The following is a 207,205-nucleotide window of genomic DNA, read 5'->3' as shown; positions in this document are numbered from 1 at the left end:
ATAAGAAAGGTTGAGCAGGGTGGAGGTGGCTTGGTTGAGCCTATCCAGGAACTGATTACATCTGAGCCTCTGCCCCTTTGCCTGTCAGCTGACTCAGAGCTGAGGGGCTGAACATAACCCAGGCATGTTTATATCACAGGCTGTATACTTCAAAGAATCTAATTCCTGGCACTGAGATGCCCATTGCTTTTCAGAGAACACAGCCTTGTGGGGAAGAGAACAGGCTAGTCTCCATGAAGTGTTTGCAAAAGGACTAGGCAGTATTTGCTCTAAGTCCAAATATTAATATATAGAGCTTATTCTGGGTTTGGCAATAAAAATCACAGGTCCAGCCCTAAGCATGGTTGAAAACTGGATATTAAACCTGAAGTATTCCTCTGCCGTAAATAAGCAGTTAAGAACATGGACCCTAGAGTTAGATCGACTTGGATTCCAGTCTTGACTCCCCTACTCAACCGTGGATAAATTACTAAGCCTCAGTACTCTCATCTGTGAAATGGGAATTAAGGTAGTACCTATGTTAAATAATTATTGTGAAGATTAAATGACTATAAGGCATATATCATAGTGCCTAAGATGTAAGCAGTCTTGATTCATTAGTCATTTAAAGAAAAGTCATATAAGAGAATCTCAAGACTTAAAAAATTAATTTCACTTTTCTTTCACTTAACATCCATCCAAAAGGCATTTATTATTGTGTTCAATGGGAAGGTTAGAGAAAATAATAACTTTCTTTGAACACCTAAGATGAGTCAAATTTTTTTTTTTAAATGTGTTGTCTCACTTAATGGTCACAGCAGCCCTGTGAGATATTTTCCCACTTTAGAGACTCTTAAGTTGAGAGGTTTAGTAACATAGCTAAGATGTTTTATAGTTAGCACTAACTCCAAGCTTGTGAATAAGATAGCCTTTGTGCCCCCCAGAGGATGTTATTCTTCAGGCAGGCAGACACATCTATAAGTATCTATATTCAAAGTGCTGTTATCGAGGCTTATACAGTAAACTCTTTTGCAACCCCTTGGACTGTAGCCCACCAGGCTCCTCTGTCCATGGGACTCTCCAGGCAAGAATACTGGAATAGGGTTGCCATGCCCTCCTCCAGAGGATCTCCTGACCCAGGGGTGGTACCTGCACCTCTTATGTCTCCTGCATTGGCAGGCAGATTCTTTACCACTAGCACCACCTGGAAAGCCCAAGTTTGGATTAATACTTAAAAAAATCAAAATGTAATTGATACCTTAACCGATTGCTAGGATAAACACATTTGTCATTTCAATAGATGCAGAAAAATTTTAATGAAATTCAGTGTCCATTCATAAAAACAAAACTCTTCCCAAACTGGAACTGGAAGAGAACCTCTTAAATTGATAAAGGATATCTAGTTTTTTAAAAGTTATGCTTAAGGAAGCAGAAGCTGTGAAATTGGTAAAGGATAACTTTTAAAAGTATATAATAATTATTGGTTAAAAGATAAAGAATTTATCTTTGAGGTCTAGAATCAAAGACTTCAGCAAAAAAGAAAAAAATAATAAAAGATTTATTTTATCATTGTCCTGTAGGGCGTATCCAGCTCTGTAAAGCAAGAAAAATATATAAATAGAGGTATTAAGGACTGGAAAGTAAGAAAGAAAATTCAACTATATTTAAATTATTAGACTTAATAAGAGCTTGGACAGTTATTTTTATATAAGACTAATTACAAAAGTCAATTGTATTTTTATATACCAGCCACAAATAGTTTTTAAAAGTGTCTGAAATAGACAACTTATAATACCATTAAAAATGTCAAGAATCTAGGTATAATCTAACAAAAGATATGTCTGTCTTTAGAGAGAAGACCAAAACTTTATTCAGAGAGCTTAAAGAAGGCACGAATAAATGAGGAAAATATACTGCATTCAGACCATCTTTCACCCTATGTCTTAATGATTTGAATATAATATCCTCTCTGAAACCCAAGTCCTGGTGCATCAGAAACTGTCCTGCCTCCAATTCCTTGCTTGTTGCTGCTGTAACAAATGTCTGTATAAGAAAGAATAACTAAAACTCTACACAGAAATATCTTCTAATAGTCTTAATAGCCTTAGCACTATTATGTCCAATCCAAGATACAAACTGACTGTCACCAGCTCTGATGACAAGAGACACTCTACCGGGACTCCATGGCACACTCTGACCTTGAGCGTTCTGGGGAAGCCCAGCACGTCTCTGAACAGTCAGCATTTATAGATGGCTTCACCCTACCCAAATCACATTCTTTGTTTTGATCCTTAGTACAAGCCTATTGCGGAGGGTTTTGTATGATCCCTATTTCATATGTGAGAAAGCCAAGGCTCCTCGAGATTAATGACAACCAAAAACGCACAGTCAACCATAAAGCTGGGACTCAAATCCAGGGTTTTTGACATCAAATATGATATATTTTCTATAAAAACAGTATATCTTTTGAGAGCAAACTTGTCCTACCATTTTGGTCAGGGCAAATACCATGTCTTACAGATTGTTGAGTTTTTTGATTGGGCAAATCTTTTCCTGATCCTTCTATTCTCAAACAATTGAGTTTCTGAAGGCATTATATTTTTATATCTTAGAAGGAAAGGGAAAGAAAAAGTAGGGACTTTATAAGTCTTATTTCACAAATTGGCCATTGATTTTTTTTTTCAATTTAAATGTAGTTGATTTTTACAACTTTGTGCAGCATAGTGATTCATGTATATGTGTGTGTGTATATATATGTGTGTATATATATATATATATATCCTGTTTTTGGATTCTTTTCTGTTATAGGTTATTACAAAATATTGAATTAGTTCCTTGTACTATACAATAGGTCCTTGTTGCTTATCTATTTTATGTATAGTACTGTGTATATGTTAAACCCAACATCCTAATTTATCCCTTCCCCTCTGGAAGTTTACCTTCATAATCAAGCCAGAATCTTCTTTCTCTTACCTGTGACATGAGATAATATATCTACCTCTCTTTCTCAGACTTTTTAGGATTAAATAAGGCAAAACATGGAAAGGGCTTAGCACAGTGCCTAGCACATAGTATATGCTCAATAAATGTTGTTGGCATTTATTGTTATTGGCAGCTACTTCCCAGGTGGCAGGTGGTAAAAGATCCACCTGCCAATGCAGGAGACATAAGAGATCCCTGGGTTCAGAAGATCTTCTGGAATAAGAAATGGCAACCCACTCCAGTATTCTTGCCTGGAAAACTCCAAGGACAGAGGAGCCTGGAGGGCTACAGTCCATGGAGTCACAAGGAGTTGGATGTGACTGAGTGGGGGGCGCGCATGCACCCACCCCCCCCCCCATCACCAGAAGATAATCCTACAGGCTTTACAACTAGAATATCGCCCAGATCGAGGCAGAGGAAGCACAACACCAGATTAACTGCAGCCTCTTTTTGTCAGGTACTTTGTGCTGTTCTTGAAGAGGCATCCTTTCCCTAAAGAGCTGCACAGGGGAGGAGGATCCTCAGCATGTGATTCAAAGGGAAGCTGTATTATTTAAGACATCTCCTTGTCCATTTGTTCATTCTTCTATTTTTTACTCAATGTGTGTTTACTGAACAGCCAGCCATGTGCCAGACACTATGCTAGTCAGTGAGAATGGAGAGAAATAGGTCATGAAATAGCATCGCAGAGGGAACTCTAGGCCGACTACCTCAGATACAAATCTCTGGGGGTCCCAGACTGTTCATTTGGAGAAAGGGGTGGCACACTGCCAGTTAGGTGGCAAATGTATGAGTTTGACATCAGAGGGATCAAGGTTTCAATCAATATGCTGTTTACTTTCCATGTGAACTGGAACAAATTCATCATATCTCTAAACCCCCTGTTTCTTCATCTGTTAAATGGGAACAATATACATACCATGAAAGGTTATTATAGTTAATGTATGGCAGAAACCAACACAATATTGTAAAGCAATTATCCTCTAATTAAAAATAAATATATTTTTAAAAGTAAAGTTATTATGAAGATTCAATAGTGTCATGTAAATGACATGCTCCGCCTTTCATGGCTCCTCCTCCCCTTGAAATTGATCCCCTCGGCCCCACCAACTTCTCGACTCCAAATTGTAATTTTCTCTGTTACGGTTTCTTTTTCCATTGACTTTAATTTGGTGTAAAACTGCTCTGCAACATATTATAATAATAAAATAAACGGAGAAATGGGTAGGACACACAGTGTACTTTGCCCCCAGCCAGAAAGCCACACTCCCCACTTCTCTTCCCACACAACCATGGTTGTTTCAAGCATGAACTACTGGGTCTCAAAGGCGAGCCATCCTTGATTGTCCATAACCAAGCATTTCAGGCCATCTCTGATTAATACATCAGAAGGAGCCTATTTGGTGCAGGTAGACCGTTTGCTAGCCTATTTGGTGCAGGTAGACTGTTTTCCTTGGAGAAGGAAATGGCAACCCACTCCAGTGTTCTTGCCTGGAGAATCCCAGGGACGGGCGAGCCTGGTGGGCTGCCGTCTATGGGGTCGCACAGAGTCGGACACGACTGAAGCGACTTAGCAGCAGTAGCAGTGGCAGACCGTTTTCCACATTTTCTCTTTATCCCTCAGTAACTGGTCAGACTCTTCAGAGAGGAAAGGATCTTGAAAAGTTCTTGACTCTAAAGAAATGCTGAGGATGTCATCTTGGGCTTCTGCTGCATCCAAACAAATATCCTTTGTCCTCTTCTGGATAGTGATGGGATGGCCTCTATTTGAACCCTGCTCTAAACACTGAATAAGTTGTTTTTGTTTATTTACTTCATTGTTTATTCATTCATTCACTTACTAGACATTATTGACCACCAACTCTGCGCCAGGCCTGTGCTAGATCTTGGGGTTATATCGATGAGAAAGGTGGACAGACTAGACCCTGGTCCTCACAAAGCTTATATTCTACCAGGGTAGACCAAAAACACAAAAATCATGTCATCAAATAAATGAACAAGAAAACTCTGGTAAATAAGCACTGCAAAAGAAGTAAACAAGGAATATATAAAATTGTAAATAGGTAGAAGGGGCAAACAGAGTGGTGAAAGTGGGCTTTCCACATGCATGCTGAGTTGCTTCAGTCGTGTCCAACTCTTTGCGACCCTGTGGACTATACCCCACCAGGCTCTTCTGTCCATGGGATTCTCCAGGCAAGAATACTGGAGTGGGTTGACGTGCCCTTCTCCAGGGGATCTTCCCAACCCAGGGACAGAACCCACATCTCTTAAGTCTCCTGCAGTGGCAGGCAGGTTCTTTACCACTAGTGCCACCTGGGAAGCCTGGGCTTTTCTGTGGAGGAAATATTTCATTGAGCCCTGAGCTGCCAATATGAGAAAATCTAGGAAGAAATTTTCTCAGCAGAGGGAACAGTAAGTGTAAAGGTCTCAGAGAAAGGGAAGGGCTTGATACATTTAGATAAATTAAAGGGGTATGAAATGAATACAAATTAACCTGGATTTTATAAGCTAGAACTATGGATTTTACTTTAAGTCTACTTCAGTAACTAGTCAACAATCGCTGAGTGCCTAATGTGTTGTTGTTCAGTCGCTCAGTCGTGTCTGACTCTTTGTGACCCCATGGACTGCAGCATGCCGGGCTTCCCTGTCCACCACCATCTCCAGGAGCTTGCTCAAACTCATGTCCATTGAGTGATGCCATCCATCCAGCTCGCCCTCTGTTGTCCCCTTCTCCTCCTGCCTTCAATCTTTCCCAGCATCAAGGTCTTTTCCAATGAATTGGCGCTTCACATCAGGTGGCCATAGTATTGGAGCTTCAGCTTCAGTATCAGTCCTTCCAATGAATATTCAGGATTGATTTCCTTGAGGATTGACTGGTTTGATATCCTTGCTGTCCAGGGGACTCTCAAGTGTCTTCTCCAATACCGTAGTTCAAACACATCAGTTCTTCAGTGCTCAGTTTTATGTTCCAACTCTCACATCCGAACACGACCACTGGAAAAAACATATCTTTGACTGTACAGACCTTTGTCAGCAAAGTAATGTCTCTTCTTTTTAATATATTGTTAGATTAAATAGTGCCTAACTAAATGTGCCTAAATGTTCTAGGCACTCTTTTAGGCTCTGGATGTGCAACATTGAAAGTAACTCCTGAAAGTTACATTCTAATGATGGAGACAAAGAGTAAACAAAATAAATAAGTAAAATAGATGGCATTTTTAGATAGTGCTAAGGAGAATATTTCAAGAAACTAAGAAAAGGAGTTACGTATAGGGTTGCAATTTTAGATAACAGTGAACAGATAAGGTCACATTTAAAAACTTACATTTAAGTAAAGATTTGAAATGTCCATGTGCTTGTCCAGGGACAAAGCCCAATATTTAGAGGTCAGGGAAGATGAAAAACATCGGGAAAGGAGAATATCAAGAAGCATCTGGAATAGTAAGAGAAAAATCAGGCAATTGTCTCGGAAGCTGGAAAATATTTCAGGATGGAGAGAGATCAACAATGTAAAATACTGCAGTTAGTAAGTGAAGATAAGAACTGAGACACAAACGCTGAAGTTCATCAGTGACCTTGAAAGAACAGCTTCACTGCTATAGTGGAAGCAAACCACTGATAGGAGTATGTTCAGAGAGCATTAGAAGAAGGAAACTGGAAACCCTGAAAACAGACAACAATTTCAAGGAGTTTTGCCTTAAGGAAAGGGATGAAATTAGGTAGAAGCCGCAGGAGAAGTTAGGTCAAAAGAGAATTTTTCCTCCAACTTTTAAAAAGTGTTCATTTGCACAAAAGTTGAAAGAATTAAACAATATTCTTCACCTAGTTGTAACAATTGTTGACATTTTGACATATTTGCTTTCTCTCTCTCTGGAGAGGGGTTTCTTTAAACCTATTTTTTCAAACTGTGAAATGTAATGCACCTATAGAAAAGTCCACAAAACACGTAACTTCAATGAATGATCAAAAAGCCAACAGTTATGTAACCACCACCACCATCAAGATGAACTGGTACACCGCCTGAATCCCCACAGGCCCCTTGGGCTCCCTTCCTCCCATTAAAATGTAACCACCTTCCTGAATTTTCATAGTAACAACTTCTTGCTTTTCTTTATAATTTTACTGCATAATGTTGTTGTTGTTCAGTTGCTAAATCAAATCTGATTCTTTCGCAACCCCGTGGACCTGCCAGGCTCCTCTGTCCATGGGTTTTCCCAAGCAAGAGTACTGGAGTGGGTTGCCATTTTCTTCTCCAGGGGATCTTTCTTTTCCCAAGGATTGAACCAGCATCTCTTGCATTGGCAGCTGGATTCTTTACCACTGAGCCATCAGGGAAGCCCTTTACTGCATAATAGTGAATTCCTAAACACCATAGTTTCATTTTTTCTTATTTTTGAGCTGTAAGAATGGGATAATACATATAGCAGTATTTTTTAATTCTAACATCTTTAACTCATATGTTGTGGGTTTATTTCTTCATTGTATAGTATTCTGTCAAAAAAGCATGCCATTTATTGTTCATTATACTGTTTATGATCCTATTGTTTACAGTTTTTAACTCTTACAAATAATTAATGCTGTGTGCTGCTAGGAATGTGCTTGTATATGTCTCTCAGTGCACACATAAATGTATTTCTGTTGTGTATATTCCCAGGAGCAGACTTGTGGGGTCATAGGTGTATTTATATACAACTTCCCTAGCTAATACCAAAGAGTTTCCCCATTGGTTGAACCAATTTACATTCTCATCTGCAATGCATGAAAGGTGTTGCTCCACATCCTTTTCCTTCTTTTTCAACACTTGCCATCTTAGTGGGTATGTTGTGGTATATCATTGTGTAATTAACATTTCCCTGAGTACTGATGTTCTCTGGCCATTAGGATATTGTCTTTTGTGACAAGTCCTTGAAGATTTCTGCCCATCTATACATTTGAATTGTTTGACTTCTATTGATTTGTAGGTGTTTTTCCTATATGCTAGATGTAAGTCCTTGTAGATTATATGTTTTATCCATCTTCTCTCAGTCTGTGCTTTGCCTTTTCATTTTCTTAATGCTGTCTCTAGATGAATAGAAGTTCTTCATTTAATGGAGTAAACTGATCTTTCTGTTATTATACTCTTCAAGATTCTGTTTAGGAACTTTTTATCTATCTTAAGGTAGATATGCCCCCAGAGAAATATCCTAGAAGTTGTGTTGTTCCACTTTCCACATTTAGGGTGATAGTTTACCTGGTGTTAAGTTTTGCGTATTGTCTTTCCTTTTTTTAGTATATGGATATCTGATGACCCAGTACTATTTATTAAAAGACCATCCTTTCCTAACTGTTGGGAAGATCCCCTGGAGGAGAAAATATCGACCCATTCCAGTATTCTTGCCTAAATAATTTCATGGACAGAGGAGCCTAGCAGGGCCACAGTCTATGGGGTTGCAGAGTCAGACACAACTGAAGCAACTTAGCATGCATGCACACTTTCCTCAGTGTTTTGAAGTTCCACCTCTACAATAAATCAGGTGTTGGTGAGGTAGTTTATCATTCCTGTGCTTCATGTTCTATTCCATTGGTCTATTTTCTTTCCTTGCACCATTACTATACTGATTTAATTACTATAGCTTTGTGATAAATCTTGATATCTTATGAAGCAATTACTCCTCAGTTCAGTTCAGTTCAATTCAGTCGCTCAATCGTGTCTGACTCTCTGCGACCCCATGAATCGCAGCACGCCAGGCCTCCCTGTCCATCACCAACTCCTGGAGTTCACTCAAACTCACATCCATCGAGTCGGTCATGCCATTTAGCCATCTCATCCTCTGTCGTCCCCTTCTCCTCCTGCCCCCGATCCCTCCCAGCATCACAGTCTTTTCCAAAGAGTCAACTCTTCGCATGAGGTGGCCAAAGTACTGGAGTTTCAGGTTTAGCATCATTCCTTCCAAAGAAATCCCAGGACTGATCTCCTTCAGAATGGACTGGTTGGATCTCCTTGCAGTCCAAGGGACTCTCAAGAGTCTTCTCCAACACCACACTTCAAAAGCATCAATTCTTCAGTGCTCAGCCTTCTTCACAGTCCAACTCTCACATCCATACATGACCACTGGAAAAACCTTGTTCTTTTTTGAAAGTGTCTTGGCTATGATTGGATATTCCATGTCCCTATAAATTTTAGATTAGCTTATGGAGTTTCATAAACAAAACAAAAAAAGTCATCTTGGGACCTGGGTTGGAATTGCATTGCATCTATAGATAACAGAATTCACATCTATATAGTTGAATCTTCCAACCCATGAATATAGTATATCCTTTTTTTTTTTTTTTAGTTCTCTTTTAATTTTTCTCAGTAAAGTTTACATTTTTCTACATAAAGATCTTGCTCATTTTTTGGTATGAATTTATTTCTAAGTACTTGAAAGTTTAGAAATTTTAATTCCTATTTGTTGCCAATACAGAAAAGTACAACTGATTTGTATATTCAGGAACCTTATTTTTTTTTTTCCCAGCAAACTTCTTAGAGTTCCTTTTCAATTCTAGTAATTTATCTGTGAGTTCTTTTGAATTTTCTATGTATATAACATAGAAAATTCTATGTGTGAATAATGACAGTTTGTTTATTCCTTTTCTTTACTCTGAAATTTACGCTCATGAATGGGCTTCCCTGGTGGCTCAGTGGTAGAGACTGCCTGCCAATGCAGGAGACAAGCGTTCAGTTCCTGGGTCAGGAAGATGCTCTGGAGGAGGAAATGGCAACCCACTCCAGCATTCCTGCCTGGGAAATACCGTGGACAGAAGGAGTCTGGCAGGCTACAGACAGGGCCTGCCTTTCTAATTGTTCAGATCTTTTGTGTTCCTTTGTATTATAATACAGAGCTTGTGCATGTCTCATAATTTATTCCTAGACATTTGTCTTTTTTTTATATTACTAATGAAGATATTACTACATTATATTTTCAACTGGTCATTGTTTACTTGAAGTTTGCCTATTGGTTTTTCTCTGAATTAATTTTGTAATCCCATCACTGAACTAAATTCTCTTCCTGTCTATAAGGAAGAGATTTTCCTTATATTTTATATATCTCCAAGATGCTCTTGTTTTTCCCCAGGTAAGCAATTATATCATCCTAAACAGCATACAATTAATTTTCTTCTTTCTACTATTTATTTCTTATATTTTTCCACTAAGGGATTACAAGCAGCAGGGCCATCTTATCTGATTACAATTTTTAATGATATATTTTACTTATTTATTTATTGGCTGCACTGGGTCTTGGTTGGGGAACACAGGCTTTCTCTAGTTGCAGCATGCAGGGGCTTCTCTAGATGTGGAGCACAGGCTCTAGAGCTTAAGGGCTTAGTTGCCCTGAGGTGTGTGGGATCTTAGTTCCCTGACCAGGGATTGAGCTCAGGTCCTCAACCTTAGAAGGTGGATTCTTAACCATTGGACCACCAGGGAAGTCCCTCTGATTATAGTATTAAAGATTACATTGTCTGCAAATGTAGAACGAAGGAAACCTTTTCAGAGTCCAATACAGTAGTTCAGACACGAGAAGATTGTGATTTGGCTAAGAGAGTGGCAGCAGAGATGGATGGAAGTCAATAGACTGGAAACATACTTTGAAGCTGTGCCGCAAGTATGTGACAGAGAACAAGCGGACCATATTATGTTAAAGATTTGCAAACATCTTGGAATCTTAGAATATGAGAATCAGTTGGTTAGAAAGGACCACAAATATAATGAAGAGTGTACTCTCATCCTATCTTTTCTTGGATTGACTCCAACTTCCTAGCCATTTCCATTGATAGAGAACTCACTGCCTCCCATGGAGCCCATTCCATTTACTCAGTTTATTCAAAAACCCTCCTCTTTGTCAGGTACTGGGTAGGGTCCTTAGAAACCTGAATAATCAAGATTCATCTCCTCTCTGGAGAACTGTCTCTCAGAGAAAGGAACAACGCTCTTTTTAGACAGTCTCTTTCCTGGCAGACTTTGCCATCTAGTTTCCTGTCTAAATTCTTTTCTAGAACAAGGTTGATCTCTTTTCCTGTGCTGCTCACTCCTCAGATGTTTGTAAGCTAATTATAACCTCTTGGGGTTTCTTATCCCCTCTTTCTTTGCTTCTTTTTTTTTTTTAACCTAATTTGACTCCAAGTTCTCTCTTTATCCTGGTCCAAATTTGAGAAACTTGGGACTTGTACTTTTGTGTTATTTTTCTGAAGTTATTATGTCATTTCTTTACCTTTACTCCATAATTCAATAGCTGGGGAATTAATGTTCACTATTTATATATTTATATTTGTTTGTTTTGACTTAATGTTTACTTTTGTTTTGACTTAATGTTTACTTTTGTTTTAACTGTCTTTATTAAGGACTTAGTATATGAAGTGTACAGTTAGCTTTGGGAACAACAGACTAAAGAGCCATGTGGTCAATTACCTTGCCAGGCTCGGAAAACACTGAGTGATGAAAGCATTTACCCAATGAAAAGATAAAATAAAATAATAATGCATATGTAAGGAAGCTAGCAAGTTGATTAGTGTTAAGTGAAATATAAATATATGATTTCTCCAAGATAAGCAATGATATAGAATCTACTTTTATGGATACTATATATACCATCCAGTCCAAAATAATAAGAATTTCTTTCTCCAATAGCCCGCTACTATTCCAAAGTAGTTATGTTAATTATGTGTTCACAATCCCCATCCAATTTAACAGTCAATCTATTTAATGAAGATGTTATCTTCTTGGCCAGGCATTTTCATGTAACATTTGAGTATGACTATACAGTATCTTTGGAGAAAGAAATGGCAACCCACTCCAGTGTTTTTGCCTGGAGAACCCCCTGGACAGAAGAGCCTGGTGGGCTGCTGTTCATGGGAGCGCAGAGTCAGACACGACTAAAGCGACTTAGCAGCAGCAGCAGTATACAGTATCTAAAGTCTTAATGCAATTCAACATGTTTTCCCAAATGAGTTGCAGAGAAGTGACAAGAGAGAAGGGAAGAGGGTTTTTTTCTGTAAAGAGGATGACCTTGCTCAGTTCAGAATGGAGACAGCTGTGAATTATAATAGGTTCCTCAGAGAATTGTCATGTTTAAACTAAACTGATGATATGGCAGCTCAGGGAATAATTCCTGGTGCTTTGCAAATATTGTGGGCAGTTCCTTCCCTGAATGATGTAAGATAATTTTTTTCTTCATAAATCTCTTCTTTAAGCCCATGTAACTTGGAGGGTGTAAAGAGCATCGGTTTTGCAGTCAGATATGTCAGACTTTGAATTCCGATATGAATCAGGACAATTCAATGATTTTTTTATTTTGCACATGTTACTTTTCTAATTTGCTTTTTAAATATTTAGGTGGATTATAGTATTTCCCTAATAAGATTATTATAAAATTAAATCAATGCAATGTGTGTGTATTACTGTCATTGTTCGATGTTCATATATATATGTGTGTATATGTATATATATAAGCAACTAACAAAAACCCTAACTTGGTAGCTATTTAGTAATGTTAGAGGCCAAATTTCTGACCGTGTGTTCCCTTTCTCTGCAATCCATTCATTTGCCTAAATTACTTTTCTTTCTATCTGACACCTACTGGGTCACCTAGGTTTGTTTTTTTTTAATTCTACTTCTGCTTCTTGCACAGATCTTGTCTGTGCAAGATCTTTCATCTTTGATAACCAAACCGGGTGTTCTATGTTATTCACTCTCTTCCATTAGCTTCTTCAACTTCCTGTTTTTGCATTAGGTTATGGCAAACTTTCTGAACAAAAAGTGGCTTTGGAACATATATATAGATGTTCAGTTTCACTTAAAATGAGAGATTGAAAAATTAAAACTAAGTAAGACTTTTTCATCAGCTTGGCAAACATTTAAAAGCTTGATAATACATGATTTTGGCTAGGGTATGGAGAACTATTCTCATACATTAAACATTTTTGTTATTTATTTATTTATTTTTGACTGAGCTGGTTCTTCATAGCCGTGCATGGGCTGTCTCTAGCTGTGGAGGTTGGGGCTACTCTCTAGGGCTTTTCACTGTGAATGGCTTCTCCTGTTGCAGAGTGTAGGCTGTAGAGCGTGCAGGCTCAATAGTTGTGGCGCACAGGCTTAGTTGCCCTGTGACATGTGGGATCTTCTCAGACCAAGGATCGAACTCATGTCCCCTGTGTAGGCAGGTGGGTTCTTAACCACTGGACTGCCAGGGAAGTCCTCATAGATTTTTTTTTTAATGCCACCTGGCATCTCCTTTTAATTTTTTTTTTTAATGCTTATTTATTTGGCTGCATCGTGTCTTAGTTGTGGCATATGAGATCTTTCATCTTTGATGCAGCATGTGGGATCTAGCTCTCTGAACAGGGATTGAACCTTGGCCCCCTGCATTGGGAGCATGGAGTCTTAGACCAGGGAGGTCCCTTTCATACATTGTTGATGAGTGCATAAATTGGTGCAGTTTTTTTGGAGAATAATTTGACAATGTCTTTCAAAAATTACCATAATTTTGACCTAGCATCCCATTTATCCTACAAAAATGTACATACAAGGATATATAAAAAGAATATTCATTGCAGCATTGGAACAGCAAAAGATGGAGAATAACCAAAATGTCTATCAACAGGGTGATGATTATGTAAATTGCAGCATATCCAGAAAATGTAATTTTTTAGAGCCAAAAAGATGCAATCTCTGTGCAATGATATTTTAAAATCCCTAAAATAAGTTAAAAAAAAAACACAAAATTCAGAGCAGTATACATAGGATGCTATCATTTGTATAAAAATTTAAAGATATATATGTATATACATGTATGTTAAGTATTAAAACATCTCTGGAGTAACATTACAAAGGATTGAAAAGAGCAGTAGCCTCCAAGGAAATGAACTAGGAGAGAGTTACACTTTATACTCCTCAGTACTGTTTGATTTTTTTTTTTCACCAGGCGCATATATTATCTTTCAAAAAAAAAAAAAAAAACACAAACAAACAGGGTTCTCTGGTGGTCCAGTAGTTAAGAATCCGCCTTGCAATGCAAGGGACAACAGTTTGATCCCAGGTTCAGGATGATCCCACGTGCTGCGGAGCAACTGAGCCAGAGCACCACACTACTGAGCCAGGGCTCGAGAGCCCCAGGAGCCACAACTACTGAGCCTAAGTGCTTCAACAACTGAAGCCCCTGCTCCTAGGGCCTGTGCTTTGCAACAAGAGAAGCCACCACAGTGAAAAGTCCACGCACCACAACAAAGAGTAACCCCGGCTCACTGCAGCTAGAGAAAGCCTATACGCAGCAACAAAGACCCACCACAGTCAAAACACTAAATAAATAAATCTTTAAAGAAAAAAAAAAAAAAACCAGCAGATCTGGCAGATCTCCTTGATGAAATGCGAGTCTAGTACTGTGCTGCATTTCAAAACAGTCCTACGAGATGGCACTCTTATTCTCTAACAGAGGGTTAAACTAGTGATGGATGAGATGGAATGTCTGGACAAGGTGTCTGTGTCATTAAGAAGCAGAAGGGATATGAACCTGGCCCTCCCTGTGATGGTCACTGCAGCCTGCCTTGGAAGTAACTCAGTTGTGAAAAATACCTCATTTTATTCTGTGTGACTCCACGTGCCTGTGTTGTTTTTCCACTAGACAGAAAGCTTCTTGAAAGGCAGGAGCCCTTCATCAGTTTATCATCGGCTTCTGTCACAATGGCTGATACGTGGTAAGTGCTCAATAAAATTTGGTGACATCAATAGTTAGATGATTTTCTTTTAGCAACTGGATGTTTATGAGATGTAAATGCTAGAAACTGCCGTCTTTTCTAAAAAGTAGACTATTTTATCTTTATTTTTTAATTTATTGGGGCTGCACCACACAGCTTATGGGATCACCATGTAGTTTTCAGGATCTTGGTTCCTGACCAGGGATTGAACCTGGGCCACAGCAATGAAAATGCCAAGTCCTAACCACTGAACCACCAGAGAACTCCCAAGGTAGTCTATTTTAATTTCTGTCTTCATTGTACAAAGCAATTTAAAAAGGAAAAAAAAATGGAATTGTGATGGTAAACACTGTAGCCACATAACTCAGCAGCATGCTGTTTTCTTTGCTGTTTGGTTTTCTAGTGCATAAGAGAATAGTTCAAAACATTCTAAAAACACGTGCCTCTCCACATAGCTGATGGAGGCCAGTGTGAGACTAGCCTGTTGGATTATCCTGTGAAACATTTCACTGGATGCCTCTTGTTCCTAGCTCCATTTGGACTGCTCAGAGCAGAAGTAGTTGGCCCCAGGCCTATTTGTGCCCAAAGAGTTCTGCCCCATGTCAGAGGATTTCTGACCCTACAGCTCAAGTGACCTGCCTCTCAGTTGTACAAGCACTATACTCGCTGCAAAGCTCCCAGACTCTGGAAAACTGATATTTAGTCTTTCCAGAGCAATCAGCAAGTCCTAAAAGGCATTTGTTTAAAGCCAAACTGAAAGTTACTAGACATTTTCCAAAATAGTACTTAAAGCAATGCTTAGTTTATTGAATCTATAAAAAAATTTTTTATAGAAAAATTTTATTGGTCTCTCCTAATTTCCCATCTTCTCTGAAAGTGTGAGTCAATCAGTGGTGAACAAGGGTCAGGGGGTGGGATGTGGTTTGGTTTTATCAATTAGAACTTAAAACTTAGGCTTATCAACTTAGAATCTCAGAGAATTCCTTTTCCAGCATCATCTGGGCAAAGCAGAAATGTATTAAAAAAGCAGACTGAGAGCAGGCAAACCAGAGTTTGAAACTAGTTTCTGTCAACAACCAGACATGTGACCCTGTGCAAATTGCTAAGTTCTTTGAGGTTCTGTGTCCTCATTTTGCAATGCTGTGGCAAGAATTTGATAAATCATCATCAGCACACTTCCAGGTGTAGTTTAAATGCTCAGTGAGTCTTATTGGGCTTCCCTGGTGTTTCAGATGGCAAAGAATCCTCTTGCAATGCAGGAGGAGCAAGAGACATGGGTTTGATCCTTGGGTCAGGAAGATACCCTGGAGAAGGGAGTGGCAGCCCACTCCAGCATTTCCTGGAAAATTCCATGGACAAAGGAGCCTGGTTGGGCTATTGTCCAGGGGGTCGCAAAGAGTCAGACATGACTGAGAGGCTAACACTGACACTTTCCAGGCTTATAGAGCAAGATGAGTTGAATAACATACTTAAGATGACTGGCATATGGAGGAATTTAATACACAACAATTCCCTCCCTACTCTCCACCTTTCTCACTTTCAGTTCAGGCTGTATGTTGCCCTTTGGTGAATTTTTCTCCTTCAAGGTTGCTCCCAAAGGTCACCAAGGACTATTTTTAACAAGATAAAAGAATTAATTAAGGCGAAAAGGAAATGTATTCACTTTATCTTCCAAGCTGCAAAGGGATGGTCTTATTTTCTGTTTGTTTGATCAAGACTAAACTGGCCCAATGCTGTTGAGCAGAGGAAATTTTTAATTTTGGTTTTAAAATTGTTTCTAGTGTTGCAAAATGGATTAGAAACAATCAACAGAGAACAGCCATTGCCAAACCATGAATTAGAATCTTCTTACACTTTTATTATGAAGGCACCGTGGATCACTAGCTGAGCACATATCTTTAATCTCTGACCAACACAGGTTAGAGTCCAAACACTGTCATTTATTTTCCTTGTGACCGTGGGCAATTTACTTCATCAGTCTGAGCCTTAATGTGCTTATCTGTGAAATGTGGTTAATAAGAGCATCCACTTCATAGCAACACTATTTTCAATACCCAAGACATAGAAGCAACCTAAATGTCCATTGACAGATGAGTGGGTAAAGAAGATATGGTATATATGTATACCATATATATATATGTATGTATATTATATATATATATGTATATATCACTCAGCCCCAAAAAGGAATGAAATAATGCCATTTGCAGCAACATGGATGGACCTAGAGATTGTCATACTAAGTCAAGTAAGTCAGAGAAAGACAGATATTGTATGATATCACTTATATATGCAATCTAAAAAAAATGAACTTATTTACAAAACAAATAGACTCACAAACATAGAAAACAAACTTATGGTAATCAAACAGGATAGATGGGTTGGAGGTGGGAGGGAATAAGAATAAATTAGGAGTTTGTGATTAACATATACATACTACTTTATATAAATATATAAACAACAAGGACCTATTTATAGCATAGGGATCTAAGATATTCAATATCTTATAATAACCAATAATCTCATATATATATATGGGCTTCCCTGGTGGCTGAGTGGTAAGGAATTTGCCTGTCAGTACAGGAGATGCAGGTTTGATCCCTGGGACGGAAAGATTCCCTGAAGAAGGAAATGGCAATCCACTCCAACATTCTTGCCTGGAGAATTCCATGGACAGAGGAGCTTGGCAGGCTACAGTTCATGGTGTCACAGAGAGTCGGACATGACTTAGCAACTAAACTGAAGTTACTAGTGAACTTAGCAATATATATATTTGTATATATATCTGAATCATTTTGTTGTACACCTGAAACTAATACAACATAAATCAACTATACTTGAGTTTTTCAAAAAAGGTATCCACCACTTGAGGTTTGTAAGGATCAAGTTAAATAATTATTGTAATTATTTATAGTAGTGGGTAGCCTATCCCTTTTCCAGTGGATCTTCCCAACCCAGGAATCAAAACAGAGTCTCCTGCACTGCAGGCGGATTCTTTACCAACTGAGCTATGAGGGAAGCCCAGTCCCATCAAGAGTCTACTTTCAATACAGACTCTCCTGTTTCTTGTCCTCAGTCACACAGTCCTGTCTGACTCTTTGTGACCCCATGGACTGTAGCCCCCGTGGCTCCTCTGTAAGCACCACTCTGCTTACAGTGGTGCCTGGCATAAGGCTCAGTCTCAACACATTGTAGCTATTATTTTCATCATCTCACTTAATATAGCCCTACAAGGCAGCTTGACCATTATTGTCTCTATTTTACAGTCAAGGAAACAGAATCTTGGATGGTAAATATCAAAATATATAGCATATCACCAGGCAAATAATAAAAGCTTTAAAAATAAATAAATAAAAGCTATATACCCCAACCTGTAGATCAAGATCTGTGATTAGAACTTAAAGTCAAGCACTGATCCTTTATACTCTGCAGGCATTTTGTGTGGAAACCAAAATGACCTATTAACTTGTCTGTCTACTCATGTGCTAGGAGGATATGGCTAGATCCCCAGACAGCTAGCATGTGGGTGTTGTCTGTGCTTAGCAAATATTTGCGAATCAACTAAGTGAAGCAGTGAGCACACAGAGGCCCTGTTCTGAATTTTTCCCATCAGGGGCTGGCATGCAGCTTCCATTCCTGATCCACCCACCCCCTCTCTTCATTGTGACTTCCTCATATTAAAGCTTCAGGAAAATCAACACAGGACCCTCCTAACTGAAAGATAGGGGGATGCATGCCTTCAATAAAACACTTGAGCATTCCTGGAGATGTCAATCCTGCAAATGTAACACAAAGTCCAAAAACTGGGCCAACTACATCTAATTGAGAAACTGTAGTAGAGCCTTTAAGGGCTTCTCAAGTGGTGCGATTGTAAAGAATCCACCTTCCAATGCAAAAGATGCAAGAGACGTAGGTTCAATCCCTAGGTCGGGAAAATACTCCAGTACTCTTGCCTAGACAATTCCACGGACAAGAGGAGCCAGGGGGGCTACAGTCCATGGGGTCACAGAGTCAGACAGGACTGTGTGACTGAGCATATGGAAACAGGAGAGTCTTTATTAAAAGTAGACTGCTGATGGGACTGGGCTTCCTTCATAGCTCAGTTGGTAAAGAATCCACCTACAGTGCAGGAGACCCCGGTTCAATTCCTGGGTTGGGAAGATCCACTGGAGAAGGGATAGGCTACCTACTCCAGTATTCTTAGGCTTCCCTTGTGGCTCAGCTGGTAAAGAATCTGCCTACAACATGGGAGACCTGGGTTCAATCCCTGGGCTGGGAAGATCCCGTGGAGAAGGAAAAGGCTACCCACTCCAGTATTCTGGCCTGGAGAATTCCACAGACTGTATAGCCCATGGGGGTCTCAAAGAGTCGGACACAACTGAGCAACTTTCACTTCACTTGATGAGACTTGGTGGCCCAGTGGCTAAGACCGCACACTCCTAATGCAGGGAGCCTGGGTTTGATTCCTGGTCAGAGAATTTGATCCTACTTTGCTGCTGCTGCTAAGTCACTTCAGTCGTGTCTGACTCTGTGCGACCCCATGGACGGCAGCCCACCAGGTTCCCCCGTCCTTGGGATTCTCCAGGAAAGAACACTGGAGTGGGTTAGCCTGCTGCAACTAAGAGTTCACATGCCACAACCAAAGATCCCATGTGCTGTAACTAAGAGCTGGCTCAGCCAAATAAATAAATATTTTTTAGAGGTAGGTGCTTGAAAGATTGTAACATTTTGGGGGATGAACAGGACTCACCATGTTTTGGAAAGGAGCATGGTTAAAGCCTGAGTAATCAATTGTTAAATTTTAAAGAATTTGCTTGCTTCACTGATGCATAGATCACAGAATGTGCTCAGTAAATGGTAGTTTCTGTTATCAGAGAAAAAAGGGAAAGAGTTGAGGCCAAATCCCTTAATAATAAATTCTCATATCCAAAAGCTCAAGTACTCAGAAGATGGTCCTCAGAAACAGGATTTTACTCATTATGTTTACAAAGAATTGCCTAGAAGACAGGGAGCCGCAATGTGAGATTAATTGTGAGATTTAGGGTTAGAAGAATTTAGGTCCCAAATCCCAACACCAACCTTTTTAGGCAGGGTGAATTTGCACTAATCACCTGTCATCTCTGAGATTTAGGTTCCCCATCTGAAAGTAATTCCCAGGATTTTTCTGAGTAATAGGAGAAATATGTGGATTATAGCCCTTTATAAACTGTGAAGTACTCTTAAACACACTAACAAGTGCTTTTGTCTATGGCCCTGTACCAGAGGTGCCCTAAAAAGGGGAACGTGGCACTGTGTGTAAGGTGCCCATCACAAGGGCTGCAGAGGTCTCATGACTTCACAGCCACTCCTGTATCAGATGCTGAGCCATGGACAGGGTAGAAGGGGACACGAAGGGGAGCCGGGATATAGGAGGTTCCAGGTCAGCCTCCCCAAATCTGTTCAGCAAGGAACTCTTCACCATAGTTCACCTGCATCAGAAAAACTCATCTGCACTCTCAACTTTGTCACAGAAGAAATACCTCTTACAAAGGATCCAGAAACTTGGAGGAAGAATATTATTGCTCAGCACTTTGTCTTCAGAATATTCCTACGGTGACTTTTCACCTTCAGATTTATTTCATCATCATGTTAGAATGTTAGAAACAGTTGGCATGTTTCATGAGCTCTTTCTTATGGTGTGGTGTCACACACAGCGCTGCAGAGTGACTGAAGGCTTGGCTTCAAGCCCCTATCCTTTCATTAATACCACCTTCAGCAGGTCACTGATTCCTTTGAACTATGGCTGCTTCTCGAAACTAAGCAAAGCTATGAAGATAGAAGAAATATCACTTCTTAGCTCACATTTTTGCTCACATGAGCCACACTTTTAGTTCCCAATTAAGATTTCCTCTCAAACCAGTCTCCAAAGGATATTTCCTGAGTTATTCTAGTCTCCCCTATGGCTGTGACCTCCAACATGATCTTCTTCATCTGAGAGCTTAGTGCCAAGGCCTGAACCCAGCACACAATAGGTTCTCAGTACATGCTTCTTAAATGACCGACTGTATGAAAGTGCTGCACTCAATATGCCAGCAAATTTAGAAAACTCAGCAGTGGCCACAGGACTGGAAAAGGTCAGTTTTCATTCCAATCCCAAAGAAAGGCAATGCCAAGAATGTTCAAACTACTGTACAATTGCAGTCATCTCACACGCTAGCAAAGTAATGCTCAAAATTCTCCAAGCCAGGCTTCAACAGTATGTGAACCGTGAACTTCCAGATGTTCAAGCTGGATTTGGAAAAGGCAGAGGAACCGGAGATCAAATTGCCAACATCCATTGGATCATAGAAAAAGCAAGAGAGTTCTAGAAAAACATCTACTTCTGCTTTATTGACTGCGCCAAAGCTTTTGACTGTGTGGATCACAACAAAATGTGGAAAATTCTTCAAGAGATGGGAATACCACACCACCTTTCCTGCTTCCTGGGAAATCTGTATGCAGGTCAAAGAAGCAACAGTTAGAACTGGACATGGAACAATGGACTAGTTCCAAATGGGGAAAGAAGGATGTCAAGGCTGTATATTGTCACCCTACTTATTTAACTTCTATGCAGAGTACATCATGTGAAATGCCAGTTTGGATGAAGCACAAGCTGGAATCAAGGTTGCTGGGAGAAATATCAATAACCTCAGATATGCAGATGACACCACCCTTATGGCAGAAAGTAAAGAGGAACTAAAAAGCCTCTTGATGAAAGTGAAAGAGGAGAGTGAAAAAGTTGGCTTAAAGGTCAACATTCAGAAAACGAAGATCATGGCATCTGGTCCCATCACTTCATGGGAAATAGATGGGGAAACAGTGGAAACAGGGTCAGACTTTATTTTGGGGGGCTCCAAAATCACTGCAGATGGTGATTGCAGCCATGAAATTAAAAGACGCTTACTCCCTGGAAGAAAAGTTATGACCAACCTAGATAGCATATTCAAAAGCAGAGACATTACTTTGCCAACAAAGGTCCATCTAGTCAAGGCTATGGTTTTTCCAGTAGTCATGTATGGATGTGAGAGTTGGACTGTGAAGAAAGCTGAGTACCGAAGAATTGATGCTTTTGAACTGTGGTGTTGGAGAAGACTCTTGAGAGTCCCTTGGACTGCAAAGAGATCCAACCAGTCCATCCTAAAGGAGATCAGTCCTGGGTGTTCTTTGGAAGGACTGATGCTAAAGCTGAAACTCCAGTACTTTGGTCACCTCATGCAAAGAGTTGACTCACTGGAAAAGACTCTGATGCTGGGAGGGATTGGGAGCAGGAGGAGAAGGGGACAACAGAGGATGAGATGGCTGGATGGCATCACCAACTCGATGGACATGAGTTTGGGTGAACTCCGGGAGTTGGTGATGGACAAGGAGGCCTGGCATGCTGCAATTCATGGTCGCAAAGAGTCGGACACGACTGAGTGACTGAACTGAACTGAACTGATAGGAATCAACTTAACACTCATTACAATCTCCTTGAGTGAAGCCCCGAAAGTACCCAGCACAGTGCAGAGTAGTTGCTCAGGAAACACAAATTGATTAATTCATTCACTCTGCATTTATTATCTCTTCCTCTTGCTTCATTTGCATCTTCTTATCTTTAGGAAGATGAAATTTCCTGCTATGTTTTCTGTTTCTCAACTGTCACCAACTGTTAGTACGAACTGCCGTCTTCTTGGAAAATCTCCCCCTATAGGTAGGGTTTCCAGGTTAAGCAAAGAAAAATACATGTAGCTGTTGTTTAGTTGCTAAGTCATGTCCAACTCTTTATTGACCTCATGAACTGTAGCCCACCAGGCTCCTCTGTCCATAGGATTTTCCAGGCAAGAACACTGGAGTGGGTTGCCATTTCCTTAAGGGGATCTTCCCAACCCAGGAATCGAACCTGCATTTCAACTTGAGTCTTCTGCTTGGCAGGAGGATTCTTTACCACTGAGCCATCTGGGAAGCCTAAATACACCTCAAAAGGAATATATATATATACCTTTTCAGATTATTTTCCTTTTAGGTTATTATAAGATATTGAATAACTAATCAGTAGTTCCCTGTGCTATAAATAGGTCCTTATTGTTTATATATTTTATATAAAGTAATGTGTATATGCAGGTGGTCTCCTGCATTTCAGGCAGATTCTTTACTGACTGAGCCACCAGCAAAAAAAAATACATGACACCAAGTTAAAAATGAATTTCAGATAAACAGTGAATAATTTTTTTAGTGTCAAGGGATCCCATACAACATTTGAGTCATATTTACCCTGTTTTGTTTTTTTTTTTCACTGTTCATCTTAAATTCAAATGTAGCTGGGATCTATTATTTTATCTGGCAACCCTACTTAGAGGGTCTCACCCCAACCATCGACACCAACATAAAAGCTGTCATTTCTCAAAATTACACCATTTAGGCTGATCATTAATTAGTCAGTCCCTAAATATGCATAAGGAGACAGCAAGCTGGTTTATTTTCCTTCAAGCCCAAGCCCTGCTCCGAGTCATATGTTGGGGAAGACAGAATCAAGTCTTTCAGTTCTCTTGCTGATCTTAAACTTCCTTCCTTTGGCCAATGAGCTGCTCTCGCTCTCTCTTCTGATTCTTGGGATCGTAGAAATATTCCATCAGCACCCAGAAATTAGAGCATGCCAACACTAAGCTTAGGTTTCCCCTTTTGTGCTGCTCCCAAAATCAGTTCATCCTTCCAAGTCTCCCTGCTACTGTTATTGAAACAGAAACCTTACCTCTTTCTCCAGACACAGGAGGTTGTTTAACCTCTGTCTTTCGTATGCCTCCTCCTCTTGTACTTATTAAGTCGCAAACTCCTGGGTTTCTTCTTGTTGCTATTTTTGTTTTGTTTTATTTTCCCTGTGGAAGCATTTCCTGGACCTGCCTCTTCTATTGCACCTCTTCAGCCAGTCATGCCAATTTAGTGTGTCATCACCTAGGGCCTGGATTTCAGCAACAGCATCCTAGCTTTTCTGGGTCCCTGCATCTGTGTAACTTCTAGTAAATTTACATTATATAGTGCCCTTTTCCCATGTGGGATTCCCTTTTGGGAGAAGGTGGTGTGAGTCTCTTTCCTATTTAACAAATCAATATCAAGCTTCATAGCCCAGGCTTCAAGGTTCCAAACTTATAGTTTTTTCCTCCGTGTCTGCTGTCTTTAGACTGATGCAATCCAATTTCTATTTGCCAGTCCCTGCTTCTGGCAGCAACAACTCCATCAGCATTTGCTTTGAGTCCCTAAATCCCTTCCTTGTCTTCCTCTGGGTCAATCCACATCCCTTGCCTCCTTCAAAGCTCAGCCCATTAGAAGATAACAAAGCCAACCTTAAGATAAGGAAGGTCTTTCCAAACTAAAGAAAGCAAAAGAACATAAAAGGAAACATATAAAGAGCTTAAAAGGAAAGAAAGCAAAAGAACATTAAAGAAAAAGGAATTGTGCAATAAGTTTGATTACACAAGAATGAAAAAATCTTTATGTCAAAACAAGAGAAACTAGGGAAAATGTTTGCCAAGTACGACAAAGTTAATATTCTTGATATAATTTTACAAATCAATTAGAAGCAGACTTTCCCAAAGAAAATGAAGAAAAAAGACTAGTGTATGACACACAAAGTAAAAAGAGGCCAAGGCCCAAAACATGAAAAACCGTAAAGCTTCAGTAGTAACGGAGAAAAGTAGATTAAAACAGCAATGAGCTTCTCTTTCCCTTTATCGAATGGGCATCTTTTAAAAGAATGCCACTTCGCGTTGATATGATTGCAAGAACAGAAACTTCCACGCATACTCTAGCAATCAATTTCAGGATGTTCTTTCTTGTACTATTTTAAAATTGCATAGATTTGAAAAAAAATTTTTTTCTTTTTTGTCTCAAGAGTGTTTTCCAGTTTTCCTACAATAAATATGTATCTTTTATAGTTAACAATATACACAAATGCATTTCTTAAAATCCTATGAAAATTAAAGGGAAGGTGAGGAGAGAGAAAAAGGAAAGTACACTAGCATCGCTCTGCTAGACCTGGTTTGGGAATCCCTGGTGGTCACTAACCAGCTGTCATTAACCTCTCAAGTCTAGAATCCTCGCCTCAGAGAGCTGTTGTTAAGATGGAAACAAAAAAGAGTATGTTACCTGTTGCCACAGTCCCTCGCATTTTGTAAATATTCAAAGAATGGTAGCATCTGCTGTTATTCTGTTGTATCCTCAGCACAGAGTTTCAGGCTTCTGCACATAGTAGGTGCTAAGTTAAAATATCTGACGGATTGTGTGATTTTATCTGGACTTTTAATGTTTTTTTCCACTGACCCTGGACTCTCTTTCCTCTTTTCCTTTCCTCCTGCCTCTTTCACATCTGTCTTGCCAGCCCCTTTCTCCTTTTCATTACACGCCACGTCTTATGGAACAATCTTTCTCAAGTGCTCTGAACAACGTTTTTCAAAATCCATCTCCAGAAGCCACTGACTTGTCAGCCTTACCTGAAGGTCCGCAGCAGTGACAGCGGTTCCGTCTTCTCTTCACTCTTGCTCCTTGTTTCGTGAATACCTGGCCTGGAACACCTGTACTCAGGATGCCTCCTGTGCTTGACTGTGCCTCAGTCTGTTCACATGGTGCTGCCTAGTGGCTTGTGATAAGTTTGTCTGCTAGCCTTTTCTTTCCTCAAGGCTGAAGCTAATTCTATTTCTTATGATGCTTCCTGCATGTTCATGTTCATCAGTCTCGTAAAGTTGTTTACAGCATTTGTTAGTCAGCAAAATATCCCCCTTGCCTGTCTTCCCCCTTTCATCCCTTCCACTCCTTCACCCTCCCCTTCTGAAAATATAATCATTAATTATCGTTTGTTTTGCTCTGACAGAAATTCGTGTTTGCTCTGGGGACATGGGATGAATGCTTTTGTGCCTGTGGCCCATAGGCACAATATTGACAGTTGCGTACCTCTGTGTTCAGTCGCTTCGAGTCTCGTCCAACTCTTTGTGGCCCCTGAACTGCAGCCCGCCAGGCTCTCTGTCCCTGGGATTCTCCAGGCAAGAATACTGGAGTGGGTGGCCATGCCCTCCTCCAGGGGATCTTCCTGACCCAGGGATCCAACCCACATCTCCTGCATTGCAGGTGGATTCTTTACTGCTGAGCCACCAAGGAAGCCCAATATTGACAATACATCCTTGTATTATTTCAGAAACATACTAAACACTTTAGAGAGCAACTGATCACAGCAGGATGTAATCTGCAATAAGCTCTGGATTCCCTCCCACCCCATAGCCTCATAATTATTAAAGTGTGTGTGTGATTATGGGATGTGTCATTAGACTAGATTGGAATTCTGTCTTCAGTACTGTACAACCACAAGCAATTCACCATCCTCTCAGCTTTGGCTTCCTAATCTATAAACATAAAATGATAATGTTTATCTCAAAAGGTGAGAATTAAATGTACGTAAAGCATGTAATAGACACTCTAACACAGGGTAGGTGTAGGGACACTCTCTGACATAAAGGGAAATGTGAATTTCCTTTCCAAATTCATTCATTCCATGGGGATTTATAATCCAGTAGAAAAAAACCAAGACCTCAGTAGATGCAGTAAACACTAAACATAGTAAAAATGAGTTTATCAAACACATAGCACATACCATGAGCCAAGCACTCTATTAAAAGCAGTTTACAAATCCAGGGATCGAACCCAGGTCTCCCACATTGCAAGTGGATTCTTTACCAATTGAGCCGTCAGGGAAGCCCTTACGAACGTTACCTAATTTAATTTTCACAGTAGTATGAAAGTACCTTTAACTTTCACAGGTACTATTGTAACTCTCTTTTAAGATGAGGAAACTAACATCCCGCTGGCCCCACAGTTAGGAAGGGGCGAAGCTCAAGCTGTCTGGTACCAGTGTCCATGCTTATAATCACCGTGTTGTAATTTTCTTACTCATGCCTTGCACATGGTAGGAACCAAAGAAATATCTTCAAGTCTACTCAAACCTTTCTGACCAAATCAGAGAGCAGTGATCACACATTCCCAGAAAAGCACCTTTTACCTATTCTTTGATCAAAACAATTGACTCCTTTGCAGACAGGCTAAAAGTCCAACCCGGCCTGGTACGAAGGAACCAAACTAGTAATTTTTTTATTTTTTTACTGTCAAGAGACTAGGTCCCCTAGGGCCAGTGACTCTATAATAATAAATATCTTAGAGTGTGAAGAGGTTGCCTTTTTTTGAAGGTCCCTTTGGACTCCACAGATTCTCTCAGAGAGATATCATTTGGTAAGCCCCTTTTATATTTGCTTTCTCATTTAATTCTCACAATTACCTTACAAAGTATCTTTTATAGACCTAATTTATACTGGCGAGAAATTGGAGCTCATAAATGTTCAATTCCCAAGGTCACCCTAGTCAGGAAGTATTTAGGATTTGAACTTTGAACTGTCTGAAGCCACTGATGCTTCCATTGTTCTCCTCTTGAAAATACCTATACGCCTGCCCTTAGCACCTGTGGATTCAAGAGTTCTGAGTAGTGGTGTGAATCTAGGTGTGCTCATTTAGAAGCACTCTCTGTTCTCAATCAATGAAGGAGTAACTGGCAATAACATTTCCTCTTAATTCAGAGCGTTTTAAATCTCCAGGACACCAAGGTAGCAGCTCTGGTTTAGTCATGATAAGGGACAGAAAATATTTTGTTCTACCTGGTCTGTGACTCTATCCATCAAATTAACGATACCAAAATATTTCAAAGGTTCAGATAGCTATAGAAAGACTAACTGTAGAAGCCCTGGGCTTCAGTTGTATTTAACCCTGATTCAATAATATTAACAGTTCCTCTTGCTGGGAAACTTTTGTTGTGAGTGCCTCTTTAAGACATCTGAGGATGTGGCTAGGAATATACTTTGTATCCCTAGTGTTGATATTTCTTATTGAAATCATTAGAAATAGTGACTTAAAAATGTTTTTATTGAGGTATGGTTGTTGTAAAATATTATATGTTTCAGGTGTACGACCTAGTGATTCACAATTTTTGAGGCATGCTCCATCTATAGTTATCATAAACTATTGGCTACATTCCCTGGGTTTCACAGTATGTCCCCATAGCTTGTTTGTTTTCTTCATAGTAGTTTGTACCTTCTAAAACCCTACCCTTAACTTGCCCCTCCCTGCTTTCCTCTCCCTGCTGGTAAACACTAGTCTGTTCTCTGTATCTGTGAGTGTGTTTCTTTTTTGTTATATTCACTAGTTTTATTTTTTAGATTACACATATAAGTGCTATCATATAGTATTTGTCTTTCTCGGTCTGACATTTCACTTAGCATACTCACCTCCAAGTCCATCCATGTTGCTGCAAATGGCATTATTTCATTCTTTTTTTTATGACTGAATAGTATTTCATTGTATATATCTGTTGTTGTTGTTGTTGTTCACTTGCCAAGTTATGTCTGACTCTTTGCAACCCCATGGGTTGCAGCACACCAGGCCTCCCTGTTCCTCACTATCTCCTGGAGTTTGCCCCAGTTCATGTCCATGTATGTACCCACCACATTTTTTTAATCCATTCATCTGCTGACACTGCCTTTCCTTGAAGTAAACAATGTAACCATTAGAAGATCCACAAATTTCCGTTTTGTCTTTTGGCTGTGCTGGTTCTTTATTGTGGTGCACCGTCTCTTCATTCTGGTACACAGGCTTCTCTAGTTGTGGCACGTGGGGCGGGCTTAGTTGCCCCTTGGCATGTGGGATCTTAGTTCCCCAACCAGGGATCAAACTCATATACCCTGCATTGGAAGGCTGATTCTTAACCCTGACTACAAGGGAAGTCCCCACAAATTGATGTTTTTAAACAGAACCTCAATTCTGTTCAAAAAGAAATTCCAAAACAATGTCATTTACTGTGTTGAAGTACAGTTGATTTATAGTGTTGTGTTAAATTCTACTGTACAACAAACTGATTCCATAATACACACACACATTGTTTTTTCATATTCTTTTCCATTATAGTTTATCATAGGATATTGAATATAGTTCCCTGTACTATAGAGTAGGGGCTTCCAAGGTGGCTCTAATGGTAAAGAACCCACCTGCCAATGCTGGAGACGTAAAGTAATGCGGATTTGATCTTTGATCCCTTAGTCAGGAAGATCTCCCGGAGGAGATCATGGCAACCCACTCCAGTATTCTTGCCTGGAAAATTCCATGGACAGAGGAGCCTGGCAGCCTGCAGTCCATGGAATCACAAAAGAGTCCAACACAACTTAGCTACTAAATAACAAAGGCAGAGTCTCTTGATGTTCAGTTAAGATGCTGTCTACCTCCCAATTTTTTAAGCGATGGGTTTGGGGTTTTATAACTAATTTTGAGAATATTTATCTTTTAATTTATTATTAATTTGTCTGGCTGCACCAAGTCTTAGTTGTTGCATGAGGGAGCTTTAGCTGCCGCATGCAAACTCTTAGTTGCAAGGCGGGATCCAGTTCCCTGACCAGGAATCGAACCCCAGCCCCCTACCTTGGAAGCTTGAAGTCTTAGCCACTGGACTGCCAGGGAAATCCAACTCAAAAAACTGAATGGGAATAACTGAAATATAACAGTGTTTCTTTTGGGTTTATAATCTGTAGGCAATTAATCATTTTCTTCTTTTCTATATTTTTTGGATTTAATGTAAATACTCATTAATGTATTTAAAGAGAATGCATTAACTTTTAATTGTAACTACATATAGGTTTTGTAGTTTAAAAATTAGATAATGATTTCTAAGCAAGTATTTTAAAGAACACTAATCTATACACATTTATTCATTGTTTTTTAAACAATTTTATTTTATATTGGAATGTCGGAGAAGGCGATGGCACCCCACTCCAGTACTCTTGCCTCGAAAATCCCATGGGCGGAGGAGCCTGGTAGGCTGCAGTCCATGGGGTTGCAAAGAGTCAGACACACCTGAGCGACTTCACTTTGACTTTTCGCTTTCATCCATCGGAGAAGGAAATGGTAACCCACTCCAGTGTTCTTGCCTGGAGAATCCCAGGGACAGGGGAGCCTGGTGGGCTGCCGTCTATGGGGTCGCACAGAGTCGGACACGACTGAAGTGATTTAGCAGCAGCAGCAGCAGTAGTTAATTTATAGTGCTGTATTAGTTTCAGGTGCAGAGCAAAATGATTCAATTACACATACATATATATGTTCCATTTCAGATTCTTTTCCCATAAAGGTTTTTTTAGGATATTGAGTAAAGTTCCCTGTGTTATATAGTAGGTCCTTGTTGGTTATTTATTTTATATATAGTAGTATGTATCTGTTAATCCCAAAGCCCTAATTTATTCCTCCTTTTCCACTTTGGTAACCATAAGTTTGCCATTTCTGTTTTGTAAATAATTTCATTTGTATCATTTTTTTAGATTCCACATATAAGTGATATCATATGACACTTGTCTTTCTGTGTTATTCTTATATGTTTAACTTAATCAGGTCCTTACCACCACTACCTTTCCCTCTATTTCTTCCAGTTCAGAGCTGCCTTCCTTATTTAATGCTTTTCAGTTAATGGTGAATGACGTCTTGTGGGCCTGAGTCTTGATACCAGCTTGCAACGTCCAGAAAATAACGTCAAAGCTATGAATTCATTGGGAGTCATCTAAAAGCGAGTGGCTTCTCCAGTGGCTCAGTGGCGAAGAACCTACTTGCAGTACAGGTAGCTGCAGGAGATATAGGTTTGATCCCTAGGTCAGGAAGATCCCCTGGAGAAGGGAATGGTAATCCACTCCAATATTCTTGTCTGGAGAATCCCATGGACAAAGAAGCCTGGCAGCGTCCATAGGGTCACAGAGTTGTTCACGGCTGAAGTGACTTAGCAGGCACATACACACGATCTGTTTGTAAATACACCTTCTCTAATTTTGAGAGCACCAACTGTTTCCTGTTGGGATCTTCACTATTATGCTTCTTAATGTTCATTTTCCCCTTCTTTGGCAGCAGAATGCTCATTTTTACCTGAGTTCATTGTTACACAGAGAAGCCTGGCAGGCTATAGTCCATGGGGTCGCAAAGAGTGAGAAACGACTGAGCGACTTCATTTTTATTGTTACACAGCTTAAAAACTATATTTCCAGTTTCCCTTGTAGCTAGGCAGAGTTACAACAAGTAGAAATGGTATAGATTCTTCTTACTTTTTTTTTTTCTGGTATGTATATTATTTTTGAGGCTTGAAATTTCCATTTACAGATTTTAGTTTATAACAGATTCAAAAACCAAACTTCTTGACCTCCCAAGGATAAAAAACTAAATGTGCAAAAGAACTACTATTAAATAGCACATAAAAAGCTATAAATTATTCTTATATCTTTCTAAAAGGCTCATCCTTCTCTAGTCTTCCACCCTGCTTTCTAAATGATGATATGATTCCTGGAGCTCTAGCATCTATTTTGGAACATGAGGGTTAGAGTCACACACTAGACTTGGAGGAATAGAATGTTAGAAAGGACCATGGTCTCTGATAAGTTGATAACTGGCCATAACAGCCTTGGACTGCTTCTTCCACATGAGAAAAAACCTCTGTATTGTCTAAGTCCCTGTTGTATTAAGTTTTTCTGTTATGTACAGCCAAACAAATTCTAAATAATGTATTTCTGGAACTAAAATTTTATATTGTGGTATCTACCTGTTTCAGAGAAGGCAATGGCAACCCACTCCAGTACTCTTGCCTGGAAAATCCCATGGATGGAGGAGCCTGGTAGGCTGCAGTCCATGGGGTCGCTAAGAGTCAGACACGACTGAGTGACTTCGCTTTCACTTTGCACTTTCGTGCATTGGAGAAGGAAATGGCAACCCACTCCAGTGTTCTTGCCTGGAGAATCCCAGGGAGGGGGGAGCCTAGTGGGCTGGTGTCTATGGGGTCGCACAGAGTCAGACATGACTGAAGTGACTTAGCAGCAGCAGCAGCAGCTCCCTGTTTACATAACCCTTATCACTCACTAATGTATTTTTTTTTTATTGCCTGCTTCCTTCCACTATAACGTAGGCTTCTTAAGGGCAGGGCATGTGTGTGTGTGTGCGCTCAGTTGTGTCCCAACTCTTTGCGATCCTGTGGACTATAGCCTGACAGGCTCCTCTGTCCATGGGATTCTCCAAGCGAAACTAAAGGAATAGGTTGCCATTTCGTCCTCTGGGGGATCTTCCTGACCCAGGGATGGAACCTGCATCTTCTATATTGGTAGGCAGATTGCTTACCACTTGAACCATTAGGAGAGCCTTTACAGGCAGGGACTCGGCTTATTTTGTTGTATCCCAGCCCCTAAAGCAGTGGTCACCATAGAGGGGCTCAATAAATGTTTGTTAAATGGTGTCTGGTGCAAACTGCAGATGTGGGAACTGCTGGTTGAAGGAGTGACAGCAGGAAGTATAATGCTTGCATTCATTAACTTACGTGAAAGAAAGTGAAAGCGTCAATCGTTCAGTCCTGTCTGACTCTTGGCGACTCCATGGACTGTAGCTCACAGGTTCCTCTGTCCATGGAATTCTCCAGGCAAGAATACTGAAGTGGATTGCCATTCCCTTCTCCAGGGGATCTTCCAACCCAGGGATCAAACCCAAGTCTCCCACGTTGCAGGCAGATTCTTTATTTACTGTCTGAGCCACCATTGAATGATAACAATTTAGTCATATTGTTTTACACTTCCTTGCTTTTGCTCCAGCTGCTCGTTCTGACAAGAATGTCTTCTCCCTCGTCCACCAGTCATGCTCCTACTTATATCTCAAGTTTTAACTTAATCACCACTGCCTCTGGGACACTGTCCTTCAATCACCACAAGGAGAGATGTTCTTCCTTTATTCAACTGTATTTCCAATTCTCAATTGAATTATAGCACTTATCACCCCACACTACAATTAATTTTTTACATCTCGCCTCCCCAGCTAGACTCTGGACCTTGAGGGTAAAGTCTATGACTGATTTGTCTCTGTTTTTCCCAGTGCTTAGTCTAATTCCTGGTTCATGTTTGGGTGCAGTACATGTTTGCTGAGGTGTTGGCAAGATGACAGGTCTGAGGCTGTGATTTGCTTCTGCTAATTGCAATAAAACCGTAAAAATACTTTTGTATTACTTGATTTATAGGGGGAAAATTAACTGTATTGGATCAGCTGAAGGACAATCTGGATTCTAGTCCCAACCCCAGAACTTCCTACCCAATGACCTCTTTGAGTGTGTTTCACCTCTTTGAACATCTACACCTTCATTGATAAATGGGAATGTGATGATCTCACAGGACTGTAATGAGGATCAAGCCAGCAACTGTAGGTAAAAGCTTTTTGTAAATGAACTAGTAACCTTCATGCAAGAACAAATTTAAAACTGCTCAAGTTCATGGGACTTCCTTGGAGGTCCAGTGATTAAGACTCCACCCTTCCAATGTAGTGGGTGCAGGCTCTGTTCTGCTGGGGAACTAAGATCTCACATGCTGTTTGGCTTGGCCAAAAAAAAAAAATTTTTTTTCTTTTAAAGTGCTCAAGTTCAGAGTTTGTCCTTTTTAAAGTAACAATAATCCCCAGAAAATTCTCCTCCCTGGCCTCTGGGTACAAAGATAACTATACTATACTATGCTATGATAGATAACTATCTTAGATCTCTTCTCCTTATTTCTAGAGCCTCCACAAGCTGAAGCAGTTTTCAAATTTCGAGGCCCCTCATCTTGAATCAGTCTTCTCCCTCAGATATAGCTAGTTATTAGGGATACCTAAATTTCATCTAGAATGAACATTTATAAGAAAGCCTTTCCTTGCTCCCTGCAGATTCAACACTAAGAAGCAGCCAAAAGCTGAGGTCTCGTGTGCTTGAAACCGGGGTCAAACGGGGGTTCCAGCACCTGGAAGACCCCTCCCCTCAGCCTCTGAAAACTGGGCCTCTGAGTATCCTGAGAAACAGTGTAACACTCATTTTTGTTTTTCTCCGGTTCTTTGGGTCTCACCTTGATTTGCTCTAGCAGGCTAAAGAATCCAGCCACTCAGTTAATGAGAGGGAATTGTTATGATTTAAAGACTTTTGGGAAAGGAAGAAGAGGGCATGAGGAGATGACAGATGAAAGAAGTGCCTTCTAATTTGTTAACTTTAGAGGTGTTTCCATGGGCCTCACCTAGGGCTATAGTTAGGATCAAATGGAAAGATGGGATCATTAACTCAGCCCTGGAATGCAGTCTAGCAGCACTGATGAGATGATTGCTACCCTCTCCATTCCTCTGGGCTGGCTGCTCACAACTGGTTTGTGTTGTTAGAAGTGGTGAGCATTTTGTGAATTTCTCCAGTGTTTCTACCGCTTCTGTTTTCGTGATAGTTTTAACTACCTTTCCCTCTTTATGGGGGAAACAAACAAAAAAAGCAAACAAACAAAAATGGACCTTTTTCTTTTACGGTGCCTCTAATCTCAGATTAGTTTTTTGGACTTTAAAGATTTCCTTCTCAGGCCATATGTGCCCCGACAAACACAGGAACAGCTGTGAGGTTCAGGTTTTCAAACCTGCTCCATTCAGAGGATTTCTACCACATTTACCATACTCAGTCTCCCATATACTTCCTCACCTTCGCCCTCACTATCACCCCCCCACCCAGAATGCTTGTGGGGGTTAATCTCTTGTTAATCTTAAATCATTCTAGGGACTTGGCAGTCCAGTGGTTAAAACTTTGCACTCTCATTTCGTTTGGGCCTGAGTTTGATCCCTGGAAGGGGGAATTAAGATCCCTGCTTGCCTCGCGGCCAAAAGAAAAAAAAAAAAAAATCATCCAAGATACCCAGTTCTCAAAAGCCATCTCAATTCAATTCAACCTTATTCAAACTACTATCTATTGGGTAGTAAGTGCTGTGTTAGACTATGGGAACACAAAGGTTAAGGTGGTTTCTGACCTCAGGGAGCTCATGTTCTTGGAGGGAAGGAAGGCAGGAAAACTCCTCGAATACAATGTGATCAGAGACATTACTTTTAGCCCCACAGGAAACACATATGCCTGAAAGGGTTTAGGGCAACTCATATATCATCCATGAAACTATTTTGAAGCATTCAAATGCACATTTATGTATATTTTCTGGGAACTCATTATAGTAAGCATCAGTTTAGTTGATTTTTTTTTTTTTTCTGGTATGCCGCAATTGGATTTAAGGCCCTTGAGTTTAAGAACCATATATATTTTTTGGATCCTACCCATGGCACATATGGAAAAGAAAATGGCAACCTACTCCAGTGTTCTTGCCTGAGAAATCCCACAGACGGAGGAAGGATACATTTGGGCTGTAGTCCAAGGGGCCACAAAACAAATGGACATGACTTAGCGACTAAACAACAAACAACGTGGCACGTAACACTCAGTGATACTCATTTGCCTCAATAGCTGGCTGCTTGATTTGCAGAAGAATGGAGTTGAAGAAAGAGCTTGGACTGGGGAATCCGGCAGTGCTAGGTTCTAATTTTAGCAGTGGCATTTGTTAGTGGTAGACTTTGGCAAGACATTTAGCCTCTCTGAGTCTCAGTTCTTCTTAAAATGGAGACAAGAACATCTTCCTCTCAAGTTGTTATGATTTTATTTGATAAGTGAAGTGTTTGGTTTTAAAGTAGAATTCTCTTTCTTCCTCTTTTTTCTGGTAGGACTATGGGAAAGGGGATAATCCTTTGCACATTTTCACAGACAATGTGACAGTATTTTTTTTTTTAATGAAAAAATACGTACACAGGCTTTAAATCTTGCAAAGCATAGAAATTAACCACATATCGGAGAAGGCAATGGCAACCCACTCCAGCACTCTTGCCTGGAGAATCCCAGGGATGGGGGAGCCTGGTGGGCTGCCATCTATGGGGTCGCACAGAGTCGGACACGACTGAAGCGACTTAGCAGTAGCAGCAGCAGCGACTTATATAATTATAAGATTGTAAGCTTCACAAGGGCAAGGATCATGTTTATTTTGTTCAATACTGTCACTTCTTTATCTCACACTGTGTGCATGCATGCTAAGTAGCTGCAGTCGTGTCCAACTCTTTGCGACCCCATGGACTTTAACCCAACAGCCTCCACTGCCCATGGGATTCTCCAGGCAAGAATACTGGAGTGGATTGTCATGCCCTCCTCCAGGGGATCTTCCTGACCCAAGGATCAAACCCACGTCTCCTGCGGCTCCTGCACTTGCAGGCTAGTTCTTTACCACTAGCACCATCTGGAAAGTCCTTCCCAACTGCTGCTGCTGCCGCTGCTGCTGCTAAGTCGCTCCAGTCGTGTCCGACTCTGTGCAACCCCATAGACAGCAGCCCACCAGGCTCTCCCGTCCCTGGGATTCTCCAGGCAAGAACACTGGAGTGGGTTGCCATTTCCTTCTCCAATGCATGAAAGTGAAAATTGAAAGGGAAGTCGCTCAGTTGTGTCCAACTCTTAGCGACCCCATGGACTGCAGCCTACCAGGCTCCTCCATCCATGGGATTTTCCAGGCAAGAGTACTGGATTGGGGTGCCATTGGCTTCTCCGCCTTCTCACACTAAGTATTTAATAAAAATCAAAGGAAGAAATGAATAAATTGATAATAACACATTTGTATAAAAATAAATAAAACAGTTCACAAGAATCAGTTTGAATTTATTTACTTATTGACTGTGCCATGTGGCATGTGGGATTTTAGTTTCCCAATCAGGGATCAAACACATTACCCCTGCAGTAGAAAGGTGGAGTCTTAGCCACTAGACCACCAGGGAAGTTTCCAAAAAAATCAGTTTACAATATTTGGATATTTTAAATTTGGATTGTCTCAAAAACCCAGATCCAATCTTTATGCTTCTGACCTCAATATGACTGCCTGTGGCACAAACCCATGGGTCTAATGGAGTTTGATTCAGGACAGTTGGCAGTAGGATTCCATAGTGAAGAAGTTGTTTCTGACAGCTTTATAGCTGAAGGCAGAATAAGCACAGAAAGGGCCATTTATTACACAGTGAAATCTAAAACATGCCTCAAAATATCAATTTTGAGAATGACACTATCTAGCCAACTTTTGTCTGAGAAAAGGTAAAGCTTTTGACCAGTTAAGGGGGACAGTACCATGTATCTATGATACGTCTATGATATGACAATTTTATACACATCTTGTCATTTGATCTCTACAACAACTTTGTGGATTAAGTAGTTCAATAAATATTTGAGCATTTTCTAGGTCCCAAGTACTATGCTTAGTACCATAGGGTATTACATTTGGCTAAGTTACTGTCGTTTCTTTCCAGTAATAATAATAATTACAATTTATTGGGCTTTTTCTACTTGTCAGGCACCATCCTAAGTTATTTTTTTTTAAATAATCCTCTCATTTAATCCTTAAATAACTTATGAAATTGGCATTATTATTTGCTTATTTTAGATGTAAAGAAAACAATGCTGAGAGACATTAATAACTTGTCAAGTTCACGTAATTAACAAGTAAGATTAACAAGTAAATTAAGAAGTAGATATGGGATTCTAACCTGGGTTTACTTGACTCCAAAGGCTCTGTTCCCTTAACAAGTTACAAAAAATTCCTAGTAAATAATTTGGCTGACAGTTCCTCATTCCTGAAAGTGTCTCAATTCCAATGTGAAATGAGGTAGGATACATTAATTAATTATTTTATTTACGTATTTTATTTTGGCTGCACTGGTTCTTTGTTGCAGTAGCAGGCTTCTCTAGTTGGGGCAGGCAGGCTTAGTTGCTCTGCAGCATAGGAGATCTTAGTTCCCTGGCCAGCAATCCAACTCTCATTCCCTGCATTGGAAAGTGGATTCTTAATCACTGTATCACCAGGGAAGTCCCAGGATATATTAATTTAAAATTGCTAAACGTTATAATAAATGGAGCTAGTTAAATAGACATTCCTTACACCAACTTTTTTGGAGACTATTGATCACAGCTTGAAATACTTAATCCTTGCACCAGGAATAATTCTACTTTAATAATTATTGACTGAATCCAAGTAAGCAAATATATGATAATATTTTAGGCTAAGTTTCTCCTAAAACAGTTTTTGGGACAAGGATTTGAGTGAAAGCAGTTTATTTGGATAATGAACCCAGAATCACTTGTGAGGGACCAGAGGGAAGGATAGGTGCAAGATTAGTTAACAGATCACTACTGTGTGTAACTGGGCTCACACCTGCCCTGGGGAACTATACAGAATTTGTCTCAGAGGTGTCTCACCCAAGAAAGTTGAGGTAGTTATCCACAAATTCTTTGCAGTCAAAGATGGAGAAGCTCTATACAGTCAGCAAAAACAAGACCAGGAGTTGACTGTGGCTCAGATCATGAACTCCTTACTGCAAAATTCAGACTTAAATTGAAGAAAGTAGAGAAAACCACTAGACCATTCACGTATGACCTAAATCAAATCCCTTACAATTATACAGTGAAAGTGGCAAATAGATTCAACGGATTAGATCTGATAGAGTGCCTGAAGAACTATAGACAGAGGTTTGTGACATTTTACAGGATGCAGGGATCAAGATCATCCCCAAGAAAAAGAAATGCAAAAAGGCAAAATGGTTGTCTGAGGAGGTCTTACAAATAGCTGAGAAAAGAAGAGAAGCTAAAGGCAAGAGAAAAGGAAAGATATACCCATTTGAATGCAGAGTTCCAAAGAATAGCAAGGAGAGATAAGAAAGCCTTCCTCAGTGATCAATGCAAAGAAATAGAGGAAAACAATAGAATGGCAAAGACTATAGATCTCTTCAGAAAAATTAGAGATTCCAAGGGACTATTTCATGCAAAATGGGCACAAAAAAGGACAGAAATAGTATGGACCTAACAGAAGCAGACAATATTAAGAAGAGGTGGCAAGAATACATAGAACTGAACAAAAAAAAATCTTCATGATCCAGATAACCATGATGGTGTGATCACTCACCTAGAGCCAGACTTCCTGGAATGCAAAGTCAAGTGGGCCTTAGGAAGTATCACTACGAACAAAGCTAGTGGAGGTGATGGAATTCCAGCTGAGCTATTTCAAACCCCAAAAGATGATGCTGTGAAAGTGCTACACTCAATATGCCAGCAAATTTGGAAAACTCAGCAGTGGCCACAGGACTGGAAAAGGTCAGTTTTCATTCCAATCCCCAAAAAAGGCAATGCCAAGAATATTCAAACTACTGCACAATTGCAGTCATCTCACACGCTAGCAAAGTAATGCTCAAAATTCTCCAAGCCAGGCTTCAACAGTATGTGAACCATGAACTTCCAGATGTTCAAGCTGGAAAAGGCAGAGGAACCAGAGATCAAATTTCCAACATTTGTTGGATCATAGAAAAAGCAAGAGAGTTTTAGAAAAACATCTACTTCTGCTTTATTGACTACACCAAAGCTTTTGACTGTGTGGATCACAACAAAATGTGGAAAATTCTTCAAGAGATGGGAATACCTCACCACCTTACCTGCCTCCTGGGAAATCTGTATGCAGGTCAAGAAGCAACAGTTAGAACCAGACATGGAACAATGGACTGGTTCCAAACTGGGAAAGGAGGATTTCAAGGCTGTATATTGTCACCCTGCTCATTTAACTTCTATGCAGAGTACATCATGTGAAATGCCAGTCTGGATGAAGCACAAGCTGGAATCAAGGTTGCCAGGACAAATATCAATAATCTCAGATATGCAGATGACACCATCCTTATGGAAGAAAGCGAAGAGGAACCAAAGAGCCTCTTGATGAAAGTGAAGAGGAGAATGAAAAGGCTGGCTTAACACTCAACATTCAAAAAACTAAGATCATGGGATCTGGTCCCATCACTTCATGGCAAATAGATGGGAAAACAATGGAAAGAGTGAGAGACTTTATTTTCTTGGGCTCCAAAATCACTGCAGATGGTGACTGCAGCCATGAAATTAAGAGACGCTTACTCCTTGGAAGAAAAGTTATGACCAACCTACACTGCATATTAAAAAGCAGAGACATTACTTTGCTGACAAAGGTCTGTCTAGTCAAAGCTATGGTTTTCCCAGTAGTCGTGTATGGCTATGAGAGTTGATCCATAAAGAAAGCTGAATAACAAAGAACTGATGGTTTTGAACTGCAGTGTTGGAGAAGACTCTTGAGAGTCCCTTGGACTGCAAGGAGATCCAACCCGTCCATCCTCAAGGAAATCAGTCCTTAGTGTTGATTGGAAGGACTGATGCTGAAGCTGAAACTCCAATATTTGGCCACCTGATGTGAAGAGCTGACTCATTGGAAAAGACCCTGATGCTGGGAAAGATCGAAGGCGGGAGGAGAAGGGAACAACAGAGGATGATATGGTTGGATGGCATCACCCACTCAATGGACATGAGTTTGAGCAAACTCTGGAAATTGGTGATGGACAGGGAAGCCTGGCATGCTGCAGTCCCTGGGGTTGCAAAGAGTTGGACAGACCTGAGCGACTGAACTGAACTGATCCACAAATTCCCATCCGTCATCGGATGGTGAGCACTGGGTGTTGATGCCCCACCCAGGCATGATCCAGACTCTCTCCTCCCCCTAGGAAGTCTAAGTCCAGGTCACAGGTGCCTGAAGTAGAAAGAGATCCTTTAGTGTAAAAAACTGAAGGCCAAGGGAATATCTCTGGGGCACCAACAGCTCTGTTGCAGTATATTAATAGTCTACGGAGTTTTATTCAGGTCTTTGTGCATAATGGCTAAACCTGTGTGTGTTCCTACAGATTGTAGCCTGACAGGCTCCTCTATCAGTTGGATTCTCCAGGCAAAAAGACTGGAGTAGGGTGGCATTTCCTCCTCCAGGGAATCTTTCTGACCCAGGAATCGAACTTGCATCTCCCGCATTGTCAGGTGGATTCTTCACCACTAGTGTCCCCTGAGAAGCCACAAACACTATAAACAACCTTTTCTGAGACATAAAACCAGGAGTCCTTAACCTGGCCTGGAGGGTCAGAGAAGGCCTCCTTAGTTAAGTGACAGTAGCCACTTGTGTGTTGTAGGGAGGAAATGCTCTGGGAAGCAATTCAAGCTGAGGAAATGACATTGCTAAAGCCCTGAGGAAAGAAAATGCGTGGAGCTCTATTTACATGGGGGCGGATTAGAGAGCCAGGGTCAACTGGCTTCCTGAAGCTCAGTGGGAGGCAAAGGCCAGAGGCGATGGGACCTCAGGATCAGGGACTTGATGCCGGCTCAGTGGGCAGCCAGGGAAGGGTTTAAGTTTCTGCAGTAGATGTTTGGCAAGATAGCTCCACCTGCAAGAACAGACAGTGGGAACCTACGCTAGGCTGTTCAGCTTCTAAGTTCTTTGCTAAATGAAGAATGTGAGGCTGTCAAGGGTATATTCCAAGGTCTCTGACAGGCTGATTATTGTATTTAAACAAGAAAATGATATATTCATTTCAGATTATCAGAGATACTTTCCATTTTTATTACCTAAAAAGGACTTTGTTAACGTAAATTTTTAACCCAGAGCTTTGCACATAGAAAAGACTTCATCAGTACTGGAGTTTTAAAAAACTAATATTCAATATATTAAGATGACAACTGAAAAAACTTCATTTTCAAAAATTGCCTTTGAACTTATAATAATTTCAATTATTTTACTTATATATCAAGAAAATGTCAAAAATTGCCTAATGAATATGCAGTCAACTTCACTTGAGTAAGCAAATCTTCATCAAACAATTATACTTAGTTAATTGCATTTCTTTAAACCTTTAAACTGCATTTGTAAATTTAATACATTCCGTTTTAAACACTTTAAATGCATGACCTTATAAGCAAAACCTTTCCAAGCTCTCAGTTCTCTTAAATATTGCAACAATATTTATGAATAGTAAGATTATTTTATAAGTAAAGAATCAACCACAAATTTTTGTTTGAAAACCATATGGTTATGTCTCAGATTCTGTAAAATGCTAAATTCTCTAAAACTGCAAACAGTAGTTTTTAAAAATGAATTACCTAAATTGATATAATATTCAATTTATTTAAATAAAACCACTCATTTTAAAACAATGAGAATTATTTAAGCATATCATAAAAAGTGTAGAATGAATTTTCTGAGGCATTGTGTTACAATTCTGGTTCAGAGGCAAATATTCTTAGCGAAAGTTGAAGTTGTTAAGGCCTTGGAATTGTAGCAGGGAGAGTGAAGATATATCAAGGATGGTGAAAGACCGTGTAAAATGTCTTACAATCAGAATTTTTCTTTGATTTAAAAGGAAAGGAGTAAACAGAAGCATATGAAAACCCTGGCTCCTCCCAGGTCATAGGGCAGTTGATTTTTCTATATTACTCTTTAAATGTCAAAACAATTTTAAAAATTAACACAGTTACTTGTGTTTGTAATAGAACTTTCTCTGAAATGTTCTAGATGGTGACAGTATATAGGAGATCAGAAGTCCAAAACAGAGTGCATTCACAGACTTTTTGCAAAGGGTTAAACATTTTTCAACAGAAAGAAAATGAAACAAATCCTCTGAGAAAATGATATACTTTAGAGCTAGAGTGTTACTATGTTGCTAACAAGATCAAGGTGTTTCTCAAGTCTCTAACAGCTATACCAAAATGTTTCACATATTGAATCAAGGTGATTGGGAAATAATGGCTATAAATTTACTGAGCTATATTTAAATATTCACATGTTCTTTTATGTTTGTAGTTCCATTTCATTCTTTCTTTTTAGAGATTCATTTCTTTGTTTAAATATTTATCTTTCATTCATTCTGTTCATCAAATAATTTTAATGTATTTACAGTAGTTATATTAAAGTTCTTCCATCTTAATTCAACATCTGGGTCATCTATAGATCTGCTTCTATTTTCTATTGATTTTTTTTCCTCTTGATTTTAGATCACATTGCCCTGTTTCTTTTCAAGTCTTTTAATTTTTAATTGATGTCATCCAGACAGTGTTATAAAAGACTATAGATACTGGAGTACATATTACCTCCTCTCCCCTAGAAGACATGCCCTTTCTTCTGTTAGGCATGAAGGACAAGGACCTGATCACTTTGGTCCAAACAATAGTTGAGGCGGTCCAGGATAGTTTGCATCTTTAATTAGTTTTGTTTCATTTCTGGTTTCAAACGTCTTGAGGGAAAGATGGATTGTATGCAAATTAGAAGATTCTTTTCAAGTAGTATGTTTTGACCTATATACCACAAGATCTTGTCTTTTTCATCTAGTCCAGCCTTAGGTTTCATGCCTTGCCACACACTCAGCAAAAATCCTGCTGCTGGGTCTTCTTGTCTTTCACGATTCAGTGTGTGTTGGCAAAGGCACCTTTGAGCTGCTATACCCAGTAAGGCTGAAAGCTGAGGAAGGCAACCTGGGGCCAGAGGAAGGTGGTGGCTTGTATTGGCTGCAAACTCATACTACTGCACTATCTTGCTCCCTTCTCTCTCAAATAAATACCAGATATGTACAGACAGTATTGCCGGTGAGCATCACTGACTCAGTGGACATTAATTTGAGCAAACTCTGGGAGATAGCGGAAGACAAAGGAGACTGGTGTGCTATAGTCCATGGAGCTGCAAAGAGTCGGACATGACTTAGTAACTGAAAAACAGCAAGTATACAGATTATTCCAATACGGGTTTAATTTACTTCATTGTATCTATGTTTACCAACCCAAGGAAACTGGGGCTACCAGTTCAGCAGGATGAGATTGTTTATGGACCACAGATTTTGTGTCGTATCTTGGACTGCATCTACCCAGAGTCATTATTCTTAAGCCATTAAGGAGCAACACTGAACTCTTTGAAAATGATATAATAGATTGAATCACTGCTCCCCATGCTTCATGAACTTCCTGTATTACAATTCTACATCCACATACTTATCATGTAATTTTTCAGTGTCTCCTACTAGAGGAGGCAGAGGACATCTCCCTTCACCCCAATCTATGATGTACTTGGCCTTGTAACTTGGTTTGGTCAATGAGATGTGGGCCAAAATGACAAGTGTGCCAGTTGCAGGCCAAGATCTCAAGAGGCATCTTATGTTTCAGTTTACTCTCCTGGACTCCAGTGACCCTTCGTGAGAAGATCATGTCCCAGGTAGCCACTGGTCCAAGGAGAATGAGGAAATATGTGGCATAGGCTTGAATCCAACCAGCAGCCGAATCAAGCCTAACTGATTCCTGTCAAGCCTGGCAGAGCCACATCCAACTGACAGATCAGTGAGAGAGGAAATAAATATTTGCAGCTAAAAGCCTCTAAAAGTTTGGTGTTGACTGATATGCAGCAAAAACTTTTTCAAGCCAATAATTGGTGTTAAACAATTTTTTTAGTTTATGATGATTTGGCTCTGTGAAATTTTCTATTTGTCTTAGGTTTCTTCATTTGAATGATCAGGTAGCTCATTTATTTGCTGTGTGGTTGAATTGACATTATTTTCAGATTTTTGTTTGTCTATGTCCATGATTGTTAGGATCATTCTAATAAAATATGCAAAGTAACTGATTCTGTTAACAGATGTAAAGTAACTGCAGTTATCAGGATGCTTAGATTTCATGCATTTAATTCTGAAGCAGCTTAATAAGACTGTGTACATTTGAATAAAAGATTTTTAATTGTTTTATGTTTTTCCTATTGTTAAAAAAACAGAGTTTTTAGGGGCTTCCATGGTGGCCCGGCAGTTAAGACTCCATGCTTGCACTGTAGAGGGTGTGGGTTCAGTCCCTGGTGGAGGAATTAATATCGCACATGACGTAGCCCTCCCATCAAAAAAAAAAAAAAAAAGAAGAAAAAATACTTTTAGAATAATGGTTTTATAAAGACACTATATGTAATTCATTAAGCATCTTCCAGGACTTGTGGAAAGTATGTATACATATCATCGTTTTCTTTAAAAAGAAATTTAATTTTTTTCATTAGTTAATACTTTCATAAGGTGGAAAGTTACAAAAACAAAAAAGAGAATGAAGTGAAAAGATTTTTCTTCTTACCCTGTTTCCCATGTTGCCCTGTCCAAGGGCAATTACTGTTATCCGTTTCTCTGGTATATTCTTCCAGTGATATTATTTGCACATACAAACATGTACATCATTACGTGTGTATATTGTGTTTCCCTGATTTTTAAAAACCAATGTAGTATTAACATATCATTACAGGATTCTGTATCTTGCTTTTATTTTTTTCACTTTACAATGTATGTTAGAGAATATTCTGTAGCAACACATAAAGAGATTTCTCATTCTTTTAAAAAAGTCATATAATATGCCAATCTATTGGTTCTCTAACTGAGGGGTCTTGAGTTCAGAATTATTTTCATAATATTAAGATGTTATTTGGCTTTTTCAGTCTCTTTCAATAGAGTCCAGTGGCGTTTTCCAGTGTCTACATGTCCTGTGTTATTGCAACAGAATGAATGCAGAAGCAAACCTAAAAATCCAGCTGTCTTGTATTAAGCCAGACATTAAAGAGATTTGCTAAAAACATAAACCATGCTACCTTTCTTACCGACTTTTTGAGTGTGATTGGAAAATATAACTTAAAAAAAACCAAAAACATGTTTTTAGCAAACTCACAGACTTGGAGAATGAACTTGTGGTTACCATGAGGGAAAGAGTGGGAGGAAGGGATAGTTTTAGGGACTGACATGTACACACTGTTATATTTATAATGGCTAACCAGCAAGGACCTACTGTATAGCACAGGGTACTCTGCTCAATATAATGTGACAACCTAAGTGGGAAAAGAATTTGAAAAGAAGTGGATGTATGTATATATATAATTGAATCACTTTGTTGTAAACCTGAGACTATCACAACATTGTTTATCAACTATACTCCAATATAAAATAAAAAGAAAAATATTATATTAATCTATAATGGAACATAATCTGAGAAAGAATATATATTCATACATATATAGCTGAATCACTTTGCTGTACATCTGAAACTAACACATCATTATAAATCAAATATACTTCAATAATAATAAATTTTTTAAAAAAGAAAAAAAATGTGTTTAGGGAGTTTCCTGGTGGTCTAGTGGTTGAAACTCCATGCTTTTACTGCAGGGAGACCCAGGTTCCATCCCTGGTTGGGAAACTGAAATCCCATAAGCTGTGCTTGTGGTATGGCCCAAAAGAATTTAAATTTTTTAAAAATATATTTTTATATTAACATGTAAAGGGTTTATTATTGTTATATTAAATGAATAAATATTTTTTTATGTCTAAGTTCTAATTTCTAAATTGATAAATGTTACTATATGTAATCCATATAAAGATATTTGGGGTCCTCAAAAATTTTCAAGAGTGTAATATGGTCTTGAGTTTAAAAAGTTTGAGAACTGCTCTTCTGTTGCACAGATGTACAGGCTTTCTTTGTGGCTCAGCTGGTAAAGAATCTGCCTGCGATGCGGAAGACCTGGATTTGATCCCTGGGTTGGGAAGATCCCCTGGAGAAGGGAAAGTCTACCCACGCCAGTATTCTGGCCTGGAAAATTCCATGGACTGTGTATTCCATGGGGTCGCACAGAGTCGGACACGACTGAAGCGACTTAGCAGCAGGCAGCAGCACAGCCACTTTCACTTCACCGTATTTCAGTCTGTCCCACGACAATGGACGTTTCAATCGTTTTCAGTATGTTGCTACTTCAAGCCACGCTGGAATGAATAGCCTCCTGCTGCATGGGTACTCAGTTGCTTCATCGTGTCTGACTCTTTGCGGCCACCAGGCTCTTCTGTCCACGGGATTCTCCAGGCAAGAATACTAGAAGGGGTTGCCGTGCCCTCTTTCAGGGGATCTTCCCCACAGAGGTATCGAATCTGAGCCTCCTGCATCTCTTGCTCTGCAAGCGGATTCTTTACCCACTGATCCACCTGGGAAGCTCGAATAGCCTTCTACACACTTTATTTCCCAAATGTGAGTAAATTGGTCTTGTGTGGAATTAGCAGTGAGATTGCTAGGTCAGTGTACCAGGACAAAGTCCACAGTAATATCTATCATCTCATTCCATCCTTGTAATTACCTTATAAGGTAAGACTTGTCAATAATTCCCTTTTACATATGAGAAATCAGAAGTTCAAAGATGTTAGATAATTTTTTCTGGAGTCATTGGGTTAAGAAACTGCTACAGGGAAAGGAGTGAAACTATTTTATCAGCCTCCATGCTTTGAACCACTATTCTGAGTTATGGTTTCTCTATGCAGTACCTATACACACTCCTTCAGTTTAATTCACTTACGTGATAACAGGCTCTGTTCTTGCCTTAACCCAAGTTATTTCCTGGCACAGAACAGTCCTGAAATTAGATGAACTGGCTTCTCAGAGCAGAAATCACCACCAGAAAATGATTTAAGTGCTAAGATGAACAGGGCTTTTTATTTTGACTCACAAGACTTTCCGCCCCAGGTAATCTGGGAAATGAATTTTAGAATGTGATGCAGTTAAAACTACGGCACATAATTCCTTTTTAAAATCTATATTTATTTATTTTGGGCTGTGCTGGGTCTTCATTGCTGTGCGAAGGCTCTCTCTAGTTACGGGCAGAGCAGGGGCTACTCTCTAGTTGCAGTGTGTGCGCTTCTAATTGCAGCAGCTTCTCCTGCTGGGAAGCAAGGGCTCTAGGTGTGTGGGATACTGAAACGGCAGCTCGAGGACTCTAAATTGCAAGTTCAGTACTTGTGACCCATGGGCTTAGTTGCTCCTTGGCATGTGGGGTCTTCTGAGATCAGGATTGAATCCGTGTCTCCTGAATGGGCAGGCAGATTCTTAACCACTGGACAACCAAGGAAGTCCTAATTCACATAATTCTCAGAGTAAACTTTATAACCAAAACTATATGTCAACATTACATTATGTATATCTGCTTTCCACCCCATGAAACTTATACTGTAGTTACCTTTGTTTAAGCAGCATCACTTTTTTTCCTTAAATACACAAAAAAGGCAACCCTAAGAATTTTGAAAGAAATAATTTTGATTATTTATAAATACATTTGAAAATACAAATAAATACATTTAAAAGAAATATAATTTTTTTTAACCAGACCTGGCACTCACAGAATTATCTTTTGATACAAAAAAATCTGGCCACTCCCCAGTAAAAATCCTTCAGTGGACTCCCATTTCTTATACTTCAAAGCTCATAAAAGGCCATTGCAATTGCTCTTACCTCATAAATTCTCCTACACATATATTTTTGATCTGTTTTAAAATAGTTGCAGATCTCAGAGATTTATTTCCTTGTTTGAATAGGTTACTTCAAATAGGTTGGACATACAGTGAAACCAGCAAAACCTCACTTAACATAGGCCATAAAACTTTATTTGCACTCTTTTTCTCTGAGAAGTTCTCCAAATTGTATATGCTTTGGGACCCACAAAACCTGAATCTACCTGTCCTTTTGCTAGGAATGTCCTTTTTTCAAATGCCATGCCTTTGAAAACTGTCAACTGTTAACAAATCAGGGAGGGCTTACCTGACCACTCCAGTCTGATCTGCATGCTTCTTTCACACTCACAGTTTATGTTGCTATCTTGTCACACTGTATGGTAAGACTCATGTCACGCTGGTTTAATTGCTTCTCTCACTCAGCAGACTATGACTCTCTTTCTCTGTTTCCTCTCTCTCTATATATAAAATATAGACTACATATATACAATGTGGCTTCCCAGGTGGCGCTAGTGGTAAAGAATCTGCCTGCCAATGCAGGTGACGTAAGTGATGAGTGTTCGATCCCTGGGTGGGGAAGATCCTCTGGAGGGAGAAATGGCACTCCACTCAGTACTCTTGCCTGGAGAATCCCATAGGCAGAAGAGCCTGATGGGCTACAGTCTATATGGTTCCAACCAGAGGGGCCCAACTGAGCATTTGAGCACATATACAATGTAACTATCTCCATGAAAGCAGGGGCCATGTTGAGAAGACTAATGAAATAATCAACAACTTTTTAGCAAGAAAATCTAGTTACCTATAATCTGTTATGAAATAACATTTTGGAGGTTTTCTGTTAGTATATATTTGCTGCATATTCTTTTGCTTTCTTCAAGCATAATTGGAAAGAAATGCTGAATGGTTAAAAATAAATATATGGGAGTAAAACTTAAATTGAGAAATTATATCATCATATTTTTCTGTAAACAAGTGAAAAGATTGCTAAAAGTAGGGCTGTTGGCAAAATTTCTAAGGCCCCAAACTATGAACTGATTTTTGGAACATGGTGATCACATCATTTGAATTGTCAGCCTCTTCCCCCTGATTATTTCAACTCCGTAACATCAAATCCAGCCTCAGCCTAGGTTCTCAGCTGACCTTGTATTTGCCTATTTCAGCTAGTGGAATACAACAGTGGACAAGAAGGCGAAACTGAAATCAGAAAGTTTGGGTCTGTCAACAAGTATTCTTTGAATATTTACTATATGCCAGTTTTAGAACTTTGTTTAGAAATACCAGAATTGCTTTATTCTTGAGAGCTATATTTCTAAGCCATAAACTTTAAAAACAAATACTTTGAGTTACATAGCTTTAGGTCTGCTCATGAAAGGATGTCCATTATACTTTGAGTCTGAAAAGTAATGGACCCATTTTTGTCAAGATCAAATATAATATGCTGTACATATCATATTTATGCATATGTTCATTGAAAAAGGCATGGAAATACATTATATACTGAACAGTAATTATCTTGTGGCCAAGGGCAGAAAGTGGAACTTTCTTTTATTTTTAATATTTATTTAATTATTTGGCCATACCAGGTCTTAGTCGCACCGCTCAGAATCTTCCATCTTAATTGCGTCATTCAGGATCTTTAGTTGTAGCATTCAGGGTCTTAGCTGTGGCATGTGGGAATCTAGTTTTCTGATCATACCCCAGCCTCCTGCCTTGGGAGTGTGGAGTCTCAGCCATTAGACTACCAAAGAAGTCCCTCATTTTTAATTTATATATTTGTACTTGAATTCTCAAGAATAAGCATGCATTACTTTTGTGATTGTAAAATGTCTAAATAACAAAGAATGTTTGCACTGCTACTGCTAAGTCACGAATATTTAAGTGGATACAAATTTTCTTCATGTTTTGAGCAGTCATGTGATAAGTTGCTTCTGTCACGTCTGACTCTTTGCGACCCTATGGACTATAGCCTGCCCAGGTTCCCCTGTCCATGGGATTCTCCAGGCGAGAATACTGGAGTAAGTTGCCATGCCCTTTTCCAGCGGATCTTCTGATCCAAGGATCAAACCCGCATCTCCTGTATCTCCTGCATTGCAGGTAGATTCTTTACTACTGAGCCACTGGGGAAGCAAACATATATGTTACATATATATATACACATGGGGCTTTCCCGGTGGCTCAGACAGTAAAGGAATCTGCCTGCAATGTAGGAGACCTGGGTTCAATCTCTGGGTCGGGAAGATTCCCTGGAGAAGGGAATGGCTACCTACTCCAAAATTCTTGCCTGTAGAATCCTATGGACAGAGGAGCCTGGTAGACTACAGTCCATGGGGTTGCAAAGATTTGGACATGACTGAGCAACGAACACACACACACATACTCATATATATATATATATACTGTAAATATTATTCCTGCACATTATTTATACAAACTGGATTCACATGTTAAAGATAATATTTCACCTGCTGGAAGTGCTAGTTAATTATCTGTTTATAAAGGGGTTGTTTTTTGATTCTTATTCCCTTATTTCCTTTTGACTTTCCATGTTTAGTATATACATTTTAGTCTGATGACATCATTTATATAAAAAAGATACCTGATTTCCTAAGACAGAGGTTTTTTTGGGGAAGAGTTAAGTCCTCTTGTAAACACCATGAACCAAGGGAAGAGTATAATTATTTTCCTCAAAAAAAAAGAAAGAAAAGAAACAACAACCAGTTGGTTTGATTTTTTTATAATAGCTCTGGGAGACCCACTGTTTCCTGGTCAGGTGTAGTGCTTTTTCCATTTTATTCCATGAGATTATAATCGGGCTGTAAGTATGATGAGGGCCAGGCCCAGTGCCTATCATGGTCAATGAACCTAGCATAGAGATGGGCTTAATGTAGGTGCAGAGCGCATTAAAAAAAACTGGCGCTGAAACTGTCATGGGAGAAGTTTCATGCATTCATTTGTATATTTAAAAATACTGATGATCTAGTTCGTGGAGTATATAAAGTAACAGTGTATTCTTGTAAAGGAGGTAATTCAAATACGATTGTACAACGCTCTTGAGTTTTCCCCGTCTTTTGTGGGTACATAGATTTGCTGATTTATATGCTAAGCATATACTGTTTACTCTGTGTAGCTTCGGAGGGACACAATAGAAGCCAAAGAGCCATGAAAACTTATTTTTAAAAATTCACTTGCTTGTTAAGATGATATAAAAAATAAGGAAAGACAAGGTATTCTCTGTAACTAAAAGTTTAGTAACTAAGTTCAGCTTTAAAATTACAAGGAAAACTATTAGAAGGGCTGTTTTACTGCGGACATGTGCCTTCAGAAAAGAGGCACTTTGACAGTTTCTCAATTTTAACTATTATAACTAAGAATCATCACTAACAATGGTATTGAGATCCATAAATACTTATTCAACAATATTTAGTAGCTTCAAATAACAAAAGATAAGTTCTCCTACCTAGGCTTTCATTCATTTGCGGTATCACGTTAGGAAGAATTGAAAAACATATCAAAACAACCTTGTACACTTTAAATATGTGCTATTATGTATCAATAAACCTCAATCAAGCTGCTGAAAAACCCCAAAACGAAGCAAAAAGAAACGAAAATGTTAACTTTACATAGGACAAATAAAGGAATTACTTCATTTATTTAAGAGCAGTTTCTTCTGGGGAACAACAAAGTACCTCTGCAGAGCCTAGTAGCCTGAGGGCAATGCACATTTTATGTAATTAATACCTATTTTTTTTCCAGCCTACATTTAGATTACTATCTCGACTCAACGAAAACAAAACAAAACCCACCATTTAGTTTATTGTGTTCTGTGCCAGCTCCTCCGCACTTGAATACTCTTGTGTTTTGCGTCATTTCCAGCCTCCAAATAGGATTTTAGAAGCCTGGGAAAAGATCCTTGCAAGTATTTATGCAGTATTTCTTAGGTGACCCAAACTGCAAACCCTAGGGGTGTTTCGAAGGAGCTATTGGCTCGGGGCTGGGTGAGGCTGTGGTGAGAAACCTTTCCTAGAACTCAGGACGGGCTTCCCAAATATCTCCTCCACATGCCTCATAGAAAAGCCTTCCTCTTTTCCTCTCTCTCTCTCTCACACACACCTTCTAAATAAAGGGCTTCAACTCTAGACAGCCAACCGAGGTGTTTTTTGTCTGTGGCAGTGGAAAGCGGCGCGTCGAAGCCTACTCTAGGGGCTCTTCCCGAGCTTCCGAGCGAAGCCGGCGCTTGCCTCTGGCCCTCGGCTCCGGGAGGGGACGGTCGGCCGCCACAGCGGGGCCCGCCCAGGCTCTCGGGAGCACCTAAGTCGCAGGACGCGCCGGGGGTAGGCGGGGCGCGCCAAACGCCTCCTCCCGGTTCAGCCCTGGCTTTCCGCCGCGGCCGCCGGGCTGCCGGAAAGGCTGATGATTGACTGAGCGCCTCAGCGGCCGGGGCGATGCGGAGGGAGGGTCGAAGAGCCAGCCGCTGAGCGCTAGCCTTAAATCGGTTGGGTTGGGCCTCGGGAACAGCCTCTCCCGGGCCCACTGGCCGCCCTGAATGGGTTGTTATGGCAACAAATGACCGAACAGTCCCTACGAATCGGCCAATGAGAGAGGCCGTCTTTTCCACCCCACTTCTGAGAAAGAGGTGTTGCGAAAGCCCGGGTAGGATCCCGAGAAGAAGGTGGTGCCAGGACGTTCGGCGGAAGGGCCGGGGGCGGGGCTTGTGACGTTACAAGGCGAGCCAATCGCGCCTTGTGTTATCAACGGCCCCGCCCCTTTACCGCACATTTCCCCTCCCCTAGCTCATTTCGCACGACGCAGCGGTTGGGAACACAGACATTTTCGGAGCTGGAGCCGCCACTGCCGCCGCCATTTTGTGTCTGTGGAGAAAGAAGATTCTGTGGCGGCTGGAAGTGGACGGAGATCACCCGTGAGACGGCGGCGTTTCATACCCGAGGTTCCCCCTGTGTCGTCCCCCAACCCCCCTCCGCGGTCAGCATGTGGTGAAGCCGGAGCCGCGAGAGACCCGGGGAGAGGAAGAGAGGAGTCGGAAGGGAGGCGGGGTATCCAGAGCGGCTTCAGCTTCAGCTGCGGCGGACCTCGGAGGGGGGCCGCGGCGCAATGTCAGAGCAGACGCCGGCCGAGGCCGGTACTGCGGGGGCCCGGGAGGACGCCTGTCGGGATTATCAGTCGTCACTCGAAGACCTGACCTTCAATAGCAAACCGCACATCAATATGCTGACCATTCTAGCCGAGGAGAACCTGCCCTTCGCCAAGGAGATCGTCTCTCTCATCGAGGCCCAAACCGCCAAGGTTTTTATACACCCCGCAGCCTCCTATTCTTCTAATACTCCCTGATTTTAGTGTCAGCCTCATCCCAGGTCTCGCTTCCATCCGAAGGGGGACGGTGTTCCTCCTCTCCAACCCTCCCCACCTCCAACTCAGGCTCTCGGTCTTTGGCCCAGGCTTCGAGCATGGGCCTCGCTCGGGGGGAGGGAGTGGGGAGGATCAAGGGTGGAGTCCCACTTCCGCTCCCCAGCTCCCTATTTAGGCCACTGCCTCGTGTATCCCGACACACGCGCTCCGTTGGGGAGGGGGAGACTGGAAGGCAGTTCGTGGTGTGGGGAAGTAAGAGTTAAAGCCTTTTGAAGTACCCCCCCGCCCCGGGAAGGTGGGGAGTGATTCTTTCCCCGTTCCCGGCCCCCCCTCCCCGAGCCCTTTTGGGTAATTGTGCTCTGTGGGTTGGAAGGAGGTGAAGGGGGACCTGGGAGCGAGCTGTTGGGGGGTGGGAATAGGGCCTTGGCCCCGAGTGGAGCAGCCGCCTGTTAGGAGCCCAACATGGCGCCTGGAAAGCACATGATGCGAAAGGGAAGAGAGGAGAATCCATTCTCTGCCAGCCAGGCAGCTGCTCACACCCGTCATCCCCATTTTGGGGTGGGGGCGGCTAGATAGAACTTGTGTACATTCTCCTGTCGGAAGGTCTCATTTGTCCCCAAATCCGGGAAAATTGGGGTCGAGGGTGCGGTTGGAGAGGGTGGGGAGGAGATCTTATCCAACCTGTAGGTGGAGAACTGGCCCACTGGGTAACAAGTACTTGTAGTTCTTTCTTTTTTTTTTGAAAAGTTCAGTCCCTCCTCTTCCTTTTCTCCTTTTTTTCCCCTCCCTTCCTTCCCTGAGAGTGAAGACGTTCTTTGCTTCACCCCTTGACAGTAGTGGTCCTCTGCCACCCTATATTTCCCTATAGTTCTCCTCTTCTGTGGATTCATGTGGGAGCGATGTGTCATTTTTTACTGTTAAACTTAGTTATCGTAATGAGTTTTAAAAGCTTCCCAGTAACACGTTTTAAGTTATTTTTGAAGCTTGTACTTACGGTTTAGTTTTTTTCCTAGTTAGTGATTGAAATGATCAGGATCAGCCTCCTTTTAGCAGAGTGAACCCCTTTTTAAAGGCCACTTTAACAACAACCACCAATATATTGTTTAGAGGCGGTTTCTGTCTAGTGTAAAACTGAGTGGTCTGACTTTAATAAATGGTTTTGAAATGTGTGACTGGTATTATAAAATTTGTGAATAAAACATATGAAATATGTATTTGTCTTTTTTATTTACCTTTGTAAGGTGTAGAATTTGTTTCCAAGACTTATTTTTATCTACGTGGTTGTGTGTTTTAAACAAAAGTCTTTAAGTGACTTGGGTTCATTCTTATAGGTTCTGTCCACTCTTTTGGGTAAATGTGTTCACAAGATACACGGTTTCAGGCGGTCCTTTCATACTTTAAAGAGGACAAAAAGTAAGGGTGTTTTTTTTAAGCCCCAACAAGTTTGTCATGCTCAGTCTGACAGCTCTGACAGCTCGAATACGAGTCCTTATTCACCTTTTCCTGTGAATGTCTGTGTGAAACAGCTTTTGTTCTTTTTTGAAAGTATGAGATTTTAAAAGGAAGCATTCCTCATATTCAACATCCTTTTTATTGATACCACAAACATGTTGGACGTGAAAACTTAAGTTTTTGCCTTGTTGAAGGCTTAATATTAAATGCCTTTTCTAAAAAAACAAAAGTGCACTTGCGTTTTTTAAGAAAATATCATTGGTTTTTAAAATCCTACCTCATATTTTTGGGGTTACTAATATTCCACAGAGCCTAATATTTAGCAGCTCAGGTTGTCACTCAACCGTTTCCTTGCTGGTTTTTAAAAGGATCCAGAAGACCTTCGAGAAGTGAAAGCTAAATGCTGAATATAGTGCCCACATTAAAATTTGTATTTGTGTATGGCTACACAGTGGTGAAAATAGATGGACTATTTGCTGATGAAAGACAGCTGAATTTTTTTTTGGCACACATTTCCTGGTTATTTTTGTAAAGCCAGATGGAGGGAAAGATGTAACAGTCACTTTGGGGAAATATCTTAATGAGGGATGGGGGCAAGGGTGAGGGGAGGGATTTTCTGTCATTTGGTAGCAAACTGGCTTGGTTTTGTGTTTCTGGAGGTGAATGTTTGTGTCCTTATCCTCTAGTGTCTCAGTATTACTAAACTTAAGGATTCACACTTTGACTCCTCCCATGAGGCAGTAGTAGTGAAAAAATATTACATATAAGGATTCATTTACTTGTACAATAAAAAGTTAGCCTACTGAACAGATTCTGGTTTTAAAGAGCCTGTTTCTTCATAAGTACGACAATGACTAAAATGGTATAAAACATGACATGGTAAGATAAAGACACAGCAGTACAGCAATTGACATGTTGGTAATAGTTTACCCACATGCAATGTCCTTGTGAAACCCTTTTATTAGTACTGTAAAAAACTTTCATACAAAGTTATTCAAAGGTTTTCTTAGTCAACTTTAGTTATCAGAAGCAGGAGCACTTCCACACACTTGTATGGGCAATTGGTTTTGTGAAATAATGGTGGTATTGTGTACTGCAGAACTGTGAGCTTACCCTAGCTACAGGTAGCTTTGGGTAAGTTGTTCAGGGTTAAGATTCCTATACACATGGGAAGGGTAAAATGGGGTCAATTTTGTTTTAAATCGTGGGTGCTCCTGTGGAGTGGGAGTTAACACTTGGTTTATGTGGTGTGTTTTAATGCTCCTCAACAAGTCTGTGAACCTGCTGATGCTTTCTGGAAACTTGCTGTGCCTTCTAAAAGCCAGTGATGGGTAGGCTTTACAGTTGAGCGGGGGCAACGTTTCTTTGCTTTGAAAAGGGCCACCTGTATCGGCGTCATCATACAGGCCCTGCACAAATTTAGAACCTTGGTTTGTGCTGGTCAGAGGAAAACTATTTCGACGGAGAGTCCGTGCGGTGAAGAAAATCTTCAGGACAAATCCTGGTTTCCAGAGTCAAGTTCAACCTGACTTACATGACTCAGCGGCTGCTCCATCCAGTTTTTCTTGTATCAGTAACAACTTGCACTTTTATGCATGTTAATGTGCAAGTTTAAAAGTTTTTTTTTTTTTGTCAGTAACTTCATATGTGAAGTGTACTTAGTTTCTTTTGTTCACTGGATTATAGAAAAATAATCCTAATGATTTTACAGGTAACAAGGGTTCATAGACTTTTAACATATAAAAGACTAGGGCCAGAGGTCTGAAAACTGTTTCATTGAGTCTGGGTACATCAGAGTTAATGTGGGTCACAAAGCTTACACTTGGATTGCAGAAAATGTCCACCCCCTTTTTTGGTCACTTTTAAACACATTTATTTTTTTTACTATACAAACTTGAAATTCCATTGATTGTTAAATGAGGGTACTAGAGACTTTTCTTTCCGGTTAATTCTGAAATTTGTATGCTCAACTAAAGACCATTGTAAGAGGTGAGAACTTGAACACTTAAATTTCATAAAGGTTAATAATATTGATTCAAAAGTATTTAATACCAACAAAATAGAGGTCTGTATTGTAGCTTAAAAACTCATTTTTAAACGTAATTCTTTGGTGGCAAGACATTATACTAAACTTCTCAGTTTCTTTTTATTACTCAGGCTCCCTCCTCAGAGAAGCTTCCTGTTATGTACCTTATGGATTCTATCGTGAAAAATGTTGGAAGAGAGTATCTCACTGCCTTTACTAAAAATCTAGTTGCAACATTTATTTGTGTGTTTGAAAAGGTATATATACATTTAGAAACATTTGAATTTTTTAAAAAAATGTTCCTGATTAAATAAATTCTTGCCTTTGTGTTGGGTTTTCTTGGGTGGTGAAATGTTTATTCTTTTTGGGCTAAAGTTAGTGTTTTATACCTAAAGTGGGTGCTAGGTTTTTTAACATCCATTCAAAAACAGATGAGTTTGCTTGTAGAATTTTTTATGTGTGTGTATTTGATAGAAGATCTGTTTCATCACTAGAATGTAGGCAAAAAGATCTGAAGCTGTCAAGAGTACTTCCAATGTCATTGTTTAGGTTTCTGGTGTTAGGATGTTAACTATTTCTTAAAAAGCCTAATGCTAGTGTGTGTCAACCTGTGATTCCTGAAACTTGATTTTTTTTTTTTTTTCTCTTCTGGAAGTGTTACTCTTGTTACTTTGTTCAAGTATATTTTATGAGATTTGTGAATAGTGGATCAGTGAAATGCTTTAGGTTATTTTGGAAGTAACCCCACCCTCCACCCCCCATGCACCAATTCTGGACCTTCTTAGAGTTTAGGAGAAACGATTGTGGACCTTCTTAGAGTTTAGAAGAAAGGATTGTTAGTTTCTTTTACCTAGAAATTGTAAATTCCTTCTATAACGTTGTATCTGATAGTTTGGTTAATCTAGTTATGTTGAGGAAGACAAAGGATTTGCTGAAGTAATTCTTTTTCCTGTCAGGCTTCATCTTTCACACTGAGCAAAAGGACATTTATAAGATACTTGGGTTTAAATACTGTTTCTAACCAAAAAATGGATGGTTCTTAAATTTTAGGTATCTTTAGAAATCTTATAGTTGTCAGGCTTGGAGAATTGGGATTATTTAGAAGGAACTACTGGTTATTAGATTTTACTTGTTTGTTAGAAAATGTGTAGTTGCTACTTGAGTAACTCTTTTCCCTTTAAGTTCCTAGAGAAAATAAATGCTAAGTAAGTATATGCAGAAGAAATTTGGAAAGCCATATTTCAAATTGTATTAATAGAACTTGTTAATAGTACTGTAGACCTTTACTAAATCCTTCTTGCCTGGGACTTTAAGGAGAAACCAACTTTGCATTATAGAAATAGGGATGCTAAACCAGTTTTCTTGGTTTCAGTTTCAGGATGTTCAAATTCATTTGGCTATTTGGTAGAATACTTTCACTGACTCTTAACTAGACCTTAACACTGAAGATGATGAAAATGACTGTAGTAAATATCTGAAGATTCAAATATATTTAAAAATCTAATTCAGTTTTCCCAAGTGCTAGATTTCTCTAGATGGTAATTAAAAAAGTATTATTGTGCTCATCACAAGCATAAGCAGTTATATGAAACTAAAGCATGAGCAGATATGTTATATAAAACTAAAGCTTACCAGTGGGTAAAATTTTGTGAATTTAAATTATTCAGGTGTCTACCACACTACAAATAGCTTGTTCATAGGTACTAACCATAGTGCATTGCATGAAATCAGTTAAATAGTTTTGTTTTACTTTTAACTTTGTACTAAATGTAAATAACTTAAAATTTAAGTCATTAGATAAACTACTTTCTAGTTTTATATTTTTGTCTGGAGTAAAAGTTACATTAGGAATACTATGTGAAGTTGTTTTTTTTTGACAAAGTTTTTTTTAAAATAACTTTATATGTGCAAATACAATTTTATTAAATTATTACTGTTATATATATGTAAGAATGATAAGTATGTGTGCTATATGTGAAGTAGAACTGAGATTGATGTAGCATTATACTTGATATATAAAATATCCTATAGTAACTTAACAAGCCATAGAATTGTTCTGTTGTTCTAGGTGGATGAAAATACTAGAAAAAGTTTATTTAAATTACGTTCCACATGGGATGAAATATTTCCTTTGAAGAAACTTTATGCCCTGGATGTCAGAGTCAATTCGTTAGATCCTGCTTGGCCTATTAAACCTCTGCCCCCCAATGTGAATACATCTAGCATCCATGTGAATCCTAAGTTTTTAAATAAATCGGTAAGTTTTAACATAAATGATATATAACTAATATTTTCAACTGTCAAGTTTTGACTTCTCTAAAATTTCTTGCCAGAAAAAAGTATCAAGAATATGCAGTGCTGAATCAGTTTAATTAGAAAGCCCCCCCCCCCAGGTTCACAGTACCTTTAAGATAAGTATTGTCCTTATTTAGTCCATAAAGTATTTATTTTGGTTTTTAAATTCCTGAAAATTTTCTGTGCTTTTAAACATGATTAGCCATTTAAAATTATGGATAGTGTTTATTAAAAGAGAAACTGATAACTTTTAGTTCCCCCTTAGCTACTTCCTTTTTAGCTGTGATTTTTTTTTAAACAAATTATTTTTTCTTGTAGCCTGAAGAATCTTCAACACCTGGCACAGTGGTCAGTTCCCCTAGCATCTCCACTCCTCCTATTGTTCCGGATATACAAAAGAATCTTACTCAAGAGCAGCTAATAAGGCAGCAATTACTGGCAAAACAAAAGCAGCTGTTAGAACTTCAGCAGAAAAAGCTGGAGCTTGAACTTGAGCAAGCTAAGGCACAACTGGTAAGTAAAGGAGATTTGGTATTTTCAGTATTTTTAAATTTGCCTTCTTATGGAGGTGGAATTATTTAGTATTTGTATTAACATGTTATGTTTGTTAACAGTGTATTTGTTTTGCCTTTATTTTGCAAATTAAGGTATATTTTTTAGGCCAAATTTTTGTATCCTTATTGTAAAACTCGGGAATCTCTGTTAGCTCACCTGATAAGGAATCTGCTTGCAATGCAGGAGACCTGGGTTCCATCCCTGGGTGGGGAAGATCCCCTGGAGAAGGGAATGGCGACCTACTCCAGTATTCTGGCCTGGAGAATTCCATGAACAGAGGAGCCTGCCAGGCTACAGTCCATGGGGCTGCAAAGAGTTGGACATGACTGAGCGACTTTCACTTTATTATAGAACTTGCTTGAATATACACTGCACTATTCTCTTTCAGAAACAAAGACAAAAAAGATTGCTGTCTTATGAGATAGCATCTTAGTTTTGTTAACTTCTTAATATCAGTCCCCAGATGGTATGTTGTGGCAAATGTTTTTGCCTAGTCTATTGTGAACTTAAGGTTTCATGAGCAGAAATCTTTAGCAGGTTCCTTAGAAGGCTACCAAAAAAAAAAGCCATTAGAAGATTTTTTTTCCCCATTCTACCTAAAAGTTATAAAACCCCAAAGTAGAGAACCAGGAAGAAATAACAGGCTACATAAATAAATATGATCTTTCTCCTTTTATTTTTATCTCCACTTAAAATACCAAAAGGATGCACTGAAAATAATGTTGGAATGTTTTCACAGCTGTAACATGAACATATATTTTGTATTTCAGGCAGTTTCTCTTAGTGTTCAGCAGGAGACATCCAACTTAGGTCCTGGATCTGCACCATCCAAATTACATGTTTCACAGATTCCCCCAATGGCAGTTAAAGCTCCTCATCAGGTTCCTGTGCAGCCTGAGAAAAGTCGTCCAGGTCCATCCTTACAAATTCCAGATACAAAAGGAACTAACCGGGATCCCCGTCTTAATAGGATGAGTCAACACTCTTCTCATGGAAAAGATCAAAGTCACAGGAAAGAATTCCTAATGAACACACTGACCCAATCTGATACTAAGACAAGTAAAACTGTACCCTCTGAAAAACTGAATTCATCCAAGCAAGAAAAAAGTAAATCAGGTGAAAAAATAAACAAGAAAGAACTTGACCAATTGGATTCTAAATCCAAATCTAAATCTAAATCACCGTCACCTTTGAAAAATAAATTATCCCACACAAAAGACTTGAAAAATCAAGAATCTGAAAGTACAAGGGTGTCTGATATGAGCAAGAGAGATCCAAGATTAAAAAAACATCTTCAGGATAAGACTGATAGCAAAGATGATGATACAAAGGACAAGAGAAAAACTGCAGAAAAAAAGGAGAAAGATGAGCACGTGAAATCATCTGAACACAGACTGGTGGGAAGTAGAAATAAAATCATAAATGGCATTGTACAAAAACAGGATACAGTAACGGAAGAATCGGAAAAGCAGGGGACAAAACCAGGGAGATCGAGTACTAGAAAGCGATCAAGATCACGATCACCCAAGTCTCGGTCACCAATTATACATTCTCCCAAGAGAAGGGACAGGCGGTCACCCAAACGAAGGCAAAGGAGTATGTCTCCAACCTCAACCCCCAAAGCTGGGAAGATTCGCCAGTCAGGAGTTAAACAGTCACACATGGAAGAGTTTACACCTTCCAGGGAAGAAAGAAGTGCAAAGAGAAGTACTAAACAGGATGTTCGAGATCCAAGGCGCATAAAAAAGACTGAAGAGGAACGACCACAAGAGACTGCAGGTCAGCATTCTACCAAGTCAGGCACTGAGCCAAAGGAGAATGTAGAAAATTGGCCAAGTTCCAAGTCTACCAAAAGATGGAAATCCGGTTGGGAAGAAAATAAAAGGTAGGATGTTAACGTTTTTAATCAAGTAGAATAATGTGTACCTTTAAAAACATGGTGTTACTTTAAAAACTGGATAATGTTTACTGCGTATACTGATAATGTTAACTGGTATAATTAGTACTCCCCCCCCTTTTAATTCTTAAAACCTTGTCAAGTTAAGTACCATTATTATTGCTACCTTACAGATAAAGGAAACTGAAGTTTAGGAAAGTTAACTAATCTACCTAAGGTGGCACATCCAGGATACACAAGAATCAGAATTTATATCTGATTTTCCTGGCTTCAGATCTTGTGCTCTTAATCATTTAATTAACTTCTATGATGTGTGTTCATTTTAACCAGATCCTATTAAGGATCTTTGAATATGGTCCTGAGTATTTAAGTATTTTTTATAAAGTAACATATTCCTTTTATGGTTTCAGTTTACAACAGGGTGATGAACATAGTAAAGCTCCTCATCTAAGGCATAGGGAGAGCTGGTCAAGCACTAAAGGAATTTTGTCACCTCGAGCCCCAAAGCCGCAGCATCGATTAAGTGTAGATGCCAATCTTCAGATTCCTAAAGAGTTAACTGTTGCAAGCAAAAGAGAATTACTTCAAAAGGTAGCTACCATGCTCCCATGTAGTCATGATTCTCCTTTTGTCTGTAACTTTTGTAAGTACTTTTTATATTTAAAATATTTGATTTCCTTTTATCATCCCTATGCAGACGAGTGAACGTTTAGCATCTGGTGAAATTACACAGGATGAGTTCCTTGTTGTTGTGCATCAAATACGACAGCTATTTCAGTATCAAGAAGGTAAACATAGATGCAGTGTACGGGATAGTCCTACAGAAGAAAATAAAGGTGGATTAAAAAAGAAACCTCTCTTATCTGATGCTGAATTAACCTACTATGAACATAAAGCAAAACTGAAAAGGACACAGGTTCAGCATTCATTTCCAAGACTTGATCTCTTAGATCCTGATATTTTTGACTACCCTTTGACTGATGCCTTGTTGTCTGGAATAGAATGTGAGCCATCCAAAAGTAAACATGCAAGTAGGAATAGTGGAGCACAGTTTGACAGAAAAGAACAATTTAGTGAAAGAGCAAGACGTCTTTCTCCTATATCTGGGAGTCGTACTTATGCTGAGAATCTTTCACCCCATGAGGGCCGGAGAAGACATGACGAGCAAGTCTCTTCTAAAGGTAGAAAAAGTTAAATCAGATTATACCTATTGAATCACACAGCAGTGAAGGGAAAATGAACAAGCTAAGTGGGGATGGATTTTTGTGACTGTTCAGACTACTGCTTTGTTGTTTGTTTTGTTTCAGTTTTTTTCCCTCAAAGGGGAGGGAGCTAATACTAAAAGGGTCGACTGTGTGTTAGGTACTTAAACTAGTAATCTGATGCATTCCTCACAGTGACCCAATGAAGTATATATTATACCCATTTTACAGATAGGAAACAAGACCAGAGAGGTTAAATAACTTGCTCTCAAAGTCAAATAATTAGTAAATTGTCTGAGTGGGGATTTTTTTTTTACCCCGGTGTGTTTGGTTCTAGAGGGCGTTCTCTCTCTTGCTGCTTGTTGCTATCTTTTCCCTCCCCTCTGATAGTGAGATAGTTATGGGTGTTTTTGAATAAATATTTACAAGAATATAGGAAGAATATTTTAAGATAATTTGATATAAATTATCAGATTCAGGGAAATAATTTTTTTTTCCTTTTAAAAGGTGTACGAGAAGAGCAGAGATCACCATTCAATGATCGTTTTCCACTTAAACGACCTAGATATGAAGATTCAGACAAACCATTTGTAGATAGCCCTGCGTCAAGATTTGCCGGCCTTGATACAAATCAGCGACTTACCGCTTTAGCTGAAGATAGACCGTTATACGATGGACCTAGCAGGCCATCAGTAGCGAGAGATGGCCCAGCCAAGATGATTTTTGAAGGACCTAATAAATTAAGCCCTAGAATTGATGGACCTCCTACACCGGGTTCTCTTCGGTTTGATGGGTCACCAGGACAGATGGGGGGAGGTGGCCCTTTGAGATTTGAAGGACCACAAGGCCAGTTAGGAGGTGGGTGTCCTTTGAGATTTGAAGGTCCTCCAGGACCAGTCGGGACACCGATGCGATTTGAGGGTCCGATTGGTCAAGCAGGAGGAGGTGGCTTCCGATTTGAAGGTTCCCCTGGTCTGAGGTTTGAGGGATCTGCAGGTGGTTTGCGATTTGAAGGGCCAGGGGGCCAGCCTGTGGGCGGTCTCAGATTTGAAGGACATCGGGGTCAACCTGTGGGTGGTCTGAGGTTTGAGGGACCTCATGGTCAGCCTGTGGGTGGACTTCGATTTGAGAATCCTCGAGGTCAGCCAGTAGGTGGACTTAGATTTGAGGGAGGTCATGGTCCATCAGGAGCTGCAATGAGGTTTGATGGACCTCATGGTCAGCCATCAGGTGGGATCAGATTTGAGGGCCCATTGTTACAGCAGGGAGTTGGAATGAGGTTTGAGGGCCCCCATGGTCAGTCAGTAGCTGGTATGAGGTTTGAAGGACAACATAATCAACTTGGTGGGAACCTTAGGTTTGAGGGTCCACATGGTCAACCAGGGGTTGGGATCAGGTTTGAAGGACCGTTAGTCCAACAAGGAGGTGGAATGAGGTTTGAGGGTCCTTCGGTCCCAGGAGGTGGCCTGAGAATCGAAGGACCTCTGGGTCAAGGTGGTCCGAGGTTTGAAGGTTGTCATGCTTTAAGGTTTGAAGGGCAGCCAGGTCAGTCATCACTCCTGCCAAGATTTGATGGATTGCACGGTCAGCCAGGTCCTAGATTTGAAAGAACTGGTCAGCCAGGCCCACAGAGGTTTGATGGACCTCCTGGACAGCAGGTTCAACCAAGATTCGATGGTGTGCCTCAGAGATTTGAAGGCCCACAACACCAGCAAGCATCAAGGTTTGATATTCCTCTTGGTCTTCAAGGCACACGATTTGACAATCATCCTTCACAGAGGCTTGAGTCAGTATCTTTCAATCAGACTGGCCCATATAATGATCCACCTGGCAATGCTTTTAATGCCCCATCCCAAGGACTACAGTTCCAAAGACACGAACAAATGTTTGACTCACCTCAAGGACCAAATTTCAATGGACCACATGGCCCTGGAAACCAGAGTTTTTCCAATCCCCTTAACAGAGCTTCTGGACACTATTTTGATGAGAAGAATCTTCAGAGTTCTCAATTTGGGAACTTTGGCAATTTACCTGCTCCAATAACAGTAGGAAATATTCAGGCATCTCAACAGGTAAGTCTGTTATTCTAAAGTTACGTGAACCATTTTTAATGTGTCTAGTGTTTGAGAAAGGTTTTTAGGATATAGTTTATGGGTTGGAAAGGGCTTTTAAAGATTTAATTTTTTTTGGTAAACTTTTGTTTTTGGAGGAAGTTTTTGGTGTACTTTAAAACCCCCACTGCTAAGAAAATCGGATGACAGTCTTTAGGAACTGAAATTTGTGATTTAAATCCAAAACTGATCTTAGTTCTTTCAGGATCTAGAGAACCTTCCGAATCTCCCTCCCTTTACCCCCACAAAATCTTGTTGTTTTTTTTTAAAAATAGACTTGTTTTTTTAAGAGTCATTTTATGCTCACAGCAAAATTGAGGTATGGAGTATAGGAATTTCCCATATACCCCTTGCCCTTGCATATGCATAGCCTCGTGTTATGGCTTTTCATTTTATGGGTTGATTTTTATTTTTTGGCTTCAAAGGTTGTTAAAGTATGATACAGTTGTGTGTGTTTCATAGACCTGTGCTACATTATACAACTGTTCAGCCTTGATAAGCTTTTAAGTAACCATAAAGCTGACTTTATAGACTGTTCTTTGAGAACTTCCTTAGCCTGAGTTAAATAAACAAGAAAATCAAATATTTTTATAGTCTGTAGTTCTTTTTCTTCCTCTCTTTTTACTTTTCACTACCTTTCTGTCATTCCAGTCAAATAGAGTTGTTTGATGTTAACTTCTTCTGCATATATTTTAAAATGCATATTGAAATAATGTTAAAGCTGTATGCTTATAATTTGTGATTAATTCAGTTGATATTAATGACTATTATTATTTACCTGTTCACATTCTCCAGGGCTAGATTATTTATATTAGTAACATTGCATGGAAGAAAGTTTAAAACAAGAAAGCTTTTAAAGCATGTTGTAAGCATCATTGTTAAGATTGCGGCCTTCTGTCCATATCCAGTGGCTTGAGAAAACAATTGGCCTCCTTAGATTTACTCTATTACGTGTTCTTAAATGATAACTGTAATCAATAAATGATACTGTAATCAATAAGATATTCGAGAATGGGACTTGACTTAGTCTTGCTCCTACATTATACAGAATTGATGGGGGTTTCATACATAAGAAAAAATACATACCACTGAAGGTTCAGAGGAATCCTGAACAAGGCTTATAAATAAACACTTGTTTATATGGTAGCAGTATGCAGATGTCCTACCTCACTCTTGAGTACAATATTTGTATGCATATACAGTACTTGTTTCCTGGCTGTTTTATTTTTTAACAGTCCCCTAAAATGTTTACAGACTACTGTGGAACTCAAAGTCTGATGGCTAACAGAATGATCATAAAGCAGTTCAGGTTGCTAATTAAAGCAGGCTCCTGAAATCTGTAAAGAAGTCAGGTCAGGAGTTCTGGCCTCAGCTCTGATGTTTATTGGCTGTTATGATTCTGTATAGGTCACATATCTGCATGTCAGCTTTTCTGTTTGTAAAATAAGAGAATGCGCTGGCAAAGTAAAGTGATTTGTGTAAGGTCACACAGTTCGCTAGTTGTTGGCTACCTTAAGTTTGCAGGGTATCTTAAACTTCAAAGAACTTTCACATCCATTCTCAGTTTCTTATAATTCTATGAGAAATCTAAAGGGAAGGTATTATTCTTTTCTATAGAAAGCCTTAGAAGTGAAAGAACTAGTCAGGTCATACTTTTACATCTTCATTGTCATAAAAACCATTATGATATCTGTGACTATTTTAATGTATTGGTAATTTGAATGTTAAGATTTTAGTTAAAATAGAGAAAAAACTGTCTTAAAACCAAGATTTTTCTTAAAGGTTCTGACTGGTGTTTCTCAGCCAGTAGCATTTGGCCAAGGACAGCAATTTTTACCAGTTCATCCACAAAATCCTGGAGCATTTGTTCAAAATCCTTCAGGTATGTAACTTTCTGAGCTTTGTGTTTCTCAAAAGGACAAATAATTATTGTTTGATTGAATAGCTACCTTGCCAGTTTTAGAAGATGACAATTTTGAGAGGGCATATGCAATTTAGAGAAATTTAATCTGACAGGAATGTTTTGCTTCCTTTCTTTGCTTGTTTGCATTGTTGATGTGTTTTCACATTAATCCCCTTTACAACTATAGATGGTTAGCCAGGATTGATAGACCTGGAGTTTTGTTAGGTGGCAGCTAGAGGTTGGGATAGGAATGTGACATTTGTGTTGAGATAAAATGAAATCAGTGACAAATCGCAGAAGTCTTAGTTATTTGATACTTTGAATTTTTGTTTTGTGTGTATGTGATGATCCAGTAAACATTAAGTGAATACTGGGGACATCACGTTATAAGTTGATTCATTTATATGTCTTTATGGATGCCCAAGTAATAATTGTACACAACATGCTGAAAGAGAAGTAGAAAAACACTTCTGTGATTTCCTAGCTGATGTCCATGATAAGCGTCTATGGGGTGAAACATAACAGTGTTATGAATACAATAACAATAGTAGATACTGAGGCTTTAAAAATAAGTGTTAGGGAATTCCCTGGTGGTCCGGTGGTTAGGACTGGGCACTTGCACTGTTGAAGGCCTTGGGTTCAATTCCTCGTAAGGGAACTAAGATCCTGCAACCCACGTGATGCAGGCAAAAAAAAAAAAAAGAAAAAGTTATAGTTTTAATAGGTGAAAAATGGAAATATGTAAGTAAGAATTGCTGTGAAGTCAATATACTGAGAGCTAACTTAACCAAATTATAGTGGTACTTGCTTTATTTCTGAATCATTAAAACAGCCATTTTCAGAAACATGGTCTAGTGTGCCTCTGTTAAAGGGTACAAATTTAGAGTTTTCGAAAGGTTCCGAAGTAACAAGTAAAGTCCTAGCCAAACTCTAGTTTATGGATTAATTATTCAGCTGTATCATCACAAGAAACTAAATTAATTTGAACATTTTGCTTTTAATTGCTAGACTGACAGGATTAGTATTTTCTTATTTTCACATAATGAAAAGGGAAGGAAAGTATTAGGATTCTAAAGTCAAAAGAGCAGGGATAGAACCTCTACTCTGCTGCTGTACATGTAGGCAGAGTGTATATAAGCAAATAGCCTCTCTGGGCTTCATTCAGATTTTTCCTCTGTAGATAGGATATGATAAATGTCAGGATTTGCCTGGGACTCTTTATTTTTTTTCAGAGAATCAAATGAGATAGCAGATGCAGAAGTGCTTTGTGACTTGTAAAGTGCTATATTAGTGTATTTTCCTTGAGAACTCAGTTTTTCTTGTTGAGTGGAGGGTTTGTTGTATTGGAGTTGGTAGCATGAGATACTGTGCAACAACTCTTAAGTTTTGCTCTTTTTTGTATGAGATAATATACAAAACCTGTCAGTGTTCTTTTGCTTTAACAACCTTAGGGTGCTTATGTATACAGGGCATAGCAATGTCACAGAGGAAATCATATCTTATATCCTGGGTTGGAGGTTATTGAATATGTTAGATATGCCTTCCTTCTTCATTTTACTTAAAGAGATATAAAAAGTATTCAGTGTTTGGCTTCTCTCAAGGTCTTTTTCTCAAGATTTAAAATCTTTTTTTCCCTTGTAAACATACTCTTGTTCATTTAGTCATTCAAACAAATATTGATCATTTGCTGTATGCTAGGCATTGTGCTAGGATAACTTTAATAAGGTTTATCCTTCTAAGAGCTTTATAGTGTAGCAGGATCTGTAGACTTTTTTAAAATTTAAATAGTTGTTCAGTTACATCTGTTGGTTGATAAACTAGACACCATCTTTGGGTACCCAAGTTTGAAATTCCAGGTCTGTTCTGAGAATTACCTCTTATTCCTGTTTCTAAATGAACAGAAAAGTAAATCTGAGACTGTCAAAGCTTTTTGTTTTCTGTGTTTTTTTAAAAAACTATATGTTATAGGTATACAATAGTGATTCATAATTTTAAAAAGTTTTGCTCCATTTATAGTTATTGTAAAATATTTACTATATTCCCTGCATTGTACAATATATTGTTGAGTTTATTTTATACCTGATAGTTTGTACTTCCTAACCCTTTACCCTCTATATTTATATTGCCCGTTCCTTCTTTCCTCTCCCAACTGGTCACCACTAATTTGTTCTCTTCCTTTTTTGTTATATTTGCTAGTTTGTTGTATTTTTTAGATTCCACATGTAAGTGATACCTTACGGTATTTGTTTTTCACTGACTTATTTCACTTGGACTGTTTTTCTTTAAGCGAATATTATATATACTGCCAAATACCTCAGTGCCTTTATAAATATTAATTCATTTAATCCTTATAACAACGTCACGTAGGAACAATTATCATTGCCCTTTTATAAGTAAAGTAAACTGCTCCTGCTGCCGCTGCTAAGTCGCTTCAGTCATGTCTGACTCTCTGCAACCCCATAGACGGCAGCCCACCAGGCTCTGCCGTCCCTGGGAAAGTAAACTGAGGCACAGATAAGCAACTTAGCATGTAACACAACCAGAAAGTGGAATTTCTAGTTAGAATCCCAGGAGTCTGATTCCTGGCTCTTTTTCCTACAGTTCATGTTCTTGATCACTAGACTTGGCTGCTGGCAGACATGTGATCAGCTAGTTAGGATTCCTAGACATATAAATAACTAATTCTAATGAAATGTAAATGTTAAACTAGTGTGTGAAATGACTGTTGTAATTAACTTATTCATGTAGTCGGACATTTCAACAGACATTAATTAGCCTACTGTACACAAGGCACTGTGCTACATGTAAAGAGTGTGTGCATGGTAAGTTGCTTCAGTCGTGTCCAATTCTGTGTGACCCTATGGATTATAGCCTGCCAAGCTCCTCTGTCCATGGGATTTCCCAGGCAAGAATACTGGAGTGGGGTGCCATTTCCTTCTCCAGGGGATCTTCCTGACCCAGGGATTGAACCCACATCTCTTAGGTCTCCTGCATTGGCAGTCAGGCTCTACCACTAGCACCACCTGGTAAAGAGTATGCATTGGTTAAGGGCAGAGATTATGTATGGTATTGTGGTGGTGGTGGTTCAGTTGCTAAGTCATGTCCGACTCTGTGTGACCCATGGACTGCAACGTGCCAGGCTTCGTCCTTCACTGTCTCCCTGAGTTGGCTCACATTTATTGTATTGTGGATGCAAATTGAATTTCTCCCATTAAGAGGACTTTTTAGTGGTTCAGAACTGTTGTGTAAAGGTGTGGTAAATAAGATGGATAATAATGGTACATAAACATTAAAATACTTGTCTTTTATAATTGAGTTAAAGAATTATAATTTTTAAATTAGTGCTTAGCCAAATATGGAATTGGATTGATTCCTTGCCAGTGAGCTTAAGGAGAATATTGTTATTCTTGTTTCATTTATTCAAATTATTGGGGCTTCAGTAATTTGCCTGTTCAGCAGTAGTTTGAGCTGCTTTCCCAGGGCAGTGATTAAGTACAGGTCACAGAGGTAGGTATATTCTGAGCCTTATGGCTCATCTCCTTGCATTAGTTCCCCTGGGTAGTTATGGGGAGGCGGGGGAGTTGGGGAGCTGGGCAGGAGTACTTCTGTTTAGGCTCTGGTTATTTTTTTTTCCTCTTGGAAATCTGTGCTAGGAGATGGTAGCCTACTTCATCTATATAAGACTACCTTTCCCAATATAGTTATGTGAAGAATAGAGAATTGAAAGGGTGAAAAGTTGGATCTAGAGGTGTGGTGCTGCATTGCATAGAAGGAAGCATTAAGCTTTCTGTCCTCTGCTTTTCTTTGGCATGGATTAATTGGGCAACAGTAGGTAATACTGGTTTTTTAAGATAATACATGAAAGTGAAAGTGTTAGTCGGTCATTTGTGCCTGACTTTGCAGCCCCGTGGACTGTAGTCTGCCAGGCTCCTCTGTCCATGGGATTCTCCAGGCAAGAATACTGGAGTAGGGTTGCCATGCCATCCTCCAGGGGATCTTCCTGACTTAGGAATTGAACCTGGTCTCCTGCACTGTAGGCAGGTTCTGTCCGAGCCACCAGGGAATGTCCTTTTAAATATTTGTGGTTTCAGTACTTGTCGTAAATAGATTTTTAAGAGGTGATGATTTGCTGACGTAAATTGCAAAGTACATTTTTAGGAGTTTTGGTAATTACACTGATCTTAAGATTTTTTTCAAAGTTAATATTGATAGGATATCTTAAAAAAAAGTTTTAAAATGTTTAGTACAGTTTGCCTCTTCTAAAGAGTGTTATTTTTTTTTTAAAGGAGCCCTGCCTAAGGCTTATCCTGATAATCATCTCAGTCAGGTGGACGTAAATGAATTATTTTCAAAACTGCTAAAAACAGGAATTCTCAAATTGTCCCAGCCTGATTCAGCTACAACACGTAAGTATGGATCTGTAATTCATCTACACAAAGCTTAAGTTATAAAGACATGATATAAAATGATATGTTCTATGATAAAGAGTTCTTACAATAATTGAATTTTTAGGTATACTTTGTTTTTTGAAAATTAAATATAACTGGTTTATAATGAAACTTAAAAATATTTTAACATGGAACTGTTAGCTTTATAGTGGACATTGTATCAGTTAACAAATATTCCTGCAAATACCATGTGCAGACTTTTTCTAGTTGTTCGATATTATTTTAGGCTATAAAAATAATTAGACTATTAATGAGTTTCATAAAGATTGACTTTTAACAGATCAAACATAATATCACTTATCAAAATAAATAATTGTATTAGGTTCCTTGGCCGGTTAACCTAAGATCAGAAGCCCTGAGTAGACAAGATGGGGTTCTCCATATGCTTTTAACACTCTAGTGTTTCGCTATAAAGAATACATGGAAACTGGTATTTAGAAATTTGTTGTTTCTTTTCAATTGAAGAAGTAAATGAAGTTGCTGCTCAGCCCCCTGCTGAGGAGGAGGAAGATCAAAATGAAGATCAAGATGTTCCAGATCTTACCAATTTTACAATTGAAGAATTAAAACAGTATGTAACCTAGTTCTCTGATTTTCTAAGGTAAAAGGGACGGTGACTTTCTAGCAGTGGTTATTATCATTAGTGCCATTCATCTTACCCCTCTTACTGTTTTATAGCAAGTATAAGGAGATTGAGTATTAGGTATTAGTAAGTCACTCATGTCTTTACCTTTATTTTCTCCTAATCATAACTTTTTTTCTTTACTGCTATTCTTCATGCTTTTGAAGTTAAGAAAATGAGATTTTTATAGGCTGGGATTTAAAAAATTAAAACTTCATTTTACAGAAATAAAATCAGAAAATAAAGTTACCTTTACTGATAACATTTGGTGTTAACGCTGATGAGTGTTAACATTTGGTGCATATATTTTCATTTTTTTATTGCCTATATTACTTACATAAAATCATTTACAGTTGCTTTATTAGATCCATTATGTTGAGCAACTTCATAAAAAAAAACAGAACTTCTGATTTAGTACATATCTTGATTTATCCCATTTAGACAATTTGACTTCCTGAAAGTGAAGACTTGGTTGGGTCTTCTGCTGTCCTACCAGCTCTCCTCTATCTAGTTATGAAACCATTTCTCATTAAATTTTTATTCAGTAGTAATATTATGCCTCTAAATATTTTGTTTTCTGGTATACAGAATACTAGTGTACTATGCTTTGCTTTATTCTATTACTTTAAAAACTTTTCTAGAGTTTTTAATGGCCTGTTTGTTCACTTACTTGTTCTGCATTCCTATTTCTTTCCAAATAGGGAGCCTAGAATTTTTAAAAAAACTGATTATTGCTGACCTCAGTTTCTCTTTCCCTATTCTTTAGACCAGGGTGGGACAGTTATTCAAAACTGTGAAGTTCTGGAAAGGTGAACCTGAATTGTTCTGCCATATCCACCATGATACTGACATTAATCGAAGAATAGGCCAAGTATTGCCTTATTAGTGGGCCAGTGATCATTCTATTATTTGCTAGAGGGAAATAAGTAACTGAGCCAGGTCTGTTGATAAGAGGGTAGACTCCATGTTCCAAAATTTAACCAAAGGTAAGGTAAAGACAGTCAGTGATACAATACTAGAGAATATTATTGATCTTTAGATAATAAGTCTCAACCAGCTCTTGGCTGAAACATTATTTTGTCACATAATAATGGCTTCACCATTATTAAAATGTGGAAAATTGAAGTACTTATAACTGCCTTTTTTTTTTAAAGGCCATTAAGCCATGTTATCAAAACTAAAAATTATTTCTGTATTTTTCAAAATAGACGCTATGATAGTGTTATAAATCGACTGTATACTGGTATTCAGTGTTATTCCTGTGGAATGAGGTTTACAACATCACAGACAGATGTATACGCAGATCACTTGGACTGGCATTATCGACAAAATAGAACTGAAAAAGATGTAAGCAGAAAAGTCACTCATAGGCGTTGGTACTACAGTTTAACAGTAAGTAATTCATGTGCCTCTGAACTTTTAGCCTTTAAGTTATATTTCTAAAAGTAAATTAAGTAATTGATGAGTACTAGTGAATTTTTTGAATAAAATTTGACCCCTAGAATATAAAATGCCTTTTTAATTAAAAAAAATTTTTTTTGAAGAGTATGTATTTGCTTGTATTAGAGTAGCACACAGGTTTGTTCCAGCTCTAAAATTCCAAGGTTCCATGATTGATTTTCTTTTTTTTTGGTAAATTGTAAATGAAATTTATCTTACTTGCATAAGTAGTTGTAACTGTAGAGGTAGTGGAATGTTGATACTAAGATCTTAATTGTTCATTAGTTGCTTTATGTTGTCTATTAGTTATGGGGTTCATAGAGATGACAAAATTTTAAATAATATTAAAGTATATTGTAGAAGAATGAAGTATATTGTAGAAGAATGAACTTTTTATATTGAAATGGCATTATATTTAAGGTGTTCAGTAAGAATTTAGAAACAAATGAATATACTCTTTTTAAATTAACTCTTTTTAAGGACTGGATAGAATTTGAGGAAATAGCTGATCTGGAAGAACGTGCAAAGAGCCAGTTTTTTGAAAAGGTACATGAAGAAGTTGTACTCAAAACTCAGGAGGCTGCTAAAGAAAAGGAGTTCCAAAGTGTACCGGCTGGACCAGCAGGAGCAGTCGAGGTAAAAGGGAAACATTAAATTTTCTCTCTTTGGTCATGCCTTTCACTTCCTTTAAGTAAATAACCATAAACATGTAACTTTATTTACATCCCTCTTTAATGATTTTAAGATTTCTTATAAGCTTTACTCTTCAGTGTTTTTGAGTTTGGTTTTGCATTTTATACAAAAATGAGAGCAGTGAAATATTAACTAATTTTGCATGGAAGAATGCAAAATTCTTAGGTCTTATTTTGTATTATATATTTGAACGTTGTTTAAATTTTCAGAAAACTCTTGTTTTCTCCATGTAACAAAATGTTTGCTTATTTTTACTTAATGGGATTAAATGTGTTGTTACATAAACTTCATTTTTATATGATTCTATTTTTAGAGTTGTGAAATCTGTCAAGAGCAATTTGAACAGTACTGGGATGAAGAGGAGGAGGAATGGCATTTAAAGAATGCTATTAGAGTAGATGGAAAGGTAATTTTCAGCTCTTTATGATGTACTTTATAAGGAAGTGTTAAGATTTAAAAATTTTTAATTTTGTAGGGATAGTTCTCAGAAAATTGTTTTTATTTTATGGTTTTTAATAAAAGCAGTATTTCTTAAGTATTTGACTTCAGGGAGTCACAGTATTTGAGGTGGAAGGCATTTTACCAATCATCTGGTCTTGTACTCATTTTATAAAAGAGGTTGCCTAACTAGTTAATGATAAATCCAGCACTAGGTCTTCTGAGTCTAGCCAGTCTTCTGCTTAATCACACTATTTTGATCTGAATTTATATTTCATCATCAAAACTCATATATTAACTAGTTTACTATATCATGTTAACTAAATATACAAAGGAAGCTTTAAGAAAAATCAGAATGAAAATTTTGTTTTTATCTGTTTTTCTGACCAAGTGATTTTCTTTGCCTTTCCAATGATAGTTTACCTTCTGGTTTAAATTTAAAAAGAAAATTTTGTCAGAATAGTCCATTAGAAATGAGTATGCATGCATGTGAATACTTAAACTTTTTTGTTTTTGCTTCAGATTTATCATCCATCATGTTATGAAGATTATCAAAATGTAAGTTCTTTTTGGTTACTCTTTGTTCTCATTTATACTGTCAATTTTATTTTTTGTATCAGCATTGTTATTTTAATCTTGATATGTTGAGCTGTTAGATTTGATGGAGCATTTAGGTTGTTCACTAAATATTGGTGATAGATTGATATGGTCTGTTGAGATTGTGTGTCATTTTCCTTGCATTCTTTTCGTTTGAATCTTGATCTTACTGCAGCATTAGGCTTAGAGAAATGTGAGGAAGACTAAAAATGAGAAGGTTCATGATGGTTAATAATATTGTACAAGTTATGGGTCACATTTACTTCTTTTACATCCCTACTCAGCCACATAAATATAGGAATAATTTTTAAATTATCATATATGAATTATGAAAAGACACCAGTGTATTGACCTTAGAAGTTCAAATTTTCCTATTTGTAGAGTGACTTTTTTTTTTAAACTAAACAGTGAAACATACTAACTCTCAGTGAATATTTGTTTCACAGGTTCAAGGGGCAATTTGGAAGATACACTTAGGTCATCAAAACATTAGACTTTACAGGATGTTTCGATGGAGTATTTGAAACTAGGAGTCACACACAAATCGCAGGATATACATAGGGGGTTATAGTGGGGTTAAAATACAGAAGCATGTCTAGTCATTTAATCAACTTCTTTTGGCCTTATGACTGCTTTTCTTACCTTATCTCATTACTTGAGTAGATAAAAATCAAGTGCTCAGTAATTGGCTGCCTTTATGGCATATTTTGCAGGACAGCAGGGTTTTTAAATTGCATTTGGTATGTGTGTTTCTTTGCCCATAAAAGGGTCTTATAAAACTAAATGTCATTTAATGTGTTATTTGTCAGTACTTAAAGGGTTTTTCATTTTGTAGACATCTTCATTTGATTGTACACCATCTCCCAGCAAGACACCAGTTGAAAATCCTTTGAACATTATGTTGAACATTGTCAAAAACGAATTGCAGGAACCCTCTGAAAGTCCCAAAGTTAAGGAAGAACGAATTGATACTCCACCAGCTTGCACAGAGGAAAGCATAGCAACAGCCACTGAAATTAAAACAGAAAATGATACAGTCGAGTCAGTTTAAATAAAATGAGAAAGGTATGTTTTTCTTTTTAAAAAAAAAAGCTGCTGTTGAAATCTAGAAGGTGAAGACATTTTTATGTATATATAGACATATCTATATAAATTGTCTAGCTGAGGCAGGGCCTTCAGCTATCATTTGGTTAATAAATACATTTTAGTATTTGCATTTCCTACTGCCTGCACAGTTTCAGGTGCTTGTCGTGTGAAAGTTCTGTAGATGTGTGCAAATTTAACAAAATGAAATTGTATGTGTAAAAATGTACGATTTTCACTTGTGAAACTGTAAATTATAAATAAAAAATATTTTTGCTATCAATGGAGTGTAATATTTATGCACACCATCAAATAAAGACAGTGTTTCTGTACTTTTTATTGGGTGAAAATGGAATTAAACAGCAACCTCAACATAAGATTTTTTTCCAGCAGCTTCCCATGATTAAAGCAAAGTCTGAATTACTTTTATCCTTCAAAAGGGGGTTGTGGCGAGAGCACTGTGGGACTTTTCTCAAATTGAAAAGGCAGATTTGAAAAAAAAATTTTAAACGAAATAGGACATATTTGCATATCTATGTATCTCCAGCTAGAGAGAACCATCCAGATGTCCATTTTTGAAAAGTACCTAATGGAGCAACTTTTATTCTTGGACAGTGATGCCATCAAAAGATTAACAAATATATTTAAATACTAAAGGTGATTTTTTTTTTTAATGACATTTTTCAGATTTGTCAGTTTAATGCAGATGAACATATTTCTATTTTAAGTTACAGGGGAATCTGTAAGAATGTTAATTTGAAACATGGTTAACCTTTTTTCCTTTGTTGGTTTTGACTGAATTAGATGGATGCCATGAGATGTTAATATTCATACATGTAATAAATAGAATGATGAAGAAACTCCAGTTTGTATCTCTTTATTTCTTGAGTGCCTTCAGAAAGTGATTTCCTTTTCCTTTGTCTTTCATCACTCTGTTCTTTAAAACATGAAGAAGGCACTTGCTATGAGCTGGGCACTCTGAGATGCAAGATTAATCTTTTCTGCCATCTACTGGAGGAGACAGGCGATTAGTAAACAACAGAAGTCAGTGTTTAGCACTTATTATATGGTAGGCATATTACATATACTCTGATGCTTATAAATAATTCTAAATGGTAGATGGTATTCTCACTTTTGAGATGAAATTAAATCCTTCATTTATGAAGTTGTAGAACAAAAATGTGAACCTAGCTTTGTTTCACTTTCATACTATTTCTGCAATTTACAAAAATACCCTAAGATAACAGGCACACCAAACTATCTGAAGGTTGGTTAAGGAAGACTTTGTATGTTGAGGTGGTAGAATCTGAGGGCAAACTAGAGTCCTTATTGGTAGGAGGCAAGGGTATCTGTGAAGAATGAGCAGCAAATGTGAAGGCTTGAAAACACTTCATATGTTTGTATTACACTCATGACCACAGGAGCCACTAGAAATTTTAAACAGAGGCGATATCCCATCTGCATCCAAGGTTGGTCTTCGTTTTAAAGAATAAAGTGAATAAAAATTGAAAGAGATTTGTAGTAAATGCAGTGAGGAGGTCCAGTGAGAAAACTGGTGTCCACTAGATTTGAGACAAACATTTTATGATTTGTGAGAGAGAAAACACATTCATATGTTGTATGAACAATGTCATGGAAGAAATGCTGCAGTCTGAATCTAAAAATGTAGGCCAAGACTTCATGTGCCTTTTTGGGGGAAGACCATCCATAGCTTTTATCAAATGCTTCTAAGTATGTCACAATCGAGGAAGGGGACATTTAAACCTACATATGTACCAAGAATATTCAGGGAACAAACATTTAAAGACTCATGGGTGGGAAGTGAGAAATAACCACAACTGAAGAAGTAAAAACAAGCAACTGGGAAATTCTTTTTTCAGATAGGTAGTCAAAGAGGTCAAATACGGAAAACTGAACAACAGTTGAGTATGGGTGAGAGGTGACAAAAAGTTGCTATTCTATGAAATTTAGCTGGAGACATTTAACTGTAGTTATATAAACAGATGTTAGCACTTAGTTTACTAATAGAACTCACTGGAGAGACAGACTGAAGACAGAAATGATGGAGACCAGACTCAGCTGCAAAGAGATGTGGCAGAATAGCACAAGAAGACTTAGAATGGAGGAGGGACAGTATTTCTCTTAGATGTTCACAGGTATCTGCAGGTGAAGTTGAAAATTCAGTTCCTAGTTTTTGATGTAGATGTCAGGTAGTGACTTAGAAGGATGACCCTTCAATTTGGCTGTGCATTAGAATCATGGTGAATGCTAAGAAGAGACTGCTTACCTCCAGTCTTATTTAGTAGATTCTCAGAGACACCTCTCACGTAAAAAGCTCCAGTTACACCAAAACCAATGTTCTATGTCAATTACATCCCCATTAAAAAGCTGTATAGTTAATTCTAGTAAACAGCCAGATCTGACAACTGATCTAGAAATCAGCAGCACCTACTTTTTTGCCTGTTAAGAAAATGGAAAAGAGTTAACACATACCATTACGAATTAGAACCATTACTCTACACAAGAGAGTATAGCAAGGAAAGCTAAAGGAGGCCCCAGGGAAGATGGAATATTGTCTTTTTCTTTGGTCCTGACTCACAGCATGCAGGATGTTAGTTTCCTGATCAGAGATCAAACTTGTGTCCCTGCAATGCAAGTACAGAGTCTTAACCACTGGACTGCGAGGGAAGTTCCTGGAGTAGTCTTTTGAAATAAGAGTTGGAAGTTTATGAGAATAAACAAAAGGAATATTTCACCGTTTATACCCTCTTTACAATATCCTCTGATTTTAACATAATTTACTTACTTTTAACTTCCAACTTTCATTTTCTGTAAAATACTACAAAGTAATTTGTTATTCAGCTAACAATAAGCTTTGGGGAGAAAAATAAGGACCTCATTATATATTAAAAATGTAACAAAATACTGAATGATATCAAGTGTGTCGAATCTAAAACTAGTAAACAAAAACGATTTACAAATATACAACTAGTAGTTACCAGTGGGGAAGTGGGAAGGAGCAGCAGCAAGGTTAAGAGTAAGGGATTCAGAGGTACAACACCTATGTATACAGTAAACTGCAAGCAAACGGTGTACAGCACAAGGAATATGGCCAACCAACACTGATGATAACTGTAAATGAAATACAGCCCTTACCACAAAAACTGTGCATCACTGTTGTACATCTAACACTGAATATCGAATATACCTTAATTAAAAACAAAATAAAGGTTCTCATAGAATAGTTCAACCTAAAATAGACAATTTTAGATTTTCATTATATTTTCCTGGATGGCTTTATTCAGAATATTCAGAAAGACAGAATAAGGCATCTAGGCACTGTCTGCAAATGGAAAGATCTAGCTGACTAAAGAGGCAGTCTGGAGGTGGAGATGGAAAATCAGGTTACTGTCAAGAACAGCCTGACCTTCTATTGTACGAGTAGGAATTTTCCTCACTCCTATATGGGGTCAGCTCTCTGAAATAATGGGCACTGCTGGGCAGGTGGGGAAGGAGAAGTTACAGAATAAGACCAAAAAAGCACCCATGAGGCAGCCCAGTGAGAGTTTAGAGGGGAGCACCAAAGGGAAGCCTACAGGGTGTAAAGGCAGAAAGCAGAGATGGTTTCCAAAACCCACTTAATTCTTGTCCTGGGGTTGGCCCTACTCCCTCCTGTAGAACTGTATGGAAAGAGTTAGTTTACAGAGGATTAGAGGAACAACCTGCTTTATCACCCCACTTTGCAAAAAATGAGATAGCCAATTTTACTTGTAACCACAAATTTCCTACTTACAAAGGGTTCTGATTCTCTGGAATGCCGATATCCACTTCAGTGTTCTGAAATGTGTTTCACTTGAGAAACTTCCTTCAGTTAGTCCCTCACTTACCTTGAAATCCTGTAGTTTTATACAGCTGGCCTATTTCATTAAAATTGCTCTCCTGAATATTATCAACGACTCCTTGCTAAAAACAGCATCTTAATCATTCTTGGCTCATATACTTCTTAAAAGTTTGCTTTATGTAAGAGTGCATGTTTCCCTGTGCTTCCTAATTTTATTTAGGAATATCTAAAAAATAAAAAATTGATACCAGACAAAAATAGTTTTTTTCATATCTTATTCTATAAAGTAGCCACTGAGTTAACAATTTAGATCTTTACTAAACTTTGGAAAATTCTACAAAGTAATTTTTAGAAATTAGATGAGATCACATACACATTGTTTTGCCTCCTTTTTCATTTACTGTCTTAAAACTATTTTCATTTTGATTAATGCATGGAGAGCTGCATTTCTCCTCACATAATATTTCATTATATGAATATAACATATCTATCCAGCCATTCTTTCCCTGATGTATATTCAAGTTTCTAATTTACAAAGTACTGCAATGGCTACTCAATATCTGGGTCAGGAAGATCCCTTGGAGAAGGGAATGGCTCCCTACTCCAGTATTCTTGCCTGGAAAATTCCATGGGCAGAGGGGCCTGGCAGGCTATAGTCCACTGGATCCTAAAGAGTTGGACAACACTGAGTGACTGAGCACACACACAAATAATTCACTTCTGTTTTCAAAGACCCTCATATCTGTAATATGTTCTCCTTGTTCCCGTTTTCTTTCCTTTTCTTCCTCAGATTTGCTATTTGTTCTTTTCAAACACCAGCTACTATTATGATCAATTTTATTTCATTAATTTCTGCTTTTATCTTTAATTCCTTTTAAGTTTATTTTGGGAGATTTTACTTTTTCTACTTCTCTGTTTATTTTTTTTCCTGATTCTTTCCACCAAATGTATATCCTTTAAGAGTGTACTGCCTTATTCCCTCAGTGTGTTTATCCATATGTGGCTACAAACACTGTATTAATTTGGAGTCAGTCATAGTGGGTTCTAACTCCCTATCACCTAGCTATGTGATCTTGGCCAAATCTTGGTTTCTTCACCTGTAAAAATAGAAATAATAATACAGATTAAGTTTAAGACTATTTACAAATCATTTAGCATAAGAACTGCCCCATATTAATAACTCAATAGGTGTCTGATAAGACAAAGGCCTCAGTTACTCCATTTACAAAAATGAGAGGACTAGGCTGACTAATCTCAAATTCCCTACCAACTGAAAAAACTTTTTTCTTTCTTTTTGGCTTCGCTGAGCAAGTAGGATCTTAGTCCCCCAACCAGGGTTCAAACTGGTACCCTCTGCAGGGGAAGCACAGAATCTTAACCACTGGACTGTTAGGGAAGTCCCTGAAAAATTTTATTTTCAATCTGCTAGTTCATTTACAGGACAATCAACCAAACATCAACTCACTCATTCACCCAAACAACAGTTAGAAAGCACTTCCCTTGAACTAGGTATTCTAGATGTTAGGAATACCATGATGAACTAACCATATAGTTCCTACCTTCCAGGTCAGAGTCCCTAGCGGGTAGGAGTTGAGCACCAACTGTTAAAAGGTAACTAATACAAGGTGATACTTGGTCTAATAAAGACTGTGAAATAAAGACTGTGGGAATTCAGAGACTTTGAGGAGTATGCACAGCAAAATCAAGACAGGTTGGATACCTCATGTGGGGACTCACTACTTACTAGCTGTGTGTGCTGTGCTGTGCTTAGTCTCTCAGTTGGGTCCGACTCTTTGCGACCCCATGGACTGTAGCCCGCTAGGCTCCTCTGTCCATGGGATTTTCCAGGCAAGCACACTGGAGTGGATTGCCATGCCCTCCTCCAGGGGATCTTCCCAACCAAGGGATCAAACCCAGGTCTCCCGCACTGTAGGCGGATTCTTTACCGTCGGAGCCTGTGTACCCTCAAAAATTAACTTTGGCGTTTAACTTCTCTGTAGAAAGGAACAGTAATACCAACCTGGTAGGTTATATTAAACAACACATCATACGAACTCAACGAATGGAGGTTATTATTATTACAAGAGGCGATGAAAGGTAAAGAAAGACATTTACTCTATTTCAAGAGAGGAAAGGCAGGGTTAGGGCAATTTCCCAATTGTGTTCACAAAACAAAACCTACGGCAAGGCAGCTAAGGATGGGGCGGCGGGGTGGGGGGGAGGGGCTAAAAAAAAAATTTCTGTATTTTCAGATGCTAGCACAACACCTGACCTGTGTTTGCTGTAAACACGAATGGAAGAACACACGTCAAGCAACTGGACTGCAGAGAAAGATCTGGGCCAAAATGTTCAAAGAAACCATTTTACACTGAAACGAAATCTTGGGAGTCAGGAGATCTGGTGCAGTCTTTTGACTAACGACCTCTCTTTTCACACTGGCTTTGCAACTTACCTGCTGTATGGCCTTAACAAATTACCTTTACCTCGAATCTCCTCATCTGTAAAACGGGGATAACACCTACCTTACAAAATTAGTGTGAGAAATAGTACCAAGCGATTATCAATGAGGCTGGCGGTGGGCACACTCAATAATGGGACAGCGCTGCAGCCGTTTAATTTCTCCATTAGGTCTTTTGTCCGTACTTATGACAGGGTAAGAATATATTTTCTCCAACGCTCCAACCGGCACCGAAAAAGGACACTAGGTTTCCAGAGGATGCAAGGCCCCGCCCGGTTCGCGGCACATACTCGGGCCACGGACGCCGACTGCAGTCCCGGAGCCTCTCCACCTGCGTCGCCGAGCCCTGGCGGGCGCAACCGATGCCAGGCCGTTATAGAGACGGGGCCGAGACAGGCTGGACGTGAGGCCGAGCGCCATTTCACCGAAACCCGTTCCACACCACCATGTCTAGAGGGGACGCCTCGAAAAAAATAGAGTACTTAAAAAAAAAGAAGAAAAAAAAAAGGGCAAGGAAGTCGGAAGTGACGCACAGCAGCGAGGAACCGGAAATGAGCGCACCACGCCGGAAGTTTACCCGTTTCCAGGGCGCCGGCTCACCCGGCCCCCGGCTCCAACCAGGTAGCTGGTGGTCGGGACGCTGGAAAGCGACTCGGTGGAGCGGGTGCTCGCCGACGGCGGCCGCCGCCACAGCGAGTCGCGCGGAGTAGCAACCGAAGACGGCGGCCGCCGCACCAGCCAGCGCGTGTGGAGGATAAATGGCCGGCACGGCCGTCGCGGTGATCCGTCCAGGGAAAGAGTGAGCGAGGGCCAAGGCTCTCGTCTTAGCGAAGACAGACAAAGAATCCGCGAGGAGAGCGACCGCCGCTGCCGGGTACCGACGGGAAGAGGAAGTGAAGACGTCGGCTTCTCCCGCGATGACTCGAGAAGGGTCAGCGAAGACCTGGACCACGGCTGCAGCGTCTCTGAGGAGAGAGTCAGGGGAGACTGCGGCCACCGTCCCGGTAACTCTTGGGAGAGACTGAGGGGAGGCCTCAGCAGCGACGCGAGCTTCAGTGAAGTCGGAAGCCACCCGACTAGTGACTCGGGATCCGTCAGAGACGACCGTGGCCTCCGCCTCGGCGGGACTTGGGACGAAGTCCGGGAGGTTCGGGGCCCCCGAGCCAGCGACTCGGGCGAGAGGGGCAGTGACGACCGCCGCCGCCGCCGCCGCCGCCTCAGTGGCTCTTGGGAGGGCGCGAGTGTGGATGGCGGCCGCAGCCTCAGCAGTTCCTGGGAGGCGGTGAGTGAAGACCGCGGCTACTTGGCCAGCGACTCCTCCGCGGGGAGCGTCAGCGAAGACGCCAGCCGCCGCCGCTTCTGGGAGAGGGAAAGTGAGGGCGAAGGTTCCCGCTGCCGGGCCTCCTGGGGGAGGACGACGGAGGACGGCCGCCCCGGGCCTAGCGACGACGAGGGAGACAGCCGCTGCTGCAGTGGCTCGTGGGTGACAGCGAGCGAAGACCGCCGCAGCAGCGGGGGCCTGGACTCGACCCCGCCCCGGAGTCCGAGTCGCCGCACCATGCCCGGGGTGTCCGATTCGGGCCCGTCCACCTCCTCCACGGAGTCTGCGACCCCGTGTGAGTCGGACCGCTTCGCTGGCCCTTGTCTCTGCCACACTCCACTTTTCTCACTCCAGCCCCTTCTTGGCATTTCCCTTTCTCACCTGTCATCCATCTCTTTCCCCTTAATTGACCTATTTACAGTGGGTCCCAAAGCTCATCTGGTCATCTGGCCCCCATCTTTCCTCGTTTCAGCTTTCCTTACCTTTTGTTTTTCTGGCTCCCATCTGCGCCCATTCCTGAGACTTCGTTCCTGTTGCTGCTAAGTCGCTTCAGTCGTGTCCGACTCTGTGCGACCCCGTAGACGGCAGCCCACCAGGCTCCCCCGTCCCTGGGATTCTCCAGGCAAGAACACTGGAGTGGGTTGCCATTTCCTTCTCCAATGCATGAAAGTGAAAAGTGAAAGTGAAGTCGCTCAGTTGTGTCTGACTCTTAGCGACCCCATGGACTGCAGCCTAAAAGGCTCCTCCATCCATGGGATTTTCCAGGCAAGAGTACTGGAGTGGGGTGCCATTGCCTTTCCTAGGTGATGGCAATTCTTGTTAACATTTATGGACCCTTTTAAGTTCTTGGCGTCTCTGCGGCATTTGACTCTGTAAATAGTATTTGTTTGTTGTTGTTTAGTCACTAAGTCCTGTCCAACTCTTTGCTACCCCATGGACTGTAGCCTGCCAGGCTCCTCTGCCCATGGGATTTCCCAGGACTCTGGAGTTGGTAGTCATTTCCTTCTCCAGGGGATCTTCCCGAAGCAGATTATTGAACTCGAGTCTCCTGCCTTGGCCAGGCGGGTTCTTTATCTCTGAGCCACCATAGAAGCCCTGGAGATACTAGACTCACCTAATTTTCTTCCTTCCACTTTCCCAACTCTCCCTGTCTGTCTAGCTAGCTAGCTATCCACCATCCATCCGTCCATCCTGGCTTTTCTTCTATCCTCTCCGTAAATGTTGCTTTTTTTTTTCCTCTTGGATAGTGCCATCACTGATGCTTTTTGCCTTGTTATGTACTATGACTTCAACCCTACTGAGGACCTCTGAATCTGTTATTCAGTCATCCAGTAAATATTTATTGTCTACTGTGTGCTTTTTCTTAAGGATATGTGAGCAAAGAAGACAAACACATTCCTTCCTCCTTTGGGGAAGATAAATACTGAGCAAGTCATTACTAGCGTAATGAGTTATAAGGAAGAATAGAGGGCCCCTGCCTTCAGTGTAGGGTAAGGTTGGGGATCAGAGAAAGCTGCCTACTACTGAGACACAGCTAACTGTGAGAGCTCAGCTCCAGACCTCTCCTTGGAGCTGCAGACTTACATGTACAGCTCCCCTTGTGGAACTCTTCCTTGGGCACCTCAAGATCAACACATTCAAAATATGATTTTGTATCATTATGTCCTCTCTGTCCTTTAGTGTTGGTTGTTTCAGTGGCACTGTACCACTTGTGTAACTTAGTCATACACTTTGGAGTTGTCCTGTTATTCTTCCCTTACTTCACACACCAAATCCCTCCAAGTTCATTTCATCCTGTTTGCATAATATATGTTGAATCTGTTTCCTTTTCTGTTCCTACTGCCGTTCTCTTAGTTGAGGGTCTCAACCTCTCTGGTGGAGACTCCTGTAGATATCTTCCTATATGGTCTCCGTGAGTCTCTTCTCTTGCCCTTTTGCTCCCCAGTCCATTAATTCCCCTCACTGCAGCCAGCGTTACACATCTGATCATTCTTAGTCCTCTACTCAAAATTCTTTAATGACTCCCTGCTGTCTGTTCAGCTCTAACAAGTTCCAGCACAGCCTGCCTCTTGTCTAATTCTAGCCTCTTTTCCTTTCAACCTTATGCTTCCACAGTAGGGTGGGTATTTTTATAGTTTCTTGAACTGTCCAGGATGCCTTTCCCTGCATGCATTTCACCTGGCAAAGTCCTGCTAACCCTTGAAGATTCATCGCAGGTGTTACCTTTTCTAGGAACCCTTTTCTGCTCTCCTTCCCTCTGCTTCCATAAGTTCTTAGGAATATTTCTGTCGTTGCTCTTAACTACATTGTTTTGTAATTTGTATTTGTATATCTCTGTGAGTTCCTTGAGGATAGAGACCATGTCTTTTTAATCTTTTTATACTTATGATAGATGCCAGGTTAATGTTGAGTGGGTGGATGAGTGGATGAATGAATAAACTGGAATGGCATGTGGTGAGAAAAAAAGTTGTGAAATTAGATGGAGGCAAGTTATGGGAGGGCTTCCCAGGTGGTGCTAGTGGTAAAGAACCTACCTGCCAATGCAGGAGACATAATGAGATGCGGGATGGATCCCTGAGACACAGGAAGATCCCCTGCAGGAGGGCATGAAAACCTGCTCCAGTATTCTTGCCTGGATAATCCCATGGACAGAGGAGCCTGGAGGGCTGCAACCATAGAGCCACAAAGTCAGACACAACTGAAGCGACTTAGCACGCAGCAAGTTATAGGAGGGCATAGACTGTCATACTGAGAGCCTCTGGATGAGCGCTGGATAACCAGAAGCAGTTTGGAGTGTGGAGGCATGCAGTGATCAGGATAGTGTCCTTGCCTATGAGGGATTAGAGTGTTCCTGTATAAAATGGATTAAAATGGGTAGAATGTCATTTGTAGATCTTGCAGAACTTGTTTAAAGGAGAATAATGGAGGTTTTGCTGGTGATCCAGTGGTTAAGGCGCTGCACTTTCACTGCCGGGGGTTATGAATTTAGTCCCTGATCAGGCTGGTGGGCTGCAGTCCATGGGGTCGCTAACAAACAACTGAGCGACTTCCCTTTCACTTTTCACTTTATGCATTGGTGAAGGAAATGGCAACCCACCCACTCCAGTGTTCTTGCCTGGAGAATCCCAGGGACGGGGGAGCCTGGTAGGCTGCCGTCTATGGGGTCACACAGAGTCGGACACGACTGAAGCAACTTAGCAGCAGCAGCAGGGAACTAAGGCCCCACTGCTCATCTGGAGAACCAAATACAAACCTTTATGCCAAAGGTTAAAAGAAAGAAATGAAGGAGAATAATGAAGGTCTGACTTAGGGGGATTAACATCATTAAACATCAAGTAGTTTGGTTTTTTGCGGGGTGCTTCCTTATTCCCTTGCCCGGATGCATATATCTCAGTTGTTCTTCAGAGACTTGCTCCACTGTTTCCTCCTCTTCCTCCTTTATTTTACCTGTACTCTTACAATGTTACTGTCAGGTTTTTTGTTGTGTCGAATTTATCCCAATAGTTTTAAAAGCATCTGTGGGAAAAAAAAGTCTAAAATCCATGTCTGTTCATTGTATTATCATAGTGCCTGGCATATGGTAGAGGCTCTGAAAGGATTTTTGAGTAAAATGCATAGCATTTTGCTAACAGTTGGTGTAAGAAATGATTTCAGCTGTCAACTGATTTGAACTATTTACTTCCTTCTCCACCTCTCATGCTTAGATACTTTCGGTGCTTCTGGTTCACAACGCACGTTAAGATATTTCACGGGACAGTAAGGCTGACAATGCAGTCTTGATGTTTGGAACACGATATTATAAAATATGACACTTCATGTATGAAGTAAAAGTTGTGACTTACCATCCCTTTCTTAGTGTAGGATATATGAGAAATATGAAAAACATTGATAAGATGTATCTGCCCATGTGAGATAAGATTCTGGTTAAGTCTTTTCCACTGGAGAGTAGGCCTTTGTTACAGAGAATAGTTGGGCAGATTTCTAAATGGTCACTTCTCTCTTCCCTCTACCAAAGACATGAAGCGATTGTTTTTTGTTTTTTTTTTTTTTTGGTTTTTCACGGTGATAGCCTGGTGGAGTTTTGAAGGTAAAATGTATGAAAATGAGGAGGCCTCGTAGGACTGTGGCCCTGAGGAGTTTCTCACTCTCAGGTTAGTACATACCTGGCCCCCAACAGTTTGTCAAAATTACCACTTGAGTGCTTCTGGAAGTTTGTGGTTCCAGTGGCTTCTGCTCCAGGTGAGCTGAACTTGACCACGTTTCTCTTGACCTGTCTCTCCAAATTCAGGGTGGCTGTTTGCCCTGAGACCGGAATTCTGATGAGTCTAAGAAAAGTTGATTTTCAGTTTGTTCAGCTTTTTTCCTGTGTGAATGTAGGTGATGACTTCTGTGCTCTTTACATATTAGAGCTGAAAATGAAGTCTGATTAAGATGTTATTCATGAGTGTCTTTGTAGTAAATTACTTGGAAAGCCAAAGTGACTTTGTACTTTCAGTTCAATTGTTGCTTTAGTCTTTTTTTATCTTAAATTTATTTCTTAATTGGAGGATAATTGCTTTACAATGTTGTGCTGGTTTCTGCTGTACAACAATGGGAATGAGTCATACTTCTATTTATGTATATACCACTACCTCTTAAACCTCCCTCCTGGCTCCAGGTCGGCACAAAACGCCGAGCTGGGTTCCCTGTGTTATAGAGCAGTTTTCCACTAGTTACCTGCTTTACACGTGATAGATTATATATGTCAATGCCTAGGCTTTTTTTAGTTTTGCAGTATATTTTAAGCAATTTGGTTTTTCAGTAGGTGCCAGGAAGAAAGTGCATTTTGGCAGCATACACGATGCAGTGCGTGCTGGAGATGTAACGCAGCTTTCAGAAATCGTACGCCGTGGCGCCAGCATTAACGAAGTTGATACTCTCCATAAATTTACCCCTTTACATTGGGCAGCACATTCTGGCAGTTTGGAGGTAAGAAACTATAAATTATTAAACTGTGTAAGTTTGAAGCTGTTGGCAGCTTTGTAAATTTAGCAAACAGGACTGAGGCCTTATGCTGGGCACCACAAATGTTTTTCTTTTTTAAAATTTTATTGAAGCATAGTTGATTTACAGTGTTAATTTCTGCTGCTTAGCAGAGTGATTCAGTTATACATATATACACAAATATTTTTCTTTTCAATTCACTGTAACATTTGGGTGTTCTGGTTAGCTTTGTAATAAATTGTATCCTAAAACTTAGTGGCATAAAATTACTATTTATTCTTAGGAGTGAATCAGGAATTTGGATGTCAGGGACACCTTTTCTCTGCCCTATAATGTTGGTGGCTCTAGTGAGAGGATTTAAAAGCTCAGGCTGGAATCTTCCAAAGGCTTGATCACACAGACATCTGGTAGTAGAGGCTGGCTGTGGGCCCTGGCCATCTTGATTCCTCTCCACACAGGCCTCTCTGTGAGGTCGCCACATGTGGACTAGTTTGTGATTCCTCAGTGTGGTGGCTGGATTCCAAAAGCAGCATAGAAGGTGGCTTGCAGAGGATAACAATGCATGCATAGCTCTATCAGATCCTGATATTCTTGCTGTAGTTGCTTCAGATTTTGGACAGAGATGGAATCTCATAGACGCATTTTAAGCCCCTGAGTGCCCCTCCCAGGTGTCATTCCTCTTCTTCCAACTCCAGAGGTAACTGTTGCTCTGAAGTTGGTGTTTATTATTACCGTCTACGTTTTATGCTGTTATCACATATGATTAGATCATGGTTTTAAATGACAAGTTTTATATGAATGTCATATTAAATGTCATTTGGATCATTCTGCAGCTTGCTTTTTTTTGTTTAACAATGTATTTTTGACTTAACGGGGTGGTTACATATATGTACTCTGCTGCTGCTGCTGAGACGCTTCAGTCATGTCCGACTCTGTGCAACCCCATAGACGGCAGCCTACCAGACTCCCCCGTCCCAGGGATTCTCCAGGCAAGAATACTGGAGTGGGTTGCCATGTCCTTCTCCCTATATGTGCTCTAGTTAATTTCTTTCAGCCACGTTGTAGTAGTCTATTCTTAGGTAAATATCAGAATGTATTCATTTTTTGATTGATGGATATTTCATTGGCTTTAGTTTTTCAATAGTACAAGCAGGGCTTAGTGAATATTTTAATGCATAAATTCCTTTCTTTATTGATATGTCTTATCGAAGTATAGGTGATTTGCAATGTATTCATTTCTGCTGTGCAGCAGTGATTCAGTTATACTTGTATATATACATTCTTTTTCATTTCTTTTCCATTATGGTTTATCACAGGATATTGAATATAGTTCCCTGTGCTACACAGCAGGACCCTGTTGTTTATCCATTCTAAATGTGATAGTTTGCGTCTGTTAGTCCCTAACTCCCAATCCTTCCCTCCGCCCCGCCCCCTCTTGGCAACGGTAAGTCTGTTCTCTGTGGCTGTGAGTCTATTTCTGTTTCATGTGCTGTGTGCTTAGTCGCTCAGTCGTGTTCAACTCTTTGCAACCCCACGGACTGTAGCCCGCCAGACTCCTCTGTCCATGGGGTTTTCCAGGCAAGAATACTGGAGTGGGTTGCCATGTCCTCCTCTAGGGAATCTCCCCAGCCCAGGGATGGAACCCAGGTCTCCCACATTGCAGGCAAATTCTATTTTGTCGATAAGTTTATTTGTATGCACAACTTTTTATTCTTGGGCTGTGTACAAAGCCAACTGGAATTTTTCTCATGATTCTCACTATTATGTGTGGGGAGCTTATTTTAGCTATTACATTTCCCTGTTGCCTATGCATCTCCTGCCACGCAGTCTGCTTTCTACGAATATGGAGTCTCTGTGTGATTTCCTGTTTGTTTGGGCTTTTCTGTTTCTTGGAACCAAATCTGGTCCAAAGAATCTCTCTCACCAGTTTGTGTTGCCCCACTTGAATTGTGGAGATTTCTCCTTTGCCTTTTAGTGGCTCCCTCTCACTTGGGAAGAATGTGCCTGATGGGTCTGTTTGTGCCTGCAGCCCTGAGCGGGGATTTTCTCTGCTGTTTCCTCCCACATCCCTGATTGATCTACACTTCGGCAGCTTTCCCATCTATTTTGTGGTTCCAGATGTCTCTTAGCTTCAACGATGGGATTTTCTTGCCTTTTTGTTAAAAATGATTTTGAAGAGAAGAGGAAATACTGATTTTAGTCTGCCAAATTAGTGGTTTTCTTTATGCCCTGCCAATGGACTTCTCTCTTCTGTGTTACGCTTTCTCCCTAGGCCATTTTTAGACTTCCTTGTCTTGATCTCTTCTGTATAATAATTCACAGAAATGTTTTCTCTCCAGAATTTGAATTCTGGTTTCTGCATACAGTGCTTATCAGCAGCTCATGCATACCTGACTGGCATCTCAAATTCAGTTGGTTTAAAACTAAACCATTATTCTTTTCACTCCTTTTCTTAGCTTTCCAGGCTAATGTTCTTTGAATCATTATTGAGTTGTCTCAGGGTTTTACAGAAGCAAAACTCAGTATAAGCATTTGTCTAGATGAAGTGCTTCATGGTGCATATTGATGTAGTGAAAACTGATCACAAGGTTTGTTGATTCTCTTCAATCTTTGACTCTCAGAATTGTCCTCTCCACCTTCATAGCCACTGCTTTAGAGCTACTTGGTTTCTTTCTTTCTTGGCTCATCTACCTCTAGTTATAACTGACACACAAGATTACGGCTCTAAAACAGAAGCAGTAAACCTTTCTTAAAGAAAGTGGAAGTGTGAAAATGTTAGTCACTCAGTCGTGTCCGACTCTTTGTGACTCCGTGGACTGTAGCCCACCAGGCTCTTCTGTCCATGGAATTCTGCAGACAAGAATACTGAAGTGAGTTGCCATTTCCTTCTCCAGAAAACCTTCCTTAAGTCCCTGTAGTGACTCTCTACTCTGTAGTATAAAGTTTGAGCTGTTTAATATAGTAGACTACCTCTTCAACCTCTACACCTGTCAGACTTGTTTTATGCTCCAGTGCAGGTGACTGTCATTTCCCAAACTAGTCTACTGTTTCATATTATTGTAGACTGTGTATGAGCCGTTTCATTTGCCTGGTCTCACCTCTTCCCAGTTGAAATCCAGCTCAAGTAGCACCTACTTGGCAGAGCCTTCTGTGTTTTTCCCCTCAGTATCATCCAACTAGCAACTTTTCCCTCAATTTTATACACATTTGAAAAATTCTATTTATCATATGGAATTGTATTCTCTGTTAGATTTTGAACTCTTTGAAGGTACCATTTTTTCATTTGAGTTTTATTTATCTTTTTTTCCTCAGTATCTAGTATAGTGTCTGGCATATTGGAGTCACATTGTGGATTCCCAATAAATGTTTGTTGTATTGCTGAGTTTGTTGAATTAAATTTATATTTTTAGCGTCTAGCACAGTGTATAGCAACTGTTCAAGAAATGTTTGTTGAATTTTAACAAAATTAAATAAAAAAGTTTTGGTGCATTTCTTTGTTGCCATTTAAGGATCATCTGCTCCTTCTCTACTTCAGTGTTGCACTAATACCTTTACATTTCTGTTATCCTTTTTGAGATTTCTTAAGACTTGTGGGACTTATGTTGGTAGTATAAAATGACAACTAAATTAATAACTGGTGAAAACTGTGCTTTATTAGACTTCATTTTTTTTCTTCTATCAGATGAAATCAGCTTTTGAGCCCCTGTAGTTCAGTTCAGCCGCTCAGTTGTGTCCGACTCTTTGTGACTCAATGTACTGTAGCCCACCAGGCTTCCCTGTCCATCACCAACTCTCGGAGCTCGCTCAAACTCATGTCCATCAAGTTGCCATCCAACCATCTCATCCTCTGTCATCCCTTTCTCCTCCTGCCTTCAGTCTTTCCCAGCATTTGGGTCTTCTCAAATGAGTCAGCTCTTGACATCAGGTGGCCAAAGTATTGGAGTTTCAGCTTCAACATCAGTCCTTCCAGTGAGTATTCAGGACTGATTTCTTTTAGGATGGACTGGTTGGATCTCCTTGCAGTCCAGGGGAGTCTCAAGAGTCTTCTCCAACACCACACTTCAAAAGCACCAATTCTTCAGCACTCACCTTTCTTTAAAAGGTCCAACTTTCACATCCATACATGACTACTGGAAAACCATGGCCTTGACTAGATGGACCTTTGTAGGTAAAGTAATGTCTTTGCTTTTTGATGTGCTGTCTAGGTTGGTCATAGCTTTTCTTCCAAAGAGCAGGCCTCTTTTAATTTCATGGCTGCAGTCACCATCTGCAGTGATTTTGGAGCCCAAGAAAATAAAGCCTATCACTATTTCCCCATCTATTTGCCATGAAGTGATGGGACTGCATGCCATGATCTTAAGTTTTTGAATGTTGAGTTTTAAGCCAACTTTTTCACTCTTCTCTTTCACTTTTATCAAGAGGCTCTTTACTTCCTTTTCACTTTCTGCCATAAAGTAAACTTTTAGTTCAGATATATTTTGCCCCTTCAGAATTTTCTTTTTTTAAAAAAGTTCTCTTTTTTTTCTATTTGATGAATCATTGTTGTCATCATCCTTTAATTTATTAAACATAAATTCTTTAAAAAATTTATTTTCATTCTCTGAAGTTATTTATTACAGCTTTGAAGACTAAGTTGAGCATCTGTATCCTCTCAGAGAAAGTTTCTATTTACTTCATTTTCCTGTGTATATACTACACATTCTTGTTTTTTAATTAGATCCCATTTGTTTGTTTTTGCTTTTATTTCTGTTCCCTTGGGAGACTGACCTAAGATAAAACACTGGTACCATTGATGTCATGGAATGTTTTTCCTGTGTTCTCTTGCGGCAGTTTAAGTCATTAAGCCATTTTGAGTTTATTTTTGTATATGGTGTGAGAGTGTGTTCTAACTTCATTGATTTAATGAGGCTGTCAAACTTTCAACATCACTTGTTGAAGAGATTGCCTTTTCCTCATTGCACGTTCTGGTGGACGTTTAAGGTTGTATATCGCAACGCCTCTGGGTTCAGATTCTACTTCCTGTATCCCTCTTCCTGTATCCCTCTTCCCTGGGGTGCTTGTTCTGTGTATGTTGGTTTGCTTGGACTAATTTTGTGGAATCTGTTTCCCTCACAGTGTGTGTCCACTGTTCTTTTTTTTTTTTTAATTCTTTTATTTTAAAATATTTATTTATTTAGTTTGGATGCATGGCTTGAGAGATCTTAATAAGTAGTTTTCCAGCTGGAGATTGAATTTGTGCTCCCTGCAGTGAAAGAGCTGAGTCCTAACCAGTGGATCACCAGGAATTTCCCTCTTATTTTTATCTTTAAGTCTGGCTTCATAGGGGTCACCCCTGGGACAGCATAGCTTAGTGGTCAGCCAGTGATTAATCAGAGGCTGCACTTAAATACCTTGAGCCACAAAGGCGACCACCTTGCTAATGATTCTGTGTATGGCTTGTGGAGTGTCTTCAAAGTCCAAGCAGTTTACAAGTCAGCTTGCCTTTTTTTTTTTCCATGTGTTTTCAGGCCTTAGCCATGAATGTCCAGCCAGCTTGGGACTTCTTCAATCTTTCCTGGCTATGAACGATGTTGTACATATACCCAACTTTTTAGGCCAGAAAGGATAAGTGGAATCTTAGCAAGGCCTTTGAATGTTGAGTTTTAAGCCAGCTTTTTCACTGTCCTCTTTCACTTTCATCAACATTCAAAATCTTAGCAACTTAGGTTGTCTCATTTCTTGAAATTTTCTGTTAATTTTCTAGGAGGATTTTAGTTTTGTGTTTGCCCCAACCAGTGTCATGACTGGTTCTGATATTGGCTTTCCTAGATTGTTGCCACTGAGGAGTAGATTTGTTTTTAAAATGTGCCTGGGCAGGGGCCTCTCAGTCTCTTTAGCAGGGCAGTGGAGCTGTCCACCTGGGTAGAACTCCTGTGTCATGAAGCTGGGGCTAAGGATGCTTGTAGTCCCAGGCTAATATGCCACAGGCTCCTCCTGTTTTTAGAATCAGCAGATATTTCTTGATACATGCTTCTCATTTCATTATATGCCTTGCAGAGTCTTTAAATTTTTTTTTTTTTTGCCATGGCTGCTTGCCATGCAGAATCTTAGTTCCCCAACTAGGGATCCAATTCATGTCCACTGCAGTGGAAGTGCAGAGTCCTAACCACTCGGCTGCCAAATGGTTGTTTTTGACAGTTTTGTCGAGCTTTGTCATTTGTTTCTTGGGGAGAATTTACTAAGTTCCTCCCTTAGTCATTTCTGAAGTCCTGCTGATTGGTCAGTTGATTATTGACAGAGATGCAAATATAGTCCAGTGGAAAACAGTATTTTTATTAAATGGTATTGGCACAACTGGACAGTCGTATGTAAGAAAGTGAACCTTAATCCATACTTGGTACTATATATGAAAATGTACTGAAAACAGATCGTAAACAAATGTGACACTTAACCTTAATAAAACTTTTAGATGAAAACATAGGAAATATTTGCAAATCATAAATATGACTAAGAACTTGTAGCCAAATGTATGATTCTCACAATTCAGTAGTAAAATAAAAAACCCAGTTAAAAATGGGCAAATGGTTTCAGTAGACACTTTCTCAAAAAGTATATATGACTGGTAATGAGCACATGAAAAAAGTATTCAATATCATTAGCCAGTAGGAAAATGCTAATTAAAACCACAGTTAGATGCCACTGCCGTCTGTGGGGTCGCACAGAGTCGGACACGACTGAAGCGACCTGGCAGCAGCAGCAGCAGCAGCAGCGCACCTATTAGAATGGCAAAACAAAAAGAAAAACATAACCCAGAAAAATGATAATACCAAATATGGACAAGGATATGGAGCAACGAGAAGTCTTGTACACTACTGGTAGAAGTGTAAACTGATACAGCCACTTTGGAGAACAGTTTGGCAGTTTCTTGTAAAGTGAAACAAATACTTTTCTGTGTCCTAGCAATCTCACTTGTACATATTTACCCAGGATAGAGACCTTGTACATGAATGTTTACAGTGGTTTTATTCTGCACTACCTATGCAGTGTTAGCATACACTCCATAAATATTTGTTGAGTAAAAACAGATGACTTACTGTGATTATTAGTGAGGTTGAGCACCTCCCTCATATTTTATCAGCCATTAATTTCCATGATAGACAGATGATACCTAAGTTACTACCCTTTCCAAGAAATGATATAATGATTGATGTGACAGTGTATCTGAATGACACAAGAAAGAAACTTCTTGAAGGTAGACGACAAAGTTGAAAATATAAAGACAGTGACACCGTGTGTGGCACAGACCTCTAGTACTGTATTTGTTGAGACTTAAGTTAATTTTAAAAGATCTTAAGACCTATTTGGCTCCCTCCCTTTGTTTAATATGCTACTTATTTTCTTTTGTTATTCAGTCACTAACTCATGTCTGACTCTTTGTGATCTCATCAACTGCAGCAAGCCAGGCTTCCCTGTCCTTCATTATCTCCTAGAGTTTGCTCACATTCATGTCCATTGAATTGGTGATGCTGTCTAACCATCTCATCCTCTGTTGTCCCCTTCTCCTGCCTTCAGTCTTTCCCAGCATCAGGGTCTTTTCAAATGAGTCAGCTCTTGACATCAGGTGGCCAAAGTATTGGAGTTTCAGCTTCAGCATCAGTCTTTCCAATGAATACTCAGGACTGATTTCCTTTAGGATGGACTGGTTAGATCTCCTTGCAGTCCAAGGGACTCTGAGGAGTCTTCTCCAACACCACAGTTTGAAAGCATCAGTTCTTTGGCACTCAGCTTTATAGTCCAACTCTCACATCCATACATGACTACTGGAGAAACCATAGCTTTGACTAGACAGCCCTTTGTTGGCAAAGTAATGTCTCTGCCTTTTTTTTTTTTTAATTTTTTTAATTTTATGTCTCTGCTTTTTAATAAGCTGCCTAGGTTGGTCATAACTTTTCTTCCAAGGAGCAAGCATCTTTTAATTTCGAGGCTGCAGTCCTCGTCCACAGTGATTTTGGAGCCGAAGAAAATAAAGTCAGCCACTGTTTCCCCATCTATTTGCCATGAAGTGATGGGACCAGATGCCATGATCTTCGTTTTCTGAATGTTGAGCTTTAAGCCAACTCTTTTACTCTCCTCTTTCACTTTCATCAAGAGGCTCTTTAGTTCTTCTTCTGTCGTAAGGTGTCATCTGCATATCTGAGGTTATTGATATTTCTCCCGGCAATCTTGATTCCAGCTTTTGCTTCCTCCAGCCCAGTGTTTCTCATGATGTACTCTGCATAGAAGTTAAAGAAGCAGGGTGACAATATACAGCGTTGACGTACTCCTTTCCTGATTTGGAACCAGTCTGTTGTTCCATGTCCATTTCTAACTGTTGCTTCCTGACCTGCTTACACATTTCTCAAGAGGCAGGTCAGGTGGTCTGGTATTCCCATATCTTTCAGAATTTTCCAGTTTGTTGTGATCCACACAGTCAAAGGCTTGGGCATAGTTAATAAAGTAGAAGTAGATGTTTTTGTGGAACTTCCTTGCTTTTTTGATGATCCAACGGATGTTGGCAATTTGATCTCTGGTTCCTCTGCCTTTTCTAAATCCAGCTTGTACATCTGGAGTTTTCGGTTCCCTACTGCTGAAGCCTATTGTGAAGGATTTTAAGCTACTAGCACATGAAACGGACAAGGCAATGGCACCCCACTCCAGTACTCTTGCCTGGAAAATCCTGTGGACGGAGGAGCCTGGTAGGCTGCAGACCATGGGGTCACTAAGAGTCAGATAAGACTGAGCGACTTCCCTTTCACTTTTCACTTTCATGCATTGGAGAAGGAAATGGCAACCCGCTCCAGTGTTCTTGCCTGGAGAATCCCAGGGATGGGGGAGCCTGGTGGGCTGCTGTCTATGGGGTCGCACAGAGTCGTACATGACTGAAGTGACTTAGCAGGAGCAGCAGCACATGAAAGGAGCTCAATTTTTATACAGTAGTTTGAACATTCTTTGGCATTGCCCTTCTTTGGGATTAGAATGACAACTAACCTTTTCCAGTCCTAGGGCTACTGCTGAGTTTTCCAAATGTGCTGATATATTGAATGCAGCACTTCACCAGCATCATCTTTAGCATTTGAAATAGCTTAGCTGAGATTCCATCACATCCACTAGCTGTGTTTGTAATGTTGCTTCCTAAGACCCACTTGACTTCGCACTCCAGGATATCTGGGTCTAAGTGAGTGACTACACTATTGTGGTTTTTGGGTTTAAGGCGTGTTTTGTAGTTCTGTGTATTCTTGCCACCTATTCTTAATATCTTCTACTTCTGTTAGGTCCTTATCATTTCTGTCCTTTATCATGCCTATCTTTGCATGAAATGCTTCCTTGATAGCTCCAGTTTTCTTGAAGAGATCTCTAATCTTCTCCATTCTCTTGTTTTCCTCTCTTTCTTTGCATTGTTCGTTTAAGAAGGCCTTCTTATCTCTCCTTACTATTCTCTGCAACTCTGCATTCAGTTGGATATATCTTTCCTTTTCTCCCTTGCCTGTTACTTTCTCTTCTTTTTTCAGCTGTTTGTAAACCCTTCGTAGACAATCACTTTGCCTTCTTGCATTTCTATTTCTTTTGGATGGCTTTTTTGTCACTGCCTTCTCAGAATAACAGTGTTTGCTCTGATACAGAATTTTCTGGACCCATTTCGAAACCTATGGCAGAGGTTGTAAATTGGCAGCTGTTGAATGAATTTAACCACAGACATGTTTTGTTTGGCTTGTAAAGTATTGGTCAAACATAAGATTTGGACCAGCGTTTCATTCAGTGCAAAAACTGACTGGGATAGAGTAGCATTTCACCTTATGGACAAGGAAGGTGGTCTCCAGTTTTCCCCATCTCCTACCACTCTGTATTGTTTACCCCACCATAAGGCCAAATGTGGGCTACCATATCATTGTGATTGTGCTTTTGTTTTCCTTCTACCTGCGTCCTCATTCACTTGTGATGCTTCTCAGGCTGTAGTATTTTATGATGGTAGACTAACTTGAACGATATAAAAATGTTAAATGCCTGCTAAAATGGTTAACATGGTTAACATGGTTGTTTTCTTAATGTAGTGTCTTCATTGGCTCCTCTGGCATGGAGCTGATGTCTCCCAAGTAACTGCGAGAGGCTGGACAGCAGCTCACATATCTGCTATCAGGGGACAGGATGCTTGCATGCAGGTAATAATAACTTGGTCACTTTTTCTGTTTTTCTTATAATTTTATTTATTTATGGCTGTTGTGGGTCTTCATTGCTGTATGTGCTTTTCTCTCGTGGTGAGTAGGGGCTACTCTGGTTGCGGCGTGCAGACTTCTCATTGACGTGGCCTCTCTTGTTGGGGGGCACAGGCTCTAGGGTGCCCAGGCTTCGGCAGTTGGGGCTCCCAGGCTCTAGAGCACAGGCTTAGTAGTTGTGGCTCATGGGCTTAGTTGCTCCATGACACGTGGGATCTTCCTGGATCAGAGATCGAACCCATGTCTCCTGCATTGGCAGGCAGATTCTTTACCACTGAGCCACCAGGGAAACCCTTGGTTACTTTTTTAAAAAGTAATTGCTTTAGAAATTACTTCCCTAGTGGCTCAGTGGTAAAGAATCCACCGGCTGATGTAGGATATGCAGGTTCAATCCCTGGGTTAAGATCATCTTCTGGAGAAGGAAATAGCAGCCCACTCCAGTGTTCTTACCTGGGAAATTCCATGGACAGAGGAGCCTGGCGGACTATAGTTCATGGGGTAAAAGAGTCTGACAGGACTGAGCAATTAAACAACAACAAAACAAATCACTCAAACAGATTGTGTAAGATCCAAAATTATTTTATCTCTAAAGTAGTTGGCTGTTTGGGTTGTTTTAAGGGCTGTTACAGTCATGTCCAGATTATCATGCCTAAAATTCCTCATTTAATGTATTTCCTCAGCTAGAGTTACACATTAATATGTGTCAGGATCTAGTTTATTGGAGTAAGTAGATTGAATAAATGTAGTGAAATGGATTGAAATTTGGAGGAATACAAAATCTTATAAGCAAACAGTCCCTAACTGTAAGAAGCCTCAGATTCTATTTGCAGTGACAGGACCTTTACTCAGTGAGTTACAAAACAGTACACGTCATAGTCTTTGAGTAAGATTTTCAGGAAAGTACAGATGAGAAGAGCTGTAGAACTTGAGATAGAGGAATCATAAATGGAGGCAATGAAACTTCCAAATGAAACTAATCCTAAAAGATTGGGTTGATTTTAAGAAGATAAGTTGTGAAGAAGCATTATAGGTAGGGAATGTGAAAAGAAAAATAGTGATTAAATTTATCAAACACTTTTTGTCAATCACAGTTTCCCTTGCATCACTTAATTTAGTACAATGGTGGTTTGAGTTTCCTTTCATGTAGATTAGGAAACAGATTCAGAGTTAAGTATGTTGCCTATGTTAGTGAAAAAGCCAAAGTTTGAATTCAGACTTTGTCCTATTAATATCTATGCTATAATTCTGTGTGAAATCTTTGAATTGGAAAAGTGTGGTGTGTTCAAGGAATATACTGTTGTATGAGTTTGACTGAGTGTAGATGGTTTGTTATGTGAACTGTTCTGAACTAAGTTTAGATAAGCCAGATTTGTAAAACGTCTTAGTAATAGAATAAAGATTCATTTGTATAGGAAAGAGACTTTTATATGTGTGTATATATATATATATTTGGACATATACACACATGCACATGGATATTAACAGGGAAATGTGGTAATGAAAACAGTATTTTAGGAAGTTGTTTTAGCAAGATGCACCCAGGATTATCTGGAATGAATAGAGTTTGGAAGTAAGAAAATCAGAGACTTTGGTATAATCACTAACCATAGAGAATAAGATTAGTTGGTTGCAATGAGAAACAAATAAAATGATTTAAAACATCTTACAAAGCAAGCACTGACAAAGTATAGTGAGACTGTAAGGTTTTGAGTCAGAATGATGGATAATTATGGCACTATAGATATGGCACTATCTGAAAGGCAGGGGAGATTTGGGAGGAAGGATGTTGAGTTCAATTTGGCCCATGTTGAGTTTAAGGTGCCTGTCGGTCATTCAGGTACAGATGGTCCAGGCAGTTGAAAAGGGCATGGGAGAGCAAGATTTCAGGAGAAATAAAGCTAGAGAAGAGTGTCTGGAGAATTGAGAATTGAGTTTTGAAACATGTTACTAGTAGGGATAGAAGCAAGTAGTGAAATGAGTAAAGAATTCAGAGGAGAAAGACAGAGAGCCAGGATGCATTGACTGCAAGTGAAGGAAGAAGCTGAAGAAGTCAGGTAGTGTATCAGTTACAGAATAAAACTAAGAGGAACAACACTTAAGGAAATGCCATTGAGTTTGAGAACTCTATAGTGGGAGGTTGGCTATATTTCTGGAATGACAGAGATAGCATGCAGTTTGTAGGTGGACTTTACATTCAGGCATGGAGGTATTTAATTTGAAAAGTAGGCAAAGAAAGGAAAGTACAAATACAGTAGTAACTGAAGGGAGTATCAGGGTCAAAAGAAGGTTTACTTGATGCTTGCCTTCCTCTAAGCACTAGTTTAAGCCATTCTCTCTGCCTTGTTTGTCCTTTTCTTCCTCAAAGTGATCTGTTCATTCTTAGAGCTTTTGTGATGCTTTTGGGTACTGTGCTGTGCATTTGTTACTTACCAAGGACGGCTTTTATAGTTGATTGTCTTTGTCTCTACATATATCCTAATTCCCTAAGTTAGTACATCTTCGTATTCTTTGTAGTGATGTAGTAAGCCCTTGGTATGTGTTTTGTGATGATTATTGACTAGTTTGTTAATGAGAGTCAGCCAAAATCACGGAAACTATTCTTCCTAAAACTCTTGGTAGGAATTATGACTAAGTAAACGTTAGCCGAGATACTGGTAAATACAGGCTGGTTAGAAAAGAAAAAGGTCTGAGGGAGATAAAATTGAAAAATATTAGCTAATAATTTTTAAACTAATTACTCTGTATATTATATAGAGGGACATGTTGTGTATATTCTATAACCCGTATATAGAAGCTGGGCCAAGTGTAAATTCATATGGAATCTCCTCAGTGCAGTTAGAAGTTTGATTTGGAGCTTAGAACTAGTCATTTTAATAGTGAAGTCCTTTTATTCTATTAAAACCCTATTAAAAGTTATTTAAAATAATAGATTAAATCTAAATAATAGATTAAAAATCTATTAAAAGTTAATAAAAGATTCTGCTTTTGGAATAGAGAAAGTTTAAATTTCAGTTTTATTAGCTTAGCATTAAATTATTTAAGTTGGTGGTTTTTAATCTGTGCTCATGAAAAGTTTGTTTTATGAATTATATGTACATACTCAAATCAAAATGTGAAATCGATTCTGAGTGTTTCCTGCTGCTGCTGCTAAGTTGCTTCACTCGTGTCCCACTCTGTGCGACCCCATACATGGCAGCCCACCAGGCTCCGCCGTCCCTGGGATTCTCCAGGCAAGAACACTGTCTCTTAGGTAATTTAAAAAGAATTTCAAAAAAATAAAAAATAATAAAAAGGATTTCAAGCTTTTTCTTAGGACTTTCTAAGAATTCCTTAGACTTTGTGTGTAGCACACAGGAAAAAAAGTTATATAATAGCTTAGCTATAGAGTAATAAATTGCTTGCCTTTAAATCTGCATCTGCACGATTTAGCGTCTGTGTTCACATACATTCCTTCTTATTTCTCTGCCTTCAGGCTCTTATAATCAACGGAGCCAACCTGGCAGCTCAAGATGACCGTGGATGCACTCCTTTACACCTTGCCGCAACACATGGACATTCTTTCACTTTACAAATAATGCTCCGAAGTGGCGTGGTGAGGTGTTCCTGTTAATATGTGAGAATGTATAATCATATAGATGGACTAACATTTGGTAGTCTGGTTATCTCTTTCTGACTTTTTATATCCTTCATAAGACTCTGGACGTAATTTGATCTCTCTCTTTAACTTTCCCATCTTTAAACATGGGAGCAATAATTTAATTAAATCTTCAGCAACCAAAAAAACAGCTTAGTGGTACAAAATATTTCAGAGGCCATAGGTCCTTCATATGAGTTCAAAGTTTACCAGGGAAGATTCTAAGGCTTCCAAACACATAACCAGCAATTGTAACCTTTCTGAATTGGTATGTGTTTACCCGTTTCTTTTGTAACTCTTAGTTCATGAACTAATTTAAAAAGTGATTTATATCTCCAAAAATTTCATTTATTATAATATTTATTTTTAAAATTACCCAGTGGTTGTAAAAAATAACTACTTATAAGAATTAAATATTTTTCGTTAACTCTTGGATTATGTTCCCAAGAAATGATTTGATCATTTGAATCCATCTTTCATTTTGTTGGTCAGGAGCTTGTGACCTGTAAAATGACTAGTTAAATACCTTTTTAGCAACAGTTTCTATGTGGCAAGTTATAATCTTTTAAAAAAATCTTTATAATCTTTAAAAAAATATCATTAGTATTTTATTTTAGCTCATATGTTCAAATCAGTGGTTGCAATAAATATTTCTGTTATATTTAGTGTTTGCCTTACAGTTTTAATAACAGCTTCTGGTTCTCATTTGTAGAATTAAGCTGCTAGACTTAGTGTTTCTGCTGCAAAATGGAAAGAAACTGAGTCCTTGTGAATGTTATCTGTAGGATCCCAGCGTGACTGATAAGAGAGAGTGGAAACCTGTGCATTATGCAGCTTTTCATGGGCGGCTTGGCTGCTTGCAGCTTCTCGTGAAATGGGGATGTAGTGTAGAAGACGTGGACTACAACGGAAACCTTCCAGGTATTTGCAAAAGCAGACATTGTGACTTTTCAATATAAACTTGTCAAATGTTTGAATCATGTTTAAGACATTTAAACTGTCATCATTCTAATAGTTTCTAACAAAACTGAAGTAGTAAAATATATTTGACGTGAACATTAAAAAAAAATGTATTTATTTATTTGGTGTTAGTCATTCTTTTGAGTATATAGTAATATCTCTATGGTTTTAATTTGTATTTTCCCTGATGACTAGGGATGTAGAACATCTTTTCATATGTTTAATGGCTATTTAGTTATTTTCTTCTGTGAAATACCAGTGTGAAACTTCTGCATTTTTTTTTTAAATTAAACTGTCCGTCCTTTTTCTAATTGAATTGTAGGGGTCTTTATATATGCTAGATACAAGCTCTTTGTCACAGGTGTTGCAACTATCTTTCCCATTTAACTATCTTTTCTATGTCTTGCCTTTTCATTCTTTTAAGATATCTTTTGATGAATAGAAGTTTTAATTTTAATGTTTAATAAGCTCTTCCTTTATGGTTAGTGTTTTCTGAATCTTATTAAAAAGTCTTTTCCTACTATGTGGTCTTGAAGACACTCTTTTATGTGTGTACGTGTGCATGTGTGTGTGTATAAGTTTTCCTCCCTTGGCCACACCGTGTGGCTTGAGGTATCTTAGTTCCCTGACGAGGGATTAAATCTGGACTCTGCAGTGTAAATGTGGAGTCCTAACCACTGGATCATCAGGGAATTCCCAAGGACACTCTTACGTTATCTTCTAGGAATTTTATTATTTCATTTTACATTTAAATCTCCAGCCCACCTATCACCGACCTTTCTGTAATGCAAGGTAAGGGGCGGTTTCGTTTTTATTTAGTACTTTATTGAATTTGCCTGATCACTTTGTTTGTCTGTTGTTGTCTGCTCATTGAAAAAACATTCAACTTTTATTTCTTTAAAACTATACATTCTAAAAGATCTATAGTTATTTTATAACCATTTATAGTATATTTTTAATAGTATAATGTAGAGGTTAAGAATGTGGCCTCAGGACTATACTGCTTATATTCAGATCTCTCTCTTAAAAATTATTAATTCAAAATTTATTTTTAAATCATCTGTGTGTCAGTCCCTAGGTGCTAGGGATATCACTGCAAATAAAACAGACAAAAGTCTCTGCCTTTGTGTGGTGGTAAGGAGGGAGATAGACCCTAATAATAATAATAAAAATGAATAAAGAAAGGCAATGCCAAAGAAAGCTCAACTGCTAAACTAAGTCGCTTCAGTCATGTCCGACTCTGTGCGAGCCATAGACGGCAGCCCACCAGGCTCTGCCATCCTTAGGATTCTCCAGGCAAGAGCGCTGGAGTGGGTTGCCATTGCCTCCTCCAATGCATGAAAGTGAAAAGTGAAAGTGAAGTCACTCAGTCGTGTCCGACTCTTAGCAACCCCATGGACTGCAGCCTACCAGGCTCCTCCATCCATGGGATTTTCCAGGCAAGAGTACTGGAGTGGGTTGCCATTACCTTCTCCGAAGAATACTCAAACTACTGCACAATTGCACTCATCTCACATGCTAGTTAAGTGATGCTTAAAATTCTCCAAGCCAGGCTTCAGCAATACATGAACTGTGAACTTTCAGATGTTCAAGGTGGTTTTAGAAAAGGCAGAGGAACCAGAGATCAAATCGCCAACATCTGCTAGATCATGGAAAAAGCAAGAGAGTTCCAGAAAAACATCTATTTCTGCTTTATTGACTTTGCCAAAGCCTTTGACTGTGTGGATCACAATAAACTGTGGAAAATTCTGAAAGAGATGAGAATACCAGACCACCTGACCTGCCTCTTGAGAAACCTGTATTCAGGTCAGGAAGCAACAGTCAGAACTGGACATGGAACAACAGACTGGTTCCAAATAGGAAAAGGAGTACGTCAAGGCTGTCACCCTGCTTATTTAACTTATATGCAGAGTACATCATGGAAATGCTGGGCTGGAAGAAGCACAAGCTGGAATCAAGATTGCCGGGAGAAATAAAAATAACCTTAGATATGCTGATGACACCACCCTTATGGCAGAAAGTGAAGAACTGAAAAGCCTCTTGATGAAAGTGAAAGAGGAGAGTGAAAAAGTTGGCTTAAAGTTCAACATTCAGAAAACGAAGATCATGGCATCCGGTCCCATCACTTCATGGGAAATAGATGGGGAAACAGTGGAAACAGTGTCAGACTTTATTTTTCTGGGCTCCAAAATCACTGCAGATGGTGATTGCAGCCATGAAATTAAAAGACACTTACTCCTTTGAAGGAAAGTTATGACCAACCTAGATAGAATATTGAAAAGCAGAGACATTAGTTTGCCAACAAAGGTCCATATAGTCAAGGCTATGGTTTTTCCAGTGGTCATGTATGGATGTGAGAGTTGGACTATGAAGAAGGCTGAGTACCGAAGAATTGATGCTTTTGAAGTGTGGTGTTGGAGAAGACTCTTGAGAGTCCCTTGGACTGCAAGGAGATCCAACCAGTCCATCCTAAAGGAGATCAGCCCTGGGTGTTCATTGGAAGGAATGATGCTAAAGCTGAAACTCCAGTACTTTGGCCACTTGATGCAAAGAGCTGACTCATTTGAAAAGACCCTGATGGTGGGAGGGATTGGGGGCAGGAGGAGAAGGGGACGACAAAGGATAAGATAGTTGGATGGTATCACCGACTCAATGAACATGGGTTTGGGTGGACTCTGAGAGTTGGTGATGGACAGGGAGGCCTGGCATGCTGTGGTTCATGGGGTCGCAAAGAGTAGAAAAACGACTGAGTGACTGAACTGAACTGAATGAACAAAACATATATTAAATAAAGGTATGTGTTTAGGTTAAATTGCAAAGGGAAGTAGAGTGTTACAGGGAATGAAGTTAAAATAGGGTGGTGAGAGAAGCCTTCATGAAGAGTTGACAGTTGAGTGAAGACTTGGAGTTGAGAGAACAGGTCTTGATATCCTGGAAGAGAAACATTTTAGGAAGAACTTCAGCAAGGGTAAAACTCTTGAGGCAGCATCATGCCTGGGTGTATTTGTGTAACAGTGAGTAGTAACACCAAGTCACTGTAGTTCAAACAGAAGTGAGGAGGTTAGTAATAGATGATGAGGTTGAGAGGTAACCAGGAGCTATTGAAGGATTTTTACATAAAGGTGATCTCTTTAAGAACATCATTTTTGGCTATTATGTTCATAATACTAGATTGTAATGAGGATGCTCATTGGCATGAGCATTTAGGAGCTGATGCTATAATTTAGGCTACAATTTCTTAGCCAGAGTAAAGGCAGCAAAGATAGTGGAGGCAGCAAAGATCGTGAGAAATGATTGGGGTTTGTGTATCTTTTAAAGATAGAGCCAATAAGATTTGCTGATTGATTAGATGTGGGGAGTGACAGAGGACTCAGGGTTTTGGCCTGACCTTCACAGAAAGGAGAGCATTTCTAGTAACTGAGATGGGGAGAGTTGTGTATGCATGTGAAAAAGGGTAAGGAGTTCAGTTTTTGACCTGTAAAGTTAGAAATTCCCATAGTACATTTCAGTGTATACAGTGAGTAAGTAGTTAGAGGAATCTGAACTTTCAGGGGGAGTTTTCTAATGGGAGGTTCAGCTGAGAAATTGTATAGTGGCACGTACCAGCAAAGTGTCTTTCGGATATTGTTACTTAATGGATTCTCCTGAGTTTTGCTGGTCGCTTGGGCACTGCCCTATTTGTCCAGAGCCAAGATTTATACATGAATTGGACTGTTTCCCAATGGTCACTTCTCAAGAGGTGTAAAGCCTCTCCTGTTCTTTGTAATTATTGCCTCTAAGCTTGTAGTACTCCAGAACCACTCCTAATTTTTGCAGATTTTGGGGGTATGGCTCTCCAGTCTAATTCATTATATTTTCTTTCAGGGATTCCCTAACATAAAAACATTTAAAAACATTTATTTAGTTTTAGTTTCTTTTCGTGGCACTGAGTCTTCATTGCAGTGCGTGGGCTTCTTACTGTTGTAGAGCAGGGGCTGTAGGGTGGGTGGGCTTAGTTGCCTGGAGGCATGTGGGATCTTTCTAGACCAGGGATCAAAACTGGTGTCCCCTGCATTGCAAGGCAGGTTCTTAACCACTGGGCCAGCAGGGAAGCACCCCCTGCCCCCTTAGCATTTCTTGTTTTTTCATGGTATTCTTGTCTGCTTTTCTTGTCATTATGGCTTTAAGAAATGTCTTTCCTATTATTTTCAAGAATTTAAGAGAAGGAATGGGGGAGAATAGACTGCAGTTTTCATCCAGTTTTCTTGTTTATAATAAAAATATTGTTTATAGAAAAGTGACAAAATGCATAGTGATAAAAATAACATCACCCCTGTTTGCATAATGACTATTTTGGTTTATTTCTTCGACTTTTTCCCAAAATATTGAGATAACTCACCTATCACCTATATTACATAGAGGGCTTCCCTGGTAGCGGGAGAAGGGGATGACAGAGGATGAGATGGTTGGATGGCATCACTGACTCAAATGGACATGAGTTTGAGTAAACTACGGGAGCTGGTGATGGACAGGGAGGCCTGGTGTGCTGCAGTTCATGGGATCGCAGAGTCGGACACGACTGATATTACATACAGAGTGTTTTTTTTTTCATATAAGCTGCACAATTTGGATTTCACTTTCCATGAAAATTTTTTGAGATCTGCGCTTTGGTGACCCACATTTAGCTTTTCTAGTGTAACTAGTGTAACTATTCAACCGTTTAGTCTACTGCTGTGGCCTGACTTGGAGGCTAGCTAAGGATATGTATGCTGAAAAAACGGTCTGTTATCCTTGCATCCAGAGTACATCTCTGTTATATAAGAGTGTGTGTGTGTGCACGCTCAGGTGTCTGACTCTTTGCAACCCCATGGACTGTATGTAGCCCACCAGGCTCCTCTGTCTATGAAATTTTTGAGGCAAGAATACTGGAGTGGGTTGCCATGCCCTTCTTTGGGGGATCTTCCCAACCCAGGGAAGGTGGTAGGTGGATTCTTTATCACTCCGCCACCTGGAAAGCCCCGTTATTTAGAGTGAAGATAGTCATTTCCCTAGGAGAACTAGAATTAATGTGTTATTTCTTTTTTCAAGTTATTTTATTGTCAATCCAAAATTAAATTGTTATTTTTCCTCTCACCTCTAGTTCACTTAGCAGCCATGGAAGGCCACCTTCACTGTTTTAAATTTCTACTCAGTAGAATGAGCAGTGCCTCCCAAGGTCTGAAAGCCTTCAATGATAATGGAGAAAATGTAATGGACCTGGCCCAGAGGTTCTTCAAGCAGAACATTTTACAGTTTATCCGGGGGGCTGAGTATGAAGGAAATGATCCAACAGATCAAGAAAGTAAGTAATAAATCTGAAGTGTTTTAGCATTTGAAAAGCAGAATAGAGGAGAAAAGGAAAGGAGTTATAAGGCAAATGTTATATTAAAATATGTTGCATATCATTGTTCACATAGTTCATCCAGATTCTCTTTTTTGTATGAAATATTTTAAGCAGATATATATAGAGATTAACATAATGAACATCCTTTGTACCACTAGATTTAAGAATAATATATTAGGTTAGATATACTTGAAGTTTCCTGTTTTTCTCAATACCATTCATTCCGTTTTCTCCATCCTCAGAGGCAACCATTATTTTAGATTTATAATTCCATTCTGTGGTTTTATATTTAGTATATATGTACTTACAAACATATGCAGTATCATTTTGTGAATTTTTAGAGTAGGGAACTAAACTCTTGTAACTAATGAGAAATCCTAAAATTCAACAGCTTAGATGATATAGAAGTTTATTTCTTTTATGGGATAGCTTCAGTTGGAGAGTGAATCTTGTTCTGTGTAGTCAGTCAGAGACCGGTTGTCATCCTAACCAGCTCTCTCTCTAGGTGTTGCTAATCCAGCAGGAGGTGGGGAGAGAACAAAGTATAAGCTAGGATTTTCAAAGTCTAATTTGCAGTCATTACTTTTTTTAACATCCTGTTGGCAAGAGGTTAGTCAGTCACATGGCCACACGCAGCTGTGGGGGAAGCCTGGAGAATTCAGTAACCAGCTGAGAACCCTCAGCTCTGCTACAACTCTTGTTGCTATGAAAGGAAGGAGGTTTTGGTGGACAAATTGTAGTCTTTGAAACTTTTGTTTTAAGATTGATTTATTTTTGGCTGTTCTGGATCTTTGTTGCTATGTGCAGGCTGTTTCTAATTGTGACGAGCTGGGGCCACTCTTCACTGCAGTGCAAGGGCTTCTTTTGTTGCAGGGCACTGGGCTCTAGGTGCACGGGCTTGGGTAGTTGCAGCATGCAGGCTCAGTAGTTGCGGTTCAGAGGCTCTAGAGCACAGCCTCAGTACTTGTGATGCATGGGCTTGCTCCACAGCATGTGAGATCTTCCTGGACCAGGGATGAACCCGTGTCCCCGGAATTGGCAGGTGGATTCTTCACCACCAGGGAAGTCCCTGAAACTTCTTTTAAAACTTTATAAAAATGGCATAAAACAGTATGTATTCTCTGACTTTTTTGCCAAATGTTATGATTTTTTGAGGCTTATTAGACAGATAGATGTATTCTAGTTTATTCTTTTAAGCTTTTGTGTAGTATGGTATTTAATAAAAACATTATTATTCCATTCTCCAGTTTGATATTTAGACTGTTTACAGTTTTCAGTGTTACAATCCATGTGGTGATAAATATTCTTAAAAGTGTTCTTGTGTACATGTACAAGATATTCTTTAGAGAAGTGCCTCACTAGCTTTTTCACACATAGCCTATACTGAAAATGATACTTGTGTGGCACACTGGTACCAGTGGATGAAACTTCTTGAGGTGTACTGCCTGTCTACTCTGAAGACTGAGAGTTGAGGACTCTGCCTTGGTAAACACTTGGGAAATTCTACTTTAGGTTTTGTTTGGTGGAATATGCCCATCTTCAGTATAAATAGGTATAAATGCTGCATTCTTCATCAAAGTGGTTGTAGTAATTTACACTCTGATCAGCAATGTTTGGTGAGAATTTAGGCAAACAATATTCAGTATTGTCAGACTTAAAAATTTTTGCCACTTAGTTGGGTATGAAGAGGTTTAACTTGTGTTTTAATTTGCATTTTTTTGATTACTAATAAGCTTGAACATTGTTTCATAAAGTTACTGGCTGTTCTAGTTTACTTTTCTATGAATTGCCTGTAGAATTGTTATTTGTCCTTTTCTAAATTACTTGAGTTCTTTTATACAGTTCTGATACCTATCTTTTATTAATTTTATCTGATATATTTTCTTTCACAGTGTGACTTATTTTTTCACAAATGATGTCCTTTTTTTTAAAAAAGCAACTTTATTAAGATATGATTTATGTACAATAAACTATATTTAAAGTATGCAGTTTGAGTTTTACTATATATCATGAAACCACCATCACAATCAAGAGGCAAAGCACTTTCGTTACCTCAAATATTTTTTCATACCCTCTCATCCCTTCTTTCACCCTGGCCTACACAACCACTGATTTGTTTTCTGTCGCTATAGATTAGTTTGGGTTTTCTAATGGAACTCTTTGGAGATTCATTTGTATTATGTATTTCAGTAGTTCATTACTTTTTATTGTTTAGTAGTATTCCATTGTATGGATGGCCCATATTTTGTTTGTGCATTCTGTCTTATTGATATTCTGTTTATTTGCCAATTCTACAAAGTTTTGATTACTATAGCTTTATAGTAAGACTGGTAATCAGCTACTATATTTTCAACTTTGTGCTTTTAAAAATACTCTTTGAGTATTCTAAGTTGTTTTTTTTTCCATATATAAAATTGAGAATAGCTATTGCAGGGTTGTTAAGAGGACAAAATGAGCTAGTCCTTATAAGTGCTTACTACCAAGCTTGACATTCAGTAAGGGTCCAGTGTGTGTAATGGTTATCATTTAAACCATTTTATTAAGTACTTGCTATGTGCTAGGCACCAGGGCAGGTGCATTCACACCTGTAGATGTATACACACACATAGATACTCTATCTGCTTCCAGTTTCTTTTGTTTTCATCACTTCCTTGTAAACAAAGGGAGTGGTCTGTGCAAATGTAGAACTTTAAGACCAAGTATATCTTTATGCAAAGGGTTGAAAATGACCATCTCCTTGTATTTTGTGGTGGCCTGAGAGAAACAGAGAAGATGACAGGAATAGTTCTGGTACAGTATAGTCCTTTTGATATCCCAAGGCATGGAAAGGCACATAATTAATAATAATCTTATTACTTTTCATTATATCAACTGAACTAATTCTAATAATATAACATTCTCATAATATTGAAACCTGAAATGTGTGACTGATTAAGGCAGGGAAAAAGAATGAATTCCTGTGTTTACTGAAATACTAAATTTTTTTACTTATAGCTTTAGCATTTCCAGGTCATATGGCTGCCTTTAAGGGTGATTTGGAAATGCTTAAGAAATTAATAGAAGATGGAGTAATTAATATTAATGAACGTGATAATAATGGATCAACTCTTATGCATAAAGGTAAGTTATGATTGCTGCTTCAGTTTTGACACAATTTCTGTTGAGTTACTTACCTGTTACAATAATTATTCATTAGAAGCACATGAAAATGTAAAATTTTTCCTGATATGCTGAGAGGTATCAGTCTACCTTCTATGGTATCAGTTCAGTTCAGTTCAGTTGCTCAGTCGTGTCCGACTCTTTGTGACCCCATAAATCGCAGCACGCCAGGCCTCCCTGTCCATCACCAACTCCCGGAGTTCACTCAGATTCACATCCATTGAGTCAGTGATGCCATCCAGCCATCTCATCCTCTGTCGTCCCCTTCTCCTCCTGCCCCCAATCCCTCCCAGCGTCAGAGTCTTTTCCAATGAGTCAACTCTTCACATGACGTAGCCAAAGTACTGGAGTTTCAGCTTCAGCATCATTCCTTCCAAAGAACACCCAGGTCTGATCTCCTTCAGAATGGACTGGTTGGATCTCCTTTCAGTCCAAGGGACTCTCAAGAGTCCGGGTGCTTAATTTTCAACTCAAGTGTGATAATTCCTTTTATGTCAGACATTTACACACTATTGCATTTGAGGGTAATTCACAAGAAATTCTCTGTGACACTGTCATGTTAGTTAAGTGAAATTCACTACCAGAGAAGTTTCTGAGGACTATCATTTTCTTTGGACTAAAAATGACTGATTAATTTATTGAAACAGAAACCATCTCTCTAGATAAAAAGATTGAGCAGGGGACTTCTCTGGTGGTCCATTTGTTTAAAAATCCACCTTTGCAGTTCAGGGGATGTGGGCTCACTCTCTGTTTAGGGAACTAAGATCCCACATGCCTCAGTGCACTGAGCCCACGCCCCATGACAAAGGATCCTACATGACACAATTTAAGATCCCATATGTGGCAACTAAGACTTAATGGCAGCCAAATAAATAAATAAACAAATATATTTTTAAAAAGGTTGAGTAGAATTTTCTTCTTTCTTGTACCCTGCAAAAATGTTTTTACCACCATAGAAATATGAATGAACATTAAATTTGAACACATTTTCAAAATATCTGCCACATTCTTTGTGTTCTCCTTCACTCTATGTGAAATTCTAGAATCTTAATCTTTTTGTGTTTGTTTTTTAATCAGACTGTTAAATTGTCAGCTCAGTTCAGTTCAGTCGCTCAGTTGTGTCCAACTCTTTGCGACCCCGTGAATCGCAGCACGCCGGGCCTCCCTGTCCATCACCATCTCTTGGAGTTCACTCAAACTCATGTCTGTCGAGTCGGTGATGCCATCCTGCCATCTCATCTTCTGTCGTCCCCTTTTCCTCCTGCCCCCAATCCCTCCCAGCGTCAGAGTCTTTTCCAGTGAGTCATCTCTTCACATGAGGTGGCCAAAGTACTGGAGTTTCAGCTTCAGCATCATTCCTTCCAAAGAACGCCCAGGTCTGATCTCCTTCAGAATGGACTGGTTGGATCTCCTTGCAGTCCAAGGGACTCTCAAGAGTCTTCTCCAACACCACAGTTCAAAAGCATCAATTCTTTGGCGCTCAGCTTTCTTCACAGTCCAACTCTTGCACCCATACATGACCACTGGAAAAACCATAGCCTTGACTAGACGGACCTTTGTTGGCAAAGTAATGTCTCTGCTTTTTAATATTCTATCTAGATTGGTTATAACTTTTCTTCCAAGGAGTAAGTGTCTTTTAATTTCATGGCTGCAGTCGCCATCTGCAGTGATTTTGGAGCCCCCAAAAATAAAGTCTGACACTGTTTCCACTGTTTCCTCATCTATTTTCCCATGAAGTGATGGGACCAGATGCCATGATCTTCGTTTTCTGAATGCTGAGCTTTAAGCCAACTTTTTCACTCTCTTCTTTCACTTTCATCAAGAGGCTTTTTAGTTCTTCTTCACTTTCTGCCATAAGGGTGGTGTCATCTGCATATCTGAGGTTACTGATATTTCTCCCGGCAATCTTGATTCCAGCTTGTGCTTCTTCCAGCTCAGCGTTTCTCATGATGTACTCTGCATAGAAGTTAAATAAGCAGGGTGACAATATACAGCCTTGATGTACTCCTTTTCCTATTTGGAACCAGTCTGTTGTTCCATGTCCAGTTCTAACTGTTGCTTCCTGAACTGCATATAGCTTTCTCAAGAGGCAGGTCAGGTGATCTGGTATTCCCATCTCTTGAAGAATTTTCAACAGTTTATTGTGATCCACACAGTCAAAGGCTTTAGCATAGTCAATAAAGCAGAAATAGATGTTTTCTGGAACTCTCTTGCTTTTTCCATGATCAAGCGGATGTTGGCAATTTGATCTCTGGTTCCTTTTCTAAAACCAGCTTGAACATCAGGAAGTTCATGGTTCACGTATTGCTGAAGCCTGGCTTGGAGAATTTTGAGCATTACTTTACTAGCATGTGAGATGAGTGCAATTATGCGGTAGTTTGAGCATTCTTTGGCATTGCCTTTCTTTGGGATTGGAATGAAAACTGACCTTTTCCAGTCCTGTGGCCACTGCTGAGTTTTCCAAATTTGCTGGCATATTGAGTGCAGCACTTTCACAGCATCATCTTTCAGGATTTGAAATAGCTCCACTGGAATGTCATCACCTCCGCTAGCTTTGTTCGTAGTGATGCTTTCTAAGGCTCACTTGACTTCACATTCCAGGATGTCTGGCTCTAGGTGAGTGATCACACCATCGTGATTATCTGAGTGGTGAAGATCGTTTTTGTATAGTTCTTCTGTGTATTCTTGCCAGAATTGTCAGCTCAGTGGTGGGAATATATACTGTAGGATTTATTCTTAACAATCTTACTTTTATTTATAAGATAAAAAACCAAATCTTTAACCTAGTGCATGTGAATTTCCATTCTGTTTCATTTGTGATATGTCATAAGTTTCTTCATAATCAATGGCATATAATTCTTTTAAAAATCTTAGTGTAAAAAGTAGGCTTATTAATATAGTCTTGTGTTTAAATTGGACTTTATTTCGTACATTACTTCTGGGAGTCCCAGTTGCAGATTGTGTTTCTCTTGGCTTTGTTGTTAGCTTAATCACTAAAGTTCATGTAAGTCATATTGTGTCTCAAGTATAGAATTTAAGCACCATGTTTTATCAGAGAGAGAGGGTCAGTGGAGCAGGAGGAAGAGGAACGTGAAAAGGGGTTTCTCCTCACATAGAAAGGTCCTCACTTCAGTAAAGCTTCTACCGTAGACTTGGAGAATTTCATTCCACCTATCTCTGCTGAATGTTTAGGTGTAAAACACTTTACCATGACTTTTGTGAATGGGGAGGAGATTCAAAATGTTCATAGAGTATTTTTTAAAATGTGGTACCCTGGAGCAAAGTTCCATATCATATCCTATATATATAAAAGCGGTTTCTATTGCTAATGTTTATGTGGGGTGTCATTGCTATAGCATTGTAGCAAAGATTGGCATCTTGAGGTCTGGGAAATCCCATAGTGTTCTCTTTTTTAAATATTTATTTATTTATTTTTTTGGCTGTGCCAGGTCTTAGTTGCCACACGTGGGATCTTTAGTTATAGCATGAGAAATCCTTGGTTGCAGCATGTGGGACCTGGTTCTCTCATCAGGGATTGAACCCTAGGCCCTCTGCGTTGGGTGTGTGGAGCCTTAGCCACTGGACCATCAGGGAAGTCCCCTGCAGTATTCTGTGTTAGCTGGTTTTAGATTTGCTGAGAGAAATCCCAGTCTCTTGAAGAGCCAGCACTGAGTTTTGGTGATGAGTCAAGCAGAGATGGGGAGGACGAGAGCCTTGCAGGCCTCTGTAAGCTGGCTGTAGTGCTGTAGTGAGGGCATTGCCATGTCACTGGGTCTGGCTTTGTGTCCTTTCCTCACCGTTGCCAGTATTGGAGGTAGACTGACTTTTAAAGCATCAGAGTCATACCAAAAGTTCCTCTTCTTTGACTCATTTTACAGAGGCATGTATATATTCAGCAGGGCTTCCCAGGTGCCTCAGTAGTGAAAGAATCCACCTGCCAGTGCAGGAGATGCTGGAGACGCTAGTTCGATCCCTGGGTTGGGAAGATCCCCCGCAGAAGGAAATGGCAACCCACTCTAGTATTCTTGCCTGGAGAATCTCATGGACAGAGGAGCCTGGTGGGCTATAGTCTATGGGATCACAAAGAGTCAGACATGACTACGTGAATGAACACACAGCACATTATTCAAATATATATGCAGAATTACACATCATTGACCTAAAGGGTTAAAACAGTTGGAAAGTTAAGACAACAAGGAAGAGTTCTCCAAAGTGGTCATCTTCATCCATTCATTCACATAAAAGATAAACATTTATGGAGTCCCATATAGGGTCACAAAGAGTCAGACACAGCTGTGCAACTGAGCACACACGTATGTATTCAGCACCAACCACATGCCTGCACCGTGAAGATAGTATGAGATTTAGACTGTATTGCTAAGGAGCTACCTGCTGATACAGTGAACACCTAGAGATTTGTATAAGTCAGGATGTAATCAGTGGCAAAAAGTATTTGGCTGTCAAAATTCATGCAATAGGAATTCAGGAGTAGATGTTAAGGAACAGAAGTTTCTTCCGGTTAAATTACAGAAGAAGTGTCATGGGAGTATAGATGTAATATGTTAGTAAACACTAAACGAGGTGTAAAACTGTCATCATATTTAATCTTTATTGTAGTTTTATGAAGTAGTAGTGTATTATTCTTATAAATATGACAGCAAGGAAATTGAGGTCCAGAGGGATCAGATTTTTCTTTAATGTTCATTAAAAAAATTGAAGTTTAGTTGATTTACAATGTTTCAGATATATAACAAGGTAATTAAGTTATATTTACATATATGTATATATTCTTTTTCAGATTTTTTTCCTTTGTAGATTATTACAAGATATGCCATACAGTAGGTCCTTGTTATTTATTTGTTTTATATACAGTATAAATCTATCTGTTAATTCCAAATTTCCAGTTTATACCACTGCCATCAGGTTTCTTGACTGAGGTTGCACAACTAGTAAGAGCAGAGCTGAGATTTCATTCATTTTCTTCATCATTTATTCATCAACTCTGTAGACGTTTATTAGTTCTGTATGCCAGCCACTTTCTAAGTTCTGTCCTGTCCTCCCGTCTGCTGTTTAGTGAATCTAAACTCAAATCTTTTTAGATTATTGAACTCGCCGCCCCCCACCACCCCACAGTTTCCCTGCCTCTTGAGATTGACTGGGGAGGAGGGGAGAAGTTAGATGAGCATATAATTGGGTGTTGTGCACCAGGTGTGAAAACATAAAAGCTGAGTTGTGGAGGTGAAAATTGATATTGAGTGCATGTGTTTTAAGGAAAGCTAACGAACAGTTTAGGTAATCATCGAGGAGCCTGTAAGTTCTGAGTTGTGAAGGTCAGAGGCATAAACTATCTATACAAGATGACGAAAGATTTTTCAGTCTTTCACATTCACACAGATTATACTCACATTTGGCCTGATACAGGATTGGTCAGGAACTGTGAGTACAGTCGATGAGCACTGGATAAGGGTTAGCACAAAGCATAGATTATAGTTTCAAATCCATTACTTACTGGCTGTGTGATGTTAAATAAATATCCTCTGTGAGCTTCAGCTTTTTTGTATCTGTATGTAAAGTTCCTATATAAGGGCTGAGCAGAGCAAACATTTGATTAAAATGTGTCTAATGAATGAATAAGTGAAATAGAGAAGATAACATCTGGCCTTCCTACTTTTGTTGATATTGTAGGGATTAGTATCTATAAAAGTATTCTGTAGTGGTACTGTCCAAAATTTTAGGAAATTGTTCACTGATAACAATAACTTCTCTGCGTGTGCGTGCATTTTGTTTTCTTTGTTTTTTACAGCTGCTGGGCAAGGCCACATAGAGTGTTTGCAATGGCTGATTAAAATGGGAGCAGACAATAACATTACCAACAAAGCGAGGGAGAAACCCAGTGATGTGGCTAAGAGGTATCTCTATCTATTTTGCTTCTGTCTTTGTTTTTAAAATTGTGCATTTATTCTCCTATGCTCAGAATTCTATCTCTGAAGATTTCTGAAATTATAGGACTCAGTCAAATGCTGATGGCATGATAATTTTCACACTAAATCGATGTTTGACAACGTATCAGCTCTTCTCTCTAAAGCAGTAATTTTCAGTTGGGAGATAGTATCGTCCCCTTTCTTTGTGGGGTGGTGAATTTGGAAATGTGTGCGGAGGGGTGTTGTCACAATGATGGAGACCATCACTGATGTTTCATGAGGTCAGTCCAAGAATGCCAGACATTCTACAGTGCTCAGAACAGTGGTATACAATGAAGAATTGTCCCACTCAAATGCTGGTACCTGTTGAGAAATGCCGTGCGATGGAAAGGAATAATCAAAAGGAGGTGCATGGATTTTGAAACAGAATTTAATATTTGTATTTGAATTAAACGTAACACCCATTATTGCTCACTTTGAGCTCATTTCAGAGGTCCTCAAGGATACTTAGTTCATTCGTTTGTTCATTTGATTGTTTTTCATTCCGCTTAACCGTGTTCCAAGTGCTGTGGTTAGCATTAGAATTACTAAGATGAAAAAACTTAGTCCTTGCTCTCAACAACCTTATGGACTTGTGGAGAGATAAATGTGCAAATGTGACTTTTATTGATTATAGTTACATTATCAGTACATGTTATATACAGGATCTTCCAGGGATCGAACCGGGGTCTCCTGCCTTGTGGGCAAATTCTTCACCGTCTGAGCCGCCAGAGGAGTCCTATATAAAGTGCAGTGAAAGACATAGAAGAAAGAGTGCCTGAGTATTTCTGTTTGAAAGTTGTGGGGGGAAAATGTAAATACAGATGGTGGTAAGAGTTATGAAGGAAACTGCAGGGTGTCAGAATTTATATAGAAGTCTGGGGAAATTTTTTTCTTAGTGAAAGCAATATTTATGCTGACACTTGAAGGAGAAGGAGTTGAAAGATAACGCCTTGTGTCTTTGAGGAACGTATGTGGCTCGGAACAACTTGAGTCTAAAACAGGAGTCTGGGCTAAAGCTGCACACGAGGCTTGACAGGATGCAAGGGCCTAATTATTCATTAAGTTGCCATGCAGTTTTTGTTAGTGAGGCCATGTTCCATAAAATTTTTGTCACTGTAGGATCTTTTTGAAGCCTTGGAATGTGGTTTTGTTTTACTGCATACTAGCATCATTATCTGGAGAAGGCAATGGCACCCCACTCCAGTACTCTTGCCTGCAAAATCCCATGGACGGAGGAGTCTGGTAGGCTGCAGTTCATGGGGTCGCTAAGAGTCAGACACGACTGAGCAACTTCACTTTGACTTTTCACTTTCATGCATTGGAGAAGGAAATGGCAACCCACTCCAGTGTTCTTGCCTAGAGAATCCCAGGGATGGGGGAGCCTGGTGGGCTGCCGTCTATGGGGTCGCATAGGATCAGACATGACTAAAGCAACTTAGCAGCAGCAGCAGCATCATTATCAACTCAGGCTAACTTTTGTCTTTATTTTTAAAAATATGTTTATCAGTAAAGCACACATATTTGTATAGTACAAACTGATGAATTCTGATACATGTATATACCTGTGAAGTCATAATCACAACCAAGATAGTGAACTTATCCTTCACCCCCCACAAAACCTTGTACACCTTTGTAATCTGTCTCTTTTCCACTGCTTTCCACTGCTGCTTCCCCAAGCAAACATGAATTTGCTTTCTTTCACTAGTGATTAGTTTGCATTTGCTAGAATTTTATATAAATGGAAACGTACAGTATATATACTCATACTCTTCTGTGGGTGGCTTTTTTCACTGAGCATAATTATTTTGAAGTTCATTCATGTGTAGTGGTTCATCTCTTTCTTGTTGCAGTGTAGTATTCCATTGGCTGTGGAATTCCATAGTATTCCAGAGTTTGATTATCCCCTAACCTGTTGAAGGATGTCTTATTTGTATCTACTTTTTGTGATAATGAATACAGCTGCTATATATATTTACATACAGATTTTTGTGTGAACGCAAGTATTCAATTCACTTGGGTAATACTTAGGAGTAGGACTGCTGAGTCAGATGCTAAAGTGAAAGTGAAGTCGCTCAGTCATGTCTGACTCTTTGCAGCCCCATGGGCTGTAGCCTACCAGGCTCCTCCGTCCATGGGATTTTCCAGGCAAGAGTACTGGAGTGGGTTGCCGTTGCCTTCTCCAGAGTATCTTCCCGACCCAGGGATCGAACCCAGGTCTCCCGCGTTATCAGCAAGATGCTTTACTGTCTGAGCCACCAGGGAAATCAGATGCTAAGGGAGTGTTTATCTTTTTAAGGTACTGTCACAGTGCCTTCCAAAGTGACCACACCAATTTGCATTTCACAAGCAATGGATGAGAGTTTCTGTTACCCCTTGTCTTGCCAGCACTTAATATTTCTAGATGTTTTGATTTTTATAATTACAGTAGGTGTGTACTACTATCTTATTGTAGCTTTTGTTTTTTCCTAATGAAAAATGATTTGATGCATCTTTTCATATTCATATCTGACATTTGTTTGTTTTCCTTTGGCAAAGTTACTATTCAGATCTTTTGTCCAGTATTAAAACTTGGGTAGTGTTTTTTTTATTGTTGAGTTTTAAGAGCTCTTTCTATATTCTGGATACTAATTCTTTCTCAGATTTTTGTTTTGTGAAGCTTTTTCTCTCAGTTGTGGTTTGTTTTATCATCCTCTTAATAATGAAGAGCAAGAATAATTTAAAAATATTTATTAATTTATTTGACTGTGCTGGGTCTTAGTTGTGGCTTGTAGGATCTTCAGCCTTTGTTGTAGCATGTAGGACTCTTTAAAAAAATAGTTGCAGCATATGGGATCTTTTAGTTGCAGGCATGCAGAATCTTTAGTTATGGCATGTGGACTCTTGGTTGCGACATGTGGGATCTAATTCTCTGACCAGGGATGGAACCTGGGCCCCTGCACTGGGAGTGTGGAGTCTTAGCCGCTCACCACCAGGGAAGTCCCAAGAATAAAAAAATTCTTTTTTTTTTTATCAATTTGCTCTTTTTTGGGTTACACTTTTGGTATCATATCTAAGAAATCTTTGATTTAACACCAAGTCACAGAAATTTCTTTTGTTTTCTTTTAGACATTGTGCAGTGTTAGGTTTTACACTGATGGTTTTCCATGTTGAGTTAATTTTTGTATATGGTATGAAGTATGCATCTAAGTTCTTTTTTTTTTAAACATATGGGTATCTATTTGTTCTAGCACCATTTGTTGAAAAAGCTGTCTTTTCTCCTGAATTGCCTTTGTGTCTTTGTCCAAGTTAGGTGTCCATGTATACATGGGCTTATTTCTGTACCCTATATTTTATCCACGGATCTGTTTGTCTATATCAGTTTCACGAGTGATTGTAATGTCTGGCCCATATTTTTTTGTCATTCATCTACTAAAATGCTAAGTGTGAGTGTGGTGTTATAGAAGTACCCTTGAATGTGTTGTAAAGCAAGTACTCAGTAAGTGGTAGCTGTTAAGTTACAGTCTAATAATAGATATAATGAATTTTTGTGACCTTATAACTTCCGGTGTGTATTACTGTATCATTAATGATTTGCAATACCTGGTGAAAGGTGAGGATATATGTGTGCATGTGGTTATGTGTGTGGGGAAAAAAATAGGGATTTTAGGTTTTTGTGTTTAGTGAATAATTCTTCATCTCCTAAGAGAAAGCAATTAAACATTTTAATTAGCAAAACCTTGGGAAAAAATATGCAGATTACATACAGTCACAGCAACAACTTGAAAACCAAGAGTATATTACTAGCTTCATAGAGGTGTAGAGAAGATCAAAGAAAATAGGAAATGTGGACAGAAAAGTCATTATTTTTCCATTAAATTTCAAAGCCATGCTGAGTGTTTGAAGGTTGAGGAAGGATGAAGATTAAGGGGGCTAGAGCTGTAGTTTTCCCTAAAACTGGAACCAGAACTAATTCTACAGTCTAAATTAGGCCATCAGGAAAAGGTAGTGAACACAGGTAGATCAAGTAAGGTGGTTCTGGGCTTTCTGCTCAGTTGGGCAGCTCTGTCTGGGCCCACACCAAATGTTCTTTTGATAGTAGATCACCTCTTTCAGTTGGATTTTTGCCACTAAAAATTACGGAATCTGGGAATTCTCTAGCCAGCCCAGTGGTTAGGACTCTGCACTCTCACTCCTGAGGGCCTGGGTTCAATCCCTGGTTGGGGAACTAAGATTCCACATGCCATATAAATTGGCCTCTCCCTCAAATGTGGAATCAGCCTTTAATATGACTGCTTGTCCTTCGTTTCCACTAACCATTTGAGTTTTCTGCATAGCTGGATATGTGTCACATTGTCACTGACCTTCAGATATAATTTTGCTTCTTTAGTGGTGGGTTGAGCTGGTGAGATGATGTAGAGTGTAATTCCTTAAATTAAGTACAAACTGTGATTTAAATTTGGAAAAGATAATGGATCCTGTTAATTACTAATTCTTTTCTACAGGTTTGCCCATTTAGCAGCAGTAAAGCTATTAGAAGGACTACAGAAATATGATATAGATGACGAGAATGAAATTAATGAAAATGATATTAGGTTTTTTATAAGACACGGTGTTGAGGGAAGCACTGATGCCAAAGATGATTTAGGTCTCAGTGAGTCGGATAGAACAGATGCCAGAGGTAAGTGTGCCAACTCTTCCATGATTTTCCCTTTACAAAAACATACTGTAGCCAGTTTTTACCACAAATTTGTGAAATTATTCTAAAGACAATTACCATCTACAAAGTAAAATACTTTGGTATTTTGGGGAGAAGTAGTACAGATTTTTGTACTAGGGGTTGTTGAACGTGATCTCAGTCCCTCCATGAGGAAAGTGATATTTTCATGCCACATAACCCTAATTTCACTTCTCATGGTGTCTGTCAGAGAACCATGGCTCATATGAGTGGATGAGAAGAACCGTTTCAATGGCACTCTTTCATAATGAGGAGAAAGATAAGAAAGATCTGTTTGAGTGGAGGCTAACCAAAGCAGAGGCAGGTGTAGTAAAGTGAGCAGTGCTTGGGCATGGATTCAGACATCAGGGCTTCACCTCTTTCTAGCTGTGTTAGTCTGAACCTTGGTTTCCTTATCTGTAAAAATAAGAATATTAACATAACGTCACCGTCACAGAGTGCACTAACAAATGGGATGTGCCTAGCTCATGGTAGAAGCTTAGTAAAAGTTCCCTTCCTCTTCTTTTTTTAAAAAAATAATGATTTATTCGTTCATTTGGCTGTGCCGAGTCTTTGTTGCTGTTTGGGCTTTTCTCTAGTTGCAGTGCAGGGGCTTCTCATTATTGTGGCTTCTCTTGTGGAGCCCAGGCTCTAGAGCGTCTAGGCTTCAGTAGTAGCAGCAGTGGGTTCAGTAATTGCGGCTCGCAGGCTCTAGAGCCCAGGCTCACTAGTTGTGCTGCATGGGCTTAGTTGTCCCTCAACATGTGGGTCCTCCTGGACCAGGGATTGAACCTGTGTTTCCTGCATTGATAGGCTGCTTCTTCACCAGTGAGCCACCAGGGAAGCCCAGTTCCCTTCTTCCTGATCTCTGGGAAGTATTTTCAGTTATTCTGACAGGAAGAGCTAGTTGTACCAAACCTGTATTCTCTGAGAAAAGTTTCTAATTCATGTCTAAATAAAAGAAATTTTTTTTAAAGAACTCCCAGAACACTGTTAGATAGAACCTCATTCTCCAGGGGATGGTAGAAACCTCTTTCCTGGTGAATGCAGCGTGAAGATGCTGATGCCAGGGGCTCCCAACAAGCAGCCCACCTGGATCACCTCACAGCAAGGCTCAGAGTCAATGATCTCTTCAAAGTTTCCTGACAGCTTTATTTTAAATAGCTTTATTGAGATGTAATTCACATACCATTTAATCTACCTATTTAAGTGTACAATTAAGATTTTAGTGTATTCAGATTTGTGCAGCCATTATTACAATAAAATTTGTAGTATTTCTATCACCCCCAAGAGAAACCTGACACCCATTACCCCTACCTTCTTTTCCTTACCCCCAGACCATCCTTCAAATTAGGCATCTGCAAACCTACTTTCTGTCTGAGTAGGTTTGTCTGTTCTGGGCATTTCATATGAGTGGGATGATACCATCTGTTGTCTTTTCTGACTAGTGACTTTTCTGTCACTTAGCACATTTTCAAGCTTCATGTACTTTGTAACGTACGTGGATCATTACTTCACATTTATTTATTTATTTTTTACTGCTAAATACACTTTATATATCCATTTATCAGTTGTTGGTCATTTGAGTTGTTTTTCCATATTTTGGTTATTAAGAATAATCCTGCTGTGAACATTCATATACATGTTTTTGTGTGGACGTGTATTTTCATTTCCTTGGATACACCTAGGAGTTGGAATTGCTGTATCAGCTGGTAAAAGTATGTCTGGCATTTTGAAGAATTTCAAAATGTTTTCCAAAGCGGCCACACCATTTTACATTCCCACCAACCATATGTGAGGGTTCTAGTTTCTCCACATCTTACCAGTCCTTGTTGTCTGTCTAATTGATTATATTAATAGTTGATTAGAGTAATGATGTGATCACTAACCTAGAGCCAGACATCCTGGAATGTGAAGTCAAGTGGGCCTTAGAAAGCATCACTATGAACAAAACTAGTAGAGGTGATGGAATTCCAGTGCAGCTATTTCAAATCCTGAAAGATGATGCTGTGAAAGTGCTGCACTCAATATGCCAGCAAATTCAGAAAACTCAGCAGAGGCCACAGGACTGGAAAAGGTCAGTTTTCATTCCAATCCCATAGAAAGGCAATGCCAAAGAATGCTCAAACTACTGCACAGTTGCACTCATCTCACATGCTAGTAAAGTAATGATCAAAATTCTCCAAGCCAGGCTTCAGCAATATATGAACCATGAACTTCCTGATATTCAAGCTGGTTTTAGAAAAGGCAGAGGAACCAGAGATCAAATTGCCAACATCCACTGGATCATGGAAAAAGCAAGAGAGTTCCAGAAAAACATCTACTTCTGCTTTATTGACTATGCTAAAGCCTTTGACTGTGTGGATCACAATAAACTGTGGAAAATTCTGAAAGAGATGGGAATACCAGACCACCTGACCTGCCTCCTGCAAAACCTATATGCAGTTCAGGAAGCAACAGTTAGAACTGGACATGGAACAACAGACTGGTTCCAAATAGGAAAAGGAGTATGTCAGGGCTGTATATTGTCACCCTGCTTATTTAACTTATATGCAGAGTACATCATGAGAAACACTGGACTGGAAGAAAGCACAGGCTGGAATCAAGATTGCCAGGAAAAATATCAATAACCTCAGATACGCAGATGACACCACCCTTATGGCAGAAAGTGAAGAGGAACTAAAAAGCCTCTTGATGAAAGTGAAAGAGGAGAGTGAAGAATTTGGCTTAAAGCTCAACATTCAGAAAACTAAGATCTTGGCATCTGGTCCCATCACTCCATGGGAAATAGATGGAGAAACAGTGTCAGACTTTATTTTTCTGGGCTCCAAAATCACTGCAGATGCTGACTGCAGCCATGAAATTAAAAGACGCTTACTTACTCCTTAGAAGGAAAGTTACGACCAATCTATATAGCATATTGAAAAGCAGAGACATTACTTTGCCAACAAAGGTCCGTCTAGTCAAGGCTATGGTTTTTCCAGTGGTCATGTATGGATGTGAGAGTTGGACTGTGAAGAAAGCTGAGCACCGAAGAATTGATGCTTTTGAACTGTGGTGTTGGAAAAGACTCTTGAGAGTCCCTTGGACTGCAAGGAGATCCAACCAGTCCATTCTGAAGGAGATCAGTCCTGGGTGTTCATTGGAAGGAATGATGCTAAAGCTGAAACTCCAGTACTTTGGCCACCTCATGCAAAGAGTTGACTCATTGGAAAAGACTCTGATGGTGGGAGGGATTGGGGGCAGGAGGGAAAGGGGACGACAGGAGATGAGATGGCTGGATGGCATCACTGACTCGATGGACATGAATCTGAGTGAACTCCAGGAGTTGGTGATGGACAGGGAGGCCTGGCGTGCTGCGATTTATGGGGTCGCAAAGAGTCGGACAACACTGAGCCACTGAACTGAAGAGAATTTCCAGATTTAAGTCCCGTGTCACACACGTGATTTGCGGGTATTTTCTCCTGTTCCATGGGTTCTTTTTTCTTGATGATGTCCTTTGCAGTGCACATGCTTTTCATTTTGATGAAATCCAGTTTATCTATTTTTTATTTTCTTTGTGCTTAGATTTCTTTTTGTTGATTGTATTGAGAATTAGCAAGGACTTACTAGAATTTCCAAAAATGAACTGGTGATTTGTAGAATTTCAGTGTCTTCTGAAATTATTTGAGCAGGAGATATTTGTGAAGTATCATTGAAGATATCAGTGAATCACAAAATTTTTAAAAGATGCTTTGGGAAAGACCATGAATGAAACTGGAACAAGTCTCTTCTTGGAACACTAGGTTTTGCAAGACCACCTGCAGGGGACTGGTTGGATTTCTTGTCATTTCAGAATTCTTGGAACTGAGTTTCAGTTCAGAGCATTCTTTAGTGAGTCAGGTTTATGGTCATGGCATCATAGAACCCTGGAACCATTTGAGGTTTGGCTCCTGGCCCAACACTCCTGTCACGTCATCCAGTCATCCAGCATCCAGTTACTTTCAGTGAAGACACTCACTGCTGCCCAGGTGGCCCATTTCTACCTTCTGACAGGGTTCTTGTGAGGATTAAAATGTACAAGGCACTTGGCGTAGTGTCCTGACCATCATAGGCACCCCACAAATGCACGATAACTCTTACCACTTTTATTTCAAGTTTCACCTTTGTTAAGATCTCTCTTCCTGGAGCTAATCCTGATGAGTCGTAGCTCTTAGAATCCCACAGAACAGCTTTTTCAAAACATAGCCTTCAAATATTAAAGATTAGATAAACGGTCACAATTCTTTCAATCTTATGTAACATTTAAAAAAAAAAGTCCCCTTATTTGCTTGCTGGTGGTTACGGTGGATCCCAAACCTGTCTGTACATCTGCATTGTCAGAGGAGCTCCTATGGGGTATGAAGACCTGAATTTGTAGGACTGATATGGGTTCAAACATATGCATTTTAAAAAGTGCCCAAATTGATTCTGATGTGTGCAGTTTGGAACCTGCAGCTCTAACCAACTGAGAGATAAATCAGAGGAAGTGATTTGTTAACCTAGTTGTATGGCAGAGTTTCTCAGCTTCTGTACTATTGACATTTTGGGCCAGATCCTTATTTGTTGAGGGGGTTCTCGTGTATATTTTAAGATCTTTAGTAGCATCCTGAGCCTCTACATGCCAATAGCCTGTTTCCCTTCATCCTCCAGCAAGTTAAAAGGTCTCCAGATATTGTCACATACTCCTTTGAGGAGAAAATCAACCCAGGTTGAGAGCTAGTACCACAAAGCTTAGAAAAATCTTACTTTTAATAGTCGGAGAATAGCTCAAAGCAGCTATCAGCAAACTTCCTTCTCAGTATCATCTTTTGAAGGCACTACAAGTGACTAATGACAAAATTTGGGAATTGCATTAGTTCTGCTTTATCTTAAGGAAATCAAGCATATTTCAGTTTTTCTAATTTTCTGACATAATTAGATGATTATGTGTGGTCAGTACTCCTAAAACTGCTGGCCAGGCTCCCTCCCTCCCTGTTCGTGGTATTAATAATAGCAGTAACAGTGATACATCCTCCAGCATCAGTATTGGCCAGTTAGGTATTTCACTGTTTGTTCACCCTAAATTCTCTGCTACTGGTGTTTATCCTTCTATGTAGATATCACCCTTCTTCCCTCCCCTTCCCCTGACCTTGCAGACACGGTTCTAGAGGAAGAATATGCTTCAGGGCCAGCCTCCTGCGAGCACATGGGCTGTTACCTGTCTAAACTAGGTTGCTATTCAACTCTGTCTTGCAGTGAGAGCTTATAAGAAAATCGTAGAATTGAGACACCTCCTTGAAATTGCTGAGAGCAACTATAAACACTTGGGAGGAATAACAGAAGAAGATATAAAGCAGAAGAAAGAACAGCTCGAGTCTGCAAAGTAATGTCTTCAAAACTCTAGTGATTTGTTTTCATTTACCTTTCTAAATGCCATGTGAGGGTTTGTTGCTGAACAACTTGTTTTTTCATCCCACCAAAGGGTTTGAGTTTCCAATCTGTTTTCCTCTTAAACTCTCAGATGGACAAGGTGTTAAGATTTTTTAAAAATTGTAGTAAAATATGCGTAACATAAAATGTGTCACCTTAACTGTTTTTAAGGTAGAATTCAGTCATGTTATGTACATTGACATTTTCACACAACCGTTCTCCAGAACTTTCTATCTTGCAAAACTAAAACATTATAAGGAGAAGTTGTGTTTGAGACAGCTATTTCGAGATTTTCAGCCAACACAGTCTCTAGCCATCCCTGTCATATTGGACTTCTGCTCACAAGTGTGTGACCCAGTCCTGTGTTCATGGATGGTGGTGTCCCCCAGAATGCTCGCAAGCCTGGAGGCAGTGAGGGCCCTCTTGCCTTTCACTTCTGCACCCAAGGTCGGCTCTCAGCACATCTGGCCCCTCTCTAGTTGATGAACAGCTGCTGAGACCGAGGGTGTCAAGTGCTTATTCCTCCCACTCTGCTCTGCTGGTCTGTCTCCTTTCCACAGTGCACAGACAACGCAGGCAGGCAGGAGGGAGACTTCTGCTTTTAGCAAACGTGGGTCTTTAAAGAGCGGAGCACATGGGTTCTTTGCTTTCCCTGCCCTTTCCTTTCATTGGATTCTCTCCCTCCTCGTTAGAACCTCCTATTTCCCTTTCATTCTTCCTCTTCTGCATCTAGTCTCAGTAAGAGATCTGGTAATTTATTCAAAGTAACATCTAAGTTTTTGATAAGCTATCTTTCCATGGATATTTGAAAGTTGTGGTAGACCAAAACAATTTTTATTTTAATCAGAGTGTCTTTGTATTTCATAAATCACATCATACAAGTAGCTATCCACTGCCTCTGTAAAGTCTTTGAGATGTAGAATGTTTTTAGTATTGGCCTCTGCCTAAGAGCCTAGCTAAAATTTCTTAGATCCCTTGTAGTCTGGAAAAGTACTTTACAGTGGAGCAATTATTTCCTAGATAATGAGCTTTAAATTTTGTTCCCTTTACTTCTGAGACAGATTACTATACTACTTGTACTGTTGATACTTCTGAGCTCTGCTGTATGCTAGACACTAGGTAAGCCTCTCATATATATTGTTTTATGCAACCTTCATACTTCCATGAGCTATTCTCTCACTATGTGGATTAGGAAACCAAGATGTAACTTACAGGTGAAGAGACTTGCATGAAGTCACAAAGAGAAGACTAAGGGTGAGGGGTGGAGCCAAGATTTGGCCTGAATCTATTGACTCCAAATCTATTAGCCAAGGTCATTACAATTTTAATAGTCTTCTTGTTACTGTTGTTCAGTCACTAAGTCGTGTCTGATTCTTTGTGATCCCATGGACTGTAGCATGCCAGGCTCCTCTGTCCTCCATTAACTCCAAGAGTTTGCTCAGATTCATGTCCATTGAGTTGGTGATACTATCTAACCATCTCATCCTCTGTTGCCTCCTTATCCTTTTGCCTTCAACCTTTCCCAGCTTCAGGGTCTTTTTCAATGAGTTGACTCTTTGTATCAGGTGGCCAAAGTATTGAAGCTTCAGCATCAGTCCTACCAATGAATATTCAGGGTTGGTTTCCTTTAGGATTGATTAGTTTGATCTTCTTTCAGTCCAGGGGACTCTTGAGAGTCTTCTCCAGCACCACAATTTGAAAGCATCCATTCTTTGGTGCTCAGTTTTCTTTATGGTCCAACTCTCACATTCGTACATGACTACTGGAGAAACCATAGCTTTGATTATATGGACCTTTGTTGGCAAAGTGATCTCTGCTTTTTAATACACTGCCTAGGTTTGTCATAACTTTCCTTCTAAGGAGCAAGCGCCTTTTAATTTCATGGCTGCAGTCATCGTCCACAGTGATTTTCAAGCCCCCCAAAATAAAATCTGTCACTGCTTCTACTTTTCTCCCCTTCTATTTGCCATAAAGTGATGGGACCAGATGCCATGGTCTTCTTTTTTTTTAAAGTTGATTTTTTAAATTAGTTTAATTGGAGAATAATTACAATATTGTGATGGTTTTCCCCATACATTGGGACTTTCCATGTGGTGCTAGGGTAAAGAACCTGCCTGTCAATGCACAAGATGTAAAAGACACAGGTTCGATCCCTGGGTCAGGAAGATCCCCTGAGGGAGGGCATGGCAACCCATTCCAGTGTTCTTGCCTGAAGAATCCCATGGACAGAGGAGTCTGGCAGGCTACAGTCCATAGGGTTGCACAGAGTTGGACACGACTGTGTGAGAATAATTGGAGAATAATTACTTTATAACATTGTAATGGTTTTTCCCATACATTGACATGAATCAGCCATGGGTCCTCCCATCCTGAACCCTCTCCCAACCTTCCTCCCACCCCATCCCTATGGTTTGTCCCAGAGCACCAGCTTTGAGTGCCCTGCTTCATGCATCAAACTTGCAGTGGTCATCTATTTCACATATGGTAATATACATGTTTCAGGGCTATTCTCTCCAATCACTGCACCCTTGCCTTCTCCGACAGAGTCCAAAAGTCTGTTTGCATCTGTGTCTCTTTTGCTGCCTTGCATATAGGATTGTTGTTACCATCTTTCTAAATTCCACATATGTGTTAATATACAGTATTGGTGTTTCTCTTTCTGACTTCACTCTATAATAGGTTCCAGTTTTATCCACTTCATTGGAACTGACTTAAATGTGTTCCTTTTTATAGCGGAGTAATATTCCATTGTGTATATGTACCACAACTTCCTTATTCATTCTTCTGCTGATGGACATTCATGTCCTAGCTGTTGTAAACAGTGCTGCAATGAACATTGGGGTACATGTGTCTCTTTCAATTCTGGTTTGCTCAGTGTGAATGCCCAGCAGTGGGATTGCTGGGTTGTATGGCAGTTCTATTCCCAGTTTTTTAAGGAATCTCCACACTGTTCTCCATAGTGGCTGTACTAGTTTGCATTCCCACCGATAGTATAAGAGAGTTCCCTTTTCTCCACACCGTCTCCAGCATTTATTGTTTGTAGACTTTTTGATAACAGCCATTTTGACTGGCTTGAGATGATATCTCATTGTAGTTTTGTTTTGCATTTCTCTAGTAATGAGTGATGTTGACCATCTTTTCATGTGTTTGTTAGCCATCTGTATGTCTTCTTTGGAGAAATGTTTGTTTAGGTCTTCTTTGCCACTTTTTGATTGGGTTGTTTGTTTTTCTGGTATTGAGCTACATGAGCTACTTGTCTATTTTGGAGATTAATTCTTTGTCAGTTGCTTCATTTGCTATTATTTTCTTCCATTCTGAGGGCTGTGTTTTCACCTTGCTTATAGTTTCCCTCATTGCTCAGAAGCTTTTAAGTTTAATTAGGTCCCACTTGTTTATTTTTGTTTTTATCTCCATTACTCTGGGAGGTGGGTCATAGAGGATCTTGCTGTGATTTATGTCATCGAGTGTTCTGCCTATGTTTTCCTCTAAGAGTTTTATAGTTTCTGGTCTTACATTTGGATCTTTAATCCATTTTGAGTTTATTTTTGTGTATGGTGTTAGAAAGTGTTCTAATTTCATTCTTTTATATGTGGTTGACCAGTTTTCCCAACACTGTTTGTTAAAGAGATTGTCTTTTCCCCATTGTATATTTTTGCCTTCTTTGTCAAAGATAAGGTTTCCACAGGTGCTTGGGTTTACTTCTGGGCTTTCTGTTTTGTTCCATTGATCTCTATTTCTGTCTTGTGCCAGTACCATCCTGTCTTGATGACTAGCTTTGAAGTGTCTATCTGAAGTCAGGAAGATTGTTGATTCCTCTAGTTCCATTATTCTTTCTCAAGATTGCTTTGGTTGTTCGAGGTATTTTGTGTTTCCATACAAACTGTGAAATTATATGTTCTAGTTTTGTGAAAAATACTGTTGGTAGTTTGATAGGGATTGCATTGAATCTATAGATTGTTCTGGGTAGTATACTTATTTTCACTATATTGATTCTTCCAATCCACAAACATGGTATATTTCTCCATCTGTTTGTGTCATCTTTGATTTCTTTCATCAATGTTTTATAGTTTTCTATATATTGGTCTTTTGTTTCTTTAGGAAAATTTATTCCTGAGTATTTTATTCCTTTTGTTGCAGTGGTGAATGGGATTGTTTCCTTAATTTCTCTATTTTTTCATTGTTAGTATATAGGATTGCAAGGGATTTCTGTGTATTACTTTTGTATCCTGCAACTTTACTGTATTTTGATTAGCTCTAGTAATTTTCTGGTGGCATCTTTAGGGTTTTCTTTGTAGAGGGTCATGCCATCTGCAAACAGTGCAAGTTTTGCTTCTTCTTTTCCAGTCTGGATTCCTTTTATTTCTTTTTCTTCTCTGATTGCTGTGGCTAGGACTTCCAAAACTATGTTGAATAGTAGTGGGCAACCATGTCTTGTTCCTGATTTTAGAGGAAATGTTTTCAGTTTTTCTCCATTGAGAATTAATGTTTGTTGGGGTTTGTCATATATAGCTTTTTTTATGTTGAGGTGTATTCCTTCTGTGTCTGCTTTCTGGAGAGTTTTTATCATAAATGGGTGTTGAGTTTTGTCAAAGGCTTTCTCTGCATCTATTGAGATAATCATATGGTTTTTAATCTTTCAATTTGTTAATATGGTGTATCACATTGATTGACTTGCGAATATTGAAGAATCTGTGCATCCTTGGGATAAAGCCCACTTGATCATGATGTATGATCTTTTTAATATGTTGTTGGTTTCTGTTTGCTAGAACTTTGTTGAGGATTTTTGCATCTATGTTCATCAGTGATATTGGCCTGTAATTTTCTTTTTTTGTGGCGTCTTTGTTTGGTTTTGGTATTAGGGTGACGGTGGCCTCATAGAACGAGTTTGGGAGTTGCTTCCCTCTGCAATTTCCTGGAAGAGTTTGAGTAGGATAGGTGTTAGCTCTTCTCTAAATTTTTGGTAGCATTCACCCGTGAAGCCATCTGGTCCTGGGGTTTGTTTGTTGGAAGATTTTTGATTACAGTTTCGATTTCTGTGCTTGTGATTGATCTGTTCAGATTTTCTATTTCTTCCTGATTCAGTTTTGGAAGGTTATACTTTTCTAAGAATTTGTCCATTTGTTCCATAATGTTAAGTTTTAAACCAGCTTTTTCACACTCTCCTTTCACTTTCATCAAGAGACTCTTTAGTTCCTCTTCACTTTCTGCCATTAGAGTGGTATCATCTGCATATTTGAGGTTGTTGATATTTCTCCTATTGATCTTGATTCCAGCTTGTGCTTCATCCAGCCCAGATGTTATATTCTGCATATAAATTAAATAAGTGAAGTGAAGTCAAGTCACTCAGTCGTGTCTGACTCTTTGTGACCCCGTGGACTGTAGCCCACCAGGCTCCTCCATCCATGGAATTTTCTAGGCAAGAATACTGGAGTGAGTTGCCATTTCCTTCTCCAGGGGATCTTCCCAACCCAGGGATTGAACCCAGGTCTCCTGCATTGCAGGCAGATGCTTTACCATCTGAGCCACCAGGGAATAGGGTGACAATATACAGCTTTGATGTCCTCCTTTCCCAGTTTTGAACCAGTCAGTTGTTCCATGTCTGATGCTAACTGTTGCTTCTTGACCCACATACAGGTTTCTCAGGAGACAGATAAGGTGGTCTGACACTCCCATCTCTTTAAGAATTTTCCACAGCTTGTTGTGATCCACACAGTCAAAGGTATTAGTGTAGTCAATGAAGCAGAAGTAGATGTTTTTCTGGAATTCCCTTGCTTTTTCCATGATCCATCCACTTGTTTGTTCCCCACTAGTACATCCTAAGACATTTATTCTTTGGATACAAACTCCTGATACTAGATGTAAATGTAAAGAAAACCTGGCTAAGAATTGGTCAAGGAATGTCCTTTTGATTTTTTAATTAGTTAGATGAAACTTGGAATCAGTCATGGGGCTGAGTTTCTTTTCCTGTTTTATGAATTCTAGGTTTCCATAGTTATGTTGTTCTTTCCTATCCCCAGCCTCAACCCCACTCACTTCCATACTAGAGCTACTATTGTTTATTCTTAGATTGCCCTCTTTGAGACCTGACATCCAACTCAGCCTGCCTTGGGAGTTCTGGTCCCCTCATCATCCCAATAAGGCAGAAAATAACTCTGGTTCAAATCCTAGCATCACTAGTCTGGGTTTATTTTTGTTTATTTTCACATTGTCCTGATATGTCTCCCAACTCCTTGTCCCTGCTCCTTCCTCTCCCACTCTCATACCCTGTGGTCTGTTAATCATGTTAAAACTTAAGCAGATAAATCTCACCTATTGTTCACTGAAAGAAGCCAGGCCCACAAACATATATAATGTACAACTTCATTTATGAGCAGCTGCTGCTGCTGCTGTCGCCTCAGTCATGTCCGACTCTGTGCGACCCCAGGGACAGCAGCCCACCAGGCTCCCCCGTCCCTGGGATTCTCCAGGCAAGAACACTGGAGTGGGGTGCCATTTCCTTCTCCAATGCATGAAAGTGAAAAGTGAAAGTGAAGTTGCTCAGTCGTGTCCGACTCCTAGCAACCCCATGGACTGCAGCCTACCAGGCTCCTCCGTCCATGGGAGTTTCCAGGCAAGAGTACTAGAGTGGGTTGCCATTGCCTTCTCCAGTTTATGAGCATGATAGGTGTTCAGAAGTTTGGGTGTTTGTTCAAAGCGAAGATTGCCTGGGGAGAATGTGAGGAACTTTCTGAGATGACAGAAGTGTTTTGTATCTTGGTAGTCATGGTGGATGCAAAGGTGTACACGTTAGTGGAAACTCATTGAAGGGAATTCCCTGGTGGTCCAGTGGTTAAAGAGCCTGTGCTTCCACTGCAGGGGGCACATGCTGCACGGCCTGGCCATGAAACAAGAAAAGAAAAGAAACTCATTGAATTGTTTACTTGATATTTGTGTAATCACACAAAGTGAATTCTACATCATTAGAAAGAAAGCTGAACAAAGCAAAAGAAATCTAAGTTACTATAGTCCTGCTCTCTCTCTGTCGAGACCCTCCAATGGCTTCCTGTTTCACTGAGTGAAGCCTGGTCCTCCCTGTGACCTGTACAACCTTGCTTGTTCTGGCTTCTTTTACCTCTCGGACTCTACTCCAGTCATACTCGCTTCCAGTTTTCTTCTAGTTCCCCAGGCATTTCTCTGCCTCAGGACCTTTGCACTTGCTGTTCTGTTTGGGATGCTGTTTCCCTGGATATCCACTTAATTATATCTTATTTCCTTTGGAATTCTGCTCACAAGCCCCCTTCTCAGTAAGGCGTTCCCTGGTCACTGTGTATGAAATATTAACCCCTTCCTCTACAACATCGTCTATGACTATCTTGCTCTGTTTTTTCCCTCCCTAGCATTTATTACCTTCCAACATACTTATATTTAAGTACATATATTTTCTTATTTATTTTCTTTACTGTCTTTCTCTCCTGCCTAAGAAAGCCCCATGAGGGCAGAAACGGCCTACTTTGTTCACTACTTTATTTCCAGGATCTAGATCAGTGTGAGCTCACAGTAGACTTTTAATACATATTTGTTGAATACATGATTTATTTGCCTTAAATGTAATGTATGGATACTTTTCACTATTACCAGAAATAATTACTAGTTGATATTGGTTGATTGAAAACAAAATTTTTTGACAGGACTATCAAAGAGCTGCAGGGCCAGCTCGAGTATGAACGACTACGCAGAGAGAAGTTAGAATGTCAGCTGGATGAGTCTCGAGTGGAGGTGGATCAGCTCAAGGAGATGCTGGAAAAAACTCAGGTCCCCAGCTTTGTGGCTGTGGTTGGTATCCTTCTCAACACGTTTATGTTTCTCAAGAGACAGTATATAAGAGTAGCTAAGAGTACAAGCTTTGGATGGAGCTATTTGGGTTTGAATTCCAGCTACAACCATTTTTTGGTTTGGACAAGTCATTTAACCTTTCTGTGCCTTAGGTATAAATTGGAGATAATTTATAATTTCTAGAGTGTTCGAAGAATGAAAGGAATATATATATGTGTGTGTGTATACATATACAAGAGATTAATTAAGAGATTATTAATTTGTACAAAATAAAAAGAAGCCAGGAAGTTTTTATTATAAATCATATTTGAGGTGGTAAAGCTCTAGAACAAAATTAACTCACCCACGAGGACTTTAATAACCACTTTAAAAATACTAAAATAATATATGTCCTTGTTGTTAAATGTTAAAAGCAGGGCAGATGCTCCTTCCCATTCTGAGTTGCATTCTCCAGAAGAAGCTGCTGTGGTTTGGTCTTGTATTAGGCAACATTCTGTTCACCTGCAAGCGCGTGTGTGTATTTCTATATGCAAATACAAACATTTTCTCTGGGTTTTGGTATCTCATCTGTGCTTAATTTTCCAGGGGATATAATTAATCATCATGATCAACTGATTCTCTTCTTTTGCCGTGATCATCTGATCTCATGTTTAGCCCCTGGGGACACTTTAGTATGGAGAGGCTGGCTGGGGAAGTCCTGCGGTGTGGTCTTCTGGACACACACCTTTTATAAACTACCACACTCTGGATCCACCACCTGTCCACCTTGTGGTGGGAAATCTACCAGCTCCGGTCTCCTCAGAGCAGGGACGTACACTGTTCTTTACTAGCTGCCTGTATCTTTTGCTGCACACCTTTTGAGTCAATCCAAATTGATGGTCTGCATAGGACATTTTTGGGGCTTTAGCTGTTTATGATTACTCTTTTCTTGCCCAGAAACATGTGTTCCCAGGGTAAGTTTGACAGCACGCTCTAGAGCACCTCCTCCCTAAGACCTTGCTCTCTACCAGCAATGTGTAGCTCTCAGGAGTGCCGACTTGTGGTCCTGTGCTCTGGGCCCATTGGGTTCTGTGGTCCTGTAGGTTCCACCAGTTTTTGTAAATGAGCAAATGTCACTGACCTCTCATGGAAACTGCTTATTTTCTGTTCTGCAAAAGTTTCTGGGTCTCAATTTCCTCATCTGTAAAATGGGGATAACACCTACCCCACGGGGTATTGATGTTAGATGAAATGCTGTGTGAAAATCCTGAGGTATCTTCTGTCTCCAGTATTCATAGTATTACATTCTCCCTTCCTCATATCCTTTCCTATTTTTATCCTTTCTTTCTTTCCATTTTCTACATTTGAGTTGTATAAACATAGTGGATAAATGTGTAGAGCCCTATGCATCGAGAGGAGAAGGAATTAGTTTATTTTGGAGTCTAAACACATAAAGTATAAATAAAATGAACTTTGGATTCTGTACTTACTTTTATAGAGGCTTCAAGAAGCTCTCACTAAATCTTTCTCCTGCCACCTGCTGATAAAGAGACCCATGATTTGGTCGCCATCTTAAGATTTTGTAAAATAATCTATAAAAGAATCTGCAATAGTATAATTTTTAGCCAGAAAATAATTTCTTAGGCTAGTTTGATGTAATGTACTTAAATCATTTCTTTATAACTGGTTTTGATAATAACTTTCTGTAGTGCTTTCTCATATACTATGTCAGCTTATATTAACCCACCTCACAAGCTTGTTGTTTTCTATTCTCTTACATGTAGCCTACCTTTTCCTGAACTTGCCCAACACTTTCCCACCCCCAGGCCTTTGTTCATTTTGTTTTCATTTGTAAAGTTCATCACACTGCACACTCTTTGGGGTGCTCTTTGATATGTGGCTTCCCTGATGGCTCAGCTGGTAAAGAATCTGCCTGCAAAGCAGGAGACCTGGATTCGATCCCTGGGTCGGGAAGATCCCCTGGAGAAGGGCATGGCAACCCACTCCAGTGTTGCCTGGAAAATTCTTTGGACAAAGGAACCTGGCAGGCTACAGTCCATGGGGTTGTACATGACTGAGCAACTAACACTTTTAATATGTGTATTGTACTTAAAATGTTTACTTAAAAAACTTAAACTAGATGGGAACTCTTAATAGCTTCGGTAGAGATGTCTGTCCACAGATTGAGGCAGCACTGAACTCCTCATGCTTCCGTCTAAAACCACTGTCATTTGGGAGGTCGTTGGTGTAAAGCTTTGGGCCATGCTTGCTAATCTAGAATGGCTAATGTGGAACTGGTAATGTTCCATGATTACTTTCAGGTTTAACTTTCTCTTGTTTTCTACCTACAAGGCTGTCGAATGTGGTTGGACTTTGATATGTTCTCTGCTGGGCTTTTCTCTGTCCTGACATCCTAGCCTGTGAGCCCATTAATGGTCTTTGGAACAATCTGAGAGCTTAAGTGAGTTTATCCATGCTGAGCTATTACTGTAAGGAAGTTCTAGAAGTTTGTGATTTGTCTTTGTATTGGTTATACTCTTTTGACACTCTATTAAGACTTTCCTCACAATCAAGAAGGTGGGATTTACTTCGTTTTAGTTGGGTGTGCTTCCCAGAACTTCTTAGGTTGCGTGGAACTTTGTAAAAACAAGAATCCCATATGCCTGTGTCACCAGTTTCATGTGCAGTGGTGTTGGGCTCTTCAACAAACCTGTATATTCTTTCAGATGGAAACTGGTTAATATTTAGAATACATACATTTTCATAGAGGGGTTTTTGGCTAATGTACACTTAGAATTGCTTTTGGTGCCTAAGCATCATGATTTATGTGTTTAACCTCTCAGTATTGCAGTTCTTTTCTCCCAAGTTTGGGAGAAAACACATATTAGGGAGAAAAAATGTTTCTGGCTATAATTTATGATGAGGAAATGAGTAATCTTGGTGAAGAATGTTCCCCAAATGCAAAAACATTTGGAATCTGGAACTTTCAGTGAACACTTACTGGAGGCCTGTTGGGTGCCAAGCACCTATTTTCTTTTGAACTAGTTTATGGTAAGGCTTGGTTCGATAGAACAAGTTACCTATTTGATGTTAGTTGAGGCTTTGGTATTTAATCACTTTCTAGAGTATTTGGGATTGTTAAAAACCTCCTTTAGGAGTTAGCATATAAAAAATGAAGGAAAATAAATGTTACTGTTAGCAAAAGTCTGGTAACGCTATTAAGCACTAGAAAATTGGCTCTCTCTGACAAGTAGCTTCCTGTCTTTCCCTACATTTTTTGTTTTCTTTCGCTGATTCTTAGTTGGGTGAGGTTAAACTCCTGCCCTACCTCAGTATTTTTCTTTGGTGTACATCTTTGCATTCATCCCGATGATCTTGAGGTCCTACTGTAACCTGGGGGTCAGCTGAGCATCTATTTTCCATCTGCTACTCCACCAGACTCCTGAGTGGGAACCAGCTCTCATGCCTATTTGTATACCTACAGCATAGTATATACAGTACATAGTACAGTTGTAGGAACTCAATGAGCAAATTTTTTGCTGGAAGACAGAATTGAAGAATGGTGTTACATGATCTTAGGTGTCAGACAAAATTTGGACTTAGTGTTGTGACCTTGGGGAAAGTTGTTTAATGTCTCAGACTTCTGTCTGTGTATCTCTAAAATGTTGGTAATACAACCTGCTTCACCTTGTTGTATGTGTAAAGTATGAAGTACAGGGGCACCATCTGCTAAACCCCACTGAAAGGTTTGTTGTTCTTGGTCTTCAGACTGGTTGGTTGGCAAGCTTTTTCAAGAGAAAGGGTCGTATTACTCTATGCACACCAGTGCGTGGCCGCTATAAGGGATGGCTAGCAGATTCTCCATCTATTCCTCGCTCAAGTTTGCAGCTGAGGAAAAGGAACAGATATGTGATTTTGTTTTCCTAACAGCAGTTTGCTTCTGTGTTCATACGCTCGTATGAATTAAGCTGACTGACCTCATTAGCAAAGGTGTGGGTGGGAACACCTTGGGGACTGCCGCCTCTAGTAGTGGGCTCTCCTCATAAGACATGCGCCTTGTGATGTTCCTGAAACTCCGGCTGCATTCAGATCTGTCCTGCTCAACTGAACAGAGCATTTTTGACTAGAAGAATTATTCAAAGATGACTGACATGTATGAGTATCCAGTGTTTCTAGTCTTCTCTTCCTCCTGCCCAGAGCCTTTATTAAGTGAGTCTTCTGTGCTAGATACTGACAATACCATGATGGATGAGAAATATTCAGAAGTAGTACACAACAGGGCAAAGCACGACACAAGACAAGAGCGGTTAGGGGATGTGTGAACAGAGAAGGACGTGAGGGACCCTGGAATGTGACTCCTAGCAGAATGGGGCTTGCTAAGAATCCAAAGGGTGGCATATTAACTTTGTGTTATTTCCTTTAGTAACATGCTGTGTAATGTTGGTCTAAGAGAGAAGCAGGAATGACAAGGTGTTCGGTACTCAGGGTGTGTGAGGGGAAGGCAGGGCTGGCTGATGCCTCCCAGGTTGATAAGTCAGCACATTATGATGCTCTGATGCTTCAGATGTAAGAAGTTATTTACACAAAATTCTAAAAGAGATGTAAACTGGAGTTGAAAATTATTAGCATGGTTTTTCTTTTTTTTGAAACAGATAATGTAGAAAGATGAAAATGTGTCTAGCATAGAAATCCTAATATCTAATTTGGCCATCTTTTCCTTTGTAGGAAGATGACATTTCCTGTGAGTTAAGCAAAGAGAAGAGACGAGTGAAGAAGAAGGTGTCTTCTGGAGGAGTTTTTGTGAAAAGGTACTAAGAGATAGCTTTAAATAAACTTGCTTGATTTTTTCTATTTTTAAATAGATATAAATGTAAATCTATATAAATTCATCTCAGAATTACTCTGATGTGCAGTTATTCCAATTCTGAAGGCAGAAATATATTACATAGTATCAAAGGGATTAAAATTACATGGACTCAGTTGTATTTCCCCTCCCAATATACTTTTTATATATTTATGTAGGCAACTTAAAACTTTGTATTTGTGAATTATTAATTTTCCAAGTATTTACATAAACTTTAAAATATAATGCAGTTAATAATAAAAAGGTTTACTTATAGATATTAAAGATTATTAAAAGTTCTGTTATGGCTTCATAATAAATTATATTTCTTCTACTTTCTAGAGAGTACTATCTTACCAGTGTAGGCATAGCTTTTTTCCCCCCAACTTTTCAAATGACTTTTTAAAATTAATTTATTTTATTGAGGTATAGTTGATACACAATATTTATTTCTTCTGTACAACAAAGTGGTCCAGCTACATAAATATACACCCATTCTTTTTCATATTCTTTCCCGTTGTGGTTTATTACAGGATATTGAATAGTTTCCTGTGGTACACAGTAGTACATTATTGTCTACCCCTTCTGTCTATATAGATAATAGTTTGCATCTGCCAGTCCCAAACTCCCAATCCATCCCTCTCCCACCCGTCCTTCCCTTGGCAACACAGGTTTATTCTATGTTGGTGAGTCTGTATCTGCGTCATAGTTAAGATCATTTGTGTCATATATGTACATTCCACATATAAGTGACATGTCTCTAGCATGCTTCATTTAGTATGATAACTTCTAGGTTCATCCATGTTGCTGCAAATGGCACTATTCCATTCTTTTTTATAGCTGAGTAGTGAAGCCGTTCATTTGCTGGTAGACACTTGTTTCCACATCTTGGTGGTTGTGAATAGGATTGCTGTGAACAGAGAGGGGTATGCACCTTTCTGAATTATAGTTTTGTCTGCCTGTATGCCCAGGGATGGGGTCGCTGGATCATATGGCAACTCTAGTTTTTTGAGGAACCTCCATACTGTTTTCCATAGTGGCTGCACCAATTTGCATTCCCACCAAGAGTATAGGACAGTTCCCTTTTCCTCCAGCATTTATTTGTAAATTTTAAACACATGTATTTACTTTTGGCTGCTCTGGGCCTTCTTTGATGTGTGTGGGCTTTGTCTAGTTGCAGTGAGCAGGGGCTGCCCGGCCTCATGGTGCACAGGCTTCCTGTTGTGGACCATGGGCTCTAGGGCTCACGGGCTTAGCCGCCCTGTGACTTGCAGGATCTTCCCAGGCCCGGGATTGAACCCATGTCTCCTGCATTGACAGGCAGATTCTTAATCACTGGACCACCAGGGAAGTCCTGTAGATTTTCTTACTGATTGTCGTTCTGACCAGTGAGTGGTGGTACTTCATAGTAGCTTTAATTTCTCTAATAAATAGTGATGTTGAGCATCTTTCATGTGCTTGCTTTAGTCATATGTATGTCAAATGGCTTGACTGTTAAAGAACATCTGAACTTGGGAGAAAAAGACTAGTAAGTGTTATTTATTTGTTTTCTAAATGTTTGCTTATTGGACTGTGCCGGGTCTTAGTTGCAGCATGTGGGATCTAGTTCCCTGACTGGGGGTTGAACCTGGGCCTCCTGCATTGGGAGCTCAGTCTTAGCCACTGGACCACCAGGGAAGTTACAAGACTAATAAGTTTTAGAAAAGGACAACTTTATAATAAAAACGAAATATCTCCAGGGAAATTTACATAAAATGAAAATCAGCTCTTATAAAAAGAAAAAATAGGTAATATGTGTTTGCTAAAAATACACATCTAAATAATCTGCTTTAGAATTCAGCCATTGTTCTGTCTTGCAAGCTTTATAAGAAAGGAATAGACAAGGTTGATTGGACAGGATGATAATCATATCCAATGATAATCAAGCCCAAAGCCCTTGCTTCACTGGCAGCAGCCTTCTCACCACACCCCAGACTGTCCAGCCTCTAGGCCCTGGCAGATACTTTACATGGTGCTGAAGGCCATTTTGGCCAAGTATCACCAGGACTCAAATGCCCGGACATGAGTGTGTTTGGTTGCTAAGACTTGTTTAGGCTTGTCAAGGGCTATAAGCAAGTGTTAAAACGTGGCTTACCTATCCTTTCCATAACCCTTATAGTCACTATTGTGCAATAGGCTTTCACTCGGTAGTAAAAATGGTTGTCAGCATTTATTGGGCACTGTGTATGTGATCTGTGTAAGTTCTTCACATGTATTACTGCTTAATTCCCACCACAGCTTATATGATGGAGGTGTAGTACTTGATACATGGAGGTTAAGGAATTCGCCCAGAGTCACACAGCAACATGGAGCTAGGATTCTAACCTTAGGAGGGAAATTTCAGCGTCTACATTCTTCTTTACCACAACCGGAATTCCCAAGTCCAGCATTTCCCTCCCCTTCGGGGACTTCACACAGCCTTACTTTTTCCTTCAAGCCTGTGACTGTAAGGTAATCCCGCCCTGGAACGGTTTCTTCTGTTCGCTCAGTTTTCTCACACTTTGTTGTATTACTTGTTTCAGTTTTCTCAGGGCCATATCTCCGTCTGTACCAGTGAGGCAGGAAATACCGGAGAGCGTTTTAACAGAAGCACGCACCCTTGTGGCAGAGGTTCCCTGGTTGTCTCCCAACTTCTCTTCTTTTTCCAAAATATTAGGATTTACCCGGGCTTGTGGCTCCTCAGGCTAAGGGCTGACTTCTCAGTTTCCTTTGCAGCAGATGCCAGGTTGTGGCCGATAAGAGCGTGAGCAGAAATGCCATGTATAACCTTGTGGTCATGTCTCTGAAGGGAAAGGGTTTGCCCACATCTTGCCCCTTTCTTCTTCTGCAATGCGGTACAGCATAGTCACTGGACACCGCCAGGAATGAACCTGGACACATGAAAAGAAGAGCCTGGATAGAGCTGCTAAGTACTAGAGAAATGCAAATCAAAACTAGAGTGAGTTATCAAAGAACTCAACTTGGAGATTCTTCTTCTGATTAAGGGTATAAAATCTGGAGTTAAAGTCTGTGTGACTTAGCCACTGTGTGACCTTGGCAGCTTCACCGGTGTGACCTTAATTTCACTTAGCTTGTTTCTTTAGCTGTAAAATGAGGATAACCACCTGCCTAAGAGGGCTGCTATGACGAACAGGTGAGTTGGTATATATTATTTAGCATATTCATGTTGTATAATCAGTGTGGCTGTTTTACAGAATGACAGTCACTAATCTCAGTGTTTGTCCATAGCCATTTCCACTGCCTCATTTTTTCCTTTATATTGAGAAAATATTGGGACTCCAGTTCAGAATGGCTTGAAGGACAGGATCATGGAGCTCACTTCCTCCCACAAATACATCAAAAAATGCATCAACACTTGGAACAGTTCTCACAGAATACCTACAAATGCTTGCAGATCTCACAGAACCAAAGCTCCAATCCCCACGTAACTGGGAGTATGAAGGGAAAGGGAGAAGAGGAATTGGGACGGGACTTGCACGCCTGGGAGCCGGCTGTGGAAGAGCGCTCCCTAGGCAGGAGCCTCCTGCGGGGCTGGCAGGCTGGCCGGGACAGGGACAGGTAGGGGACCTCAGGGGCTGGAGGGCGGGGTGGAGTTGGCCCACAGCACTGAAGGGCACAGAGGGACCAACACAGAAGGTCCTGGCCACGTCCCCACACTTCTAGCCCAAGAGGCATACCTGCTGGCGTGCGTGGCATCTGGGTGCGGAAACCTGGGCTTCAGCAGAGTCCTGAGGAGAGGACTCAGTCTGCCTGCGCAGGGAGAGCCCAGTGGGTCTGGAGCAGGGTCCAGGCCACGACTGCCTGTGCACACGTACAGGTGGGGCTGCAGGCCGCACTGACGGCTGGCCGTCCCGCTGCGGTGCTGGGATGCACTCCAGCAGGCTCCTGCTCTGGTGGACTTTTCGACTAGAACCGCACGCGTGCGTGCACCTGAGGGCCTCTGGGCCACTCGTGGGCTCCAGGGCTGCAGCTCCAGTGGCTTGCATGCTGGTGGCTTGCTGAGTACCTGTGCTCTGAACTAATCACCAGGGCTTGATCCCACAGGAGCAGAATGGAATGAGCGCTGTGTGTAGAAAGGCTGGTCCCAGACAGGAGTGGGAAGTGGCTGGGCTACCGGGGCCTGCTTCTCCTTTAATCTCACTGAACCACCTGTGGCAGGGCAGCTGAGGGAGTCCAGTGTTGTGCTATTGGAGCTTCCTTCACATGGAGGGAAGACATAGTCCCCCTTAAAATTTTAGTGTATTTTAAATTGTGCAAATGAATAATTTACCTGTTTACTGTCTATCTTCAACTGAGATCCTCAGTTCCATGGGAAGCTCTGCATGTGGGGACCAACATGCCCATAGCAGGCATTATTTAAGTGAGTAAATGTACTGTAGAATTTATTACAATATGATCTTTACTTATTTATATACAAATTTATTTATAATGTGCTAAGAATTTTCTTAGTCAAGTGAATTCTGAGATATTTTAAATCAGAATACAAGATAATGTGTACAGAAAGTTTTGTTTTGCAAACAAGTCAGCTGTTAGATCTTTGAAACAAATTTAGTTGGAAAGTGTCTGATTCTCACTCACTAGACCATATATATATGGGCTGGTCTTTGACTGCTCTATAATTTGGATTCCCTATTTATAACTAAACAAATGATGGAGGTAATTTTGAGTAACTAATGGCTCATCAAACTTTAAAGTTTTGCCAAGGCATTATGAAACCTTGAAATATTTAGTACATCTTGGCCTTGGCTTCTTATCTGGCTAAAACTGAAGGTCTGAGATGAAATGGTATTTTGTATTTTCCTTGAAATATATATCCTATTAATAGACACCATTATCAAAGAAAATAGACCCAGTAATGGCAAAACAAAAATATAAAATTCCCCATGATTTTCTTGAGAGTAGGGATTACATGCCAGTAGACATGTGAAGAAGTGAAGTGAAGTCACTCAGTTGTGTCCGACTCTTTGCGACCCCATGGACTGTAGTCTACCGGGCTCCTCCATCCATGGGATTTTTCCAGGCAAGAGTACTGGAGTGGGTTGCCATTTCCTTCTCCAGGGATTGAACCCAGGTCTCCCGCATTGTAGGCAGACACTTTACTGTCTAAGCCACATGTGCTGGATTTTAAAAAGCTTTGTTTATGTAGTAAATTTAAGATGGGTTCCCAAGAAGCAGGGATAAACTGGTTTTTGTGAATTAGAAATTAACACCTCTACGGATTTCATACAGAGTGTCATACTTGAACTAGGGCACATTTGTTTTAAAATTTATTGTTTCAGTTCATTACCAAAAAAACCTAACTCTAGTTATATGATAAGGTGCTTTTAAAATCCAAACAACTTTATTATTGTATATATTTTACATGAATACAGTATCAAGCATGTGGGCTTGGGAATAGATTTCAGATCTGCAACAGATATGAAAGAAATCCTGTATGATGTACAGTTCAAGTAAACATACGAAAAAACTAGTTCAGTTTCTATGAGCTATCAAAAGCATAAAGACAAAAGCCCTATCACAAATCAATCAAGTTTGGAATGGCCTCTTTCAACATAATAAAGACATACATGAAAAACAAAGACAAAATATACCTTTCCATTCTAAAGTATTTCCTTTTAGTCCATATGTACTTTAATCATGTATTTGGTTCCTACTGTAACTTTAAATGTTCAGAGTAAATCCATCCAGGCAGTGTTCCAAGAGTCAAAGCAGCAGGAGTAGGAGCATGCATAGCTACAGCAGCTCCACTGTTATTTCCAGAGTCGATAGAATCCCAATGCTATTGCCAGGCAAGTAAACACTGAGGCTGTGAAGAGAAGAAGCCGTGTTATAGGTCATGCATTTGAGGTTATCCTGTAGAGACAAACAGAATAATATCATTTTCAAGTTAATTTGAAAGCAAAAAAAAAAAAAAAAAAAGGAAATCCAGCCAATTTTCTACCTTAGGTTTTTCATCCCCTAGAAAATTAAGCTAACAATAAAGGATATCCACTAGGGCATGATTAATACCAATTCTTCTTCGAAGCTTCCTATATTTTACATAAGGATGACAGTAATTTAAAAGTATGGATGGTACGTCCATTAGAATCTATAAACAGTGTTTCAAGTCATTATTAATATTACCATTATTAACAATACTACTTTAATTACAAATTAATTTTAGATATTTTTAAGTGAAAAACTTTCCTTGCCGACATTAAAAAATTAAGTCATTAAGCTAGAAGAACAGACATCCACATATCCATAAGACAAATTCAATTGTCTTAAAAGTACATTAAAAGTGATTTCATAATTATTAAAAATTTATTAAGAAAAATGAATTTTTAATGAAAACTCTTCAAAAACAACTCAGTGAGGTAGAAGAAAAGGCAGAAAAAACACCAGACTTTTAAAATAGTTCATATACCACCTGTTGTCTGTGTTACATCACTCTAAATAGAAAACCTTTCTGTTTTCAAGGTGGTGAATCTGGGTGAGGCTTTTGGACTCCCTAGCTTTTTAGTTTGTTTAAAAAGCCATGATTTTAGAGACTCTGAGATGAAAAGGAAACTTCAATATTAAAGACATAAGAAACAGCCATTCTTAGTAAAGCTATTCTATTTTTAATTAATTATATATTATCCCATTTGATCCCACTACTAAAACATGGTTAATGACAAGAGTTCCCTAATTTTAAGGAATGGGATTAGGTCTAAGTCACAGTGGGAAGCTGGACATTTGAGGAGAAAGAGTAACGCTTAAAGAATTTCTTGCCTTGTCACTGGTCAATTACACATTCTCTCATTTGATCCTGCTGCTATTTACCATGTTCCAGGTAGTGTGCTGAAGAATTCCATATATTACCTTATTTAGCCATAATTAAAACCCTATGAAGTTGGTGATAGTATTCCCATCGTATAGATGAGGCAACAAGCTCAGAGCTGTACTGTGAGCAAGCAGTGGAAGCAGGACTCAAGGCTGTGTGTACCTGACTCTAAAGTAGTTCCTGTTGCTTAAAAAGAAGAGCAGTGCCTTCAGAACAAGTAGTTGTAAATCCTCAGTGAAAAAAGGAAAGGAACATAACTTAGGAAATCTTCTAACTTTCTAAACAGACTTGCTGATTTCTTTTCCCACTGCCACTAAGTCTGTTAGTCTGCCTCGTGTATGTCCACTACTGAATGAAAAGCTTTCTGGAGACCATCACCATGCTCAGACTAACTGCGACACTGAGTAGGTAAATACACTAGAAGAAGCTGAGTGGAACAGAAGCTCTTCCTAATGGGGTGCTTCGAGATCTATTTTCAAGGTGGGAATGATCACTCCAAACCGGGCTGATCTGGAATTTCCCCTGAGCATTACTACTGAACAGATCTCTGGTTCCAGAGACTTTTGCTATGGTTTTTGGAACTCATTTTAGCCTTAGAATCCTTTTCTTCAAATAGATCTTAAGCAGAAGCCCAGTATTTGAAAAAGGCAGAAACTAAGTCATTCAAGTTGAGGAGAAGAAGGGGGTGTGGAGGTGAGCATCATCAGTAGGGGGCTGGGGCCTTCATCTTTACTCCTGCTGTTGCTCCAATATAATGAGTGCCTGCCCAGAAAAATCACTGATGCTATAAAGCAGCGATTTTATTTTGGACAACAATAACATAAAATCTTACAAGTGTGTATTTTTTGATCCCAGTTTTTAGATGTGCATAAGCAATTAATTATATAGAAATTCTAGCATGAAGGCACAAGGATGTAATGTGTGTATGTGTATTTATTCACACATGTACATGGCTATTTGGTGCAATATTATTTTTAATAATGAAAACTTCAGAGCAGAATGTCTATAAATAGCTATTTAGGTAAATTACAGTATTTTCATATTATACAATACTATGATTTCTAGTAAAAAGATATCTATGTATTCTTATGGAAACATGTTCAAGACATTTGGTTAAATTTTTTAAAAGTTGTAGCCTGTAGAATATCATCTAATTACTATTTTTAAAATCTACACTGTTCACATACAGAAGGAAAAGCCTAGGAAAGATATATACTACTAATAGTAAATACATATGGGGAGGAGAAGGCTTTCATTTTTACTATATTGCCTTTGAATTATATGACCAATTTAGGATGAAAATATATTACTTTTTTATAAAAAATAAAAATACTATTCGAGGGCATTCTTCCTAACTCCTTGGGGCTCTATAAATTGGTCAGGTCACAAGGTTCTTGAGGAACTCAGTATGTGACACACTAATTCTGGGCAGTATCCCTGCTTCCTCAGTTGGATTCAAGAATGGAGGTAATTTCTACCCCTTTGTTTGCTGTGGTATTTAATAGCCCGTATCTATTTTGGTGACCTGTACCTAAAAAATATTCATTTTTTTTCATTGTGGAATACCTAGTTTAATCTTTGTATCATTTTGTATGGCTGTTTATGTGTCTTTGATTTCTGTACACTTTTTCCTACTCAGAAGATGCAGAGCTGCCTATTAAACTTATATTTTCCAAGCACTGCAGGGGACCAAACAATAAATCTGTTACAGCTCCTCCTTTTGTGTCACAGGGCTACCTTGGGAGGTAGGAGCGAATAGGTCTGAAAATCAAATTATAGTAATTCCTTTCTCTGACAACACAGTCTTACCTGCAAGATAACGAATTGTCTCAAGCTTGTTGGATTCCATCAGGGTTTTTAAAGAAGCAATTTCAGTGTCAATTTTGTTACCAGTCTCTGAAATAATACCTCTGGTTTTGGTATCCTGTAGTAATTAAGAAAGAGGTAATTAGACTTTGTCTCTATGTATCATGGACAGAAATGTTGACTTTAGAAACCCTCATTTAGGGGCTAATTTTGTGTTAACAAAAGTTTTAAGTGGGGAAACATAGCTTAAAAAAAGCACAGCAATATAAAAACTACATGAACATTATAAACTGACAAAAACTATTCCTTCTACTTTGATATTTGGAGACTACTAGGATTATCACATTCTGGGCACATTCCACTAAAAACCTCACAGGAAGTTACAGGCATACCTCATTTTACTGCATTTAGCAAATTCTGCATTTTTTAAAAAAACAAATTGAAGGTTTGTGGCAACTTTGAGTCAGGTAGGTTTATCAGCACTATTTTTCCATAAATATTTGCTCACTTCATGTCTCTGTGTCACATTTTGGTAATTCTCACAATACTTCAAACATTTTTGTTATTACTGTATTTATTGTGATTTGTGATCAGTGACTTTTGATGTTATTATTGCAAAAAGATTACTACTCGGTAATGGCTCAGAAGATAACTGGTTAACATCTTTTTAGTGATACTTATTTTTTAATTAAGGTATGGATATTATTTATTGAGAGATAATGTATACTTAATAAATACAGTATAGTGTAAATGTAAATTTAATAAGATCTGGGAAACTGAAAAATTGCTATGACTCACTTTATTACAATATTTGCTTTATTGCTATGTCTGGAACTGGACTTGGAGTGTCTCTAAGGTATGCCTGTATTTGAGACCTAAATATACAAGGATAAACTAAGAAGCAAAAATGTCAGTCACAGAACTATCACTTTATGGGTATAAAGTCCTTAAGATATAATAGTTAAAACTTAAAGTATCTTTTACAAAAGGAAAAACCAACCAGATTTATGGTAAACTGACACCAATATTAAAGACCATGGCAGATACGCTTGTTAACACTGAATGTTTCATGCACAGGGGCTAATAAAGGGTAGGAAAAGAAGGTGATACTTAGAGCTCAGAAATTAGCTGTGAGAGAATTTGATTTCATCTCCTCTACCTGGCCAAGAAGTTAGAGAAGGGTACAGGCTGCTTGGAAAGGTAAATGGTACCTGTACTTCTAATGAATTATAATCAAGAATGATGTCTCTCATGTTAGAATGTAGACCAAGTGGCTTATAACTTTTAAAAAAAGGAAAGGACTAGGCTGAGTCAGAAAGCTAGGTTTTATTCAGCCATAGAGATTAAGTAATGTATTACAGTTTAGGATTACTGAGAGAAACAGTATTTATGAGTATGGAGTTTCTTTCTTTTTTTTTTTTTTTTGAGTATGGAGTTTCGAATCCATGTTCACGTCCTGGCTCTACCACTTACTAGCTCTGTGACCTTTACCTCTCAAGGCCTCACTTTCCGAACTGGTAAAATGGGAGTAAGAGTGCCTGCCTCACCCAGAGGTTGATACAATAACTAAATAAATAGAAAGTAAGTAAAGTAGGATCTAACATATAATAAGCACTCAATAAATATTTACTTCAAAAATAATGTAAGAGAACTACTTGAATCTAGTACTTAACTTAAATACTATGACTCCTTGTCTTTTTGAAAAAGAGTTCTCTTCCATGTAAAAATAGTTGAAAAAAAAGTGCTCCCTGGAAAGCTTGATTCCGAGTCACAAGTCACAGCTCCAGTACTACCACCCACCTAGCGGCAGCTTCCCCCGAAGTACTGGTTACCTCTAGCAGCAGCGATGAGGAAATGACGGGCTGCATAGGGCCAGCTTGTTCAAGGCCTGACTTACAGAGTGACACACGTGATGGGAGCTACATAGTGATACACGTGAGGGTAGCTACACAGTGACACACGCGAGAGTGACTCGCGTGAGGGCAGCATGACAGCTGTAGGAAAACAGAGGAGCTGTTACCCAGCAGCTTACATTTCTGGTAAATTCTGTGGTTGCTTCCATAAGTTTCTTTTCTTGATCTGTAAACTAAAGAATATGACTTATCAGGAGGTTGGAGAAAAAAAAAAACTAAAAGGAATTTAAAAGGAATAAGTGACCAAAAAAGTACATTTAAAAGCACATTACCATATCTGTTACTCTGCTCCTTTCTAGGTTGATATCCAGTTTGTTATCTGCTCTGATTCGACTAGTTTCATTCTTTAAAAGAAAATAAAAATATTTTAAAAGTGATCTTGTCATGAATATCTGCAATTTACATATTCTAAAGTGGGGAAAAAAGTTTCACTTACTATCAGTTGTTGTTTAACTTGTTCTAATTCAATTTTCATTTTCTAGGTATAAAGAAAGATCACACACAATTGGTGTTAAACCAAAAGTCCATATGATTTATCAAAAACAATCAGAAACCCTGCAAAAGCAAAAATTGGACAATCTATGGATTTCTAATATAAAATTTGATTATAAATAAAAAAAACTAATAGTTCATCTTATTAGAAAATAATATGAACATGACATTCAGTTCAGTTCAGTCACTCAGTCGTGTCCGACTCTTTGACATTAGAAAATGTTTTTATGTTTTAATATAGAAGTCCCACCAATCAATGTGGGAATATGTCCCAAGACCCCCAGTGGAAGCCTGAAACCTTGACTAATACTGAAAGCTATGTGCATACTATGTTTTTTTATTATATTAACTGGTGGGTAGCATACACAGTGTGAATACTCTGGACAAAGAGATAATTCATGTTCTGTGGGGATGAAGCAGGATGGTGAAAGATATTCTCCTACTCGGAAGAGTGTGCAATTTAAAACATATGAATTGTTTATTTCTGGAATTTTCTACTTAATGTTTTCAGATTGTGTTGACTACACATAACTACAACTGTGGAAAGCAAAAATGCAGATAAAGAGGGACCTACTGTAGTCTGCTTTAAAAAGAAGTAGGCTGATATTCTAGTATTTTAGGCTAGTGGACAACAAAGTTCTGACCGAATTACAGAAACATTTTTCTTTTAAGTGACAAAAATAATTATAGAACCCTCCCTCACCCCAAGCCACATTACTCTCAGCTCTGAAATCATTATTCTAAACCATACTAGAAATTTTGTAAAATATGTACTTCAAAGATTTCCTCCTTTATGTGACCCATATAAAATACAACTCTTTTTTTTAAAAAACAATTCTTTAAGTATGCAAAACACTGACTTATACATAGGAAGATTAGGTATGGTTAAACACGTAGTAGACTTTTACCTGAAACTTATTTAATAACCACATGAAACTGTTTTGGAGTCATATTCACCAAGTAGAATACTTGTGAAATCAGTATTTTATTATTAATAAATTGAGACTTGTATCACCTGGTTCTCTGCTCGCAGATTTGCAAATTCACTTTTCTCTAGGATGACCATATCTTTCCTGATGGAGTCCAAATGAGCCATGAGCTGTTGTACTGTTATTTCCTGAAATGCAAAATTAAAGTCATCTATCTAGTGATCTATATAATACCATCCCCTTACATGGAACTTCATGAAACTTAAAAGTGGGGTGCTCTCTGTCCTGCTTCTGAAGTCTGTGCCAGAAGCTTTCTCTCTTTTTATACTTTAATAAAACTCTGCCACACACAAACACACACACAAAATTATCTTTCTACAAGGTATACTGTTGCTTGGCTAAGTAAAAAAATTTTAAGCATATGAAACCTATATATCTGAGACAGCAAAATGAAAAGCAGGAGATTCAAGGAGAAGGATTCCCCAGTGAAGAGAAACTAATGTCTAGGTCTTTTCAATGAAAGAATCCCAATAAATTGCTTACTTAACCTCTAAGAGTTCTTCAACAAATAATCTTGTTCATTTAAAAAATATCTATGTGGGAAGATATCTCAGATATCTATCTAAGCAGGGCAGTGTGGCTCCAATCAATGTTCGGATGTGCAGAAGTTTTGCTTTAAATAGTATTCCTATATAGAAGTATTTTTCTTTATGTATGGTTGACATCCCTGACTAGTACCATCCTTAACTGTCATCTCTTATGCAGTTCTGCTTGAAATATGAACGAGGGGCACTTCCCTGGTGGTCCAGTGGTTGAGAATCTGCCCTGCAGTGTCGGGGGACGTGGGTTCGATCCCTGGTCAGGGAACTAAGATCTTCCATGCCTTAGGGCAGCTAAGCCTGTGTGCCACAACTACTGAGCCTGTACACTGCAACTAAGACTGGACAAAGCTAATAAATAAATACTTAAAAAAAAAAGAAATATTAAGGAGAATTACCTCAGAAGTCATACAGAAGAGGCTTCAAGGGGCTGTCAGTCTTGTTCCCCCAAAATATGATTATGAAGGACTTCTAAGGCATTAACTATATTATTATTTTTATTTTAATCTTTAATAAACATTTTATTACAGAATAAATATACTTATTCTGTATTAATATAATTAATAAAGAATAGTAAGGAGAGATAAAAAAGATCACTTCCTAAGGGATCAATGCAAAGAAATAGAGGAAAACAACAGAGTGGGACAGCATCTTAGCCAGGTGATATATGAAGTCCTTCCCAGCCATGCAGGGCTTCTCCTGCAATGCAGAAGACCTGGGTCCGATCTTTGGGCCGGGAAGATCCCCTGGAGAAGTGGTATGGCTACCCACTCCAGTATTCTTGCCTGGAGAATTCCATGGACAGAGGAGCCTGGAGGGGGTACAGTCCATGGGGTCCCAAAGAGTCGGACACGACTGAGTGACTCACACTTCCCTGTCATGTAAGTCCCTTCCAGCTCTCCAAGTTTGTGAAAATTAGCCAGAACACACACACGACTGCAGTCAAGTGGTCAGCTCCTCTGCTGTGGTGGGCTTCTATGGGGAAAAACTTGTTTCACCGTCTACCACCATCTCATGACTCAAATAAAGTAATTACCTTACACAATGCAAGATCTGACATTTCATTCTGTGTGTTACCATAATTTTGTGATGACCATTCTAACTCCTCAATTTCTCTGGATACTGACTTTACTAAAGGATTCTGGTCCCTTTAGAGAGAACAATAAGGAAGATGCAGGTGTGTACAGAAGGTGGGTTATGAAAGATTATCTTAATGAGACTATCAAGTGATAAAAATGGAAATATTACCTGCTGAGCTTGAGTGACCATCTCCTTATAGATAGTATCGAGGCTGACATTTGATAAAGTGGTTAATGCTGATACAATGGTTTCTGCTTGTGCTTTGTCAAATCCTATAAACAGAAAATAGGTATTTTTTTTTAATAAGTGCACATCCATCTCAAAATAGACTTCCATCATTTAAATTTTCATAAAGTTGACTCTTGAACAACATCGATTTGAATTGACTAGGTCCACTTAAGGCTTCCCTGGTGGCTCAGAGTTAAAGCGTCTGCCTGCAGTGCAGGAGACCTGGGTTCCTTCTCTGGGTTGGGAAGATTTCCCGGAGAAGGAAATGGCACCCCACTTCAGTATTCTTGCCTGGAGAATCCCATGGGTGGAGGAGCCTGGTGGGCTACAGTCCATGGGGTCGCAAAGAGTTGGACACGACTGAGCGACTTCACTCACTCAGGTCCACTTAGATGCAGATTTTTCTCAATAGTAAATACTAACATACCACACAATCTGTGGTTGGTTGAACCCATGGATGAGGAATTGTGCCACTATAAAGTTACAGGCAGATTTTCAACTGCTCAGGCGGTCGGCGTCCCTAACCTCTGTGTTGTTCAAGGGTCAACTGAAGCCTTTTGAAAAGACAAAAAGGTTATAATTAAAAACCAACAGATTATACCAAGTTACTCTCTAAAAGCACTCTCCAATTTTAATTCCACTGATCCATTTCCCCGTATCTACATCAACATTGGTATTACTAGACTTTTTTTCTTTTTTTAGTATATAATTGGTATAAAAATGGTATTGCATTGTTATTTTTATACTCAAAAATTGCATTTAAATATCTTTACACATGGGCTTCCCTGGTAGTTCAGCTGGTAAAGAATCTACCTGTAATATAAGAGACCTGGGTTTGATCCCTGGGTTGAGAAGATCCCCTGGAGAAGGGATAGGCTACCCACTTCAGTATTCTTCTGGGTTTCCTGGGAGGCTCAGACAGTAAAGAATTTGCCTGCAATGAAGGAGACCTGGGTTCGATCCCTGGGTGGGGAAGATCCCCTGGAGGAAGGCATGGCAACCCACTCCAGTATTCTTGCCTGGAGAATCCCCATGGACAGAGGAGCCTGGTGGGCTACAGTTCATAGGGCTGCAGAGTCAAACACGACTGAGTGACTAAGCACCACAGCACATCTTTTCATATATTTATTTTTCTGTGAGCTATTTATGGCCTCTGTCCATTTTTCTATAAAACTGCTTAACTTTTCTTATTGATTCATATGAATTCTTTGTATATTAAAGCAAAAGGCTCATTGTCACATGTGTTGCTAACATTTTTAACCTTATAGATATCCTTTGATACACAGATTTAAATATTTCTGTGGTCACATGTCTTTACTTTCATTGCCTTTCAGTCTTATGTCTTGCTTCCTTACTCTATAAAAGTCTAAAAATATTTCTATAATATTTTTTACACTTTTTTCTTTTACATTTAGCTTTTAATCAATCTAGAATTTATTTTCTGTAAAGAAATTTATTCCAATAGCCAGTCATTTATCATAACTCATTTATTGAAGTCCTTCCTTTCCCTAATTTGTAATGTCTTTTTCATTGCTTTCTAAGATATATATATATATACACACACACCTTACAATGATATATATATTCATATATGCTTACACACTCGTTTCTGAATGTCACTTTATTCCTTTAAGTCAACTCTTCTATTCCTATAGTATCACATACTTTAAGTAACTGTTTTGATATCTGGTAATTTTTTGTGACTGTTCTTTGATTTTTTAAATTTCTAATAGAAAATAAAAAATTGTTTTTTTTTTTCTGTTGTGCTTGTACTTCCACATAAACTTAATATCAGCCTAGAAACAATGGTTGTTTTTTGTAAATAATTGGAATTATTCTGTACACATAATCATATAATGCTGTTTAATCTGAACATATCTTGAGCATTTCTCTTTACAGTAAATATTCTTTAAGTTATACCATTTTCATGACTAAAATAGTATACTTATGGACAGGTTTTATATTTAAATAATGACTTGTAATGGTTGATAACAGTGATATTGTCTTGACTAGGTAATCTATTATGAGTGTTGTTAACATTCTCCTTTCAAGAGGGATCCACATTTCTCACCATGAGCTTCCAAGTCCAGAACCAATGCATGTGTATCAAAAGTTAATTTCCTTTGTTCTAAAGGAGTTATGTCCACTCGCCTCATATCATATCCTTCCTTGGTTGTGGTGGTGGTGAAGTCTGAAAAGAGAATTATTTTTCTGTAGTGACAGAAGCATCACACTCTAGCTTCTATAGCATTCCCCCCGTAAACCTATAATATAGTTCCAGCTTTTCTGCTCAGGAATTCTGTAATTTAAAGCAAGATAACTCCTGAGTCCACTGTTCTTTTTATCTGGAAAGTCTCCAACATTATTCTGTACCTAGAAAACAATCAATAAATGTTTTCTTTTAGTATTCTGAAATTTTAAGAGTCAGTTTAACATCATAGGACTTCGGATATTACTGCCACAAAACTGCCCAACTCTCCTCAGTGCAGAAGTCTTTCATAGAGCTATGATAATTGTTTATACATATGTCCCCATCTAAAGTAGCTTTCTATCCTCCCACTCTTAAATATCCACATTTTATTTCCTACACAGTTCTTAGTTCTAATTGGAAATTATCTTATTTACCGTTGGTCACTCTGAAACAGAATGTCAGCTCCATGAGGCCTCGACTGTTTTTCATTACTGTATCTCTAGTACCTAAAACTGGAGAAGGAAATGGCAACGCACTCCAGTATTCTTGCCTAGAAAATCCCATGCACAAAGCCTGAGCCTGCTGGGCGACAGTCCATGAGGCTGCAAAGAGTCAGACACGACTTAGCAACTGAGCACAGTACCTAAAACAGTGCTTGGCAAATAGTTGGGTCATGACATTTTACTGTTGAATCAATCAGTGAACTGGATTTTAAATCCTGGCGTATTTAGTGGTATCAACATAAAAGACCTAAGAAGTTTTACTTAGTTTTGAAATAAATGTCCTATTTCAATAAACTCTCGATTTTTAACCTAGACACACAATGGTCCTGTTTTACCTACTGCTGATGATTTTATTAAAAAGTGAACTCTGACCATACAAAGCTTTCTTGCTATTATTATGTATTAAGTAAAATAACTGCTAATTAGCATAAACACCAGTTAAACACAAGGTACTATGCTAGATACTTTATATACTACCAAGGCAAGGTGGTATTATCCTTCTTTTTAGATAAGAAGATCAAGCCTAGGAAAAGTAAAGCCTAAGGTTTTGCCTAAGGTCACAGAGTCTGGCAGAACTGGGGTTCAGACTGGAAACGCCCTGTTTCCTCATGCTGTCCTTTTTATCCTAAGTCACTTAAGACATCTAGGCACTTAAAAGACAAAGCTGCAACCTCAAGTATCACTTATTCTGCTAGTACAGTGTGTGGCAAATGTGATTCCTTCCCATGTATCTTGGCAGTCAAAAAATATCTGAGTGCTAGGCATGTGTTGGGGATAGCGGATGAGCAAAACCAGACATAACAGATGTCTTCGTTGACTTTGCAGACCAGAAGGCAGGAAACAGATTTTTTCTCTTTTAATCTAAACTCTAAGTTCAAATAATGAAAGAGTAATGTCCAGTCCTTTAGACTAATTCATTCAAGCACTCAGATGAGTTCTGGTAACCAGATATAAAAGGAAGCAGATGTAAAGGTGGATCAATCTGCACATGTGCACACACACACACAGAGACACACATTAGCACAGTCGTCAGCAATCTTCCTGGCTTTGAGCACCATCTGGAACAGGGGTCCCCAACCCCTAGGCCACAGTCCGGGTGCCAGGTCGTGCAGCAGGAGAGGCAGGTGAGCGAGTGAAGCGTCACCTGTATTTACAGCCTCTCCCCCTGCTCGCGTTACCACCTGAGCTCTGCTCTCATATCAGGGTGGCGTTAGACTCCATCCTCGTAGGAGTGCAAACCCTACTGTGAACTGTGCACGTGAGGGATCTAGGTTCCCTGTGAGAAACTAACACCTGATGATCTGGTGGAGAAGTGAGGCGGTGATGTCAGTGCTGTGGAACGGCTGCAAATACCGGTTACCATTCACAGCGGCTTGAGTGCACAGAGACCATAATAAGTCAGCTGCCTGCAGACTCATGAAAACCGTGGCAGCTGACAATTTAGCTGCACCTGGTGGCCAGCTTTAAGTCGGAATCCAGGATCCTAGTCCATGCGCGGCCTGTGCATGATTCACCACTTCTGCATTTGGTCGTCTTACCTCTTCCTTATCTTCTGAATTTTAAAACGTGTTCATATCTGCTGATTCTTGCATCTGTCAGTTCTAGCTTGGTTTCAAATGGCTGATTTTTCATCTTCATTATGGGGTGTTTTCTCTTCATTATGATTTTTTCATGCTTGGTGATTTCTGACTGAATGCTAAAAAGACTGTTACCTTGTTTGGTGGTGGTATATCTGTATTATAAATATTCTTGAACTTCACTTGGGAAGGCATTGAAATTACTTAGAATTGGTTTGACTTTTCTCCTTACATACATATAAATGTATGTGTATGTGTGTGTATATATATGTGTGTGTGTGTGTGTGTGTGTATAAATATATGAAACATCCAGGAAGATTAAAAAAAACATCTGGAGAGTGGTAGGTTCTATAATACTGCTACAAAGGTAGGAGAGTAGATACAGGGAATAGGGCGAATGGACAAGAAAACTAGACTGACCCAGACTGTGAGGATCATGGCTTACAGTGCAACGGTATTTAAAGTTTATCCTGTAGGCCAGTGGTTCTCAACCTTATTTGTGTATCAGATTCAGCCATGAAGATTTTGAAAGATAAATATACCTAAATAAGTTTTAGAGCTACTTGTGCAGTAGTTTGAGGTATAGTCCAAGCCTATAATGCTTTAAAATCTTAACAGGCAGGACTAATGCAGTCAGATTTCTAAGTCAAAGCAGCCACTCTTGGTCAAAGTTCTGTGAAAACAGTAACAAAATGAATATGCTCTGCTTGGAGCTGGTGCATGGGGATGACCCAGAGAGATGTTATGGGGAGGGAGGTGGGAGGGGGGTTCATGTTTGGGAACGCATGTAAGAATTAAAGATTTTAAAATTTTAAAAAAATAAATAAATAAAACATTTTAAATTAAAAAGAAAAAAAAGAATATGCTCTTCAACATTTGTATTGCGGGCGTTTTCTAGCTCTTCAAAGAATCAAAGTGGAATAAAAAACGTAAAACTGAAGCAAACTGTGGAGTCCATACATAGCTGCTGCTCTTCATCCCTCACTCTGACAGTGGTCTGCTTTCTTTCCTAAGTAGTAAACCTGCAGAGGCAGCTGGCTTGTAATATTTTGTGCGGACATGTGAGTTACGTGTAAATCAGATGCAAAGAAACAGAATCATTTCTTAGACGGCCCAACTGAAGAGTATTTAGCTTAGGGGAGACATCAAGATAGCAAAATAGAAGAGGGTAGAGTTCACAGAACACACAATTCTCACAAAACACCCATTGAACACTAGCATATCTCACACACTCAAAGTTTCAAGAAAGATCATCATGTAATGTGGTAGGATTAAAGGGGAAGAGAGAGAAAGAGAAAAAGGAATTGGGATGGAACCGGTGCAAGAAAAAAAGTTCCCTCCCTCTGGGAACCCCCATCACTGGCTAGGCGATCAGCTGGGACAGAGAGGGTGCTGCAGAGGCTCGGGGAAGCAGCAGAGGCCCGCGGAAGGCAGACGGAGCTGGTCCTGGCCACCTCACTGCGCCCCCAGCCTGAGACACGCATGTGCCGGTGTGCCTGGGGGCGGACAGATTCTGGAGAGGACTGTCCTGTCAGCCCAACGGGGCTGCAGTGCGGTCTGGGTCGCAACTGCCAGCGTGCACAGGATGAAGCCTGGTCTGCCACAGAAGCCCCACGGTAAATCCAAGCGTGAGGGGAGGGGCAGCCTCAGGTTTGGCATGCCCACAGCAGGTGTGGCTCTGACTCGACTAGCGTGGGGAACACACAAGTGCCAGCAGGCTGCCCACACCCAGAGGTAGGGCTGAAATCTGAGCACGTCCCCACAGATGCGTGACTGGCAGATTGATGATGCTGGTGTCTTTGTAAGCTTGGGAGCCTATTACATTAGAATACTCATTTGCTGAGATGAAAACCAAACTACAGGAATAAACTAAATAATGCAGAAGAACAAAGAAGTGATCCAGAAGATGGAACACTGGAAATCACCCAATCAAAACAGCAGACAAAGGTCAAATGAAGAAAGATGAAAGCAACTTAAAGACCTATGGGATAATATAAAGTATGCCAATCTATGCATTATAAGGATCCCAGAAGGAGAAGAAAGAGAAAAGGGGATTGAAAATGTAGTTGAAAAAATAAAAAAATTATGGCCGAAAACCTCCCAAACCGAAAGAACGACAAACAGATATCCAAATACAGGAAGCACAGAGGATCCCAACCAAGATAAACAGACCTACACCAAGATACTTTATAATTAAAATGGCGAAAGTTAAAAAAAGGATTTTAAGGGCAGCATAAGAAAAAGAATTAGGTATAAGGGAACCCCCTTAAGGCTACTGGCTTATTTCTCTGGTGGCAAGATATATTCAAAATAAGGGAAAACCGTGCAACCTAGGATACTCTACCTAGCAATATACCATTTAGAATAGAAAGAGAGAGAAAGAATTCCTCAGACAAGCAAAAACTAAAGGAATATAGCAATACTAGACCTATCCTAAAAAGAAAAAAAGTTCCTAAATAGAGAAGCAGGAATCTAGAGAAAAGAGAAGCTCAACACTAGGAAAGTAAATTACTTAAATAAACCAGTACACAGATTAAGAAAAAAAATTAACAAAGTGAGAGGGTAACAGGCAGGCAGGCCAGGGGTCTTCAAACAGAGGAAATAGGCTGCAAGTGACAGACATTTTTTCTCTCTCTTTCAAGCGGCAGGAGGAAACAAAAAGTGTTAGATTTTTTTCCCTTTCTTTACACAAATTTAAAAAGGTTTCTTTTAAAATTCTGTATTGCCATAACAACACTTGGTTACACGTGAACTTAACTTTTCTCAAACCTTGAGCTAACCAATGCATTTTTCTTACAAAAATGTTTATCTTAAGCTATTCAACTAAGACTCAGAACCGACTTGACAAACCAGTATGTTTTACTCATGCAAGTGTTCTCTGAAGCTATGTTAGTGGGGCTGTATTTGCTTGGAAACCTGCCTTTCTTCAAGATTCATGCCAATCATTTTATGGCCTGGGACAGCTCACCTTGTGCCAACGTTATCTCAGAATGCATGCTGTGGGTGAGGGGCCTGGGGCCAGTCTCTGAGTTTTGAGACATTTCCTTTCTCTAATTAGCAGTCTGCTGGTAGCTTAGAACATCCGGCTAAAGACTAGCAGGGGGGCACTCTTTCTGCCCTCTTCTGATGTCTATGTCAGAAGCTTTGTCTATCTCTTTTATACTTTAATAAAACTTTATTACACAAAAGCTCTGAGCTATCAAGCCTCGTCACTGGCCCCAGGGTTAATTCTTCTCCATAGGCCAAGAATCCTGGAGTCCTTCACAGCAACAACCTTTCAAAAGTAACTATAACTACCATGAACAGAAAAGGATAAACATGAAGACATAAAAATAGGACATCAAAATCACAAAATGTGGGCAAAGGGAGTATGAAAATGTTGATCTTTTAGACCACGTTTGAGCTTATATGACTACCAATCTAAAGCAAGAAGATACAGTAATGGATTAACAAACTTGGAAACCAGGTAACCACAAATCAAAAGCATACAATAGATACGCAAACACCAAGAAGAAAGGTAGTCAAGCATAATACAAAAGAAAACCATCAAGCCACAAAAGGAAACACAAAAAGCAAGAAAGAAACAAATACAAAATCAACTGGAAAACAAGGTTTAAAATGGCAATAAATACATATCTATCAATAATTACCTTAAATGTCAATGGACTAAATGCTCCAATCAAAAGACTAAAGGTTGGCAGACTGGATAATAAAACCAGAACCAACATTATGCTGTCTACAAGAAACCCACTTTAGGGCAAAGACACGCACAGATTGAAAGGGTGGGGATGGAAAAAGACACTTCATACAAATGGAAATGACAAGAAGGTGGGAGCAGCAAAACTCCTATCAGACAGAAATGACTTTAAAACAAAGGCTGTAATGAAAGATAAAGGACACTATATGATGATAAAAGGGTCAATATAATAAAGGGATATTACATTAGCTAACATATACACACCCAATATAGGAGCACCTAATACATAAAACAAATACTGTCACAGTCGAGAAACTGGCAGGAGTATAGTAATAGAAGACTTTAACACTGCACTGACATCAGTGGGCAGACCTTCCAGACAGAAAATCAGCAAGGCAGAGATCCTCAAGAACACAACACAACAGTTAGAAGCAATTGATATCTTTAGGATATTACATCCCCCCACACACATGATTTTCAAGCACACATGAATATTCTCTAGGACATATTAGGATACAAAACAAGCCTCAATAAATATAAGAGGATAGAAATTATTTCAAGCATCTTTTTTGATCAATTATGGTAAGAAATTAGCAATCAACCCCAGGGTCGGGGCGGGGTGGGGAGGGGGGAGAAAAGGAAAAGATTACATGGAGAATAAACAATATGCTACTAAAAAAAATAGGTCAACAATGAAATCAAAAGGGAAATATAAAAATACTTGAGACAAACGATAATGAAAACACAACCAAGCAAAATCTATGGATAAAGCAAAAGCGGCTCTAAGAGAGAAGTTCACAGGAAAACAGGCCTTCCTCAAAAAAAAAAAAAAAAAGACAAGAAAACAAGAGAAATTTCAAAAAAACTTAAGCCACCACCTAAAAGAATTAGAAAAAGAAGAGCAAACAAAACCTAAAGTCAGTAGGAGGAAGTAAATAATAAAGATCAAAGAAAATGAGGAATTCTCTGGTGGTCCACTGGTTAGAATTCTCACAAGTCATGTGGTGTGGTCAAAACAAGATAAGAATAATCTAAAATAAACAAAACCCCCCAAAAGCTGGTTTTTTGAAAGGATAAACAATATCAACATATCTGGCCAGACTCACCAAGAAGAAAAGCAAGAGGATCCAGATAAACAGAAAAAGAAATGAAAGAGGAGAAATAACAACTGAAACTGCAGAAATACAAAAAACTATAAGAGAATACTTTGAATAATTATATGCCAATAAATTGGACAACCTAGAAGTGAACAAGTTTCTAGAAACACGGAGCCCCTCAAAACTGAATCAAGAGATAATATGAACAAAACAACTGCTTGAATGTGAATTAGAATGTATAATTAAAAACACTCCCTGCAAACAAAAGTTCAGGATGGGATGGTTACACTGGAGAATTCTACCAAACATACAAAGAAGAACTTATACTGATCCTTCTCAAACTCTTCCACAAGACTGAAGAAGAGCGAACACTCCAAAGGTCATCCTATGAAGTCACTATCACCCTGATACCAAAACCAGACAAAGACATTACCAAAAAAGAAAATTACAGGCCAGTATCTCTGATGAATATAGATGCAGAAATTCTCAACAAAATATTAGCAAACTGGATCCAACAACACATAAAAGGATCATATATCATGATCAAATTGGTTTCTCTCAGGAACACAAAGATGGTCCAACACACACCAATCAATGTGCATTTCTTTACACTAACAATGAAATATCAGAAAAGGAAAGTCAGAAAACAGTCCTTTTAAAAGCCGCATCAAAAAACAAAAACAAAACAAAACTTAGGAATAAACTTGACCAAGGAGGTGAAAGAGTTATATGCTGAGAATTATAAAACACTAATAAAACTGAAGGTGATTCAAAGAAATGGAAAGAAACCCCATACTCTTGGATTAAAAGAATATTGTTAAAATGACCATACTATCCAAAGCAATATACAGATTTAATACGATCCCTACCAAATTACCCATGACATTTTTCACAGAACTAGAACAAATAATTTCAAAATTTATATAGAACTACACACACACAAACCCCTCAGAATTGCCAAATTAATCCTGAAGAAAACAAAGCTGGAGGCATAACTCTCTGAGACGTCAAACAATACTATGAAGCTACAGAAATTCCAACAGTGCGGCACTGGCACAGAAACAGACATATGGATCAATGGAGCAGGACACAGAGCCCAGAAATAAACCCACAGCCATATGATGAATTGTCTTTGACAACTGATGCAAGAATACACAACGGGAAAAAGAGTCTTTTCAGCAAGTGGTGTTGGGAAACCTGGTAAATCAATGAAATTAGAACACTCCCTACACAAGAAAATATTCAAAATGGCTTAAAGACTTAAATGTAAGACATGATACCATTAAACTCCCAGAAAAGAACATAGACAAAACATTTTCTGACATAAATTTTATCAATGTTTTCTTAGGTCAGTCTTCCAAGGCAACAGAAATAAAAGCAAAAATAAACAAGTGGAACCTAATCAAAATTATAAGCTTTTGGAAAAGGAAACCATAAACAAACCCTAAACAAACTGAAAAGACAACCATAAACAAAGAAAACCATAAACAAACTGAAAAGACAACCTATGGACTGGAAGAAGAAATCTGCAAATGATGCAACCAACAAGGGATTAATTTCCAAAATACAAACATCTCAAACAATAGCAAAAAAAAATAATAATAAAAAAAATGTGTGGATGACATAAAGACATTTTCCCAAAGACATACAGATGACCAAAAGGCACAGGAAAGGACATTCAACACTGCTAATTATTAGAGAAGTGCAATAGAAACTACAGGGTCTCACCTTACACCAGTCAGGATGGCCATCATCAAAAGCCTACAATAATAAAGGGAGAGGAGAGGGTGTGGAGAATAGGGAACCCTCCTATAAGCTGGGAGAAGTGTGAACTGGTACGGCCACTATGGAGAACAGTATGCAGGTTCCTTAAAAAGCTAAAAATAGAGTTACCATATGACCCAGCAATCCCACTCCTGGGCGTATACCCAGAGAATATCAGAATTCGAAAAGATACGTGCACCCCAGTATTCTCTGCAGCACTGTTTACAATAGCCAGGATGTGGAAGCAACGTAAATGTCCACCAGCAGAGGAGTGGATAAACAAGATGAGGCATAGACACACACACACGAGCAGACTACTACTCAGTCAGAAAAAATGCCATTTGCAACAACATGCATTGCCTAGAAAATGTCATACCAAGTGAAGACACACACAGACAAATACTGTATGATATCGCTTATATGTGGAATTTAAGAAAATGGAGCAAATGAACTTATTTATAAAACAGAAATAGGTGTAGAAAACAAACTTGTGGTTACCAGGGGGGAGAGGGGAAGGATAAATCAGGAGATTGGGATTGACATATACATACTACTATATATAAAACAGATACTACTAAGAACCTACTGTATAGCACAGGGAACTCAATACTCCATAATGACCTATAGAATCTAAGAAAGACTGGATATATGTATAGCTATAGGGGCTTCCCAGGTGGTGCTAATGGTAAAGAACCCACCTGCCAATGCAGGAAACTCGAGAGACTCAGGTTTGACCCCTGGCTTAGGAAGATCCCCTGGAAGAGTGCATGGCAGCTCACTCCAGTATTCTTGCCTAGAGAATCCAATGGACACAGGAGCCTGGTGAGGCTACAGTTCACGGGATCACAAAGAGTCAGACACAACTGAAGAGACAGCACACACGCACATGTGTAACTAATCCACTATGCTATACAGCAGAAACTGACACAGCACTGTAAATCAACTATATTCTAATAAAAATGTAAAAAGAATTTTTAAGCAAAAAAAGAGAGATTATATACAAAACGGAATATTACTCAGCCATAAAAAGTGTGAAATAATGCCATCTGCAGCAACGTGGATGGACCTAGGGACTATCATACTAAATGAAGTAAGCCAGAGAAAGACAACTATCATATGCTATCACCCACATGAAGCATCTAATAAATGATACAGACAAACTTACTTACAAAACAGAAACAGGCTCACAGACATGGAAAAGAAACTTAAGGGGAATGAGTGTGAGAAGGGATGAATTAAGGGTTTGGCATCAGCAGATACAAATTGCTATGTATAAAATCAAATCAACTAGGTTTCAATAAGAATTTTCAAAACAAAGTATAATGGTAAAGAATCTGAAAAAGAACATATAGTATAGATGTGTATATATATAACACCACTGTGGAAACTAACAACCTTGTAAATCAACTATACTTGAATTAAATTTAAAAATTAAAAAATATTACTAACTTTAGAGTTGCAACACTTCAGTGACATAGCTGATTATTAATATATATTTTTACATGCTGGTCTGTTGACATATGCTTTTCTAGTTCCATCAAGATGATGAGGATTAATATATTAAATAATAAACCAACACAAGATCTATGCGACTGATTTCTCAGGGACAACCAAAAAATCTGTTTTTAGAAGCTCAGTGTTTTTGATGTTCTGCTAAGTAAGAGAAATAGTAATGAACTAGGAAACCAGCACCAGTGGTCACAAAACTTATTTTATCTTTAAAACGGTAATTCAACTAGATGAAAACTAAGATCCTTCCCTGAGTCAGAGGTCAAGGTTTTCAAATTCCTTGAATACTGACTTGAGGCAAGCTTAAACTACTTGAACATAGTAAACATTCAGTAAATATTTGTTTAGTAATGAGGGACCCAAATTATATTAGCTCTGAAAGTTTACAAAAAGTTGAGACTAGGGCGATTTCCCAGGGTTCAAAAAACATCCGTTTTGTACATCATAATGTGTATGTATGCTAAACTCCATGGGGTCTCAAAAGAGTTGGACACGACTGAGCGACTAAATACACACACAAACTAAATACCTTTGTTCAGTCGCTCAGTCCTGTCCGACTTTTTGCAGCCCAGTAGACTGCAGCAGGCCAGACTTCCCTGTTCTTCACCACCTCTGCAGCTTGCTCAGCCTTATGTCCATTGTGTCAGTGATGCCATCCAACCAGCTCGTCCTAAACAAGTACAAATACCGTGCCAAGGACCCTGGGCACTAAACAGCAGTCTTAGAGATGGGGGGGGCGGGCGGTCAATAACTGCAGTCTTGCTGTGTGACTAAAATGAAACGAGCAAAACAGCTCAAAGTTGTGGTGCTGGACATCTCAGTTCCCCTGCACTTAAGATTTAAGGTGAATACAGAACGCTGAGGTTAGTACGAAGTAACTACTCTGCAGACAACCCCAAAGGGTTTAAAAATTGTGGGGAAAAGATTCTGGAAACGACTCTCAATAAATTCAGTTGTCCAGCACACACTGGTGACAGGCGCACCTGCCCGTCAACCACTGTAGCTTCCCGTGATCACGTTCCTTTTTCTTGAAAGGCGATTGCCAAGTACTGAAAACCACAGCGTAAATAAAGCGTTTGTTGTTCAGTCGCTCAGTCGAGTCCGACTCGTTGCGACCCTACGGGCTGCAGCATGCCAGGCTTCCCTGTCCTTCACCGTCTCTCGGAGTTTGCTCCCGAGTACCGAAAAATATGGTTTTTCCAGTGGTCATGTATGGATGTGAGAGTTGGACTGTGAAGAAAGCTGAGCGTCGAAGAATTGATGCTTTTGAACTGTGGTGTTGGAGAAGACTCCTGAGAGTCCCTTGGACTGCAAGGAGATCCAACCAGTCCATTCTAGAGGAGATCAGACCTGGGTGTTCCTTGGAAGGAATGATGCTAAAGCTGAAACTCCAGTACTTTGGCCACCTCATGCAAAGAGTTGACTCATTGGAAAAGACTCTGATGCTGGGAGGGATTGGGGCCAGGAGGAGAAGGAGACGACAGAGGATGAGATGGCGCGATGGAAGATGAGATGGCGCGATGGCATCACCGACTCGATGGACGTGAGTCTGAGTGAACTCCGGGAGTTGGTGATGGACAGGGAGGCCTGGCGTGCTGCGATTCATGGGATCGCAGAGAGTCGGACACGACTGAGCGACTGAACTGAACCGAACCGAAAACTACAGCGAAAATAAAGCGGACCTGAAGTGAAACGGGCGCTGTAGATTACCAAATGACCTGGGCTCGAGGTAGGCACCCGAGTAACACAGTCTAAGTTTGAACAAACCGCGAAAGGTGACGGCCCTCTCGGGGCACAAACTACACGCCTGCGAGGGGGCGGGGACGACCAGCCTCCCTTGACAGAGAAGGGTTCAGAGGGACACCTGGTGGGGCTCGAGCGAAAGAGCCAGGCGGGAAGACAGGCCTTCGGAGGCTCGCGCTCCCGTCTCAACCCCGAGGCTCGGCAGCAGGGTTGCCAGGCCCCGGAGCGGGCTGGAGGGAGGCGGCGGCACCCTCGCCTTCCTCTCGCCCAAGCCGGCACCACCTCCCCACAGCGAACACAGGCATCGGGCGACACGGTGCCTTTCCTCACCTCTCCGCAGGGCCGGCGAAAAACGCCCAAAGGGGCTCAAAACCTCAGAACGCAGGAGCGGCCGAACCCAGCGGCCCCACATTTCACGGGTTTTTCCAGCTGGAGGCAGCCGGGTGAGAAGACAGGGCGAATCCCGCTCAGCCTTTCGGGCAACGTAGTTCTGGCGCCAAGAGGATGCCGGGAAATGTAGTTTTCGGGCCGTAGCACCTCCAACGCCCTTCCCAGCACAGGCTCGCACCGCGCGCAGTCTCGCGAAGTTGGGCCTCTCCACAGACGGACCCGTAGCTCACCAGCATGGTTTACAGCGGCTCCGCTTCTCTCACCGCCCCACCCCAACCCGTGCACGCCGTTACCGCCCTAAGAAGTGGAATCTTGTTTGAGAACCTCCCGACGCCCGTTCCCTGGCAATGAGCTGTACAGCTAAACGGCCGACTCCCGCCAGAGAGCCAGCGGCCATCACCGCTTTGGGTTAGGGAACGACAGAGTAACGTCCAACCCCGCGGCAACCTGGGACGTGCAGGCCTTGGCCGCTGAGCATGCCGGGAGTTGCGCAGAGCGCTTCTGGGAAGTGTAGTCCCCCCGAGGCTCTCGTTTCTAATTTCTTGCTGCTGCAAAGCTTGCCGCTTCGCCCTCTAGTGTACGGGAAGACCATATGTGGTTTAGTTGCTGTCTTGAGGGAAATTGAATTCTCTCGTTTCTTGGGACGACCTGATTTATATATCACCATTTTATCTCGCTCAGACCTCAGTTACTCCAGAGTTTTCCCCACATGGTAAAATGTTGAAAACAGCAGCACGCAGTAGTTGTGGGGTTCAGGTGCGGGGATGTATTCTTTGTAAATTCTTCCCTGTTAGCTTAAACGGTGAAGAATCTGCCTGCAATGCGGGAGACCTGGGTTCAATCCCTGGGTGGGGAAGATCCCCTGGAGGAGGGCATGGCAACCCACTCCAGTACTCTTGCCTGGAGAATCCCACGGACAGAGGAGCCTGGTGGGCTACAGCCCATGGGGTCGCGAAGAGTTGGACACACTGAGCGACTAACACAACAACAAAGTGGTAAACAATCGTCAGGTTTTAGCGGCTTAATTATTCTTACAAGAATGTAAAGTTACCACTCAATCACCAGATTTGTTTTCAGAGCTTTGTGTCAGCCGCACGACAAGCACCGTTCTAAGCACTGAGACATTGAAAGAACAGGAGTCCCTTCGCTGTACAACTGGAACTACGACGACATTGTTAACCGGCTATACCCCAATGCAAAATAAACAGTTCAAAGTAGGCGGGAAAAAAGAAAACACAATTCCTGACAGGGCTTTAACAGTGTATGGAGAGGAAATATAAGTGATTATTTAAAAATTGAAAAACAAAGAACAACCCCTCCTCAAAAAGAGTTTAATCTCACAGTTTAAAAAAATAAAATAGAAGAGAAGGACATACCATTATTACCTGTTAAAGATTTTCTAAAAAATAAGGATCAATTCTACCAAATAAACCATCCGATACTGTCACTCAAGCTACTGGCAGGAGTTTATGTTAGTACAAGGTATTTGGAAAACAATGTAATAATATATATAAACTAAAAATTGAATAGTTTCACTTCTAAGGATTTACTCTAAAAAAAGTTACCTTGTAGCTAAGATTTTTTTTAAGTTTTTCTTATTATTTATTTATTTGGCTGCACAAGGGATATTTTAATTGTGGCATGTGGGATCTACTTCCCAGACCAGGGATTGAACTTGGGGCCCCTCCATTGGGAGCACAGCATCATAGCCACTGGGCCACCAGGGAAGTCCTTGAGGCTAAGATTTTTTTTTAAAAATTTAGCTCTTGCAGTGTTATATACAATAATGACAAATTAGAAATAATCTGGTGACTCAGATGGTAAAGAATCTACCTGGAATGCTGGAGATCTGGGTTCAGTCCCTGGGTTGGGAAGATCCCCTGGAGGAGGGCATGGCAATCCACTCCAGTATTCTTGCCTGGAGAATCCCCATGAACAGAGGAGCTTGGTGGGCTACAGTCCATGAGGTGGCAAAGAGTTGGACACGACTGAGTGACTAAGCACAGCACAGAAATAATCAAAATGTTCAAAATGATTCAGTAACCTGCAGAAATATTCCTAATTGGAATATTATGCAATCATTAAGTATTAAAAAAACTTAGTGAGAAGAAAATGTCTAATTTATGTATGTATATAAATATAGTCCCAATATGATTTTAAGTCTGTTAAATGATATAAGTAAAGTCAACAGGTATTATTAATAAAAATAACTCCAGCTGCTCTTTAGGAGCTCTCAGTATACTGGAAGATACAGACCAGTAAGTGAGAACACAAAATTTTTATTTACCTTAAATTCAATAATGGTTATGAAAAAGTGTACCTCTTTAATATTAATACATATTATTATTTGTATTACTATAAAGTTCTCTCCCCAGTGTACATACACAGTATTGATGTTGGGCCAATCATATTCCTTTTTGTGGAATTAGCGATTGAATTCAGGGATTCTTAATCATCTTCTGAAGTTTGCTGGAACTACAGCAAGTGAATTTGGGAGCCTACACAGCCTCATTTTGCCAAAGAAGTACAGAGGCAGGAGCGGGGATAGCAGATGGAATGAGTCCAGGTGGTATTCAGTTAATAGATTTAGCCACTTCCTGAGTCCCTTGGATAGCAAGGAGATCCAACCAGTCTACCTTAAAGGAAATCAGTCCTGAATATTCAGTGGAAGGACTGATGCTGAAGCTGAAACTCTGATATTTTGGCCACCTGATGCTAATAACTGACTCATTTGAAAAGACCCTGATGCTGGGAAAGATTGAGGGCAGGAGGAGAAGGGGATGACAGAGGATGAGATGGTTGGATGGCATCACTGACTCGATGGACATGAGTTTGAGTAAACTCTGGGATTTGGTGATGGACAGGGAGGCCTGGCATGCTGCAGTCCACGGGGTCACAAAGAGGTGGACACGACTGAGTGACTGAACTGGACTGAGACCTGGGCAGCCCAGGTGGCGCTAATGGTAAAGAACTCACCTGCCAACGCAGGAGATGTAAGAGCCATGGCTTGATCCCTGGGTTGGGAAGATCCCCTGGAGGAGGGCATGGCAACTCACTCCTCTGTTCTTGCCTGGAGATTCCCATGGACAGAGGAGCCTGGTGGGCTACATGGGGTCCCAAAGAGCTGGACACGACCGAAGTGACTGTGCACGCATGTGAGACCTGCCTAAAGCTCTGTGTTCCCAGACTCTCCACTGCTCCTATTATTTGTCTGCTGAAAATCTTATTTGATAAAAAATATTTTTCCATAAACATGTTAATATTTTTTCTTGTGTTAAGAGGAATAAAGGAGCTAATGCAGATAAAATACTTAGCACAGAATATGGTACATATAAATACTCAACGAGTTGCAGCTATTTTTAGTACTAATGCCTGTTGACTTTGCTCAACGTTGGGAGGCCAATCTCCACGGGTTTGTCAAGACTCTGCATGGCTGGCCCACAGAGGCCTGGCTGCCTTTTATTATGGGCTCTCTTTTTAAGGACGAGAGAACTTTGCAAGACGGTATAATGAACAGTCTTGGGAAGTACAGTGTCTCCCTCTGGAGTGAAAGGCTTCAAGTTTACTGCCTATTATAAAAGATTTGGGTTTTTCTAGCTCACGGTTCATCTCTGTAATGCAATCCATTGCACGCACAGGCACACACCGGGGCCCATCTGCATCATGCCATGAGACTCGGGAAGGGGAACTGAGGCAAATATGCAGGTGCTCAAGTGGTTTGTTAGCCTCAGGTCTTCTGCCAGCATCCGGGCAACTGTGGCAGGCTAACATTATCTTGCAGATAGGTAAGATCTCGGACCCTCATAGTTCCTGATGATCACTGCCCTTCACTGAACAATAAAACCTTTTTCATTCTTTTGATTTTGCTCACAAAGATATCTGCCCACCTTAGTTTAAGTCTAGCTGTTGTGAGGAATGTAAAGAAACATAACTCAGTTCAACAACTATTTGAGTTCCTACTATATGCAAAGATTTCTGCTCTTCCAGAACTTATAACCAGGAGAACAGAACAAGCATGCTAATCCCTTGCACACAAGGCAGTCATGGATTGTGAAAAAATAAAAGTGTTAGTTCCTCAGTCGTGTCCCACTCTTTGCAACCCCATGGACTGTATGTAACCCAACAGGCTCCCTCTGTCCATGGAATTCTCCAGGCGAGAATATTGGAGTGGGTTGTCATACTCTTCTCCAGGGGATCTTCCCGACCCAGGGATTGAACCCACATCTGTCTCCTGCATTGCAGCAGATTCTTGACCGCCTGAACCACTAAGGGAAGTAGAGCCGTTTAAATGGTACAGAAAAAATAATACTTTAGTTCAGTTGAGGATGATACTTTTTGGTCATGGTTAGCAAGAGGAGATAATAAGATTTGAGCCCTGCTTTTAAAGGTATTAGTAGGTAGAGATTGTCGGGATGAGGTCTGGGAGAGAACGCGGGAATAAGCAAGGACATTTAATTAATCTCTGCGCTTCTTCCCACTTTGGAGCATCTGTCCGTGGTGTTCTTTCAAGTGGGACCCCTTTCTCCTCCTCTTTGCCTGGTTCATTCCTTCCTACCCTTCAGATCTTAGTTTAAATCCCACCTATTTGTGTGTGTGGGGGGGCGGTTCTCTGCTCTCTCTACACGCAGACCTCGTGTATTGGTTATGGACTCCTATAATACCACCCCCCGCCGGGCTTCCCTGATAGCTCAGTTGGTAAAGAATCCGCCTGCAATGCAGGAGACCCGGGTTTGATTCCTGGGTCAGGAAGATCCACTGGAGAAGGGATAGGCTACCCACTCCAGTATTCTTGGGCTTCCCTTGTGGCTCAGCTGGTAAAGAATCTGCCTGCAATGCGGGAGACCTGGGTTTGATCCCTGGGTTGGAAAGATCCCCTGGAGAAGGGAAAGGCTACCCACTCCAGTATTCTGGCCTGGAGAATTCCATGGACTGTATAGTCCATGGGGTCGCAAAGAGTTGGACACGACTGAGCGACTTTCCAACCTTCCCACGTCACGGCGCTTCTACGTAGCCTCTGTGATGGCAGAGACACATCTGTCATCGTTTTCACCAACACCTACCATAATGCCTGGCCCATAACGAGCCTTTGAGAAATAAGTGTTTAATGAATGAATAAACCTTCAAAATATAGTCACAGTTTGGTGAGAAGACTGGATAGATCAGGGCACTGGAGTCATTTGGAAGACTGAGAGGAACTGGGACAGATAAAACTGAGGGAAAAAAAAGAAAAAAGGACCAAGGAATTTGGATTTTACTTAGTAGACTGTCAGGAGATTTCAAAAGCTTCTGAGCCCAAAGGGATAAAAGTTTGAGCACTTTCTAGAAAGCACCATGAGCCATTCACTAGTGTAGGCTAAAGAATCACTGCTGCCCCCAATGTCTGATGAGGGTGTCTGGCCATGAAAATGCTCCATCTTGAAAGCAACCTAGTTAATCCGTACCTAGGAGGCCAATAGGTTATCAAGGAAGAGAGTCCTGATTTTTTCACTGTGAAGGGCCACATTTATTATGTTAAACACTTTAAAACGTACCTTGCACTCTTTACCCACCACATGCACAAAATCATTACTTATTTTCCTATTTTCAATTAATTCCAGACATAGGTAGCTACCGTTTGGCAAATGGGAGATAAGCAGTGACAATCTAAACCCGAGTCGATAAATTCCAGCTGAAGGTAAAAAGTATATGCCAATTTCTTTGGAGGGTTCCCGTTTCATCTCCAGCGACAGCACAGTTTCCTTAGGCATTCTGAACTCCCTGGACACTTGACTCCAGTACCCTCTCCTCTGACGCCTAGAAGTCTGGGGACCCAGCACGGTAAGTGCATGAGATGGCCAGAGGTCCTCCAGCTCTGTGGATGCAGCGCTTGTGAATTTAAGAAGAGTGGATGCAGCCTGGGCCACTGACGTCGGTCAGCGCTTCTCTCTTTGAATAGCTGTTGTAAAGGAACCCCAGTGTCATTTTTCAGGCAGGGGATTGAGGCGCTGAGACTGGTGAGCCCCAGTGGACTCCATTTCCTTCCTTAGCTTAGCTTACTTGGAGCTCTTGACACTAGAGGGCGGATTTGGACTGAACAGAAGACAATCTTCTGCCTCTTTCTGCAACGCATTTTGCAGTTTTTGTGTAATCCTTGAGTCAGAGGAGCCCATTGTCACAAAAGCTCTGTGTTATGTTAATATCACTTTTTTTCATGGCTTGAAAGTGACCACCAATCCACATCTGGGGAGAAATGTTTTCCTGATTGTACTAGGGGCCTGGCAATGTCACCCCGTTACAAGTTTGCTGATTACAATGAATTAAAGAAAGAATAATGAAAAGAAAAGAAAAAAATAACTGCTAAAACGTTATTTCCCTTGCTATGTTACATCATATTTGATAGTGTCTCTCATTGACTTTTCATTGATTCCTTCAACTAATCCTTATTAAGCTGTGTTTATGGTGCTAGGCACTGTGCTAAGCCATCAGACACAGTCCTGCCTTCTGTAGAGGATATCCAATCACCTCTGGGTCTTCTATGGGAAAATGTCCACCCCCTTTCACAAAGAATTCCCCATCCACTTCAAAAAGAAGTGGGTCTTCCCTCAAAAGGTTAAACAGAATTTCTGTATGACCCTGCAATCCCATTCCTAGATGTCTATTCAAAGAATTAAAGCAGATACTCAAACAAATACATGTATACACATATTCATAGCACTACTAGTCATATTAGCCAAAAGAACAGTCCAAATGTGTCTGGATGACACATTTGACAAAGAATGAATGGATAAATAAATTGTGGTATATATGTATGTGTATATGTGTGTGTGTGTGTGTAAATATGGGCTTCCCTGGTGGCTCAGAGGTTAAAGTGTCTGCCTGCAATGCGGGAGACCTGGGTTCGATCCCTGGGTTGGATATATGTGTGTGTGTGTGTGTGTGTGTGTGTGTGTGTGTGTGTGTGTGTGTGTGTGCTTCCCTAGTAGCGCAGTGGTAAAGAATTCGCCGGCAATGCAGGAGACGCAGGAGACTTGGGTTCGATCCCTGGGTCGGGAAGATCCCATAGAGGAGGGCATGGTGACCCACTCTAGTATTCCAGCCTGGAGAATCCCATGGACAGAGGAGCCTGGCGGGCTACAGTCCTTAGGTCCCAAAGAGTCAGACACAACTGAAGTTACTGAGCGCAGCACACACGGCACGCATATATGAATGGAAGGGATGGATGGCGTATATATATACGAAAAGGGTGGATGTTTTCCTGAGGATAAAGGCATCCTCTACAGAGTAACAGAATATGTGCAGGTAGGGTATGGGAGAATGTGGAATGGAGAACTGGCACCTCTCCGGACGGCTGTGGGCAGGAGACACGGGAGGCAGCCTGGGGTGGAGGACCTCCGCGTGGCCGGAGACTCTGAAGACGGCACTGCATCCCGAGGTGGAGCTCTTCCCTTGAAAGGCCGAGCGACACGTGTCATACTGCTCAGCTGTCAGGAGCTGTAGAAAGGCAAGCAGAACTGTGAACCTCTGTAAGGTGGAGCAGTTTGCAGATATTTGCACTGATGTGTTAGGAATCATGGCCTCTAGAACCATAAAAATAGTGACTTTGTGATTCTGTCCGCACTTACGGCCTGAACTTGGATCTAGGGCAGAAAGGGAGGCATCTATAAAGTAAGCCGCAGGGGGGTTTCCTGGCTGTCCAGGGTTAAGGCTTTACCTCCCCAGGAAGGGAGTGCAGGTTCAGTCCCTCGTCAGGGAGCTGGGATCCCACAGGCTTTGCAGCCAAAAAACAAAAGCATAAAAGAGAAACAGTATTGTAACAAATTCAGTAGACTTTAAAAATGGTCCACATCGGAAATTCTTTAAAAAAAAAGTTACCAGGATATATTGTACAACACATGGATAATAGTCAATATTTTATCATAAATATGAATGAAGCATGACCTTTAAAAATTGTGAATACTATATTGTATAGCTGTAACTTATATAATATTGTACATCAACTATACTTCAATTAAAACAATTGAAAACATCTTTAAAAAGAGAAACAGAGAGGCTGAGAATTCTCAAAATTTCAAGACTAGCAGGTGGCCATTAGAGATATGTGTGGGACATGTGTTCTGTGGACTTAAAAAAGGATTATAATGAAGAATCAGGATGACAAATGAAGACCTTCCAGATAGAAAGAGGGCAGAAATGTTCTTTGGACATACCTGGCTAAGCATCAAAGGGTTCCACGATTCCTGAAGTTACCTTCCCATCCCACAGTGTTGTATGTTTATGCTTAAATAATTTGCATAATAATTTGTATGTAGTTTATTTCATAGGTTAGTCTTGTTTATTCTCAACTTTTTTCCAGCCATGATAAGGTTCCAAACTTTGAATCATGCAGATAAGATTCTGATGTCCAGAATGGGCAGATGAATTACGCAGCTTACAGATACAAAAATGCAATCTGAATATAGGTTTTTTTTTCTATATAGGCCTTGACAGAAACACTATTTATGTTGTCGTCTTGGTCAAATGGTTGCTGAGATGTCAGTATGGCATTTGACAAGACAGCTGTCTCTTAAGTACAAGTGTGTGTGTGTGTGTGTGTGTTTTAGTGGCTCAGTCGTGTCCCACTCTGTGTCACCCTTTGGACTGTAGCCCGCCAGGCTTCTCTGCCCATGGGATTTTCCAGACAAGAATAATGGAGTGGGTTGCCATTTCCTCCTCCAGGGGGATCTTCCCTACCTGGGGATCAAACCCACATCTCCTGTGCTCCTGCATTGCATGTGAATTCTTTACCCCTTGAGCCATACAGGAAGCCCTCTTAAGTACGTGGGCACATGCTAAAGGTCTAGTCCTTGTTGCTGTTGTCCAGTCGCTCAGTCACGTCCGACTCTCTGCGACCCCACGGACTGCAGCAAGCCAGGCCTCCCTGTCCTTCACTACCTTCAGCAGTTTGCTCAGATTCATGTCCATTGAGTTGGTGAAGCCATCCAACCATCTCATCCTCTGTCTAGTCCTCTTCCAGTTTAAGCTGTCCAGATAGTTGTCATGGTCACCCCTAAATTTAGCAGCACAGCACAGAAGAGAAACATGCCCTCTTGGAAATTTATATCCTCTTGGAAGGGTAGGCACTGAAGGCATTCACATCTGGGTCTGAAGCACAAAGTCTGTGTCTTTGGAAAATAAGTCGTTTCTTCACAGAAAGTTCCAACAAGGAGGAGAAAACCCTGAAACCCATCTTGCCTTTGCTTACAAATGATCAAATGGTAATTATCACCTTTAAGGGGTAATTGTTCAATTGTACCAGAGTGGGATGCTCCAGCCCTCTTTCTTCTGCTGATGCAAATAGAATTGCTCTGAGGATGGAATGGTGCTCCCAGCACAGCTTGCTTTGAGCTGGTTCTTTTTATAGTGAAACTCGGGTCAGGGAAAGGTGCTGTGTGGGCTGGCCTCCTCGGGTCTGCTGGGGTGTCAGCTTCTGAAGCTCTTTCCTCCTCACGGCTAAGCCCTTTGATAGGCCCCTGCAGCCACAGACCCAGCCCCCAAAGGAGCTCCCGCCTTGACCTAAGGCATGAGGACTTGGATCTTTCTTGTCTGATCCTAGGACCTGGACAGGAAGCCTGGTGGTTCTCAGATAAGCTGCAAGGCAGATGAAGTGGGCCATCTGTCCTGAGATGCTTTCACGAGGGCAGGATGAGGCCCCTAGTGCTGCAGTTATAGGGCTCCCCCGTGGGGAAGAGGGGAAGGAAGGAAGATGTCACACGCTGTGCAACTGCTGTGCTCCAGGCACTGTGCAGAGCCCTGGCTCTTAGTCACCTCGGTTAGGCAGCGAATCCCAGGTAGGGGAGGTACAGTGGGCAGAAACGATGTGGATACCGTGTCCGGAGTCTTCCAGGTGAGCAGTCCTCATCCGGCAGTGCTAAGGTTGTGAGCTCTGTTGTCAGGCTCACTGTCTGGAGAAGTGACTAGCAAAAACCAGCCAAGAGAGCAGGACCCAAAGTAGACCCCAATCCTGAGAACAACTCGTGAGCAGCTGGGGCGTGTGCTTGTTAAGTCACTTCAGTCGTGTCCGACTCTTTGGGACCCCACGGACTGCAGCCACCAGGCTCCTCTGTCCATGGGATTCTCCAGGCAAGAATACTGGAGTGGGTTCCCATGCCCTCCTCCAGGGGAGCTTCCCGACCCAGGGATTGGACCTGCATCTTTTATGTCTCCTGGATTGGCAAACATGTTCTTTACCATTAGCGCCACTGGGGAAGTCCCAAGCAGTTTGGGTGAACTTAGATAAAACGGTTGTGGGACTGAGTATTCTAACACATATACATGGAATCTAGAAAAATGGTACTGAAGAATTTATGTACAGGGCAGCAGTGGAGAAACGGACATAGAGAATAGACTTATGGAGCTGGGGAGGGGGAGGAGAGGGTAAGATGTATGGAGAGAGTAACATGGAAACTTACATTACCTTACGTAAAATAGACAGCCAACGGGAATTTGCCCTGTGGCTCAGGAAACTCAAACAGGGGCTCTGTATCAACCTGGAGGGAAGGGACGGAGAGGGAGATGAGAGGGAGGTTCAAAAGGGAGGGATATATGTATACCTGTGGCTGATTCACAGTGAAGTTTGACAGAAAACAGCAAAATTCTGTAAAGCAATTATCCTTCAATAAAAAATAAATTAAAATGGTTGTGGGATTGAGACACTGGGTGGGAGCCCAGGAATTTTTCTCCCCCTTGTTGTAGATTGTCATGGGAAGCAGGCAGGGGAATGGCGAGAAATGAGGCAGGAGCGAGACCTGGAAGGATCCTGTATGTCGCACAGAGAGGTCTCGACTTTCTCCTAGGGCTCCAGGGGGAGACTGGAGGGTCTTAAAGCTAGTGGGAAAGAATGTGCCTGCCAATGCAGGAGACTCAAGAGACTCGGGTTTGATCCCTGGGTCAGGAAAATCCCCTGGAGGAGGGCATGGCAACCCACTCCAGTCTTCTTGCCTGGAGAATCCCATGGACAGAGGAGCCTGGAGGGTACAGTTCATGGGGTTGCAAAGAGTGTGATTTCCTTTGGAAGTGGGATCTCATGTTGGCTGCCCTGTTGAGATAGGAAGAGGAAGAGGCAGAGTACAAAGGTTGCCAGTGGACACCAGACTCCATGCTGGACTTGTATTATCTTTGCTAGAAATTTTTTGGTTGCTAGTGGTAGAAATTCCCCTTGAGTACCAACTATGTCATGCATCCTTCTCTAACAGTCTCGGGGCAGATAGTTCCAGATGCCGACTGGAACCGCTGAAATGGGGGCTTGAATAGAACCAGGGCTCTAGCCGTCTCATTTTTTCTCACTTCTGCCTGCCAGCTTTCCAAGGTAGAGCAGAGCAGTAGTCCCCAACCTTCTTGGCCCCTGGGACAAAATTTTGTGGAAGACAATTTCTCCATGGTTGGGGGTGGGAATGCTTTCAGGATGGTTCAAGCACATTACATTTATTACGCTGCTGCCAATATGACAGGAGGCGGGGCTCAGGCGGTGATGTGGGCGATTGGGGGGCAGCTATAAATCCAGATGAAGCTTCTCTCCCTCACCCACTGCCCACCTCTTGCTGTGCCGCCCAGTTCCTAAGGAGCCAGTACAGGTTTGTGGCCTGGAGGCGGGGACCCATGGAATAGAGGCTATGATAATGGATTCTGGAGCCAAATGACCTTAGGCTTTGTTCCTTAATAGCTATGTGATATCCAGCAAGTTACTTAACCCTGCTTTGTCTCAGTTTCCTTCTTTGTAAACAAAGATAATCATGTTGTCTTCTCCTGGGGTTGTTGTAAGGGCTAAATAGATTATGGACTAAATGGACCACATGTGCATAAAGGACTTGGCGTAGTGCCCGGTACATAGAAGGTACTTAAAAAGTATTAGCTGTTATTATGATTATTTAGTAGCAATCTGGCTTTTTTTTTTTTTTTTTTTTTTAATGAGAGGAAAACAGCCTCTGACAGCTCTGAAGTTTTGCATCTGGCTTTGGCAATCAGAGACGGATTGAATTTTCTCTGGACTTTCTCTGCAAGTCCAGACACTGATGGGAAAAGATCCACAAGCCAGCTTGAATTTGTTTTTTATTGTTGCTGTTCGGGTCACTAAGTCATAGCCGATTCTTTGCAACCCCAGGGACAGCAGCACACCAGGCTTCCTTGTCCTTCACCATCTCCCAGAGTTTGCTCAAGCTCATGTCCATCGAGTCAGTGATGCCATCCAACCATCTCATCCCCTGTCACCTCCTTCTCCTCCTGCCCTCAATCTTTGCTAGCATCACAGCCTTTTCCAATGAGTCAGCTCTGCACATGAGGTGGACAAAGTATTGGAGCTTCAGCTTCAGTCCTTCCAATGAATGCTGCTGCTGCTGCTGCTAAGTCACTTCAGTCGTGTCCGACTCTGTGAGACCCCATGGACGGCAGCCCACCAGGCTCCCCTGTCCCTGGGATCCTCCAGGCAGGAATACTGGAGTGGGTTGCCATTTCCTTCTCCAATGCATGAAAGTGAAAAGTGAAACTGAAGTTGCTCACAATGAATATTCAGGGTTAATTTCCTTTAAGATTGACTGGTTGGATCTCCTTGCAGTCCAAGGGATCCTCAAGAGTCTTCTCCAGCACCACAGTTCAAAAGCATCAGTTCTTCAGTGCTCAGCCATCCTTATGGTCCAGCTCTCACATTCATAGATGACTATGGAAAAATCATAGCTTTGACTATACGCACCTTTGTCAGCAAAATGACATCCCTGCTTTTTAATATGCTGTCTAGGTGTGTCATAGCTTTCCTTCCAAGGAGCACACATCTTTTAATTTGATTTTACTCATAAGCAAATCAGCCTGCCCCAAAAGTCAAAAGCCATCATCACTCCACTTTGACCTGCGGTTCCAAAGATAGGTACAAGGACCACCAGGACCAAGCCCCTGGCCCCTCTAGTAGAGGAAAAAGCAGAATCCCCAACTCCCCCAGGTGATGGGTAGTGTGATGGAGGCGCTCACCGAATCCACTAGATTCTCTCATTTCAGAGGAAACATGCCAAGGCCTTTGGGACCTCTGAACTTGAGAACTCTACAGCTTCATACTCCCTCACAGAATTCAGAAAAAATATTAATACATCAGGCTCAATTGATATATGTGGCAAAGAGCGTGCTTGGCTCCTGAGGTCTTGAGCTCCCACTTGACAGCTGGTGATTGAGCCCTGGGCTCCAGTCATCCGTGATCAGCCCTGCTCCTGGGCCTTTGGCCATCCTCCCTACTCGGCCTTCCTCTTTCCCGTTTTAGAGGACCTCGCCTACCTCTCCTGATGTCTCCAGACTCCTTTGCTGGTGTTCAGGGACTAGACTCTAATCCTTTGCCCACCCCTTCTCTAAGAGAGTGGGATAAAGGCGAGAGTGGACAGGAGTCACCACCACGGTCTGTCCCCTTCCTCGTCCAGGATCTTGTTTATACTAAACCCTCTCACCAGCCTCTTGATTCCATGATCTGTTTCTGTACTCCAGACTGACAGCAACTGTGATTCAAATTCTGTCCTCAACAAAACTCCAAGTTAACCCTGTCTTGGACCTCAGGGTAGTTTGAAACTGTTCGAAATGGAGGGCATTAAAATCTGTCAATGACAAAAGTGTCCATAATACGGATGTGGAGAAGTCCATCCCATCTCTACGCATCGATTGAAGTTTTTTTTGTTGTTGTGGCTGCATTCGGTTGATTTTGACATGGCCGGAAAGCAGTGCGGGTGGTCAGAGTGGGGAGGGTGCAGCGGGAGAGGGCAGGCCATGTTTTGGAGCTAGTAAGGGTTAGATGTGTCTGAGCCTCAGGGTAAATGGAGAGATTAGTAGGAGACAAAGTTGGAATGGCCACGAGTCCTCAGAATCTTTAAAACAAGTAGTGTTCTCTTCCCCAACAGCTGCATAGGGTTAAGATTCCGGGTATCCCTTGAATGGCAGTCAGCAATGAGTAAGAGTCTTTGTTATGAAGAAATAGGGTTGAGTTGGTGGGAAGTGTATGTGCTGTCCTTGTGGAAGTCAAGCTGATCGTGGTGTGCAGTATGGTGGGTTACAGTAGCCTGAAAAATCCCTCACCTCACGAAACGTTTGCTTGTTCTCATTTCACTCTCCAGAAGATGCTCCGAGTGGTGCTCGGTGAACACTTGCGGGAGGGAGATAAGCTCCCTGCAAGGGAGCCTCCCAGCCAGAAGGGCCTCCCTTCGCAGGCCTTCTTGGATCCCCTGTCTCTGGCGGGAGCTGTGATGATACGTGTGGGAGCTTGAATTTGGGGAGTAAGTTTGGAAAGTGGAAGTCCAGGGGCAGTCTGAGAGGATGTGCAGGGCTCAGGCAGGGTTCAGAGTCAGAAACAACAGAATCTCTTCACCTGGTCCCTGTGCTTGAGGAATTCCCAGTCCACAGAGGGTCAGGGCCCAGACAAGCTGAGGGCTGTGACGGAGCTACGCATGGGGAACTTGACCTCACAGAAAAGCCTGGGATGAGAGAAGACTCGCCGGGGAAGGCAACGATGTGCTGAATCTTGAGGGATATGTAGGAGCCAGCAAGTGTAAAAGGTCAGGCAGGGTATTCTCGGCAGGGGGAAAACATGAACAGGGATACAGATAAGAGACAGTGATGGTGATGATAGTAACAGCAGCTCAGCGTCTTGAGTGTGCCCCACAAACCAGGCTTTGCTCTAAGAACTGTATGCATTAGGCCATTTACTCCTTACAAAATCCCGGGGAGACAGGGATTCCGTTCTTTTAATTTTACAAAGAGGAAGCAAAACCAGAATCGTTAATGAATTCCATGAAGGTCTCAGAGCTGGTGAGTAGCAGAGCATAACTGGGCTAACTTGTCACTTGTCTAAGCAGCTAAGACTTTGACTCAACAAGGGTCCAAGCAAAGAGAACAGGCAGCTCAGGCTCAGAAGACCCCAACTTCCCAATGGTTTTCAGGGAAGGATTTTAAAAGAAAGTTGAGGGAGAGGGTTTCAGGGTACCTGATCAGCTGGTGGACATTCTTCTGATTGGTTGGTGGTGAGGTAACTGGGTAGTATTTCTGATATCAACATCATCTACCTTCTGGTTCCAATGGGTCTGGGGTCTATGTGCTGGTGGTTGTGTATGTGTATGTGTGTGTGTGTGTGTGTGTGCGCACTCAGTCATGTCCAGTTCTTTGTGACCCATGGACTAGTAGCCCACCAGACTCCTCTGTCCATGGGATTTTCCAGGGAGGAATACTGGAGTGAGTTGCCATTTCCTTTCCAGGAGGAACTTCCTGGACCAAGCATCGAACCCGTGTCTCCTGCATTGGCAGGCAGATTCTTTACCACTGTGCCACCTGGGAAGTCCCAGCATGTGGTTCACTTCCTCTTCCTGGTGGGGGTTTGAGTATCTGCAAACCAACTCAAGGACATGGCTTAGGATATTATCTTTAGCACCTGAGGAGGGACTGAAGGTCCTTGACTTTGCTTTATGGATAAAACTCTTACTATTTTTTCTTGCTTAACTATTTTCCTTCCTTTCTGCCTTTTTCTCACTTCTCTGATTAAATTTGCTCTTTGGAAATTGGGGAAGGCTTAGGAGGCTAAAGCTTTTCTATAAACAAACTTTTCTACAAAGCTTGATCCCTGGGAAACCTCCATAAGGTCCTGCTTGTTTTCACTTTGAACCCCTGATCCAGGCTGTGTAGACAAAGGGGCGTTCTGCGTGGCCCAGACTGCATTTGCGGTCTCATAGCAGTAAAGCGTGTTCTTCAGCTAGACTTCGCCGCACACTTATTTCCCTCAGGAGTCTTGTGTGTTGGTAGAAAGATGGGATATTATGTCCAACCACGTGCTTTGATACGTTGTTCAAAATACACACCCTTTGGGATTCCCCGGCAGCCCAATGGTTAAAACTTTGCCTTCCAGTGCAGAGGGTGTGGGTTCAATCCCTGGCAGGGAAGCTAGGATCTTTCATGCCTCTTGGCCAACCCCCACCCCCAAAAAACATAAAAACAGAAGCAGTATGGTAACAAGATTTACCAAAGACTCAAAAATAAATAAAAAATAAGAATTAAAAAAAGAAAATACACACCCTTTTTCATTTATTTCTTGTGATACTTCTACAACTAAGTATTCTTATCCCCATTTTACAGATGAACTGAGATTTAGTGAAGTTAAATAGCTTGCTCATAGTTTTATAACTAACTATGGTCATAATTGGAATGAGAGTTCCCACTGGTTTTTCAGACTCTCTCCACCACAGTCAGCAAATGAAATAAGTAAAGCAAAATGTTTTCAAGGAGCTGGTTGGGAAGTTATTCCTAACAGGATCTTACCCTGGCTGTCCTTTTAATATTTTTATCTTCTTTGGGTAAAAACAGCACAGATTTATGATTTCAACTGCTGCAAGATCTGTTCCCAAATGAAAATAGCCATGACATCTTTTTATACAAATATATATACATCCTTCCTGAACTGATATGTTTTTACCAGCCTCCAGATACTGGAGTGAAGTGGTTTTAGGAAAATTGTTTTTGGCAGCACTTGCTTTTGAAATAAATGCATTATTGTTATTTCTTAAATCCTTTTGATAAAGCTCCTTAGTCAAAGCAGAGATTTACTTAACTGAATTTTGCTGCAGAGGTGTTAGATATTACGGCAGTTGCAGCTTCTCAGAGTATAGTCATCATGTTCTCCCAGCTGAGGTGAAAAAAACAAAAGAGTCAAAAGAATTCCACTATCTCAAGAAAACAATTATCTACATTTTGGTTTATTTATTTGCAATATTTTTCCTATGAATTCTTTTCTTTAAAGCCTAATTGCCATTAACAACAGTGTATATACAATTATAGCCTACTTTTTAAAAAATGTAATATTATCTGTTTATTAACTGCTTAATATAAATTCTTCATGGTCACCATTTCTCATGTTGGTACAGAAACTTTGAGCCTTCTTTTATAAACAATATAAAATGTTTACATATTTTAAGATAGATTACCAGAATTGATGTTTTTGGATCAGAGTGTATGCATTTATTATTGCTCCTTAGATATATTGCCAAATTGTTTTATAAATAAGTTGTATAAATTTATTCTGGCAGTTGCAGTATGGAAAGTACCAGTTTCCCTGTAGCCTAGTAAGCACTAGATCTTATGACAAAACCTATTTTTTTCTTTTCTAATTTTACATATAAAATAGCACCTCACAATCATTTTATTCTTTATCTCTTTGATTTTTAATGAGGTTGATTATTTTTCTAGATACTTTTTTACTAGTTGTTAGTCCTTTGTATGAACTTCATGTTCATACTCTTTATCCAGTTATTAATTGGGCTCAAATTTAAAAAAAAATTCTGTATGTAGTATATCGTATAGGATTTTTCACTAATCTACTGCTGCTGCTGCTGCTGCTAAGTCGCTTCAGTTGTGTCCAACTCTGTGCGACCCCATAGACGGCAGCCCACCAGGCTCCACTGTCCCTGGGATTCTCCAGGCAAGAACACTGGAGTGGGTTGCCATTTGCTTCTCCAATGCATGAAAGTGGAAAGTGAGAGTGAAGTCGCTCAGTCACGTCTGACTCTTAGTGACCCCATCATGGACTGCAGCCCACCAGGCTCCTCCGTCCATGGGAGTTTCCAGGCAAGAGTACTGGAGTGAGGTGCCAATGCCAATTACTAGAGAGATAGTAATCCTTCCTCTAATACATTCTGTGAATATATTTTCATGACCTGTCATTTTTTCTTTCTATGTTAATGTTTGAAACTAATTTTGGCTGTGATGGGTCTTCGTTGCCGTGTGCGAGCTTTCCCTACTTGCGGCGTGTGGGCTCAGCAGTTGTGGCATGCGGACTTAGTTGCCCCAAAGCATATGGGGTCTGAGATCCCAGGGATTGCACCCTTGACCCCTGTGCTGGAAGGTGGAGTCTTCATCATTGGACCATCAAGGAAGTCCCATGACTCTTTAGTAGTATGTATTATTATTATTGTTTTTTAAACTTCAAATGGAATTTTTCAATGAGGATTGCTGGGTCCATGAGATATCAAAAAATCATGTCACAGGAAACAGGATTGAAGAGACTGTGTAGCATAACTTGGAAAAGACCCGGGAAACAGGACTGCATTCTTCATTTATGTGAAGAGCTGCGGTATTAAAGAGGCATAACCTCTTCACTTGCACAAGTGAAGAGGCATGCTACTGCTGCTGCTAAGTCGCTTCAGTCGTGTCCGACTCTGTGTGACCCCATAGATGGCAGCCCACCAGGCTCCCCCGTCCCTAGGATTCTCCAGGCAAGAACACTGGAGTGGGTTGCCATTGCCTTCAGTAAATGACAGGAAGTTGTAGGTAGCAAATAAAACGTGCAGTAAATGACAGGAAGTTGTAGGTAGCAAATAAAACGTGATATTGATTGTGTTCTGCACACCAGACTGTGTCAGGTATCCATTAATCCTCACTGCTTTAAAGGAGGAACTATTACAGCTCTTTTCCAGAGGGCTTAGGGGACCTGCCCTGGTCATGTGGACATCAGTGGCAGAGGCAGGCTCTAGCCCAGGTCTGGGACGGAGCCCAGATCCCGTGATCATCCCACAGACTGTGCGATGGTGGCAGGTCCCTTCTGCCAGCAGGGCCTCAGTTTCCTCATTAGAGCTTGAGAGGTAGACCAGATGTCCTCTAGGACTCGGTCTAACTTGAGAGGGGGAGGGTACTGGGGGGCTGTAGCTGCTCCCAATGGGCTCCCCCAGTCCTAGCGGACCGAAGAGGAGGTCAGAACTGGAAGGAGGCCTCTGGATCTCTCTCCTAAGAAAACAGGGAATGCAGCTTTCTATTAAACACACTTCCTACCAAGATACACTGCTTTGCTTTTCAAGTGTGCCCGTTCAGCTTCCTCCAGACCCTGAGACTTTTGCCATGAAAGGGAACAAGGGAAAGCCCTACTGTGCACACAAAATAGTCTGCATGAGGGGTCCTGTCCTAAGGTCATGTGAAATGTTAGAGTTGCCTTTAAACAGAGAACTTAATCTTCCAAATAGTCATGGCCTTCCTGGAGCCGTTCGAGTAGATTGGATGCTTCTAGTAGGAAAAGTGTGGTGTGGTTTTTCTTTTTTTTTTTAATGCCCAAACTTAATTAAAAGCAAATGAACTAACAACACCAGCTCTAGGCGTGGGATGGAGATGAGAGGAGAAACACCACCCACACAGAGTGCAGAAGAAATTGAGAAGTTGTTTACATCTGAGCGAGCTTCTGTTTTCTTATCTCTACCATGAAAATAATACCATTCTTCACTGATTCTAAGACACATTTTCTTTTTAATTTTACTGGCTGTGAAATTGGGATGCATGGATTAAAATGGTGGGAACTTTTCTTTCTTAGTGGTACATACATCAATGGAACTTTGTATAACGGAAGATGGCTCATACAGGATTTTGTGAATTACATGAGATAATATATACTTTGCACATTCACACAGAGGGTAAGGTTTATACTAAGTAGGATCAGAGAGGTTAAGCGATTTGCCCAAGGCCACACAGCTGATAGATGGTAGAGCTGAGATATGAGCCTAGATAGTCTGACTCCAGTGCTTGTGTGCCTAACCAATATACTATACTGCTTCTCATGTTAACTGATTTATTATTTGCCCCCCTCCACCACCTGCAGTTTTACAGAATTTTAAGGGGGAGGTAAATATGTGTGCTTATTCTTAAATTTTGGGCTCATCTTTGTGCATCTCTCATGGAAGCTCAGATTCTTCTGTATAAACCACTATGGTATAGTGGTTGAGAATGAGGCTAAACCAGTCCTAGTATAACAGGCTGTGAAGGTTATTTAATATAGTATCAGTGTTCTTTATTTGTGTAATTGGCATGATAATAGTGTTTTCTGTAGGACTGTTTTAAAGAGGGATAAATGCATTTAAAGCATTTGCACTGTGCTTGACACAGTGTAAAAAAGTAATATTTATCAAGCTATTATGTAATAGCATTACTAGAACTAATAATATAGCATAATCAGAATTATTTTTATTTCCTACATATGCATCTTTCGGGTCCTCTCAGCTCAGGTCAGATTCTAGAGCTTACACAGCAGGAGAGTAGGAGGGGCTGCTTTGGCTTAATGTCCTTTCCTAGGCTTCTGGAATATTGGCGATGCCAGACCTGGATCCTGTCATTTAGTAGAAACAAAGCTGACAGCAGTCTCACCCCGTGACCTTTTCCATCGTTTAAAACAGAGACAAAGGACACTCACCCAAAGAGAAAGATTAGATTAGGCAATTTACCGATTCACGGAATTCATCAACTATCCTGTCCTTTCCCTTTCCGAAGAGCTATGTCCCGACCTACCTTCTGCAGGCCACGCCCTGGGCAGGCCAGCTTCCCTGTCTGCAGAATTCGCTGCTGTGGGAGACCCTGCCCAGGGCCTAAGATGCCACTGGAAGTCAAGGCAGAGGGCTCTTTCTGCTGCTAAATGGTGTAGCTGCAGTCTATTTCTGTTCTCTTGGTCTCAACAAGGCAGCTTGGACGGATGAGAGAGAGGCAGGGGCAGCTTTTGGTGTCAGAGTTCTCCCACTTACCTGCACCCAGTCTGCTCAGCCCTCCCCATGTCCCCAGAGAAGCAGAAGAAGAGGGACTGTGATTGACAGCTGGGAGAAAGCACGGCTGGAGCTGTGTCTCCCTCGTGGAGCACCCACGGAGAAGAAGGTTCCAGCTTTTCTAGCCTGTGAATAGTCCTGGGCTTATTCTCAAGAGCATTCAGTCGGGACTCTAGAGAGAAGGCGAGGGGAGACTTCTGCTTTTTAATTTTTTTTTAAACACATTCATTTTATTATAAATGTTTGGAAATAAAAAACGTAGGGAAATCTGTAGAGTTCAGAATGAAATTATTCTCTAATACCATGTCCTAAAGATAACCACTGTTAACCATTTAGTGTATTTCTTTTTTATTGTGCTACAATACTTTTCGGTTATACTCGAGACATCTTTCCAAATCAGTACATATAGCTCTATTTCATTCTTCTTACTAACTAATATTAATGACTTAGGTAAGACATTCTCCTTTTATTTATTTATTTTTTCTTTTGGCCAAACTACTTGCTATTCACAATCTTAGTTCCCTGACCAGGGATCAAACCTGTGTCCTGTGAAGAGGAAGCTCAGAGACTTGACCACTGGACTGCCAGGGAAGTCCCCAAACAGTCTCCTTGTAACTGGTGTTCCTTTAATGGACACTTAAGTTGCATTCTTTTTTTTTTTTTTTTCTATTTTAAACAAAGCTGCACCGAAGATTCCTGTAGATAGATCCTAGTGCATATGTGAGAATGTTCATAGGAAACTCCTAGAGGTGTAATGGCTGTTCCAAAGAGTTTACACCAAATGTTGCAATAGATTGGCCATTTGTTGTTCAGTCGCTCAGTCGTGTCTGACTCTTTGTGACCCCAAGCACTGCAGCACGCCAGGCTTCCCTGTCCATCACCAATTCCCGGAGCTTGTTCAAACTCACGTCCATTGTGTTGTTGACACCATGCAACTATCTTGTCTTCTGTTGCTCCCTTCTCCTCCTGCCTTCTATCTTTTTCAGCATCAGGGTCTTTTCCAATGAGTCAGCTCTTCGCTGATCACTCTGTGATTAGTTTCAAAAATTTGAATACCTTCAGGAGAGTGTGAATGTTCAATACCTCTTCCTAGCATTGTTGGTGTTATGTCACGAAGTCATGTCCAGCTCTTTTGAGACCCCAGAGACTGTAATCTGCCAAGCTCCTCTGTCCATGGTATTTCCCAGGCAAGAATACTGGAGTGGGTTGTCGTTTCCTTTTCCAAGGGATCTTTCTGATGCAGGGATCAAACCCGCATCTCCTGCATTGGCAGGTGGATTCTTTTCCACTGAGCCACCAGGGAAACCCTCTTATCATCATGCAACCTGTGAATTGCCTCAAGCAATAGCTCCTGGGTTCTACAGAGATTTGGACAATTTTCAGTAATTCTTTCCCTGCACATCAACACGCTTTTTTGTGTGTGTTCCTGCTATGGATGCAAGGATGGGAGGTTGAATAATACTTCATACTCAGAGGAATGTAAAAATAGGAGAAGAGACAAGTAAATGAAAATTAAAAGATAATGGGCCAGGTGTCAGGATGTGAGTAAATACTGAGAGGGCATGGAGAAGTGAGCAAATGCCTCTCTCTGGGGCCTTTGGGGAAGGTGTCTCAGAGGAAGGGGTTCTTGACATATGAGTAGGAGTTCTGGTAAAGAAGTGAGGAAGGGCACTCTAGTCAGAGGGACTAGCATGTGCAAAGCTGGGGGTGCTCATGTGCGGACTGCGGAATGGTTCCACGGCCTGTGGGGTGACCGGGGGCAGTGGGGAGAAGAAGTCAATTGAGAGAGATAAGCTGTAAAGGACTCTGAAGGCCCCAGGAAGGAGAGGGTGTCCTGATCAGGTGGTGAACGGCCAGAGGGCAAGAGCCTGGATTCAGGAAGCGTGATTAAGAGACTGAGAGTGATTAAGGATGGGGTCAGGGTGACTGTGCTCAGGACAGAGAGGAGAGAGCAGGAGGAACGGAGAACATTTGCACACGTTGCTCTGAGATCTCAGACGTAGGCTGGCTTGGTAAGAATCAGGTGTAGAGGCTGTCATCTGGGGCAAATTTATTACACTGGATGGCTAATAAAAGGATATCGATTTCATTTTGTTTTGCAACAAGCAATCCCTCTGCTGGGAACAATGTCAAATCTGATGTGTCCAAGTGGAATGAGCAATAAAATTGCTAGCTTGTTTCACCTGAAAACTGCTGTCTCAGGCTCAGAGCTGCTTGCACTCTGTGATGGGCCAAGGTGAGGTCTTTATTGGGCTATAATTCCTGTCTTGATTAGGAGGTCTGATCCTGACCTGGGCTGGAGAGATTGGAGAGGTTGCAGGGAGAGAAAATTAAAGTGGAGGGCAATAACCTTGTGAAAGACGAAGCCAGAAGTTGCTGTCATTCATTCATTCACTGAGGCTGTATGAGAATTTACTCTGTGCCCAGCAGACTGTGGGCCATTAGAGACACAAAGTATTTGCCCCCGCAGGGACCTGGTCTAGGACCAAAGCCATAAGGCTTATGGAGGGGTTGGTTGGCCTGGTCAGATCTCCCCTCCAATAAAACAACGGAGCTCAAGATGTTTGTTCTGGGAACCCTTCTCTTTTATCCTTTTCTTCATCCAACCCCGCCTCAGGCTTCCCCGTTGACAGTGTTGTAGTTCAGTGGCTAAGTCATGTCCAACTCTTTGGGACCCCATGGACTGCAGCACACCAGGGTTCCCTGTCCTTCACTATTTCCCAAAGTTTGCTCGAACTCATGTCCATTGAGTCAGTGATGCCATCCAACCATCTTCATCTTATGCCCCCTCTTCTCCTGCCTTCAATCTTTCCTAGAATCAGGGTCTTTTCTGATGAGTCAGTACTGGAGTTTCAGCTTCAGTATCAGTCCTTCCAATGAATATTAAGGGTTGATTTCCTTTAGGATGGACTGGTTTGATCTCCCTGTAGTCCAAGGGACTCTCAAGAGTCTTCTCCAACACCACAATTCAAAAGCATTAATTCTTTGGTGTTCAACCTTTTTTATGATCCAACTCTCTCATGTGTACATGACTATTGGAAAAACCATAGCTTTGACTATATGCACCTTTGTCAGCAAAGTGACGTCTCTGCTTTTTAATATGCTGTCTAGGTCTGTTATAGTTTTTCTTCCAAGGAGCAAGCGTCTTTAAAATTCATGACTGCAGTCACCATCTGCAGTAATTTTGGAGCCCAAGAAAGTACAGTCTGTCATTGTTTCCATAATAGTGGGTTTTGCCAAGAGAATGCACTGATCATAGCAAACACCCTCTTCCAATAACACAAGAGAAGACTCTACACATGGACATCACCAGATGGTCAACACTGAAATCAGATTGATTATATTCTTTGCAGCCAAAGATGGAGAACCTCTATGCAGTCAGCAAAAACAAGACCGGGAGCTGACTGTGGCTCAGATCGTGAACTCCTTATTGCCAAATTCAGATTTAAATTGAAGAAAGTAGGGAAAACCACTAGACCATTCAGGTATGGTCTAGATCAAATCCCTTATGATTATACAGTGGAAGTGAGAAATAGATTTAAGAGCCTAGATCTGATAGATGGAGTGCCTGATGAACTATGGAATGAGGTTTGTGACATTGTACAGGAGACAGGGATCAAGACCATCCCCATGGAAAAGAAATGCAAAAAAGCAAAATGGCTGTCTGGGGAGGCCTTATAAATAGCTGTGAAAAGAAGAGAAGTGAAAGCAAAGGAGAAAAGGAAATATATAAGCATCTGAATGCAGAGTTCCAAAGAATAGCAAGGAGAGATAAGAAAGCCTTCCTCAGCAATCAATGCAAAGAAATAGAGGCAAACAACAGAATGGGAAAGACTAGAGATCTCTTCAAGAAAATTAGAGATACCAAGGGAACATTTCATGCAAAGATGGGCTCGATAAAAGACAGAAATGGTACCCTAACAGAAGCAGAAGATATTAAGAAGAGGTGGCAAGAATACACAGAAGAACTCTACAAAAAAGATCTTCATGACCCAGATAATCACGATGGTATGATCACTCACCTAGAGCCAGACATCCTGGAATGTGAAGTCAAGTGGGCCTTAGAAGGCATCACTACGAACAAAGCTAGTGGAAGTGATGGCATTCAAGTTGAGCTGTTTCAAATCCTAAAAGATGATGCTGTGAAAGTGCTGCACTCAATATGCCAGCAAATTTGGAAAACTCAGCAGTGGCCACAGGACTGGAAAGGGTCAGTTTTCATTCCAATCCCAAAGAAAGGCAATGCCAAAGAATGTTCAAACCACCACACAGTTGGACTCATCTCACATGCTAGTAATGCTCCAAATTCTCCAAGCCATGCTTCAGCAATAAGTGAACCATGAACTTCCAGATGTTCAAGCTGGTTTTAGAAAAGGCAGAGGAACCAGAGATCAAATTGCCAACATCCGCTGGATCATCCAAAAAGCAAGAGAGGTCCAGAAAAACATCTATTTCTGCTTTATTGACTATGCCAAAGCGTTTGACTGTGTGGATCACAATAAACTGCGGAAAATTCTTCAAGAGATGGGAATACCAGACCACCTGACCTGCCTCTTGAGAAACCTATATGCAGGTCAGGAAGCAACAGTTAGAACTGGACGTGGAACAACAGACTGGTTCCAAATAGGAAAAGGAGTACGTCAAGGCTGTTTACTGTCACCTTGCTTATTTAACTTCTATGCAGAGTGCATCATGAGAAACGCTGGGCTGGAAGAAGCACAAGCTGGAATCAAGATGGCCAGGAGACACAATGCCAAAGAATGCTCAAACTACCATACAATTGCACTCATCTCACACGCTAGTAAAGTAATGCTCAAAATTCTCCAAGCCAGGCTTCAGCAATACGTGAACCATGAACTTCCTGATGTTCAAGCTGGTTTTAGAAAAGGCAGAGGAAGCAGAGATCAAATTGCCAACATCCATTATATCATTGAAAAAGAAAGAGAGTTCCAGAAAAACATCTACTTCTGCTTTATTGACTATGCCAAAGCCTTTGACTGTGTGGATCACAATAAACTGTGGAAAATTCTGAAAGAGATGGGAATACCAGACCACCTGACCTGCCTCTTGAGAAATCTGTATGCAGGTCAGGAAGCAACAGTTAGAACTGGACATAGAACAACAGACTGGTTCCAAATAGGAAAAGGAGTACATCAAGGCTGTATACTGTCACCCTGCTTATTTAACTTATATGCAGAGTACATCATGAGAAATGCTGGACTGGAAGAAACAAAGCTGGAATCAAGATTGCTGGGAGAAATATCAATAACCTCAGATATGCAGATGACACCACCCTTATGGCAGAAAGTGAAGAGGAACTAAAAAGCCTCTTGTTGAAAGTGAAAGAGGAAAGCGAAAAAGTTGGCTTAAAGCTCAACATTCAGAAAACGAAGATCATGGCATCTGGTCCCATCACTTCATGGGAAATAGATGGAGAAACAGTGGAAACAGTGTCAGACTTTATTTTGGGGGGCTGCAAAATCACTGCAAATGGTGACTGCAGCCATGAAATTAAAAGATGCTTACTCCTTGGAAGGAAAGTTATGACCAACCTAGATAGCATATTCAAAAGCAGAGACATTACTTTGCTGACTAAGGTCCGTCTAGTCTAGGCTATGGTTTTTCCAGTAGTCACGTATGGATGTGAGAGTTGGACTGTGAAGAAGGCTGAGCACCGAAGAATTGATGCTTTTGAACTGTGTTGAAGAAGACTCTTGAGAGTCCCCTGGACTGCAAGGAGATCCAACCAGTCCATTCTAAAGGAGATCAGCCCTGGGTGTTCATTGGAAGGAATGATGCTAAAGCTGAAACTCCAGTACTTTGGCCACCTCATGAGAAGAGTTGACTCATTGGAAAAGACTCTGATGCTGGGAGGGATTGGGGGTAGGAGGAAAAGGGGACGACAGAGGATAAGATGGCTGGATGGCATCACTGACTCGATGGACGTGAGTTTGAGTGAACTTCAGGAGTGGTGATGGACAGGGAGGCCTGGCGTGCTGCAATTCATGGGGTCGCAAAGAGTCGGACACTACTGAACGACTGACCTGAACTAAACCTGTTGTCATTTCTGTTCTCAGCCAGCTCCTCCTCATTAAAGTGTCAACAGATGATCAGAGCATTTCTAATAATAGCTTAAGGCAGGATCCATTCTGATTTCCAAGGTATGAGAGAGAAAGCCTGGGAAAAATGTCTGGTCTTGGTTCTGACTGATCCTAGCCCCACTGCTCATTAGTCTTGTAATTTTGGAAAAATTGTTTAACTTTTCCGAGGCTCATTTTATTCACCTGAAAGTAGGAAGCTCCATAATTCCTGTCCTGCTCTTCTCATGGGATGGTTGGCAGGCTCAGTAGGACGTGCTTTGAAAACTGTCGAGAGTGATACAAAAGCAAGAGCCTGTAATGACTCCCGGTGCTCTCTGTTGCTCAGAGACGGAGATTGTTCCTGCAGGGGGCTCCCAATTTGCAGGCCACCCTGTTCTGTACCCAGCTTTCAAGGGAGTGGACACATCACAGTTTGGTTCACCTCCTGCCAATCAAAGATGGTGGGATCTGAGGCTATAATGGGGTTGAACTAATTTCTCCCAAGGAGATACCTGTGTGAAGGGCATGATGAGTGAGACCTAAAAAGGAATCTCTGAAGATTTCTCTGTAGACGGCAGGATGAGAGTCATTACACTTGAGCTATAGCAGGAGAGATTAGGTCAAACATTGGGAAGAATATACTGGGTTAAGGGTTGGGAATCACTGGACTGTGCAACCTCAGAACTTTCTAAGACCTAGGTATTTCCCCTTCTGACATGTTGTGTGACTTTGGGCAAATTTACTAAATTTGCCATTTACTAAATTACCGGGGGTCTTGGGGCCTCCATTGCTTCTTAAGTGTTGTGCAGAGGTAATATGCTGTATATGCCAAAATGAGGGCTGAACTGCATCTTCTTTTTGGGAACTTGTTCTGATAAGAAAGATGGAGGCAGCTCTTCTTGTTTAATTTGTCGGGTAGGAGATAAGTTAGGCAACTAGAATCCTAGTATCCTGCCAAGCCTCATGGAGAATTCACTTTGAAGATAGTTAGAAAAAAACTTGGTAAAAAACTAGCTAGTGATTCTGAACAGAATGTAACTGCTGAACTGCTGAAATGCTCTTTGGGCTCAGTTGGAAGAGATGAAAAAGACTTTTAGCAGGCTGCATATCACCGTCTGGAATTTTCCCCTACAAAGTGTTTGGTAAAAAGAAAATTTTACCTAATTGTTCAGGATGAAGAGAACTAGTAAGGAGTTTGAGACTTATGCTTAAATATGAGAAGGAGACGTATGCTTAAATATGAGAAGGCATGTCTATTGCCACTGATAAGCATATCTTTATAGAAGGGGAGGGCTTTAGCTCATACAGTAAAGAATCTACCTGCAATGCAGAAGACCTGGGTTCAATCCCGGGTTGGGAAGATCCCCTGGAGAAGGGAATGGCAACCCTCTTCAGTATTCTTACCTGGAGAATCCCATGGACAGAGGAGGTTGGTGGGCTACAGTCCGTGTGGTTGCAGAGAGTCGAACACAACTGAGGGACTGTGGTTCTGATTCCTAGGTGGCGCTAGTGGCAAAGAATCTGCCTGCCAATACAGGAGATGCAAGATATTTGGGATCAATCCCTGGGTTGGGACAATCCCTTGGAGGAGGAAATGGCCCCCTACTCCAGAATTCTTGCCTGAACAATTCTATGGAGAGGGGAGCCTGGCGGGCTACAGTCCATGGGGCCACAAAAAATCAGACACGACTGAGAGACTGAGTGCACAGAGAAGGGGATTGAGTTTTTGATTGATTAATCATATCAGGGATGGAGAGGCTCCTGTCCTGTCTCTCATTAGGAACACTGGTGCTGAGACCTTCCCAAGTCACGGTCGTTGAGTGACATCCCAGGGAGCACGGTTGTGATGAATGGTGATGAAGATGATGGTGATGGTGCTGGGAGCGGGCCTTCTCTGGAAACGTACAATGTGTCAGGCTCTGTGTTAAGTGTTTTGTATGGATGACCTCACTGAATTCTCATCACCCCATGATGCCTTCTTAGCCTCACTTTATAGATGCAGAAACTGAGGTTAGTGGAGGTGAATGCATTACTCAAGGTTGCCTTTCTAGAAAGTGGAAAAAACCCAGGCACTCTCACCCAAGAGCAACAACTAAACATAGTTTCTTAATCTGAATTATATTCTAGCTTCTGCTCTAATCATGACTGTAAGTTATAAGATATTTGAATTAAATTGAAGTAGTGTATGGAGATTTCTTTTCTTTTAATGCTGCCAGATGGCTGAGTTTTATACCTCCTTGAAGAGAATCTCTGACCTTTCAAACTAAGGCATCTTACTGCTTGCAAGATACCTTACATTTTGGAAAAATAAATTTTTGGAATAATGTCACAAGGTAGGTACTACTATCCCATTTAACAAATAAAGAAATTAAGGTTCAGACAATTTAAGTCAGTTTTCCTCAAATTTTAATGTATATATATAAACCCAATGGGGACCTTGTTAAAGTCAGATTCTGATTCAGTAGCTTGCAGCTTGAGATTCTGCATTTCCAACAAGGAAATGTATTACAGAGATTGCTCATCAGGGAGCAAGATAGGTAACCTGCTAGGATGACATAGCACAGAAGAAGAAAATCCTTAAAGCCTAGTCTTTCAGCACCATCAGGTGGCTTCGGAGGTGCGGTATTGGTCGTATTAAAAATACATGGTTTTTTCACCTTGCTTATAGTTTCCTTTGTTGTGCAGAAGCTATTAATTTTAATTAGATCTCATTTGTTTATTTTTGCTTTTATTTCCAGTATTCTGGGAGGTGGATCATAGAGGATCCTGCTGTGATTTATGTCGGAGAGTGTTTTGCCTATGTTCTCCTCTAGGAGTTTTATAGTTTCTGGTCTTACGTTTAGATCTTTAATCCATTTTGAGTTTATTTTTGTGTGTGGTGTTAGAAAGTGATCTAGTTTCATTCTTTTACAAGTGGTTGACCAGTTTTCCCAGCACCACTTCTGAATGGGAGAAAATAATAGCAAATGAAGCAACTGACAAACAACTAATCTCAAAAATATACAAGCAACTTATGCAGCTCAATCCCAGAAAAATAAACGACCCAATCAAAAAATGGGCCAAAGAACTAAATAGATGTTTCTCCAAAGAAGACATACAGATGGCTAACAAACACATGAAAAGATGCTCAACATCACTCATTATCAGAGAAATGCAAATCAAGACCACAATGAGGTACCACTTCACACCAGTCAGAATGGCTGTGATCCAAAAGTCTGCAAGCAATAAATGCTGGAAAGGGTGTGGAGAAAAGGGAACCCTCTTACACTGTTGGTGGGAATGCAAACTAGTACAGCCACTTTGGAGAACAGTGTGGAGATTCCTTAAAAAACTGGAACTAGAACTGCCTTATGACCCAGCAATCCCACTGCTGGGCATACACACCGAGGAAACCAGAATTGAAAGAGACACATGTACCCCAATGTTCATCACAGCACTGTTTATAATAGCCAGGACATGGAAACAACCTAGATGTCCATCAGCAGATGAATGGATAGGAAAGCTGTGGTACATATACACAATGGAGTATTACTCAGCCGTTAAAAAGAATTCATTTGAATCAGTTCTGATGAGATGGATGAAACTGGAGCCGATTATACAGAGTGAAGTAAGCCAGAAAGAAAAACACCAATACAGTATACTAACACATATATATGGAATTTAGAAAGATGGCAATGACGACCCTGTATGCAAGACAGCAAAAGAGACACAGATGTATAGAACGGACTTTTGGACTCTGAGGGAGAGGGAGAGGGTGGGATGATTTGGAAGAATGGCACTGAAACATGTATACTATCATGTAAGAAACGAATCGCCAGTCTATGTTCAATACAGGATACAGGATGCTTGGGGCTGGTGCACAGGGATGATCCAGAGAGATGATATGGGGTGGGGGAAGGTGGGAGGGGGGTTCAGGATTGGGAATGCATGTACACCCGTGGCGGATTCATGTCAATGTATGGCAAAATCAATACAGTATTGTAAAGTAAAATAAAGTAAAAAAAAAAAAAAGACATGGTTGCCCTTTTTCTGGCGGGACAGGCAGCTGGACAGACATTTAGACTTGAATCTGGCTTTGACAGCTTGTGCCTCTGGGTCATGCTTATCTCCCCTCTGAGCCTCAGTTTCTCTCTCTGCACAGTGTTAAGGGTGAATTACATGACTTCCAAGTTGTCTGAGTATCAGGCACATCATGAGGAGAAGTGCCTGGGATGCAGGCTGGAACCCTGGATGGAAAGATCTTTCCCTGAAATGGGAAGATTGAAAGGTATCACCTTAGAACACACATCATTTCTGAGAGAACTTGCTGCCCAGGAGCAGTAGGAAAGGTGTTTTACCTGTGAGAGAGGAGAATGATTAATGCTTCTCAGTATGCTGATTTTCTAAGGGACTATGATTGAGCCTCAGAAACCTGGGGGGCTGGAAGGTCAGACTCCCCAGGCTGTCATTTAAACAGCAGGGAGGGAGCGGCCACTGGATCTCTGTCAACCTGGGGGATACCTGGGAAGGTAGGCTTGATTCTCTGAGACAGGAGCCAGATGGGGAAGGCCATTTGTTTACCCTCTTTAGAGAAATGGCTAAGAGCTTTTCTCATTTTTTAGTTGTTTTTTTTTTTTTTTAAATAATTAACTTTTTCGTGGCTGCCCTGGGTCTTCGTTGCTGCTCACTGGCTTTCTCCCTGGTTGTGGTGAGTGAGGGCTGCTCTTGGTCGAAGTACGAGGGCTTCTCCGTGCAGTGGCTTCTGTTGCTGAGCACAGGCTCTGGGCGTGCAGGCTTCGGCAGCTGTGATGCAAAGGCTCCATGGCTGCGGCTCGAGGACTCCAGAGCTCCAGGGGCCTGGTTACTCCGCGGCATGTGGAATCTTCCTGGACCGGGGATTGAACCCGCATCCCCTTCGTTGGCAGGTGGGTTACTATGCCCTGTGACACCAGGGGAGTCCTAGTTGGGTTATTTTGAGTTGTAGGAGTTCTTTACATATTCTGGATATTAACCACTCTTCAGATATACGATTTGCAAATATTTTCTCCCATTTCATGGTTTCCTTTTTTCCTCTGTTGACTGTGTCCTTTGATGCACAGAGGTTTTACATTTTTTCCAGTTTACCTCTTTTTACCTTTGTTGCCTATACTTTTTGGCATCATATCCTAAAAATCATTGCCAAATCTGATATCATAAGGTTTTTCCTGTTTTCTTCTACGAGTTTTATAGTTATAGACTTTGATCCATTTTGAGTTAATGCCATTCTTTTGCATTTTGTTGTTAATATCATTTATCCCAACACCATTAGTTGAAAAGTCAACTTGATACCATTGTTGAAAAGTCGTTTCTTTTCTTCATTGAATGGTCTTGGCACCCTCGTCAAAAATTTCTGGACTCTATTCTGTTCAATTGATCTGTGTTTCTCTCTTTATGTCAGTAACATCCCACCCCCAACTTTTTAATACCACACTTAATGGTAAAGAGTCTGCCTCCAATGTGGGAGACCACGGTTTGAAACCTGGGTTGGGATGATCCACTGGAGAAGGAAATGGCAACCCACTCCAGTGTTCTTGCCTAGAGAATCCCAGGGACGGGGGAGCCTCGTGGGCTGCCATCTATGAGTCAGACACGACTGAAGCAACTTAGTAGCCGCAGCAGCAGCAACTTTGTAATAAGCTTCAAAATCAGGAAGTATAAGACCTCCAACCTTGTTCTTTTTCCAGATTGTTTTGGCTATTTGGAGTCCCTTGATATACCAAATGAATTTATGGTGTTTTCTCTTTAAAAAAAATGCGATTGGGATTTTGATAGGGATTGGATTAAATCTGTAGACTGCTTTGGGTAGCATTCACATCTTAACAATCCATGAATACAAGATGTCTTTCCATTCATTTGTGTCTTTAATTAGTTTAGCAATGTTTTATTGTTTTCAATGTAAAACTCTAAATATTTTAAAGATATTGTTTAGTCTTTATAACAACCTAAAGAGGTAGGTGCTATTATAATCTTCATTTATAAATGAGAATACTAAACCAGTCCATCCTAAAGGAAATCAACCCTGAATATTCATTAGAAGGACTGATGCTGAAGCTTCAATACTTTGGTCACCTGATGCAAAGAGCTGACTCATTGGAAAAGTCCCTGATGCTGGGAAAGACTGAGGGCAGGAGGAGAAGGGGGCGAGACAGAGGATGAGGTTGTTGGATGGCATCACTGACTCCATAGACAAGAGTCTGAACAAGCTCTGGGAGACAGTGAAGGACAGGGAAGTCTGGCAGGCTATAGTCCATGGGGTCGCAAAGAGTTGGACATGACTGAGAGACTGGACAACAACAATGATCAAGGGGCTAGTAGGTGGAGGGGCTAGGATTCAAATCTTGGCAGTCTGGACACAGGTCCTATGCTCTTGAATGCTTCACTATATTATTTAGACAACTTTTGGAAAACTGCAGAGGGAGATAACAATAAGCAAACCTTTCAGTACCTCCAGAAGGGTTCAGGAATTGGAAATACCAGAGACCTCACAAGGAAGAGGTGAGGGGTGAGGCTAAAAACAAGAGGGTTCTCTTCTGCACTCTAATCAGTCGGACAACCGCCTCTCACATCCCAGCAGGCAAGGGGAAGCAGTTTATTCTTTGGAGAAACTGAATCAGACTGGCTCTGCACTCAGGACACCAGGGGCAGTAGAAGACGGGCATCTTTCTGAAAGCAGCAGAATTAAGTGAAAGTCTACATGTTGGACAGTGAGGCACAATTGTCTTCTTTCTACTGGGCTATCAGGAAGCAGACTGTCAGACAAGGGTAGAGGAGAAGAGAGATGAAATTAGAGGATCAAACCAGAGTTCTACTAGCTGATTAATTGGTGTTTCCACAGGAAATGAGGAGAGGGAAGAAATTATTCAAAAGATAAAGCAAAAATTACAGAATTGAAGGATGAGTTTGCAGATATAAAAATAATGCACTGAATGCTCAGAAAAATGAATTAAAACCCCTACTCTAGGCATATAATCATGAAATTCCTGAGCTCAAATTTCAAGAGGTCAGTTGTTGGGGCCCATTTATTTTCTGCTCCACTGTACTCCGGACTCACTGTACCTTGGCAATTGGCCAAGTTACGCAGAGTAGTCAGGGCTTTGACCTAAGGCCACGATCATGTGTGGTGTGGGATAAATGAAAAAGAATGAAGATATCAAAATATTCTTTCTCACGATAGCCCACTGGCTTAAAGGGACATATGGACTGTAATGAGGACCGTGGCACCTGCAAACATCATTGAAAGGTGGACTTCAAAGGGTTTATAACGATGCGTAAAGCCTTCAGGAGTGAGTAGTATTCGATAATACACCCTACTTCCTTGTCCTGCACAGAGCAAAGAGGCCCTGGCCGTTTTCCTTGAACTGACTTTTATTCTCTTATCCCGTTTTCAGTGGTTACTTTCTGAAGAGGCGATCCTGGGACTCTTACAACGATCTTTATAAGATTCTGTCAGGCTAAACAAGCCCAGGCTCTCTGTTTGGAATTCTACTTGAGAAATGATATGCAAAGATGTAGTTCATGATTAACAAACAAGCACACAAAAACTTTTAGGGGTTGTTTGAGCTCCGTCTTTGACGGTCAAGACAAACGGAGCTGGGCTGATTTCCTTGATAAGAGAATTGTCTGGTAACCTGTTGAGGAGGTAGATAAATCGAGTAGGAATGCGACCTAAGAGTGTAGGCTGAGTCGGTTATTCAATCATCGTCACTCAGCTGCGAATTCCACTTTTCTGTATTCTGCCCCGGATGCTGGGGATGGGTGTGCTTAGTCGCTCGGTTGGGTCCGACTCTGTGTGACCCCATGGACTGCAGACTTCCGCGTTCCTCTCTCCATGGGGATTCTCCAGGCAAGAATATTGGCGTGGGTTGCCACGTCCTCCTTCAGGGGATCTTTCTGACCCAGGGATTGAACCTGGTTCTCCTGTGTCTGGGGCTGGATCTCTGCATAACATTCTTCTTTTGTAGGCTGGCATCTTTTTAAGTTCGGCCACGAGGGGGCACTAGCGGGAAGCCGGAAGGCAGGAGGAGGGGAGAAGTGACTTCCTGTTTGCTTGTGGTTCTGGTCACTGCTCTCCCAGCCACAGCTCTTTGCCCCAGTGGGGACGGTTGGTTCTAGCCTCCAACTGTTTTTGGGACACCCAGCCCTGGCTTCATCTTGCGGTATCAGCAGGAGCCAGGCTTGCCTCTCCTGGAGGTCTGACTGTAGCTCCAGGAAGCATCTCCTTTTGTCTCTCTCTTTGTTCCCTCCCTTAGGGGTGGCAGCTTCCAACTGCAGTTATTTCAATCTCTGGGTACCTCAGACGTTCCGTTTTTGGCTCTTTTAGTCCCCTAACATCTGTCTAACCAGTTCCTTGAATTAAGTTCCCCCTGTTGAAATGCTTAGACTGGTTTCTGTTTTCCTGACAGATATACAGACTGAAATGAAAAACATGATCTGGTTTTCTTATTGGACAGCTGAGAAGTGCTGTGTGATACTTCTGGATGAAACTTCTTATCCTTCTCCCACTTCTGACCTATAACACATGAGTTAGTAAATGCTAGAATAGATAGTTTCTCAGAAAGGCCAGATAGTACCTGGTCTGGGAAAAACAAAACAAAACAGTAATGAAGAGGGATTGCAACCCCTTTCCTTGACTGTTTACTTTTGGAGTCTGGCCACTGAATCTGACAATACTTGGCCACCTGATGCGAAGAGCTGACTCATTGGAAAAGACCAGCTTGAGGGCATTGGAAAGATTCAGGGCAGGAGGAGAAGGGGACAACAGAGGATGAGATGGTTGGATGGCATCACCGACTTGATGGACGTGGGTTTGGGTGGACTCTGGGAGTTGGTGATGGACAGGGAGGCCTGGCGTGCTGCGGTTCATGGGGTCACAAAGAGCCGGACAGGCCTGAGCCACTGAACTGAACTGATTCCTTCTAGGTATATAGTTCTATACTCTGTTGCATATGATAAAAACCAATTTGAGTTAGAGACAGCAAAAAAAAGACAATGTATCATTCATGTACTGGAAAATCTGAGAGCAGGGCTAGCTTCAAGTACTGCTGAATTTTGGAGTTTACAGACATATTAAGATATAGTCTTTGCATCTTTGGGTTAGAATTCCTCTATCAGCTTAATTTTCAGGCAGGATCTTTTTTTTTAAATAAAATATAGATGGTTTACAATGTTGTGTTAATTGCTGGTATATGCAAAGTAATTTAGTTTTTACATATTTTCGATTATGACTTATGGAAATATACTATTTTATATATAGTATTTCTATCTGTTAATCCCAGATTTATCCCTCTCCTACCCCTTTCTCCTTTGGTAACCACAGGCTTATCTTCTATGTCCATGAGTCCGTTTTTGTTTTGTAAATAAGTCCATTTGTATCGTATTTTAGGTTTCATGTGTAACTGATACCATATGGCACTTGTCTTTCTCTTTCTGACTTACTTCACTTAGTGTGATAATCTCTAAGTTCATCCATGTTGCTGCAAATGGCATTATTTCACTCTTTTTTATGGATGAATAACATTCCATTGTATATCTGTATCACATCGTCTCTGTCCATTCATTGTTGATGGACACATAGGTTTCTTCCATGTCTTGGCTTTTGTAAACAGAGCATCCATCTTTTCAAATCAGAGCTTTCTCTGGATATATGTTCAGGCAGGGTCCTTCTATGTGGTGGTAAAGATGGCTATATACTTTGTTATTAGAGTCTTATGTTATTCTTAGAGCTTATCATTCTCCCTGAATATTCATTGGAAGGACTGATGCTGAAACTGAAGCTCCAATACTTTGGCCACCTGAAGTGAAGAGCTGACTCATTAGAAAAGACCCTGATGCTGGGAAAGATTGAAGGCAGGAGGAGAAGGGGACAACAGAGGATGAGATGGTTAGAAGGCATCACTGACTCAATGGTCATGAGTTTGAGCAAGCTCCGGGAGATGGTGAAGGACAGGGAAGCTGGGCATGCTGCAGTCCATGGGGTCACAAAGAGTCAGACATGACTGAGCAACTGAACAAGAGCTTGTCATTCTTAGAGCTTATAATTCTAAAGAAAAGTGAGATCTCATCTTTCATCTTCCATTTTTAAATCATATTGACATTGAACTCATTTTTTATGTGGGGGTCACATGCCCATTTGTCAACTAATTACAGTGGCCAGGAGGAAAGGATGGGACAACTGGCTGGGTCTGGGCATATGCCCATCTGCCCCTAGGGTGGGGACCAGCAGATAGAAAAAGAGGGTGAATGACAGTGATAATAGCTACTCTTGTTTATCTCATGTAATATATAAAACCCTGCTGTGGTCTGAATGTTTGCCCCCAGCTCCCAAATTCCTATTTTGAAATCTAACACCCAGTGTGATGGTATTTGGAGATGAGACCTCTGGGAAGTGCGTAAGTCATGAGGGTGGAGGCCTTGTGACTTACAAGGATCTCAGAGAGTTCTCTAACCCTTCCATCATGAGAGGACACAAATAGGAGGTGCTATCTGTGAACCAGAAAGTGGGCTGGACCCTCATCAGAAACTGAATCTCCCTGGCCTTGATCTTGGATTTTCCAGCCTCTAGGACTATGAGAAACAATAAATGTGTGTTGTTTGTAAGCCACTCAGTATATGGTTTTGTTTTGTTTTTTGTTTTTTTTTGTAGCAGACCAAGTGGACTAAGACATTCTCTATGGGGTAGGTATTTTTAAATATGCTTTAACCCATTAAGAAATATAGGCTCAGGGGCATAAGGTATCTCAGCTTGTGAGCAGAATTCTAATCTAGGTCTGTTAAGTCCAAAGATCCTGGTCTTCAGATTCTAATACACTGCTTATCTGGTCAAACCATGTTCAAGAGGGTCACACTGGGAAGTCATATTTGTTTTTAGGTCCTGGAGGTTTGATCTTGGGCCTAGAAACAGAAGACACAGTCAGAAGGAATAGACAAAAAGTGAGGAGCCAAGGTCGGAATGAGATGTGGGAGTCCAGGGCTTTAGCTGTGAATATGGTTGGGAAGATGCTCAGAACTCTGATCAAAGGGTGGTGTATAAGGGGCTTATCACCTTCCAGATGCTGTTTGTCCAAGAGGTACAGCGGAGTTGCTTCGCTCAGGATGAGCTTTGTGATTTTTGGTTCTAGACGGAGCCACAACTTCCCATGACTTAAATAACTCTAGTCAGCTCTGGCTTCACCTTAATCCCTAGGTACCAGTGTGGAGTTCTCTTCTTTCAGCAACTTCCCTCTCTCTGACTTTTCCTTCCCTCATCCTTCATCTAAGCATCAGGTGAAATATTATCCTCTTGGAGAGTATGGGTGTGTGCCTGAGACATGTACAGATTAACCACAAGAGATATGCGTGCTGTCGCTCCTGGGCAGAATTGACCTTGGATAGACTCACTCAGTCTGATTTTCCCTAGTTCATTATAACAGGCTCAGAGATGAATTTTGAAACGAGGAGCTCTGATTCAGAGGAAAGTGTGCACAGGTGTAAAACCTAACCATCATTTAACCAGCAAGTATAAGTCCCTAGTGTGAACTGTGCTAGGCCCTAAGATGGTGGGGGCATAGAGGAGAAAGGACAACAGAACGGTAGAAGACTGGTCCATGCTGATGAGAGCCTTTCTACCCAGCTGAAGACTTCAGAACAAGAAAAATAGAATACTTGAGGTTGAGATGATCGAACATAATGGCCAATGTGCTCATCTTTGCAGTGTCTCCT

General features: G+C 40.4%; 3 protein-coding genes across 11 annotated transcripts; 2 read left to right on the top strand and 1 right to left on the bottom strand.

Moving 5' to 3' along the window:
• Positions 52,497–76,718, top strand: PCF11 (PCF11 cleavage and polyadenylation factor subunit). 2 transcript variants are annotated; one of them, XM_005699476.3, is made up of 16 exons: positions 52,497–53,028; positions 56,701–56,826; positions 58,638–58,826; positions 59,183–59,377; positions 60,190–61,304; positions 61,727–61,907; positions 62,014–62,104; positions 63,026–64,590; positions 66,412–66,511; positions 70,819–70,938; positions 71,446–71,551; positions 72,811–72,994; positions 73,523–73,678; positions 74,049–74,141; positions 74,696–74,731; positions 75,606–76,718. In XM_005699476.3, the coding sequence occupies exons 1-16, from the start codon at positions 52,837–52,839 to the stop codon at positions 75,819–75,821; spliced, it is 4,665 nt and encodes a 1,554-aa protein (XP_005699533.1). In that variant the 5' UTR covers positions 52,497–52,836; the 3' UTR covers positions 75,822–76,718. The 2 variants fall into 2 exon arrangements, with proteins under 2 accessions (XP_005699533.1, XP_005699532.1); XM_005699475.3 differs by having other exon boundaries at positions 52,502–53,028; positions 62,014–62,497.
• Positions 82,750–141,587, top strand: ANKRD42 (ankyrin repeat domain 42). 6 transcript variants are annotated; one of them, XM_018043076.1, is made up of 12 exons: positions 82,750–83,768; positions 88,278–88,441; positions 98,524–98,631; positions 102,158–102,277; positions 103,105–103,240; positions 108,399–108,599; positions 111,636–111,761; positions 117,604–117,709; positions 122,245–122,420; positions 127,713–127,839; positions 135,554–135,698; positions 140,403–140,854. In XM_018043076.1, exons 1-12 carry the CDS (start codon positions 83,711–83,713, stop codon positions 140,490–140,492), a joined length of 1,557 nt encoding a protein of 518 aa, XP_017898565.1. In that variant the 5' UTR covers positions 82,750–83,710; the 3' UTR covers positions 140,493–140,854. The 6 variants fall into 6 exon arrangements, 5 of the variants coding, with proteins under 5 accessions (XP_017898565.1, XP_005699527.1, XP_017898563.1 ...); XM_005699470.3 differs by having other exon boundaries at positions 82,779–83,768; positions 88,275–88,441; XR_001917480.1 differs by lacking the exon at positions 127,713–127,839 and having other exon boundaries at positions 82,779–83,768; positions 88,275–88,441; positions 140,403–141,587.
• On the bottom strand, positions 145,879–169,329 carry CCDC90B (coiled-coil domain containing 90B). 3 transcript variants are annotated; one of them, XM_018043369.1, is made up of 9 exons: positions 168,823–169,329; positions 156,483–156,602; positions 154,352–154,455; positions 152,591–152,692; positions 151,520–151,561; positions 151,356–151,427; positions 151,203–151,256; positions 149,174–149,288; positions 145,879–146,412 (listed from the first exon to the last, which is right to left on the bottom strand). In XM_018043369.1, the coding sequence occupies exons 1-9, from the start codon at positions 168,902–168,904 to the stop codon at positions 146,408–146,410; spliced, it is 696 nt and encodes a 231-aa protein (XP_017898858.1). In that variant the 5' UTR covers positions 168,905–169,329; the 3' UTR covers positions 145,879–146,407. The 3 variants fall into 3 exon arrangements, with proteins under 3 accessions (XP_017898858.1, XP_017898857.1, XP_017898859.1); XM_018043368.1 differs by having other exon boundaries at positions 145,879–146,365; positions 168,823–169,327; XM_018043370.1 differs by lacking the exon at positions 156,483–156,602 and having other exon boundaries at positions 145,879–146,365; positions 168,823–169,328.

This window comes from Capra hircus, chromosome 29 (genome assembly GCF_001704415.2).
Source record: "Capra hircus breed San Clemente chromosome 29, ASM170441v1, whole genome shotgun sequence".
Taxonomy (NCBI): Eukaryota; Metazoa; Chordata; class Mammalia; order Artiodactyla; family Bovidae; genus Capra; species Capra hircus.
Note: the sequence above shows the minus strand (reverse complement) of the source record. Positions and strands in the feature narration are given on the sequence as shown.

Coding starts and splice junctions, on each gene's coding strand:
- ANKRD42 (XM_005699470.3), top strand. CDS start 83,711: ATGCCCGGGGTGTCCGATTCGGGCCCGTCCACCTCCTCCACGGAGTCT. Junction 88,442..98,523: donor CACATTCTGGCAGTTTGGAG/GTAAGAAACTAT, acceptor TTCTTAATGTAG/TGTCTTCATTGGCTCCTCTG. Junction 117,710..122,244: donor CCCAGTGATGTGGCTAAGAG/GTATCTCTATCT, acceptor TCTTTTCTACAG/GTTTGCCCATTTAGCAGCAG.
- CCDC90B (XM_018043368.1), bottom strand. CDS start 168,904: ATGTGGGGCCGCTGGGTTCGGCCGCTCCTGCGTTCTGAGGTTTTGAGC. Junction 151,562..152,590: donor ATCTGCGAGCAGAGAACCAG/GTGATACAAGTC, acceptor CTTTATACCTAG/AAAATGAAAATTGAATTAGA. Junction 149,289..151,202: donor CCACAGAATTTACCAGAAAT/GTAAGCTGCTGG, acceptor TAATTACTACAG/GATACCAAAACCAGAGGTAT.
- PCF11 (XM_005699475.3), top strand. CDS start 52,837: ATGTCAGAGCAGACGCCGGCCGAGGCCGGTACTGCGGGGGCCCGGGAG. Junction 58,827..59,182: donor CTAAGTTTTTAAATAAATCG/GTAAGTTTTAAC, acceptor TTTTTCTTGTAG/CCTGAAGAATCTTCAACACC. Junction 61,305..61,726: donor GGTTGGGAAGAAAATAAAAG/GTAGGATGTTAA, acceptor TTATGGTTTCAG/TTTACAACAGGGTGATGAAC.